The sequence below is a fragment of the Gouania willdenowi genome, chromosome 4 (genome assembly GCF_900634775.1).
Source record: "Gouania willdenowi chromosome 4, fGouWil2.1, whole genome shotgun sequence".
Lineage (NCBI taxonomy): Eukaryota > Metazoa > Chordata > Actinopteri > Blenniiformes > Gobiesocidae > Gouania > Gouania willdenowi.
This window is the reverse complement of record NC_041047.1, coordinates 38791410-39079767: the sequence shown is the minus strand read 5'-3', so window position 1 is coordinate 39079767 and position 288358 is coordinate 38791410. Positions and strand designations below refer to the sequence as shown.

The window sequence follows — 288358 nt, the reverse complement described above, 5'->3', positions numbered from 1 at the left end:
AAAGTTTGTTTGTAGTTAATCTTTTATTGATATGTTTTTTGTATTAAAGTGTTTTTATGGTTATTAATGTTTTCTTTGCAGAGCATCAGGGTCCATACACTGCTCGTGCTGAGAATAATTTGTTTGTTTTGTTTATTAGTTGGGTTTTGTTTCCTTTGTTCTAGTCCGCCCTGACACGTGAGCCGGTCAAGGGCAAATAGCTGGGTTTTGCCCGTGGGGTGGGCTAGTTCCTATTTTCTTCTTCTCTTTATTAATTTTTTGTTTTGCGTTTTATTGAACTTGTGCTCCCCCTTGTCACCAATACCCGGTAAGCTCTCAGTCAGGCATTCAGATGGGGCCTTAAGGGTGTAAGTGTGCCGTGCACACTTACACCCTTTACGTGTGTAAACTCTTTGAGAGGAATATTTGAATTGCAGTGTAATTGTTGTGAAACCATATTCTCCCCAATCCTGTTGTCATAATTGAGAGTTGAACTGGGAGTCTCGTATGGTGAGGCTTATTGATCTTTATGAACTGGTTTTGATAATAAAGATTCTATTTGACTGTTTCTTTTGTATTGCTAATCCTTAAGCGGGTATAACATGTTGCTTCACGTTTTTTTTTTTTTGTGTGTGCAAACGGTAGTTTTCTTTATGGTGAATAAATAAGCGTTTTGTTTGCAGCTCCACCAGGACTTATTTCCCCGTTACAGGAATTACAAATTGCAATCCGCTGCTCTCTTTTTTTTTTGTGCATTATTGCCGACATGCTAAGCTAACCGTGCCTAGAACATAGACGGTATATAATGTTTATGTCTCTGAGTGTTGTCATCCTTTAGCAGAGGCATGCACATGCAACTTCAGACCTTTCAATTTATTTCTCATCCATTTACACCGTAACTAACACCAGAGCGCTACTGTTTACATGCCTATTAAGACGTGCAACCATGAAAAAGGTCCTGACTGAAATGCAGCGCAGCGTTCCAATTGTTGTGTAATCAAATACACCGGTATGGCGGTATATTAAAAATTCATATTATAACGAAAATATATACCGGTCTTCAGTATGAGCCGGTATACCACCCAGCCCTAGTCGTTTCCTATCAAGAGTTGCTTCAATGTCTACAAAACTATATTTGGATAAATCAAATCGTGTAGTCAGATGGATGCCACCATTACACACATCTGAGCACTTTTCAGCAGAGAAATCCATCCAATGAGCGCTTAGTTCTCGTGCGTAAAATGGCCGGTCCCTCCTTTACCCGCTTTGATTGGCCAGAGCTTAAGCCAACCCCCATAGTGTTTGATATCACCGATTTCTACAGGCTCTGAGCTTTCCAACTGTCAATCATTCTGATTGGTCAAATCATTGCTCAATAACATCCATGCATAACTGTATCAAAAGTGGAACCAAAAATGGCATTGTGCATGGCATAGCAGAAACCTGAAAAAAAATGGATGTTTATTTCAAACCATATTGCAACACCTGGTCGAACATAAGACACATGATTGGAATCAATTTGACTGATATGTTACAGTTACACACTATGGCACAGTTGTGGCAATAGTGGGCTCCTGCCTGAACTTTTTTGTACAAAAACTAGGGATGCACCGAAATGAAAATTTGTGGCCGAATAAAATATAAACGCTTGGCCGAATATCGAATGCGGTTAAGTTTTTCATTATTTTTTTTTTGATAGTGCATAAATAGCCTTGAATAAATGTTTTTTAAAGAAAGTAAATGTTTATTGAAAATTGAGACATTTTTTAAATATTCCAGTAGCCTTTGCTTTTCAAAAAAAGCACATCAAAGTTTTTCATTTATATTAGGCGTTAAAACAAAACGTGCATCCCAAAAAAAAGTAAAGTGGCTAAACCCACAACAAATGAATTATTGTCAAAAATAAAGTAAGATACAATTAAAAAGTAGGTATAAGTTGTAGTGACATGGATTCTTCTGACTGCTCCTAATTATTTGTATGTCATATAAAGATGTATGAGAACAGCATTAATGTCACCATATTTCCTCTCAGGGATCAATGATTTACTGAATTTGATCAGGTTTATTGATTACGTTTTTTTTTTATCAACTTTAATTTAAGTTAGGTTAATTTAAATTATCTTGATGACATTTCAGATCTTTATGATTAAACTATAGTTGCACGATACCCACGGTACCCCATGGTGCCAAATTATAATGGTTCCTACTATACTAGAAATTCTACACGACAGTATTACCATGGATTACGATACTACCGGTGCCAGTTTCCGCTACATAGCAGCCGCCGCTAGCCCTCTACTTTCGTCCCGGCTTCTCATTGCATGCTCCCTTATATGTAAACAAACCCATATGGCTACCACTGCAACCAAACTACACAGCTGCTGAATGATTGGCTGTTTACCTGTTACTGGTGACGTCCGGGGATATGATACCAAAGATGTCCAGGGTACTGCTAGTAAAACAAACTGTTGCTGTTAGTGCTGCCCTGGCCACCGAGAGGAAGAAATGGCATCTCATGTCTAGGAACAGTGATATCACCACACTCGAAACAGTGAAGGAGGTGCTTGGACCACTGCAACGGTTCACAGATGTTCTTAGCGGAGAGACACTCCCCACAATCTCTGCAGTTCAAGTGGTCATGTGGGACATATCCTCTTGCCTTGCTGCATCTGAAGATGATGACCCCCTGTGCCGTGAAATGAAGGAGAAAGTTCAAGAGGATCTCAACAAAAGATACGCAGACAAGGATTTACAAATTATTAACTGTGCCACTGTGCCTCGTTTCGAAGACACCTGAGGTGAAAGACCGTTTCATCAAGGACATCGAGGAGCAGGAGAATCAGCAACACACTGAGCCAGAGGCTGAAGTTGAGGTAGATCTCAACTCAAGGGGATCATGTCTGTGCTGAGTGTGTAAAGGGGTCCGCTGACAGCTAGAGTTTTTTTTGCTAGTTACTGCGATTTTAAACATAAGTTGTTGTTGACAATGTGTCGTTATTCATGGGAAAAATTAGGTGCATCCCTGGGATGCATGGATAGTGGATTTACTGCGTCCTTTCAGACGCAGGACGCGTACCTAGCAACATCACTGGACGCGGATATAAATACCAAATGTCTGTCGGACCTGTCGATTTCAGTTTTGCTCTGTCGGGTTCGGGTCAAAGCTTGAAGATTTATATCAAATCAAATCAAATGGTCTGTGCTTAAAAGCAAATCGGCACCACAAAAAGGCACACATCTGTCTATTATAAGACCTTACAGCTCACAGTGCATGTCAGAGCAAATGAGAATCATGAGGTCAAAGGAAATGTCTTTTTGTCCGTTTTTTGTTGCCATTGTAGTGTGATTCGCGAGTCATTTTGTGAATCTTCATCTTTTTTGGTGTAGTTTTTTTTTTTTTTATTTAACCTTTATTTAACCAGGAAAAAAATCCCATTGAGATTAAAAACCTCTTTTTCAAGGGAGTCCTGGCCAAGAGGCAGCAAAGTTACAACACTGAACAGAAATACATTTACATTACAATAAAATGACAGGATAACATAAGAATCAAATAAAACAATTACAGACAACTGAGGCAGTCTCAAATTCTCTCAGTTTCATTTTAAAAGCATTCAAGGATAAAAATTCAGTCAACTTCCAGTCTCTTTGCAGTGTGTTCCAAGCACAAGGAGCTGCATGTGCAAAGGCTTTTTTCCCCAGCTCTGTGCGGGCAAAAGGAACTGTGAGCAACAGCTGATCATTGGATTTCAGTGCATAAGTGTTCGTGCTTCTCTTAGTAAGTAATGTACAGATGTAAGAGGGCAGTAATCCAAGGAGAGCCTTATAAATAAAAGTAAACCAATGACACTGCCTCCTAGTGTACAGGGATGGCCATCCCACCCGAGAGTACAGCTCACAGTGATGTGTCTTGGCTCTACAGTTTGTGATGAACCTCAGAGCAGAATGATAAACAGAGTCCACCATCAGAAGACATGTACAAGAAGCATTCATATAAAAAAGGTCACCATAATCTAACACAGATAAGAATGTGGCAGAGACAAGGCGCTTCTTTACACCAAAAGAAAAACATGTCTTGTTGCGGAAGAAGAACCCTAGTTTAAGTTTTAATTTCCTCACAAGTTTGTCAATGAAAAGTTTAAAAGTGAGGGAATCATCAATTACGACACCAAGGTATTTATATTCATGTACCACTTCTATGACATTTCCTTCAAGAGTGGACACGACCGGGGGAGTTAGAGGCACCTTCTTATGATTAGAGAACAACATTAACTTTGTCTTCTCAGCATTGAGAACCAGTTTTAGATTAATCAGCGAATGCTGGACAGAAACAAAGGCTTTCTGCAGGGAATTAACAGCCTGTTCAAGAGATGATCCGAAGCAATAAATAATTGTATCATCGGCATAAAAATGCATATTAGCATCAGAAACATTTTCTTCGACATTATTAATGTACAAGATAAATAAGAGGGGCCCCAAAACAGATCCCTGCGGCACCCCCTTGTGAACAGTAACAAATTCAGAACAAAGGCCCTCGTATTTAATACACTGGGTCCTGTTTTCTAAATAATTTGAAAACCAAGCGACAGTGTGCTCCGACAGTCCAATGAGATGTAGCCTGCGTTTTAAAATAGCATGGTCTACAGTGTCAAAAGCTTTAGAGAGATCAATAAAGAGTGAAGCACAGTACTGTTTTTTATCAAGTGCTGCAATAATGTCATTTATCACCTTCATAGTAGCAGTGATAGTGCTGTGCTTTTTTCTGAAGCCTGATTGCAATTTAGAGAGGATTTCATTAGAATAAAGAAACTCTTTCAACTGACCACAGACAAGTTTAATGCATTTCTGTTGTCATTATGTGTATGTTTTTGTTGTTTGGTGTATTTTTCTGTAATGTATGTTTTCTGGAGTAATTTTGTGTATTTTTGGAGCCTTTTTGTATATTTTTGTGCATTTCTGTTGTCGTTTTGTGTACTTTTTGTATAAATATTGTTTTTTATTTTATTTTGTTTTTATTAATTTAGTTTATTTTCATTAGTGTGTGTGTCTGTGTGTGTGTGTCTACCTCCATCTCCTCCTTGGTTTATCGCTCACACGCACACATGTGCGTCAGTCGCGGGAATGCACATAATCTGTCACAGGTTGTTGAGAGATTAAAAAATGAGACCCGGAAGTACTACGAGAAATAAACGTTTTGCAACACCAAAGTCGCAACTCTCTCTCTAAACTGCTCTGTGTGCGTTGAACGTGTACATCCCGGCACTGTCACACACACGCGCATCAGCCGTATGTGTGTCTACAATTTAGCTGCTTGCATCTTAACACATAGAATAATATAAGCCGTGGAGCCGTGATGTGGACCAATACACTCACAAAAAAGTTTACATTCCTCTGTCTGAAGAACCAGATAGTTTGTGATAAGGTCGGCTATTGGCCGTCCCCACAGCCGCCACCCAGGAGGTAGTGGAGTCCGTGATCCGCGATTTAAAGGAAGTTTGGAATCACAAGAATAATTTGAAATAACAAGAAATATTAACTTAAATAACTTTTAGCAATACAAAAACGTTTGTAATAGTGGCCTTTTTTTAAACCCAAACAAACTGCGAAACAGTGATATCATATGACCCAGAACCGGAAGTAGCACGCTCAATACCGCACTCACTACCGGGAGGGAGCCGTAATCTTAAAATTAAAATGAACGTTTTGCAACGCCAAATTACTCCAAAATAAAGAATTCACACACTTGTGGTCTTTGGAAGCCGTTGACAAAGTTTCAGTTTAAACACATACAGGGTGTCTGCGGGGTCTTAAAAAGTATTAAAAGTTGATAAATCAATTGTTGTAAAATTAAGGCCATTAAAAAGTCTTAATCGGGATTTTTTGAGGTATTAAAGCTTTGACTCTGTTGCGTACTCTGAGCTAGATGGCCTTGGGACCGGACACGTATGGGTGCAACGTCACGGGACAGCGAATGTTTTGGCACTAAAACAGACAAGGAAAAGAAAAATGGGAGGAAGATTGCTGTTGGCCGCAGACAGCAGTAGCTGTCAATAGCATCTTTCTGTGGTCCGCCAGCAACACGACCACCGTGTAACATGACAGGTGAACTCGTCAACACAGCTATGACCGCAACCTCTGCTTCATTGTCTGCTGACATAAAGGTGGCTATGGGCGTCACGTCAATGTTGCGTGCTGAGGGTATCTGGTGTCTCACTGAACTCAAACAAAAGCATTTCTGATATTTTGAATTCGATGTTTCCATTCCGGATTTGGACATTGCTGACGTTCACCTGTGGCAACAACAAAACTGGATACGTCATGAGATTTGGGTGAGCACCGTACTTTAAGCAGGAAACACCAGCAGCGTAGGACGGAAGCTCTGTTAGCGGGGAAAGACAGAAGACCTCCAGCCCCTAGGACACGGGACATGCTAAAGGAGCTAATGCTAAAGGAGTTCATGCTAAAAGATCTAATGCTAAAAGTAGGGGTGGGTACCTCACGATACAATATGCGATACGATTATCTCACAATATGACGATACTGCGATTATTGATATATTGGTCAGAAATCAATCTACGATAATCTATGACATAACAAGAAAAAAAAAAGATTGAAAAATTACAATTTTTATTTTACATCTCTGAAAGACAATAAATTGAAAGTGTCCTTTGAACAGTGACACTATTTTAGTGCAACATTTCTGTAAATAAGTGTCAACATACCAATGTAAATGACTAAATATCTCCAATAGTGCTTTCTGTAAACAAAACCAGTGACACCATTGTAGTTCAATATTCCAGTAAACAATATATTGGTTCCTTCAACAAACGGTGACAAAATTTATGTGAAGACGTACCTTCACATTTTAGTGAAAAAGCAGAAAAGGTTTTTAAAAAATAAATAAATACATACTGGAGAGTGCTCCTTCTGGGGATTCCCGCGTTCTGCTGGGGGACTTCAACGCTCACGTTGGCAGCGACAGTGAGACCTGGAGGGGCGTGATTGGGAGGAAATGCCCCCCTGATCGGAACCTGAGCGGTGTTTTGTTGTTGGACCTCTGTGCTCGTCACAGATTGTCCATAACAAACACCATGTTCAAGCATAAGGGTGTCCATATGTGCACTTGGCACCAGGACACCCTAGGCCGCAGTTCGATGATCGACTTCGTAGTCGTGTCATCGGACTTGCGGCCGCATGTCTTGGACACTCGGGTAAAGAGAGGGACGGAGCTGTCAACTGATCACCACCTGGTGGTGAGTTGGCTCCGATGGCGGGGGAGGATGCCGGTTAGACCTGGCAGACCCAAACGTATAGTGAGGGTCTGCTGGGAATGCCTGGCAGAGTCTCCCATCAGAAGGAGCTTCAACTCCCACCTCCGGAAAAACTTCAACCGTGTCTCGGAGGAGGCGGGGGACATTGAGTCCGAGTGGGCCATGTTCCGTGCCTCTGTTGCTGAGGCAGCTGATCGGTGCTGTGGCCGCAAGGTAGTCGGTGCCTGTCGTGGCGGCAATACCCGAACCCTTTGGTGGACACCGGGGGTGAGGGATGCCGTCAAGCTGAAGGAGTCCTACCGGGCCTTTTTGGCCAGTGGGACTCCGGAGGCAGCAGACAGGTACCGACGGGCCAAGCGGGGTGCAGCCACGGCGGTCGCCGAGGCAAAAGCCCGGACATGGGAGGAGTTTGCTGAGGCCATGGAGAACGACTTCCGGACGGCTTCGAAGAGATTCTGGACCACCATCCGGCGTCTCAGGAGGGGGAAGCAGTGCACCGTCAACACTATGTATGGTGCGGATGGTGCGCTGTTGACCTCGACTCGAGACGTTGTGGATCGGTGGGGGGAATACTTCAAAGACCTCCTCAATCCCACCGACACGCCTTCCAATCAGGAAGCAGGGCCCAGGGACCCGAGAGTGGGCTCTCCTATCTCTGGGGCTGATGTTGCCGAGGTGATTAAAAAGCTCCTCGGTGGCAGGGCTCCGGGGGTGGATAAGATCCGCCCGGAGTTCCTCAAGGCCCTGGATGTTGTGGGCTGCAACGACTCTGCAACATCGCGTGGACATCGGGGGCAGTGCCTCTGGATTGGCAGATTGGGGTGGTGGTCCCCCTTTTTAAGAAGGGGGACCGGAGGGTGTGTTCCAATTATAGAGGGATCACACTCCTCAGCCTCCCCTGTAAGGTCTATTCAGGGATACTGGAGAGGAGGGTCCGCCGGATAGTTGAACCTCGGATTCAGGAGGAGCAATGTGGTTTTCGTCCTGGCCGTGGAACTGTGGACCAGCTCTCCACTCTCAGCAGGGTCCTTGAGGGATCATGGGAATTTGCCCAACCAGTCCACATGTGTTTTGTGGACCTGGAAAAGGCATTTGACCGTGTCCCTCGGGGATTTCTGTGGGGGGTCCTCCGGGAGTATGGGGTATTGAACCTCCTGATAGGAGCTGTTCGTTCCCTGTATGACCGGAGTCAGAGTCTGGTCCGCATTGCCGGCAGTAAGTCGAAATCGTTTCCGGTGAGGGTTGGACTCCGCCAGGGCTGCCCTTTGTCACCGATTCTGTTCATAACTTTTATGGACAGAATTTCTAGGCGCAGTCAGGGCGTTGAGGAGGTCCGGTTCGGGCCTCAGTATGCATCACTGCTTTTTGCAGATGATGTGGTCCTGTTGGCTCCAACATACCGTGACCTTCAACTCTCACTGGATCGGTTCGCAGCCGAGCCCCCCAAGGGTTGGGTATGTGAGTGTGGTGCAACAAGTGGGTGAGCTAGACCAGCTGGGAGTGACTGATGTGAAGTGTCAATGTAGGAGGGCTGTCTGGTAGGAGCCCGGCCCGTCCGCACGGCGGGCCACTGGAGAGGGCAGACGGGCACACGGCACCGCGGGCCCCAGAGACGCGCCGAGCAGCACAGCCGGAGACCCCCCGCGGCACCCCCCCGAACCGCGGCGGCCATACGGAGCACGGCGGGACCCCCCCCCCCCCCAGGCGGAGCCAGGCACCAGCCACATCCCCCAGCAGTCCAGGAGGCGACCCCCGCCGCCAGCCGGCCCAGAGCGGCACGCCCCGCCAAAGCAGGCGGCGACCGCGCAGGAGAGAGGCCAGCTCCCACACCAGGGCCAGCACAGGCCCGCACGACACCACGACATAGCACCCTCCACAGGTGGGCGGCCCCGGCCCCCCCGACGAGATAGGACGCCACCAACCACCCAAGCAGGGCCACCCCGCCAGCCACGGACCAATAGGTAGGCGAACCCATGCTCCCCCAGCCAGGCACCGCAACCCCACATCAATGTTGCCAGCAGAGCCCCCACCCACCCACCCATGGAGACCACCCCCAATCACCCCCGCACCGACATGAGACACCCCCGACGCCAGCACAGCCCGGAGGACAGCAGGCCCCAGCCAACAGCCCCACCCCGCCCAAGGCGGCGCGGCACCTCGCCGAGCCGCAGCCCGTCCCCGGGCAGACGGTGGGAGGGCGCACCCAGAGACCCACCCCCGGGGCACCCCCGCCCAGACACGGCGCCCCCAGCCAGCAGACCAACCACCCCGACGCGGATCCGCCAGGACAGGAGCCACCGGCCGTGCCACCACACACACCCACCTAGCACGGCCCAGGGGAGGCCCCAGCGTGGGCGAGGCCCCACAACTCACCCTACCCTCCCCCCAAAGCTACACAAGCCGGCCCCTGCGGTCCCCCAAGTGAGCCCCCGAGGAGGAGGGGGAGGGGGCGGCCCGGCCCACCGCGCCAGCGGCACGCTCAGCGAAGGCGCGCCCCAGGGAACCAGGCCAAGGCGCCCAGACCGGCCGGCGGAGCAACCCACCGCACCACCCCGCCATCTAACAACCCAGGATGCAAGTGCCGCCCCCAAGAGCAGCCGCCCCCAGCGCCACCCCCATCCCGGACCCCCCGTCCCGAAGAAAGAGTGGCAGAAGACACGCAGGCCCCTGGCACCAAGGGCCACCCAGAAACACATACATTCACTCAGGGGATAGGAAAGTGCCTCTCCATTGGGGAATGGAGAGGCACCATAACAGGGTGGTGGGTAAATTCACACATCTGGGCCTGTCGGGTGGGGGCCCGGCCCGTCTGTTGATGGCTGGGCTACCGTGTGGGGATCGGGGGGTGCGGTCGGGCATGGCGGGGCGGTGGGTCTCTGGGGGTGTGGAGGGGTGTTGCTGGGGGCTCCCTTTGCGGGGTCTCTCCGGGCGGTGCCGGCCTGGTGGGGCGTGGGGGTGCCCTTCCCTGCGGGTGGGGCTTGGCGCTTGTCTTGTTTCCTGGTTGCCTTGGGGGCGTGCCTCGCGGCGTGTGGGTCCGGGGCGGCTTGCCGTGCCGGTGTGGGGGGTGGGCGTGCTGGGGGGTTCCGGCGTCTGCGCCGGGGTTGGGGCGGGGTTGCTTGGCGCTCCGGGGTGGTGCTCTTTGCTGGGGAGTGGCTCTAGCTGTTCCGGGGGTTGAGGTCGGTATTGGCCACTTGGTAGGTCTGTCCTGCTATTTGTGGGCTGGCGGGTGGGTGGGTTCTGCGCCTTTGGCTGGGGGCTGCTGCTCCTCATCGGTTGTGTGCCGTTAGGGTCCCTCTCTCCTGTGGTGGCGGCCGCCAGTCGCTCTTGCGCTGGGGGGGGGCATTGCCCTGTGGCCTGCGCTGTCCGGTGGGGGGCGGGACCTGGGCAGCTGTCTTTGTGCCATCTGGGGCTGCGCGGTCTTGCTGGGTTGTGGCCTGTTCGTGGGCTGGGGGGTGGGGGGGTGCCCCCCACGGAGGTCTGGCTCGGGGGCTCGCCCTTGGGGATTCCCTGTCCTGCGGTGGTGCCCTTTGGGTCCGGCGGGTCTGGCCGGCTGGCTGGGCCGGTCCTGGCGTGGGTCTGCCGGGGCGGGTGGTACGGGCCGCGCCCTGCCATACCTGCAGGGGTGGCCCCGGGTGGCCCCGGCTTGGGCAGCGCCCTGTGAGCCGGGCTCTGCGGTGTGGCTGGGCCCTTTGGTGGGGGGGTGGGGGTCATTGCGCGGGCGGCATCAAGGAAAGGCGATCTGGCGCGCTCTGGGGTGCTTGGTCGGTGCGCCTGGGGGCCGGCGGGGCGGCTTGCAGCATCCCCTTGGTGCCCTAGGCGACTATGGGCGTGGTTGTCGTCCCTGGGGGCGCTGCTCTCGGTGCTGCTCCCGTTCCGGGTCCTTCTGGCCTGGGGTCCGGACCCTGCTGGCTCTGGGCCCACCGGCTGCCCATTCCGCGCGGCTCTGGCCGTCTGCTGGGCGGGGGCCTTGGCTCCTCTGCTGGGGTCTCGGGCGGGGGGGTCTCTGGGCCCTTCCCTTGGGGGGTTGGGTGTGGGTGGGTGGGGGGGGCTGGATGCTGGCGGGGGGCCTTGGGGTTGGGGGTTGGGGTCGGTGGGGGGATGCGCTGGGTGCTCGGCTGCTTGGGGCTTCCTCGGATGTGTGTGTGGGGGATGGTGGCTGCCTCTCGGCCTGGGATCTTGGGGGCATCTGGGAGGTTGCTCGGCCGCGGGGGGGGGTTGCCTGGGGCTCCCTGGCCTCCGCTCTTTCTGCTGGCCTGGCTGCATTTGCGGGCCCAGGGCAGTTCCTGGGCTTGCAGTAGCGGTTTTTTTTTTTTTTTTTGCACATATGCTATTCTTCTATTCTTCCCAACCTTTTCTATTTCCTGTCTTGAGTCTCTCCTCCCTGCTCCCTTCCCCCTCCCCCTCCCTTTTTATATCCTCCCTATAATAAAAGATGTCTTACCCTTCCTTAGGGAGGGCTGGTGATGGTCACAATTAAGCAATAAAATAAATCAATGTATTTTATTGCAATAACAAAATATGCATTGCTGTCTCATAATGATTGCACTTCCTGTGGTGTTGACCTTTGACAGCATGTGCAGACAAAAAAAAAAAAAAAAAAAGGAGATAGGGTGAGAAGCTCAGTCATTCGGGAGGGGCTCAAAGTAGAGTCGCTGCTCCTCCGCATCGAGAAGAGCCAGATGAGGTGGCTCAGGCACCTAATTAGGATGCCCCCTGAACGCCTCCCTAGTGAGGCGTTCAGGGCACGTCCCTCCGGAAGGAGGCCCCGGGGAAGACCCAGGACACGCTGGAGAGACTATGTCTCTCGGCTGGCCTGGGAAAGTCTCAGGGTCCCCCCGGAAGAGCTGGAGGAAGTAGCCGGGGAGAGGGAAGTCTGGGCCTCCCTACTGAGGATGCTGCCCCCGCGACCCGGAAACGGCTAAGCGGGAGAAGATGGATGGATGGAAATAAATACATTGATAGCGCAATCATATCGATAATCGATCATGCGAAAAAATATAGCAGGTAACACTGCTGCTTCACCGTGTGTGTGCATGCGTGTGTGCGTGCGTGCGTGTGTGTGTGTGTGTAGGCATACATGGTTTACAAGACCAATTTTCAGGTTTACTCACCAGCATTACGAGACCAATCGGGTTAAGAACCAATTTTGATGGTCTCGTAAACATAAAACTTTATAATGTTGTAATTATTGAATATTAATTGTAAAAGTCATTATAAATATATGTGTGAATACTTAGTTTATAGTGTAATCAGTTAATATAGTTGTTATAATGTTATGACCCGCCCCCTTCCTTTCTGAGCTTCACACATATTGGTCTCATAATGCAGGTTAGGTTTGTGAGACCATGACGTGTGTCTAACAGCGCCCCCAGAGGCTGCAGGAGACATTGCAAGTTACACACATTTGCGGGAAAATACACACAATTTCCCGCCAATAATACACACAAGGCGGGAAAATCATCAGCTGGTTGTCATCCAGTGTGAACCAGCCAGCACTACAGTTAGCTGCTAAGCTAATTCTGTCATCAGAGGTTCCTGGCTTTAACGCTTTAGCTAGAAGCTAAGCTAATGCCCAAGCCTATTCATGACTGCCTTGAAACATTTCCCATCATGCCTTGCGTTTTCTACTGGCGCAATCTCTGCAGGTCATTTACTAGGTCCCCCGTGTGGTTCTGGGATTTTTGCTCACCGTTCTTGTGATCATTTTGACTCCACGGGGTGAGATCTTGCGTGGAGCCCCAGATCGAGGGAGATTATCACTAGTCTTGTACGTCTTCCATTTTCTAATAATTGCTCCCACAGTTGATTTCTTCACACCAAGCTGCTTACTTCGTGCAGATTGTCTTCCCAGCCTGGTGCAGGTCTACAATTTTGTTTCTAATGTCCTTTGACAGCTCTTTGGTCTTGGCCATAGTGGAGTTTGGAATGTAACTGTTTGAGGTTGTGGACAGGTGTCTTTTATACTTAAACACTGATAACGAGTTCAAACAGTGGAGGACAGAGGAGCCTCTTAAAGAAGAAGTTACAGGTCTGTGAGAGCCAGAAATCTTGCTTGTTTGTAGGTGACCAAATACTTATTTTACTGAGGGATTTACCAAATAATTCATTAAAGATTCTACAATGTGATTTTCTGATTTTTTTTTTTTCTCATTTTGTCTCTCATAGTTGAGGCATACCTTTGATGAAAATTACAGGCCTCTCATCTTTTTAAGTGGGAGTATTTGCACAATTGGTGGCTGACTAAATACTTGTTTGCCCCACTGTATTTTTTATCTAAATTATTTCCTATTTATTGGTTACATTGTTAGGCTTCCCAATCAATGAAAATATAGGTTTTAATATTTTTGGTGTGAGCGACTGAGCTTTTTTTTTTTGTGTATTTTTTTAAATGTAAAATATGGAAAAGCTTAGAATTGAACATATTCTAATAATTAACTACATATGTGTAGAACTGTACATAGAACTGTATCATGGTTCTCCAGTTTTGTGTTAAATTGTAATTGACAATTTTTATAGAAATTTCATGGCAATTACAAATTCAGTTATCTAAACTCAATTACAATTTAATTATGATTATGACAGTAACATATTTAAAAAATTACAAGTATAATTATGCCATAATTGTAAATACGCATTTACAATTATAATTGACCCCAACCTTGACAAGTGCTAACATCTATCTTTGCCATCTCTGTTTCCTGATGTTCTATTGAAGTTGGGCTCCTAATGATATGTCTGGTCCATCTTTAACAGCCACTGTTATTTCTTCGGAACACATTTAGGAAAGCATGTTTCAAAGGACTTTCTTTTGTTCCTTCTCTGTGTTTAATCTTTCACTGTTCTACAGGACTCTGGAAGCCAGAACAAAGTGAGACCTCAAAACTCTCAACCAGAACAAAGAAACAAATCTAAGATAAAAACAGAGCCAATAGTTGAATAGCAGAGCCAAGATCAAGTTAAAACCAAAGCACATGCATGTGACCAGTGTGAGAAGTCCTTTACCTGTAAATGAAACCTCACTGTACATCAACGAGTCCATTCTGGAGCGAAACCGTTTATCTGTGGTGAATGTGGAATGGCTTTTAGTCAGAGTTCTACCTAAATAACACACAAAGTCGTTCATACTGGAGTTAAAAAGTTTAAATGTGACCAGTGTGGAAACACCTTTACTCAGAAACAGACCCTGAATCGCCATCAGCGCATTCACAGAGGAGAGAAACCGCACACGTGTGAAGAATGTGGGAAGGCCTTTACGCAAAAGAACTACTTATTAGAGCATCAACGTATCCACAGAAAATCTGAACCGTACACGTGAGGAATGTGGAATGACTTTTACTCGATCTGGAGCCCTCAGACGACATGTATTCAACCACCGTGGAATCAAAGCGTACAAATGTGAACAGTGCGGAAAGGCACATGAAGACTCACTCCAGAGCAGAGTTGTATCGCTGTGACTACTGTGGGAAAATATATAAAGATAAACAAACCATAACCCGACACCTGAGAGTTCACACTGGACATGAAGTGTGTCCCTGTGACCAGTGTGACAAAGTTTTTACAACATTTGGAGATTTGAAAAAACACCAAATCAGCCACTCATCAGAAAGGCCTCACAAATGTGACGACACGTGGCAAATTTTACAAGAGCAAATCTTACCTTAATCTCCACCAACGAATCCATGAGAAGACTTCTTTAAGATGTGACCAGTGTGGGAAGGTTATGAAGAGTTCTGAGAAGCTGAAAGTCCACAAATGTAGCCACAGCAGGAAGAGTTCCTCCAAGTGTGGCCACTGTCAGGATGGTTAAAAATCCATTTGAATGTAGTTTGTAGAAGAAAATGTCTCTGTGTGTGTTTGTGAATTAATTATTGTTTATGTTGGACAGTGGAGCAGCACAAATGGAGCCTCCTCTCAGCCCTGTCAGCACTGTCAGGGCTCTCCTTCCCAGGGAATCTCAAGCGTCCTTGATGGAAGACCTTCAGCATTTCATCTGTTCTCCACTCACATCTCTGTGTGGATGGAGACATGGAGCAGGAATCATCTTCAGATCCCAGCGACACACAGATGGTGACGACACCTTTTGGTTCCAGTGTTGGACGGATGAACCCAGAGGTCAGGCTGCACAGGATTCTAACATAAACTTGCTGTCAGCTGGAAAATGGACACCAACAGCTCAGGAAGTTGTTTGCCCCCTGACATTGGAATTTTACTACCACACGGAGTGATGGCGCCTCCTATACTCAGTTTTATAGAAACGTAGGGGGATTTCCTTTTTTTCTTTTTCTTTTTTAATCGGTTCCGTCACCGGACACAAAAGGGACCTCCAGGCGTGCACGGGTTGTTAAAACTCTCTTTTTAATCAGAATAACCAAGAAAAGCATATCAGCTGCACCATCTATTTTAAGGATGCAACAATATTTGGTATTTTGCCAAACCGTTCAATACGCCGTGTTCGATTCATTGCACAGCGGCAAACAACGGTATTTTCGGTACGTTTCCCCATCACAAAACGTTTCCAAATGTATATAGGTATGTTTATGCTTATGTATATGTGTGTATGCTTGTGTGTCTGCTTATATGCATGTATGAATTTATGTGGTGTGTGTGTGTATACAGTATATATTTCTATATTGTGATTGCTGTAACCGTACCATTACCGTGGCCCTAAAACCGTGATGCATACCAAACCGTGGGAAAACTGTACCGTTGCATCCCTAGTCTATTTAATACAGGCAATTTGCTCGGATGGCTCTGTCTCTACCTAAGGACCCCTGCCACCGCTTAGCGGCCCCCGATGCTGCCTGTGTGCACCGTCCAATATAAATAGTGCTTCAACCAGACGTAGCGTGTAGCGACACATGAAGCTGCTCGTCATGTTTATAACTCACAACAGATCATTTTATATGTGCGCACACAGATGTGAATATCGTCTAGTGGAAACAGGTCCCACATAATACCTCATTAAAATTTGAAAAGCGCGTCTTGGAATCAGTCTTTTGAATAAAATGTTATTTCTTGTTTCTGTAGTGTCTGTGAGTATTTATTAGTAGACATTATGACCCTGCACCAATTCAGGAAATGACTTTTAGCTTTAAACAGACCTCTGACGACAACTGATCAGTGAGAAGGAGGGGGAGGAGGGACCACAGTTTATCGTGAAGGACAGACAGAGCTGCTCACTGACAAACTTTAATGAAATTACAAGCACAACAACACACGCCTTCAGACACAGAGCAACACAGAACTGAGACAGACAGGAAGACACACAGAGGGACGAAGACAGTCAGGGAGACATAAATGCCATCCATCTTCAGACCCACTTTGTCCTATTTCAGGGTTGTGGTGGTCTGCTGGTGCCTATCTCTGGCTCACACTGGGCGCTAGGTGAGGGTGTACACTGGACAGGGCGCCAGTCCATTGCAGGGCAACTCACACAGACAAGCAACCACTCACACACTCATTCACTCCTATCGGCAATTTAGAGACTCCAGTCAACTTAACAGTCCTGTTTTTGGATTGTGGGAGGAAGCCCATGCAGCACAGGGAGAACCCAAGTGTCCACCCCAAATTATGCTTCTTTAATGTATTTTTTTGTGTACATTGTTCAATGTCACACTTGCTTTGGCAATGTCAATGTGTTTGTCATGCAAATAAAGCTTTTTCGAATTGAATTGAAAATTGAGACACAGAGGTAAACACACCATAATGATCACAGTCTCACACACTGATGGATACTTACACCTGTGTTAGACGCTTAAGATAGCCACCATAGAAACCTTAACCTTAAGAGTCAGAAAGCCTCACAAATACAAACATGGATGGATATATGCTGTCACAGACACTTTCCCCATTTCTTCTTTTCCTTTGTGTGATAAGGATTACCACAATTTCTTCTAATTCATTTATTTTCTCACACGCCGCACCTCCCCTGAAGAACTCTAGCACCACCCAGGGGAGGCACGTCACACACTTTGAAAACCCCTGTTCTCTAGTACCAGGACATTTTATGAAAATGTATTCATTTTTATTTATTGTGTAGAAAAAAAAATCGACTAGCACAACACAGATGTTCACGGGAGACAGATGCCTCACTCCACAACCAGACCTCGTGCCGTACGGAATGAAGTTTGACTTTGAACGAGGGCGGTAGGGAGGAGTCGCCTCGTGCCTCGAAGGGTGCAGCAGGTGCGAGGGCCCGTTATCATTGCTTGAAGTTTTTAACTCTATTTTGAGGAAAAACAAAAAAACCTGAAAAAAAAAATAATAACTGTCCTGGCACATTTCTATTAAAAGTGTTAACTTTCTGCATCCCAGACTGGGTTTAGCATCACCTGATGAAGAAGAAGATAGACTTATTCTCTGTCCATTGCACAGCTGAAGCATCCATTTCCTTCAGATTGCTGAGTGATTGCACTTTACAATAATTAATTTAGTTTTCTTGATCCTTCTGTGCCTCCCAATCCCACAATAACCTAAGTCACAGTTATGACTGGGTGCTGGCTAAATTAGTAACGTTGGACAGATAACACTGGTGTAAACGGGCCGTGTAAAGGCAGCACTGTGGCATTTACAATCAACTTGTTTTGGCTGAAGGACGCTATGCTAACCTCTGACCCATCCTGCTGCATTTAGAAAGCTGTGTAGCCTGATACATACTCTCATGCTGCTCAGAAAAACTGTCCGCTCTCTGTGGTTCGTGTGTGTGTGTGTGTGTGTGTGTGTGTGTGTGTGTGTGTGTGTGTGTGTGTGTGTGTGTGTGTGTCAGGTGAGATGGAGACAGGTTTGGATGATGAAAGGTCACCATGTGTTATTAAGCTGCCCTGCTGGAAGAAAAGGTATCACATGTACATAAATACAATACTTGAAAAACACACAAAGAACATGTTAAGAGGAAGCATAGAAAGCATCATAGGATTTGGTCTTTAAACAGTTCTTCTGTTTGAGTTTCACTGAGCTTTTGGCAAATAGAAGCAATGCAGTGCGTCCTCTGGAGGTGTTTAAACAGCATACTATGACCTCAACCAGGACGGTAATATTCCCTACGAAGAGTCATTCAGCTGAAACATCAAAACACTTTCTTCATATTCCATAGTAGTCCCTGCACATCATTTCAGTCGTGGAGTCTTGTCTGTTTATGAGCCTGTCACAAGCTGGGTTTCCATTACAGATTTTCGCAAAATAAAAGCGATATTTCTAAATGTCGTGTTTCCATTGAATGTTTTTTTGGGCAGGATCCATGTAACTCTAGTGAAATCTCATCCCATGAGACTTTGCTGCAGAAAGACGTACGCTCAGAACTGCTTTATAACACTCTGTATTTCTTTGTTGTTTCACGTATAATGTGGCACTAATCATTTTAAAGTATAATGCTGAAATATCCCGGTCAACTCTTCTGTTTACACGTACCATGTCATGTTTTCTCGGACAGAAGTGGTCATGTGACCAGTTACCTCACATCATGACCCAGATATGTCGCATTCTGTGCTGTGTATTTGCGGAAAAAGTGTTTCTATGGCACTTTTGCAACACATTTCAATATCGTAATGCCGGAAATTCCTCCTCATGAACGCGTCAAAACTTTTTAGCGATATTTGAGTGTTTTTTTTTAATTAATGTGTTTCTATTACCAGTTTTTATTGCACTCTTTAGATTTTTGAGCATTTCCAAGGGTAATGGAAACCCAGCTGTTGACCTCTGCAGACCAGGAAACACAGGAAGCTACAGATCAGGAGATTCTCTGACCATCATGGTGGGCTCCTTGGTTCAAGTCCTTACAGTTGTACATTTCTCATCAAGCTCACTGATGACTCCACAAAGAGCAGCGGTGCTCCTAATGTTATGGCTGCTTGAGGTTAGCTTCTCCCTGCGGACTGCACACCCTTCAATGCATCTTAAAATAGAAACCCTTGTTCAAATGCATCTCTGAAAAAGACCTTGGCTGGTAAATGTGTTTGTTATGTTTGTAAAAGTCCAACTTTTTTCTACAGAAGCACCTTCTTCATCAAGGTGAGGAGTTGTTGATGTCCTCGAAGCCTCTTGTTGCCATCAAGCGTTGTGTGAAGTTGTTTGATGCACAATGAGCTGCTCTCAGAGGGAGGGGAGAGCTCCAGCTGACAAACCTTAGAGCCAAGGTTTGTTCACAGGCCTGCTTCAAACCAGCTGATCCACGACAGCCACCAGTGGGACCAGTCATCCCACACAGCTGCAGTCAGCTGCAGAGAGCCACTTAATGGTCTGCCAGCTGGTCTGGCTGTCCATGAAGGAAACGGTCTCAAAGCGCGTGGGCCGACAGCAGGGATGACTGCTCACCCTCCTCCTGGAGATGGTTCCACCATCCATTAGAGTCTGAAGGGCCAGGTCGTAGTTGGTGCGCTGACTGCGACATTTGCCCACACAGTACTTAAAAAGAATGATTTCATCAGAATCATAGCCAAAGCCCAGATCTCGCACACGCATTTCCTTTTTCTCTAAGCGACAGTCATGGACACCCTTGGCCTTTTTGCGGCTCTTCTTTGATGTTCTCGATGGGGGAGGGTCACGAGGGAAACGCCTCCATCGACCGTGCACGTTTTCTTCCTCCGGTATCAGCAACCAGTCCTCTGCCAAGAGAAGGGAACACAAAACAAAGTGTCCTTATTATGGGGAGTCTCACTTGTGGACACATCAGTGGTGGCTGGCCAGTAGAGGGCGCTAAGGCACCGCCCCACCACTCAACAAGTTAGTTTGTGTTAGACATAAGAAAAAATAAATAAAAATAATAATGAATTAAATATACTAAGAAACAAACTTATACCTGTGTTTAGATATTCAAAATAAATATTATATAGATAATGATGATGAGTAAAGTTGTTTCGTTCATCTATGCCTCATTGGTGATGTGTTTACGCTTTGGGGCGCACTAATCTTTACCGTCCACTCTCATTAAAAGTTGTACATGCGCAGTAACTCCTCTTCAATACGAGTCAATGGAGTGTGTCTGGGCGCAGAGTTGAATTCAGCCCTCAGTTACACAACACCACCTCCCACCATGGGAGGGGCTGACGTCACAGTGGTGCGTCATAAAGTGGCTGATTGAAAGGTGAAGCCGTGGAACGACAGAAAAAGAAGCAAAATGGAGAAAAATATATTGAATATTTTTCCTTTTCCTGCCTCCTTTTTCAAAAGTCAGGATTAACCCAACATGGATAAAGACAGGAATGACCCATTTAAAGCACTTTTTAGAAAAGGCAAAGAAACATGAACAAACTAAGAACAAACTAAATTTGATGATTTCAAAGACTGAATATGTCTATATTTTGTAAATTAGGTTTTAAATTATCATTTGTTCATTTATCACTTCCTTTGTCACCCTTGTTTGTATTTAATTACTTGTTAAACTAACTAAAAATAAAAATACAAACAAAAAAATCTGAAAAACAAAATTTAAATAAAAACCAATTACATTTCAAAAAATATAATAACCCTGATGCACACCAACTCACTCCATTATACAGTATATACTACATTTGTTCTTGCTTGTTTATGGGTTCTGTATATTTTGGAGTCATAGCCCCCCCTGGAGAAAAATGCACCAGCCGCCACTGGGACACATTTCTGCTGCAGCGACACAGTCTGCAGATGTAATGACATGTTTGAGTCGTTCATAAGGTCACCTTACTTCATTTTTATTCTAAAAATAGACTTAAATATATAGACGTCTCGAGATTCACGCCAACAACAATGTGTGTAACATATATAATAATGCAAAAATGATAAATAACATAATTGATAATGTTGACTACAAAAATTTGCATTGATGTTTAATGTTGTAAATTCATGATAAAATCAGGCCGGCGGCCGCTTTCTGCTTAATTTTTGCTGCAGTCCCATACATAAACTGCTGGGTGCAGTGTTGCTTCACCTTGTGAAGAAGAATTGCGCACGATGATCACATGACTCGAGCGAACTTGTATTTTTAAAAAAACGACAAATTAATTCATATATATTTTGTACAGTCACTGTTTTCTATGGCACTTAAAGGGGCGGTATTATGAAAAATGAACTTTATAATGGTTCTGCTACAGTGGTATACATTCCTTTAGCCTCATTCAGAGGGTCAAAGTTGAAAAAGTTCTGTTTCCTCACTCCCTTGTTATTCCACATTTTGTAAAAGGTCAGCTCCAAAAGGGCGAGTTGGATTTTTCTCGTTACTTGACGCTTGAACTCCTCTTCCTGACAATTCTGGCTCCTCCTACCCTAAAGAATGTGAGCTCCTCCCTCTCAAACTACCCTACAGCTAGAACAAACACACCGGTTTAATATAGAATATGCATTATACTCTATTGTCATATATGTAAAGCTACATACACAAAATATGTTCTATGCATTGAACCCCTTCCTGAGGGGCAGTGTGTAGCAACGGTGTAGCACCCAGAGCAGTTCCATTTTTAATACCCGTTATATCAGCTCGTATCTCCTTTGACTTGATCTGACGTGTTTGTGACCCAATGCGACGCAGTGGTTTGACAAAACAGTAGATTATCACTTTGAATGGACTATTCCTGTGTAGGGGGTGAGTTCGCTACATCTGTAAAAAGTAGTGGACAGACTGACAAGAAAACGACGTAGCATCTCCGGTGAGTTTTTGAAGCAGCTGACTGAGCTGACTGACTCCGCTGCTGCTGTCGCACACACACCCTGAAACAGTGTTTGTCTGACTCACAATTACAATAGTCACAATAGCCACTTAAATAGCCATGTGTTTTACTGTAATGTGCAGTTTTTTGGCTGAAAACAATAACAAGAGTGTGTGGATAGAAAAAGAAAATCACTAGTGATCCGCTGTTGTGTGGAGTCAGCGTCTACAGACACGCCTAGTTATGAATATGCATAAGTAGGCCCCAAAACAGCCTGTTTTTAGAACTGCTCAGAATGTCACTTTTTAGAGGGCTAAAACTCTGGAAAACAGGCGAGTTTGAGAAAATAAACCTCAAATACTATGTCGTTGGGTTTCTTAGAGGAAATAGAGATGGATGCAAAATAGCATAATACAGGACCTTTAAAATATTTGTATATTATGTACATTATATTAAGGAATTTTTTTTTTTAATTCATTTTGTAAAACTGTAATGAAAACTTTTGAGCACCATGGGGTGGAAATGGATGGAAAGAGGATTATTCCTAAAAGTTTCCAATGTGGTTTTAATCTCCTGCACAGCACAGAAATCTCATTATTAATGTGTTTTGAATGAAATATTTTAGCTACGGACTCTGTTTTTTGTACTTTCAGATTTGACTGCAGCATTAAACAAATGCTGAAGAACGGCATTTTATTTTGGAGCCAGATGCAAAGCGAGGCCTTAAGCAGGAGTAGGCCTGGGCCGATAGTCGCTAAATCAATTAACCGGACGGTAAATAAAAAGAACTCGGTAAGTTTGCCGGCCTCGATATTTTGCCATATGCGTGCGAATTTGGCGTCGCGCCTGTCGGTGGCAGAGGCTAGTGTTAGCAATGGATATAAAACAGCAGATAACTCAGTCAGTTCCAGTGTTTGGAATAACGGTGTTTAAAATAACGGCGTTTGTTTTTCCAGTAACGGGGTAATCTAACGAATTACTTTTTACGCCGTTACAAAGCCGTTATCGTTACTGAACGTTAAATGCGGTGCGTTACATGCAGTGATTGAATAAACTGTTATCTGAAAGTATCCCCGGCTTCTGACTCAGCTGTTGTGAGGAGGCGGGTGAAAAACAAGGTGAGCGATTATGATTGGCTAAGGCGACGTGCCAGCACACGCCACACACACACACACACACACACACACACACAGCAGATTGAATGAAGCAGCAGAGATGGTGAGTGTGGAGCAGTTTGATGAAAAGTTGTCATTTTTAAGGTGACGATACAAACACTACTTTAAATTAATTGTGGTCAAAGGCAAGAACGTGTATGTGAAGTGTTCATTATATCCAGGAAAGGAGACTTTGTCCACATCTGTTGTAAGCAACTCAAATTTAATGAAGCACCTCACGGCACACGCATCTAAAAAATGTGAATTCTTTGACATATAGCAACTTTTTTTTTTTTAATAGTAACGCAAATAGTTACTTTCCTTGGTAATGAGTTACTTTTATTATAGAGTAATTTAGTTACTAACTCAGTTACTTTTTTGAACAAGTAGTGAGTAACTATAACTAATTATTTTTTAAAGTAACGTTCCCAACACTGGTCAGTTCTAATAATTTCTCAGTTACCCGCGGTGTCCGCCAGTGGAGGAGACATAAGCGGTGTAATCGGAAGCAGAAGTGGGGATGCCGAGCGGGGCTAGCAACCAAGTTAAGTCTAAGTATTTTGTTTTCCTCATCTTTTGCCTCCAAACAGGCTGGATGAAAAGAGGGTTCACTAGAAAATATATGGTCCATTCTGTATGTTTAAGACTGAATGAAAACGGAACAGAATGAAACGGGGAGGCGGGGCCTCTAGCAGTTTTGTTTACAAAGGTTCTAACTGGATTGGAAGTGTTACCTGTTAAGGAATGTACAACTATATACCTCTGTGCCTCAATGTTTCATATTTATTGCAAGTGCAATTTTGTTTTTTGAGAGAGACTTGATAAACCATTTTATTTATTGCTTTGGTTGTGTGTGGTTTTGCATTTGAGGTGTTTTTTTTTTTTTTTTTTTTTTTTTTTTTTTTATCAGAGAGGGTCTATTTTATTGTTTTTGTTTGTGATATTTATTAAAGTGCAGTTTTTTGCTAACAGAGACTGAGAGTCCATTTTATTTTAATTGTGTTTTATTTGTTCCAATTACAATGGTAAAAAATACTAATGAGGAATACAAGTTGATTGCATTTGAAAGGGTGTACTTGCATTTATCATTACATTAGTGATTAATTTGGTCTAAAAAAATTGACAATACCATCGTTTATTGGCAATTATTTGTGGGACAATAATTACTACAAAAACACAAATTAACAGAAAAATACACAAAACAACAACACAAATACACAAAAAAGGAAAGAAAATGCACAATGGGACAACAGAAATACAATATTCTTGCTGTTCTGAGAAGTAGCAAGAGTAGCGACTCCTAAAACGAGTATTTCATTACAATTTAAGCTATAACATAAAAACATATTGATACAGGCAATATTGTAATTTTCTTTATCGCCAAATTAGAAAACTCAATATATCTTGAATCACGATTTATCGCCCAGCCGTATTGTGTGGACATGTTTTCATTTTTGTTTTTAATGGCTTTTTCAATTTGCGGTGATAAAAACACTGTTGTCTTTTTAAATAAAAAATTTAAAAAAAATTCAATTTGAATATATGTCTGTATGCAGTAAAAGCAGCTATTAATTCATTATACAAAAACAAGTGTGTTTTTACGGGTTTAAACATTGATGATTAACAGTGAAGCGACCAGTGATTTTTAGAAACCTAATATATACAGTATCATACATAGCTTTCCATACACTAAACTCATCACTGCACACTAATCCTTAGCCTGGAGACAGGCTGTTAGCTCAGCTGAATGTTCACAGCAGCACACGTGCTTGTTAGTTCATGTCTTGATGTTTACAAAAAGAAAACTTGTAATAATAAGGAGACGTACGGCAGAAAAATGTACAGAATTATTCCCCAGGCAAAGATCCGAGCCAACCTCAGTTAAGTATTCAGCCAGGTTTAAACATGCCACTTGGGTTTTGCCTTATTTCATGTAATTATACCATTTCACATTACAACTAATGCTGAAAATGTCATGTGACTACACAAAGTTTTTGGAATCCAGGGACATTTACAGGAGAAGTCTGTCCCAGACTCAGGGAGAAGAGAATGTTGAGCAGAACTGAAGTTATTTGGAGAAAATACAGTTAAAACCCTCTTACTGTCAGCAGAAGTAATTTTGTGGAGAAGATTTGACGTTCAAGGGGCAAAATTATGACAAATTGACTTTATAATGGTTTTGCTCAGAGTCGGCACCAGGCAGTATTAATGGGGGGGGGATTCAGAAAACTGCGGGGGAATAAAAACACTCATCCCCTTTTCTGAGCGGGTGGGTCCACAACCTCCTCAGCAGTAACGGCTATAATGTAAACAAACATGCTAAACATCTTAACAACCATGTTAGCCTGACAGTCAGGGATACAACCGGTTTGTTCGTCACATACATATATACTGTACTACTACTGAATAGTACTTTATGACATGTAGTGAAATAGCATTAGGGTGTTCAGCTTTATGTGCACAGTGTGCAGCAGGGGTGAAAGAAAGAAGGTAAATAATAGTAAATGAGCATTTAACGACAACCTAATGAATCCGTGTACCTTTCGCTCTTTGGTTATTTTGTTTAAAAACCAAATTGAAAAAACAGTTTCGTTTTTTTGGTTTTATTAATTTAAAACCAGAAACAGAAAAATGGAAAAACCAAAAACCGCTGCATTTTTCTGTTTTAATTTTAAATCTGATTCTGTTTGTGTGATATTTTGATATTTAAAGGAAACTAAGACGAGAGCTTCATGTTTTAATCTCACCACAGAACGACCGACAGACAGACTTTTATTCAGCTGCGTTTGATAAAAAATGTTTAATGTTGTCCATCTCACACTGATGGCAGAGGTGTAATTTGTGTGTCGTTGACGTTTCGTTAAAGAGTTATTGATGCTGGAAGTCTGAATCTGTGAATATCTGCCAACTTCACCAATCAGTGTTAAGGTCCAAATAGAATCCAGATAAACTAATGACTGGGCGGACTTTTGCTCCCGGTCCGAATATAAAAAGAAGCAACGCATAAGTCACATTATCGGTGAATTGAAACGTTATTAATACATGAATAAATCAAAACATAAATAAGGATGTTACGTAAAACATGCACATGTGTAGAATCAGAGGTGGTGTCATGACTATCTACAGGTGCCCCGCGTTTCTTATGATCAACTTCCGTGTGTGTTGACAGCTGCTGTTAGCGGTATTTATAACGTGCAAAATATTTGTTTTTACTACCTTAAAAAAAGCTGTAAGTTTTTTTGCAAAAGTGTCAAATGGTAGAAGTTCGAACATCTGTTGTTCCTCAGACCAGCCTCAGAGTTAATAGCCAGTCACCAGTTTATTTTTGATACACTTTGGACCGTAACATCAAAGCGAAACAAAGCTACAGTGTGAGCTACTTTTTGCGAGCTAAAACATCCACAGACTGAATGAAAACTAGAGCAGGAAATAAATCCTAAACAGTCCTATTGTGTGAGGAGACCCGGTCCAGGACATGAGGAGGGAAACCAGTTGCAGCGGACTTCAGTTCTCGCTCAAATTTCTCCATAAATATCACACAAACAGAACAAGTTAAAAAATAAATAAATAAATAAACAGAAAAACGCTGTTTATCTGGTTTTTCTGTTTTGGTTTTAAATCACAAAAACAAAATAACCACACTGTTTATAAGAACGAAGGGTACACAGATTCCTAATGCTATTTAAACACAGCCACAAAAACAAAGTTAGCTAACTAACATACCTCTGACGAAGTGGTTGCTACAGCATCAGCAGACTCTGTTCCTCCTGACCACAGAAGTAGGTTTAAAATCCACTTTTTACGGCGTTGTTCTGTGAGCTTTTTACATTTCTCACCTTTGTGAACGACAATCTTTGGGACTCATTAAATCTCTTTTCCTTTTCTCAGTTAGAACGATTGGAGCAGCCGTAACCTCCACAAAATATGGGCATTTTGATTATTTCAGACGGCAGATTCTCAGGCTTCCTTCTCTCCATCTGAATTTAAGCGTTCTAACTTTGTTGTGAACCAGTAATGTGAGTGACGTCACGTAAATCAACAGAGCAGGCCATAGACATATACACATTCTATTGGCTGATCCTAACAACAGCTCGAGGGTACGTTCAATAGCACAAATGTAAAACAAATACACCACAGTATATTATATCTATGGAGCAGACTCCCGTCCGCTGTCAGTGAATGGACACAGTCAGTTGCGATAGTCAATGAGATATCTTTGATTAATAAAAAGCCCCCCCTGTAGTGGGAAGAGTGGGGGACACAGTACGTCAACTGCGGGGGCACTGCCCGTGAATGCCCCCCATGACGCCGACACTGGTTTTGTTACATTGATCTACATTAATTTAGCTTCATTCAGAGGGTCAAAGTAAAAAAAAAAGTTGGGTTTCCTCCCTCCCCTGTTATTCCATGTTTTGTAAAAAGTCAGCTCCAAACGGGCGAGTTGGATATTTCTCCCAATATTACATCATAAGGTGGAAACTCCTCCTACTGACAATCCTGGCTACACCTACCCTTTATAAGAATGTGAGGTCCTTTAGTTTAGTGAAAGTGGCAGGCAGGTACACATGGAATGGACTGGTGAGCATAAATGTATGCACACACACACGCACGCACACACACACACACACAGGTCCTCCAATGATGGATGATTTGAGGATTATTATCACTGCATGACAATAACTGATTATTTTTTCAAAACAGCAACTGGATTTCCACCCTTTATTTCAAAACTTGGTGAATCCGCCCCATAGGGTATATATGTGTGTGTGTGTTTTCTTTCATTTTGTATATTTATGCTAACTTTTCAGCCAAAAAAGCTTCCCTCTCTGACTGCAGAATGGCTTGCAAGTGAGCAACTTCATTAGGCTGATGTTCAAGCTCCATTAACAAGTTTACGTCTGTTAAGACTGGGATACACTGTGCGATTTTTTCAATCGTTGCACTCAGCTCCAGCTCCGACTCAGACGCAGAGCCCGAATGTGCGCAGCTCACGATTCATGTTCTGACACTGTACGGACCGACACTCTGACACAATCTGACTGCTCACACTGTACGTTCATACACGACACGTTGGGGTCTTGTTTCTGGAAATGCAACGTACATATTAGAAGAAGAAGAAGAACACTGAAGCGTCGCCATTAAAACAGACGAAGAAGAAAAACCCGGAAGTGGCGAGACACTCGCAAATCTCAGCAAAAAGAGCTTTAAAAAAGAAAAGACGGCGATGTGTTGGACCAGGAACTGGCTGGACAGACATGGCCACTACAGTCTGTCAATTTTACAGCAGTCCTACGATGTTTGTGCATGCGCAGTGTGAGTGTTTACGGTAAGCCGGTCCGTGGCACTGTGCGATACCCTCACGAGGAGCTCACGAGGATTTCAAACATGTTTGAAATCCTTACGACCGACGATTGCTGATCGGGAGCTGGTCGTGAGGTGTTAATCGCTTTTCGTGACCCCACGTGTACTACACGATGCACGACACACGATCTAGCAGAGACTCGCACGATCCCACAAAATAGTTGCACGAGTCGAAAATCAGCTCAAAATGGGCCAAAAATTACACAGTGTATGCCTGCCTTTACTGGTGGAGGCAAAAAAAAACACCTGTAGAGAAAAATCCTCCATTTTGCTGCAGATGTATTAACTTTGAGTAAAGTAGTTGTGTAACTGTATCAGACTTCACTATAGTAGCTGCAAACTGCTCAAATGTTCAAGTGGAAATGACTGTAACACAGAGATAATAAGTTATAATAAGAGGATTAGGGCCAATTTTGATGGAGAAAACACATTTTGGCCAAATCAAGAAAAAAGTCGAAATGTGGAGATTAAAGTTCAAATTTTGAGAATAAAGTTGAAATATAATGTTGAGATTAAAGTTGAAAAATTGAGAATAAAATCGACATTTCAAAGACAAACTCAAAATACAATATCATGATAAAAGTCGAAGTCTCCATCTTCATTTGCTTTATAATAAAATGTTTATACTATTTTTATTTGTACTTGAACTTTCAAACAAGACTTAGGGCATTTTTTAATCAATATGTCAAAAATATTGATTGCTTCACAGCCACATGTTTCTAAATTCTCTTTACATACTGTATTGTGTGGTATTTTAGTAAATTATTGTGCAGAATTAGTTCAACAATGCAATTTAAAGGCACACTGTGTAACTTTTGGCCACTAGGGGAGCTAGACCGGTAACTTTCACGTCAAGAGCCCCTCGTGGCCCCAAGGGCCGCAGCACTGTCGCAAAAATCAACAGATAGTCAGTCGGGCCAGCCTCCCTTGTTTTTTGATTGTGTATGCAGACAATAGTTGACCTGTAACTTCGGGATAAGGATTGGCTTTAGGGCTGGGTCGGTCAGGCTGGGGTGTGGTGTCACATGACCTGGCCAAAGACGGTCCGTCTCTCCAAACTTTCATGGTCAGTATTTCAAGAGGGAAGCCCCGCTCGGAACATTGATACTGTCAAGCGCTGTATATTGGCCTGAGGAATCATTTAAAATAACTCCTACGGGTCAAATCTTTAGGTCAAAAAGCCTGTGGTGTGCCTTTAAAAAGAAAAATGTGATTTAAAAAAAACAAACTAAATGCAGTCCTTTGCACATAAGCAGATTTAGATTTTTTAGTTTTATATCAAACATGGGCAATATTTCTGATCCATCCAACATCCAGCCATTCATCCATCCACCCATTCATCCATCCATGAATCTAACCATTAATCTATCAAACATCCATCCATTCATCCATTCATCCATCCATCCATCCATCCATCCATTCATCAATCCATCCATTAATCTAACCATTCATCCAACAAACATTCATCCATTCATCCATCCAACATCCATCCATCCGTTCATCTAACCATCCATCCATTAATCCATCATCCATCTAAACATCCATCCAACTATTGCTCTATCTAACCATCCTTTCACCCATTCATTCATCTAATCATCCATTGATCCATAAATCCATCCATTCATTCATTGATCTAACATCTATCCATCCATCCATCCACACATCTAACCATCAACCCATCATTTCATCCAACCATTGATTGTCCCATCCATCAATCCGTCCATCCACACATCCATAAATCTATTTCAGAAAGGAGGTTATGTTAAAACTCTGAGTATGGTCGGGCTCAAATAAGGCAAACTGAGTTTCCGGTTCTAGAAAGCAAGGTAAGTTTTACTCTGAGTATGTCACCATTGTCACCACATTGTTAAAGATGTTCCTCCTTGCTGTCCTTGGCAAATTTGGCTTTGGAGAATCATTCATATAAGGGACCTCGACCATGTACACTAAACCTGAGGCCTCAGTAACCGCAAACAAAATAACATCCTGGGCTGGGGTGTCTCGGGGGTGGGTCTTTGGGTTAGGCCTCTTGGGGCGATCTCTCCTACCATCTGCTCGGTAGCTGGCCGCGGTCGAGTGTGGTGCCGCTCTGCCTTGGGTGGGGTGGGGCTGGTGGCCTGAGGCCCGCTGTCCTCCGGGTTGTGCTGGTGTGGGGGGGTGTCTCGTGTCTCCGTGTGGGGTGGTGGTGCCTGGCTGGGAGTACTTTGGTTTGCCTGCTTATCGGTCCGTGATTGGTGGGGTGGCCCTGCTTGGGCAGTCGATGGCGTCCTCTCTCGTTGGGGGGACCGGGGCCGCCTCCCTGTGGACAGTTTTGTATCGTGGGGCCGTGCAGGCCTGTGTTGGTCCTGGTGCGGGCGTGGGCTTCTCTGCTGTGCCGTGCTCCCTGGGGCCAGCATGGTTCGGGGAGTGCCGTGGGGTGGGTTTCCGGCTGTGCTGCTCGGCGCTTCCCTGAGGCCTGCGGTGCTGCGTGCTTGACTGCGCCATCTACCCTCTCTGGTGGCCCACTCTATGGATGGGCTGGGCTCACACCAGACAGGCCTCCTACATAGACACTTCACTCCCAGCTGGTCTGGCTCACTCACTTTGTGCACCACACCCATATCTCACACTTGGGGGGCTGGATGGCAAGGCCGAGGGTGGGTGGGACCGCCGCTTGTGCTACCATGTAGTCCCATCTCAATTTGTCCTACCAATCCCTCCAATTTTAATCACACCTCAACACACCACCCCCCGGAGGCTACGACATACACATATATACACAAAGGTTGTGCACCTCATACATTCACTAAACACACACAACCACACACGAGATAGGGAAGTGCCTCTCCATTGGGGAATGGAGACATACCATAACAGGGTGGTGGGCGGGTTCCCATATTTAGGCCTGTTGGGTGGGGGCCCGGCCCCTCTGTAGATGGCTGTGCCACCGTGTAGAACACAAATACATCAGGTGGTGAGCCTCTGGGGGGCGTGGGAGGGTGTTGCTGGGAGCTCTCTTTGCAGGGTCTCTCTGGGTGCTGTCGGCCTTGCAGGGCATGGGGTTCCTCTTCCCTTCGGGTATGGCTTGGTGCTTGTCTCGTCTCCTGATTGCCTTGGGGGCGATTCCCTGTGGTGTGTGGCCTGGGGCGGCCTGCCATGTTGGTGTGGGGGATGGGCACGCTGGGGTGGTGATGGAGCCTGTGCCGGGGGTTTGGGCAGGGTTGCATGGCATTTCAGGATGATGCTGTTTGCTGGGGGGTGGCGCTCGCTGTTCCGGTGGTTGGGGTTGTTGTCAATTGCCTGGTGTGTCTGTCCTGCAATCTGCGGGCCGATGGGTGGGTCCGGGTGCCTCTAGCTGGGGGCTGCTATACCACACCACGTGTGTGCTGTTGGTGTGCCTCCTTCTTGCGGTTAGGGTTAGGGCACTGCTGTCCCTGCGCCGTCTGGGGCTGTGCGATCCTGCTGGATGGAGACTGGTTTGTGGGCTAGGGTGGAGGCTCGCCCTTGGGGTCCGGCAGGCTTGGCCTGCCGGCTTGGCCGGTCTTTGCGGGGGTCTTTTGGGGCGGGTGGCATGGACCGCGTCATTGCATGCTTGCGGGTGCGGCATGGGGTGGCCCCTGCTTGGGCAGTGCCCTGCAGCTCTGCCGCCTCAGGGCTGTGCGTGCCACATACTGGTATGACGGTCTGGCTGGGGCCCTTAGGGGGGGTCCTGACTTTGACAATAACTAAGGCTCATCGCACTGACAGCATCGATGAGGGCATGATCTGGGGAGCTCTAGGGGGCCTGGGGGCCGGTGGGGCGACTTACAGCGTCGCCCTTGTGGCTGTCGTTGCTGCCGGTGTTGCTTTTGTTCCGGTTCCTTCTGGCCTGGGGTCCGATCCCTGTTGGCTCTGGGCCTGCCAGCGGGCACCCACTGCTTGCCTGTTTGGCGCAGCTCTGGCTGTATCCTGGGCGTGGGCCTCGGCTCCTCTGCTGGGATCTCGGGCGGAAAGCTCTCTGGGCCCTCCCCTTGGGGGATTTGGGTCGGTGGCGGAGTGCGCTGGATCCTCGGCTCCTTGGGGCTTTCTCTGGTGTGTATGTGGGGGGCGGAGGCTGCTTCTCGACTTTGGATCTCGGGGGCGTCTGGGGAGCTGCTCAGTCGTGGGGGCTGGCCTGGGGCTCCTTGGCCCCCACTCTTTCTGCTGGCCTGGCTGCATCTCGGGCCATGGGGTGACGCAGAAGCGGTTCTTGCACAAACATTGGTCATGGATGCACTGCCATGTCTTGGGCTGTGGGATAAACTCGTATTGGGCTTAACCTTAGTCACGTTGATCCCAAATACCAGTTTTAAATATAACCACTCACTCCTTCCCTCTGTTCACGGCCACAACCATTATACCTAAGCTTCACACTTGTCATCACCAGACTGGCTGAATGGATTCACAACACAATAAGCACAATATGCACAACTATAACATCACATCTAACGCTCCCCTCTAAAGCAGTCACCTCTTACCCAACCCCTTCCATTTCCTACCCTGACTCCCTCTTCCCTGTTCCCTTCCCCCTCTGCTAGGTGTAACACTGCCCTCTCTTTTTATATCCTCCCTTTATTAAAGTATTTCTTACGCTTCCTTAGGGAGGGCTGGTGATGGTCACAATTATGCAATAAATTAAATTAATTTATTTAATTTGCAATAACAAAACATGCATTGCTGTCTTTAAAAGATTTCACTTCTTGTAGTGTTGACCTTTGACAGCATGTGCATAGTGAAAAAAATTTAAAAAAATGTGTGCTGTTTTATTTTTTTTTGCAAAACATTTACAACATAGGGGATGCCGAGCATTTAGTGAAAGGCACTGTATGCAGAGCATTCAGAAAGGTTGCTCTGCATTAAATAGCCTACTGATGTCTTTTGTAAAGACAAACCTGTGGCATATGTAAAGGAGGAATACACATTTAAGTGTTCTTAAAAGAGCCAGGCCTAAGGTTTAAACCTGGTTTACCCAAGCCGTCCGTGACTACTCTGGCTTTTTCCATTTCATCAAACTCTTCTTAGCTTAAAGCTCAGTGCCTCAGCCAAGACAGCTTACGAGATCGATCACAGCATGAGCTGCAGCTTTTCCTCTGAATAAAAAGCCAATAGAAACCACTGCTGACCCCAACAGGACGTGACATCATCTGTTACTGAGCAGCGAAAAAGAAGAGGAAAAACAGAGGACGCTCACCTTTAAAAAGTTGCTTGTGGTTTCAACACTTTAAAAGTAGTAAAGGGTTAAAGTTGGTGTTATTCAGTCAATTTATCATAGAGAACAACTGAAGCATATGATTACAATTAAATAATATGTCATTTCTGAGACTTGTGTTTTGATAAATATTTTCTTGGAACTATTGGCACGGAGGGAGCAGCGGTGCTGTGTGCGCTGTTGGATGCTGCTGGATGTCACATCCAACAATACAGCTGCTCCCTCCGTGCCCACTGATCACCTCCTGCGAAAGTGATACTGTTCATGGATTTTGGCATTGGGGAGCCTTAGTGCTCTGCCCTGTCCCTCTCTGTAGATTCAGAGCTTTCTCGTTTAGATCCTGAATGAATGGACATACCGTAGTAAATGTAAATACAATCCCAACTAAAATATTCATGGTCGTGTTTGTGGGAACCATTATCCATTTATTGCCTAACAATATATATATATATATATATATTTTTTTTTTTATTTTTTTTTTTTTTTGCTTTCTCACACAAAACAGCCCTCAGCCAGGTGAACTGACCCACCCAGCAAAATATGGTTGAAAAGTCCTATTTCCAATGATTATTTTTGGGCCACACTTGGATCAAATGTGCTAAATCTGGACCAAGTTGGACAATCCATTAACAACTCACAGGGCTCTACACTAACTTTTCCAGTGGTGGCACTGGTGCAACTAACTTTCTCAGTTGGTCACACCAGCACAGAATTTGGTCGCACCCTTGTTTTTTTGAGCGGGGGTGGGGAGAGTGTACAGCATAGCCATGCATGCTAATGAATAGCGTACCGTAGTTTTGTATGAAGAATGATAATGACTCAAGATATATTTGCTAAATGTTTTAATGTTTTAGTGTCAATATTAAGTTTTTCTGCAACAAGCAGTGGCTGAAATAACAGGTCATTCCTTTTATACAATTTTAAAAAAAAGACGTAACAAAATGTTTTAAATAACAGCAAAGCATAACAACAGGTTCTGTTTTTTTTTATTTTGCAGAAATGCTGTACTTGAATTAACTTAATAGTAGCATAACCAACTTAGCATCTGCATTGCTTCACCCCATGGAATTAATTTCAGAGGGATCTCCTAACCCTCTTCCCCTGGGCCTGGGAGAACCACAGCTGAACATTTGGCCTGGCATCATAGTCCAACAGTTCTGGTCCCTCCAGGCTGATTCTGATGAGCGTGTACGATCTATCACTGAGCTCGGCACGTTTTTCCTTTTCACTGCTGCCCTCAATGTGAGCGCGCTCTCAGTGAAGGGCTCATTATGCCTGGCTCCATTCGCGGACCGCGCGCACTCCAAAGGAGCACATTGGTGTTTATACTCTGCACATTCACCGTTGCACCGTTACCTTCTCCTCACCCGCAGCACGGAGAAAGAAAGAGAGAGAGAAGTGCACTCTGTGGGACATGACGGGGCGCTCAGCTGCTCCGTCCAAAACAAGGTCGCCCATATGCACTCCCACGGATGCGACTAGATAAAATTTTCACTCTCACACACTGTCTCAAGCCCAACAACTATAGTGGGGAAACATTTTGACGTAGTTGTATGGCCCAATAGCAACTCAATTTCAACAACTATAATTGAGCTAAAATTGGACCATGTAAAAAAAACATTTCAATGACTAAACAAGGGTTCAAATTGGACTACGTTGGATGGTCCAATAATAACCTAATTTCAACAACTTAATTGGTGCTAAAATGTGACCAATTTTGACAATCCAAAATGCTAAATAGAAGCTAAGACAGACGACCAGATTTAGCAAATAAAAACATCTAAATGACGTTGGGTGTTTGGTGGGGACTGTATGTATATATTTCAAAAAAGTAACTTAACACCCTATGTTTGTAAAGCAGCAATCAATCTTTATGCCTCACCAAACATGACAAACATTAAAATCCCACTATATGACCAATGCATAATATAGATTTAAAAATTCAAAACAAAGCCCAACAAACACTAAGCTGTGACAATTTACAGAAGAATAAACAATATAAGTCAGACTTAATGACTGGATTTTTTAGGGCCAATGCCGATGCCGATACCGATATTTTTTTCCATCAGCCTTAGCCGATGACCGATACGGATTGCCGATTTTCTTGAGCCAGTATTTGGAGCTGATACTACTTTTGCTCCCTCAAATTACATCATAAAAATTACACAATGATGAGAACAAATGTAACAAGTCTCAATTTTTTAAAAAAAGGATCATTTATTGAAATTAACAAAGGTGAGGTAGAACGACAACAAGAAAAAAATATTTAAGAAATATTAAAAACAGGTGATGTAGAACAAGAACAAATAAAAAATGTTTCTGCTCTCTGTAAATGTGGATCGGTGAACACAGCAGCCCACATCGGCTGATGCTGATACCCGTAAAAAACATCAAAATCGGCCAATAATATCCGCCGGCCGATGTATCGATCCATCACTACTTAGAATGAAGTTAAAAAAATGAACTAACCAAGAGTGTTTGGCCACTGAGCGTGGATGCTGCTCTCCTTTTCCTGGTCTTCTGGTGGGGAGGACCACGAGGACTGCTGGAGGACGGGCTGCAGGTCGGAGTCGCTCCCTTGGATGTTCTCTTCAGAGAGTCCATCTTCCATCAGTGTCAGCAAAGATACCACAAACCACAGCATCACCTGGCAACACAGCCACAACTTTGTTCAGTGATTATTTAATAGAACACTTAACCCAAAATGCATCAGTAAACAGGACTGTGTTTATTTACATGTGATTGAAAAAATGTTCCATAACCACCTCTATCTGATCACAGTGAGCCAGTCTGATTGAGCTGTACTCAATGTAACCTCATCCAATCATTACATCAGGTGTGTGGGAGCAGATAGAAATTTAAAACCTGCTACATGAAGACCGTTTAGACTAGGGGTGCATCAATTTCTGGCTGATCACCGGTAACCGATTTTTAAAAAACCTGACCTGCTGATTCCAATTTTGGCCGATCCTGATTTTTAATCTTTTTTAAAATGACAGCATACGCCTTAAATGTTCCAATCTTAACAATACCCGTGAAACAATACAAACGTGTTATTTAAACTGCAGAGGTAGTTATCTCAAATATAAATGAAAAGTTTTGTAGCATTGCTTTCCAAACTACTTATATTAATATACTCATACTGTGTCTGTTCCTAACAGGTTACACTGCAGACCTGTTTTCAGCTCTTTGCCAGAAATTAAATGCACAGCATTTTGGTTTTACAAATAAAGAAAATCAAAAGGTTTGAGGTAGATGATCAAATAATAATCTAAAGGACAAACTAACAAAACATCTTAAACTCAATTGTCCTGAATTTTAAAGGGGACATATCATGGTTTTAAAGCCTTCCTTTTTACATATAAATCATACAGTTGTGGTCTATATAAAGCGGAACTGCAATGCTTGGGTCTGAATTCCTCATTATTATAGCTCCACCCCTTTTCTCCCCCTTTTCTGATGTGCTTCTGAGAGCAACTCGTTTTGGTGTGGTCTCTTTAAATGCAAATGAGACACTTCATACCCCGCCCCCTCTCCAGGTTCAACTCCACCCTGCTCGGCCATTTTTGTATTTTGATAGAAGAGATACGGCTATGTAGCGGCGCATTAACTTTTTATTCACACTTTATTTACAAAATGTCAACAACAGAAGACTTGTCCATCCAGCTTTACATGTTCCAGCCAGAGTCTGACCCGGTGGAGCGAGATGAAAATGAAGATGATGAACCTGCAGAACCCCAACAAGTGAGCTAACACAAGCACCGAGCTAACACTAGCACCAAGCTAACGTCACGAAATGCATTTTAATAGTCTTTTCAAAGACAAAAACGGCAAAATGAAATGACTAATGAAAACTTTAGACTTAAATTAAACCACGTAGGCCATATCATCAAGGATCTAAAACGAGCACACAGCGCTAACATATAAAGTCAGAAGACGGTGCAACTGCTAATGCTAACAAAACAATGACAGGGACGTCTTATCATCAAACTTTTTAGCGTTATTTACAGCTTACCGAAGTGCTCTGTTCGTCGTCTCCAAAGAAAGAAGGAATTGAACCCTCAATCAGACAAAGTCTTTCGGCAAATCCTTCTTTATACTGGTGGAGGTTGATGAAGCAGTCATCCTTGAAGTGCTTCGCACACACAAAAATGACCTTACCCACAGATGTGGATACATTTCTGTGAAAAATAAAACTCAACCAGACACTTTGAAAAGGTTCTGATGCTGGGAGACGGTGTAATGAAGCGTGTGGGTTACTACATCCAACAACCCAACATTTTGACTTGTCCTCTCGTAACTTCTGCATCCTGGAGCTTGACTACAAAATAAAAGCGAGAAATAAAAATGGCGGATAGCTCGAAGTGTTGGACCTGGAGTTGATGTCCTAATTTGGCAGTTCCGCTGCAAATACTGTGATGTAATAGTTCAAAAAACGTAATAGAGAATAGAAAAATCGAAACAGATTGAAAAATATGAGCAAAACAGAATATAAAGATATCAACGGAGCACCTGAAGAGATTAATTTGATTTTTTTTGTACTTCTAAGCACTCTAAATATACAACAAAATGCATTTAAGGGCTAAAAAAGTGGATTTAGCATGATATGTCCCTTTTAAGTTTCCTTGTAGAACAAAAATAAAACATGTCCAAATGCAGAGCTTTGTAGATATTTAAATGTAAAACCAGCTTACGTCACAAAAGCTCCTAAAAGTGCAGCATGTTGAAGGAGACATGTCTGTGACTTGTAACAGATACTACGGCACACCTTTTAATCACAGGAACAGTGAATCTCCATTTGTCCTCCTCCCTTCTCTCTCTCACAAGCTGAGAACAACAACATATTGATCAAATTGAAATGTATTGTTTTCCTACGCTGTGTCAATAACTCTTTTATTCACAGGAAACCAGGAAATTCTTAGAATACGGTTACATACAGTAAAGTTACAGTTTAAGTGTTGACAATGATTCTTAACCAGTAACAGATCATGTTTAGTGTTAAACTGACCAGAAAAATATGATCTGTGCTCTCATCTTGCTTTGGTTGGAATGTAACTGTGTTACTGTGTTATTTTCTCATTTCTTTTCCTAAGAAGTTTTCATCCACTCATGAACACACCCACAAACAAGTCCACAAATCACCCTAAGCAATCTGATTGGCTGCCGCAAAAATGTCAACCAATGGTAATCGCTTAAACCCAGATACAGTTTGTCATTACCAGTTTAAGGCCAAGCGCAAAATTTGAATCTTTGGATTTGTAGGCGCTGGTCGCTGAGTCACCATATCACGATTTAATTTTATATTTTCTTTGTAACATCACAGTATTTTGTTTTATTAGACTTTAAATAAACTTGCGCATTCAAAAGAAGAAAACCTCCAGTTTCCACTGCTGCTGAGCCGAGCTGTGAACCAACACAAGAACAAAGTCTGCATGTGCTGATCAAGGACCAGGCCCCCTCGGCCTCTCACGAGCCAGAACCAGTTACAACCCTCTGGCTCGGAACGAGCTGTGAAACCAGCTGTGAAACACGCAAAAGGCTGACCAAGTCCAGAACCGGACACTTCGGAGGCACTCCGCGGTCCCGAACTATGGCAACTGTTGTGATTGACAGCTCACAGTCCACGGAGATCATGTTTTTAAGCTAAATGTGTTGATGCATTCAGGGTCTTTTCTGTCAGCAGCAACAGACGTTTATTTCTGAATAAACGGGACGAACGGGAGTGAGCTCGTAAAAACTGGGACAAGTCAATGGTTTGAGGGAAATCAACCATGGCATGGGATGTAACCGGGAATGTCCTGGATTGGATTTGATATGCAAACGAAATTGGCACCGATCGATCACACTAAGGTGATCCTTAGTTTGGACATTTCCGAGCCCAAGACTGAGAAAATGAAAGTGAAGGTGGAAAAGCCTGACCAAAAAAAAGTAGCAGTCATGAAAAGCTGGCAACACATGCTGGTTTAGAAAATATAGTGTTATTTCCATAGCTTATTGAGTGATGGCGGTGACTCATTATTGATCATTGATCAGCCTCAGTCCACCTTTAAATATGTTTCTATCCAGTGCAGTGATACAGTGTCACATTGGAAACTGAAAGCTCCTCTGGGTAAACTGATCGTTGCTTTCCATCAACACTTTGACATGGAAACTGTGGAGGCTCCAGTTTCTTCTTCACCTTACACATACAACAGCAGCACCCTTTAGTTACTTACCTGATATCAGACACCAGCCGACAGTACGGCTCAGGTAAATATTTTAACATCACTTTAAAAATGACTTCCTCTGCACAGTTTTGCAGATCAGCAGTCCTACTAGGTTTCATTTACAAGTGAAGAAGCCTATGGGATGTTCCAGTAATGTTAATGATGACTTCAGTATCCTTTAAAGCAGAGATGGGACACGTTTTTAACAGTTGGAGCTACAAAAATCTAACCAATCTGAACATTATTATTGTTCAATTTGGACAATACTGTTGTTGGTGTGTTTTTAGTATCATAATCATGGGGCAGGTACTATGAAGCTGGATAAGTATATTCAGATACAGTAGATCTCCGTTCTGTGGAGTTTTTGGTATAGAAATTCTGGTGGGGCCTCACTATATTGGTGCAATCCAAACAGATTATCATTCTATATAATAATAATTATACAGATAATTATATATTATACTGTATATTAAATTCTACATTTAATTTAAAAGAGCTTTTCTAGAAACACTTTACAGGTTAAAATAACAACAGTGATGATAACAAAGAAATATAAATCAGAAAAAAGAAAGAACATCAGTAAAATAAAAAGTAAAAGGCAGGAAACAGGCATACTGTAAATGAGTGGATGGTTGAATGTTGTCATCACAACACAAAGTGCAGAAAGAGAGGAGATCGCAACATATTTGATGACAAAATTCTGGCTCTGTAATGCTGTCTAGAATAACATGACAATTCGACCTGTGTGTGTGTGTGTGTGTGTGTGTGTGTGTGTGTGTGTGTGTGTGTGCGTGCGTGCGTGCGTGCGTGCGTGCGTGCGTGTGTGTGCGTGCGTTCCTCAAATATCGCTGCAGATCAGCTTCTATAATTATTAATAATAATAATAATAATAATAATGCATCAATTTTATATAGCGCTTTCTCATAGACACTCAAAGTCGCTTTACAGAATTAAGGGATTATTCTTTCACTCCACACTTAGTGGTGGTAAACTACGTACTATGTGTACATGTCTTTTGCGCGCTGGTTTAGTTCTAATCCAATTAAGAGATAATATTTATAACGCAGACCATTTACAGTCATGATAAAGTTCAGATGTGCACTGACAGCAGAGTTGTGGCACAAATATAACGCCATACGTGCCGTGCTTCAGATTGTTGTTTAGGAATCCCACGGTACTACATTGTTGACGTGACAGAAACATAAAACACACGTACTGCTCCATCAACTCTGCTTAGAAAACTCTTCAGTGATCAGACGAATTAAATCCAGCCGCTCTGAGTCAGTCCACGGACACATTGGTCCATTTCCAGACAAGCGTGCGGTGACCATGATGTTTGTGTCATCACAACATTGTTACAGCCTGTTTTACGTGTTCTTTTGTTGCGGTGAACTACCGTGAAGTGTCTCAATGCGTGTGTTGCTGCACTGATGCATATTCTGCTTGCTTTAAAAATGTAATCCCCCGAAATAATCCACGTTTTTACAAACAAAAACAAAAAAACTGTAATCTGATTACACATTTTTTATTATACTGTCACAGATTACAGTTACATGTTTTTGGTATACTGATTACGTAACACTGTTACTTGTAATCTGTTACTCCCCGAGCCTGCTAATACATAGCGACTGCAAGCAGGTATCGACTAGTCAGCCTGGAAAGAAAGACCAGTCATTGATTTGACATTGCTTTTACCAACAGCTTGAGTCATGAAGTAAAAGCAATGTCAAAACGCAAATGGAAACGACAAAGACAAAACAGAAAAAGAATATACTACATTTGTATATTTTTTCATTATTGATTCACTTTACATTTCCACATTTTTATTATTGATTCTCTTTTTCTTTACAAATTTGTATTATTGATTCGCTTTATATTTCCACATGCATTTCCTTTTAATTTTGGCACTGCTGTGATTCCATACACTTCCTCGGGAGGATGTCTCGGCTGTTTTCTTTACAGTCTATAGAAACACATAATCCATAAACACTTTTTCCGTTCGTGTAGCAGCTCCTGCTACACAAACTTTGGTCCTGCAAACCTAGAGCGCCTCCAGGTCAACCCGGACCACATCTCAAGGTACGGACCAGTGAACACTGGACCAGCAGAATTGACTCACTTAAACTACAACACATCCTCATTCAAACACTCATTCCTACAAACACACAATTCCTCAATATGTTTCACACATCCACCATTTCATATATGTTTGTCCGTTCTCCCGTCTGTCTTTCCGTCTTTGCTTTTATGAGCTCGCTTTATTATTTTATTCTTTGATTTTACAATAGTTAGTCTAGATTCGTTTAGAATAGTGATTCACTTTACTACATGTAATCCTCACTTTTATTAGTTTAGAAATGCATTTCATCGCAATTTAATCTCCACATTGTTCTCGTTTCTTATTGAATTATGCAAATAAAAGGTTAAACTGTAATCGTTGATTCCTCTGATTTATTAAAGCTGTGTATTTATTAAAACTGAGTTGTTGACCCATTTTCAGTAGGTCAAAGGCAGAAAACAAAACCAAAAACAATACATTCAAAAAGAGTTTGATTATATATGTATAATTTTACCAACATTACAGGAACTTTATCATTTTAATTGATATTAATTAATTAATTAATGCAGTAACGCAGTAAATTGCTTCGTTTTTGCACTGCAAACATCAAAGAACATTCTCTTGGCACAAGTTCCTGGTACACCCTTAAAACTGATGTACAGACTACAACTAGAATCAGGAGAACCAGAGGAGATGTCGTTGCTGTGCTTCGTAGGCGTTAATTTTAGTTTAAAAAAAACACTAGATGGAAAACAAAAGACAAGGTGTGCAAATTGTGCAAGAAAGAGTTTCGCTGATCACAGGAGCTATACTAGCCTCCGCTACCACCTCAATGCTAAACATATAGCAGCTAGCACCTCAATGCTAAACATGTAGAAGCTAGCACCGCAATGCTAAACATGCAGCAGCTAACACCTCAATACTAAACATGTAGCAGCTAGCACCTCAATGCTAAACATGTAACAGCTAGCACCTCAATGCTAAACATGTAACAGCTAACACTTCAATGCTTAACACGTAGCAGCTAACATCTCAATGCTAAACATGTAGCAGCTAGCACCTCACTGCTAACATGTAGCAGTTATCATCTCAATGCTAACCTGTAGCAGCTAGCACCTCAATGCTAAACATATAGCAGCTAACACCTCAATGCTAACCTGTAGCAGCTAGCACCTCAATGCTAAACATGTAGCAGCTAGCATCTCACTGCTAACATGTAGCAGCTATCATCTCAATGCTAACCTGTAGCAGCTAGCACCTCAATGCAAAACATGTAGCAGCTAACACCTCAATGCCAACCTGTAGCAGCTAGCACCTCAATGCTAACCTGTAGCAGCTAGCACCTTAATGCTAAACATGTAGCAGCATTTTTGTTTTAGAAAGTTTGCAGACCAAAAAATCCAGAAAAGCATGAATATAGCTTAGTTAAATTAAAATGTGTTCTTTGTGAACAATGCAATCATAATATTCATTATTCATTTGACACATTATGTTAGCACTCAGTGATTAACATAATAAACTCACTTTTGTTGTTTAAGATCATTTATTGTTTTCATTGGTTTATGATTTACAAAAATCTCTTTAGACTGAGAAATGTTGCTTCTTGTGTCAGACGATTCATTTAGATTAATAAATTGCTCTAATTATATTAATATTTTTATTTGAGTCCCACCACTATTTACCATATAATTCTGCTTTTCAGTTTGCAATTTTTCCTTCATTTATTGTTAAATAAAAACTGCAGCTTTTCAATTGTTTTGTCATAAATTCAGGAAAATTTGTTTTAATTGTTTTAAAAGTGTGACAATTCCTCATTGTTTGTGGCCTTGCTGTGATATTGTGTATTATCTCAGCTATAAACTCCTCCATACTTTCTGATACTGGAACAACAATGTCAGACTTTATAGATTCACACAGCGTTCATAAAGGACACGTAAAGAACAAAAGACTCATAGGTATAGCCCAGACATGGTCCTCATACCAGATATTCAGAACTCCACAAAGAACAGTTAAACACATTACATGAAACTACCGTAGTAGGACTAACTTGTTCTAATAATGTTGTTCTTGTTCTAGTGGACACGTTGAAAACCAGGTAAGAACCAGGAAAAAACAGATGTATCAAATAAACTTCTGATAACACAATCCACATGTAGACACAATGTTTGTGTGGTTAGAGCCAGGCTGTGCTACCAGTGTTTTAGCTAAAACACCCTAACCCTTCAAAGAAAGGCTCATCTGACTTCAAAACCAGTGAACACACAGAAATGTGATACAGGAAGAAACCTAAGTAAAACCAGGTAGGAACCAGGAAGGAACCAAGGAAAAAACAGGGAGAAAGCTGGCAAAAAAAACAGGTAGAAATCAGAGAGGAACCAGGGGAAAACCAGGTAAAAACCAGGTAAAAACCAGGTAAAAACCAGTGAACACACAGAACATGCCTCAAATCCCCCATAGGCAAACAAACAAAAAGAGCTTTTCATACAAGTACTGAAAACTTCAGTCAGTTTAATGAACAAACCCTTTAAAATAAATAACATTAAATAACAAACAACATCCCCTCCTGGACACCAGTGGTACGTTCAATGAAATTGTGTAAAATTCAAATAAACAATCAGTAAAACACTCATTGTTTATAATTTAGAAATACGTGACATCTTCTGATTCAGAAGCAGATAAATGCAGTCAGAAGAGAGTAATGATGATGATGATGATGATGATGATGATAAAACGTTTAGTGGTTTACAACTAACTGTTGTAAGTGCTTAATATACAGTCATTTCATCTGGTTTTCAGATATTTCTACATTTCGTTTTCAGTGGTTCATTAGAAAGCTTCATATTCTATTCTATTCCATTACCTATATTGGTATTTATTTTTGTTATTGATTGAATTTCTCCTCTGGGGATCAATACAGGTATATTCTATTATATTATACTCAGTGATGCTTTAAATAGCAGACAGGTTGTGCTGCTTTTACTCATTTTCAGGTTAAAATTAACTCAGCAGCAACCAGAGGTACTCTACTGGGAACCAGAGAATAAATAAATAAATCAATAAATAAATAAATAAATCATCTGTGTGCACTCCTGCTAATTATGTACAAAGTTGCATATGTTCTCCTGGGTTAACAAACGCTTTAACAGCAGCTCTGTAACTTATTTATCATCATAATAAAGTGAAGAGGAAAACGGAAAACACGCACACACACGATCATTTTGGGCTTTGATCATCTCTAAAATCCGCTGAGTGTGTGTGTGTGTGTGTGTGTGTGTGTGTGTGTGTGTGTGTGTGTGTGTGTGTGTGTGTGTGTGTGTGTGTGTGTGTGTGTGTGTGTGTCCTACCGTCTCTCTGATGACCTGCACGGACACGCATCGGCTCTGACGGACGCACGCGGTGAGCGCACACCGGCACAGACGTCTCCGATGATGGATCCGATCCCGCAGCGACCGCCCCCAGACCTGGAGGTCCTCAGTCCTGCCTGCTGAGCTCTGTGGCAGAGACACACTGATCCTGTGTGTGTGTGTGTGTGTGTGTGTGTGTGTGTGTGTGTGTGTGTGTGTGTGTGTGTGTGTGTGTGTGTGTGTGTGTGTGTGTGTGTGTGTGTGTGTAATATAATTAAACACTTTCACTTTTTGTCCTTTTCTTGTTATTTTGTGCAGGTTTGTTGCTATTTTATGTGTTTTTAGATTCATTTAGTATCTTTTCTGTTTTTTGAGTATTATTTTCTTTCTGGAGTCTTGTGTATTTTTGTAGTGGTTTGTGTAGTTTTTGTAATTATATATGTTTGGAGTCATGTTGTGTATTTTTGTTGTCATTTATATGCTTTGGGATGAATTTTTGTGTATTTGCTTTGAAGGCCAGATGTAGCCCTGGAGTCATGATTAAGCCTGTTGGTTTAAAGCGTGTGTGCATGCGTAATATAATATGATTATATTTATGTTTTATTCTGACACATTGAAGCCTGGGCTGATTTTATTGATTTGTTCAAAACTTTTTTTTTTTGAATCTAAATTACCATTAAAAAAATGTAACATCAGTATTGTGATTTATCTTTTTAAAAAACTAGTTTATCATGGAAATGTATCATGTGTAACACATTTTTACCGTGTGTCTTGACCACTGCCGAACCCCTGAAACGAACACGATTGATCGAACCAGGTTAAGAACTGCTGCTCTAAACTCTAAACTAAACAAAAACAACAACAAAAAAACCCTTTTCATATGAACTCCAAAATAATCTGGTTGTGTGAAACCTGTGATGACCACACTTTGTGAACAGCTTTCAGAGTAACCAAACACAGTGGCCACATTTATCAGTACATGAGAGCTTTAATTCCCCTTTAATTCAGATTAAAAATGAAATCCTCTTTAAACTGACCTTGTAAACACTGACTTCGGAATGAAAAGGCCATTCTGAATTAAACTTCAATTCGAAGTGAATGGCTGGTTTATTCTGAGTTTAAATCCAAATGGAATAATTCCTCAATCTTGTAAACGTTTTGGGTTCTGTGGTCACTAGTCGCACATACACATGATTGAGTTTATTAAGTCATTGATGGAGCATGATGGCAGCTTCAACAAAGGGCCTTGAGAGTCAGAAACGACTAAATGTGTAACCGTTCCTGCGCAGCAGTCCTGACGGTGGTCAAAAAGCACAGGGAGGTTGATTCTTCAGGGCTGAAGTTACTGTCATTCACTCCAGGGTTAACCGCCTTTACTTTAGCGTTGGAAAGCAGCACACAGGTCTGTCTGAGAAATGCTGCAGCCTTTATTACATTAAAGCTGCAGTATGTACTTTTTTTTTTTGGCGTCATTTGGTCAAAAATCTATAATCATCTTTGAACATATTGTATTTCAAGGTGTTCTGAGTGGACAGTGAATCTCTTCTCCTTCTGAATAAAGTTTATAAATCCAGGAGTGTGATGCTGGATGTCAGCCAATCAGGGTGACAACGGCTCGATGGTCCCTTTGGAAGAGGTGGGCCAAACAGTGTGCTAGACGGGCATGGTTGGCCGCGCATGTGCACACACAACTCGACTCGACTCGTGCAAAACGTGATGACGTTGGTACCGCGTGACATCCGCATTCCGCAATGATAGCGGTGTCAGAACAGAAGTGCTCGTTGGCTGATGAAAAGGTCATAGTTGGTGATACCTGAGGATATACATGAACGGCACTGCAGAGAACTCATGGAGGCAGATGACAACGTGACCGTCAGGACTTCTTTTTGCTCAACCAACAAATAACAGCAACAACGTGTAGCAGCTCATCATCGGGTCCGGGTATAAATATGCATATAAACAACATATTACTGGTATATTGAAGGTGCTGTCCATAATTCTCAGATCCCTCTCTCATCCTCCCTCCCCGCTGCTCTCTTGCCCTGCCTCCAAACTTTCCAAAGTCCCTCCCTTAGAGGAGCTAACAGGCTAACGTTTGTCTGACAGCAACATCACAGTAATATAACATAATCTGTTAAAAGCATATTACTGCAGCGCTTCTCTTTCTCTATGTGCACACACCAGATTCTAGCAGCAGTAACAACAGTGTCAATTAAAGCAGCCAAACGGAGGCTGCTGCGCACACACACAAACAACACATGCACCACAGATTTCTAGTGTAACAATTACAAATCAAACATAATGTAAATCAAGCAGCAGTAATTACCTTTCAAGCAGTAAAGTCACCAATTCCATCTTCTACTCCTCCAGACCATACACTGTAAAAAAGATGGAGCTCCAGCCCGGGAAAGGGGCGGGGCCTGTGAGAAACAGCTGACAGACAGCCCATCAAACACAATCCTAGTTCTGATTGGTTTTTTTTAGCTCGGTCGTGGTGCATTCTGGCAATCTGCCAAAGGCTGCAGGAGCAGCAGGAGGAACTCAATGAGCCTGTTTTTTTCACGCGTTCCAGTTCGTCCTAGCTGTCAGGCTAGCGTTCCTGAGGCTCCCTGCACCGGGCCGCCAACGTCGCCACCAGTGCTGGCTGCCTGCACCGGGCCGCCAACGTCGCCGCCAACGTCGCCGCCAACGTCGCCGCCAGTCCCGGCTCCCCGCACCCGGCCGCCAACTCCCAGCTTGCCGGAGCCCTCTTTGTCTGGTCCGCCGGAGATCTTCCCGTCTGTCTGGTCTGAGCCCTCTTCGCCTGTCATATTTCTGTGTGTTTCTTCAGGATCTATGCCCTGATATGAGATGTGGTTGCTGCGCAGCATGCACATGGGGAGGGGGGATGGGGGGTTCACAGGCTCGAGCTCGCCAGTTTGACTTGTCAACTTTTTCTTGATTAAAATGTAAAAAAAAATATCTTGATCAAATAGCAGGGATTTATGCTTTTAGCCTGAGGGTGAGTACATTTTCACTTAAACCATCACTAGGCAAGTTGGTTAAGTTATTACATTTATCGTCACCCGATCATTTGTACGCTGGGATTGGTCAAATACGAATGTTTCATGAAACACACGTTGGTCCTGTCATACGACCAAATGTGAACTCAAAATAAAGAATAAAAAGAATAAAAGCACTAAAAGTTCAAAAAGATGAATGAAAACCAAAACAAACTGGGACCTATGGAGAAAAACCAAGAAGGTAGAACAAACATCCACAGTACCAAATAATTAAATATCTCATCTGTGGCACTTTACAATGTTATTTAAACAACGAAAGGTGGATGAAATAATGCAACAAGAAGAGGGGACAGTGAATTTGGTGAATATGCAACATGTGAGACAGAGACCGTCATTACTTCAAATCTGAGGCAGTTTATAAGAGTTCAGAGCAGCTGTTTCTTGCGATTTGAGTAATCAGATAATTGGTTTGTCTAACCCTAACTAAACCTAACTCAGGCCAAATTTAATAGTGGTCTGTTGATGAATCCTCCTCTGCAGTCCCTTCTGTCTATGACAGCTCCAGAGGGGCTCAGGTTTGCCGGGTCTCACATCTCTCATCCAACTGCAATCAATTCCATATCCAGTACGGTAAATGTCTAATTAAAACAGTACCCGCCCTTTGCTCTCTTTCCAAAGGAAATAAGGAGATTTTTCTTTCCACATTGATGATGACGACCCCTCACAAAACTGATAGTTTAGACCTACAGTCGGTCCAATGTGTTTTCAGGTGTTTGAGTTCAGCTGCACAAACAGTGTGTGGAGGAAATGGGATCTCAGGAGAGGCTGGACGATTAATGTGTGTTGCCTGTGTGTGTGTCGTTTCAAAGCAGTGACTCAAAGTGGCTTCAATGTTTTCCACAACAGAGTGACTGGAGCATCAGCCAATAGGAGTCCTTCTCGGTCTGAGTGCAGTGGCTTCAGATCACTCCTAGTCCCAGTGTGGGGGGTCCTCTGTGTGTCTCAGAGATGGGACTGGTTTCCACCAACAGTCACTGTGATCCAGTTTGTGGTCCAGTGAAACAAGTCTCAGTTGAACTACAGAAACTAGTCTTATCAAAGTGATCAATGACATTAGGTTGAACACTGATTCTCTTCTCATTCTATTGCAGGGGTATCAAACTCATTTTAGTTCAGGGGCCAAATATGGACCCGTCTGATCTTAAGTTGGGGGAAAAGGAACATATTTAACATCATTTGTGCCCTAATTTTAATATTAGTCCTTGCCGGATATTAACTTCAAATTCAAACCTATTTTTGTGTAATTTAGAGGAATATTGTGGAATTGGCAAAATTTGTGGTAATATTTAGAATTATTTTCGCAATTTGCAATTGAAAATGACTGCATTCATGTGATATCAACAAAGGAAAACTGCAAACCCCTCGTAATATTGTATAATTTTATGAAACCGGTAAATTTTAGATATCTACAACTGGATTATTTGGTAATTTACACAATAATTTGTGTCTTCTCTGTCATTTTTACCAAGGACCGAATTTAATGCTCTAAAGGGCCGGACTTGGCCCTCAGGCCTTGAGTTTGACACGTGTTCTATTGGATCTAAGTGGTGCATTTGATACTGTGGACTATAACATTTTGTTGCACAGATTGCAAACGTGGGTTGGACTAAATGGAAAAGTAATGGTTTAAGTCCTACTTGGAGGAGTGAAGTTATTTTGTAAGCCTGTCCTGTGGGGTTCCCCAGGGCTCTGTACTTGGACCCCTTCTGTTTAGCCTTATAGGCAAATGCTAGGGGCGCTAGCCATCATAGGGGGCTCAAAATTGGAAAAAAACAAAACTGTTTTTTTTTTGTTTCATTTTTTTAATTGTATTTTTTACATTACTTAAACAATCAAAGCACTGATATTATTAGCAAACTAAACCTGGTAGTATTATTAATAATTAGTTAGTCTAGTTTTAATGAAAATAAAAAAAAAATAGTTTTACTCCCGCCCCCCCAAATCGATTGACAGGTCAGTTCTGAGGCGTGACGTCGGCTCGGACCAGTTGTTTACAGTTTACTGCTGCAGCAGTGACGTCATGTCTAAACAACCAAACTAATGATCTGGTGCCCAGGGAAGAAAAAAACAAAGAAAAAGAGGAAAAATGTGGAAAAGCCAGAGATAAGTCAGTGTTTGAAGATCCACGACAATTTATTAATCCATGATAGTCAAACAAGCTAGCAGAGCGAACATGCTAAGGCATGTTAGCAGCGAGTGCTAAACAGAAACAGCTTAACAAAAACATTGCTTGCATGGCAACAGCGGTCTATTAATTTATTACATTGTAGTTTAACGTCATTTTAAGAGAACTATGTATTATTATGTACAGTACATGTGAGGAGTGACGTCACAGTTTGTGTTTTATTCATTTAATCTACATATATATGTGTATAAATGATTTGACATGATCTCTAAATAGGTAAACATATTACAGATGCATAAATTATTAAGATTAAAGTTAATATTTCTAATTTAGCCGAGACCTCTTTACTTTAAATTAAACTGTATTGTGTATGTAAACTTGTGTTTTATTAGTATTCTGTGTCAATCTACTTCATAAATAATAAATAACTTTTGTCTGCTTTGTGCTACATCTTATATTTGTACAGCTTTTTTTCTACTTATAAATATCTAAATATTTATTCATTTCTAATCACATCATGCATATACTGTGACTTGGTTTAATTGATAGACTAACCAGTGGGTTCACATTCTTTTTTTCCTTCAGATTTACTGAGGAAATGTGACGATGTCATCAATGACTTTGCTAGCAGAAAAACCACTAGAATAAACTCGTAAGGCTGGACTGAAGGATGAACAGATGGGGCTTTTTTTTAGCTTGTGTTGGTTAAAGCTGCTTTATAAATTACCACCAGAAAATGACACTATTTTTACTAAATAGTTTCTTTGTGCAATACGTCTGCGAACTGCAATTGTGTGTGTATATATATATATATATATATATATATATACACATGTATAAGCAAGGATACTTGATGAGCCAACCCACTACTATCTATTTATCTATCTTTTATTTGTATCTTGTTTTTGTGCAATGCCTTACTCTAATAATATTAATCATTTGTATTTGAACGTGTTACTAAGTAATTTAAATTGGCTTTTATTTACTTGTTTGTGTTCTTTTATGTGAAACCCTTTTATGTCTTAACCATATCCACAAAGATGTAAAGCATCTTTGTGGATATGGTTAAGACCACTATGTAAGTGTTAAATTATTCTGATAATAATATTATAACAATGATGTAAATATCAATTACTTGGTTTAAAAAAAACTGCATATAAGCGGGCGCCAAAGGAAAATCTCGCCTCGGGCGCCAGAGAGGCACTGATGGTCCCATTGAGGTGTTGTATGACTGCTTAGAAAAAATAAACTGCTGGATGAGTGAAAACTTCCTTCACCTAAACCATGACAAGATGGAGGTGATTGTCTTTGGTAACAAGGAAAAGAGGACTGCTATCAGCGAGCATCTTGAGTCTCGATCTTTAAAAGCTAAAGACCAAGTCAAAAACCTTGGTGTTCTGATTGACTCAGATCTTACATTCAGCATCAGATCAAATCTATCACAAAAACAGCTTCTACCACCTAAAGAACATCTCCAGAGTGAAAGGTTTAATGACTCAGAAAGATCAGGAGAAACTGGTCCATGCTTTTATCTCCAGCAAACTGGACTATTGTAATGGTCTTCTACAGCTGGTTTAGAACAAAGAGGTCAGAACACATTACTCCAGTTTTAAAATGTTTACACTGGCTCCCAGTCAGCCTCAGAATAGACTCTAAAGTTGTGCTACTGGTGTATAAATGTGGAGGTGAATCCATCAGTGACATGTTAGTCAGGTATGAACCCAGCAGGTCTCTCAGATCTATGGACACAGGTCAGATAGTGGAGCCCAGAGCTCACAGTAAACATGGTGATGCTGTGTTTAGTTGTTATGCTGCAAAGAAGTGGAACAAACTGCAACAGAGCTGAAGTCAGCATCACATGGAACATTTTTAAATGATTTTCTCTACTTTGTATGACTGAGAGGGAGATTTTTAATCATTTGTTTTGTTGATTTAATGTTTTCATGTTGATTTTAATGTTTTCATGTTGATTTTAATGTTCTTATTGATATTTAAATGGTTTTAATGTTTGATGTTGCACGTTTTAATTATGTAAAACTAAAGCACATTGAATTGTCTCCACTTCGAGCTACAGGGAAGGCGTCGTGGAACGCCCAGAAGAGGCTGCACGCCTGCACCCCAGTGGCGGAACCTCTCCTCCTCTCCGCCCTGGTTCTCCTTGGATGGGATGAAACTGAAATGAAATGTTGTTGCTTTGTAACATGCGCAATGACAATAAAGTTGATTCTGACTCTGATAGTATATGAAATGCGCTATAGTCTATAAAAAATAAATTTGTCTTGCCAACCGTAGTTTACTGTTGCAAAACCACATCCAGCCACAGATGAAGGTTTTTAACAGGTGATGATGAGGATCAGAGAACTATCATCCATTGACCCGAAACAAAAGCACCAAGGAAACGAGATTTATCCCTGAGGTGACTCCTCCTACATCTGCAGCTGATGAAGATTCTGTTTGAATGCTTACAGAAAATAACTAGGGGTGGGACAATAAACAGATCATAACTATATCGCTATATCACATTTTTGAAAAGTAAAAAAAGGCCTCCAAAAAAAAAATTGCAGTTGGAAATAATTAGCAGGCTTTCATTTGACTTTAATTCCAGACGTACTTACAGTACATACTCACTCTGGGTATGACCTTTTCAAAACAATCAGAATATATACTGTATATATTTGATATGATTATAACATTATTTGTGTGTAGTTGATTGTGTGGATTTGTTTTTAATCTGACCCCCCCTCTCACAATACCACTTTAACCCCTGTGATATTTTAGTACTGCAATATATCACAAATATTGTCAATATATAATCCTAGCTTTAAAAATAACACTTTCAAATAAGACGTTACAAGGAGACATGGTAAATCCCTATGTCTCCTCACGGAGGCATGTACGGATGACTAGTGGTTTGAGGACCATCCTGAAAACATCATGAAAACACACAAAATAAATCACAAGCATGAGACACTGATGACCTCCAGGCTGCGCTGCTTTCTAACTGGAACTGAGGAGAATTCATTGCTTTAAAAAAAACATAATTTGGAACTTTTTCTGCTTTTATCCACTCGTCTGCAGCAGCTTATTAGACTCCCGACATGAGCAACCTGACAAAGAGGAGCAGATGTTTGTTACATCTCAGGGTCAAAGACTATTCAATAAAAGATCTGATTGGTTCAGTCTAGTGTTTCTCAAATGGAGGTACATGTACCCCCAGGGGTATGCAATGGCACTACACTTGAGAGAAAGAGAGAGATAGAAATTACCAAATGAAAGCATTTATAAATATGTGGTTTTGTGTTTAAATAAAATGATAGTCATACTAAATTCAGCAACTCACACGAGAGAAAAATATACTGAATAATAAAAAGAACAGACAAAGAACAACATAATACACAAAATGACACCAAAAACACACTAAATGTTGAACTGACCACATGAACTGAAAATACAAAGGGGTCCCACACCAGGCTGGTAGATGACCATAAATGATCTATTCGGGAGGCACTAAATACTATTTAATTCTACTTATTTACAAAAGGAGATTCTTTAAAATGTGTGTTAATGCTCATGATGATCTATAGTTGTTTTGTCACAGAATTCTGAGCAAAATGTTGAAGTCTGAGAGAGGAAGAAAGCGACAGGTTGAGACATTTTGTAGGAATTCCATCAGCCCATTGAGGACACGGGGCGTGATTTGGTCTTGTGCGTCCACATGAAAACTGTGGTGCAGAAAGTTTAGCTTCATGAATTAAAACATAATGATGTTGTGAGATGACCTGCTGGGCTCGAGTTCCACACGTGAAATGAGATGAAACACTGGGCTGGAACTGGAGCCAGGTGGCTCATACTTACTGGTATGTGGACACATACACAGTACATCGTTGTGTGTTTGTGTGCAGCCATGCAGTGTCACTCCGCCCACTGAGAACACATCCAGGTCAAGGTTCTTCTTTTAATAGTGGCCACCTGCGTCTGGTGCGTCTGTCCAATGCAAAGCTGTTTGTGGTCTCAGTCGTACTAAAGGTTTAGTGCAGAGCTGCACATCAATCAGCATCGAGACCAGACATAGGCAACTGCTGGCGCAGGGGCCACCTGCGGCCCTCGGTCTAATTTTGTACGGCCCCCAAAGTTAATGAGCAAGATTAGTCTAAAAACACACAGAATGACAAAAATGACACCAAAAACAGCACACACACACAAAAAAAAACACAAAATGAATCTAAGAAATGTACAAAAATACTAAAACCAAACACAAGATGACTACCGTATTTTGCAACGTATTGGACGCTATTTTTTTGCTTAAAAGTTGAGGGTGTGGCCAATGCAGCAGTGCGCTCTATGTGTGGATTTATCAGCCACGCGTGTTCAGTGAAAGCGAGTAGGTAGAATATTACTGACAGTCACCACTACAGCGGAATGAATAAACTGTAACAGCCACTGAACTGATCCTTCAGAAACCAGCTTCAGATAATGTGGGGAAAGTGAAACTCACTGCTTTAATAACAGGACAAAGGCATCATGGTCTGTGTGCAGGACGGTTCTGATTGTGGAAGAAAATTGCGTTGGAGCGAGAGACAGTTGAAGTCATTCATCTGTTTAATATTTTTATTAGGGATGCACCGAAATGAAAATTTGTGGCAGAAGCCGAAGCCTAATAAAATAAAAATGCTTGACTGAATGCGGTTGCATTATAGTTTTTCACAATTTTTTTTAATTGTACATAAATAGCCTAGAATACATTTTTAAACATGTTTTTTTTTAAAGAAAGTAAATATTCCAGTTGCTTTTGCTTTTCTAAAAAAGCACAACAAAGTTTTTCATTTATATTAAGCCTTCAAACAAAACAAAACATGCATTCCAAAAAAAAACACCCAAACTGCACTACTTTTTCTGCTGCCGATCGTGTTGGGAGTCACTGCTTGGAGCCACGGCCATTGTTTACACACATCAGATGTTAGCACTCTGTGCTAATGCTACACCAGCCTATGCAGCGAGACCCGACATCGCTTGTGAACTGAGGAGGAAACAATGGGGATGTATACGGATTCATGGCTCACAGCGCTAACAACGGACTCGGTTGTGGAACTGGACGGCTTTCAACTTTTACTTGATGACGGAGAGCGGTACGCGGAGAGAGTCTGGCTGTGTTTGTGTGCGGAAAAGAGGAGCTGCTGCTGCTGCTCTGGTTCTGCAGAAGGGCACACACTTTTCTGACTCAAAATTGCTGCACGTTGTTTAATTGCATCATTGCGTCACACGCTACTATTCGTCCTAGCTTTTAACTCACTCCACCGAAGGCCGAATGTGACTTTTTTTGCAATATTCGGCTGAATATATTTGGTACACACGCACACACACACACAGAGAGAGAGAGAGAGAGCGAGCGCTGAAACACTCTGGATAAAGTTAAAATCAGCCAGTTAATAATAGAAAGAAACAATAAACAGCAGAAAGTTACCAAATAACCACGTTACGTTTGTTCAGAAGCGATCGCGTCCGGATTCAGATTCCGATCCACGTGATCTCTGCTGAGGTGCACGGGAGCGGATGGAGCGGTGTATCAGTCCGCTTCCAGTAAAAATGACCATAAAAAGCTAAAAATGGACTGATATACATATTTGGAGCAGTGAAGAGGAGACTTCATGTGGAGATGGAAACTCGTCTGTTGAAACTGATCTGGATACATGTAAATACAAGGAAACCTCCATTAAAAAGAGTACAGCAGCCCTCCTACCTGCCTGTTCTGATTGGCCGAGTCATTTGAAAGGCACCCTTATCAGCCAATAGGGTGCGGCCTATGTGACGATGCGGCCTTTCCGTGGATTTTTCTTGGAAAATTGCAAAATTATTGGAATGCGGTCAATACAGCGATAAGTTCAATAGCCCGGAAAATACGGTGCAAATTATTTAATGAAGAATATACAAAACAACTATAAAAATGACTCGAAACACACAAAACAACTCATAACACATAAAACAAGAAAACTTCACAGAATGACAGAAAACATGCAAAACGACAACAAAAATTAGCAAAACAACTCCAAAGACTCTCAAACCCTTTTTTATTTTCTGTATTGATGCTCTGATTGGTCCTCATCCTAAACAATGGCATGAATGTTGATAATTTGGCCCTCGGATCAGACAAATCATGTTTTTGTAGCCACCGCTGTGATGAAAGTTGCCCATCTCTGATCGAGAACGTAGCACATTTACATACTGCTGATGACACATTTTGTTTTTTAAATGAACTTCCCTTTGAAAACTTGGCTCAAGCAGAAATAAGAGCTACAGACGACCAGACCTGAATAATCAACTGCTCACTCTGTCTTTAAGGCTACGTTCACACTGCAAGTCTTAATGCACAATTCTGTTTTTTTTTCAAAAAATCTGATTTTTTTTGTGATCGTTCGTATTACTTAGAGTATGAACGGAATGCGACCCTGAAATGACCCGCATGCGCAGAAGAGGCACGTATGGTGTTTACGTTAGTAAATATGGAGGCGTCCAGTGTGGGACTGTGTGTCTCGGTGAGAAATGTTGTTTCCAACAGAAGTCAGCACTTTATAACTTTAAGGAGAGTGAAAAAGAAGAGATCCAGGTTTATCACTCTATTCGTTTGCTGTGATGCTGCTACATCTTTACAACAGACTGTTTGGATGGTGATGAAATAGGAGTCAGATAGAAATCTCCTCGGCCGTCGAGACTGCATTTGCATTGGAAGAAATCAGATATGTATCAGATTTAAGACCACATATGAAAATGACCTGGGTCGAATTTGAAAAAATCTGACTTGTGTTATTCAGACTGTCTATAACAGATCAGATACAAGTCGCACATGAGCAAAAAGATCGGATTTGGGTCCCACTTGCTGCAGTGTGAACGTAGCCCAAGTGTCACTAGATTTGATTGTGGTTTGAACTTGTTTCCATTGAACGACGTTAACTCCCGTCAAATCTCATCCCGCGAGACTTTGCCAATGGAAGACGGACGCTAAGTTTTTTAATGCAAAGAAATGTCCAGGTCTCCTCTTCTGTTTACATGTACCGCGTCATGTTTTCTCGGAGAGAAGTAGTCATGTGACCAGGTACGTCACGTTCTGTGACGTGTATTTGTGGAAAAAGTCTTTCCATGGCACTTTTGTGACACATTTCAACATCGAAATGTCTGAAATTCCTCCTCTTTTTAGAAAAATTTGTTTTTTTTTTTTTTCATTCAGGTGTTTCCATTACCAGTTTTCTCTGCACTATTTAGATTTTGCGCATTTCCAAGGGTAATGGAAATGCAGCTTCTGACCAGAGCCCCTGTCTCAACACATCGATCCAGAGCACAACACCAGTACAGGTACGCTGAAGATATGAGTCCATGGAAACCATTGATCCTTAATCAGAGATACCCACAGAGAACAGAAGAATTAACACTAATTCATGCAAACTTGCAACTCCTAGAAATGATTATTTCTTAGTAAATATTCCAAGCTGTAGATGTATTTGTTTCAAAAAAGTTATTTAAAAAGGAAGATTTCAGATGTTTATTTCAGGCTACTAAACATCACCCAGCGATGCTGTGTTACACTTACATTGTGCTCAGGGTCATTTCATTATTAGGAATACAGCCACAATTAAACAAAAAAAAAAAAGTATTATTGTTTTTGCAAGACTGCATGCACATCTGTCATAAAATGATTGGTTATGATGACATTTCAATATCACAAAATATAAAGTTAAAATATAGAATAAAGTTGTTTAAGATTGTGTGTGGTGTTATAATTTTAGACAAAAACTGCACCACATATTATTGTGTTAACTTTTGACAAGATAAGCAGTAAGCATGTGAATCACTGACGATGATTTGATACGCACCTCGATACACTACCAGCGATACGATACATTAGCAATACATTGAATCCCCTGGCAATACCATTCACCCCTGTTCCCGATTTGATACGATTTAATGGTGATTCAATTCTACACAATGTGATTTTGTGCAATTCTACATGATGCAAATAAATTATATCAAACATTTAATTAGTAATAAGTAGCTGCAATACAGTGGTACTAGAGGCAGAAGATTTGTTGTTTCCCTTATAAGCAGTACATGTGACAAAAAGTGCATATTTTGCTCATAATCTCGACTAGAACAATGCATCATTTTATGCAACTTTTTTTTTGGTCTCTTAAAAAGCACAACAAAAAAACAGGCCTTTTTACAAGTAATTTTGGGATTTGGAACCAGATTCAACATAAAGAACTGGTTCCTCACATTTAGAACCTGTTTATCACACTGTCACAAACTAAACGGTTAACAGTGAGACATCATCACTCTCAATGAGTGACTTAAAGTGACACTTTCAACTGTACAGAGGCAGTCGTATCAATACGAGTGAGCCCCTCAGTTTTTGTATGGTTTATCAGCACAACATTCGTCAGTCAGGTTTAACATCTTTCTACGCCTGATTGGAAGTTTTTATGTGCGTAATAAATCTCATCTATAGCTGCTGCTGCTCAAGCGGGTCAGAAAATGGATGGATGAAAAAAATCGATGGAACCATGGATTTTACAGATGCAGACACGCATGTGTGAACATGGATTTTCAGCTTTGACAGACATGAAAATAAAAAACAGAAAAAGACTCAGACTCTCTCAAATTATTCTGTGTCCTCTCAACCTCACCCTTCCCATTAAAGTTGTAGTGATTTGTATTTCCTAGTTTCAGGCTGATGAAACTGTTGGATTACGATTAATGTTCTATCAACAAATGTTTGGTTGATTTATTTTTCTAAAAAATAAGAGATTGGTTTCTCACTGAAAATGCCAGTAAGCTAATCAATGAAACAAAGCAAACAAGTGATAGTTCTGAATAATATTGTTTTCTTGTGTAATTACAGATTATTATTATTTTTATATTACATATTATTCCTCAACCCTAATTTTAAAGGTCCAGTGTCGTGCTATTTTTCACTCATCTCCACTATCCCAACAATAGGTTTATTTTCCCAAACTCGCCTGTTTTCTGGACTTTCAGCCCTCTGAAAAGTCACTTTCAGAGCGCTCCTAAAAACAGGCTGTTTTTAGGGCCTTTATGCATATGCATGAGTGGGCGTATACACACACACTACTTCAGCACAGATTTAGTGTGTGTGTTTATCACAGCAGCAGCAGTAAATCATTAACAGTTTTCCTTCTCCTCCTTACCTCACACAAATAATCCATTCATTATTTTATCTGACCGCTGCGTTCCATTGTGTTACAAACACGTCAGATCATCCCATAAAGGTGGTACAAGGCCATATAACGGCTACTGAAAGTGAAACTGATTGTAAGTGCTCTTTTGTTTATCTCTATACTGGATTATCTACAGGTATATACTGAACATAAATATATTAACTGTGATATTAACTGTAATATCAACCTGCCTTCGCTATGTTTGTTTCTTCAACTTTGTCCCTCTGAATGAGGCTAAAGAAATGTATATCACTATAGCAAAACCATTATGAAGTGAATTTTTCATAATACTGTGTCTTTAAGTAGATGTATTAATGTTCTAGAGCCTTAAATCTCTTGATCTTCATCCTACACTTCATGTTATTGGATGAGCAGTTCCATCAGGCGTGGCTGTGGTTCAAGGCAGGAACGAACTTCCTCTTCACACGGTGGCCAATCACAGGATCACGTCGGCTTACGTCTTCTGAATGTTGCCTGATTGGTCGAGATCTCTGAGTAAAGCCCCACGATGCCTTTGGCTCCATGAAGCAGCAGCATGTTGGATCAGGTTCATGTGCTGCTCCTGATCTCCTGACAGTGTGAGAGCTGAGGCTTTTTTTATTTCAACTATTGATACCCATCAACATTCCAGAGGGATTACTCACTACTACTACTACTACTACTACTACTACTACTACTACTACTACTACTACTACTACTACTACTACTACTACTACTACAGCAGGGTTTTGAGGAAGGAGGAGTTTATCCAGTTTAGTCATGGTGGTCAGCATCCATCACTGAAAAAACACATAGAGACATGGTTGGACAAACACAGGCCATTCAGAGTAGTGATGTTATCACAGTGAGGCCACAAACATGCAATTTCATCTGACATGATCAACATTCATGTCAGCGTTAGAAAGTAGACGGAAGTAGGAGCAAATAAAGCCAAGCCACTCTCTGGATAATGTAGAGCCAATGAATGGGAGTCGGAGGCTAAACTTTTCTCCATTCACCCACACTTCTCTATAGCCCTCTAACATCACAGTGCACACACTGAGTCACACCAAAATACATCCGACCGGAAACACCACCTTCTCACACAATAATGTTACCCACCACTTCACAGTCACTGGGTGAATTATGAACGTAACTGATCACCACAATATCATCCATTGTATGAACACCACCGGCAACAGAGAAGCCCCTCCCCTCAACGCGCATCCCGAGCATCTTCGACACTGGTGACAAGCATCCGTATTCAATGAGCACAAGCGTCCAACTACGCGCGTGAGGCAAGATTTTGACGTCTGAAACGCGTTTGGTGAGAAAGTACCATTATGCTGTTTTTCACCCATCTCCATTTGTTCTAAGAACCCCAACAACATAGTATTTGAGGTTAAATTTCCCAAACTCGTCTGAGTTTTAGCCCTCTGAAAAGTCATTTTCATGACGCTTCTAAAAACAGGCTGTTTTGGGGCCTTCATGCACAGTGTTTGGAATAAAACAACAGCATTATGTAACAGCTTTTTTTTTTCAGTAACGGGGTAATCTAACTAATTACTTTTCATGCAGTTACAACGCCGTTATCGTTACTGAACGTTAAATGCGGGGCATTACATGTATTGATTGAATAAACTGTGACCCGAAAGCATCCCCGGCTTCTTACTCAGCTATAGTGAGGAGGTGGGCTAAAAACAAGGTGAGCAATTATGATTGGCTAAGGCGGCGTCATGTGTCATGGTAGCCAATCAGAGCCAGTGTTTTTACACATGTGCCAGACAGACAGACAGACAGACAGACAGACAGACAGACAGACAGACAGACACCAAAAACCTGAGCAGCTAGCCGCACTGAGGAGACTATGGAGCACCTGCTCCTCCTTTTTGGCGAGCGTGGAGCAGTCTGATAAAAACTTGTAATTTTTAAGGTGACGATACAAACACTACTTTATATTAATTGTGGTCAAAGACAAGAACGTGTATGCGAAGTGTTCATTATATCCAGGAGTGAAGACTTTGTCGACATCCGTTGTAAGCAACTCAGATTTAATGAAGCACCTCACGACACACGCATCAAAAAAATCTGAATTATTTGACATATAGCAACTTTTTTTTAACAGTAACGCAAATAGTTACTTTCCTTGGTAATGAGTTACTTTTATTATAGAGTAATTCAGTTACTAACTCAGTTACTTTTTGGAACAAGTAGTGAGTAACTATAACTAATTACTTTTTTAAAGAAACGTTCCCAACACTGTTCATGCGTATGCCTGAGTAGGCGTGTCTGTAGACATGTCTTGCTATAGAAGAGGAAGATCAGTGATCAACATAATTTTCTTGCTATCCACACACTCTTGTTATTGTTTTCAGCCAAAAAACTGCACATTACAGTAAAATACATGGATATTTAAGCGGCTATTGTGATTGTGAGAAAAGGGGTGGAGCTATAATAATGAGGAATTCAGACCCAAGCAGTGCAGTTCCGCTTTATATAGACCACAACTGTATGATTTATATGTAAAAAGGAAGGATTTAAAACCATATGTCCCCTTTAAGGGAGCAGGTTTGTAATCATAGGCTCACTGGTTCTAATCTCTCTGGTTCATCACTGTGGGATGTTGATCAGTCCCTTACCCCCAATTTCCACTGGATGCGGCTCTGCTGCCGCCACCGGAGCTGATAAGTTTCCATGTGTTAATCTCCACCAGGTCCGCTGCGGTGCGTGTCTGCTCCTTCCCAGCTGCGGTAGTCCGGTGCCCTCCACCAGATACTGTATACGCAGGGCTTCTATTTCTGGCGGATCACAAATCATCAATCAGCACAGAGCAAATTAAGCTAATTAGGAAGTTAAGAACGTACTCTGCAATAATATATCTGGTTACTTTTCAAAATAAAACACTTCAGATTCTATTTCAAGTAACTACATCACCAAAATATCATAATGTGTAAAAACAAAATCACATTCACTGTATTGTTTCCTCTCATACTGTAACTGTACTGTAAACTGCAGTAACTTTGATTTAGTTCGTGTTTTACTGGTGCAGTTTTATCTCTTCTCTGTTGGCTGTTGATAAAAAATGTGTTTATGACAAAGTCCAACCTTCTTGTTCTCCTTTGTTAGGACCACTGACCTGTTTATTGTTGCGTTCATAACACAAGCCTTTAACTGCGTTCTCACCCGATTATATAAATATCGTGAGAACTCCATGTCTCGTGACGTCGCAGTCGTCCAACCGGAGTGCAGCGGGGCGCACTCAAAATGCAACCGGTGGAGATTACCGGATGGCAGACAGCGGAGCAAAACCAGATCGGTGCCGTGGTGCAGTGGAGACGTATCCAGTGGAAACCCCGGGTTATACCAACCCTAACTGCTCCCTGGGTGTTACACCGTGGCTGCCCACTGCGGTTAAATGCAGAGAACACATTTTGTGTATGTACAGTAGCTTTACATATATGACAATAAAGTATAACTTATATTCTATATTAAACTGCAGTGTTTGTTTTACCTGTGGGATAGGTTGAGAGGGAGGAGCTCACATTCTCACATTCTTATAGGGTAGGAGGAGCCAGGATTATCAGGAGGAGGAGTTTCCTCGTTGTGACATCATGACACAAGAAAATTCCAACTCACCTGTTTGGAGCTGACTTTTTACAAAATGTGGAATAACAAGGGAGGGAAGAAACAGAGCTTTGTCCCTCTGAATGAGGCTAAAGGGATGTATATCACTGTAGGAAAACCATTAGAAAGTGATTTTTTCACAACACTGCCTCGTTAACACAGATGACAACAAAGGCTTTGTGTGATTTTGTGTTTGTTTTGTATATTTTCTCTAATTTTGTGCATTTTTGGAGGGAGGTACTAAAACCTGGAAACATCCAGAAACATTTCAGAGACAGCGCAAATTCTGCCCCGTACTGCTGCACAGGCTGTAATATCACCAAGTTTATCATTGTACTGGTTGTTAGAGCTACTATCTTTACCAGGGAGCAAATATTTATTCCTGGTTATTGTTTTACACAGTTTTATTGGGCTTTATTTACCATCAATTAGTTTCTACTGCAAATTTACAAGTTTATAAATATCATTGTATTATTGTGCATAGTTCCTGTTATGAACATACGTAGATCTCAATAGGGTAACCTTTAAAAAAAAAAATAATAATAATAATAATAAATTAAAAAATTTTCAAATAATAAAAACAATGTTACATAAAAACTTTAAAACATCATTAAAAATAAGTCAGTTTTGTCTTTTGTAGTGTAATTACTTGTAGTGTAATTACTTGTGACCAGCTGGTTAGATCATGTCATTTACTTTGTACTATTATTTCAATGAAAATATATGTATATACAGTATATATAAATAATATTAATAAACTGGAAGTGTTTCTGAGCAGTAGGAACTAATCACTGGCGAACAAAGCCCAATAAAACACTTGAAAACACGTCTCAGCTTGTTTACTGAACTCTCAGTGTTTCTCTGAAGCAGGTGTGATTTGTGACGTGCGAGTGCTTTCATTCAGCACATCTGTCAGCACCAAAGTGTAATTACAATGACTGTAGCAGCACGGATGAGTGGAAACCATCCTGACTCACACCAGCCTCTGTCTTTATCTGCAGTGCATCGCAATTCACATTTAAATCACTGCTTGTAATCAGAATACTTTACCTAAATGCACCTAAACTCTAAGTAATCCAAAGGTTTCATCGCTGCCGAGACAGGATTGAACTAAGGCTGCACAGTGGAGAAATACTTCCAGGGGAGCAGCAACACAAAATCATCACATTTCTACACCCAACTATTAGTGAGTAACTCAGTAACCCTGGCTAATTTACAACATTACTCATGACCATCTTTGTTTCTACCATAGCGTAGAAACAAAGATCGATGGGTAAATGAAAAGCTTTGTCTTTCGGATCAGCTCCCTCTTCACCATAACGTTACAAACACTGCACCGATCCGTTGCATCCTTCCTTCTGTCACTCGTGAACAAGATCCCAAGGTACTTGAACTCCTCCACTTGGAGCAGGACCTCGTCTCCAACCCGGAAAAAACACCCTATCCTTTTCCGGTCGAGAACAATGGACTCGGATTTGAAGGTGCTGATTCTCATTCCGGCTGTGAATGGATCCAGTGAGAGCTGAAGGTCACGTTTTGATGAAGCCAACAGAACCACATCATCTGCAAAAAGCAGCATAGGAGAGTCCAGAGAAAACACCACAAGAGAGAGAGGCTGATGATGATGACAATGCCTGGTTTCATCTTTCTGACACATTGGCATTTAAATGTAGGAAAGGCAACAGTAATATAATAAGATGTAAACTTTGTCCACCTTTTTAAGTTTATACATGAGATGTTTAGTGTGTGCAAGGAAACCATGGCAAGATTTATTACCAAAAATAAACGTGGAGGGTGAAAGTAACAAGTAATTATTTAAATTAGCTACTTTTTACTCGTATGTATGATTTACTTGTAGTTGTGTACAATGTCAGTACTTATACTTGAGTAGAATATATCAGTACTTTTTACATTTCTGACTGTACTGTAAAATGTAAATGTGTATTGAATTCATTATTGAATGTATAATGAAATCTTTTTATATAAATTTTGCGTTTTGACAGTAATTCCACAAAGGTTCACTTGAATCTTCTGCCTAGTTCCTCAGTAAGTTTTTTTTTTTTTTTCTGTTACCGTTTCTTCTTTTAAGAAGAGTATGTTATAATATTCCCTCTGATTACAGCTACTCCTGTTTTTCAGAGTGAGGATAGAGAAACATCTGTGGAGTCATTAAATAGGGAAGTATTAAAGCACCATAAAGAACAACGTTTCAAGTTAGAGTCAGTGCAGGGCCATGACCACTGATTATATTAGCAGGTGTTTTTAGATTTCAGTTCAGAAGTTTGATGTGCCAAAGTTAATTAGTGGGAATGATTTATTTAAAGGGGAAAATGATGTTCTTTTTAGTTTGGTTATTCAGTCTCAATACATCCAAGATTGGTTTTGCATGGAGACACTTTCTGGATCCATACATTGATGGGTTAAGGGTCATACTGAAGTGACTCCAATGATGAAATATGAGTGAATGAAAAAGAAAGGTCAACTTAGGGTAAAACTGTGTAATGGTCTATTAGGAGTGGGACGTGGTGATGATATGTGAGGAGAACACGGACAAGATGAAGGAGATGATAGTGGACATGAGGAAGGAGAGAAGCTCTCATCAGCCACTGTCTATTCGGGAGCAGGAGGTGAAGAGGGTGAGCAGTATAAATTACCTGGAGATCCACATCAGCGAGAACTTCACCTGGTCCACACAGCTGGCGGCTGTACTTCCTGAGGAGAGTGAGGAACTTTGACATGCCACCAAAAGTCCTCACCAACTTCTACAGCTGCATCATTGAGTCCATCCTGAGCTGTTCCATAAATCAGTGATTGATTGCTCAACCTCACGGACCAGAAGTGTGTCTCTGTGTAGCCAAATTTCATTGCGAGCAGTGAATCTGAATTTGAGAAGCAAAATTGATTTAATTTTTTGAATGAACTTGGATTATTTTTTTTCCAACAGGAAAAAGCATAATGTCAAGTAACTAATTCAGTTTCAAAACAATAGATTCAATTTCAAGTTGTTACTTTAAAATTCAATACCAGCTGTTCAAATTCAGTTTTAATGGCACAAATCTCAGAAAACAGAGAACAATCTTTGTTGCTTCCAACAGTGATTTTATACCCAGTTCTCAGGTGAATCTAATCCATGTGGATCCTGCTCATGCATGAAGAACATCCAGCTTATCTGAACTCTCTTATCATGAGGAAAAACACATCCCATACTGTTCTGACAGCTATCAGGGAATAACTGGAAAAGTGGAGAAGATAAAAGAGCAGTGAGGTTCATGCAGGTTCTCACACGCACATATTCGTCTCCCTCTCTCTCTCACGCACACGTGTGCCTGGGGGGGGTTTCAGTAGACCACTCCAGTCTAATCTACGTTTCACACATTTTTTGTGGAAGAGGACAAGCTTTTATTTACACTTATTCTGCTTTAAATATACTGTATATATATATAAACCTGTTTGGGGATTGGCACCAGTAACATAGTATGTATTGGATAGAAGCTGGTATTCTTTTCCCTGTTTGCCTAATTCACACCTGAACATCCGGTCACACCTTATGATCATCTCACACCTAATGGAGAGGTGTTCTACAGCCAGGGGAGAAACGTTTGGTAAAAGTGTGGATAAAAAACGTGATACAACAAGCAAAGAACGCTGAGATTATTTTCATACGTGCAGACTCTGCACACCACGATCAGATCAGTGATAGAAGTCCACGTTTAAGAGGATTTACAGCATCATGTTTCCAGTTCAAACCCAGCACAACTTTATGTTGAGGTTTCTTTTATTCAGACAGGGTTTTTTTTTTTTTTTTTAAAAAAAAAAAAAAAAAAAAATTATCTCCTGACATGTTTCGACTGTCAACTGCCAGTCTTCCTCATGAGGAGTTCTGCTGATTGCCTTTGATGGTTCCTTTGAAGTTTCACTTGAATTCCGTGCAGAGGTGTAAAGAGTACTAATGTAAAAAAAACAAAAGACTATATATTTCTAATTATACCTGTTATTGTTTATATATATATATATATATATATATATATATATATATATATATATATATATATATATATATATATATATATATATAAAGGGAGAATACAAACAGGAACAATCACACATTGGTGAAATTTTAAGTGTTTGAAATTGTTTGCCATAAATGTTAACCTCCAGTGTTTCAATATTAATACATACAACAGTATTAAGCATACAAATGTTTGTAATGTTGTATTGCTCCTAATGTAAATATTCTGTGCAAAATCAATAAAAATAGAGAAAGTAAAAAAAAAAAAAAAAGAGTACTAATATATAATACTCAAGTAGAAGTACTGTTGCTTGATTGAAATTGCACGCAAGTACAAGTAAGTCATACATAAAATACAAGTACAAGTAAAAGGTATCTATTTTAAATAGTACTCGTAAAAGTTATTAGTTACTTTCACCCCCCACGTTTATTTTTGGTAATAAATCTTGCCACGGTTCTCTTGCATACAGTAAACATCTCATGTATAAACACTTTAAAACAAAAAACAATACTAAACTCAGTAACAATTGGGTGTAGAAATGTAATTAATTACTTTACTTCTTTTAAAACGTACTTAAGTACAAGTAAAATTACTGATTTAGAAATATAATCAAAAAAGTACAAGTACCCATAAAAGCATCTCAATTACAGTAACGTGAGTACTTTTAATCCGTTACTTTCACCTCTACTTCCATGTAATAGGCTCTGGCGAAGACTGGTAGTCGATAGTCGAAAAATGTCAGGAGATAAAAAAATGTCCTGAAAAAACGTCTGAATAAATGAAACCTCAACTTAACATTCTGTTCAAGAAGAAGAGAAAATGAATCTCACTGGAACTATTACATAAAGTGATACTATACTAAATTACAGCCAGATTTCTTTTGCAGTCTATTCTTAATTTTCACAGAAATTCCTATATCAGTTTAACAAAGGCAGTGTAGTTTATTAATTGTGTATGTTCTCCTTTAGTTAATGCTAATTAGTCTGCTTTTATTTGGAGCTTTTGGTTTCTCGTTGGTTGTTGTTGGTTTGATATCTTTACTATAGTTTGTGTGTTTGCCACTCCCAGTCCTGTGGATGTGTGTGTGCTGTGAGTGATTGTTCCCTCACGACTGAGGCAGTTTTTGACTCGTTGGTGATTCCTGATCACGGATGACTCTGTTCCAGGTTTTCCGAACTTAAGCCCCCGCCTGCCTTATTTTTACAGGTTCTGATCTGGACTTTGCACACGTCATTAACACTGCAGTGTGTGACTCTCTTGGGACTGGGGGTTGCGTGTCCATAGATTGGTGTGAGTGGAGGGTCTTCTCACGCACTGGGACAACAGCAGAGCAGCAGAGGACGGAAATAGAGCCGGTCTGATGGTGGTTCTGCCCCAGGCTTTCCCCACGCACACTCCTTCATAATGCAGAGGCCCAAATGGGACCGTTGTGCTCCGGAATCAAAGTGCTTTCCACACTACAGGACTGGACAGGGGGGATATCAGGGTGGAGGTCAAAGTCATTTACTTTCACGAGTCGGAACACAAGTGGCCCGCAGATTTTTGGTGATTTCAACATTATTGTGCCTGATGTGTTCAGGATTTCTTTTATTCAGAAAATGTTTTTCAGGAAGACTGGCAGTTGACAGTCGAAACATTTCTTAAAAAAATTGCCTGAATAAAGAAAAATCTTAACACATTATCAAAAAAGAAGACAAAATTAACTTGCTGGAATGTGCCTTAGTTTGTACTTCCATGTATATCTGATCTATAAAGCATGTGACACACGGACAATATCCGAGCATTAGGTGACAAATATCAGTCCCTGCAGGATGATTTTGTCACCAATTCATGCGTAATTTAGAGAACAATTGAGAGTGTGTTCAACAATTTACAATTAAAAATGGCTGAGGTCAAGTGACATAGGCAAGGAAAAAACAATCACAAAAAAAAATGTGGAGTTTCAATGAGTTTGGGCGTTTGGAGGGACTGAGAAATCTACAAATGGTTTAGTTGGTAACTTTACACAATGATCCATGTTTTCATTTCTCCTGCAGGCCACATTGGATGCTCTAAAGCAGTGGTGGAAACCTCTATCACAGTGGGGCCACAAAAATAGGTTTGTTTGATCAAAGGGCCACATTATCAACATTCATGTCAGCATCTTATAATAAAAGCAAGAAAGTTTTGCATGGGTGTGTGTTTGTGTTTGTGGAGCGAATTTCTCCCCAATGTGGGTGTCTGTTCGACCTGAAACTTTGTCAACAGCTTCCACATAGCCTGAGTGTGTGCATCCGTTATTTTGGAGTAATTTGGTGTTGCAAAATGTTCGTTTTATTTTTATTTTGAGATTACGGCTCCCTTGCGGTATTGAGCGCGGTACTTCCGGTTCAAAAACCTTTTTGTACTGCTAAAAGTTATTTAATTGAATATTTCATGGTTTTTTTAAATTATTCCTCTTGACCCCAAACTTCCTTTAAATCATGGGTCACAAATGAATACTTTAATTTACTTACTCACTCATGTAGTTTGGAGCTTTACATTTTGTTTTGCGCAGTTTTGATGTTTTTCTGATTGGGGCTACAATAGCTATGGAGTTTGATTATCAGCGTCTCAAACAATTCATGGGAGCTCTCTGAATAGATCATTTGAAACCGTCAGCCGTGCATGGCTAATGTGCATGCGCATGTGTGTGTGAGAACCCACAAAGATGATGAAGAATCCCACACGGCAACCAGGACAGGTAGCGACGTGCGCACACGCACACTCACACGCACACAAGGCTCCAAAAACACACAAAATGACTCAAAAAATTATACATTACAGAAATATACACCAAACGACAACAAAAATATGAAAATGACAACATAAACAAAACTAAATATTTATACAAAAAAACCACAAAATGACTCCAGAATCACACAACAATAGCAAAAAAACCCAATAATTATACAAAAATACACATAATGACTCCAAAAAAACATACATTACAGAAAAATACACTAATCGACAAAAATATAAAAATGAGTAAAGAAAATAACAAACACATTTATCATGCACATGTCCCATAGAATTAAACCAGGAAAATTGCACATGCTATTTTACTTTGCACCCACAATTATACCCCTTTATAACACTACAGAGTACAGAGTATGTACACCTCTTTGTACATCCAACCTTCAAACACATACTCATTTGGCCATGATTGACAACTCTACTTAAGCTCCTCCCACTATATGAATACATACGTCCGACAAGCATTGTACTAGTTTAGAATAATAACCAGCGTTATCGCAGGAAAAAAAAACAAATGGTTTTTATAGTAATTATAGGTTTTTCAGTCATTCTGTGCGTTATTTGTTTTGCTTGTTATGACTGCATTTTGTGCATTTCTGGTGTCCTTTTATGTATTTATCCTGTAAAATATATGTTTTTTGGAGTGATAGTGTATTTATGTTGTCATTTTGCGGGTTTTTTTTGTCATTTTTTGAGTTTTTCTTGTCTTTTTGTGTGCTTTTTTTTCCAATTTCGTATAGTTTTTGAGTCATTTTGTGTATTGTTGTTGTCGTTCTTTGGATGAAATTTTCAGGAGATGTTGATAATGGGACAAGGAACAGGTGATTAAATTTGATGTTCTGGATTATCAAAAAAAAGAAAATATCACTTGTGGAAATCACAATAAGGGTGGATGTGATCTGTGCCTGAGCCTGCTCCTTTCAGCGTGGTGGCTTATGGGTAATGTAGTAGTGGTAGGGAAGTGCATTGTGTGTGTCTCGCCCGGTACTCGTGCTGTAGTCTTTATGTGTTTGTGACAAATCTTAAAAAGAATAAATGTGGCACCATTTAAATAAAATAGTTGATGGAGGTCTGCACTCTCAGAATGTTTTTTTTTTTGTGTATTTTTGTACATTTACTTTGGGGGGCCACATAAAATCAGACAGAGGGCCGCCAGTTGCCCATGTCTGCTCTAAAGGGCCAGATTTGGCTCCCGGGCCTTGACTTTGACACTTAACAAATATAAGAAACTAACTATGGGTTGGAGTGACTCAGCGCTTTAAACACAAACACACCTAACACACATCTAGTCTCCTTCCTCAGTGTGAAGGACTTCACCAACAGCTTCTGTCAGTAAACGCCTTTAACACAACGATGAAACACTCCATCTCTGTACTCGGTGCTTGTTCACTGAATCCTGACGAGGACAATCTACCATCAGAGACAGACATGTCCACATATTCTTTGTCACAGTCGCACACAAACTACACAAAGTGCAGTAACGACTTCCTGGTAGGGAATAAATCTAGTACTTACAGACTCCCATCCATCATCAGAAGGAGAACGTTAATCAAACACTGCAAACATAACACAGACTGTATATGAGGACAAAGGTCATCAGGGCAGCTCCTGTTTCACCTGCTAAAACAGAGGAATCACATGATGACAACGAACAAAAACAGACAGAAAAAGTAGTAAACAGGGTTCAAAGTGTCAGTATTGAATAAAAGTGGCAGAATAAGGGGAGGGGGCAGGAAGTAGGAACGATTAGTTTAAATTGGCAAAAAATAAGCATGAAATATGGTGAAAAGGAGGTAAAAGTGACAATAATGGGTCAACATATTCAACATATACCATTTGACTGGTTTTTGCCTCTAAATGTAGACTTTCATATTTGCAGTAAATACACTCAATAATTAGTAAACAGGTCTAATTAGGAACCTGTTTACCTATATTTGACAACTTGCAGTAAAAATACAAAGTTGTATTTGATGTTTGTTGCAATGAAGCTTAAAGGCTTTGTGATGAAGCTCCACCTGCAGAAGAAAGGACTGATCAACTCCCTTTGGAAAGAGAAACATCTTCTGAATCCAACAGGACCATCAGCAAACACAAGAGGGACCTTTGGGAAAAACAAAAACCAAAAAAGATGTACTTCAACCTTCTCTCTCTGATTGTAGCAAATCATGGCTTCATCATGGCCTTGATTCTGAGCCACGGTGGAAAAGTTTCTTCTGGCGCCAACGATCCCTCTGATTGATGAGGGCTGCCGTATAATGTTCATTTAATAGCTTCACTTAAAACAAAGAGTCAGTGTCGCCAATGAATGCAAGTACATTTCCCTTCATTAGTCTGCAGTGTGTGTGTGTGTGGCAGTGGTGAACATACCTCACTACCTACCTCCTGGTTATACCTCAGAAGTCCAGTTAGCATCTTGTTATATCTAAATATTTCAGCTGGATAGGACAGTGGTGAAAGTTGAGATGGAAACGTACTGGAAAGCTGAATTGGAGAAAAAAGTATCCCATGAGACGGATGCCCGATGGCTAGTGGACCCAAGAACTGAGCATAGCGACCTCCCTGACCAGCAACTAGTAACAATCTCAATGGCAGATTTTCAGGAAAGAGTGTCAATGATGAAGAGCTGGAGACTTCCTGTGAGACACGAAGCAAGATGGTAGCCAGGATTGGAGCGCTGAACTCCTATTTCAAATCTCCTTCTCTAGGAGCCTGCAAAAATCTTTGGTGGCAACCCGAGAGGAAACAGACAAAGTACTTTTACAGCCACGACCTAAAAGATACACATTTGACCAAGAAGAAAAAACTAGCAGCTAATAACATGCTAACGAGCTTTGCTGACAAAGGAAATCATGTCGACAGAAATGGAGAAACTCACCTGCTGAAAGACGCCCTGAAGAATCTAAGGGTTGTGGTGGTTTTAATGAATGAGTCAAGCTTTAGGGTTGCTGGTCAGATGCTCACATGGTTTATTATTTCAATGGGTTTTGGGGAACAGACCAGTCTGAGATTCAGAGGTAACTAGGCTTTCAGTGTGTGTGCCTCTGTGAATCTGCTGCTGTTCAGTGTTCTCAGTGTTACTGTATGTAGGTTGCCGATAGCCGTAGTCAAAACAGTGTGCTATCAGTGTACGGTGGTATCTGGCCTGCTTAGGGCAGTCTGACCAGAACTGACCAGGAGAGACTTCTGTAATTACATGTGAGGACACATCAAAACCTCAGGTTTCTACTTGCTATGGTTCAGTGACTGACAATCCATCTTTGAAGGAGCCAAACTTGCTCTTGAGTCAACACAAGAGCGGAAGCATGACAGAGAAATCTGCACTAAACTCAGAAAGGGATGAATTGTGTTCTGGTGTACCGAGCAATCCTGAAAGTCTCTCACAAAAGCAGACAGATGTCTTTTTACTGAGCGGAGGAAGTCAAAGAAGCCCTGAAATCACTAGTGCTAATAAAGCAGTAGTGAGGACGTTCAAACACAATCCAACAAGAATTGGGATAATTTAATGTTATTGTGATGCTCTTTGTCAAGATTTCATAACTTTTAATTGGCTGCGTTACAATTTCTCACATACTTACAGTTTCAAAAAAATCAAATCCTCCATCTTAGAACAAGTGAAAACTGATCTATACGCAAATTGTATTTTAATTTATCTACAAGAACCCCAATTATTTAATCTAATAAATAACTTCTCAAAACTCTTTGTTTACTCCATTAACTGTTCGCATTCATCACTTATTCCTAGAAAACCCACATTACCCTCCTCCCTCCCAGATGTTAATAAATATTTGGATAGAAATATGTAGCACTGTGCTAAAACGGATGAAATAAATAAATAAAATAATTAAAAAATCAGTTTGACTGTTCTGGGAAGGTTCCCTTCAAGTGAAGTGAGCGTTAGAACGAGAGGGAGAGGAGACAGAGTTAGCATAGAGGCTACGCTAGGCCTCGTGGAGCTGAATTTACAGCTGAATTTGAGTATTTAATAATGAGTCACTTCCTGAGCGTCAAAAGATTCCAGTTGGATTTAGAGTTGTGTTGAATAGGACTTTAAACGATCAGGATCATGCAGCGTGAAGTTTCCATAACTAATTATATCATTCTGTTGACTCTGCATCCCATGAGAAAAGGATGGACTCTGCATCAACATTTTATTTTATTTTATACTGTATTCCAGTAAATTGGGGGGGGGGGGGGGGGGGGGGGGGGGGGGGGGTTTACGGGTTGCCAGCCATTTTAGAGCATTTAGAATATTTTAAGACCCACAGAATATTATGACTATGTTAAATCTGAAACCAGATTCTGAAAGAATAGACTCTTTTCTTTCATCAGTAAAAAGTGTTTCGAGCTTGTTTCATTCTTCTGTAATCAACAGTTGAATATACAGTAGGTGGGTTTGACATAAAATGCCAGTTTCTGTCCAAAAAACTGAGAAAACAGGCTTTTGTAAAAAAAAACAAAAAAAAAACATGTCAAGCAGAACAGTGACTTTGAGGATAATGTTTTTTGCTTTAGTGACAACAAATATCTGAACATTGGTTTCCTTCTATAAAACAACAAAAACACCACCAAGACCAGGCTTTTGATGGCAAAATGATTATTTTACAAATATATAACAATTACAATGTACAATTACAATTTTTACATTTGACAAAAATATATGAACTTATTTACAGGTATGTACGTGTATCGTGTGTGTGTGTCCACCCCTACACTGAATAGTTCAGCTTACTGAATCTGGATCAGGTTTGCTGATGTTTGTCAGATGAGCTGGGCTCATCACTTGGCCCAGGTTGATGATCGTCTTCTTTCATGATCGCAACACTCTCGATTGCCGACTTAGGACAATGAGTTAATATGAGGACAATGATAAGCAGACATGGTTAAAATAAAATAAAAATTATTCAATTCTGGAGAGAAATATTGATTCTATAGTATAGTCACCTAAAATATTTAGCTTTTTTATTTATTTATTGTGAATGAATATCCCGATGCTGGGATGGGTGGACTTTGAAGGGGCCTGGGTTTTGTGGCCTTTCATTAACAGATAGATATTCATGTAACGCTTAAAATATCATAAAGATTTAAGAAAAAAAGGAGAGGCCGTACTTTCATCTTGCTTTTCCTTTTTTATGCCATTAACTGTTACTAACTCTTTATGTGCTCTTCAAAGGTAGTTTTATTTCATTTGCAAGATTTTGATTAAAAGTGCACACATTTCCACAAATCTGAAAATGACCTTTGGTAAACTGGTTTAGAGGTCAATTTTTTGTAAATTTGAAATAAATACAACACAAGGATTTAAACAAAAGTCTTTACTGAAACAAAGACATGGATTTTTAGAAAATGTAGAAGGATAATCAGGAAGTTTCTCCATCTGTCGTAACATCTTCAGATATACTACAGGATATTTACAAAGTGTTTCACCTCCAGCACAGTGAGATACAAACAAATGAGCTGATAAAGTGTGTGTTCAGTCTGAGCGCTCAGAGACACGCTGAGAGAATGAGGAGCACAGGGCGGGGACAGATAGTGGATTCAGGACTGGGGGACTGTGATGGGTTGTGTTGCTGTTTTGTTGGACTGGGGGCTCTGTCTCAGCGCCATGTGCCCACGATCTGTGTCCTGTTCCTGGTGCAGACGGCTCCTTGTGATGTCTCCTTACCTAGATCCTCTGTACCCAGCCATGTGCCAGTGTCCTTATTTTAATTTGTTGTGTCTGTGTGTGGTGGACAGGGTTTGTACAAGGTGGGTGTATTTTAAACTACAGTATGTAAAAGCACTTAAAGCTGCATCTCTTTGTATGAAAAGCGCTTTTTATAAATAAACATTGATTGATTGATTGATTGATTGATTGATTGATTTGTTGGCGTTACCAAGTGGAACCGAGGTCACATAGTCAGAACCGAGCGTGTGACCAGGCCACATCAACTCTACTCATGGCAAAGAAGGAATGAAGTTCCTCATCCAGAGTGTGGCATGCTGGGAAAAAAATGCTGGAGTAGAGGAGGGAGGAGGCAGGTTCTTGGAACATTGGCGTGACATTGGATGGAAACATGTTGCTCGTCTGTGGAGGGATTAGGGATTGTGTCCCACCTGCAGGTGAACAAATGAGCCAGACTTGGACTGAGCTGGAATGTCCCAGGAGTTAGTTCTGCTCCCCCAACAGGACTCTGTAGTCCTGTAACTGGTTCCAGTTGCTCTGCTCCCAGTGAGCGTTACAGAATGGGATAAGTGGGAATCACAGGAGGCACTGACGGCACAGAGACGAACACTGAACAGAACGCGACCACCTCTGACGCGTGTCTGGGACGGTGAAAAATTTGTGCACAAAGACTGCATCGTTCAGTCCCAGAACATGTTCACAAGATGGAAGAAAAACCAGTAAAAAACAGGAGGAGCAGGTGCTCCATAGTCTCCTCAGTGCGGCTAGCTGCTCAGGCTTTCAGTGCTGGTGTGTGTGTGTGTGTGTGTGTGTGTGTGTGTGTGTGTGTGTGTGTGTGTGTGTGTGAGGGGGCACAGGCTCACTCCATGATGGCTCTGTAAATCACAGGCTCGATGTAGTCCCCTCTGTAGCGTGAGTTTATGACTCTCTGTCTCTTCGACTCCCGGATGATCTCCTTCTCTTCAAAGATGCCGTCGAACCTCCGGTCTGAGGCTTTGGACTGCAGAGAGAACACAGTGTGTGTGAAGTGTGTGTGAGAGTGAGTGGTCACGTTTACATGGGAGCTGTAATTCAGAATAACCGTAACCGTAACCCTAACTCTAACCCTAATTAATTAATCTTTAAACTGACCTTTGACACTTAATTACTAATTCAAAATTAATTCCGAATTAAACCTAAATCCGAATTAGGTAGCTGTTTTATTCTGAAATAAATGATTCCTCTTTCTTGTAAACACTTAAATCTGCTTTAAGTTAATTCTGGTCATTCTGCTCATGTGCGACTTGCCGCGATGACGCTCGTGACAACATAATCCAAGACGGCCGCCCGGACTCAAGCCGAGACTATTTATTTAATAAGAGCCTTAAAAAACATGGATATAATGAAAAGAGTGGATAACATGAGGTCATTCACAGACACAGAACTGCTTCATCAGGCATGAAGCACCAGACCTTCACTAATGATGCGCAGATCATTAGGAAGTCCATTTTTTACTCGTCGTCGTTTAGAGTAAATGGTAAAATGGTAAATGGACTTGATTTTATATAGCGCTTTATCACCACAGTGAAGCAGTCTCAAAGCGCTTTTACATAACAGCTCATTTACCCAATCACTCTCACATTCACACACCAGTGGGACAGGACTGCCATGCAAGGCGCTAGTCGACCACTGGGAGCAACTTAGGGTTCAGTGTCTTGCCCAAGGACACTTCGACACATAGTCAGGTACTGGGATCGAACCCCCAACCTCTCGATCAGAAGACGACCCACTACCACCTGAGCCACGGTCGCCCCCAGAGTGGAGGTAGAGCAGCTTTGATTGGCCAAAGTTTGGACTTCCATCTCTCTTCTCCTGCTCCACAGTAGAAAGTGAAACCGTATGTTTTTAATCGAGCTGCTGCTTCAAAACTACAATCAAAATAAAAGTGAAAACCGTTCTCGTGTGGTCTTCTATGTTGTAGCTGAAAAGAAAAGGTTTGTTGTGTGTTTTTTCCCGATAGATGTGAATACGTCACATTCGCATACCTGTCAAGTTTTCATACCAAGCTCCAGTATCACTTATATTTTAAGATAGATGTATAAGAAATCTAAAATACCCACTTGTCAACCACTTAGTGAATACAATTATGTGATTAGAATCTGGCAGGTCGACCTTTATTAACATTAAAATGCTGTGAACATTCCTACTAGGGCTGGTGATATGGACCAAAACTCATATCTTAATATATTTTCTCAAAATGGTGATATATGATATAAATCTAGATAATTTTATCAAATAAAGTCTGACCAGAAAAACAATTCTGGGTTAAATTTGCTGATGCAAAATGCTACACAGGGACATTTATTAACAAACAGCTGATCAATATGTGCCACTCATTAATCATCTAACTGAGCTTTACATGTTGTTCTGAGAAGTAAAAGCAACGACTCCTAAAACTAGTATTTTGATACATAATAAGCCATTATATATATATATATATATATATATGAAACATTATAGTTTTCTATATCGCCAAAATAGAAAACTCGATACATCTTGAATCTCGATATATCGCCCAGCCCTAATTCCTAAATTATAAAACAGCCTAAATAAAAACATAAATGTGTATATGAAGCTCATGTGTTTATTTAATATACTTACAGTTTATATACAAGTCAACACGTTACATATTTACTGTTAATTTCACATTGCTTGTCTTTAAGTTTGACATTAACATTTTATTTTCATTAGATAATTTCTCATGTTCACTCATGTGGTTCTCTGATATTCACTAATGACTTATACACATTTAATACAGACTTTACATTCTTTAACACTTTTTAAAGCTGTGTATATTTGTGGAGCTTGTGATTGGCTGATGTTTCATGGTGACTTACATGCTGTGGTAAACGTTAAAATCTCAGTTATTAATCTAACAGAACATGTAACTGTGTCACATCCTGATGGTCTTTAGGAAGATAAACTCTCCGTCACATTTTACAACATATTTACACCAGTTCTTTGTTTTTTTCGCCGGAACGTCTTCATTCATCATCTCTGTTCTGAGTTGTTTCTGGGTTTGTTGCCGATGTCGGCACTAATCTCGTGAGAACTGCCACACAGGCCATTTCAGGAGGCAGTTCTCACGAGGTTAGTGACGCCATTGAGTTTAGTAAGACATTTTTTAATTATTACTACAGTAAAATACGGGATATTTACAGGAAAATACTTATACGGGAAGATGGCGGAAAAGAGGGGTAAAATACGGTAGTTTTCCGGCCAAAACGGGATACTTGACAGGTATGCACATTCGCCCCCTGTCCAATCAGAACCCTTCCCAAGCCCCAGACCAAAACCGGAATAGAATAGAATCGAATAAACCCGTTTTTCATGTAAACCTCAATTCAGAATTCCTATTTCCATGTAAACACAAAGCAGAACACTTGGAATAATTTATTTTGGAATAACTAATTCCGAATTAAAAAACATAATGTAACCATAGCCAGTGTGAGGGAGGCAGCGTTCCTCACGTGCACTGAGCAAAGGCAGAGTGAGCTCCTACCAGTCGGGATTTCACTCTCTTTGGGAGTTCTTCATCCAGAGTGTAGACGTCGTCTCTCTTAGTCGTCAACTGGGAGCCGTCCTCAAACTCCACCTGTGTTCACAACAAGGACACGCGCGCGCGCGCGCGCACACGCGCACACACACACACACACACACACACACACACACACACACACACACACACACACACACACACACACACACACACACACACACACACACACACACACAAGCTCTGTGTGGGATGCGTACACCAGGGTTGGGGTCAATTATAATTGTAACCGTGTAATTGATAATTACAATTATGGCGTAATTAAAATAGTAATTTTTAAAATCGGTTGCTGTTGTAATTGTAATTAAATTGTAATTGAGTTCATATAATTAGGGCCCGTGCACAACAGTGGGAAGGACCCTATTGTAATACACCTCGTTTTTATTATTATTTTATTTATGGCAAAATTATTGCATTTTTGAGGGCCTAAACACGCCCATGTCAGATAGAGCGAACATGGGCTCGTCTGTAAACGGTCACATTTACTGGTTCAATAAATGGGAAGAGATTCAAATTCTGAAGTAGATGGTTATGATTTACAGTCCACATAAACAGGACTGAATCATAACATAACCTAACCACTAGAGCGGACATGGGCTCGTCTGTGAACGGTCGCATTTACAGACCTTGGAGTCGCTGTTAGCTTACCAATAAACGGGAAGAGATTCGTCATCTTTATAATAAGTATTGACTAAGCCACTGGGAGTGAGGCCCAAGGCCAAAGCAGGCTGACTTGATAAAACTGTATCATGTTTTTCTGCAGTCAGTGCCTTCTCCTCTACCTTCTCAGTCTTCTCTATTTCAGGTGTTGTGAAGCTGATGATGGCAGTTCCTGATCTGTGGTTCACGGCTCAACTAGTCTGAGACACTCTGATGTTCTATCTCTCTATCCTGTTCTGTTGGTCCTTCTGTCCACTAATCCCAACCAGTTGACGCAGATGGCTGCCACCTCTGAACCTGGTTATGCTGGGGTTTCTTCCTGTTGTTTCTTCCCACTGTCGCTAAATGCTTGTTCATGTGGATCTTGTTGGGTTTTTTCTTTCTAATTATGAATTTTATATTTTGATAAGCGCATTGAGATGACTTTGTTGTAAATTGCGCTATACAAATAAAGTTGAGTTGAGTTGATTTCCCTGACCTGGGTAAGTACTGTTATTTCTTTCTACCACACTTCCAAAGATTACACAATGTAACCTTATTGTCTAATGATTTACATCTGTTTTATGCCCACACAGAAACAAATCAAGCATCTCCGGTTATAATCTAACGGAACCGTCATTCATAGTCATAGCGCCACCTATTGGTAAAAGGAAATCAGAAGCATTATATTTGCACAAAACATTGCAGGAAAGTTTGTGATATAATCCTTAAAAAAGGTCAGCTACACCTCAACACTTTAATATTTCTGAAACCCCCACCGACATGCAACACGCCTCAACGTGCGCCACTTCCCAGCACACATGTGGTTGCGAGGGTCCGTTCATCGATGCTTGCAGCTTTAATTGACTTTGTAATTGTAATTGCCATGAAAATTCTATAAAAAAAATTGTCAATTATAATTTCTGGCAAAACTGGGGAACCATGTTACAGTTCTATGTACAGTCCTTCACATATGTAGGTAATTATTAAAACATGTTTGTTAAAGCTTTCCTCCATTTTACCATTTAAAAAATATTTAAACCTATATTTTCATTGATTAGGAAGTTTAACAAGGTAACCAATAGATAGAAAAAAAATAAATGATAGATATTTGTGTTTAGTGTATTTAACAGCCGATTTAGGATTTAGATGCTAACAGAAAGCTAACACAAGCGGGAGGTTACGTTTTTTTAAGGTTTTTTATTTCAGGCTCAGTAATTGCGATTAACTGACTTGAGTAATTGACTTTCTAAGGATAAAAAAGAATTGTAATTATAAGTTAATTGTAATTGTAATTAAAATCGTAATTGTAACTCAAATACAAAATTGACCACAACCCTGGCACGCACACATACACAAGCTGTGTTGCAAATGTCATAATAACGTACTACTCATAATAAGTCTGACGTCTAAATGAGTATGTAGTGCTTTCACATTAGATATGATGGAAAGATTGAGCATCATCCATGAATCCAATTGGCAACAACGAATCGTGATTCAAATTAAATCGTTAATATTAATTGTTACACCGCTACTATGATATATATATATATATATATATATATATATATATGTAATAATTCATTTCTATGGCTTTTTATGTGTTTGAAGTAAGATGGAGTAATGAGGTGAAAGTGCTCTGGTTTCATACATTCCGACGTTCCACTGCTCATATCTGAGACCAGTGCACACGACTCTTACCAGGTACATCTGGATGACGTGAGCTGCTACAAACTTGGCTCCGTACACCAGGCCGTCAGTCCAGCGCACCTGAACCACCTCCCCCTGTGGTGGGGGTCCGAGCTGAGCGCAGTCCCTGCTCTGACCAACGACACACACACACACACACACACAGTTACTGTCAGTTACTGACCCAGGACCTTAGCCTTAGGCTGCGTCTCATTTCTCCCCCTTAACCAGTGACGTGCAGTCAGGGTAGGCAAGGTAGGCAGTGCCTACCCAAGGGTGAACTGATATTTTGATTATTTGTTTTAATTATAATATAATTATAAATGATCTAATCTTCAATTTCTGATAGCCTACAGTACCTGTAAATTTGAAAGTGTCAGCATTTTGTGCTTTTCATAGCCCAAATCGCTAAACAAAGCTATTTCCTAACCGCTGTAAGGCAGGAGGAGGCCACACCCCTTCTCAAAAGCACATTGCTGCTCTGCCTCTCTTCCCATAGCATGTTTTTATGTTTGCGCATGCACAATCAGTTCCCCAAGATGAAAACCATTTACGTAAAAAGGCAGCTCTCTACGCTGCCTTGGGATGCTAAATGCTGTACGTAAGTTCACACTGCATTAGAGAATTGATATCACGTGACCGCTGCTGCTACGTTCTCTAGCGAGTGGGCGGGATAACACTACAGTCAGAATGACAGCGCAAGAGACAATAAAGAAAAACATTTGAGGGAAAAAAAGATGGGAGACCAATATGGAATCAGAACAGTATCATAATGAATGAACTCTTGCAGGGTTTTTCACGAATGCACATGCTTTGTTTCACAGTTGTATATCAGATTTACAAATGCACACGATCTGTCTCGCAAATGCACAAACACTGGTTCACAAATATATTTTTGTTTCGCAGTTGTATTTCAAATTCACAAATGCACACGAGCTGTTTTGCAAAAAGAGCTACTGATATGTGCGCATAAGCAGTGTTCAAACAAGAGTGTGGAGAAAATGTAAGAAGCCATATGATTGGCTGAAAGCAAACACACCTGATTGGCTGATTAATCTGTCAATCAGTTTTATCAGCCAATGGTTAACCCGCGACGTCAGAGCAGTCTCAAAATTCATTGCACACATTTCTCTCACAAATACACAGAGGTTTCACAGCACAGAAGCAGTTTGTAAATGCACATTCAGCAATTTGCATCATCTGTGGATTTATATTACAAGTGTGCCTCAAAATGATATTTGTGAAGTAGAGCGTGTGTATTTCAGAATTTATATTACAAGTTTGCATAAAATATATATTTGCAAAACAGATCGTGTGCATTTGTGAATCTGAAATACAACTGTGAAACAAAGCATGTGCATTCGTGAAAAAGCTTGCAAGAGTTCATTCATTATGATACTGTTCTGATTCCATCGACCAACACTCGAGTTACCAGACGTTCAGCAAAGGTAAGGTCAGAAAATTGTTTGTTTTTTCTACAGTGAATGGTACAAAAGGGAGGATTGGCTTGGTGGATGTGTCTCACTGAGACTGTTCTGAGCTCCATGGAACACTATAGGGCCTTTGTTGATTTTTTACATTTATTTTCTTTAAAGAACCCTCAATAACTGCATTAGAGCCTCAGATTTTCAGTGATTGTGGAAAAAACTGACAGAAAATACGCATTTCACATCCTGAAATGATAATTTGTTATCTTTTAAAAATCAAAATATAAGTGGAAATTGCCATCCAACACTCTGTATAGCCTCAAAATGCATGTTTTAGTAAAATATCACATTTACACACAATGGCCCTCATTTATCAACCATTCGGACGTTTAGATATGAGCGTACGACGTGCGTTCGAACATATTTACTTACATTTCTGTATTTGTAAATTCCTGTGAGCGTACGCTACGATCAGATCTCACGTCGGGTCTGACAATAATCTGAGTGGATGAGTGGTTCAGCACAGCAAAATCTGACTGAGACTGAAAATAATTATTAAAGAAGCCTCAGCTGTCATGGAGCATATGCAGACACATTCAGAACAGATCAAAACAGATTATTTAAACTAATTAAACAAAAAAAAATAAAGTTAATACTGATATCACTTTTTTGGTTTTCCTTTCACGGAATAACGCATAACCCCGCTAATAGACGCTGCTACCGGAATGCATACAGTAGGTTCATGCAGGACGCAGCCCTGCTATGCGCTGTGTTGGAGAATGAGGTCCTACAAGCGACAACATTTAGTCTTTTTTTAATGCTTTTTAAAGGGTTTTATAAAAACATTTTAACGTGTTACTTATTGCCTAAAGCGTGCGGACAACTGAGGTCGATACAAACGTCATATTTCCGTGTGTCTCTCCAGGATCTTTGCTGTGAAGTTGTTCGCAGCGCGCACGGGGGGCAGACGTCATCTACTCTGTAGATGGTCCTCTTCTACAGAGCGTTTAAATCAGGGGTGTCCGGGAGTCCACCAGGTTTTCAATGTGTCCCTGCTTCAACACTTTGCAGAAACTCTGTGAACGAGCCTCTCAGCTGTGTTTGAGCTGGGACACATCCTTTAAAGTCTAGTTTTCACATGTTTAAAAAGGACATCTTCGTTTTGCTCCACCTCAGATGTGAAGATGCCGATTTTCATCTTTGAAAAGTTTCATTTCTCATTTGACCTTAGTGGGGCGGGGCCCCTGAAACAGTTTGTTAATGACATTAATGACACATTTTTCAACACCCGATCATTTGTACGCTGGGATTGGTCAAATACGAATGTTTCATAAATCACACGTTGGTCCTGTCGTACGACCAAATGTGAACTCAGATTTACATCCGTTTTCACGCAAGGCTGATAAATAAGGGCCAATATGTCATGGTAAATGAGTGTCGGAATGATAGAAATGTCAATTCATGCACAAAATCTGACAAATTGATGTGATTTGACAAATTTCACCTTTTGAAATGGAAATATGTCTCACGTTCTAAATCCTCACCCTCATGTTTTGGGACAATATCACACATTTCCAGCATATTATTCACCTTATAATGGGTGGTTTCATGTTAGCTTTAGCAAGTGTAGCTGCACGTCAAATTTCCTGTAAAACAGCTTGTGATCTCAGTGCACGTTTGATTCACAATGACAATCGCGAACTCCATCAATCCATTTCAGGATTGATTAAGACTGACTAGAGAAAGACGATGAAATAAAAACGAACGAAATGGAAAAATACAAACTGGTTAAACTGAAACAGAATTGAAGACATTTTTAAACAAAGATGGCTTTTTTTTGCAGTTACATCAGATGTCAAACTCATGTGATTCAGGGGCCAAATAGAAACCAGGGCTGGGAAACATAAATAATATGTAAATATCCAAGCAAAGGTAAATATTGTGGAGTTTCATTACATTTGTGTATTTGGATGGACTGAGATAACAACTGAATTACTTAATAATTCAGAAAATGACTGATGGTTTATTTGTTATTTTTGCTTTTTCCTGAGCACCAAATGGGATGCACTGAAAGCAGTGCTTTCTCAACCTTGGGGTCAGGGCCCCACTGGGGATCGCGAAACACTGGGAGGGGGTAACCAGATGCCTTCAAGAAACTAAGAATATTTTTTTGAACAATTTGAGCTCATTTTAACAATTGTTCAGCAACAACACCAAACTTGCCATGTTTTAACCTTTTTTATCACTTTTTCTTGCCATATTTGTGCTCCTTTTAATACATTTTTGCTACATCACTCCCATTTCTGCCACTTCTCCATCAATTACCAATGCTTTTTCTGCAGATTTCTTTACTCTATCAAGACATTTTAAGCACTTGAAAACCCTTTCCACCACTTTTCCACCTAATAGTGTAAATGTTGACCCATTATTGTCACTTTTAACCTCTTTTCACCATATTTCATGCTTATTTTTTGCCAATTTAACCACATTCACAATTTGTCGTGCCATTTATTTTATTATTAAACTAATTGTTCCTACTTTTTTAAATGATAACACCCCAAACTGGATATTATTCAGATGAATAAATAAATGTGGTTATCACAGATTCATAAAACAATGGATCATCATTTTGCTGACTTTATGGATGGACCCCAAAAAGCTCTCCCCTGTACCCCCTTATAGACGGCCCTGTCTCCACATGGCTGTTCTTCAATGCTTTTGTCTGTGTTCAATCACCTTCAACAAGTACAGTGGGGGTCCCCAGTCTCTGGGACCTTTATTTTGGGGGTCAAAGGCTAAAAAAGTTGAAAACCAGTGTTTTAAGGGGGTGGATTTGGATTTGAATTCATGTTGATGTTGATGGGGGTTAGACTCACCACGATGTCCTCAGGGAAGAGATTATCACTAAACGAGCCGTCATCAAAGTTGACTTCGTAGAAAACCTCCTTGGAAAGCTGCACCACGTCGCACTGGTAGTATCTGCCATTTTTGTGTTTGCATATGACCTTCTGTCCGACGCTCAGCTCGTGCATGGCAGCTTTATTGCGCTTTAATTTAAGTTGAACAAATATAATGGGTCAGGAGGAGTGTTTCTTAAATGTTGCGAGTATCTCTGGGTTAAAACTTTCCACGGGCCTTACCTCCGTCTGGGCGGGGCCTTTGTGTCTGCAGCAGGTGATGTGAACCACAAAGGGCCATTCATCAGGCTGCATCAGCACACCGGCCGCCTGCGCACACGTCGGGTGGTATGCAGTGGGACAGCGGCCGTGAGAGCACTGCACACAGCATCCGGACGCTTTCTTCATCCGCTTCTTACAGTAGTAACATTTCTGTAGGACAAGGTCAGAGCAGAGTTTAACATCCAACATGTGGCCTCATTCTGCTTTAACCCTCGGAACCTCTTTGTGACCAAAAGTGACATTTTGGGCGTTTTTATTTGTTTGGCTCCCATTATTTCGGTCATTTTAAAGGCTAGCTGTATGAAATTTTGCCACTATGTTTTTTTCATTTTTATCTGCTTAATTTCAAATTCCTGTGTATTGGAACTGTATAGAAAAGGAGATGTGCATCATACTGACACTTAGTAACCTTGTGATCAAATTTGCCCCGTTAACTCCCTTGTGTGTTTGCTCCTGTACTCCTTCTGGCTTTTGTCTTGCAGGTCCGTGGGATCCTTAGTGTGGAGTTACAGAGTCTCAGCGGCTCTGTCTCCACCCTCTCCTCTGCACACACCCAACACAGCATAACGTGGATGGCTGTTCATCATAGGAATGGGATCCACACAAGGTTCCTGCTGCTTAACAGAAGGTTTTCCTTGCCGCCATGATGAATTCATGTTGGGTGTGGGATACATATGTATGTGTATATACGTATATATGCATATGTGTGTATCCATAAAATGAAGAGTCCGTCCTTAAGACTGCTCTACTGTAAAGTGCCTTGAGATACCATTGGTTATGATTTGGCGCTATACAAATAAAAGATTGATTGATTGATTGATTTAACGACATATTTTGTTTATACTGTAATCTTGACATATAATGCTTTTTTAATTAATACCCATTAAATCAAAGCCTCTACCTTCAAAATAAAGGGAAAATATGTTTTAGGTGTAATAACCCCCTACCAACCAGAGACCATTAGCTTTAGGGAAATTTCAGTGAAGGCCTGGATTTTTTATCTTCCAAAATATACAAGATGTAAGTGTAAGTGTATTTTTTTTTCTTTAAGATGTTTTTGTGCCAAAAATAATAATGCATAAAAATAAATTCTGCTATCAAGTAATGACACAGTCATGGCTGTAATATATTCATCTAAAAAATTTCACTTTGGTCCTCATTTTTGGAAATACTGCATATTTAGTATTTTTCCTGCTTAAAAAATAGAGGTTCTTGTGACGAAAAGTCCATACAAACATAAAAAAGGTTCGATCATATAATAAATGTTTTATCTATCGATAAGGTCTGAAGTAGTTGGAAAAGATCTGATGTGGTGAAAGTACAAAAAAAATGAATGGAGTACATTTTTATTGCACTTTTTTGAGACAGACCGTTTCAGGTGTACAAGTGTATGTAAATTTAAAGGAGTGCACAAGGATTAAAAAACAAACATTTTCACAATCTGAGTGTGTTTGTGTGTGGCTCACTAGTTTAAATCTCTGCAGAGGGATCCCACTTAAATCCACAGGACTTCTCTCTGTGATGTTAACAAATCGGGCCTCCAGTACAGCTACGGCACACAGCACGTGCACCCACCTGCAGCACAGAGGTCTGTGTTATTATCTGCAGGTCAGACAGCAGCAACAAATCCATTAACACATGACCTAATATAATAAAGCCCTGTCCATAGTCAACACTGATCAACTCATGAAAGAGGAATTAAAGCTCCCATGTAAACATGGACAATTACAATTCAATTATGATTATGACAGCAACAGATTTTTAGAATTACAACTAAAATTATATTTACGTCCTAATTGTAATTAATTATCGATTACGCGATTACAACTGCAATTGACCCCAACCCTGCTTCAAACTATGGGTCAGTTTGAATCTTTTCTGTAGTTTCATGTCTGTCTGTGTCGTCTCGAACAAGCCACTGTGAAAGGAGTTTGAATGGATCAGAGTTTTAATTTTAGCAACATTTATTTTCTCCTGTGAATTGTTTAGTTCAGTGTGCGAGGTTGTGGATGTCACAACAAAAAACTCTCATCCGCGTTCAGAGTATTTTGTCTATGTTTTGGTCAGACTGTCGGTGTCTCATTACCATCAACCTCAATTTAACCGAAACTCATTAAATAGACGCAGAACAACTAAAGACTTGTTGCTCATATGGCCTGTAAAGCTAATATTGCTTTGTGTTACTGATCAATACTTTCAATATTCAGTATTTAAGTGATTTCAGCTGAATTGATGTGATTCACAAACAGTTTCCAAGCTGTGGAACAACTTACTTGTTGTTGTTGGCTTTTTGCAATGCTCCGCCTCTCAATGAACACAGGCAGCAGTTCTACACAAAAGAACAGGTCATCATCATGTTATAACAAATACTTGGTAGAGGATAAGAGAGAGAGCACGTAACCATTGATTCAACTGTGTACTCACAACCCTGAGATACTCTTTGATAATACGTTTGTCTAAGCTTCTACATGACCTACATGGCTCATTTGTTTTTTCCCACTGAAATAGAACCCTTAGATGATGTGAAATTTTGGAAATATATGATCCTGAGTGACAAATAAATCATGTTTTAAATACAAAAATCTGTAGTTCGGCCAAAAAACTAAATATTTAAATCAATTCAACTTTATTTGTACAGTGCAATTTACAACAAAGTCATCTCAATGCGCTTATCAAAATATAAAATTCATAAAAAGAAAGAAAAAACCAACAAGATTTACATGAACAAGCATTTAGGGACAGTTGCGAAGAAACAACTTCCTTTTAACAGGAAGAAATCTCCAGCAGAACCAGGTTCAGAGGTGGCAGCCATCTGCGTCAACTGGTTGGGATTAGTGGACAGAAGGACCAACAAAACAGGATGGAGAGATAGAACATCAGAGTGTCTCAGACTAGTTGAGCCGTGAACCACAGATCAGGAACTGCCATCATCAGCTTCATGACACCTGAAACAGAGCAGAGAGACAAGGACGAGGAGAAGGCACTCACTGCAGAAAAACATGATACATTATTATCAAGTCAGCCTGCTTTGGCCTTGGGCCTCACTCCCAGTGGCCTAGTCAACACTTATTATAAAGATGACGAATCTCTTACCGTTTATTGGTAAGCCAACAGCGACTCCAAGGTCTGTAAATGCGACCGTTCAGAGACGAGCCCATGTCCGCTCTAGTGGTTAGGTTATGTTATGATTCAGTCCTGTTTATGCGGACTGTAAATCATTACCAGCTACTTCAGAATTTGAATCTCTTCCCGTTTATTGAACCAGTAAATGCAACCGTTTACAGATGAGCCCATGTTTGCTCTAGCGATCAGATTATGTTATGATTCAGTCCTTTACATCAAATATGAAGCCAATTCACATTATCGAAGGCTGTAAAAACAGAAATAGTTGAATGAATGTATTGACATCAACTGTAGCAAGTTTGGTGATAATAATAACCACTAGGCCAAAAATACACGTTTTTGTACAAAAAAGTTCAGGCGGAAGCCCACTTTGCCACAAATGTACCAAAGTTTTCTACAAGTATGCAACTGTAATATTTCAGTCAAATTGATTCAAATTATTGTTAGTCTTAATTTTGACCACTACATATTGCAATTTGGTTTGAAATAAACAAATATTTTTATTCAGGTCTCTGCGGGGCCATACGTAATGCTATTCTTAGTTCCACTCTTTGATGCAGTTTACGCGTGGCTCTAGTTCAGCAATGCTTTTACCTATCAGAATGTTTGGCACTAAGGCGGTGGGCTTTAGCCCTGGCCAATCAGGGCGGGGTAAATGAGGCACCGGCCATTTTAAGCATGAGCGCTATGCACCTCATTGGACGGATTTGTCGACTGAGAAGTACTCGGATGTGTGTAATGGCGGCATCTATCTGACTACACGATATGGATTTATCAAAATATGGAGTTTTATGCACATTAGAGCAACTTTTGATAACAAACAACAAAGTTAAGACACAATTTGTCATCATTGTTGACTTTTTCCACTGTGTATTTTCTGATTTTATGGCGGCGTTTTGGTACGTAACATACCTGACCGGTATCAGTGGATTTGGCTCAGCCTGTATTTTTACGTAGGCTCTTGTTATAGAGCTCTGTGTTTATTTTGTGACTTACAGCAGTGGGAAAAGGCAGAGTTTGCAGAGTTGTTGACTTTTCCCCCTTTGAACATAATGGCCTGGTGTGTGCCGTGGCCTTTTGTTCTGACTGAGTTGGCTACAGTTTTAGCTTCTATAGTTTCTGAGGATTACGGAGAGGTATAGAATGTGTGATTTAATTCATTCTTTACAATATTTAGACCCATGAGTCATGGAAGCTGGAGGTTAATCAAAATAAACACAGGGTTTGGAAACTAACTAACTAAGTCAGTCAGTCAGTACAAAATATTTTACCAAATTAGTTAGTTCTGAAACGTTAAGATCTATTCAAGACTATTAAAGTGCAAAATTGAGTGGGCCTTTCCAGTGTACTAGTGTAACAGAGGTCTGACAGTGTGCCATGGTTAGTAGCAACAATGTGACACAGGGAATGCAAGTTGTTTCCATCACTTATCTTTCATAGCATCGTACAATGGCTCAAATGCCTTTGACACTTATTTTGCAAGATTTTTTAAATAACAATTGATCAGCTATTGATTATAACATCAAACAACAACTACCTATGTGCTATCATGTTTAATTTTAAGATTACAATAGACATAGTTTACATCCAACACACTTCTCTCTTCAGCCATTGTCAGTATTCCACATTAGCCAGCCATGTGGCATCGAAAGCACGTTTTCCAGGTATTTCTAAAAGTTTGATATGCCATTCAAACCACTGATAATCCCAGACTTGTCTCAGCAGCGTGCAAACTAATTTACCTGGAGAGTTAGATCGTGTGAAATTGTGAGATCTCGTGATTCCCGCTCAATGATGCGACTGGTATGTAGCACTCTCACTTTGAGATAACGCTTAACATTTTTGGGGTTTGATATATTTTACACACTAAAATAAAAAAGGCTATATTTACAAAACTTGTCCAAAACAGTTTTTTCAAAATCCATAATTTTTCAAAAAATTTCATGACCTTGGGGACCCCACAAATTAGCTGCGTCATTGTTTAAGCCGAAAGCTTCAAATCTTGGGAAAAAGTAGCGGCTTATAGTCTGGAAAGTATGATAGATTTCCTGAAAATTGTCTGAATAAATGAAACCTTAACATAGGCTGTGTGTATTGTCCACCTCTAATCTTGTAAAACATTCGGTGTCTGTTTTCCAGACACAGACTCAGGGATCACTGACCTCATTCACGGCGTTGGCTTTACAGCGTGCACACTTCCAGTCCTTGCTCACACTGCCTGGATCCACTCCATAGCATGCTGCAACACACAAACACAGACGTGTAAACGGATTCCTGGTCCTGGGGTCCAACACTGAGGTTCAGCGACTGACCGCTGTGAACGCGGACGCTGCACTCGGAGCAGCTGAGAAGGATGCTGGTGCCGTCTTTCTCCAGGTGAGCCGTCACTGGCTGCTGCTCACACTCGGAGTCTTCTTCTGTGGTGGTGGAGAAACACATCTCTGGGATCAGAGGTTTGGTCCGCATCCAGCCGCCAGCACCCGTTACAGGAGCGTCCAGACTTTTGGAGCATTCAGTCTGAAAGCAGGAGCCCCCCCTAGGTTAGTCATCACTAGGGAATCTCAGAGTGTATCAAACTTAACATTCTGACCAAAAAAATAGGGATTAAAACTACTGCAAAAATAAAAAATATAAAAGTCAAGCCGGACTCTGATAGATTGAATGTAAGATGGAACTAACAGTCAATTACATTTCATATTGTCCATATCATGTTTTCAAGAATTCTCAGAATGCTTTTGATTATTTGCACTAAAATAAAGAGAAAACGTTGAAATTCACATTATTCTGATTTTCATTTATTCCTTCGATTAGCCATTTTTAGGGTGGAGGGGGTCTGCTGGTGTCTGTCTCCAGCTGTCATTGGGCAGGGTGCCAGTCCATCACAGGGATAAAGTGTATGTGGTACAGGAAGTAACGTAAAATAATAGGGAAGGATGCACCAAAATGAAACATCTAAACACTGAAATAAATTATCGCAACTACTGGTTCCATTTCAGAAATTAATACTTCAAAAAATAAATAATATATAAAATTATGAAAATTCTTACATTTTTAATATAATATTTACTGACATTTTAGCAATACACAATATAAAATATAAAATCAAATGTTTAACTTGACCTCATGTATAAATTAATTAATAATATAATGGCCAATAAATGGCAGGGCTGCTGAAGGAGAGTCAAATTAAATATGTTATCTAATGAAAACTAAGTATTTAAATCAAGTACATTTTATAAAGTGTATCAGAACAAAGATTGTCACATGCCATATGTACAGTGGGGCAATAATATATCAGCCACCAATTGTGCAAGTTCTCCCACTTAAAAATATGAGAGAGGTTGTAATTTTCATCATAGGTTTACCTCAACTATGACAGACAAAAAGAGAAAAGAAATCCAGAAAATCACATAGTAGGATTTTTAATGCATTTATTTGCAATTTATGGTGAAAAATAAGTATTTGGTCAATAACAAAAGTTAATCTCAATACTTTGTAATGTACCCTTTGTTGGCAATGACAGAGGTCAAACGTTTTCTGTAAGTCTTCACAAGGTTTTCACACACTGTTGCTGGTATTTTGGTCCATTCCTCCATGCAGATCTCCTCTAGAGCAGTGATGTTTTGGGGCTGTTGCTGGACCACACTGACTTTCAACTCCCTCCAAAGATTTTCTATGGGGTTGAGATCTGGAGACCACTCCAGGATCTTGAAATGCTTCTTACAAAGCCACTGCTTTGTTGCCCGGGCGGTGGTGTGTTTGGGATCATTGTTGTGCTGAAAGACCCAGCCACGTCTCATCTTCAGGATACATGGTCCCATTCATTCTTTCCTTTACACGGATCAGTTGTCCTGGTCCCTTTGCAGAGAAACAGCCTCAAAGCATGATGTTACCACCCCCATGCTTTACAGTAGGTATGGTGTTTTTTCTCCTTCAAACACGACGAGTTGAGTTTTTACCAAGAAGTTCTATTTTGGTTTCATCTGACCATATGACATTCTCCAAATTCTCTTCTGGATCATCCAAAAGCTCTCTAGCAAACTTCAAATGGGCCCGGACATGTACTGGCTTAAGCAGGGGGACACGGCAGGATTTGAGTCCCTGGCGGCGTAGTGTGTTACTGATGGTAGCCTTGGTTACTTTGGTCCCAGCTCTCTGCAGGTCATTCACTAGGTCCCCCCGTGTGGATCTGGGATTTTTGGTCACCGTTCTTGTGATCATTTTGACTCCACGGGGTGAGATCTTCCGTGTAGCCCCAAATCGAGGGAGATTATCAGTGGTCTGGTATGTCTTCCATTTTCTAATAATTGCTCCCACAGTTGATTTCTTCACACCAAGCTGCTTATCTATTGCTGATTCAGTCTTCCCAGCCTGGTGCAGGTCTACAATTTTGACAGCTCTTTGGTCTTGGCCATAGTGAAGTTTGGAGTGTGACTGTTTGAACTTGTTATCAGTATAAAAGACACCTTTCCACAACATCAAACAAATGCCATTAATACAGGTAATGAGTGGAGGACAGAGGAGCCTCTTAAAAAAGCAGTTACAGGTCTGTGAGAGCCAGAAATCTTGCTTGTTTGGAGGTGACCAAATACTTATTTTATTGAGGGATTTACCAATTAATGCATTAAAAATCCTACAATGTGATTTCCTGGATTATTTTTTCTCATTTTGTCTCTCATAGTTGAGGTGTACCTATGATGAAAATTACAGGCCTCTCATCTTTTTATGTGGGAGTACTTGCACGATTGGTGGCTGACTAAATACTTTTTACCCGACTGTATATACAACAAACCTAAAAGTGTGCATTCCTAATCACAACTATTGAAAAATAATACAGCTTAGTCTTTTCTACACTTAAATCAGAAGGTGATAACCTGTGATTTTGTTCATAATTTTTTTTTTAAACTACCTCAGAATGTTGTGAACAGAATCCAGCCCACACAGGGAGGCACAGATACATCCAAACATTGTAAACATACAGAGTGCTTTATATTAGTTACCTGCAGGTATGTGTGGAACAGTGCACAGATGGAGCAGTACGGAGGTGTAGAGCCCATGCGCTGGTTGTACTCCTTCTCCTTCTTGGGGTTCGGAGGTCTGCTCTGCCACAGGTGAGTCAGAGGCTTGGCCCAGCCCTCCCCTTCCAGACCCCCCTCCTCCACAGGGCACAACTCCTGTGGAGCTTCTGAAGCAAAACCACCAAAGCCCAACGTTCAGACGGGATCAGCAGCGTGAGGAGAAAACATGTGGAATGGAGACTGACCTTCATCACTCACACCGTCCTTGATGAGAGGATGATGACCCGGGAGCTTTCCCAGATCCATCTGCAGCTCTTCCTCCGCCGTCATCACGTCTGCCGTCTGAAGCAAACATGCCGTGAGTGGCTTTGCTCACACTGAAGTAGAGCTACAACTAACAATTATTTTTGTAGTCAACTAATCTATCCATTATTTTCGATTAGTCGATTAGTCACAGTTTGAAGCACTTATTTATTGCTTAAATCTTTCCACCTGTGAACGTGTCCCTGTTGTACTGTGACAGCATGTTTTACAGAGAGGACTTAAAATGACATAAAACATGTATTTGCGATGTAGTTGTTATATTTAAACTATAAAACATAATTGTGATCAAAATAAAAATTATGAATAGATTAAATAATACAAACTTATAGTGTAAGTGGTCTTGAAAAAAGTAAAGTAAAGAGTGTAAATAAGTAATTTTAAAAAGCTGGAGCTAACCTGCAGGTTGTGGAGGTAATGAGGTTTATACCAATCAGAGTTCTTTTGACTTAAATCAAGTCCATAAAATAAAATAATAAATAACATCACGTTTGAGAAATTCCACACAATATATTAAATGTCTAATCTTATCCAAAACACACGGTTGATAATAAATGAGGTTTACTGTTCAAACTGTGTTTGTAACTCACAGATGAGTGACTGTAGTAAATTATGAACTGGAGTTTGATAAAGAATCTTTAAACAGGATTTTTTAACAGATAAACATACAACACAGTTGTAATAACCATGAAGCAGTTAGGGGAAGTTTGGGGAAAATCGTGGCTCCACTGTGTTTCTGTTTGGGGTGTCCCTCCCTCCGTGTCTCCGTCATGCTTTAATGACTGAGAGCTGAACTGAGTTTACACTTAAAGTGTTTCACTGGTTTGTTTTCAGTAAAAAATGTTCTGAAGCTTTAGAAACTTTAAGTCACGTTAAGCTTCTCTTTTTTCTTTCCGTCATTCTTCTTCACCCTTTTGCACAAAGTTAGGGGGGCAACACTGCCGCTATCAGTCAATGTAAGGTACTGCAGCAGAAAGAAAGAAAGAAAGAAAGAAAGAAAGAAAGAAAGAAAGAAAGAAAGAAAGAAAGAAAGAAAGAAAGAAAGAAAGAAAGAAAGAAAAAAAGAAAAAAGAAAGAAAAAAGAAAAAAGAAAAAAAGAAAGAAAGAAAGAAAGAAGCCGCAGGCTGGATTTTATCATTAATTTTTGTAGTCGACATAATCGAGTAGGTTAATTAATAATTGGACCCTTTCACTGAAGCACAAACATGGAACATAACACAGACACTCACCACTTTGTCTCTGTCCACTTCACTGTCGCTGTCCTCACTCTTGCTCTCCTCCTTGGTCTGAGCCTCTCCCTCTGCGTAGTCTCCTTTAGCGTAGCTGTGGACGTGCAGCACGTCTGCAGGGCTCAGCGTCCTGTGGAAGACTTTCTGTGCAGGGCTGCAGCTGCTGGACACCTCAGCTTCCTCTCTGCCCTCTTCTTCCTCACTACTTGGCTTCATCACCTGCTTTTCTACACAAACGTCTGCTGCTGAAGCTCCGTTCTTCTCTTTCTTTGAAGGGTTTCTGTTGGAAGGTTTCCTGGTGGTGGCTTTGAGCTGTGGTTTTAACTCAGGCTTGGTGTCCTTCTCCTGGGTCTCCTGCTCTAAGTCGCCCGTGTCTGCGGAGGATAAAAGTCACTGTGCTGACAAAGACGAACAAACTCTTCACTCACTTAGTAAGTTAACATCAGAAGGCCAATATCATCTTCACTAAATGGTGTTTGATGGTACTTGTTATTTTCTGTCTGCTGATGTGTAATCAACCAAGTACAATCACCAATTAGCAGAACATCTGAGATGATCTTTCATGTGACTTTCTACTGGGCGTATCTTAACTACTCCATCAGCAACGCCCATAATCAAGGCATTTTTCTCCCTCTTGACAGGTCAGAAAAAACCTGGGGGTGTACTGTATTTTCTGGGCTATAGAACGCACCGCTGTATTGGCCGCATCCAATAATTTAGCAATTTTCCAAGAAAAATTCACATAAAGGCCGCTCCGTCACATAAGCTGCACCCTATTGGCAAATGAGGGTGCCCTTCAAAAGACTCAACCAATCAGAACAGGCAGGTAGGAGGGCGGCTTTACTGTTAATTGAGGTTTCCGTAGATTTCATGTTATTTTGTGATCAGTTTAAACGGACGAGTTTCCATTGCCACAAAGTCTCCTCCTCACTGCTCCACGTCTGCATATCAGTCTATTTACAGCTTTTTATGGTCAGTTTTTTACTGGAGGTAGACTGATACAACACTCCTGTGGTTATTTGGCAACTTTATGCTGTTTATTTCTATCATTAACCGGCTGATTTGAACTTTATCTGGAGTGTTTCAGCGCACTGTGTGTGTGTGTGTGTGTGTGTGTGTGTGTGTGTGTGTGTGTGTGTGTGTGTGTGTGTGTGTGTGTGTGTGTGTGTGTGTGTGTGTGTGTGTGTGTGTGTGTGTGTGTGTGTGTGCGTGTGTGTGTGTGTGTGTGTGTCAGTTACGTCAGTTGTCAGCCTCAGAGACCTGTGTGCGATCGCTCCTGATAAACCTAACGCAGTGATTTAACAACTTTATGCCGTTTATTATCAATTTCTATTAAAAACTGGCTGAGATATCTTAAATTTTAAAACCTACTTTTTATACACTCTTCCCACCGTAAATGCATATGTGCGCATCACTCCCCAAACTTCAATTCATTACCGGTATTTGATTTTTATTCAATTAAATAATCAGCACTTATTTCATATATAAATAAAAACAAATATTGACCAGATGTATGACTTCTGCTGTCACTCCCACGCAATTTCCCTCCGTGATAGGACGCCGTCCTGTAGATGGACAATGACGCCTTCGTCCTTAATTATTACAGATGAAAGAGCTTTCTCTTTTCCCACATTACCTGAAGCTTGTTTCTGAACGTTTAGTTCACCGTGATGTTCAGTGGCTGTTACAATTACAGACTGTCAGTAATATTTTGACTCCTGACACCCGCTTTCACTGAACATGTGTGACTGACGGAAAAATTCATACAGAGCGTCTTATATGCCGGCAAATACGGCACATTTATTTTTTTACTGTCATTAAATTTGTTTTTAAATGTATATAAATTTGGTTGTGAATGTTATTACGGTAAGTTTGTAATTAAATGTTTTATTCAAATGTATTCAAATTTGTTAATAAATTTTATTATATTTACTTTGAAATGTTAAATTTGTTATCAAATGTTATGACTTAGGAACAGCAGCCCTGAATCCCAATAGTTACTCTGATCTCAATGTGCTGAGGTGATTTCCACATTCACTGTAAGAACCATGCTCTGCGTCCGTACCTGTGTCGAGTATTTTACAGACTTTATCAGGAGACTCTTTGAGAGGCAGCTTTGCCTTCTTTGACCTCTTCTCCTTGATGTCTACCATCGGCTCAGGTTTTTTGTCTTTCGATGTTTCAACCTCCTCAAGTTTACGATTTGTCCTTGTCTTCATCTTCACACTGGGAGAAATGAAGCACAGCATTGGAGAAGACAATGAAGAGAAGGTTTGGTAGAAGAAAAAAAAAGAAGCTAATGAATGTGTGTCAAAGACGAGATCAAAACAAAGTCGAACAGAAAGCCTGACAAATACACTTGAAATAACATTCAAGTTTAATTTCCTAAACTGAAGTTTAATTAATTCAGTACTTCTCGTGCACTCTCCTCCTGTGTCTTCCTCTCGTTCTAAAACAGTAAATCATGTGGATGTTCAAGGCCTGTTTCTGCTCCCAGCTTCAGCTTGTGGTCAGCGGTTTACGTTGCTCAATGTTTGCACAATTTCCTGCTGCTCTCTGCTGAAGTTTTTAGTACCGTTTATATTCATCAGGGAGGTTAAAACAGGTTCAGACTCAGTCCTGCCTTTCTTTGGAGGTAAAAATATCTAAGTAAGCGCTAAAGTCTTAGATCTATTAATGATGGGTATTTCAGCTTCCTCTGATTTTTTTTTTAGCTTATATTAATCATTACTAAATTTGTCCAAAAAAAATCATAAAATTATATTGAGTATTAAATTATAGGGGTGTGCATTGCCATGAATCTGATGATACAATTCAAGACATGATATATCCCGATGCTAAACAACGCAATATACATGGCGATATATTGTGATATCAATAATTACAAATACAAAATGGTATGAAATGTGTATATATATATATATATATATATATATATATATATATATATATATATATATACATATATATATATACATATATATATATATATTATTTTTTTTTTTAAACTTGTGAGGACACGTAAATAGTAACTAACTGTAACTCAAGTACCAATATCTAAAACAAGTGGTATGTTTATCAAGCTGTCAAAGCTCAACAGGGGAGAAAAAAAAAAAAAAAAGATGGTTTGGGGTCAGCAGACCCCTCCTTCTGACTTTCTATGACTCTGAGGTAGCCACTACTATCCACTATGCTGTGGTCTGTTGGGGAGCGGGCAGCACTGACTGGAACAGGAAGAGACTGAACAAGCTGGTCAGGAGGGCTTGTGATGTCCTAGGCTGCTGCCTGGACCCACTGGAGGAGGTGGGTGAGAGGAGGATGGTAGTAAAGCTGACAGCCATCATGGACAACACTTCTCACCCCTTGAATCAGACTGTGAAGGGTCTGAGCAGCTCCTACAGTGGTAGACTGAAACACCCACAGTGTAGGTCATTCCTTCCCACCACTGTACGACTGTACAATAAAACAGTCTGAGGCATTGTACTGTCTGTAAATGTCCAGTTAATATGTATATACAGTATGTGTATCCTTTAAGCACAGAGCGGTAAGTTATGTTTTAGCCTCCATCTGTCCATCTGTGTGTTAGCAAGATACTTTAAAAAGTTGGATGAAATTTTCAGTAATATTGATAAATGGGAAAAGGAACAGGTGATTACATTTTGGGGATGGTTTGGCTACCAAAAGGAAAATCTGGAATGATGTCATCAGAATAATTTAAACTAGGTTAATTTAAATGAAGTTGATCAAAACCTAATCATTAAACCTGCTCAGATTCAGTAAATCATTGATCCCTGAGGGGGAATATGGTGACAATAATGCTGCTCTCATACAACTTTATATGTTTTCTTTTTTATTTGTACTTATTGTGTTTCCTCACACTACAACGTATCTTCCTTTTAATTTTATCTACTTTATTTTTGACATACATTTTTGTTTAATTGTGGGTTTTTTATTTTTTAGTATTTTGTTTCCTCACAGGAGTTAAGAACTAATATTTTTCTGAAAAAATTGATTAATATTTCTAAGAAACTACATTTTAAAAATTAATGTCCCCACTGCAGGATGAATAAGAATACTCTAAGAATGCCACATCGATTACATAGGGTTAGGGTACACTTTTTCCAGTGTCTGATGGAGACTTGCAAGTAGCGGACCCCTAAGTACACACAGAGAAAAATACAAAATTACAGTAAAATAGACAAAAAACAACAGACTAAAAAAATGTAAATAACTCAAAAAATGCACAAAATGACTGCAAAAATAGCCAGAAATCTATAAAACAACAAAAATACAAAAAATAAAAACCAGGAAGAAAAATCTTCATTGGACAGGTAATTTTGGGGTCCCGCTGCAACTAGGTCACTGTTTTGTAGTTTGTTCCGCTGTCGTGATTGTGCAATGTTACGGTAAATTGTACATTCTTTTAAAAATGAATGTTACCATTTATATTGAAATGTGAGACTAATTACAGTCATAAAATCATACTTATGTGTTCAAATTTAAGACTTTTGAAACATTGATTTAAGACATTTTAATGACATTTAAGGCCTTATTTTTGGATTCATGAATTTATTGCCTTTTAAGACTTTTTAAGGAACCACAGGAACCCTGTTCTAAAGCAGAAACAGTTTCTTCAGGAAGATTGAACTTTTCTAAAACATTTGACCATAAGAGAGACACAATTTAAGAAATAAAATAAATAAAATCTGACCTGATGTCTTTCTGAACAGACGCAGTATCGCTCTCACATGCTGGATCAACACCGTCTTCTTTGTGAAACAGCTCAGCAGCCTCAGGTGTGGCTTTGGAATGGTCGATGGGAGCGTTGTCTTTCCCAGCCTTCCACATCTTATAGCGCTCAGGCTGAAACTTGCGAACAAACACATCCATGGAGATCTTGACAGTATCCTGGCGACATGAACACTGGAAGAAAAAAAAAGTATTTCAATTAATCCTCAAGACAGGGCAATCAATTGAAAACTTTCAACTTGAATCAGAAAAATAAGTTCAAACTTTAGTTAAAGGCCTCTAAAGCAGGATGTTACCATTGTTGCCCCTTTGCCGTAGTCAATCCATCGCTGGGTGGCAAAGTTGGTGGACTCTGCACAGTTGAAGCCATGGTTGAAGCTAGCATGGTAGCCAAAGGGGAAGGTGATAATGAACTGGCCAGCCTCCTGAGTAACCTTCACAGAAACATAACATGTACATTAAAGAGGCAGTATTATGACAAATTCACTTTATAATGGTTTTGCTACGGTGAAATCCATTCCTTTAGCCTCATTCAGAGGGCCAAAGTTGAAAAAGTTCTGTTTCCTCCCTTGTTATTCCACATTTTGTAACATAAGAATGTGAGCTCCTCCCTCTCAAACTACCTCACAGGTAAAACAAAGGCAGGTTGATATAGTTAATATCACAGTTACTATCTTTACATTCAGTATATAGATAAACCAAAGAGCGCTGACAACCGGTTCCATTTTTAGTAGCCGTTATACCGCCTCGTATCGCCTTTATGAAATGATTTGACGTGTTTGTGAATTAATGCTAGAGTTGTCACAATGCCAGCCAAAATAGTTCCAAATGGGACTTTTGGAGTTTTGTTTTTTGAACAAAATTAGTGCTTCTGCCTTCTGCCAACTTTAGCTTGTTGTTTGTTTTGAAGCGAGTTTCTGTCGAAGCGGAGCTGTCTTCAGTTCCTTCATGTCGGCAGAAACACACAAACAGCCAATCAGCTAACAGACGGGCAGACCCAGCCCATCATATCACCAGACGTAATCAGTCCGGGGCAAACAGCCAATTATTCAGCAGCTGTGGAGTTCAGTTGCCATGTTGGATTGTTTTCCAATTTCCGTGCAGTGAGCTTAGACTGTGCAGTGAGAAGCCTGGAGGAAAGTAGAGGCAGCCGCTAAGTAGTGGAAACTGGCACGGTAGTATCGTAATCCACGGTAGTACCGTCATGTAGAATTTCTAGTATAGTAGGAACCGTAGGTATCGCGCAACTATAATCAACGCGACGCAGCCGTCGGACAAAACAAAGGATGATCGTCTTACATTGACTTTTTCTGTGGTCAGAGGAGGAGAAGAAAGACTGTTAAGGATTTACTGTTGCTAATGCATGTTTACGCTAATCATGCATAAGCATGAAGCCCCCAAAAAAAAGCCTGTTTTTAGAAGCGGTCTGAAAGTGACTTTTCAGAGGGCTAAAATTCCAGAAAACAGGCTTTTCTTATTTTGGGAAAATGAACCTCAAATACTATGTTGGTGTTCTTAGAACAAATGGAGATGAGTAAAAAATAGCATAATACTGGACCTTTAAACTGACACATTATCTGAGAAACAGCACCAATCAAACTTTCTAATCCTATGGGGAAAATCCTGATATTTCAACACATAAAAGGCAGAAAGATTACCTTATCAAATGGTATTCCATATTTTTTAAGGATTGACGGGGAGATCAGCGTCATTTTGTGGCGAAGGAAAGCTTCACAGCTCTGAGCGTTTCCTGGAAAGAAACCTGGAACAACAGAAAACCACCAACATGATTGATGATAGTACGTTAACTGGTACAACATTTTAATGGCACGACATGTCACTATGAAATCCAAACATATTGTCCTACAATGTCACCCATCATATATTATGTATGGAGGTCAGCATTGTGTTGTACAGTCATAACTGGCACTTCTCAGCAAAAACAATCATACAAACCACATGTGTCAAACTCAAGGCCCAGGGGCCAAATCCAGCCCTTTATAGCGTCCAATTCGGCCTGCACAATAAAGTTAAAAAGTCAGAGAAATGGCGTGGAGGGGTGTTGCTGGAAGCTCTCTTTGCAGGGTCTCTCCGGGCGGTGCCAGCCTGGTGAGGCGTGGGGGTGCCCCTTCCCTACGGGTGGGGCTTGGTGCTTGTCTCGTCTCCTGATTGCCTTGGGAGCACGCCTTGTGGCGTGTGGGGCAGGGGCAGCCTGCCGCGCCGGTGTGGGGGGGTGGGCGCACTGGGGGGTGCTGGCGTCTACGCAGACGCCGGGGTTGGGGCGGGATTGCTTGGCGCTCCGGGGTGGTGCTCTTTGCTGGGGGGCGGCTCTAGCTGTACCGGTGGTTGAGGTCGGTATCGGCTGCTTGGTAGGTCTGTCCTGCTATCTGCGGGTAGGTGTGTTCTGCGCCTTTGGCTGGGGGCTGCTGCTCCGCATTGGTTGTGTGCCATTGGGGGTCCCTTGTCCTGCGGTGGTGCCCTTGGGGTCCGGCGGGCCTGGCCGGCTGGCTGGGCTGGTCCTGGCGGGGGTCTTCCGGGGCGGGTGGTGCGGGCTGCGCCCTACCATGCCTGCAGGTGCGGCACCGGGTGGTCCCGGCTTGGGTGCCGCCCTTTGCGGTGTGGCTGGGCCCTTTGGTGGGGGGGGAGCGGTCTACGGCTCATCGCGCCGGTGGCATCAAGGAAAGGAGATCTGGTGCGCTCTGGTGTGCTAGGTCGGTGCGCCTGGGGTCCGGAGGGGCGACTTGCAGCTTCCCCTTGGTGCCCTCGGCGACTATGGGAGTGGTCGTCGTCCCTGGGGGCACTGCTCTCGGAGCTGCTTCCGTTCCGGGTTCTTCTGGCCTGGGGTCCGGTCCCAGCTGGCTCTGGGCCCTTCGGCAGACGCCAGCCGGCTGCCCATTCGGCGTGGCTCTAGCCGTCTGCTGGGCGTGGGCCTTGGCTCCTCTGCTGGGGTCTCGGGTGGGAGGCTCTCTGGGCCCTCCCCTCGGGGGTTGGGTGCTTGGGTGTGGGTGGGTGGGGGAGGCGGAATGCTGGCGGGGGGCCTTGGGGTTGGGGATTGGGGTCGGTGGCGGGATGCCCTGGGTGCTCGGCTGCTTGGGGCTTCCTCAGATGTGTGTGTGGGGGACGGTGGCTGCCTCTCGGCCTGGGATCTTGGGGGCGTCTGAGGGTCTGCTCAGCCTTTGGGGGGAGGCCTGGGGCTCCCTGGCCCCCACTCTTTCTGCTGGCCTGGCTGCATCTGCGGGCCCAGGGCAGTTCCTGGGTTTGCGGTAGCGGTTTTTGCACATATACTGGTCTACGATTTCTGGCACGCCTTGGGATGTGGGATAAAACTCATACTGGGCTTAACTTTAGACACGTTAATCCCAAATACCTGCTTTAGGTACTACCACTCACTCGTTCCCCCTGTCCACAGCCACCACCATTATAGCTAAGCTTCACACTTGTCACTTTACAGGCTTGATTACACAGCATAATAAGCACAATATGTTCCACAACTTCACATCTCACCCTCACTGTAAAATAATCTATTCTTCCCCACCCTTTCTATTTCCTACCTTGAGTCTCTCCTCCCTGCTACCTTTTCCCTCCCCTCCCCACCTAGGTGTAACACTGCTCTCTCTGCTTTTATATCCTCCCTATAATAAAAGATTCCTCACCCTTCCTTCGGGAGGGCTGGTGATGGTCACAATGAAGCAATAAAATAAATCAATTTATTTTATTGCAATAACAAAACATGCATTGCTGTCTCATAATGATTGCACTTCTTGTAGTGTTGACCTTTGACAGCATGTGCAGACAAGGAGAAAAAAATAAATAAAGAAGTCAGAGAAACCATGAATCATTGTGTAAATTACCCACTAATTCAGTTGTAAATATCTCAGCTATATCTCCAAAATAATACACAAATTCAATGAAACGCCACAATATTAGCAGGGCTCACATTTTCCCACATGATGGGAGTCATTTTTAATCTTAAATTGTTAAAATAACTCAATCCTGTCATTTTTTTTCTAATTAGTCCACAGAATTTCCTCAAATTATGTAAAAATTGGCCACAAAATCTAATTTTTAAAAAATATATCTGGAATGAAGATCCTGCAGAGACTGATGTGTCACTTATTGCTTTGATATTATCAGTATCGTACATATCTTATAAACGATTTATTCGTGGAAGTGCCTAAAATCTGTGACCCACTTAAGATGAACTGCTCCGTATTTAACCCCTGAACTAAAATTACTTTGACACCCCTGCTATAGATGTTTCCTCTCTAGCACAGAAAAAACAAAGCGTACCCTTAGCAAGTCGTTCCAGTCTCCTTCCATGCTCAGGTGGAACAACGTACCTGAGGAGCAAACACAGGACAGTCATTAAACAGGATCTGGAGAGAGCTTTCTGAGCCACTGGGATCTATTGTGTTTCTGTTACTGGTTCTCCAGCAGGTCAGTGACGTCAATCACTCCGTTTGCTACCTGATTTCATGTTCCCTTAACCCTCTGGGGACTAAAGGCGTTTGTGCTGTTTTTTTCCATTGTGTTTGATTTTACCTTTTTACCATATAAGGAAAACCTTAAACCTTGCATGTTTGGTATCTTTTTTTTCAGGAGAACCTCCCAAGTATGACTGTTAAGTATTTTCTTTAATATGGCATACTGTATTAACACAATGGATCTAAAACCACTATAAAAACTAAAATTCGAGTAGGAAAAAGTTAGGTTTTTTTTACTATAAAAGTGAAACATTTTTAACTAATCATTTTTATTGCTTGTATAGCACATCTAAACTATATATTTCAAAAACTTATATACAGATGAATCAAAAAACACAGTTATATATAGCTATTTACAGTGAAATGGAAGCAATGTCGATTTTGTACAACTATTTACAAAAAATTATGAATCACAAATACAGGGAAAGGCAAATTATTTGTGCCTCATTGTGTTGATATAAAACAATAAACAAATATAGTAGACACTACAGTCCAATCTCACTCACTACACACTAACTAAACAGTCAAATCACAGTAATAATCACTATTATCTCAAATCTCTCACTCACTCTCTCTTTCTCCGTCTCTGTTTACCTGTCACTGGAAAACTAAATTCTCGCTATATGTGGACATTATGATTGGACAATGGCCTTCTTCTTCTCAACCAATAGGAAACAGCTATAATGTGACATTTCAGTGTTGTTCGAATTTGCTGCACCCTGCACGGAGCACTGACAGCTCAAGAAAATGTCACAGAAAAACACACATTTTCCCTCATAACTCCACTTCTATTTGGCCTATCAACATGATTTTAAAAACTGGTTTGTAGTTTGACATCCGCACTTTCGACATGGGTTGAAACGGAGATCCAAGAACTCTGTGCTTTTTCGCTCTTTAAAACGATCATGTGATCAGGACGCGCCGTCGGCCCCAGAGGGTTAAAAGTCAATTAGGGCTGGGTGATATGGAACAAAACTTATACCTCAATATTTTTTCTCAAAATGGTGATATATCAATCAATCAATCAATCAATCAATCAATCAATCAATCTTTATTTGTATAGCGCCAAATCATAACCAATGGTATCTCAAGGCACTTTACAGTAGAGCAGTCTTAAGGACGGACTCTTCATTTTCTGGATACACACATATGCATATATACGTATATACACATACATATGTATCCCACACCCAACATGAATTCATCATGGCGGCAAGGAAAACCTTCTGTTAAGCAGCAGGAACCTTGTGTGGATCCCATTCCTATGATGAGCAGCCATCCACGTTATGCTGTGTTGGGTGTGTGCAGAGGAGAGGGTGGAGACAGAGCCGCTGAGACTCTGTAACTCCACACTAAGGATCCCACGGACCTGCAAGACAAAAGCCAGAAGGAGTACAGGAGCAAACACACAAGGGAAGAAGCAGACATAGAGGGAGTGTTTGAGAGAGGAATGGGACCCTCTCCGGTCCCTCTCTAGCCTAAATGACCTCTCTCTTAACGCCCTCTCCAACCTCTCTCCAACCGAGCATGCCAGACCCCCCCCCCCCGGCAGTCTATGCCTATTGCATCTTAATTATGAGCTATGAGCTGGTTCCTAACTAAAAGCTTTACCAAAGAGGAATGTTTTGAGCCTAACCTTAAAGGTAGAGAGGGTGTCTGCCCCCCGAACCGTGGTTGGTAGATGGTTCCAGAGAAGTGGGGCCTGATAACTGAAAGCTCTTCCTCCTATACTACTTTTAGAGACAAATGGAACAACGAGTAGTCCAGCATTTTGAGAGCGTAGTGTTCTGGGGGGATTGTATGGCACTACAAGCTCCTTGAGATAGGCTGGTGCCTGTCCATTTAGGGCTTTATAAGTGAGAAGAAGAATCTTGAATTCTATTCTATATTTTATGGGAAGCCAATGCAGAGAGGGTAATACAGGAGTAATGTGATCTCTTCTCCTAGTTTTAGTCAGTACACGTGCTGCAGCATTTTGAACCAGCTGAAGTGTCTTAAGCGACTTGCTCGGGCAGCCTGCTAAAAGAGAATTACAATAATCCAGTCTAGAGGTAACAAAAGCATGGACTAGTTTTTCGGCGTCGCCCTGAGACAGGATAGATCTGATTTTAGCAATGTTACGGAGATGAAAGAAGGCAGTTCTTGAAGTTTGTTTTATGTGAGAGTTGAAGGATAAATCCTGATCAAATAGAACCCCAAGGTTTCTAACAGTTGTGCTTCGTGCCAGAGTAATGCCATCTAGGGCAGTTAGGCTAGCGTAGGTTTCTCTAAGGTGTCGTGGGCCCAGTACAATGACCTCAGTCTTGTCTGAGTTGAGAAGAAGAAAATTTTGGTCCATCCAGGCCCTAATGTCCTTTAGACAGGCCTCAAGTTTAGATAGCTGATTTGTCTCACCTGGCTTCATTGATACATACAGTTGGGTATCATCAGCATAGCAGTGGAAGTTAACAGAGTATTTTCTCATAACATTACCAAGGGGGATCATATAGATACAGAAGAGGATTGGACCTAGCACAGAGCCCTGAGGAACCCCGTAGCTTACTTTAGTGTACACAGAAGACCTATTATTCACGTGTACAAACTGGTACCTATCAGATAGGTAGGACTTAAACCAGTTTAGGGCAGTCCCTGTGATTCCAAGTAATTTCTCTAATCTCTCTAGTAGAATATAGTGATCTATAGTGTCAAAAGCTGCACTAAGATCTAATAAAACCAGCACTGAGAGTCGTCCTTCATCTGAAGCCCAGAGTAGATCATTATTTACTTTAACTAAAGCAGTCTCTGTGCTATGTTGAGCTCTAAAACCTGACTGGAAGTCCTCGAACAGGCTGTTGTTTTGAAGAAATTCACAGAGCTGAGCCGCCACAACTTTCTCAAGAATCTTTGAAATAAAAGGAAGATTAGATATAGGCCTGTAGTTTGCTAAAGTGCTGGAATCAAGAGTAGGTTTTTTGAGAAGGGGTTTGATTACAGCTACTTTAAAGGACTGTGGCACGTAGCCTATTGATAGGGATATATTTATTGTCTCCAACAAAGATGGGCAGACTAGGGGAACAACTTCTTTAAACAGCTTAGTTGGGATCGGATCTGAAAGGCAGGTCGATGGTTTGGAGGATGAAATAATAGAGTTAAGTTCCTGAAGTCCTATATGTGTGAAACAGTTTAGGTTAGGCCTATTTACATTTAATGGTACAGCAGGCCCAGGTGAAGGCAGGGAGTGGCTAATTTTATCTCTAATTTTATGAGTTTTATCGTTAAAAAATGTCATAAAGTCCTCACAGCTGAGGGCTAGAGGAATCATGGGCTCAATAGAGCTCTGACTTTGTGTTAGCCTGGCTACAGTGCTGAAAAGGTACCTCGGATTATTTTTATTTTCTTCAATTAGTGAGGAATAGTATGTAGATCGACTATGTCGTAAGGCTGTCATGTATTTACTATGGCTTTCTTGCCAGAGTATTCGTGACTCCTCTGTTTTATTGGAGCGCCACATTCTCTCTAATTTACGGGTTGTTTGTTTGAGTGTGTGAGTTTCAGAGCTAAACCACGGAGCTTTCCTCTGACGTTTAATAGTTTTTTCCCTCAATGGGGCAATTGAGTCCAAGGTGGATTTTAGTAGACTAGCAGAGCTATCGACAAGCAGATCCAGTTGAGAGGGGTTATAATTAATATCATAGTTATTTATTGGATGGTGCACTGAGTTTAAGGCAGCAGGAATGGCCTCTTTAAATTTAGCCACAGCACTATTGGACAGATTTCTACTCGTAACTATTTTATTGCACAGTGCGAGATCCTCTAGGATAATGTTAAAAGATATTAAAAAGTGATCTGATAGCAGAGGATTTTCAGGGTAGACTTTTAGTTCATTAATATCAAGGCCATATGTTAGAACAAGATCAAGAGTATGATTTAAACGATGAGTAGCTTCATTAATAGTTTCAAAAAAGCCAACTGAGTCTATTAGGGACATAAAGGCTGAGCTCAGGCTATCACTATCTTTGTCCACATGGATATTAAAATCTCCTACTATCAGTATTTTATCAGAACTGAGGACTAAGTTTGATATAAACTCAGAGAATTCTGATAGAAATTCAGAATAAGGGCCTGGAGGACGGTAAATTATCACAAATAAGACTGGCTGGCAGGTTTTTGATTTGGTATGAGATAAATTTAGAACCAGGCTTTCATTTTTTTTTTTTTTTTTTTTTTTTTTTTTTGAACCAGGCTTTCAAAGGAAGTGTAGTTGGCCTTTGGTTTAGGATAGATTAGGAGAGAGGAATGATAAATAGCTGCTACACCACCTCCACGGCCTATGTCTCGTGGCATATGAGTATTTAAATGACTGGGAGGAGTGGCTTCATTTAAACTAACATATTCATCTTGATACAGCCATGTTTCAGTTAAACAGAATAAATCAAAGTTATTTTCTGAGATAAGGTCATTTACTAGTAGAGATTTGGATCTCAGTGATCTAATATTTAATAGAGCACATCTAATGGTTTTATGTTTTGGTGTTTCTAGATTTGAGATTTTAATTTTTTTCAGATTTTTATAATTGATAGCTCTTTTATTTGATTTTATGTTAAAATCATTGTGAAATATGGGTCGAGGGACAGACACCGTCTCCATAAAATAATATTCACCACCATCACAACAGTTGCCATGGCGATGAACACAGCTATCATAATAGCAATGGGAGGGAAACTGTCCTAAGGCAAGCGCAGAGGGGCGTGGAGGACTCCCCCTCTGTAACATGGTCTCATTCATGAGATGTCATAACTGTGACTGTGCCATGTTTTCTGATAGTAGAGATGCTCCCTCCAAAGTAGGATGGATTCCATCTCTTCCTATCAGGTTCGGTTTTCCCCAGAAGGATCTCCAATTATCAATGAAGCCCACCTCGTTTTCTGGACACCACCTCGATAGCCAGCGGTTAAATGATGACATGCGGCTATACATGTCATCACTGGTCAGATTTGGTAAGGGACCAGAGACTGTACAAAATTAATTTAGATATCTTTACCACCTTACAGTCTGATCCCAAAGATGATTCTAGGTTAAATTTGCTGATGCAAAATGCCACACATAAACCTTTATAAACAAACAGCCGCACAATATGTGCCCCTTTAGTCTTTTAATTCTTTAAGGGACAGCACATGTGAGTGAGCTCTGTAGTGTGGCTTGTTTAGGGGCCGGTCTGGGTTAGGACACACTCAGTGATCCATCTAACTGAGCTTTTCATGATGTTCTGAGAAGTAATCAAAGCAGCAACTCCTAAAACTAGTATTTTAATACAAAATAAATATCTCAAAAATATGGAAACGTAAAGGAGGACACTGTTTGACTGTATTCTATACATAATATTAAATACTTGTTTGATGTTATTTGTACTGTGTGATTGTATAAATAAAAAGTAAAAAAATATATAGATATATCTCAATATAGGCGATATTGTCATTTTCTAATAGTTATTTTTATATTGTTATATTTCTTTGGTAATACGATTACTGATAGATTTAGTGAAATGACAAAAATAAAAGATAATGGAGATATATTTGTTTAGTTTCCTTAATTAATGGATACCGACACAAACCTTGTTTAAAAATATGAAGTAGCCACAAAGTTTTAAACCCTGAATGTGGGAAAAAAGATGCATAGAAAATTGTGTTAATCGTTGAATCATAGCACCCTGAATCATAACTGAATCATGAGGTTTCTTAGATGGCACACCCCATTAGTGATTGATCATTTTTTAGTTTACGTTTTGTTCATACCAACACTTCACCACGTTCATACCTTCAACACATACGCAGAGTTTGTGGAGCAGAGGGGGCATTGCCCCCTCTAAAGATTTCATTACAGTTTTCCCAAATTCATTCGAAAAACTACAATTCCTAATATAATGTACATAATATACAAATATTTAAAGAGCCAAAAAACAGTGATTAGGAAATGATGAAACGGCGTAAAAAAATTCAAAGGTTCACAAAATATAATCAAGTAAAAAAGTTTTGAAGAACCAGAACATTTGACCCTCCAGCTTCCCGTAGCAGCTCAAAGCTTTGTTTGTTTACAACATGGACGACCAAACCCTGCACTCAGTGCGCGCTAGTCTGGATATAAAGCGGTGGATTGAGCGGTGTTGCGCTAAACTACTTTCCCCCTCCCCCGCGACAAAATCAGCATCCCTGGCCGCTGGAGCACGTAGATATTCAGCGAAGGTGGAGTTATGTTGTTAGAGTCTTTTAACGCCATAATGATAAATCCACGTTGTTGGACATCATAAATAACAACTGCTTAATATGAGCAACTTTATTCTCTCCTTCTTTAAGTTACAGTGGGTGCTGAACATTTAAAGATGCATTTTAGATTTATTTTAGCAGGTCCATAATACAGCTTTAGAAACTTATGTTACACAAATGAAAAAACAGTTAGATTGGAAAATTTGTTTTCATTTCTTATTTGTGAAGCAAATCTTGAGACGGTCTAGGTATTTTTTATATTATATATATATTTTTTATTATTATTTTTTTTTCCTGCCCTTCTCTGCTAATAACAAAATTAAATAGTTTTTTTTTGTTTTTTTAATAAAGTTTTTCTCACCCTTCCTTAGGAAGGGCTGGTGATGGTCACAATTATGTAATAAAATAAATTCATTTATTTATTTGCAATTATAAAACATGGATTGCTGTCACAAAAAGACTAGACTACATGTAGTGTTGACCTTCGACAGCATGTGGAAACAAGCAAAATTTAATTGTAATAGCCGGCGTTCAACCCTTAGAGGGTAGTAACTCTGACATTTTACAACTAAACACGCAAAATGTTAAAAGTTGGACTCGGGCCAATCAACATTACTACTTAAAATTCAACTACATATGTATTCAGCAGTAAGAAGTGGCTTTGGAGTTCAGTTTCTCTTTAAGGCTTAGAAATACTAAACATTCATTAAAAACCATTCAACTCAACTGCCAAAAAAAATGCTAACAATTAACTAATGAATCTTTTTTTTCTGGTTAACAGTAAACAGAATAATTCGTCTTCTTTGGGTTGTGTATATATTGGAGGCAAGAACTGATAAAAAGGTAGACTTTTTTTGAAAAAGTAAAAACATTACAATTGAGTGTTTTTCTTTCGACTTTGTGATGATAATAATGCTTCAATTTTATATAGCGCTTCATGAAAGACACCTAAAGTCACTTTACAGAATTAAGGGATTATTCTTTCACTCCACACTTAGTGGTGGTAAACTACTATTGTAGCCACAGCTGCCCTGCGGAAGACTGACGGAAGCGAGGCCCCCATAGAGCCCCATCGGCCCCTCCGACCACCATCAACACTCACTCACACACTACATTCATACTAGACAAGGGTGAAGTGTCTTGCCCAAGGACCAGAGGCGTTGCAACAGAGTAGGCAACACAGGCAATTGCCTAGGGCCCCGAGCTGAAGGAGGCCCCCGAGGGATGGCTGACAGTCAATTTCAATGACAAAATAATGTAACTGCTTTGAGACGCTGCAGCGACAGCGCATCAAAGATCCTCTGCACGGGGCCCTTTCTGAGTAGTCACTGGCTATTTGCTAGTAGGGGGCCCCGACAGACGGCAGATATCAGTGACAACTTGAAACCCCCCGGACGTATTACAGTGGTACGTCAGGAACCTCCCTAATGGGAAACCACTACTACCAGTCCTGGCATCAACATGCTGATGTTATCAAACACACAGAAAAAATGAAGCGAACATATCCCACAGGGCTCATGAAAAGAAGAAAAAAAAACAAGAAGAGGATGAAAAAAAAAAAACATAATAGTGGTACGTGAGAATGTGTAAGATGTGTGTTACATTAAAAAAAAAGTTTGTCCCAGTTAGTCCCAGGCACTTTGTCCCAGACTCCCAGTTATCCACCCAGCACCAGAATGGTTAACTACACATTTAAGTCTGTGTAAAGTAAATTCAGCCATTTTTTTCTAAACACATTCATAAAGTGTGTTTATATGTTTTTATTAATCATTCAAATTTGACAGTATGGTTAAGAAAAATCTTCTGTGGTATGACAAACTTAGAGCACATATTTATTCTTACTTTACACCAATTTTAACAGTTTTATTTTAAGAAGTAGTCCAGCTTTGCTTACATATCATAAGTCTTGTTGCCAATGGCTGTGTACATACTGTACATTCATAGCCACACAATAAGTTAGTCCTTTGCTGCCAATGATATTTTCTTCCAGAATAAAGTGTTTGTTGTCAAATGGTAAAACTGATACATCCACAAATGTTCTGCTATAGCCTAAATGTTACATTTAATAAAATGTTAACATGAAGCATTAAAGTTGTTACTAAATTAATGTTCATTATTTATTCCATACATATCTCAAATGTTTAGTGTTTGTGTAGCATGCACATTTCTTTACTTTACTTTATGCAAGCCAACCAAATTTCTTCTTTTCTTTTTCTTCTTCGAGGTGTTTTGTTAAAGTTTTTTGGACCATCACCACCACAACAACACCAGCATCATCAGCAACAGCAGACCTCTCCACATGAAAGTAGGAACTTATTTAGTTTAACTTTTTTTAAGTTTAAAATATATCATGGGAGCTATCTGATTTAATATGATCACACAAATATTTCTTATACTATTTTCTTTCTAGCAATATTGACCTCATATCATGAGGGGGGTCTTGAAGAAGAAGAGTAGGACATGATGGTACCTTCATGCAGCAGCAGCATGGCAGCACAGCATTCCAACACCACCTCCTCACCACCCCATGACACAACATCACCAGAACAGAAGGTACTTAAATAATAGCAAATCAAATAATATCAGATGATCCTGCGCAGTGGCCAAAAGCAATCAATGACAATGCTCGGTGTCAAATTGTGAGAAAAGAACCACTCCAAATAACAGATATGGACTTCCCCAAAGTTCAGAAAACCCACCTTGGGAGATTCACCAAAGAAAGTTACAAAATGACAATGAGAAAAGGTCAGAAAATCCAATGTTCATGGTTAGTGTACTCTTACTTTTCACTTCAATTCCTTGTTTTTTTTTTGTTTTGTTTTTTTGCTTGGTTGCATTTTTAATCATACTTAAAATTTTGCACATTTCAGTTGTGTTTGTTTTTCTGGCATTTACTGTATATATTGTGTGTAAAGTTTGCATTTAGTTTAGATAGCTATGTTATTTTATTTCATATATTAATTATTTAACAAAGTATTTCTTTACCGATCCGTTGTCCTAGACTTCATTCATCATAGTCCTTCTTGCCTAGGGCCCCCAGGGGGTCTAGAAACGCCCCTGCCAAGGACACAATGACAGATACCACTGGGGTGACTGTCCCCCACTGTGGCACCTGGAATTCTCAGTGGTCTCCCATCCAACTACTAACCAGGCCCAGACTTGCTTAGCTTCTGAGATCTAACGGGATCGGGCAATGACAGACTGGTAAGACCAATTTGGGGTGTGTGTGTGTGTGTGTGTGTGTGTGTGTGTGTGTGTGCGCGTGTGCGTACCAGGACTTGGGCTCTCCAAAGTGCAGGTAGTTGATGCTGTACAGGTCCATGTCCTCCGTGTGCCAAGCCAACGCACTCTTCCACATCCCAAAGTACAGGCACGGCGTGTTGACCCCCTTAATATCGATGCCACTCTCCTTTTCCACCACATTGAGGATGGAGTTCAGACGGCCAACGTTCCACTCTCTCACGTCCTGTGGGGGAGGATTCACACGAGGCCTTTAATTGCATTACAGACTTACTGCGCTACTAATCTTGGAGCAAAAACTACAAACAAATGCAGATTGTAAAAAGTGAGAGGGTTGGATCTCAGAGTAAGAGAAGGAGCATTCACTGGATCGTAGAGCGTCCCACTGACGTCAGCGCCATACAGCGGAGGGTTAAAGGTCAAGTTCTTCCAGAAGTTCCTCTCCAGCTCTTCGAAGCCCTGACAACCTGGACTGCAGAACCTGAAGTCAGTGAGAAACGTCAGCACGCACACACACACGCAACACTGAGAGCTCACACTGTGTGGATACAAGAGTTGGGGTCAATTACATTTTTCAGTTACAATTACAACTTCAATTAGCCATATTCAATTACAATTACAGTCACCAGCATTTTTTCCCAATTACAAAAAAAATTACAATGATTTTTTATCCTCAGAAAGTCAATTACAATCACGTTCTCAATGACTAAAGTTCAATTATAATTAATCACAATTACTGAGCCTGAAATAAATTACCCAAAAAAAAGTTAACCTTCCTCTTGTGTTATCATCTCTTATGATAATGGGTCCTAAATCAGCTGTAAAATACACTAAAAACAAATATCTATCTTCTAATTTATTTCCTATATACTGGTTACCTTGTTAGGCTTCCTAATCAATGAAAATATATAGGTTTTAATATTTTTGGTGTGGGGGTCCTTTTTATGCCAGTATACCCCTCAATTTCATTTTTTTTTTTTTTTTTTTTTAAAAATGGTAAAATGTGGGAAAGCTTGATATGAAACATTTTTACATACATATGTGTAGAACTGTACAAAGAACTGTAACATGGTTCCTCAGTTTTGCTTTAAATTATAATTGACAACTTTATAGAATTTTCATGGCAATTACAAATACAAGTCAATTATCTAAACTCAATTACAAATTAATTATGATTACGACAGCAATAGATTTTTAAAATTAAAATTACACCATAATTGTAATAAATTATCAATTACACAATTATAATTGACCCCAACCCTGGTGGATACTTTCACCTACTTCTCCAACTTTGAGGTCTTGCGGAATTCGTGGACAGTCATTGGCTTCTTCTGGATGTTGTACTGAGTGAAGAGTCCTGATTGGCCGGTAACCACCTGCTGAATGGGGGCGGGAATCTGCAGGTCGTCGATATTGTCATACGTCCTTCTAGGCTTCCAGTCTTTAGGAGGAATGACCTTTGACAAAGTGAGGTCAACCAATTATAAGCTGCGTTTCCATTACCTTTGGAAATGCCCAAAATCTAAATAGTGCAATAAAAACTGGTAATGGAAACACCTTCATTTAGAAAAACACTTAACTATCGCTAAAAAGTTTTGACTCTTTCATGAGAAGGTTTTTCAGACGTTTCGATATTGAAATGTGTCGCAAAAGCGTCACGGAAACACTTTTTCCGCAAATACACATCACAGAACTTGACGTACCTGGTCACATGACCACTGCTCTCTGAGAAAACATGACGCGGTAATTGTGGACAGAAGGGGAGACCCAGACATTTCTTAGCATTATAATTTAAAATGATAAGTGCCACGTTAGACGTGAAACAATAAAGGAATACAGAGTGTTATAAGGAGGTTCCTAGCGTCCGTCTTCCTGCAGCGAAGAGTTGCAGGGCTCCTCCCCAAAACTACGTTCAATGGAAACACGTTCAAAGCGCAGCTATATTTATTTCACAAAAATCTGTAATGGAAACCCAGCTACAGACTAATCAAGGTTAAACAACTGTCACCTTAGGGCACATGTATTAAACTCAAGGCCCGGGGGCAAAATCTGGCTCATTGGAGTATCCAATTTGGCCTGCAAGATAAAGTAAAAACTTTTAATGTAAATGAAACTCAACAATATTTTACGGGCTCACAGTTTTTCTGGTGCTCATATCGTATTATGACAGTCATTTTTAATTTTAAACTGTTGAAAAAAAATCTTTTAATTTTCCTCAAATTATTACTCGTGGTGCCGTGTGACTCGATTAAAATAAGCTATCTAATTAATTAGGAACTTTATAATGAATTCATCTTGATTAATCTAAATTAATGGCCTAACAATATTGGACGAGAAGCAACTTATTTGGCATATGACCTGCTAGAGCTTAGAGCCTACATTGTCTACAAAACTAAAAGTCAGCGCTTCTTGCTACTATAGATACTTATATATATACTGTATATATCAGGGGTGCCAAACGATAATTTTTTTTAATTGCGATTAATCGCACAACTTCCATAATTAACTCATGATTAATCGCTAAATAATCTCATACTCTTATAAACATAGGAGTGGACCAATATGCTTACATTATTAAAAAAAACATTATTGCAAAATTTAAAATTCAGCCCAACAGGAATCATCAAATGGGCACATTAACATGAATAAACGTCCAGTTTTCAGAGCTTAAAATAAATAATTGATCCTTCTGCCTCACAGCAGAGACATTTCGTCATTTTAAACGTACCACCTCGAAGCAAATAGCACTAGCTATATGATTGTGCCTAACCACCTCACATGGGTAGAAATAAAACAAAACACAAAATCATCCCTTACTACAAAGTAGGCTCAACATAGGGTGTTACAACACAAATTAAAACAAAATTTTTTTGCCATTCACAGCTGTCATACAGTATTGTATTCAGCATAGTCTGTGTACGTGTAGTCATTTGATGTGATACAAATGATTTCATGCAGACCTTCGTCCTCCACAATGCTAATCGGCCTGCAGGATGTAGCCACCCATTTAGCGATTGCTGTTGAAAGTTCGTTGCTTGTCGATATGTCCAGTGTCCTCTGTAAACAATCCAACGTGGTCTGCCTTTGGCGTGGAAGAGGTGGGGCCGCAGCAACGACTGTATGCTTAGCAAGCAGGTGATATTTTAAACTTGACGTATTTCAATGATATGCCAACTCGCACCGACAATACACGCATATGACTTGTTTTGTCGTGTGAACCTTTTTCCTTGTCCATAGCTCTACGCTGCTCTACCTTCATCCACAAACATGTTGCTACCTGAATTGCCAATAACGAACGGGGCCGCCCTAATGTTCTTCTTCGTGGTCTTTATTGGTGGTTGGCCTCCACCATTTGGGGCATTACCGCCTTCTACTGACACGAAGTGTGGGGAACAGCTCCAAGCTCAATCAATCTCCTGCAAGTTGACCAACCTGGCGTACTTTAATCGCGCATTAAAAAAAAAAAGTGGCGTTAAAGGGAATTTGCATTAATGTGTTAATAATGCATCAATTTTGACAGCCCTTATATATATATATATATATATATATATATATATATAATATGATTGCATTGTTCACAAACTTAAATTTAACTAAGCTATATTCATGCTTTCTAGATTTTTTGTAATCTTTATGAAACAATGCGTTTTTGTATTAAAATAAAAAACAGCACTTAGTCCAGAACATCCCAGAGAAATGTAAACTGAACAGTGTAAAATAGCTAGAATATCACGAAATAAACAGAGCAACTGATGAAGCCGATGAATTTAGTTACATAACAGTTGATAAGTTGGGTCAGACAATGCTGTAGCAGCACTTCTAGCCCCGCCCACATCCTCTACCACAGAGAATGGTCGACTGTCCACTACTATCATTTATCCACTGACTTTGTTCATTTGTCACTCATGGATTTATTCATTTTGCCTCTGAACCCTGTCTGAGTGTCCAGTGTGGATTGGAGACACTGTCTACTCCCACTAGGACCGTTGTCCCTGCTAGCTGCTGCATGTTAGCATTGAGGTGCTAGCTGCTACATGTTTAGCACTGAGGTGCAAGCTGCTACATGTTTAGCACTGAGGTGTTAGCTGCTACATGTTAAGCATTGAGGTGTAGCTGCTACATGTTTAGCATTGAGGTGCTAGCTTAGGCTACAAGAGCTCCGGTGACCAACAAACTCTTTCTTGCAGAATTTATGCACAAATGGGCTTTTGATAATGAGGCTCCTCTGTCCTCCACTCATTACCTGTATTAATGGAACCTGTTTGAACTCGTTCTCAGTATAACAGACACCTGTCCACAACCTCAAACAGTCACACTCCAAACTCCACTATGGCCAAGACCAAAGAACCGTCAAAGGACATTAGAAACAAAATTGTAGACCTGCACCAGGTAGGTAAGCAGCTTGGTGTAAAGAAATCAACTGTGGGAGCAATTATTAGAAAATGGAAGATGTACAAGACCACTGATAATCTCCCTCGATCTGGGTCTCCACACAAAAAACCCAAAACCATACGGGGGTTGTCGTCTGAAGTTTGCTAGAGAGCATGTCAATGATCCAGAAGAGGATTGGGCAAATGTCGTATAGTCAGATTAAACCGAAATTTAACTTTTTGGTAAAAACTTAACTTGATGTGTTTGGAGGAGAAAGAACACCATACCTACTGTAAAGCATGGGGGTGGTAACATCATGCTTTGGGGATGTTTCTCTGCAAAGGGACCAGGACGACTGATCCGTGTAAAGGAAAGAATGAATGGGGTCATGTATCGTGAGATTTTGAGTGAAAACCTCCTTCCATCAGCAAGGGCATTGAAGATTAAATGTGGCTGGGTCTTTCAGCACAACAATGATCCCAAACACACCGCCCGGGAAATGAAGGAGTGGCTTAGTAAGAAGCATTTCAAGGTCCTTGAGTGGCCTAGCCAGTCTCCAGATCTCAACCCCATACAAAATCTTTGAAGGGAGTTGAAAGTCCATGTTGCCCAGTGACAGCCCCAAAACATCACTGCTCTAGAGGAGATCTGCATGGAGGAATGGGCCAAAATACCAGGAACAGAGAGTTACACACATGGACTTACTTTTGCCATCCCAGCTCGGTGTGCTCCCTGAGATTCCATATGGGCGATGTAGCGGCTGAAGTCCTCAAACTCTGCTTTGGATGGGGTGAAGGTCATTATGTTGAAGCCCACTGTCGGTGCTGGGGAGGTCGTGCTCATCTTGTGGAGCTGGTAGTTAGAACGTCCCTCTGGTTGATGGGAAACATTAACACATGCTGTTAAACGGCTCCGTGGATGACATACTACGACCAAGATTTTTTTAAATTAAAATCATTATTTTTCCTCTGAAAGTCAATTGCTAAAATTCAATCACAATTAATCACAATTATTAACCCCATAAAATGTAACCTTCCTCTTGTGTTAGCATCTCTTATGATAACAGGTCTGTTTTGAACCATGTCTTAAAATAAATTCATATATATATTTTTAATTATATTTAAGAAAACTGACTGGTAAATTTGATATGAAACATTTTAACAATTGTTAACTAAGTATGCCTATGTGTAAGCCAAAAAACTATAACATGGTTCTTAGGGGTGAGTATTGGCAAGGATGTTGCCATACAATATGTATCACGATACGATATTATTGTGATATGACAAGTTAATATAAAAATTCAACGTAGAGATGAAAAATCAAGTTGCTGTATATGTTCATCATATGTTCATAAGATATTGATAATTCAGAGGTAGGGGTGTGAAAATAAAAATCGATATAACACGATTTTTTTTTTGGGGATATTTAACCAATATTTTTGTGAATTTGTGCAGTATTTCAGTGGTGGTTACAATGCTTTCAATGTCTTGCAATGGTTATTTGATGCACTCTATTTTATGATAGCAGTGTGTAACACTGAATTTTCTTTTTTTTTCAGTGAAAATGTGCAAAAACACCAATAATAAATAGGATGTTTTGAAGCAAATAGTTTTGAATCAATTTGTCCTCTGAATATCAATATCTTCTGATGAACATATACAGCAACTTGATTTTTCATCTCTACGTTTAGTTTTGATATTAACTGGGTAGAAAACTAAACTATTTGAACTCATTTACAACTCAATTACAATTACAACAGCGACACTTTTTTTTTACAATTACATCATAATTATAATTGACCCCAACCCTACCAGTCACAATACATCCCGATACTAAATAATATGATATATATCGCAATATCAATAATTAAAAATGTCACCTTTACAAGTACAAAATGGTATGAAATACAACTAATTTCATTTTTTTAAACTTGTGAGAACAAGTACCGTAGATGGTAATTTACCATAATTCAAGCACCAATATCAAAAACAAGTGGTATGTTTATCAAACTGTGAAATTAAATTTTTCATAAAAAGTATAACTTTTGCTTCTACAACAGATTCTGATATTGTTAAGTTGTTTAAATCTTTAAAAAAAAAAAAAAAAAAAAGACATACATCTATAAGGTCTGATGGTTGGTTTAGTGACACCTAGTGACCGGGCGTTTAAGTGTTATTCATATGATAGCGCAATTAAATGGTTTTTCTACTAAAAAAAAAATTGATTTGGACATTTTTTGAATCAGTACGATAACCATCGAGTGAAATATTGTGATTACACCCTAAAAACTTAGTGGCATCGTTAATCTAAATCCTACACCCAATTAGTACGTAAACATCATCATATACATTTAAACATGAGCCTTCCATTCTGCAGCTTCAGATCAGATACATATGAATTATGTTATTTTATTTATTCGTTTATTTTGTTGTTGTTTTTTAACACTTTTAGATTCATGAATGTAAAGTGAACTACAAATGAAATGCATTATTTTTTATTATTAGCATTCTTTCTATTGTTATTGTGTACTTTGTATATTTTGGACATATTTTTGTAATCATTTGGGTGTTATTTTGTGTATTTTTTGGTGCATTTTTTTGTTGTTGTTTTGTCTTTTTGTGTTTACTTTGCCAGCTGACACAAGCAAACAGGATACACTAAATAAGAAGGGGTATGTAATGTATGATAAAGCAAATGGGGCTACATGAGACAAAACATTAAACAAAGGACAGATAAAATGGGAAAAATATTAATTCAATACATTATGTAGGTTCACATCCTGCTTCTTTCACCAAAAGCCCACCTTTAATCCAAACTAACGAATAACAGGCATGATAGATAGATAGATAGATAGATAGATAGATAGATAGATAGATAGATAGATAGATAAGCTTCATTTCAGGCTCGTAGTCCACATCATAAACAGACAATATATACAAATCACAGAGAAAAAAAAAAAAGAATACATTAAAAGAATATACGAGCCTCATAAATAATCCAGCCAAGTTAACCATTTATAACGTATCCGATAAATTCCTGATTTAACTACATCACGATGGATAGTGGAGTATTTATACATTTATGTACATGAGAGTTTCCCCAAAACAAAGTGTTTAACTTTAGTCGGAGTGATGGAAACGCCCCGAAAGCTTGAGATCACCCGTGATTGGACAGAATCACACTTGGCTCTGATTCTCAGCATATGATTGGACAAACGACAAATCAATCTAACTCGACGGCCCACTGAGGACTCTGCCTGTGGGAGAAAACATTTAGCTTTGCTAGTAAACATGCTATTATACACCAAACTCTCTCAAACCCCGTAATCCCAACATTAATAAACTATAACCCAGTACACATTAGCAGTATGTTAGGATAGCTCTGACGCCGTGACGAGGCTGGTAGTGTTTTAATAAACAAAGTGACGGACTCAGAGGTTTGACAGCTGCTAACAGAGTTAGCAATCTTGGCTTGTTGCGGAGCGTTAGTTTTTGGAGTCAAACTCTGGCTTCTGCCACAAAAACTGTTTCTAAAGTGACAAACGGACACTTACACACACTGAAGCGGAGGAGAGATGTGATGTCTCAGGTCACAGGACGGAAAGTCTAAAAAGTCAGGCATCCTCGGTAGGGCAACAACGACAGTCCTCCATCCTGAGCGCGTCACAACACGCATGCTCAGTGCGTGATTGTTTACGTGCGGCTGGGGGCGGCCTTAACTCGCCATCAGCCAATCACACGCTGCGCTGCGCAGAGACAGGGGCGCACATAACTTTATTTGTTCTGGTGCTCAGGGAAGCTTCTGAGGTGTATTCCATAAAGGAGGTTTAACAAATTCTGAGTTTATCCATAAACTCTGGGTCAACATACCCCATGATGGGAAACTCTGGGTATCTGATTCCATTACAGCTGGTATGAAGTGGGTCAATCAACCCTGAGTATGTAAACCTTGGGTTACTTTGGTGGACGCACAATATAAAGCCATCATCAGTGAAGCAGAGATTAATCAAGCTGCCATGGCAACCAACCGGAAGAGAGTGATTAATTCAGCCTGATGGGTGAAATAAACCGGTGTTATTGGAATATGAGCCTGTTCTAAATGCACATTCACTAAGAACGCTACTTCAGCGACTATAGTCTTTTAAATCTCCCGTGATTAGTCATGCTTTTTGGTCACTTCATTGCTCCAGGTACGCGGCAACTGTGTGTAATAATATTAATAAAAAAGTGTTTGATGAGCTGTGGCAGCAGCATAGGATGGCTGCAAAGAAAGTCCTCCAGCTACAGTGGCTATAACGACAGTGAAGGCAGCTTGACATTGCATCATTTATATTGATTTTTAATGTAATGTAGGTGCCAGAGTCATGTTGACGTCCAAAAAAAAAAAAACTTTAGCTGGGATCAAACCTCCAACCCTACTCTCCCAAGGACAGAACCTTAACTCATTACACCGTGCCTTTATTGTCATTATACAATTGTACAATGAGATTTAATGGCTTCACCTAAAAGGTGCAGTCCGCAACTCTCTGATCCCTCCCTCCCCCTTCCTCCTGGCTGCTCTCTTGCCCTGCCTCCAAACTTTCCAAAGTCCCTCCCTCAGAGGAGATAACAAGCTAACATTAGCCTGACAGCAACATCACAGTAATATAACATGCTCTGTTAAAAGCATATTACTGCAGCGCTTCTCCACCTCAATGTGCACAAACCTCAGCAGCAGCAACAACTCAGTGTCAATTACAGCAGCCACTGTAAAACAGATGGCGCTCTAGCTCCGGGAAAGCGGCGGGGCCTGTGAGCAACAGCTGTCAGATGGTCCATCAAACACAATCCTGGCTCTTATTGGTTATTTTTTCTCAGTCGCGGTGCACACTGGCAATCTGCCAAAGGCTGCAGGCGCAGCAGGGGGTGGGGCTTAATGAGTCTGTTTTTTTCACACAAACAACTAGTTTGATGTAAAGCTGTCCTTACATAGTGACAGCTTTAGCAAATATGACAAAAAGTCACTTTCATAAGAGTTGCAGACTGCACCTTTAAAGTGCACACAGCTAAAAAGAAAAAAAACAACAGAAGAAGAAAATAAATAGTAACTCTATGATGGTGTCACGGCAAATTTGCAGTTGACCTCATTTGGAGACATGATTTATTGCTCTGGTTGAATGATGGAGTCCAGTCGAAGTGTGATGATTTTATAAAAAAAGGATTTATTATAAACTAAATGAAAAAGCGTATAAAAGAAGAAATGTCCCATCCTGATGGGAGGAAAGGCGGCCAGGTACTAAGCAGGATGGTTCAAAAGGTCTTGTGTCTGGCTCAGGATATACATGACTGACCAACAGTTTTCACAGTTTTAAGCTTTATACAGATATGAGAAAAAGTCCCAACCCTGAAAGAAAGAAAAGGAGGGGGTCAGATGTTCCCAACAGTAAAAGTGGAGGAAAGGTTGGCACCACTGTTATCTGTCCTTGATAGTGTGTGTGCATGTATATCTGCATGTGAGTTTGAGTTTGGCCTTCAGCAGAGACTGTGAGTTGCACTGTGGATACAATACGATCTGTACTGTTTAATCTAACATGACTCAGCTGTTCAAAAGTGCAAAGAGTAATGCAGTCAGCATGTATTAAAACATGACAATGTGTACACATGAACACACATTTGATATGATGATGAATATAATAATTGCCATAACAATGGTATGGTAAGGTATGATGTGTTATTTACAGGTAGCAGCGTAGTAAATTGTGAAAAGATATTGCAGAAAATAAAAATAAATATTGCACAGTATGAAATGTAAACTATTGAATAATTGAAAATCTAAAAAATATAAATATTGCACAGTATAAATTGTAAAGACTATGCGCAGGAATATAAAATATAATTATTGCACAGTATGAAGTAAAACTATAACAGAAATATATAAATGTTGCACAGTATGAAGTGAACTATAGCAGAAATATATATATTTCAAAGTACGAGGTAGACTATTGCAAATATAAAAGTGTAAATATTGCGCGGAACGAAATGTGAACTATTGCAGAAGTATATACAAAAATATATATATAAATATTGTGCAGCACTAAGTGTAAACACAGAGTGATACAGAGTATAAAAGAGTAATACAGAGTATGATAGTAAAATATTGCACAGTGTGGAATGTAAAGTGCATGTGGTAAAGGTGGGATGGTCTAACACACATTGTTCAGTGTGGTTATGGCTGTGGGGAAGAAGCTGTTCTTAAATCTGTTTGTCCGAGCTCTGACAGATCTGTAGCGTCTACCAGAGGACAACATATCAAACAGATGAAAGCCGGGGTGAGAACTGTTCTTAACAATGTTTTTTGCTCTGCTCAGGCAGCGGGAGTTGTAAATGTCCCTTAGGGAGGGGAGAGTGCAGCCCATGATCCTCTGAGCTGTGTTGATTACTCTCTGAAGGCTCTTCCTGTCTGCTTCAGTGCAACAGGTGTACCACACTGTGATGCAGTACAGCAGCAGGCTCTCTGGAAGAGCAGTAGAAGTTCACCAGCAGCTTCACATTTAGGCTGGTCTTCCTGAGCACTCTCAGAAAGTGCAGGCGTTGTTGGGCCTTCTTGATGATCGCTGAGATGTTAGGAGTCCAGGAGAGGTCAGCAGAGATGAGGGTGCCCAGGAACCTGAAGGTTTGAACCTTGTCTACACAGACAGCGTTGATGTAGAGGAGGGCTGGCTCTGCCTGGTGCTTTCTGAAGTCAAAGAGGATTTCCTTTGTTTTTGTAAAGTTCAGTGCCTGGTTGTTCACTGAACACCACGATGTCAACCTCAGGATCTCATCCCTGTAAGCAGACTCGTCTCCCCCACAGTGGTATCATCTGCAAATTTGACAATGGTATTTCCAAGGTGGGATGGGCTACAGTCGGGGTGGATATTGGCAGGGGGCCTTGGGGTTGGGGGTTGGGGTCGGTGGCGGGGTGCCCTGGGTCCTCGACTCCGTGGGGCTTTCTCAGATGTGTATATGAGGGGCGGTGGCTGCCTCTCGGTTTGGGATCTTAAGAGCATCTGGGGGGTTTCTCAGCCGTGGGGGGGGGGGGGGCCTGGGGCTCCTTGGCCCCCGCTCTTTCTGCTGGCCTAGCTGCATCTTCGGTTCCGGGGCAGCGCTTGGGTTTGCTGGTGTATTTTTCTCCAGGGGGGGCTCCAACTCCAAAATAGATATACACCAAAAAAAGTGTCTGTGTAGCTTTGAACAAATAAGTAAAGACAGAACTGCTTTCAAACTAACCATATTTATTGTCATTGAACCCATAAACAAGCAAGAACAAATATAGTAGTAGTTTATACCAGTGGTTCTCAAACTTTTTTAGCTCAAGTACCCCATTTCTCTCATTTCTGAATCCATGTACCCCCTTATGTCCAACTACCACATTTTGCTCAGAATACTATATGAAAAAACCACTATAGATCATAATGATGGAATTAATGAGTGATAACACACATTTTAAAGAATCTCATTTTGTAAATAAGTGGAAATAAGCAGTGTTTAGTGCCTCATGTATACGTATTTATTTCTATAGTTTTTATCATTTATGATCATCTCCCTCCTGATGTGGGACCAGGAGAATGATCCTTGTTTTTTCATTTCTATCATCATTATGTGGGTTTTCTGTGTCAATGTGTGTGTTTCTGGTTTCATTTTGTGTATTTTGTTTTTGTGTGTGGTTGGTATTATTTAAATTATTCCATCTCAGTCTGTTTCTTTTGTCATTTTGAATGTTTCTCTGTTGTGTTTGTGAAATTTGCAGCAATGTATCTTTGTTGTCGTCTTGTGTGTTGCTGGAAATAGTAAGTATTTGAATTTCTTAGTGTGTGTTTTTGGTGTCATTTTGCAGATTTTGTTGTTGGTTGTCTTTTCTTTTTATTATTCGGTGTATTTTTCTCTTATTTGGTGTTTTTATTGTCATTTTGTGAATTGCTGGTAATATTTAGTAGTATATTATCATTTTGAACTAAAGAAATAAACATTATAAAACCCCATATTTTTAGTGCTTTCATTTGTTAATTTTCCTTCTCTCTCTCTCAAATATATGGTAATACTAAAGCCAAAAACAATTTGGGCTTTAAAACATGGTTAAACAGGGGCATAATGACTCTACAAGACCTACACAAAGACTGTAATTTAATGTCATTTGATGAGTTAAAGGCCAAATTTGATGTGCCACAAAAACACTTCTTTAAGTATTTACAACTTAGAAGTTTTATTCAGACACACTTAAAAAAAATTGGTGCAACAACCTCCTCTGTCCAGGCTAGAAACTTTTGTTACAAAGAATTGTTTCAGTACAGGGCTGAGGAAGACATCTGCATTTAAATAAATTTAATTCTAAGCTACCTGACCTACCTGCATTTTCTTATTCAGTGACTGTTAAATATTGACTATTGTTTTATTTAGATTTTTTTTTTTCATCTTCGCTGTGTTTTGTGTCAACATTTACTGCAGTGGATCTCTGTGTGTGAGTTTGCACCTGCTTGTCAGTCGTACTATTTTCCGGTGCTAAAACAATCACCACAAACAGTTCTAGATTTGATGAATTGCATTGTGCCCACTGCATTAGTTTATTTGCATTTCCCCCCTCCCATTTTTTCGCCCCTTATGAGAGCTGCCTACTTTAAATATTCATCAGAGGGAAATGCACTGAATGGATTGAGGGCACATTGTGACACACAGAAGATTCCCTGGGGTGTGTACCCCTTATTAACATGTGGAGTGACGTTTGCACACGTTTTAATACCCCTAATTCTATAGTGAATCTGCCCCTTGATGTGCTGGATGGCAGGATAATCTCCCGAGTGACTCATCGCACCATTGCCCTTTTCCTAACTGTCTCCGGTAATCATCGAGAGGTAATAAATGGGAGACCTCCTCCATTGTCAGCTGGAGTGTTCCCTGTCGCTCACTCTGCTCACTGTCAGCAGCTCCCATGTCCCGCTCCCAGGATCTGGTGCACACCTTGCCCCTTCACCACCCCTATGATTGCGTCAAGGGAGAGTTCCTATAGGACCCGGTGAAGACTGAAGTCTTTGCAGATTGGCCACATCTGGGCAACCGCCAGGAGCTTCAGCGGTACGTTGGCCTGGTTAAATTCTACTGCAGGTTCATCCGTAACTACAGCTCCATTGCAGCCCCCCTTACAAGACTTACCTAAACCAAGCACCCATTCAGTGGAGTTCTGAGGCCCACCAAGCTTTCGAGAAACCTAAATCTCTTTTTACTAGTGCCCCGGGGTTTAAACATCCTGACCCTTCTCTCCAATTTGTGGTAGAGGTAGATACCTCAGACTCTGTAGTGGGGGCCATTCTCTCTCAATGAGACCCCAACACTCAAGCTACACCCTTGTACCTTTTTATGTCATTGGTTAAGCCTGGTTGAGGAGACGTATGACGTTGGAGATCAAGAAGTACTAGCAATGGTTTTGGCACTACAGGAGTGGAGGCACTGGTTGGAAGGCTCGGAGTTACCCTTTTTGATCTGGTCAGATCTCAACAACCTCGCCTACATCAGGTCTACTCGTCTCACTTCTCGCCAAGCCCGTTGGGCCAGTCTTCTCAACTTCTCACTCTCTAATCGCCCCGGATCTCGCAACATCCGGTCCGACTTCCTGTCACAGATCCATTCCCCTCTTTCCTGCCTGGGGGAGTCTGACTTCCTGTATGGTGAGAGCCGCATCTTGGGAGATCAAGAATATGGTTCGAGAAACTCAGCAACCTTACTCGGGTCCTGGAAAAGGGCTCAAGGACTGGCTGGTTGTGCCGCTCTTCAGCGTCCCCTAGCTTCCAGGCTAGTTTTTCAAGGCGTGACATCTGATTTCTCCTCTTTTTAATTACTTTGTTAAATTACTTCTGTGTGCAATAGTCTCTATATCTTTTTTATAATTTTATTCTTTAACAATCACTTTAGAAAAATTATTGGAAGCACTTTGGACAACAATTAATTTTTTAAGAAAGGTGCTGTATAAATAGTTTGAATCATGGATTTATTGATTAATGTATCTGCTTTTTGGTGAATCTAGTTCATGTCTGGATTACACAATGCCAAATACATATCTAAATAAAATGTTTTCAGTACAAAAAATAATTATGAGCAGGTTCTGATAACTATTCTGTAGATAAACCTTTTGAAATGACTTAAAAAAAAAAAGAAAAATATAAGGCAGTAGGGACTTCATAAATGTGTAATATTCAGTATAAATGATGACAGAAAATCACATTATTATTAAATATAAAAAGGAAACCCAGAGAATCAGGATGGTCTTGGTGCAGAATGACAAACGTTGAGTTTTTCAGTTGGATTGTGGGGGTTGTGATACAGAACCATTTCACCAGTCCAGTCTGGTTCTCCCAGTTTGTGCTGTGCTTATACAGTATTCTTCTGGTCACTGTGCAGCACCGATGCAGCTCTGTCTTTATTCCAGTCTTTCTGGATGAGGTTATGTTGCATAGTGATCAAAACTTCTCAGGTATTCTAGAGCGGCTCGGTAGCACAGTTGGTACTGGTCCTGAAGACAAATAGTATTCAGTTAGGTTTGAGTTTCTCACAGTATGTTTATTTACATTTTAATTTAACATGCACCCTTTTCTATTCGGACAAACATCATTAAATAAAACTACCTAAAACTATTGGGGAAAGCACAGTTATTATGAAGCAAATATGATCAAACCAAAATTAACTATGAAGTAAAGATATGTCACCCTCTATTTACAAATCATTTTCAGGTTAATCTCTCATCTGTCATGATATTCATGTTTATAATACATTTTGTTTAAAAGCGCTTTTCCAGAGAATCAAAGACACTTTACAGTAGGCTTTACACGATCAGGACCAATCACTGATTAGTGAGTTTTTCAAAAAAAACATCCGATCATATGAATTCAGGTTATTTGCGTTAGATTATTATTACTTTTTTATTTTTTTATTATAAATAACCATTTTTATGGAAATCACAATTACTAAGTCAATTATCTGAACTCAATTACAATTTCATTACGAAAGCAAAAGATTTTCATAATAATAATATAATTACGCCATAATTGTAATTAATTACAATTATAATTGACCCCAATCCTGCTTGGAGCCATGCTTTGATATCACAGAGACAGTGTGGCGTGGGTTTCAGGGGCGATAGACTTGGTGGAAATGTATAATTGGACGTAATCGAAGTAGCAGTGAAAACGATGACGACGAATGATTTGACCGAGGGGGAGGAGATACTGTAGATGGTGAAGAGGAAAGGGCCAAGCACAGAGCCCTGGGGGATTCATGGGGACAGAGGGACAGTGTTAATGATGATAGTCAGTGAGATGAGCGTGTAACCAGGTGAGGGCATCATCAGTGATATTGAGGAGGGATTGTAAGCAGGAAAGTAGGATGGAGAGGTTGATGGTGTCAAAAGCAGCAGTGAGATCGAGAATGGAGAGGAGGCCAGAGTCAGATGAGAAGAAGAGGTCATTGGTGACTTTGAGGAGGGCTGTTTCAGTGCGGAATCCAGATTAAAATTGTTCGAATAGTTCAGGGGTGGCCAACTCCAGTCCTCATGGGCCGGATTCCTGAGACTTTTAGATGTGTCCCTGCTCCAACACACCTCGTTGAAACCAATGTGTTGTCATCAAGCTCTGCTGAAGCAATGATAACGAGCCATTCATTTGATTCAGGTGTGTTGGAGCAGGGACAAAAGTCTCGGGAATCAGGCCCTCGAGGACTGGAGTTGGCCACCCCTTGAATAGTTGATAATTGTTTAGATGGGATGTGATTTGTGCATTTGTAATTCATGTGATATAAACAAAAGGAAAATGCAAGCCCCTAAAAAATATCGTTGATTTTTATTAAATCTGTGATTTTGAGATAACTACAACTGGATTATTTGGTAATTCACACAATAATTCATGTTTTCTCTGTCATTTTTACTTTCTCTTGAGTTCTGAATTGGATGTTCTAAAGGGCCGGATTTGGCCAACGGGCCTCGAGTTTGACACCTGTGCGATACAGTATACATGTGGGTAGTTCTCACGTACTCAGTCTTTTCATACTATCTAATGTGAATGCACTAAATACTCATTTTGACATCAGACTTAGTATCATATGCTGTGTACAACACAGCATATGCGTACACAGCACTGATGTTTTGTATTTCTCAGTAGATGAGGACATCACTAAATAACTAAAATAGCATCTATAACGGGAGTTTCTCAATTGAAAAGAAGGAGAGATTGAGAGATTACACACATGAACACACACACACACACACCTCTGTTTGGACCATAGCTGGTCTCTGAGTCCTGAGGATCTTGACGGTCTGGAAGAGATCGACCACGCCCTCGTACCTCATTCTCTCCAGAACTATGCTCAGAGAGATGAACACACCAGTTCTTCCAACACCAGCACTGGAAAAAAAAACCACATCACACTTCACACTCACACACGTGAGAAGAATGCAGTGTAGAAAACAGGCTTAGAGCAGCAGCTCAGTGAAGGACATGGAGGACATCTTTAGCTATATCTATAATAATAATAATTCATTAGCATTATTATTATTATTATTAAAGCTGCTGGAAACAGTTATTTTTCTCTTAGATAAATACATAGTGTGGCATCATAGATCATTAAATACAAGATCATTTGCTCAAAAAATGTTTTTTTTAAAGTTCGTTTTGATGGCTAATGTAAACGCTCAGGTTATTGACATTGTTGGAACATAAACTACATACTGTATGTTTAGCTAGCATGCGTGCGCTACCTGCAGTGCACAGTGATTGGTCCGTCCTGTCCAAACTGCTCTTTAGTTTTATGAACTTGGCCGATGAAGTCGGTGAATCCCTCTGTGCTCTTTGGAACCCCCTGTTCAGGCCAGTCAGTGAACTGGAACTGTCTGATGGTCCTGGACTGGCCATCCTGACATATAACAACATACAGTGCATACAGTAGGTCAGGGTGATTGAAGCCAATAACACACCAGTCTGTCAGCCACAAGCTGGAATGGTTTCCAGTGATTGTCCCTCTCATTTTTTCTCATTCATGGTTGAATATTACTATTAGCATCCACATCCACAGTATATGTGTATACTGTATGTACCTAAGGGTGATCATCTTTGTCTGTGGAATATTTCTAATGATGACATTTTTTAAAGAAAACCAGACTTCATACTTTTGAGAAAATTGTGCCATAAAGTGTAAACATGCGAGTCTGAAGTTTTACAAATGTCTTTGGCCACTTTTTGCACCATTCTGTATCTGCTAGCATGATGCTACCATCGTACACATTTACATAATTTTCGTGCACTTTGCACACGGATCAACTTATTGAATAGTTGTCATTTTACTGTGCTGTAACTACAATGCACTATTACACTTAAAGCTGCAGTATGTAGAATAGTGAGTATGGAATAAAATCAACCACGCTCCTCCCAACCCTCCCTGTTTTGAATTCACCAGCATCCTCGTGGAGTTCTTGGCGTCTTTTCTCTCAATATAGACAAGTGACAAATGTAGGAACTTTATCTTGTGTTATTTTCTGATGTTTTAGAGACTCTGACATGAAAGCATGCATCACTCTCTTGTTACTGTTACTAAATCTGCAACTACTACTGTAAGCCCCTCCCCCAACCCAAAAACCACAGTAATCCCAGCTGCAGGTCAGAGCAGACCAACACCACTCCACGTCCAGACTGCAAATGAATTGCTCATGTTCTCTCCACCTTGGATATGCTTCTCTAAGGTTTAGGGATAGATACATAATTCGGTACTTTTTTGATGTTTTGCCATTCGCACACAGGTTTTTACCTCTGTGCACAAGGCAAGTGAAATACTCGCAATATAGAGCTCTGTCACATAGAGCTGCTTTTTAATATGTGTATTACAGCAAAGGTACAAATTATCAGCTCAAATGTGACAGGTACCTACCTCTACTAAGGTTTACACGCAATTCATTCCATTGGTTCTCTCTCCTTCTGGCGCCGACACTGTGCAACATACTGATGTCACCAGAGTATGTTTCATTATCTTTTTTCTGTTGCTTTTCCACGTCTCTCTTCCTTTCCCTCTTGCTTTGCTGTGCACCCGTTGTGCCAACACTGTGATGGAGACTTTTCCTGCCATTCTTCACCACCGCACTTTACTACAGAGGACATGAACGCGCCTCAACTTTAGTTACACTCTGATTGTCTGAAAAGTCGTGTCAGCTCAAATACAGAGCCAAGAGAAGGAGCAGAGGAACAGAGTCCTTTCAGAATACTTTAAATTACAATATGATCAAAGTAAATCACGGATTTTTGACTAAATGAAGCCAAAAAATAAGATACGTACTGCAGCTTTAAAAGCAGTTAAAAACTTGTATATTAATATAATACTTGTGTTTTTTTTCAATGTTAGGTTGTTGTCTGTGTGTTTTTTTCTGTAAATCTACTCTTGTTGCTTTATATTAAGAAGTTTCCTTTTTGTCACTATCTATATACTGTATATAGATATATAATCTAAATCCTGACCATGATGTTATTAGCTATACAACTGGTTTGCTTTCTTTTTTTGGACAGAAACGTGGATCTTATTTCCTCTCACATACAATCAGCTTGTGTTGAACTTTAAATGAAGTGTTGCTCAGAGACACTAGTAATATTTGATATTTAATACTTTGAACGTTTGATCTTTTCTCTTTTTTATCTAAATATTTATCTTGATGTATTGTTTCGCGTTGAAGAGAACGAACCCTTGCATCTGTGACTTTGAACTCTCGTAGGATGTACTGGGGCATGTCGTACTCAGCCATGGGATCCACCACAAAGTACTGGTAACGTGCTGAGCGCTCAGCGGGCCAGTACTGATGGCACTTCTCCTACAGATCAAAGGCAAAAGCAGTAAAGCAAGACAATGAGTTTCAACAAATGAAAATGCTGAGCTACAATCAGGTTGTTGGAGGGCCTGTAATGTCCCGTGATCGCGGAAAATAGACGGAAAATACAGAATTCACTTCCTGAAAATAAATTATTTTTCTAAACAAAATCAAGTATAAATCACAATGACACTAAATACACCCTCACATGCATGCTTTGGGAAAATAGCACATATTTACACACAATTTGTCTATCCATTGTAAATGCATAGCCAGAGAAACAGAAATGTAATTTCGCACAAAATCTGACGTAATATGAGGCAATTAAACAGTTAAAATAAGTAAAGTTACATTCTATAGGTTAAATAAAAAAAGTTAAAAAGATGGAAACAAACATTTTCAGTGATGGTTGAAACAAATGATTGATAAAAAAGTGAAGTTTAAAATACAAAAAAGTTAAAATTTTGATTGATTGATTATTAATAATAATTAATTAATGTTTTTTATTAAGATTTCAATAAGGTAAAAATAAAAATACCAGTAATTATAAATATTCTCATTTAGATTTAATAACTTAAAAATATATGCATTGATATTGATAATGTAGGTTAAAATATTTTTAAGCATAGGGCAGGATGTATAAATCAGACTCCATAGTGACACCATGGTGGTTCGTGTAACTGCAGCCATCAGCTAAGCCGCCACTCGAGCGTTCATCAGTTGTTTGGCACCGGAGAGGATGGATACCCGACGGCACCAGACGGGTCGGGTTTGGACAGATTTTTAGAATTGGTGTTCAGGTTTGGTCACATAATGTTGTTAGCGTTCAGCGTTCTTCCTTTCCTGCTGTAGTCCTAAATAATGCAGGTTTAACTGTAACAGTGAGAGCAGGATCCATGGTGCAGGAAGGATGGAGCAGAGGAGGAGATTTATGAAGAAATACACTGTTGAAACATTCCTTTTTCTGCTCAATAACATGGATCATTCTTATCTTTGATACATGGATTATGTAAATAGATCTAATGGGTCTCTTAGGTTGCACTGTGCCCCCGTTTGTGTTTCACTTTTGCTTCTTGCTCTGTGCGTTGATCTGATGTTGACATTAACAGTTGTTAATAAAATCAATGCTTACCACTAAAACAAACGTAAATATGTCATTTCTGCACTCCAACTGTGACACAGTTATTTATTTACTCGCCGTTCATGTGACTGTTTACTGCAAGACCTGTGCACATGCCTCTGCGTACATCTGTGGAACCAAACTGTGGTTTAGTCCACTGTGCTCGTCTTTTTTCAGTCTCCAAGCTGTCTTCTTCTCATTCTTCTTTATTTCTGGTATTGGGACGCCTCTCCAAGCCGTCGAGAACGTGCACTAGCGTCATTTGACGTCACCATTAGCATCATTTTACGTCACATCTGCAAAACTGCGTGGGAAATTTGTACCCAGAACAAAATGTATCACACAATCTGTTCAAGGCAATAGGTAGAAATATGTGTGGGATCATTCTCTTTGGTTTAGAGCGCTTCAACAACCATTAACATTAAAAGACATAAAATATAAGCCTGCCCTACGCGCCTTTAAAATCGTATTGAAAGGAAAAGTTTGAAGGAAATCAAATACTTAATATGATGATTTTATTTAAACAATGCAGAGTTGTTTGATCTATTGATGTTGAGCACTTGTTATGTCTGTTCACTTCTATTATATTTGACGGTTTTCACCTCACGCTAATGCTAAGGTTGAGGCATTGTTAAAGCCGACCAGAGGAAGAATGCAATTATTTCATCTTCAAAATAAAACAAAGTGAAAGAAGTCAAAGCACGAGTGAATCCAGTTTATTTTTTACTGGTTACATACTCATTTCCCTTCATGTGGGGATAGCACGACGCTGAAGAAGTTGACAGTTTATTTGAAACATGTAACAGAGTCAAAGGAGTTGGAATTTTGCTTTTCACCATATTTTCACTGTCAAACAGGTGGGCTAATGTTAGCTTTAGCTAGTGTAGCAAACGACTGACATTTTAAACAGAACCCAGTGTGATCTCAGCGTGTGCTGTGCTTGTTTCAGTGCTTTTCTGCTGTGTATGAACATGAAAGTAAATGACAATAGTGAACTTCATTAACCCTATGAAACATGTTTGGAACAATTTCAGGCAGTTTAATAGCCTGTCATGACTTCGGATTAGAGAAAAAACGATGAAACGGAAAAGTACAAACTGACGTGGCGATGACACGAAAAAGATTAAAATCTAAAATCTTCTAAATCAAAAAGAAGGAAAATTGTGAAAAAGAAAATCAGATGCCATGTTGTTGGAATGGACCAGGGTTGGGGGTCAGTTATATTTGTAATCGCGTAATTGATAATTAATTACAATTATGGCGTAATTATAATCGTAATTGTAATTTTAAAAAATTACAATTATAATCGTAATTGTAATTTAAAAAAAAAAAATCTGTCGCTGTTGTAATCGTAATTGAGTTAATATAATTGACTTACTCCACTATGAACCGCCACCTTAACGTGGTGGAGGGGTTTGAGTACCCGAATGATCCTGGGAGCGATGTTGTCGGGGGCTTAATGCCCCTGGTAGGGTCTCCCAAGGCAAACAGGTCCCAGGTGACGGGTCCGACTAAGAGCGGTTCAATAGCCATATATGTACATGAAACAACAAAGGCAGTTCACATCGCCCGGATTGGCGCTACCGGGGCCCCACCTTGGAGCCAGGCCCGGGGTTGGGGCTCGAGTGCGAGCGCCTGGTGGCGGGTGCTTTGCCCACGGGCCCCGGGCGGGCAGAGCCCGAAAGGACGACGTGGGCCCGCCCTCCCGTAGGCCCACCACCCGCAGGAGGGATCATATGAGGCCGGTGCAATGTGGATCGGGCAGTCGTCCAGGGTGGGGGCCTTGGTGATCTGATCCCCGGCTACAGAAGCTAGCGTTAGGGACGTGGAAGCTTGTGTGCGAGGTGGAGAAGTTCGGACTAGATATAGTCGGTCTCACCTCGACACATAACAAGGGCTCTGGAACCAGCCTTTTCGACAGGGGTTGGACTCTCTTCTACTCTGGAGTCGCCAATGGTGAGAGGCGCCGGGCCGGGTGACTATACTTCTTGCCCCCCGACTTAGTGCCTGTATGTTGGAGTTTACCCCGGTAGACGAGAGGGTAGCCTCCCTCTGCCTTCGGGTGGGGGGCTGGATCATGACTGTTGTTTGTGCCTATGGGCCAAACAACAGCTCGGAGAATCCACCCTTCTTGGATTCCTTAGAGGGAGTACTGGAGAGTGCTCCACCTGGGGATTCCCTCGTTCTGCTGGGGGACTTCAACGCTCACGTTGGCAGCGACAGTGAGACCTGGAGGGGCGTGATTGGGAGGAACGGCCCCCCTGATCGGAACCCGAGCGGTGTTTTGTTGTTGGACTACTGTGCTCGTCACAGATTGTCCATAGCGAACACCATGTTCAAGCATAAAGGTGTCCATATGTGCACTTGGCACCAGGACACCCTAGGCCACAGTTCGATGATCGACTTCGTAGTCGTGTCATCGGACTTGCGGCCGCATGTCTTGGACACTCGGGTAAAGAGAGGGGCGGAGCTGTCAACTGATCACCACCTGGTGGTGAGTTGGCTCCGATGGCGAGGGAGGATGCCGGTTACACCTGGCAGACCCAAACGTATAGTGAGGGTCTGCTGGGAACGCCTGGCAGAGTCTCCCGTCAGAAGGAGCATCAACTACCACCTCCGGGAAAACTTCAACCATCTCTCGGAGGAGGCGGGGGACATTGAGTCCGAGTGGGCCATGTTCCGTGCCTCTGTTGCTGAGGCGGCTGATCGGTGCTGTGGCCGCAAGGTAGTCGGTGCCTGTCGTGGCGGCAATACCCGAACCCGTTGGTGGACACCAGGGGTGAGGGATGCCGTCAAGCTGAAGAAGGAGTCCTACCGGGCCTTTTTGGCCTGTGGGACTCCGGAGGCAGCAGACAGGTACCAACGGGCCAAGCGGAGTGCAGCCACAGTGGTCGCCGAGGCAAAAGCCCGGACATGGGAGGAGTTTGGTGAGGCCATGGAGAACGACTTCCGGACGGCTTCGAAGAGATTCTGGACCACCATCCGGCATCTCAGGAGGGGGAAGCAGTGCACCGTCAACACTATGTATGGTGCGGATGGTGCGCTGCTGACCTCGACTCGAGACGTTGTGGATCGGTGGGGGGAATACTTCGAAGACCTCCTCAATCCCATCGACACGCCTTCCAATCAGGAAGCAGGGCCCAGGGACCCGAGAGTGGGCTCTCCTATCTCTGGGGCTGAGGTTGCCGAGGTGGTTAAAAAGCTCCTCGGTGGCAGGGCTCCGGGGGTGGATGAGATCCGCCCGGAGTTCCTCAAGGCCCTGGATGTTGTGGGGCTGTTATGGACAGAATTTCTAGGCGCAGTCAGGGCGTTGAGGGGGTCCGGTTCGGGGGCCTCAGTATTGCATCACTGCTTTTTGCAGATGATGTGGTCCTGTTGGCTCCAACATACAGTGAGCTTCAAATCTCACTGAATCGGTTCGCAGCCGAGTGTGAAGCGGCCGGAATGAGAATCAGCACCTCCAAATCCCAGTCCATGGTTCTCGACCGGAAAAAGGTGGAGTGCCTTCTCCGGGTTGGAGATGAGGTTCTGCCCCAGGTGGAGGAGTTCAAGTACCTCGGGGTCTTGTTCACGAGTGAGGGAAGGATGGAGCGAGAGATCGACAGGCGGATTGGTGCGGCGTCTGCAGTGATGCGGAGTCTGCACCGGTCCGTCATTGTAAAAAGGGAGCTGAGCCAAAAAGCGAAGCTCTCGATTTACAGGTCGGTCTACGTTCCAACCCTCACCTATGGTCATGAACTTTGGGTCATTACCGAAAGAACAAGATCACGGGTACAAGCGGCCGAAATGAGTTTCCTCCGTAGGGTGGCTGGGCTCTCCCTTAGAGATAGGGTGAGAAGCTCAGTCATTCGGAGAGGGGCTCAAAGTAGAGTCGCTGCTCCTCCGCCTCGAGAAGAGCCAGATGAGGTAGCTCGGGCACCTAATTAGGATGCCCCCTGAACACCTCCCTAGTGAGGCGTTCAGGGGGCCTCCCTAGTGAGGCGTTCAGGGCACGTCCCTCCGGAAGGAGGCCCCGGGGAAGACCCAGGACACGCTGGAGAGACTGTGTCTCTCGGCTGGCCTGGGAACGTCTCGGGGGCCCCCCGGAAGAGCTGGAGGAAGTGGCCGGGGAGAGGGAAGTCTGGGCCTCCCTACTGAGGATGCTGCCCCCGCGACCCGGAAACGGCTAAGCGGGAGAAGATGGATGGATGGATGGATAATTGACTTAGTGTTTAGTTAATTTCCACGGTAATTACAATTACAGTCAATTACAATTTAATAAATGGAAAACAGGTCTATGAGTTACACATATGTAGTTAATTATTAAAATATGCTTCATATTAAGTTGTCCCACTATCTGTGAGATTTCACTCTCATACAGGTGGTCAGGTTTAGAGTTGGGATAGAATTGATTTTTTTTTCATAAGGACGATATCATTTACAGAGAAACAACTGTATGAATGTAACTGATGTTTTGTACAGTTTATAGCTATTGCTGAATTCCAACTCTTGTCCCTAGTTGAGCTTTTACATGACATATTATAATAAATGCACTAAAATATAAATGTAAACATGCACATGTAAAAAAAAAAAAAAACGCATACAATTATCTCAACGCTCTATGAATAAAAGTTAGTAAAATTGTAATTGAACTTTTGCAATTGAGACTGTAATTGTAACTAACTTTCAGGGTGAAAATAATAATTAGAATTTATTTGTAATTGAAAAAATGCTGGTTATCATTGTCATAATTGCTTTGTAACTGAACATGGATAATTGAAGATGTAATTGTAATTGAAAAATGTAATTGACCCCAACCATGGAATGGACAAATCCGTGTAACCTTTGTTCTTTGGTTATTCTGTTTTAAAACAAAATCAAAAAAATAAACAATGTGGTTATTTTGTTTTACTGACTTAAAACCAAAACAGAAATACTGAAAAATCAATCAATCAATCAATCAATCAATCAATCAATCAATCAATCAATCAATCAATCAATCAATCAATCAATCAATCAATCATTTTTCAGTTTAAAAAAAAAAAAAAAAAAAAAACCTTTGTGTGATATTTGGACCCTCCCCAGGTCCTGGACCAGGCCTCCTCACACAATAAAACTGTTGAGGATTTATTTCAGCAGTTTTCTGGTTCTGCTCCTGTTTTTATTCAGTCTGTGGATGTTTTAGCTCGTAAAAAGCTTGTTTGTTTAGTTTTGCGGTGTTATGGTCCAAATAGTATCCAAATAAACTGGTGACTGACTATCCACTGTAAGGCTGGTGTGAGGAACAATAGATGGTAGAACTTCTACCATTTGAAACTTTTGCAAAAACAATTACAGCTTTGTTGAGGGCAGTAAAAATATTAATTTTGCACGTTATAATACAGCTAGCCACTAACGGCAGCATCAGCACACAAGGAAGTTGATCACAAGTAACGAGGAGCACCAGTAGATTCATTACATCACCTCTGGTTTCTTTAATCACAAATCGTGTGTGTCCTTTTAATAAAATCCATTTTTTGTTTTGATTTATTTATGCATTAATTATGTTACAATTCACCAGTTCATCAGTAATGTGACTTTTGTTGAGTAAAAGTCTGCCCCCATCTGTGGGTCCACTCTGTGTGGTAAGCTTAAAACATGAAGCTCTCGTCCATAGTTTCCCTTAAATATCCAAATATCACACAAACAGAACTACATTTAATTTTAAAATGGAAAAATCCTGCTCATCTGGTTTTTGATATTTCTGTATTTCTGTTTTGGTTTTAAGTCAGTAAAACCAAGTAACCACACAGTTTATTTGTTATTTTGATTTTGTTTTAAAACAGAATAACCAAAGAACGAACAGTACACAGATTTGGACATTACCCATCATTTTCTAATGAGGGTGAGGACTGGACATTTAACAACAGACCATTAATCATTCTATGAACATGATGGAAATATATTAAACTTATTAGCAAACATTGAAACAATGTAAAGAATTACCCGTCCCATCTCACGGAGCTTAGTGAGCATGACTACGATGGTGGAGTTGTGTTCCCACAACATTCTCCACAAGTCTTCTGTGGTCTCAGTTAACGGGCCCTGTGTTGCCATGTAGGCTTTTTGCTGCCTGCAAAAAAGAAAAGGCTTTGGTTTATGTCTCAGCTGCAGATCACATTTACCATGATCCTCTCAGAAATGACTCCAGAAACACAAAATGACAACAAAAATACACAAAATTAAAAACAAATAGACAAAAAATACACAAAATTAAAAACAAATAGACAAAAAATACACATAAAGACCTAGAAATAACATTAAAATCACACCACAAACACACAGAGACAACAATCATACTCAAAACAACAACAAAAAGACAAAATGACAAAATAAATACACAAAACAACAAACACTAACAGAATTAGAAAAAAAGACAAATGACACAAAAATACCACCACAAACACACAGACACAACAATCACAATCAAGCTGGCGGGGTGGCCCTGCTTGGGTGGTTGGTGGCGTCCTCTCTCGTCGGGGGGGCCGGGGCCGCCCACCTGTGGAGGGTGCTATCTCGTGGTGTCGTGCGGGCCTGTGCTGGCCCTGGTGTGGGAGCTGGCCTCTCTCCTGCGCGGTCGCCGCCTGCTTTGGCGGGGCGTGCCGCTCTGGGCCAGCTGGCGGCGGGGGTCGCCTCCTGGACTGCTGGGGGATGTGGCTGGTGCCTGGCTCCGCCTGGGGGGGGGGGTCCCGCCGTGCTCTGTATGGCCGCCGCGGTTCGGGGGGGTGCCGCGGGGGGTCTCCGGTCGTGCTGCTCGGCGCGTCTCTGGGGCCCGCCGTGCGGACGGGCCGGGCTCCTACCAGACAGGCCTCCTACATGGACACTTCACATCACTCACTCCCAGCTGGTCTGGTTCACCCACTTGTTGCACCACACTCACATACCCAACCCTTGGGGTGCTGGATGGTGGGGCTGGGGGTGGAGGGGGCCGCCGCCTGTGCTACGAAGTAGTGGCGCGGGGGTGGCACTCCCACCTCTGGCTGCCCTACTAATCCCTCCAATTTTAATTACACCTCAACACACCACCCCCCGGAGGGTGGGACCACCACTTCCACCCTCCAGAGCTATTGCACCACATACACATATATACACATAGGCTGGATGGGGAGCACCGCTCCCCTCCATCCACCCTTTTTTTAATAGCACTTCATACATTCACTAAACACATACATTCACTCAGGGGATAGGGAAGTGCCTCTCCATTGGGGAATGGAGAGGCACCTCTCCATTCCATTGGGGAATGGAGAGGGAATGGAGAGGCACCATAACAGGGTGGTGGGTAAATTCACACATCTGGGCCTGTCGGGTGGGGGCCCGGCCCGTCTGTTGATGGCTGGGCTACCGTGTGGGGATCGGGGGGTGCGGTCGGGCATGGCGGGGCGGTGGGTCTCTGGGGGGTGTAGAGGGGTGTTGCTGGGGGCTCCCTTTGTGGGGTCTCTCCGGGCGGTGCCGGCCTGGTGGGGCGTGGGGGTGCCCCTTCCCTGCGGGTGGGGATTGGCGCTTGTCTTCTTTCCTGGTTGCCTTGGGGGCGTGCCTCGCGGCGTGTGGGTCCGGGGCGGCTTGCCTTGCCGGTGTGGGGGGTGGGCGCGCTGGGGGGTGCCGGCGTCTGTGCCGGGGTTGGGGCGGGGTTGCTTGGTGCTCCGGGTGGTGCTCTTTGCTGGGGGGCGGCTCTAGCTGTTCCAGGGGTTGAGGTCGGTATCGGCCACTTGGTAGGTCTGTCCTGCTATTTGCGGGCTGGCGGGTGGGTGGGTTCTGCGCCTTTGGCTGGGGGCTGTTGCTCCGCATCGGTTGTGTGCCGTTGGGGTCCCTCTCTCCTGTGGTGGCGGCCGCCGGTCGCTCTTGCGCCGGGGGGGCATTGCCCCGTGCCCTGCGCTGTCCGGTGGGGGGCGGGACCTGGGCAGCTGTCTTTGTGCCGTCTGGGGCTGCGCGGTCTTGCTGGGTTGTGGCCTGTTCGTGGGCTGGGGGGTGGGGGGGTGCCCCCCACGGAGGTCTGGCCCGGGGGCAAGCCCTTGGGGATTCCATGTCCTGCGGTGGTGCCCTTTGGGTCCGGCGGGTCTGGCCGGCTGGCTGGGCCGGTCCTGGCGTGGGTCTGCCGGGGCAGGTGGTACGGGCCGCGCCCTGCCATACCTGCGGGTGCGGCCCCGGCTTGGGCGGCGCCCTGTGAGCCGGGCTCTGCGGTGTGGCTGGGCCCTTTGGTGTGGGGGGGGGGGTGTCTGGGGCACATCGCGCGGGCGGCATCAAGGAAAGGCAATCTGGCGCGCTCTGGGGTGTTTGGTCGGTGCGCCCGCCGGCTGCCCATTCCGCGCGGCTCTGGCCGTCTGCTGGGCGGGGGCCTTGGCTCCTCTGCTGGGGTCTCGGGCGGGGGGCTCTCTGGGCCCTTCCCTCGGGGGGTTGGGTGTGGGTGGGTGGGGGGGGGCTGGATGCTGGCGGGGGGCCTTGGGGTTGGGGTCGGTGGGAGGATGTGCTGGGTGCTCGGCTGCTTGGGGCTTCCTCAGATGTGTGTGTGGGGGGCGGTGGCTGCCTCTCGGCCTGGGATCTTGGGGGCATCTGGGGGGTTGCTCGGCCGCGGGGGGGTTGCCTGGGGCTCCCTGGCCTCCGCTCTTTCTGCTGGCCTGGCTGCATCTGCGGGCCCAGGGCAGTTCCTGGACTTGCAGTAGCGTTTTTTTTTTTTTTTTTTTTTTCACATATGCTATTCTTCTATTCTACCCCACCTTTTCTATTTCCTCTCTTGAGTCTCTCCTCCCTGCTCCCTTTCCCCTCCCCTTCCCCCTCCCCCTCCACTTAGGTGTAACACTGCTCTCCCTTTTTATATCCTCCCTATAATAAAAGATTTCTTACCCTTCCTTAGGGAGGGCTGGTGATGGTCACAATTAAGCAATAAAATAAATCAATGTATTTTATTGTAATAACAAAATATGCATTGCTGTCTCATAATGATTACACTTCCTGTGGTGTTGACCTCTGACAGCATGTGCAGACAAGATAAAAAAAACAAACAATCAAAACAACAACAAAAAGAGAAAAACGCCTTAAAAAAACCACGACAGAAATACACAAAACTACAAAAACTAACAACATTTAAAAAAAAAAAAAAGGCATAAATAAACACACAGAGACAACAATCACACTCAAAACAACAGAAAGACCAAAACGGCTTCAAAAACTAACAAAACAACAACAGAAATACACAAAACTACAAAAATTAACACAATTAGAAAAAAAGACAAACACACAAAAAAACAAAAATCACATTCAAAACTGACACTATTCTAAATGTTAATAATGTGGCCCTCAGATCAGACCTAACTTTTTTAAACATACAGTTTCAAAAGTTTGATTGTACCTATAGATCATGAAAATGAAATGTGTCCAAACTTGAAGAGCTGCAAATGTGAATGAAAATCTTAAGTTCTTATAAATCTTAAGAAATTTGGCTGCAAATGTTAAGATTCTTGGCCATAATAAACACAAAAAGTCCAGAGAAGAAGTCGGGCATCCAGGTGTGTTATGACATTTCTGCCTAGCAACGCTGGTCGCCATATTTGTTTGGGTTATAACGTATTGACTCCCGTTGTAACAGAGGAGGTTTCATCATGCTGAAGAGCTGCTGTGTGTTTGGCTGTTTGTCTTATGGTAAAAATTATCCAGATATAACGTTTTTTAGAATTCCAAAAAAGAAAAATCGCAGAAAACGCTGGAGTCTGGTAGCGTGGACCAGGGTAAAAACTGGTCTCCAAAAACGGTCCATTCCTACGTGTGCTCTCTACATATCATAACCTGTAAATGAACAGTTAAGATCTGAAATGAGGATTTTAGGAACATTGGCTTTAGTTTTCATTCTAGATGTTGTATTTATATCCGTTGTAGCTCCGTTGTAAAGTACACTGTGATTAATGGCGTGTGGGAATTTTACGGCATGATATTTCATACAATGGGCTTCATCAGGCTAAGTTTGATTGAATATTTTGATGGTATGGGCACTCAGATATCCTTAGTACTGTTAACTTGGCCTTATATACAGTAGTCACTTAGTATCTTCTAGCAGTGAGTCTTCATAATTTTATTCCATTTTATAAGAATACAGAGACATAAATCATTCCAGTATTTAAATTAAACCAATTTTGTCATCAGACAAACAGGAAACAGGAGTCATTTTCTCCCAGAATAAGATGGCGTCAGTTTATTTACTACCGCGAACATCATCTGTGACGTAAGCCCAACTTCCTGAATGGTCTGACCCGGGGTTTCCACTGGATACGTCTCTGCTGCACCACGGCACCGATCCGGTATTTCACCGCTGTCCGCCGTCCGGTAATTCACACCGATTGCGTTTTGAGTGCGCCGCGGTGCACTCCGGTTGAACGAGTGTGACGTCACGAGACAGAGCAGTTCTCACAATATTTATATAATCGCGCGAGAACGCGGTTAAATGTATGTTATAAACACAATAAACAGAAAAACAGGTCAGTGTTCCTAACAAAGGAGAACAAGAAGGTTGGACTCTGGATTTGTTTTAGACACATTTTTTATCAACAGTCAACAGAGAAGAGAAAAAACTGCACCAGTAAAACATGAACTAAATCGAAGTTGCTGCAGTTTCCAGTGTAGTTACAGTATGAGAGGAATCAATATAGTGGATGTAAATTTGTTTTTACACATTATGATGTTTTGGTGATGTATTTACTTGAAATATAATCTGAAGTGTTTTATTTTGAAAAATAACCCGATATTTTATTGCGGAGTACGTGCTTAATTTCCTGTTTAGCTTCATTTGCTCTGTGCCGATTGATGCGTCGTGCTCCGGTATCCGCCAGAAATAGAAGCCCCGGTGGAAATGAACACATAGACTAAAATGGAAACCTATCAGCTCCGGTGACACGGCGGTGACGTAACGCAGCTGAGCCGCATCCAGTGGAAACTGGGGGCGACACTTCTCTGATGGACATTATGTGACGACTGCTGTCACCTGTCTGCTGCTTCCTGTGGACTCACCTGTATCCATCGATGAAGCTGGCATTGATGTAGTCAGAACCCTCCACTCCTCGTATCGGCAGCAGGCTAACTCGAGTCGACTCAAAAGGCAAAATATTCACCAAGCGGTTCTTGAATTTGTTGCAGGGCATGTTGGCACTGATGAATCTGGCCGTATGAGCTTTAGTGTTGGCTAGTTTCTGTAGAAAAAAGACAGCAGAACATCAGTTATTTCTCAATGTCGATTAAGTATAATTGTGCTTTGAACGTGTTTCCATAAGTGGTGCAACGGGCCATTGTTGATCCGTGATCCGCACAAATCTCTCTTCACGGTTCGGCACGCACGATTCGCGCATCATTAATAATTTATTTATTTTATTTTTTTTTTTATTTATTCAGTTCATTTCCGACATGGTTGCATTCACAGAAATTCATTTGACATTCAAAATCACATCATTGATTTTTTTTTTTTTTGTCCTTTTTTTGTCCTTTTTCATGCCGGAAAGGGCGACGGAAAAAAGCATTATGCTTATCCAGATCCGTCCCCTAATTTGAACACAGATAATTTTACATCCAACCTCGTTTTGCCTTGATGAAGCCAGTTCTGTTTGCACTGTCCGTGTGTGTGTGTATGTATAACTCCGTGTGTGTGCGTGCGCTCCATCCATGTCTTTTATAGCTCTTATTAAATAAGTATTGGATCTAGTCTGGATGGCCATCCTTGACAATTGTAATAATTTGAAATTATGAACTCAGATGTGCTTTATTTTCCTTCTTTCATTCTTTTTTGATGGTGTGGGTATATGCTAGTTTTTAATTCACTCTCCATGTTTAAAAAAAGGTGTGATGGCTGGGGGGTCTGGGGTGGGGGTGGCTCCTGCTCGGGGGCGGCGCCTACATCCTGGGTCGCTGGGTGGCAGGGGTGCTGCTGTAGGTCGCTCCGCCTGCCTTTCTGGGCGCTTCGGCTTTGTTCCCTTGAGCGCACCGTCGCCATGGATGTCACTTCCCCCTTTGGCTCACTTGGGGGACCGCGTGGGCCGGTGTGTGGCGTGTGACGGAGGTGGGATGGGGCCTTGCCCGTGCGGGGGCCCCCACTGGAGTTGTGCTGGGTGGGTGTGTGGGGGCGCGGCCTGTGGTTCGTGCCCTGGCAGATCCGCGTCAGGAGTGGTTGGTCTGCTGGTTGGGTGCGCCGGGCCCCGTGGGCGCTGTACCGGGGCGGGGGTTCCCCGGGGGTGGGTCTTTGGTTGGGGCGTCTTGGGACGCGTTCTCCTGCCGTCCACCCGGGCACTGGCTGCCGTTCGGTGTGGCGCCGCGCTGCCTTTGGCGGGGTGGGGCGGGTGGCCTGGGGCCTGCCGTCCTCTGGGCTGTGCTGGCGTCGGGGGGGTGTCTCGTGTCAGCGTGTGTGTGGCCGCTGGGGGTGCTTAGGTTCGCCCGCTTGTCGGTTGGTGGGTGGCGGGATGGCCCAGCTTGGGCGCCTGATGGCGTCCTCTCTTGTCGGGGGGGGCGGGGCGGAATCCCTGTAGAGGGCGTTGTATCGTGGTGCCCTGCGGGCCTGTGCTGGCCCTGGTGCGGGGTTCTCTCCTGCCCGGCCGCTCCCTGTTGCGGTGGGGGGGGCGCTTCGGGCTGGCGTGCGGCGGGGTCGCCCCCTGGACTGCTGGGGGGTGTGGCTGGTGCCTGGCCACGTCTGGGGGGTGGGGGTACCCCGTGGGGCCAGCATGGTGGGGCTGAAGGTGGAGGGTGCCGCCGCCTGTGCTACTGAGTAGTGGCGCGGGGGTTCCCACCACAAATTGCCCTACCAATCCCTCCAATTTTAATCACACCTCAACACACCACCCCCCGGAGGGTGCGACTACCACTTCCACCCTCCGGGTCTATTTGCACCACATACACTTATATACACACATCAAAGTGGGTAGGACCACATATTTGGGCCTGTCGGGTGGGGGCCTGGTCCCTCTGTTGAGGGACCAGGCACCTCAACACACCACCCCCCGGAGGGTGCGACTACCACTTCCACCCTCCGGGTCTATTTGCACCACATACACTTATATACACACATCAAAGTGGGTAGGACCACATATTTGGGCCTGTCGGGTGGGGGCCTGGTCCCTCTGTTGATGGCTGGGCCACCGTGTAGAATGCAAATACATCAGGATGGTGCGGTCAGGCATGGTGGAGCAGTGGGTCTCGGGGGGCGTGGGGGTGCGGCCGGGGGCTCTCTTCGCGGGGTCTCTCCGGGCAGTGTCGGCCCGGCGGGGAGTGGGAGTGCCTCTTCCCTATAGGTGTGGCTTGGTCCTAGTCTCGTCTCCTGGTCGCTTTGGGGGCTGTCCTCGGTGTGTGCGGGCCCGGGGCGGCCTGTCTCGCCGGTGTGGGGGGTGGGCGCGCTGGGGGGTGCTGGCATCTGTATCGGGGTCGGGGCGGGGTTGCTTGGCGCTTCAAGATGATGCTGTTTGCTTGGGGGCGGTGCTAGCTGTTCCGGTGGTCGTGGTCCGGAGTGCCCTTAGTTGGGGACTGCTGTTCAGCACTGCCTCCTTCCTGCGGTGGTAGCTGCCGGTCGCTCGTGCGCCGGTGGGTGGCATTGCCTTGTGGCTTGCGCTGTCCAGTGGGCGGCGGGGCCTGGGCTGCTGTCCTTGCGCAATCTGGGGCTGTGCGGTCCTGCTTGACTGTGGCCAGTTCGTGGGCTGGGTTGGGGGGGATGCTCCCCGGGGGGCTTCGCCCGGGGTCTCGCCCTTGGGGGTTCCCGGTCCCGGGGGGGTGCTCTTGGGGGTCGGCGGTGCGGCGTGCAGCGTACCCTCGTTGCCCAGGGCGGCCGGGGGTGTGGTCGTTGTCCTCGGGCATGCTGCTCCCGGTGCTGCTTCTATTCCGGGTCCTTCTGGCCTGGGGTCCGGTCCCTGCTGGCTCTGGGCCCACTGCTGGGTGCCCGCCGGCTGCCAGTTTGTCGCGGCTCTGGCCGTCTGCTGGGCGTGGGCCTTGGCCCCTCTGCTGTGATCTCGGGCGGGGGGCTCTCTGAGCCCTCCCCCCGGGGGATTGGGTGCGGGGGTGGGGGTGGTGGGGTGAATTGTGGTGGGGGGCCTTGGGGTTGGGGGTTGGGGGCGGTGGCGGAGTGCGCTGGCTCCTCGGCTTCTAGGTGCTTTCTTGGGTGTGTATGTGGGGGGCGGTGGCTGCCTCTCGGCTTGGTGTCTTGGGGGCGTCTGGGGGGCTGCTCGGCCTGGGGGGGTTGCCTGGGCTCGCTGGCCCCCGCTCTTTCTGCAATTCTGGCTGCGTCCTCGAGTTCCGGGGCAGTGCTTGGGTTTACAGTGGCAGTTTCTTGCACATACATCGTCTACGATGCACAAGGACGCCTTGGACTGTGGGATAAAACTTGTAGTGGGCTTAACTTTAGAAGATCCCAAATACCTGTTTCAGGTATTACCACTCACTCCTTCCCTCTGCCCACAGCCACCACCATTATAATTAAGCCTCACGCCTACAACTTCACATCTTACTTTACAGTAATCAACTCTTCCCCACCCTTCCATTTCTCTTCCTTGAATCGCTCCTCCGTGCTCTCTCTTTTTTTCTCATACACTTAACTGTTTAAAGGATGAAGGTGTCATGCCTTGTATTGTAATTTGTTTTTATATGATTCAAAATTTCATTGGATTGACACCTCAAGTTAAATGTTGTTTGTATTCAATGAGCAGAAAAGTGTTCTACTAAATTCTTTTTTTTTCCTGCTGAGCGGAAAAATTATCCGATCCGTGACTCAAAACCGTGATACGATCCGAACCGTGAGTTTTTTTTTATCTGTTGCACCACTAGTTTCCACTGAACATTGTTTTGGGGAGGAGCCTGCGACTCCCATTAAATCTCATCCCGCAAGACTTCGCTGCAGAAAGACGGACACTTAGAACACTCTGTATTCCTTTGTTGTTTTACGTCTAATATGGAACTAATCATTTTAAAGTTTTTTGCTAAGAAATGTCTGAGTCTCCTCTTCTTTCCACTCGTACCGCATCATGTTTACTCAAAGTGGTCATGTGACCAGGTATGTCCAGTTCTGTGACATGTATTTGCGGAAAAATAGCTTTTGCGACACATTTCAATCTCAAAACATCTGAACCCCTCACTCTTTTTTTTCTTTCACACTCACTCAACACCCCCCACCTCCTATACCTCCTATAATTACCCCTTGCTCCTTTTACTCTTTTGATATTGGTTGTTGTCATTGTATGTTTGTGCTTTTCACTAACCTATTCAATCCAGTCCTTTACCCCATGGTGCTATCGCATGATAAATATGTCTCCTCTTCTTTCGTTCCTTGCATCCAAGCCTTTTACAACACAGTGCACAAATGCTCACAGATTCTCACTTATGCTCACACCTGTATGGACTAACACTCACCTCATTCTATGTATCAGTTTACAGTAACTTCTTGGAATGTGCGTGGCATTCGCTCACAGGCTAAAAAGATTAAGATATTTGACTATGTATCAAGATTAAATGCAGACATTGTCTTCTTTCAAGAAACTCACTTACTTAAATCAGAAGAAAAATCCCTGACAGATTCAAATTTTAACAAGATATATAATTCATGTTTCAATTCCAGACAAAGAGGAGTCTCGGTTCTTCTCAACAAAAGGTTACCCGTTAACATAATCAACTCCGTCATAGACCCAGAGGGTAGATATATTATTATCAAAGTAGTAATCTATAATAAATGTTTCACAATTCTTAATCTATATGCCCCCAATAATGATGACCCTGATTTTTTCCATAGAATTTTCTCAGAGCTTTCAGACCTTTCTGCAGACTCGTCTCTAATCATCGGAGGTGACTTCAATCTGGCGCTCAACACATCATTGGACAGATCTAGTAAGTGCTCAAATACAAAACCATCTCGATCTGCTAAAGTATTAATGGATTACATGGAAGATCTTGGAATAGGAGATGTATGGAGACTGAATAACCCAACTAAAAAAGAATATACCTTCTTCTCCCCTGTGCATAAATCCTTCTCCCGAATTGACTTTTTTCTTTCAAATAATTCCATCGTACATAAGATGTCCTCTAAAATACATCCTATAATTATTAGCGATCATGCCCCAATATCCCTCACCCTGCAGTGTGACGCTAATCAGAAAGTATCCTCTCTATGGCGCTTTAACACTTCATTACTTAATGACAGTAAATTTGAAAAAATTATAAGAAAAGAATGGGAGGACTTTCTATTGACAAACGACTCCCCGGAAATATCACCGTCCTTACTCTGGGAAACTGGCAAGGCTGTCATTAGAGGGAAGATTATATCATACTCTTCTTTTAAGAAAAAACAGGAACAGATAGCAGAAAAAACACTTGAAGAAAAGATCAAAAAACTTACGGAAGAATACGCAGCTAACCCTTCTGAACTTTTATGGGAAAAACTCCAAAATACAAAACTTAATTTGAATATCATCTTATCTAAAAAAACCGACTTCATTTTGCAACAATTACGATACAAAAACTTTGACTACAATAATAAATCAGGCAAATATTTAGCAAATCAGCTCAAACATAATAAAGAAAATTCCTTTATAGCAGCAATTTCTGATAACGCAGGTCAAACTTTAAACTTACCTCAGGACATTAATAACATCTTTCATGATTATTATCAAAACTTATACTCATCAAATTTAAACCCTGACCCTGAAGATATTAAAACCTTTCTTAATAAACTAAACCTACCACAGCTCACTATAGATCAGAAAACCACCTTAGATTCACCATTAACCTTACAAGAATTACAAAATGCTTTAGATAGCATGTCAACAGGCAAAGCACCAGGTCCAGATGGGTTCCCTGCTGAATTCCTTAAACATTTCTGGTCAATGCTGGCTCCACTATTTTTCAGAGTAGTAACAGAGATCAAAAATAAAGGGCATGTAGGAGGTCACATGAATACAGCGAACATTAAATTGTTACTTAAACCAGACAAAAACCCCATATTACCCTCAAGCTATCGTCCCATCTCACTTATTAACACAGACTTAAAAATTATTTCCAAAGCACTCACATCTAGGTTAGAGAAAGTAGTACAGTCAATTATACACCAAGACCAGACAGGTTTTATTAAAAATAGACACTCCACAGACAATGTGAGAAGACTGTTTAATGTGATCAACATGGCACAGAACTCTAAAAAGAAAACAATAATCTTGTCACTCGATGCAGAAAAAGCATTTGATAGAGTAAACTGGTCATTCCTCCTAACTGTCCTTGGCAAATTTGGCTTCGGAGAATCATTCATACAATGGATCTCCACCCTGTACAATAAACCTAAGGCCTCAGTAACCACAAACAAAATAACATCCCAAAGCTTCACACTGCAGAGGGGAACCAGACAAGGCTGTCCACTCTCACCTTTGCTTTTTGCAATATTCGTTGAACCTCTCGCAGCAGCTGTACGTCAGAACTCTGTTATTAAAGGAATCCACTCATCCATCTCAGAACACAAAATTAATCTCTATGCGGATGACATTTTACTCTATTTGGAAGAACCGCAATCCTCTTTAGAGGAAGTATTTAATCTAATAAACAGCTTCTCTAAATTATCAGACTATTCCATTAACTGGACAAAATCATCAATCCTCCCTTTGACAAAAAACTCTTGGAATCCTGCACACCAAAATCCACAACACCCCTCCACCACAAATACAATTAAATATCTAGGCTTAAATATATCACCAAACTTAAATGAATTAATTAAACTAAATCATGATCCGATGTTGGACAAAGTCACAGAAGATCTGCGGAGATGGAACAATCTCCCCATCTCACTACTTGGCAGGATAGCCTCAGTTAAAATGAAAATCTTACCAAAAATAAACTACTTGTTCTCAATGATACCACTGAAACCACCAAAACAATGGTTTCAAAGATTAGATTCTACAACTACAAAATTCTATACTAGAAATAAAAAACCTAAAATAAGCCTTTCTACCCTTCAAAAAAACAAAGACGAGGGTGGTTTAGAAGCCCCTAATTTCATGCATTATTACTTAGCAAACCAAATACTATATTTAACAGAATGGCTAAATCCAAAAGAATACTACAACACCTGGCTAGAAATAGAACAGTTAGACTGCAAACACATTAAACTCTCTGATCTCCCTTTTATCACTGCGACCCTCAAACATCACAACTGCTTTAAAAACCCACTAATTGCCTCCACACTGACTGCATGGTGGAAAGCCCTGGACATCACAAATGGCCAATTAAAAACTAGTATACTCTCTCCAATCTGGCACAACCCCGACTTTAAAAACAAAAAAACACCACTCTATCTGAAGACATGGGAAGAGAGTGGAATCACTCATCTCCAAGACCTTTTTGAAAATGACAAGATCAGGTCATATAACAATCTAACCCAAGCATTCGATATAAATAAAAGTAACTTTCTACAGTACTTACAAGTAACAGAGACAATAAAGAAAACCACTCCACTAGACTTAACTACGTTACAACCTCCAGAACTGGCTATATATATGAAAAAAATCTCAACAAAATCAAAAAAACTCTCAAAAATATACAGAGCGCTTTCGAACACTAACTGTAATTACTTACCAATCGCGAAGTGGGAGGCCGAACTCTCAATCACCCCGAGCACTGATTTCTGGGCAGAAATTTGTTGTAATACTTTTAAGATGACAAAAAACACAAACCTTCAGCTAATTCAATACAAGGTCCTCCACAGATCCCACATTACCCAACAGAAAATGCATAAAATGGGCTTCTCAGCAACAGACATCTGCTCTCAGTGCACCCAGAATACAGCGGATTCCTATTTACATGCCTTATGGCTTTGCTCCCCAGTTCAACACTTTTGGATTCTAATCACTGAAAAACTGTCCTCCATTTTGGACTACAGAATTCCTTTATCTCCAAATCTTTGTTTGATTGGAGACCTGACAATGCTTCAACCTCCAGCAAACCAATCACAATCAATCCTTGCGGCACTAGCCATAGCAAAAAAAACAATATTACTAAATTGGAAAGACAAAAAATCCTTAAACATAAACCAATGGCAAAATCTCCTCACAGAATTTATTTCCATGGAAAAGATGTCTGCTCTCAGAAAACAAAAAAAAAATAACGTGCTTTGAGGAGCGTTGGACTCCTTTTTTAATTGCATTAAATCTAAATTTTTAAAAGCCTGATGATCTAGCCTGCAAGCGACTGCCAGCACCACTCTTTACTAACGCACTAGCCCAACTGTAGGCCGGGGCCGCCTTGGGCCTCTGGGGTGGTCTTGGTCAGGATGGCTGGGGTGGGTTGCCGGGGTGCCTTGTTGCCTCAGCACGGGTGTGCATTCCTTCTGGGTGTTCACGGGGTCCCGGGGCTGTTTGATTTGGCGCCGTTGCCCCTTGCATGCGCATCTGGTTGGTCTCTGGGGCTGGGGCCCTGCGTGCTCCCCTGCCGCTCCTTCCCCTTGCTCCCTGTCCCCCTGTCTCGTCCTCCCCCCCTCCTCCTCCTTTGCTCTTGCGCCCGCCATCCTGTGGGGTTGGGTTTGGGGGGCTCCCGTTGGCCTGGGGCACTGGTGGGGGGGCTGTGGCTCCCGCCTGGGGGACGGGCGGTGCCGTGCCAGGTGGGTTGGCTGGGGGGTGGTCTCGTTGGGGGGCCTGGGGTGGTGGGGTCCTTGGCTCCGGTCCGGGGGGATCCGGGGTGGGGGTAGCTTTGGGGGTGGCTGCTGCCCGGGGTCGGCGATTGCCTCCTGGGTTGCTGGGTGGCGGGGTGTGGCTGTGGGTTGCTCCGTCGGCCCTTGCGGGTCCTTGGCTTGGCTCCCTGGGGCGCACCTTGCTAGGGATGTCGCTTGCGCGACGAGCCAGGCGGGGCCCCCTCGGGGGCTTTTTGTACGACCGCAATGGCCGGGGTGTGGACGTTATGGCTAGGGGGTGGGGTGAGGGGTACTATGGGGCCTCCCCGGGGGTCGTATTGGGCGGGTGTGCGGGGGCGCGGCGCGTGGTTCCTCGCCCGGTGGATCCGCGTTGGGATTGGCTGGTCTGCTGGCTGGGGGCACCGGGCGCCGTGGGCGCGATTCCGGGGCGGGGGTGCCCCGGGGGCGGATCCTTGGGCTACGTGTCCGGGGAGGTGCTCTCCGGCAATCTGCCCGGGGACCGGCCGCGGCTCGTGGCGGCGCTGCGCAGCCTTGGGCGGGGCGGGGCTGGTGGCCTTGGGCCCGCTGTTGTTCGGGGTGTGCTGGCGTCGGGGGGGTGTCTCGTGCCGGTGCGTGGGTCGTCGGGGATTGCCTCCGTGGGGGGGGGGGGCTCTATTGGCGCCGTTGGTGTGGGGGGGCGGTTCCGGGCTGGGGGTGCTTCGGTACTCTGGCTTGCCGGTCCGTGGCTGGCGGGATGGCCCTGCTTGGCGGTGGATGGCATCCTCTCTCGTCGGGGGGGCCGGGGCCGCCTCCCGGTGGAGAGTGTTGTATCGTGGCGCCGGGTGGGCCTGTGCTGGCCCTGGTGCGGGCATGGGCCTCCCCCCTGCTCGGCCGCTCCCCTTGGTGGCGGGGTGGCGTTGCTCCGGGCCGGCGGGCGGCGGGGGTCGCCCCCTGGGGCGCCGGGGGATGTTGTTGGTGCCTGGCTGTGCCCGGGGGTGGGGGGTGTCGCCGTGCTCCGCGGGGCCGGCGCGGTCTGGGGGGGTGCCGTGGGGGGGGGTCTCCGGCTGTGCTGTTCCGGGGCCCGCATTGCCACTTGCCCGTCTGCGCCATCTACCCTCTCGCGTGGCCCGCCACGCGGACGGGCCCGGCTCACACTGGACAGGCCTCCTACATGTTCACTTCACCCCACTCCCAGCTGGTCTGGCTCACTCAGAAAATGCACCACACACCAATACCCAACCCTTGGGGGGCTGGATGGTGGGGCTGGGGGTGGAGGGGGCAGCCACCTGTGTTACTATGTAGTGGCATGGGGGCGGCCCTCCCACCTCTAGTTGCCCTACTAATCCCTCCAATTTTAATCGCATCTCAACATGTCACCCCCCGGAGGGTGTATCATCATTTACACCCTCCGGCCTATTAAAAAAAAAAAAAAAAATGAAATACCTCCTCATGAAACCATAAAAAAGTTTTAGCGATATTTGAGTGCTTTTTTGAAATTCAGGTTTTTCCATCACCAGTTTTTATTGCGCTATCTCGAGTTAGCTTTAGCTCTCACTTGGGTTTTAGCTTGTGTTGTGTATCATTCTGTTTGTGAACGAGAGTGGACGGTAAAGATTAGTGCGCCCCAAGAAGGAAACACGTCACCAATCAGACACAGATGAACAAAACAACTTTACACATCATCATTATCTATATAATATTTATTCTGATTATCTAAATACAGATATAACTTTGTTTTGTAGTATTTTTTTAAATTTTTATTATTTTTTATGTCTCACTCAAACAAATGTGGTGAGTGGTGGGGTGGCGCCCTAGCGCCCTCTATTGGCCAGCCGCTACTGGTATTATGTATTATGTGTAGTAAATAAAGAGGATCTTTAAAGGTGCAGTCTGCAACTCTTATAAAAGTGACTTTTTGTCATATTTGCTAAAGCTGTCACTATGTAAGGACAGCTTTACATCAAACTCGTAGTTTGTGTGAAAAAACAGACTCATTGAGTTCCTCCTGCTGCTCCTGCAGCCTTTGGCAGATTGCCAGAGTGCACAGCGACCGAGCAAAAAGAACCAATCAGAGCCAGGATTGTGTTTGATGGGCTGTCTGACAGTTGTTGCTCACAGGCCCCGCCCCTTTCCCATTGCTAGAGCGCCGTCTTTTTTACAGTGTATGGTCTGGAGGAGTAAAAGATGGAATTGGTGACTTTTCTGCTTGAAAGGTAATTACTGCTGCTTGATTTAAATTATGTTTGATTTGTAATTGTTACACTAGAAATCTGTGGTGCATGTGTTGTCTGTGTGTGTGCGCAGCAGCCTCCGTGTGGCTGCTGTAAGTGACACTGAGTTGTTGCTGCTGCTAGAATCTGGTGTGTGCACATTGAGAAAGAGAAGCGCTGCAGTAATATGCTTTTAATAGAGCATGTTATATTACTGTGATGTTGCTGTCGGACTAACGTTAGCTTGTTAGCTCCTCTGAGGGAGAGACTTTGGAAAGTTTGGAGGCAGGGCAAGAGAGCAGCGGGGAGGGAGGATGAGAGAGGGATCTGAGAGTTGCGAACTGCACCTTTAATGGCCTCAAATTTTCTGTGATTGGTGAAAAAGAACAGAAAATATGGAAAGCACTTCCTGTAACATAAATGGCAATTCTTTTTTCTACAAAAAATCATCAGTAATTAATAATCAGATTAGTGGAATCCTCTATGGCCATTCCTGCCTGTTCATACCTGATGTTGGTAGCTAAGCAGGTCTGGGCCTGGTTAGTAGTTGGATGGTAGACCACTGAGAATTCCAGGTGCCACAGTGTCACTGCAGTGGTATCTGTCATTGAGTCCTTAGGCAAGGCACTTTACCCATACTGACTAGTATAAATGTAGTGTGTGAGTGAGTGTTGATGGAGGTCAGAGGGACCGATAGAGCACTATAGCAGCCTCGCTTCCATTAGTCTGCCCCAGGGCAGCTGTGGCTACACTAGTAGCTTACCACCACTGTGTGTGGAGGCAATATAAAGCACTTTCAGTGTCTATGAAAAGCGCTGTATAAAATCCATTCATTATTATTATTATCAGTACGACTGATATCTGATAAAATCACACAAAACTCCGCCATGAGACGAGTGAGAGCCATGAATCAATGTTCTATACCAGTGATTCTCAACTGGTGGGTCGGCGACAGCTGGTGAAAAATAAATACTTAATGTCTCTCATGTTGAACTTGTCTTTTATTTTGAAATAAACTTTTCTTTTGACAGGCATACTGTGAAATGCATGTTGCACAGGAAAATATATAAATATGTTGTAAGTGTGTTTTCAACAGTTATTTTTGAAAAACTAAATTTGGTTGCTTGAGTTTTTAACAAAAGTGGGTCGCGATTTAATGACTGTGGCAAAATGTGGGTCCCAGGGTAAGACCATTTGAGAACCACTGTTCTATACCCAGTTATCAGGTCAGGGCCACACACACACACACACACACACACACACACACACACTTACCTTAAACTCTAGTTCCATTGCTGTGACACTGTCTCCTACAGGGATCAGGGTGAGCCTCTGGATGTGGGCGTACAGGTTGCGAGCAGGGACTTCAGTGTTGCCACACGTGGCCGCCTCCAGCAGGGCTTCATGGATAAATATGTACTGATCCTCCGTCTGCACCATGTAGTTCCTCTGAGCTCGCAGACACGTCACATGACCATAGATGTCCACTGACTTCTCGTGTCTCATTCTCTCCAGCATGGCATCGATCACTATGAAGCAGCCTGTTCGGCCCACGCCGGCACTGATGGAGAAAACATGCACGTTATAGAAAACCTGACGGATGTGTTAGCTGTAAAATGTCGCGATCTGCTTCGTATTTTCTGCTCATCAATATACACCTGTGATCAGTGACGTGTCATCAGGGTAGGCAAGGTAGGCGGTGCCTACCCAAGGGTGAATTAATATATTGATTATTTGTTTTAATTAAAATATAATTATAAATTATTTATTTTTCCATTTCCAATAGCCTACAGTACCTATAAGTTTGAAAGTGTCCACATTTTGTGCGTTTCATAGCCCAAATTACTAAACACCGCTATTTCCTGGTGCGGCTGCACAGTCTTTTTTTTTTCACTCCGCTGTAAGGCAGAGGGAGGCCACGCCCCCTCCCAAAGACACGTTTCTCCTCTGACTCCGTTCCCATTGCGTGTTTTTACGTGTTTGCGCATGCGCAGTCAGGTCCCCAAGATGACAACCATTTACGTCCAAAGGCAGCGTAGAGAGCTGCCTTTGGACGTAACCGCGCTATGCTAAATGCTATACGTAAGTTCACAGTACATTAGTGAATAGATGCCATGTGACCACTGCTGCTACGTTCTCTAGCTTGTGGGCGGGATAACACTACAGTCAGGATGACAGCGCTAGAGACGATAGAGAAACTTTTTTTTGAGGAAAAACGACAGCTTTTAAAAGATGGAGACCAACACCTGAGTTACCAGACCTTCAGCAAAGGTAAGATCAGAAAATGTTTCGTATTTTATACAGTGAATGGTACAAAAGGAAGGATTAGCTTTGTGGATGATTCTCATTGAGGCTGTTCCGAGTTGTTGTTGTTGTCTTTTTCTCCGTGTTTCTGTGTTTCCAACACAAACAACGGATGTGCTGTCGTGTCATGAGATATATGTTGTTGGGAGAGTATGGAGACTATATAAAATAATTGTTTATGTTTTTTAATGGTGTTTATGATGTTGATTTTGTTAGATGGCTAAATGCTTGTTCATGTGGATCTTGTTGGGTTTTTTCTTTCTTATTATAAATTTTATATTTTGATAAGCGCATTGAGATGACTTTGTTGGAAATTGCTTTATACAAATAAAATTGATTTGAATTGAATCAACACTTGCCAGCAGAAACATATGAAATTGTCATTGGTGGTCTCGATTTGCAACGCGCCTACCCAACCCTAGTGGTCACGACACGTCACTGCGTGTGATGTTTTCAACAAACAAAACTCTTTGGAAACTTCAAAAAATTATTTCAGCTCGCAACCCCCAAAATAATGGTTCCAGAGACCCCCACTGTACCTAAAGGTTGTTGAACACATGAACATTGAAGAACAGTCATGTGGAGACAGGACCATCTATAAGGAAAAATAAAGGGGAGAGATTTTTGGGGTCCATCCATAAACTCAGCAAAATGATGGTCCATTGTTCTATGAATCTGTGATAACCACATTTATTTATTCATCTGAATAATATCCACTGTTATCAAGGAATTATTTGAGCCAGTACATAGCCATCTTAAAGATGTAAATCCTTGTTTTAATCAGAAATAAAATGGGTTAAAAGTTGTTATGGCAATTTTTATATTCATCATCATATCGTCAAATGTATGTTCATGTGTACAATTTGTCATGTTTTAATACATGATGACTCCATTACTCTTTGCACTTTTGAACAGCTGAATCATGTTAGATTAAACATTACAGATTGTATTGTACTCAGAGCAACACAGAGTCTCTGCTGAAGGCCAAAACTCAAACTCACATGCAGATATACACGAACGCACACACTATCAAGGATAGATAAGAGTGGTGCCCAATCTTCCTCATAATATACACGTCTTCATCATCCTCAAATGTTTCCTCTGTTGGGCATCTGACTCCCCCCTTCTCCTTACCTCAGGGTGGAACTTATGTTATCTGTATAAAAGCTTAAGCTGTGAAACTGTTAGTTAGAGCGGGTCTCTGTCTTCGGATCGCCTGGCCGGGCGGTCACTAATTTTGTCCATCTTTGTACTCTTTTTTACTTAGTTTTATCATAAACCTTTTTTATAAAATCATCAATGCCTCGCCTGGACTCCATCACTCAACCAGAGCAATAAATCATGTCTTCAAATGAGGTCAACCGCAAATTTGCCGTGACAAAGTGAAAAGGTGAAATTGGGTTTTAAGAATCACAAAAAATGGTAAAAGTTGCAAATTAGGGTGGCCACAAACAGACAGAAAAAGTGTGAAAAGGGTTCAAGTGTCAATATTGGAACAATTAATTTAAACTGGCAAATAATGGGCATGACAAATCATGAATGTGGTTAAAATGACAAAAACAATAATGGGTCAACATATGCAGCACTAGGAGGAAAAGTGGTGGAAAGGGTTTATAAATGCTGAAAATGTCTCAAAAGTGGAAAAGGTGTAGAAAAGACATTGAAATGTGATAGAGAAGTCGCACAAATGAAAGTAATGTAGCAAAATTCACTAAAAGGAGCAACAATATGGCAAGAAAAAGTGACAAAAACAGCTTAAAATATGGCAAGTTTGGTGTAGTTGCAGAAAAATGGTCAAAAAAAAGGGGCAAAAATGGGCTCAAATTGTCAAAAAATATATTCTTAGTTCCTTGAAGGCATAAATAATATCCACTGTTACTCAGGAAGTTTATTATTATTTGTGCCACAATATATAGTCAAAGATGTAAATACTTGTTTTAATCAGAAATAAAATGGGTTAAAACTTAAAAGTGACCAAAAATAGCGGAAAAGGTGGTGAAATGGGATTTTAAAAACCACCTGACACCGTATGGATGGGGGTAGTTTTTAATGTAAATATGTTTTTTATATTGTGGGTGTTAATATTTGATTTATTTGAATACATTGATGTTTAGTTTTGTAAGATAAGATTTGCTTTTGTTAAGCATGTAGTCTTGTCTGTGGGTTGGTCTGTGCTTTCGTCCCTCACCTGTCTGTCCCTGTACCCCTGAATGAAGTGAGGAGGCGTTTACCTGCAGTGAACCACCATGGGGCCGGCGTCAGGGGGGTTACACGCCTTGACTCGCCGCAGGAAGCCCAGTGTTTGTGTGGGATACTCAGGCACGCCGTGGTCAGGCCACGCCACGAACTGGAAGTGTTGGACCTCCCTCTTCTCACATGAACCGCTCTTATCAGAGAGCACACATACACACACACACACACACAATAGTTCCACAGTTTCCTTTATCAATCGTTCGTACGTTCAGATCTGAGCGTCAGCTTCTGTATTTATCAATTCTGATGTGATCGTACGCTGCGATCAGATTTGACGTCAGGTCTGACCTCAAGGGCGACCGTGGCTCAGGTGGTAGTGGGTCGTCTTCTGATCGAGAGGTTGGGGGTTCGATCTCAGTACCTGACTATGTGTCGAAGTGTCCTTGGGCAAGACACTGAACCCTAAGTTGCTCCCAGTGGTCGACTAGCGCCTTGCATGGCAGTCCTGTCCCACCGGTGTGTGAATGTGAGAGTGATTGGGTGAATGAGCTGATATGTAAAGCGCTTTGAGACTGCTTCAGTGTGGTGATAAAGCGCTATATAAATCAAGTCCATTTAAGTACGATAATCTCAGTGTGTGGATTTGAGGAGCAGCACAACTAAATCTGAGTCTGGAAATAAAGTATTAAACAAGCCTCAGCTGTCACACATTCAGAACAGATCAAAACAAATTATTAAAATGAATTCACCTAAATAAAATGTATTTTAAAAAGCCCACGTTATTACTGTTGCCACTTCTGGGGTTTTCCTTCCACTGAATACCATATAACACTGCTGGTAAATGAGGGATCGACCATTTTACATGCAAGTGCTATGCACATCATTGGACAGATTTGTCGACTGAGAAGTGCTCCGATGTGTGTAATGGCGGTATCTGTCTGACTACATCATTTGGATTTATCAAAATATGAAATTTTATGCATATTGGAGAAAATTTTGAGAAGCAAAAACAAAGGTAAGACACAATTTGTCATCTTTGCTGACTTTTTCCGCTGTGTATTTTCTGATTTTATGGCGGTGTTTTGGTACGTAACATACCTGACCTGTATATCAGTGGATTCAGCTCAACCTGTAGTTTTATGTAAGCTCTTGTTATAGAGCTCTGTGTTTATTTTGTGACTTACAGCAGCAGAAAAATGCCGAGTTTTCGACTCATCCATCTTTGAACGTAATGGCCTGGTGTGTGTGGGTTGGCTACAGTTTTAACTGAGTTTCTTAGGATTACGGAGAGATATAGAATGTTTGTGCTGGTGGGTCCGTTGGGGTTGAAGAGGTTAAAAAGTGCGTCTTCTTCTTTGGTTTTCTTGGTGGAGGCGATACATACCACCACCAATGTACAGGGGTTGTAATGACATGCTACATTCATAGAGTGAGGACGAACAGCACCAAAATCTAATAGTGGCGGGCAATGAATGTGTGGGGCTTTACTGGGGCTTTAAGGCTTCTCCTCACCTTATGCAGACCGAAGGTTCGTATGCTGTATGCAGCCAGCTCCACTGTGTCCAACATGGTCACCTGGATCATCCCGTAGGTCTCAGTGCCTCGGCTGGGCCAGTACTGATCACACTTCACCTGCACACACACACAAAAAACACAATGAGAAAAACAACATCAACGATCTTTAGAGAAGGTTACATTTATCATCAGTGAGACAGATTTATCAATTTAAATCTGAGCACAGACTTTCAGTCCCAAACTCAAAATACTTTCGATTTCATGAATGTTGTGGGTAAATTGGCCAATTAGCACAGCAGGAAACCCCCGCTACCACACCCTAGTCTGTTAAAAAGTGACTATCTGTAACTGGTGCACTGGATGTTGCACTGTTTTAGTAAGACTAGCAGGGAAAATGAAAAACCAAATACTGTCCAGATACCTGTGAATAAATGTCTTGAGTGCAATTATCTTAAAGACATCTCATGCTTTCATCCAAAGCGGTTGGATGTAGGAAATTAAATGCTCGGCATTTAAACTATTTGCCAGAAGTGAAAGTAACGGATTACATTTATATTACTGTAATTGAGTTGCTTTTATGGGTACTTGTACTTTTTTGAGTATATTTCTAAATCATTTACTTTAGTTGTCCTTTAGTACGTTTTAAAAGAAGTAAATGGTAAATGGACTTGATTTTATATAGCGCTTTATAACCACACTGAAGCAGTCTCAAAGCTCTTTACATATCAGCTCATTCACCCAATCACTCTCACATTCACACACCAGTGGGACAGGACTGCCATGCAAGGCGCTAGTCGACCACTGGGACCAACTTAGGGTTCAGTGTCTTGCCCAAGGACACTTCGACACATAGTCAGGTGCTGGGATCGAACCCCCAACCTCTCGATCAGAAGACGACCCACTACCACCTGAGCCACGGTCGTAAAGTAATTAGTTACATTTCTTCACCCAATCATTACTGACAGAATTAATTTTTTTTTGTTTTAAAATGATCACCGGACATTACGAAACTACAAAAAAAGAAATGACCAAACAACAATCAAACGCATCACATCATAGCCGACCAATCAGATTTAGCGTAATGCACCGTGCCAAAACAGCATTGAATGCTGGTTATATTTTTTAGTTTTAGAGTTCATAAATATAGCTATACTTAGAGCCTGATATTTTTTTATTTTGAATTTAGTTTATTGGTATTTATTTTTTTTTAAATTGTACATTTTGACAAAAACCTTTTATTTTTTACAGATGCTTTTGTGGAAAATAAATTGAGTTCCAATTGTGGTTGATTTGGTCTCTTCCCTTTTAAGTTTATATATGAGATGTTTACTGTATGTAAGGGAACCGTAGCAAGATTTATTACCATAAATAAATGCAGGGAGTGAAAGTAACTAGTAACTTTTACTTTGAGTACGATTTAAATGAACTACTTTTTACTTGTACTTGAGTATTTTATGTATGACTTACTTGTACTTGAATACAATTTCAATCAAGTAACAGTACTTCTACTTGAGTAGGATATACTACTCTTTACACCTCTGGTGATTTGTACATCCAACAGTTTTCCTTTTATGAACAGAATTCTCATTGGATCCAAAGATCACCCTGGACTTCTCCTCAAGGCGCGTCATCATGACAATGGTGTACGTTCTTTGCTCCCACACCATTCTCCAGAAGTCACTCAGTGTCTCAGCCAGAGGTCCTTGTGTGGCAATGTAACACTTGGGTTTCCTGTAGCCGTCAACGTAGTTGGCGTTAATGTAGTCACTTCCTGGAACTCCTGCAGAAACCAGAGATGTGGAGAAGTTCAGCACACGGACCTCCTAACATGGTCCCATCAGCATCACAAGCAGAGCAGCTTGGTTACCATCCACAGGTGTGAGGGTGACCCTGGAGTGGTCGTAGGCTATCACGTTAGCGTAGCGGTTCTTTGGTTTGTTGACCTCCAGGTTAGAGTGTTCCCAGGTGAACTGCTGACCTGGATCAATGGACTGACACAGAAGAGGGAAACAAGGTTACAGTTTGTGTGTGTGTGGGTGTGTGTGGTGGTGTATCTGGACAGAGAGACATACCTGGTACTCCTTGGAGAAACGTAGCCCATCGTTGGCTTTGAGTCTGTCTGTGTGCTCTGCCAGGTCTCCAACAGCAATGGGAGGATGCTCCCTCATTCCTGAGAATAAAAGCACAAAGACGTTATAAACTGACAGCTACCAAAAATGCGCTTGGGAGGGGAAAAAACCTTTAGAACATGTGTAAAACTCATGGCCAAGAAGCCAAATCCAGCCCTTTGGAGAATCCAATTCGGCTCACAGGAGGAAGTAAAAATTACAGAGAAATCATGAATCATTGTGTAAATAAAACTCAACGCTCCTCGTGCTTATATCGCATGATTGCAGCCATTTTTAGTGTTAAAATCCTGATATTGTTGGTTTCTTACAAATTTTGAATTTTAAGTATATGTAGAAGTGCAAACTAGGGCATAATAATGTTGAAATTATTTGTTTTATCCCATAAAATCTTTGGCCCCTGCCTTAGAATGTAGTGCTGTAGCACCACAGTGTAGCCACAATGGCAGAAAGAAATAAATAAGCCTAAAAGCAGACGTGACGTGTGTGTGTGTGTGTGTGTGTACCTGGTGTCTGATAGTTGACTCTTCTCATCTCCACAGGGTCAAAGGACTGAGCTAACTGTAGATCCTTGGCCTCTGCCATGTGCTCGTCTTTGGTCGGAGACGTTCTTTTCCTGAAAGTAGAAACCATCGTCTGTGTTATAGTTACTTTGTTTAAAGTGGAGAGTAGAGAAGATGTTAATTAAAACCCACACATCACCATAAACAGCATTACCACTGTGTCTATGCTGTAGGCATAAAATATTTGAGAAGTTAAATCAACTAGCTAACAACAGTGCTAACAAAATACAATGTTTTATGGAGGCTGCTGGTAAAAAAATAGCCCAAGTGTAAAAAGTTTTGGGCTGATTTTGTAGAAATGATTGTAATTCTGTCTTAACTAACAAGTTTGGACGAACTACGGCCAGGACTGCGAAACATCTCCGTGCCGAAAAGCACGAAGCACGTACCACGTTACCAAGAATTCATTCAAATGACTCATAGAATATCCATGTCAAATTACAGCCCTATTAAATGAGCATTAACAGTGGACTAGTCATTGGAAAAATGGGGCCCCCTGGCACCCCGTGACACATACGGCGTAATGGGCCCCATTCATATATTGGTATGTGTTAATGATTTATTATTTAAAAATATATCGTCAGTTTCTTGAAGGCTTCAGGTGACCCCCTCCCAGTATCTCGCGACCCCAAATGGGGTCCTAAACCCAAGGTTGAGAAAGCCCTTCCCTACGCACACACGCACTCACCTGTCCTGATTGCTGTGGTCACAGAGCAGCCGTCAACCGTCAAACATGAAGGACACAGAGAGAATCGGTCAGCAGACAGAACATGAATTAAAGCTCCGTTCTATCCACGCACATGTCACATCTCACGTTACGTAATCTTGTGTGATTAGGGAAAGCTGATGAAAGGGTATGGAATCACAGGAGTCCCAAAATTCAAAGGAAAGGCATGTAGAAATATAAAGAGAACCAACAATACAAATGTGGAAATATAATGGAAAAAATAATAATGGAAAAATATACAAATGTAGTCACATTCTTATTTTGTCATTGCTTTTTCTGTTTTGTCTTTGTCTTTTCCATCTGCGTTTTGACATTGATTTACTTCATGAAAAAAGCTGTCGGTAAACGCAAAGTCAAATCTTTCTGTCCAGGCTGACTAGTCGATACCTGATCACACGATTCCTGCTTGCAGTCGCTATGTATTAGTAGGTTTGGGGAGTAACGGATTACAAGTAACAGCGTTACATAATCAGTATACAAAAAAAGACGAAACTGTAATCCGTGACAGTATATTAAAAAACATGTAATCAGATTACAGGTTGATTCTTTTTATATACAGTATATAAAAACAGGGATTACTTCGGGGCCCCCAATGTTGAAACTTTGCTCCCATATAGAGCGATGGCGCCCCCTACGCTCCGTTTTCAGCAACGTTGGGGGGATTTTTTGTTGTTTTTTTCCTTTTTAAATCGGTACCGTCTTAAATAATTGTTGCGCACTTGGACACAAAGGGACTTCCAGGCGTGCATGGATTATTTTAATTCTCTTTTTAATCTGCATAACTGAGAAACGCATACATCAGCCACACCGTCAATTTAATACAGGCAATTTGCTCGGATGTTCCCGTCCCTGAAGCCACTTAGCTGCCCCCGATGCTGCCTGTGTGCATTCTCGTCCAATATATACAGTGTGCTTCAACCACACGTAGCGTGTAGCGACACATGAAGCTGCTCGTCATGTTTCTAACTCACAACGGATCATTCTACATGCACGCACACGGATGTGAACACCGTTGGTTGAAACGTTCCAGCTTAAAGAAACATTGGCTTTATTCTGGTGAGACGGGGTCGTGTTTTCTCACGTCGGATCTACTTCTTTCTCTACTGTCTGTGTGCGCACGTGCGTCCTCCGCGTGTGTGTGTTTGTTCCAATATTGGATATTAATATATATTGCTGGTCTCACATAATACCTCATTTAAATTTGAAAAGCGTGTCTTGGAATCAGTGTTTTGAATGAAATGTTATTTCTTGTCTCTATAGTGTGTGTGAGTATTTATTAGTGGAAGACCTATACTAAGCATGAGTAACTCTCCATCTACATTTATCATCATCTTCAAGTCAACAAATAACTTTAAGCTTTAAAGTTAAGCTGGAACAAAGATGAAAAAACTACAAAAAAAATAGCCTTTAGCTTTACTCCACTAAATTTGGCCCTCAGAGAATTATACATTTCAAAATGTTCCGCGCCAACGGAAAATTAAACATCCCTGGTGCCCAAGTGGCACAAACGCTCAAAGGTTTGGTTACATTTCACAAAAAAGGATGACAACAAGGTAACCTGCAATACTAAGTGGATATTTCATCAAAAGTAGAAAATACTACCAACATGCAGAAACATTTGCACACAGCAGCACGTGTTCTGGTTCTGCTCTGGAGTAAATCTTAACCCAGCAGCAGTTAACACGTCCTCTGTTGTTAACACTGCAGCCAGTATCTAACTAACATTAGTAATCATGTTAGTGCCATTTGCCTCATTGTAACAATGCTAACGTTAAATTAATGCCTTCTCACGCATTTAGATAATTTATTTATTTTTACCTTGTCTGTACATACAGACGAAGGTCAACACTACATGTGCTGCAATCTTTTTAGTGACACCTATGCATGTTTTATTATTGCGATAAAATAAATAGATTTATTTTATTCCTTAATTGTGACCATCACCAGTCCTCCTTATGGAAGGTTAAAACACTTTATATAAAAACAGAGGGCAGTGTTACACCTAGATATGGTTTGTTTTATTGGTCAGTCAGAGCAGACACAGTCTACACTCTGGTCAGACCAAGGGAAAAGGAGCAGAAGTCTTAACTTATATTACAAAATACAATATGAATTGATAATCAAAGCTATATATATATACCTATAAAATATTAATTGATAATCAAAGCAAAATAATATATATATAGGTGCAGGGGAAAGGAACAGGGGTGAGTGAGTTAGGGTGGGACAATGGAAGGCGTGATTGACACTAAACTATTTTGGCTGTGCATTCAATTTGCAGTAGAAGGGTTAAATGACAGAGGCCAGGATAGACTAATGTCACCGGGCAGTGAGTCATGTCAACTTTATGAGCTCATCCACCTTTTACGGTATTTTCGTGCTATTTTGTGTGTTCAAGAAGTCATTTTGTGTATTTATGTATTTTCTGTCATTTTGTTTATTTTCTAAAGTCTTTTAGTATTTTTGTGTTTTTTTATTTCTGTTTTGTGTATTTCTGGAGTCATTTTGTGTTTTTTGGTTGGATTAATTTTTTTGCATTTTCGGTGTAGTTTTGTGTGTTTTTAATATGGTCACTTAATCTTGCAACAAGCTCTGCAGCCTGTCAGACTCACCTCTTGAAAAACAAAATTCCAATAACAGTGGCGATGATGAGGATGACTGCCAGGACTGGGCCCATCACCCACAACATCTCTGCCTCCTCCTGAGGCTCTGGAATCACTTCACTGTGCTGCACCATGAAGGGCTCGGAGAACGGGCTGGCTGCAAACGTCCTCTGCTGCAGAACACGCACACGCACACACACACACACACTTTGTTAATATATCTCCTCACTCTAACTGTTTCCATTCCAGATTTTCGCAAAATAAAAGCGATATATCTAAATGTCGGCAAAGTATAATTGAGCTTTGAACGTGTTTCCATTTAAGGTTGTTTTGGGGAGGAGCCTCATACTTCCTGTGAAATCTCAGACTTTGCTGCAGAAAAATGGACGCCAGAACCTCCTTATAACACTCTGTATTCTTTGTTGTTTCACGTCTAATATGGCACTCATAATTTTAAATTATAATGATAAGAAATGTCCCAGTCTCACCTTCTGTTTACACTCGGAGAGCAGTGGTCATGTGACCAAGTAAATCACGTCATGAGACCATGTATCTCACGTTCTGTGATGTGTATTTGCGGTAAAAGTGTTTCCATAGCGCTTTTGCAACATATTTCAATATTGAAACGTCTGAAATACCTCCTCATGAAAGCGTGAAACCTTTTTAGTGATATTTTTGTTCTTTTTTGGGCTATTTAGATTTGCGCATTTCAAGGGTAATGGTAACACCGCTACTGTGTGTCAGTTACAAATCAGTGGAAATCCACTAAATCTGCTGTGAATTTCCACTGGAACTTAAAGGAACTTAAACAAAATATGTGCACCTCTTTATTAAAAGAAAAACAGTAAATGGCTTCTTTTTTTTTTAGAAAGTTTTCATACCTCGGGGCATAAACTACAAAGAGCTGCCATTTTTGTCAGGATATGACGCACGTTCATTGATTGGCACAGCCTGTTACTTTAAATAAATGGTGCATTATGGGAGGTAGAGGCGTAGTCTGTTTATAATTGTGGGAAGTGTAGTTTTACTGTCGTCTCTCGCCATGAAGCAGCCGTGTGTGATAAAGTGCAGCATCCAGGTTGTTTGTTAGGAGAGGATTAAATATCACCTTTCTCACCAACTATCTGCTTCTTGTGTGCCGCCCTGCGCTGACTCAGCATGCAGAACCAGCCTAACAAACAGAGCTGTTGTTAGCAGCAGAAACGAGCCATGGCTGAGTAGTTAGATGTTGGAAGTGCACAAATATGGTTAGAAACTGTGATGAAAGCGGCGTGAAAGGGTATCTGTTCATGGACGGAAGAATGCGCCGAGGATCTACACCTCATCATTTGTGCGGGGTGCGGTTAGTGCCATGACAACCGCCATAGTTTCCCCAGTCAGCAGAAATGTCTGAACAAGTACGTTTACAAGCTGTGTTGAAAGACATTCTGTGAAGGAATTCTGTCGGGAACAAGGGTTCTCATATCACCAAATTTGGTCCGACTGTAAACGTTTTAAGTGTGTATCCTGTACTGATATTATGGAGCCAACATCTGGATAACTCTGACTTAGTATTGTTATTTGGCTTAGAGATGTTTTTTCTCTTATTGTCATAGCAACCATTGGCGTTACACTCCGCCATTGTTCAGAAACTGTAGACCAACCGAACACTGTTGCCTAGCAACAGCTACCAGGAGTCAACAAACTTGCGTCATATCCTGATCAAAATGGCAACTCTCCATAGTTTATGGTATAAAATCATTCTGAAAAGTCCTTCTAATTATTTTTTTATTTTTAAAAAAAGTTGCACATTTTTTATTATATACATTTTCATTACAGGTAAACTTTAAAGCTCAGGAATATTAAAAAATAGAAGGTTTTCATGGGAATTACAGGAACATAAATATTAGCAATATTATATAATAATACACAGATTTTTATAAAGTAGAACTTTACAATTGTTCAATAATTCTGTTGTGTAAAAAAACTTCTCTGTGGGTTTTGCTAATGTTTTAGCTCGTGTGAGGACGTGGACGGACAGAAAGAGGAAACTCACAGACTCCTCGTCCGTCAGGTCAGCCAACACGAAGCAGACGAACTGCTGCTGCCCAGGCAGCGCTTTGTTCTCGTATCCGTTGTATTCTTTATCGTCCCCCAAAACGAAGGTCTCTGGAAGTAGATCCAGTTTGGCAGCGATGTAGAGCTGAAGGAGGTCCTGGCTCTGCCTCCTCTTCCTCTTCCTCTGCAGAACGCCGTCACTATCTGTGTCCAGAAGCTGCCACAGAAACACAACAGGAGCTTTAAAAAGCAGGCAATGCATTTCATAATGTCTCTGGTTTATGCTACAAAGAAATGTCATCATCATTACCAACAGGACTTTACCAACCACTACAAGCAATTCAATGATTCCTGTTCACAGGTGATGCATCTATGTTAGAACAGAAAGAATCAAATACTACAGTATTTCCCTCAAAACTTCAAATAAAACCAAATAAAAAGGTGTACAAATGGGCAACAGCAGCATGATCAATAATCAATCAATAGGTACAATGATGGCAGAATTGTAAGGCAAGGCAAGGCAAGGCAAATTTATTTATATAGCGCATTTCATACTCAAGGCAACTCAATGTGCTTTACATGATAAAACATTCAATTGTTTAAAATCAATAAGAACATTTAAAATCATCAGTAAAATCAATTAAAATCATCAGTAAAATCAATTAAAATCATCAGTAAAATCAATTAAAATCATCAGTAAAATCATCATTACATCAACAACATGACAAAAAATCTCTCTCTCAATCATATGCAGTAGAGAAAAAAAGTGCCTTTAACTTTGATTTAAAAATGTTCACATTGGATGCTGACTTCAGCTCCGCTGGCAGTTTGTTCCACTTCTTTGCAGCATAACAACTAAAAGCAGCATCACCATGTTTACTGTGAACTCTGGGCTCCACTATCTGATCTGTGTCCATAGATCTGAGAGACCTGCTGGGTTCATACCTGACTAACATGTCACTGATGTATTCTGGACCAAACACATTCACAGATTTATACACCAGCAGCAGAACTTTAAAGTCTATTCTGAGGCTGACTGGTAGCCAGTGTAAATACTTTAAAACTGGAGTAATGTGGTCTGACCTCTTTGTTCTGGTTAAGACCCGAGCTGCAGCGTTCTGAACCAGCTGTAGATGTTTGATGCTCTTTTGGGGGATTCCTGTCAGAAGACCATTACAATAGTCCAGTCTGCTGGAGATAAAAGCATGGACCAGTTTCTCCTGATCTTTCTGAGTCATTAAACCTTTCACTCTGGAGATGTTCTTTAGGTGGTAGAAGGCTGTTTTTGTGATAGATTTGATCTGACTGCTGAATGTAAGATCTGAGTCAATCAGAACACCAAGGTTTTTGACTTGGTCTTTAGCTTTTAAAGATCGAGACTCAAGATGCTCGCTGATAGCAGTCCTCTTTTCCTTGTTACCAAAGACAATCACCTCCGTCTTGTCATGGTTTAGTTGAAGGAAGTTTTCACTCATCCAGCAGTTTATTTTTTCTAAACAGTCACACAACACCTCAATGGGACCATGGTCATCTGGGTTCAGTGATAGATATAGTTGTGTGTCATCTGCATAGCTCTGATAATCAACCTTACAGTTCTGTAAAATTTGTCCTAAAGGAAGCATGTAAAGGCTAAACAGAAGGGGTCCAAGAACAGATCCCTGAGGAACCCCACAGGACATTGGTAATCTGTCAGATTCAAAGTTTCCAATGCTTACAAAATAGCTTCGCTCCTCCAAGTATGACTTAAACCATTGCATTACTTTTCCATTTAGTCCAACCCATGTTTGCAATCTGTGCAACAAAATTGTATGATCTACAGTGTCAAATGCAGCACTTAGATCCAACAGAATGAGAACAGATACTTTTCCTGAATCAGTGTTCAACCTTATGTCATTGATCACTTTGATAAGAGCAGTTTCAGTGCTGTGATGAGAATGAAAACCTGACTGAAATTTATCAAATATTTTGTTGAATGTTAAGAATTGACTCAGTTGGTTGAAGACCACCTTCTCAATGATCTTGGCCATGAATGGAAGGTTGCTGATTGGTCTATAGTTAACCAGTATAGAGGCATCCAGTGTTCTCTTTTTTAACAGCGGTTTCACAGCAGCTACTTTCAGGGATTTTGGTACGGTGCCTGATTGGAATGAGCAGTTAATTATCTGACATAAATCAGTGACAATTGACTTTACAACAGTTTTAAAGAAGTTTGAGGGTATTGTGTCAAGGCAACACGTTGATGGATTCAGCTGCTGAACAGTCTCCTCTATTGTTTTTGGGTTCACTGTAATAAACTCTGACATTGTAGTTGACTCATCCCTCAGTGGTTGAAGCTGTTCAAGCTTTTTGTGATTTTGCTGGTTTGTTCTGATGTTTGACCTTATTGATTGTATTTTTTCATTGAAATATACAGCAAATTCATTGCATTTTCCAGCTGACAGTAATTCAGGGGCTATCTGATCTGGGGGGGTTGTGAGCTTTTCAATTACAGAAAACAACGTGCGAGAGTTGTTGACATTTTTGGCAATAATTTCAGAAAAGTATTGCTGCCTTGCTTTGAACAAGCCATCATTGAATTTTCGCAGACTTATTTTGTACAGTTCTAGATGAATTTGGAGTTTTGTTGATCTCCATTTACGCTCAGCTCTTCTACAGTCAGATTTCAAATTCTGCATGATCTCAGTCCTCCTCCAAGGTGTTTTCTGTGTGTTTGGTTTTCTCTTAGTTTTGATTGGAGCCACCACATCTATGACATTACAGACGTTTCTATTATACTCATCCAGAAGATCATCAACTGTCTCAGCACTCAATGTTGGTGTCATTGCTATGGCTTTCATAAACTGTGCACTTGTGTTGTCATTTATGTACCTTTTCTTTAAACACACATAACTAGGGGGAACAGATGTTACAGTCTCTAGGTCAAAAAAGACACAGAAATGATCAGATAGAGCTAAGTCTCTTACATCAACAGCAGAGATATCAACACCTTTAGAGATAACCAGATCCAAAGTGTGACCTTGAGTGTGTGTCTGACCAGTCACATGTTGTGTAAGACCAAAAGTATCCATTAAAGCATACAGTTCTTTGGCAGTATTGTCCATGTTATTGTCTACATGAATATTTAAGTCACCTGTTATTATTAAAAAGTTGTATTCAGTGCATACAACTGACAGCAGTTCAGCAAACTCATCCATGAATTCTCCAGAATATTTTGGGGGTCTATAAACGACTAAAAACAGAACTCCTGAATCACCCTTCAGTAAGAATGACATATATTCAAAGGAGATAAAATCCCCAAATATTATTTCTTTGCACTGAAATATTGATTTAAAAATGGCAGCAACTCCACCACCTTTCCTGCAAGTACGACACTTATTTAAATAAATAAAGTCTTGTGGTGCACTTTCATTGAGAATAGTATTACTGATACCATCATTCAACCATGTTTCATTAAGAAATAAAAAGTCCAAGTGATGTGTTAAAATAATATCATTAATTAGTAGTGACTTGTTAACAAGAGATCTAACATTAAGAAGAGCTAATTTTAAAGACTTTACTGGAGACACTGGTGGACTTTTTGGATGACATGTTATAGGAGTCAAATTTTTATCTCTATAAAGCTTTTTGCTTTTCTGTAATTTCACAATTTTACCTGTGTTACCTGTCACCACAGGAATTAAAGAAGCTGCATTAACTCCATAGGGCCCTGACTTTTTCTGGTTGTTCCTAAAAATAGAGCTATTGCAGTCTGGACCCAGCACACATCAGACCTGTGTCGCTCTAAGTTGAACACAGCTGGCCTGAGGAGAAGAGTGATCCTGAGCCTGGTATCGTCGAGGAGGGATGGGTGGTGCAGATTGACCATGGTGGGGTAAAGGGTGGGGTGTCAGTCTTGTGCCAGCCAGAACCAGCTCGTTCATCTGGGCAGTTAAATCCAAGAAGGCAGGGGTAGGAGAGAAGCTGGATGAGGTGGAAGTAGGTGAATTTTGGGGTGAAGCAGGTGGGTCCTGAGATGCGGGGGTTGGGTTGACCTCTTCATTTTGGCGATTTTTATTTCTTGCTGGAAGCTCATCGACTCCATGTTCTTTCCTTGTTGTTTTGTTCTCCGATGGTACATGTTGTCCTCTGTCTTTATCAGAACTGATAGCAGTGTGACTGGTGAAGTAAAACAAGTTGGATGTGAAGAGTTTTACTCCAGCCTTGTTTAGACACAGTCCATCTGCTCTAAAAAGATGACGACGTTCCCAAAAAATAGGAAAATTTTCTATAAAATTTAGTGAAAGGGCAGCACAAGCCGAAGACAGAAATTTATTCAAAGAGTAAATCCTTGAGAATTTCAGATCTCCTTTGCGGACTGGAGGTATCGGGCCACTGATGAACACTTTAGGCAGTAAACAGCTTACAGTTTTTAGCAGATGGGTGAAATCCTGCTTTAACACCTCAGACTCCTCCTTGGCTAAATCATTTAACCCAAAATGAATCACAACATTTTTCAAATGTGGGTAATCTGCAACGATATGCAAGATTTTGTCAGCCAGGTCTGATACTGTGTCATTAGGTAAGCAGATCACTTTCACGTTGCTGCTAAACATCTTCTGAGCATCTTTAACAGAAACGTCTCCCACTATCAGTGTGTGAGGTTGTTGCTTTGGCCTACCATGTCGCTTTTGTTTTCCTGAAGCACTTTCAGTCTTCGCAGTTCCAGAAGGTTGTGTGTTGACCTCATTAGAGCCAGATCCTTGGTCATTCAGCAGTGGGGCGAATCGATTACCCAGTTCTACATGAAACTGGGTTTGTGACTTGGTGATGTTCCTGCCTTTAGCAGATGTCCACTTTTGTGCCTGGGCAGACAAGGGAGTTGATGTTGAGGCTGCAGTCTGTGAAGCCAGTGCAGGCCAGTCCGTCTCATTATTGATATCAGGGCGCTTTGCTCGGCCCGTTAGCCTTTGAAGTGGATATGACTTTTTCTTAGGCTTAGCTCCCAGGGTATTCCAAGGAGGACTCGCACCTGTTGGCTTATCAACGGGAACAGGATCCTCCCTAGGCCTGATAGCTTTGTTAGCACGGGCTGGTAGCGAGTTAGCTTTATCCACTCCGCTGTTTTGAAACAGCGGCACAGTCGTATCATTATCATATCCACAGTGTCCATTAACCTCAATGTTTACTTGTATTCCTCACACTGTAGTCTCCAGTTCAGTAATCTTTTGGAGGAGACTGCTGTATTCTGTTGTGGAAAGAGCCATTCTTCTGCTAGTTAGCTTGCTACTTGTAGCTAGCTAGCTTGCTACTTAGCTTTCCAGTTGAGCCAACAAATAAAAAAGCAGTAGATGATTACCTCAGAGCCAGAGTCACATGGTAAATGATAGAGTTTAATGTTGAGGTATCGCATCATTTCTCAGAAGAAAAAGTTCATGTTTAGTAAATAAATTCCTCTGTGAGCTCCGCTCTGCTCTTTTGCTGCTGTCAGCTCAGCTGCCGGAACCTTGTAAAGGGTCAAATATGTCAGTCTCGACTGGCTTACATACCGTATCTAGGGAAAATAATAGTTTAAATCTGCTGATTCTCAGCGGTTCTTTATATGGGTCACAAACTAAGATGAGGAGCAGTCTCTCTTAAAGGGAGAGCTGTAGACCTGCAGGACGGACTGGGCTACAGGAGCATCACCAATAGCTTGGTGAGATGCGACAACAACTGGTGAAAATATCTGTAAATGGTTCAACACAAAATAACAATTAATCTGCCTGAATCTGGGCTTGAAAACCATGAGGAATCAGCCCAGAATTACTAAAAAAAATCTTACTCTCCTTCATTACTCCTGCACCAAATTACACACCATTTACCATCTGTTTCTCCAACCTGTCCAAAGTGTAAATCAGCTGACGACACTCTGGGTCACCTATTCTGGTCTTGTCCTAAACTAAACCAGTTCTGGTCAGACATTTTTAATTGCTTCTCTGTTATATATGACTTTGTCATTACACCAGATCCTTCTACATCCATCTTTGGTAGAACTCAACACTTATTGAACTTATCTTATTTACAACAAAAAACATTACAATACGACATGGTTGTGGCGAAGAGGAACATTCTGTCCCTCTGGAAGACTGGAGATATACCCTCCTTCAGGACCTGGCTACAGGAAATGACCAACTTGTCACACATGGAGAGGGTCTGATATAGTGTCTCTCTCAGCTCTTCAACCTTTGATAAAATGTGGCGACCATTCTTGTCTTACTTATCAAAGACAACCTAAAGTTTTATTTTGCTTAAATAACTTTGTGCAAATAGTTGTCCACCTTTCTTTTATGTATACTGTAGTAACCTTGTACTTGTGCTGTCCTAGGCTAATGAGACATACCGTGATCTTTTAACAGTTAGTGATGATTCCTTAAAAATGTGACTTACTGTATTGTAAGACATTCTATAAGAGCATGTCTTTGTTATTGTTTTGTTTTATTTTTGCCCTGCCCTATGTTTCTTATTTCTCTATTTCCTCTTTGTCTTAGGGGTTTTTTTGTAGTTTTTTTTTTTCTTGTCAATGTACTGTATGTTTATAAAATTGAAAATGTATAAATAAAATATTAAAAAAAAAAAAAAAAATTCAGATTCCAAGATAGTCCCAAAGAAAATGGTTATTTGTCCCATTGGAACTGTGTGAGCCTTAAACATGAGCCTTAATATGAAAAACATATTCAGACTTTTCCTTTTTAAAGTGTAAAAACTGAAAGTACTGCTGCCTGGGAAACAGAGTGAAAGTAGAACCACAGTTTTTTCTTGTTGTTTTGTGTGTTTGGGGAGTCAATGTGTCACTTTGAATATTTTTGGGGTCATTTTGTGTGTTTTCTCTCATTCTTTTTGATTTTTCAAAGCCTTTTAGTATTTTTGTTATTTGTTTTGTGTATTTTGTTATCATTTGTGTGTTTTTGAAATCATTTTGTGTATTTTCGTTGCAGTTTTGTGTATCTTTTTTGTCGTTTTGTGTATTCTGGAGTATTTTTTTGGGATTTTTGGCGTCGTTTTGTGTGTGTTTTTGAAATGGTCACTTAATGTTGTAACAAGCTTCAATCCCTCTGCAGTCTCACACACTTCCTTTTCTGACCTGTGGGGGCAGGGATGTGCCTCTGCTGCATTTAGTCTACTTGAAGAAGAAGAACAACAACAACAGAGGGTAGAGAGAGTCAGCATGTCAGAATATGAAGGGGAAATGACACCATCGGCGCCATACAACGTGGACCCCTGCAAAGACGTCTGGTGACGTTTTAATTTGTTCAGATATCGTCTGTAGCCACACACGACCCTGCCCTGCTGTGCTAGGGATGGAATGTTCCATGAGGCTCTTTTTCAGTGCAGCAGGTCTATCATCAATTAGGCAAGAGTTATTACTAATACTCATGTGAGTTAGGCCAATCATGGATCTACTTTGTTATAGTGTTATAACTGTAAATAATCTGATTTTAATGTTGAAACTATTTAAATTATTGAATAATTTTTAAACATTAGACAAATATTTTGAACATAAAGTTTGTAAAATATACATACAAAAGAAAACCTTTAGGAATCAAAGAATAGCTGAATTGTTAGGTTTCATTTCTGGTATACGTATACGTTCTCATTCACGTACGAAACAAAATGCCTCTGCGATCGACCGGTAGATCGCGATAAACGCGTTAGGCACCTCTGATTTAAAGCATCCAGGTGTCACAGAGTGAGTGAAGGACAGACACCAGTGATGGTGTTATGTGCCGCATGTGGAAACGTCTGAATCCTCATCAAGCACATGCTGAAGTACTTTCATGTCAGACCTTTTTATAACTCCACTCCAGCCTAGAGTAGCAGAGCCTCTAGTATTCATTCTCACTAGTGTCACTCACCTCCTGTATGCTGATGTCTTCAGGGCTGTGCCATTTCCTCACAGAGGCATAAGTGGCAGGAACAACCACGATGTAGAACCACCTGAAAAACATCCAGCACATTTCTACTACCAGCACTGGAGTGTCTTCTTTTCTGATATGAAACTTGGACTTGGCCTTCAGGTAAGAGGGTCAGTTTGTTTTCAGCATATTACGCAAAAAGCCACAAGCGACATCGCAGGGTCTGAAGAAGTGGTCAGGGTTGGTAACCCAATTTGAGCAAATTTGGTTCAAATTGGTGGGGAAACAGCTGAGATATTGCATTTCAAATGTTTTAGCATTAGCATTAACCGAGCAATAGCATTAGCCGAGCAATAACATTAACGTACCATTGGCAGTAACCTAGCAATACCATTAGCTAGGGATGCAACGATTCACTCAACTCCCGATATGATTCAATTCACGATACTGGGTTCACGATACGATTCTCTCACGATTTATTTTACAAAATGGGACTGTATATAAATGACTGAAAAATATTCCTTTATTTTTTTTGGGAAAATACTATACTATTTTTCATTGTCAAAAGAATCCCTTGATGAACTATTCAAAACAATGCAATTTAACTGAAGATAAATCTTGAATGAAATAAATAAAGGAATAATACAAGTGAAAAAGAAGCTTATTATTTAAATTCTGGTTCTATAGTAAACAATACAAAACTGCATAATAGTTATTTTTCTTTTTAAAAGTGGAACTGAAAATGTATTTTGTGCCTTAACAATTGGACTAAAAAAACAAAAACAAAAAAAAAACAGTCATTTTACTGTATTTAGGTCAGATAATTGTTTGAACCAGCAGAGGGCGCTGGTAACCCAGTGGTCGGTTGGCATGCAGATATTTTGCAGTTAAGAAGAGATGCTATGCTAGCAGACAGAGCTAATAGAAAAACGTGACTTTTACAGATATTCACGTAATATTACAAATATTCTTTCGGTGCTAAAGGGGTAATGAATCATTTATGAATATGTTTAAGAGTAGAAGGCGGCCAGAAAGAAAGTATTAGTAGATTTCGCTCGCTGCCAACACTGCTGGTTAAAAAAAGTACTGCGATTCAATTTTCACAGCATCGATGTGAATCGTTATACCTATGAATCGATTTTTAACTGCCTTACGATTAATCGTTACATCCCTACCATTAACCTAACAATAGCATCAACCTAGCATTAGCCTCGCAAAAGCATTAACATAAATCTAGCATTAAAATTAGCCTAGCAATACCATTAACTTTGCATTAGCCAAGCAATTGTATTAATCTAGCATTAGTTTTAAACTAACACTAACATTAACTTAGCATTAGCATTAACTTAGCAAAAGCATGAACCTACTATTAGTATCAACCTAGCAATAGCATTCAGATAGCATTAACAATAACCTAGCATTAGCATTAACCTAGCACTAGCATTAACATTAACCTAGCAATTGCATTAATGTAACATTAACATTAACCTCGCAATATCATGAACTTACCATTAGTATTAACCTAGCATTGTCATTAGCCTAGCAATAGCATTAACGTAAAATTAGCATTAATCTAACATTAACCAACTAATAGTATTAACCTAGCATTATCATTAGCCTAGAAATAGCATTAACGTAGAATTAGCATAAACGTAGAATTAGCATTAACATTAGCTTAGCATTAGCATTACCTAGCATTAACATCAACCTAGCATATCACAAATATTCAGGGAAGAAAAGCTCTGTAGAACACGCACACACACCTGACATGCACCCCTGGGGGCTTTCCATGCATGCTGATGATGACTCTCCCATCTTGTTGGTAGACCGTGGGCTTTATGTTCAGCACATCTGGAGCCGTTCTAATGGAAACCTGCTGCTGGAGGCCACCGGCGCCGTTTTCCCGGCTCATCAGCACAAAGGAATACTCCGTGTCCGGCTGCAGCTGCGTTATGAGCTGCTCCTTCACACTGCCTGGGACTTCTACACTTTGCTGGTTGTAGAGAATCTGAAATAAAAAAGAAAGAAAACAGAAGCAGTCAGTAAACACAGTCCTCTGCTTTAGTAGAACTGATACAATCCCACCTTCAGAGGCACTTGAGGTGTGTAGGATTCTGGCAGTTCCCAGGTCAGCAGCACCGAGTTCTTCATCACCGCTCTCACACCAAAGTTCTTGGTAAACACTAGGGAGAAAAAACTGAATGATTATTCAGTGGTTTTTTTAAAGGTAAATGTTTGTGAAGATTTAAGATGATCAATTAATTTATAACTGAAAGAAGTTTTCCCAGAAAACCTTAGTTTGTTTATAGATAAACCTAAATAAAGAATCTAGTAGAAGAATCTATGGATAAATCACCCTTTTTAAACCAAAGACCTCCATCCATTCATTTATGTTACATACCCACGAAGGAATTGAAATATTTAGTAACATAATATGTTAATTCTACATTAGCTTTTGAAACTCAACTAATTTTCAGGACATTTTACGCACTATGGTCTAAAAAAAATCAGAAATGTAGTGGGGGGGTGGGGGGGGGTATGTGTCAATTTCTGTCCTTATTTTTCTTCCATTTTCAGCTTCCAATATCTGAGGAATTACACCACATAGGAAACTGAAATTTGTATCGTAATACAGCTCCACCTACTCTCTCAGAATAAAGAAAAAGATCTTCTATACATCCTATATGATGGACATGCCAGCAACTCAAAAATGGAAAAAGGTTTGTCCGGGTTTGTTAACATGTAGCATATGCCTCAGCTCCAGGGTTGGGGTCAATTACATTTTTCAGTTACAATTACATCTTCAATTATCCATGTTCCATTACAATTCATTTTTTTTATTACCATTAAATTACAATTATTTTTTTCCACCTGAAAGTCAATTACAATTATGCTCTCAATTACTAAATGTCTTAACCATGTCTTAAATCAGCTGTAAAATACACTAAAACAATTATCTGTCATCTAATTTGTTTCTCATCTCTAGTTTACCTTGTTAGGCTTAAATCAAGGTTGTACCCCTTGATTTATTTATTTTTTTTTTCAAATGGTAAAATTATCTTTATAACCTAGCTCATAACAGCCAATCCATTAAAAAACTAAAAAACTGCCTTTTATGAGGTACAGCAGACCATGATTCATGCTGAACAACTGTACCTCTTTGGGTGTGAAGATTCACAAGGTATTGTTCACCTTTAGGAGGTAGAGCAGACAAGGATTCCAAGAAATTCAATAGGTCAGTGACTTTAAAGGTGCACTCACAATGTCAGCCCAGGCAGGGCCAGGTCGTGCATGTGTGAAACCATTGGGGGCCCATTGGGGGCCCGATGTGTGGTTTGTGTAAGTGTTAACTTCCAACCAGTCTTTCGTGGCCTGGTTGGAACAGACCTTGTTGGTCGCTCATGTATTTTGTATACAGGGACAAGGCTGGCCTAGAGCAATGAGTGATATGTGTAAGGTTTTTATTGAATTTTCATGCCAATTACAATTACAAAGTCAATTATCTAAAGTCAATTACAAATCAATTACAACAGCAACAATTTTTTGAACTGTACAATTCCAATTATAATTATGCCATAATTGTAATTAATGATCAATTACGTGATTACCATTATAAGTCTGTTTCACTGCATCCTCCCTATCTGCCTCAGGACCAAAGATGGCAGCAGGAAAAAGTTCAGCTTAATAGTTTAATTCAGACTCAGAGTGGATCAGAGCTTCAATCATTTTTTTGTTAAATTCGACACCTGTGATTTTAGTGATAAACATACCGAGATAAAAAAAACTGCCTTGTATCAGCTCCTCCTCAGATCTCTTTCTTTGATGAAGAGGATGTAATTAAAAAGTTTTAAAAAATGTAAACCAAGGAAATGCCCTGGCCCAGATCATATTGGTGGTGAACTGTTAAAACCTTGGCTCTATTTTTAGTTACATTTTTAACATGTTTTTACTCAAGCAGAAGGTTCCATCCTCATGGAAGCGGTCTGTTGTGGTGCCTGTTTTTAAAACTAACAACTCTAACACACTTAACGTTTTTTGACCGGTGGCTTTAATGGTTATGAAGCAATTTGAAAAGTTGGTCAAAGGAGAAATACTGTTAAAAACTGAGAATCTACTGGACCCTCTTCAGTTTACTCATAGAGGTTATAGAGGTGTACAGGACGCCACAGCTACTTTACTAAATCTTATATATAAACACCTTGAAGGTACGAAGAACCATGCCTGACTACTCTTTGTTGACTTCTCATCAGCCTTTAACACGATCCAGCCTCATCTTCTAGCTGACAAACTGTTTTATTCCTTTGGTCTGGATGCGTATCTCGTCAGAACTTTTTAACAAACAGATCACAGCAAGACCGACTAAACAGAACATTGTCCAGTCTTTTAACCTCCGCCACAGGTTCACCTCAAAGCTGTGTTTTGTCTGCACTGTTATACATCTTGTATACAAATGATTGTTTTAGCCATCAAATGAACAGATTCATTATTAGGTATGCTGACGATTCTGTCATCGTTAGCCTGCTCGGTAATGATGAAGTCAATCATGGACAGGTTCTTTTTACTTTTTTTAAACTTTGACTGCACATGCTGTCAAAGGTCAACACTACAAGAAGTGCAATATTTTAAAGACAGCAATGCATGTTTTGCTATTGCAATTAAATAGATACATTTACTTTTTTTTTGCATAATTGTGATCATCACCAGCCCTCCCTAAGGAAGGGTAAGAAACATTATAGGGTAAGGGTAAGAAACTTTATTATAGGGAGGATATAAAAAGAGAGGGCAGTGTTACACCTAGCAGAGGGGGAAGGGAACAGGGCAGAGGGAGTCAGGGTAGGAAATGGAAGGGGTTGGGTAAGAGGTGACTGCTTTAGAGGGGAGCGTTAGATGTGATGTTATAGTTGTGCATATTGTGCTGATTGTGTTGTGAATCCATTCAGCCAGTCTGGTGATGACAAGTGTGAAGCTTAGTTTTAATGGTGGTGGCTGTGAAAAGAGGGAAGGAGCGAGTGGTTATATTTAAAACTAATATTTGGGATCAACGTGTCTAAGGTTAAGCCCAGTACGAGTTTATCTCACAGGCCAAGGCATGCCAGTGCATCGTAGACCAATGTATGTGCAAGAATCGCTTCTGCAAACCCAAGTGCCACCCCGGGCCCGAAGACGCAGCCAGGCCAGCAGAAAGAGCGGGGGCCAAGGGCCCCAGGTCCCTAGACGCCCCCAAGATCCCAAGCTGAGAGGCAGCCACCGCTTCCCACATGCACACCAGAGAAACCCCAAAGGAGCAGAGAGCCCAGGCGCACCTCCCGAGCCTCCCAAATAACACCCCACTGATGGTGCGAGCGTAGTTATTGTCGAAGTAAGGAACCCGCGCACAGCCCCAAGGCGGTAGAGCCGCAGACCCTGGATCCGCAGGGCACCGCCCAAGCAGAAGCCACCCCACGCCGCACCCGCAGGCATGCAAGGGCATGAAGTCTGGATAACATCTTTAAAAGTCAAACACTGAAGAAAACCAAGTCCATTTGTATGGACAGAATTCATCCTCTACCCAGACTACAGACTGCTCCCCTCTGGCTCCCGACGAGCTTTCCCCCAGCCACTAAAAACAAACATAAGTTCTCCTTTGTGCCGATCTCCATCAGGACTTTAAACACAGAGGACAGGAGGAGGAGGTAACCAGGATAAACTGCTGCTTTAGTCTTTGCCTGTGCATCGATTTATTTATTTTATTTATTAGGCAGTGGTCTACTTCTCCTGACGTTGTGTAAACAACACACATTTGCTTATAAGTCATTTGCTGCTCTCACCTCTTGTTTTATGGTGTATGCTATGTTCTGTTTGTGGTCATGATTGATGTCTCTTGTCTGCTACAAATCAAATTGCCCTTCAAGGGACAAACTAATAAAGTGAAAGTGATTTGGACAGAAACCGTCATATTGATCTGTTGATGCCATTGATCTGCGTTGATGCCATTGATCTGCGTTAATGCAGCAACAGAGTCTGTCAATCAGTCGATCAGCACCATTTGAATGATCTACTGAGCATCATCCAGCAGGTCTGAGCTCCGACGCAGCGCTTGTCACGCACACTCATTTGTGAACATTGTGCCATCGCTGCGTAAATTGCACAGTAGCTCAGCTGATTCTGGCCTGGCATCAACGCAACACAAGAGTTTTAGGGTCAAAACATGGAAAGAAAGACAGGAGCTCCCTGGAGCGGTGTGTCCGACTCCGGAGCGACATCCATGGAGCTCAACGCAAAGCATCTTCTGCACTGCAGCCACACGTGGCACACACGCGGCCTTTTACTCTCCCTCACACACTTTACTCTGCATTTTCTTATTCAGTGGCTGTTAACTATTAACTATTGTTTTATTTAAATTATTTTCTTATATTAGAAAGATTAAGTGGAGCTTTTTTTTCCATCTCCGCTGTTTGTTCACTGCAGTAATGATATGTGTGCGAGTTAGCACCTTGTTGTGGGTTGTACTATTTTCAGCACATAAAAAAGATACCGCAAACAGTTCCTGGTTTGATGAATTGCATTACGCTCACTGCATTCATTTATTTGCATTTTCTCCTCCCATTTTTTTGCGCCCCTTATGAGATCCGCCTACTTTACATATTCATCAGAGAGAAATGCACTAAATGGATTGTGGGCGCATTGTGACACACTGAAGACGTGCAGTCCTGATTCCCCGAGGTTTGTACCCCTTATTAGTGTGTGGAGTGACATTTGCACAAGTTTTAATACCCCTAAACCTTTAGTGACTCTGTCCCTCTGTGTCCTTACCTGGCATGGAGGTGGACATGGTCCTGATTTGGATGCTAGGGCTAATGGGCCCTCCCCCCTTGCTGGTGAAAGCTTGGACTCTGATGTCATAGGTGGTGTCAGGCAGCAAACCGTGGAGGGTCATCTGAGTCTCTGCTGTGCTGTTGGTGTTATTGTGCTGAATATTAATATCACGATACAACACCAGGTATTGGACTATTTTCCCATTCCTTTCAGACAGAGCGGGGGGGTTCCAGGCCAGCTTGGTGGACGTGGCACTCAGGGCTTCCACGCTGAGGTTCTGTGGGTAGCTGCTCGGAGCGTCCTCAGGCGTGCTGATCTCCTTCACACACTCGTCCCCGTTGCCTGCTCGGTTTCTGGCACTCAGTTTGAAGATGTAGACGGCTCCTTTGTGGAGGCCCGTGACGGTGAAATGGTCATCAGTCTTTCTGAAGCCTTTGATGGTGAATGCTTCCTCCTCTGCTCTCTTATACTGGAGCTGGTACCCAATGTGCTCCCCCACCATCTCCTTAGGGGGCTGCCACTGGATTAGTGCAGTGTTCCAGGTTGTAGTGCTGATCAACATCGTGGGCTTCCCAGGCACTGGAAACACAAAGAAATAAACAGTCATACTTTATTTGACATTCTATATATAAGGCTGACATTATCATTATCATTATCTGTCATTAACATAAATAATGTGTCATGAAATTCACTAAATTATGACATTTGGAGCCATGTTAGCATATTTGAGGTTAGGTGGAGGGATTTAGTGGGGTTGGGTAGGGTTAGGGTTAAGGTTAAGGTTATGCATTTTTTCTCAATAAAACCATCTGAACGGTTCTGGACCGTTCAGTCTGGAATAGGGAGTCAAAGGTAGGGCGCGGGCCAACCCGTGTTACTCGAGTTTCTCAGTGAGGGTAACAAAGGGTTAGGGTAACAAAGGGTTAGGGTAACAAAGGGTTAGGGTAACAGAGGGTTAGGGTAACAAAGGGTTAGGGTAACAAAGGGTTAGGGGATAGGGTAATGAAGGATTTGGGGTTAAGGTAACGAAGGGTTATGGTAATACTGTAAAGCGTTAGGGATTCGGGTAATGAAAGGTTAGGGTAATAAAGAGTTAGGGGTTAGGGTAACGAAGGGTTTTCCAATATTTGAAAATAATCCAAAATCCATATATTGATCTGGATCCCCTCCAAAATGTAATAAAATCTTCCAGGACATGAGGTCTATCTTTAGTTTAAAAGTTTGGTCAAATCTGTTGAACACCTTTGACATAATCCTGCTAACAAACAAATTAACAAACAGTTTGCTCTTTTTCTGTGTATTTTTTTAGCCATCTTGTGCATTTTTGTTGTTCTTTTTGTATCTTATGTCTCATTTGTATGTTTGTTGTTGATTTCTGTGTTTATGGAGTCATTTTATGTATTTTTGTAATCATTTTTTGTATTTTTCTCTATTTTGTACATTTATAAAGCTGCTTAATGCATTTTTGAAGTCATTCTGTGCATTTATTTTCGGAGCCTCACAAAATTAGTCTGAGGGTTGTGTGAGTCCTAAAATCCTGGCCATTCTGGGGTTAGCATTAGCTTAGCATTCAATTAGGCCCCTGTGTTTATTCATCTGTCAACCTCAGAATACAGAATACTCAGAAAACAATTCACTTTATCAATTCACATCATGATTGCAACCTTGAAATACTTGGCAGAAAATTCTAATTATTTGGAAATAGAGTCTGATAAATAAAGTAAATAAATAATTAGCATCTAAGACTTTTAGTTTGTATCATTTATAATACATCACGTGCAATGTTTTTCTCACTTTTTTCTTCTTTAAACAAACAAAAACATGTACAACCAAAATGTTTCAACCCATTAAACAAACGTAGAAAATAACAATGAAAAACCCATGGCTGAAAAGGAACTTTTAGTTAGTGCTTGAAGAATATAATATAGATATGTCTTCTCTAAGTATGCATACTTGTGTCATTTTAACCTTTTTTTACCCAAATAATAAAAAAAAGATTATGTTGCTTTAAGGGAATTCCAAATGTATGAAATGGAATAAAATGATAACTGACAGATGTGCAAATAAATCACCTTATATACGTACAGTACCTGCTGTATTTATTTGGATACACATATTTTCAAGACAGTTTTACAATTTTTTATTAAAAAGCTATGACATTTTAAATATTTTTACAATGCATGTATGCTGTAACTATTCCTATTGAAGTTTCAGTAAAAATGTGTGGTGCAGGGGTCACCAACACGGTGCCCGCGGGCACCAGGTAGTCCACATGGACCATGTGAAGGGCCCCCAGGAGCTCGGGTTAGTCACCAATGAGCTCCATCTAAAATCTGATTTACTTTTCAGGTTTGATACTCACAAATATAGATATATATATGGGAGATATGTAGATAGTACTAAGTAAAGTTAAATACTGTTGCACGTGATAACTATAATAACCATTTTTAAGTCATTTTTTTTAATGAAACATTGGGACAAATGGTTTTAAGTGTTGCAGATCTGGCGTATGGAAAAAATTCGATTTTTTTAAAAACAGGGTGGATTTTAGTAAAACATGACATAACATGTTATACGATTAGCTAAAAGTTGTTTGTTAGTAGCTCTTGCAGAACATGCGGTACTGTGCAGTGCTGTGAGGGCGGAGCTGCTGTGACTGGGAGTGTCTTAACTTCTCTAGGAGCCGCACTTATAATTAAGGCATTTTTTGGAATTTCCCCCTAGTGGCAGGTCAGTAAAAAACGGGGATGGACTTACACTTGTTAGTAGCTAGTAAATTAGGAAGATGATCAATTTCTATGAAATTTAATGAAAATAAAACAGTTGCATAAATTAGGAAAAATAATGTGTAACATAAACATTTCTTACCTTTTTAAGTTACTGCTGGTCTTTCTTATTATCCTACTTTCTACTTAAAGTGAAACCGTGAACATTTAGTATTTAAGAAGTATTTTTCTAACTGGGAGCCCTTCAGACTACACAGTAGCTATGAAGGAGCTCACAGTTTCTGAAAGGTTGGGGACCACTGTTATGGAGCATGAATTACTGAACCCTGGTGGATTATCTGTGCAATGCATGTATCAGATTAATTACATCCCACCCCACAAAAAAAAAAAAAAAAAAATATATATATATATATATATATATATATATATATATATATATATATATATATATAGCATTGATGATGTAGAGATGTCTGTTCAAAGGAACTCACCAGCTCCTGTGGTCTTCACCACCTTGGCCGTACTGGGAGCTCCATCACCTTTAGTGGTATACGCAGACAATGTGACACTATAAGTAGTCTCTGGGAGCAGACCAGTTATTACAGCTTCCTGTAAAATCAAGTAGAAAAAAGACAAAGAACATGAACAATGAACTTCTACTAGGTCTGTGTCAGTAGTGGATGTATGAGCTGATTATAGGTGCTCAATGACTTCCGTTACAGAGAATAGTCGCTTCACAATGATTTCGCTTCCCACTGGGTGTTTTATCGCCCCTAGTGAAGGTGAAACATTAAAAGGAAAACAAACACACTCAAAGTTATGCACCGTTTTGTCGTCTACAGATGAAATAAAATGTGATTTCCCTGAATAAGCCTCTCCTCTTTGGCCTCCTCCTTTAATGATGTTACACATTTGGTACTCAGTCAACTTTACAGCAGCGGCAGCCTTTTAATCATGGAATTCATTTCTTTTCTCATTCAACAAACACCAACAGGTAACACGAACCACCAGTCCTAACACTAGATTCCAGACTCAAGATTCAAGATATTTATTGTCATATGCACAGTAAAACCAGACAGTTGCACCACACAATGAAAATCTTATTTTGCGAGTCCTCCCTTTCACAGTAAAAAAAAAAAAAAAAAAAAAAGCAAACAAAATGAAGAGGTAGATTAAAAGAACCCAACTATTCCCAATTAAAGATAACTAATAATACTAAATACTAAGAATACTAAAATACTAGACTATAATAATACTAATAATAAAATATAAAATATAAAATATACAAATATAAAGTGAGCATGTGAGTGGCAGAGTAGCAGTATACACATTTTTGATTCTAAAGTACGATCGTGCGTTGTTGCAGATTTGCAGGGGAATGGCATTAGTACAATTGTCAAAATAACAGTTATTACAATGCAGTAGTGCAAATGGTTTTCACAGTCCAGCAGTTTAATCAGTGGTGTGGTGGGATGGTAGGGCAGGGGGCTTTGTGAGAGAGTTGTTCACAAGCCTGATGGCCTGTGGGTAGAAGCTGTTTGTCAGTCTGGTGGTCCTGGATTTCAGGCTCCTATAGCGCCTGCCTGATGGCAGGAGAGTGAAGAGTCTGTATTGTGGGTGAGTGTGGTCCCTGATGATGTTCAGGGCTCTTTTTGTGACCCTGGCGTCGTAAATGTCCTGCAGTGAGGGGAAGGCAGCTCCCGCGATGTACTGTGCAGATTTTATCACCCGCTGGAGAGCCTTCCTGTCCCGGGCTGTGCAGTTTCCGTACCAGACTGTGATGGAATTGGTAAGGATGCTTTCCACTGTACATCTATAGAAGTTGCTGAGGATTTTGGATGACATGCCAAATTTCCCCAGCCTTCTTAAGAAGTACAGTCGCTGCTGGGCTTTTTTAATGTTCTGATATGTGTTGTGAGACCAGGTGAGATCCTCAGCACGCAGCCCTGGGGGGTCCCTGTGCTTACGGTTCTTGTGCCAGATGTGTGTTTTCCAACTCTGACTGACTGAGGTCTGTCTGATAGAAAGTTCAGTACCCAGTTACAGAGAGCAGGTGTCAGACCAAGAGTGAGGAGTTTTGTAGAGAGTTTGTGTGGGATAACCGTATTAAATGCTGAGCTGTAGTCGATGAAGAGCAGTCTGACATATGTGTCCTTACCCTCCAAGTGTGTGAGGGTGGTGTGGATGACCGTGTTGACTGCGTCGTTCGTGGACCGGTTCTCACGGTACGCAAACTGTAGAGGGTCTAAGGTGTCTGGGATGGTCCTCCTGATGTGCGTCATGACTATCCTCTCAAAGCACTTCATCACTATCGGAGTGAGTGCGACGGGACGATAGTCATTCAGGCAGGTCACAGTGTTTTTCTTTGGGAGGGGCACGATGGTGGTTGTCTTGAAGCAGGTGGGCACCAAAGCTTGTGCCAGCGACAGGTTGTAAATGTCAGCCAGCACCTCAGCCAGTTCTGATGAGCAGACCCTGAGGGCACGCCCGGAGATGTTGTCTGGGCCGGCCGCCTTAGTTGGACTAAAATGCATTTATTCATATTGAAACATGAGATATTGACAAGACAAAACAAATAAGCATTAAAACCATGACAGTAATCAACCAGTATTTCTATTTGAAAAATGCTTAAACAACAAATTACAATCAATGCATGATAAAAGATAATACTGGTCTGTACATGCAATGACCCTCATTTATCAACCTTGTGTTAAAAAGGGTGTAAATTTTAGCTCACATTGTGTCGCACGACAGGACCAACGTGTGGTTTATGAAACATTCATATCTGACCAATCCCAGCGTACAAATGGTCGGCTAAATTTGATAGTCATTAACATGTTACGCCCTTAAATCTTCCGGGTTCGGTGTCCCCGCCCACTGAGATAAAACAAACACAAAGCAAGAAAAGACAGGAAATCCCCACATCTGAGGTGGAGCAAAACAAAGATGTACTTTTTGACATTGTTAAAGCTGGACTTAAAGGTACGGTTTAGCAGCATTCCTGTGTTGCTGTGCGTTTGCCCTGTCGCCCACCGTATAAAGGAGCTCATTTAAATGCTCTGTGGAAGAGGTTCAGCTACAGAGCATGTGACGTCTGCCCCCCTGTGTGAACAAATTCACAGCAGAGGTCCTGGAGAGAAACACGGCAATATGACATTCATACCGAACTCAGTTGTCCGCACGCATTAGGCAATAAATACCACTTTAAAAGAAGTTAACGAAACCCTTAAAAAAAGCCTTAAAATAGTCTAAATGTTGTCTACTGTCTGTGTTTATTATGCCTCCAGTCAATTTCAGCTATAATTCATCACATTACTAATTACATACTGCAGCACATGGGTAAAGGTTTCATGTGTGATTTATATTTTAAAGCATGAATGAAGTGCGATCTCCTCCGTACAGATCCTAGCTGCTGTACAGCAGCGTTCCCTCAGTCCAAGACAGAGCAGAAGCAGCGCTGCACTCCAGAGTGTATGAGTGTGTGTGTGTGTGTGTGTGTGTGTGTGTGTGTGTGTGTGTGTGTGTAACATTGTATCAATGCACTCCTGCTCAGTTTACCAGATGGGTTATACAGTATTCACTGGAAGGAAAACCAAAACTAAAGTGGTATCAGACATAATGTGGGCTTTTGGAAATGCATTTTACTTTGTTTGATTTGTTTTAATAATCCGCTTAGATCAGTTCTGAATGTGTATCTGCTTATTCTTAAATGACAGCTGAGGCTTGTTCAATATTTTATGTTCAGTCTCAGTTTGATTTTGCTGCTGAACCACAAATCCACACTCAGATTATTGTACACGAGGTCAGACCTGACGTGAGATCTGATCGTAGTGTAAGGCTGCACAGTTAATCAAATTTTAATCATGAATATAATTTTGGCCTCCCGATAAAATTAACCTGATTGTTGGTGATTTTTACTTTTAAAATGCAGCCTCTGATGGATATAAAACTGCAGTTTTAGGGTTTTTTTAGGTGGGGTGCTTGCTTTAAACGTGACCACACGCCCCCATGAGTTGATTACCTAAATAATTAGCATAAATTAATTAATATGTGTTTCTTGCTCAAAACCTGTAGGCTTAGATTGATGTTCTGTTTGCAGTCTGTAACAGTGGATTTATAGTTAGCCCATAGTAAATTTTGTCAAATTCTTGGGTAAATTTGAGTATTTATCAATATTCTTGTTTAAGGCTTTTCTATTGCTTTTTAAACTGTTCACATACTGTTTGTTAAAAAGTAGTTAAATAAAAATACAGATGTTTTCCCTAAAATGATAAATAATCGTGATTAATAATCGTGATTAATAATCGTGATTAATAATCGTGATTAATAATCGTGATTAAAATATTGATCCAAATAATCATGATAATCATTTTGGCCATAATCATGCAGCCCTACGTACACTCATGTCAGAATTGATAAATACCAAAGCTTGCGTGAATTTGGTCAAACGCACGTCGTACGCTCAGATCTAAATGTACAAACAGTTTATAAATGAGAGCCATTGTGATTTCCTATTAAATGTCTTCCTCACTGTTGAACATACATAAAGTCTGATCATTGGTGGAGGTTGTGACAACTTATGAAATGAAAACTTTGACCAAACCATACATAGTACAAGTCCAGGAAACATCCAAGAAATGAGAGCATGTTGAAACCGTTTTTAGGGACTTTCTGAATGACATTTTCAGATGATGTGTCCTTACACACCATAACCTACAGCCATTTGTCCCACACCGCAATAAACATGCTACTGTACCTGGGCCTCAGGAAGGGAGACATCCATGAAGACTGGCTGACCATGAGGCTCTCCATTCTCCAGCCTGGTGGAGAGCAGCTGGTAGCCTCTGACCTGGCCGTGCTGCTTCACAGAAAGTGGAGGTTTCCACTTTACTTTGATGGCAGTGGAGTTCAGAGGCTCTGCTTCCACCCTCCTCGGAGGAGCTCCAGGCACTAAAAACACATTTTTATTGTTTTGTTTCATCATCTAATCATGTTTAATCTGGTTTTGAACAGACATGAGATCAATAACAGCCAAGGATGAGCAGAAAAAGTCTCTCTCAGTGAGAAAATAACGACCTGCTTTAGATTTTTAGCTAAGGTTACAAACAAACGAACAACAGACCTTTACAATAATCTAATCTAGTTAGTGGCAGATTGTCAGAAAAAGCAGACTGAATAAGCCTTTTCACACACTCAGAAATCTTGCTCTGATTCAGTTCTCGCGCATGAGGTCAAAAGTCAAGAGGCATAAACTCACCATGTCTGACGGTGTAGGCAACAAGTCTGACATAGATTTAGATTATTTTTCTTGTTGTAGTGTTGATTCCTTGAAAGATTTTTTGTGGAAACGTGGTATTTTTCTCCAAAGCAGAATGCTGAGTTAGTTGCTAAAGCTAATGCTGCAAATTGGCTCAAAATTAAGGTTTTCAAATAGTGACCAATCAGCTGTTTCACTTATCGACCTGTTTATCTTATGCACTTCCTTCAAATTTGTAAATTGAATGAAAATAATAGCTTAAAGAGTAACTAAACCCCAAACCCACTGTTTTCTGCTGAATGCATACAGTATGTATTTGGGTATTAAGTAGTGCTATTGATTGATCCTAGTCCAACTTTTAACAGCTGACAGGAGGGAGGAGGGTTTCCTCCAATCACAGCCCTCAGTGAGCATTGATTAACAGTTTAAATGAGGAAGTCTAATGCTCTGTGTGTGAAGCATCCCGCTGTAGCGGATGATGTTACCATCCGGACTGCTCCGGAGGGTAACACGTCGTGGTGGCGGTTTGGCGCTCGTGTGCCGGAATACTTTCCCCTGCAGACTAATACACATGGACACTTTCAACTCCTTCGAGCTCCAGACGTGTAAGGTTGGAAACGAACACTCTTTTTACTCTGTTTTAATTTACCGACCGCCTGGTCCTGCTCGTTTATTTCTAAATGAATATAGTGAGTTCATGTCATCTATTGTTAAACTGGAGAGTGTATTATTTTTTGGTGACTTTAATATCCATGTTGAAATCCCTTATTGTGCCATGGCAGCCAAGTTTGTCTCTCTTATAGATTCTTTTCACTTTGTACAACATTTGTCGGGTCCAACGCACACATGAGGTCAAACTTTGGATTTGGTTTTTTTCTTTTGGTTTAAAAATTGACCAACTAAGTATTGACGATTTACAAATAAGCGACCACTGCTGTATAATCTGTCATTTACACTGGCACAGACTATTTCCACTGTGAAAAAACGAAGCTGCAACCAGTGGGTTTTCTGCTTCGTTTGATCCAACGACCTTTTCTTCTTGTGTTGATGTTGACTCATTTATGTCAAACTTCAATAAGTATTGTCTGACTGTTTTGGATACAGTAGCTCCAGCTAAAAACACTCTAGGCCCTCATAAAAACCATGTCCGTGGATAAATTAAGTTTTTTCTAACATCAGGAAAAGCTGCCGGAAAGTGGAACGTTTGTGGAAAGCCACAAAATTAAAAGTACATAGACTCCATCTTAAAGACATGATAATGGAGCTAAATGAAAAAATAAAACACGCCCGCTCTGCCTATTTCTCAGATCTTGTATCACAAAATAAGAAAAACCCCAAAGTGTTGTTTGAAACTATTGAAAACCTTGTTGCACCCCAACCGCCCCATGTGTCAGTGCACACGCAGGATGACTGCAACAATTTTTTGAAATTCTTTGTAAACAAAACATCAGGGCCAGTATCACTCCTCCTTTGACCAGATTGTGCACTACAGTAGCCCCTGTGTGCTCATGGTCCTCCTTCACTCCTGTCAACCTACAGGATGTTCAGGATTTTAGTGGGAAAAATGAAACCCACATCGAGCCCAGTGGACATTGTTCCCACTCTATTGCTCTTAAATGTTTTTGATGTCAGCCCTTGGGTGGTAAAACTGATTAATCTCTCACTTTTATCTGACTCGGTCCCTAAATTTTTTAACATGCTGTAATAAATCTCATTCTTAAAAAGCCTAATCTGGATCCCGGGGAGCCTATAAACTACCGGCCCATATCTAAACTTCCGTTCATTTAAAAAATCATGGAGAAAGTGGTTGCTATGCAGCTGACCTCATTCATGGTACAACATGATTTTTATGATAAATATCAATCTGGCTTTAGGTCAATCCACTCCACTGAAACTGGTCTTCTGAAAGTTTCTAGTGACGTGTTGACGGCCGCTGACTTTGGTCGTTACACAGTTTTGGTTTTACTTGATCTGACAGCAGCCTTTGACACAGTAGATCACAGTATACTGGTTGATCGACTGAAATCTGAAATGGGGTTTTCTGGAGCTGTTCTAAAGTGGTTTACCTCTTATATAAATGGAAGAACTTTTAATGTTACTTTTAACGATGTAATGTCTAATGTGTCTGACCTGTCATGTGGAGTAGCCCAGGGCTCTGTTCGGGGCCTGTTTTGTTTTTATTGTACTTGAAGTATCTTGGTTGGTTGATCTGTGGTTTTAAAAATGTGTCCAATCATTTCTATGCAGATGATATTCAGCTGTATTGCTCTTTCAATGGTTCGGAGTTTCACTTCCTATCTGACTTCCTGGAATGTGTATCTGCTATCAAAAACTGGTTGACTTTGAATTATCTGCAGATTAATTCTGGCAAAACAGAAACTCTGATCATGGCTCCGGATAAAAAGATCCCTTTGATCAAAAACTCCCTTGGTGATTTGGGCACATCCGTGAAAAATAGTCTCAGAAACCTTGGGGTTGTTTTTGATAAATCAATGGATTCAATGGAAGGTCACTGTCGTCAACTGACTAAAACGGTCATGGTCAGGCCCCTCAATACATCACTGACTTGTTGTGCCCCTACACTTCAGGGCGCACCCTTCGGTAATCAGGCTAGGGTCTCCTCGTGACCTGGCGTTCCAGGCGGTAGCACCAAGACTCTTACACCAGTCCCTCCGTGAGCTTGTCTGTGTGGACTTGTTTAAAAAGCATCTCTTCAAATGCTTTTAATTTTTTTATTGACCTTTTATGATGTTCCTACTGTTGTTTTAAATGATCTTGTGTTTTAATATCCTTTTGTGATGTTGCTGCTGTTTTAATTTCATTTTTGCCTGTACAGCACTTTGTGATTTTATCTGTGAAAAGCGCTATAGAAATAAAATGTACTTACTTACGTACAAAGTGTGTGTATCCCCATCTGTCTCTGTGTGAACGCAAATGTGGATGAACTTATCGCTGCGGTGTATGTCTTTATGTGTGTGTGTGTGTGTGTGTGTGTGTGTCTTTGCGTGTGTGAGGCTGCAGTGATTATTAAACCCAACGATTACAAAAATAACATAATCGAGAAAAAATTATTAAAAAAAAAATATATATATATACTGTATATATGTTTTATTCGCTAAATAAAACAAACCCACAATTTTGGACATCTACAAATAATAAAGCTTGGCACACACATGTTATTAATACTAACTTTGAGTTGTTTAATCCACGCACGTGCAAGCTCCTCCCCTCTGCCCCGCCCCTCTCAAAGCTAAAGCTAGCCTGCAGGTCAACATGAGGAAAGTTGTTGCTAATGGTCTGAAACATTGCAGGAGAAACGCAGCAAAAACACTTGGTAAACAAGTAGCAAGTCAAATTCTCTTATATGGGAACACTGTGTTTGATGATGAAGATCTAGAGCAAAGACACATCATATGTAAGAAGTGTTTCGTGCAAAAGTGAACATCCTTGATTTTAGTGTTTGAAGGATTTCATTATGTTTAAAGAATATGTTTTATGTTTTTTGTACAAAAATAAATAACTTTTTGGCTGACAATTAATAGTTTGAAGAATCGTGATTTCAATTATGGCTAAAATAATCTTGATTAATATTTTTTCTATAATTGAGCAGCCCTAGTTAACGCCCATAATCAAGGCACTTTTTTAATTTCCCCCCTAGTGGCAGGTCAGCAGAAAGCAGGGGTTTATTTACTCTTTAATAAAAATAATCATAGACCTGGTGAGTGAATGGTGTAGCTCATAAATTTACCTTTTCAAAGTGAGAACTCATAATGTCCTTTTCATAAATGGAGATCTCGCTTGTCCCATCAATAATAATACATTTTATTTACAAGCGCTTTTCATGAACTCAAAGACGCTTTACAGTTGTTAAAACAATTACACAAGTCAAAAAAAGAAACTAACAACAATAAAGGTAAATACACACAAAAAAACATAATCATTAGTTAAAAGCTTGGGAGAGGAGTGTGGAAGCAGAGGAGGTCTGTCGTTGATACTGTTTCTGTCATTGGTTTTACAAAAGTGCTCAGATATTACATCATTCCCAGGTAGAGTCTGAATTTCACCCTGTCACCTGTGTGGAAGCGAGATGACTGCCCTTGCTGCCACACTGCTGCTGAGCTGCTTCCATCGGTTTTTAAAAGTGCTCAGATCGGCCGAAAGTGGCTTCAGGAGAAAACCCTGGTGCCCCCTAGAGTCTGAATATGTGTAAAATAATAATATAAACACTATTAAAACACTCAAGTACTTTAGAATAAAATTACAAACGCTGTTAGGTTGGAAATATGAACAGTGAACGAGCTTGTTTACGTTTATATCCCTCTCGACCTATGACCCCCCAGGTCACGCATGCACAGTTCCAGAGTGTGAAAAGGCTTATTTACAAGGTTTTTTATGCCTAAATGATCAGACACAATCATAGATGAAACCACACACACACAAAAGCTGTTTTTTGTGGTCATTACACACATTGCTATTCAATCTCTTGCCATTAGTACAGTATCAACAATAATCATCTCTAATCCATCGTGTGATAGGCAGTCAGTGATGGGTACTCGACCATCTAAACCCTAGGGTTACCAAAGTGGGGTACAGGTACCTCCAGGGGTTAATCAAACTGCCATAGGGGATACGTTAATAAAAAAAAAGATCAGCATGACATTAGAAACTAGAATATAAATAGAGCAGCAGTCAGGAGCCTCCATGCATTGGGGGTATGTGTACCCCTAGGGGTATGTGATAGCACTACAAGGGGTACTTGAGAGAAAGAGAGTGGAAAATTAACAAATAACGTGTCAGTCTTGGTCCCACACCAGGCGTGAGATGACCAAAAATGATAAAAGACTAAAGAAATATATCTATTCAGGAACCACTAAATCAGTTTTTTGCAATCTTGGGTTAAGGACCCCATGTGGGGTGGCCTGGAGCTTGAATAAGTTTATATTTTGGAGTTTATATTTTTGAAATTTTGTAATCATTCTTTTTTTTTTTATTATTAAAACAACACACAACCCCAAACATGCTATTCTATACTTTCACTTTGTGAATCTAGCTAATTTAATTTAATTTAATTTAATTTAATTTAATTTAATTTAATTTAATTTTTTATTAAAAATCAGAGATCAAGCATGAGCCAAAACAAATTCTAGAAAAAAGTGTTTCTGGCGTCACCAGAAATTATTCTATTCTATTCCAAAAAAGGTTGGAAACCAATGCACTAAATACTATTTCTTTCCACTTATTTACAAAACAAGATTCTTTAAAATGTGTGTAATCACTAATTAATTCCATTATTATGCTGTATAGTTGTTTTTAAAAAAATTTCTAAGCTAAGTTTTAAAGTCTTTACACTGGCTCCCAGTCAGCCTCAGAATAGACTTTAAAGTTCTGCTGCTGGTGTATAAATCTGTGAATGTGTTTGGTCCAGAATACATCAGTGACATGTTAGTCAGGTATGAACCCAGCAGGTCTCTCAGATCTATGGACACAGGTCAGATAGTGGAGCCCAGAGCTCACAGTAAACATGGTGATGCTGCTTTTAGTTGTTATGCTGCAAAGAAGTGGAACAAACTGCCAGCAGAGCTGAAGTCAGCATCACATGTGAACATTTTTAAATCAAAGTTAAAGGCACTTTTTTTCTCTACTGCATATGATTGAGAGGAAGATTTCTGGTCATGTTGTTATTGATGTAATGTGTTTGTTGATGATTTTACTGATGATTTTAATTGATTTTACTGATGATTTTAATTGATTTTACTGATGATTTTAATTGTTTGTATTGATTTTAAACAATTGAATGTTTTATCATGTAAAGCACATTGAGTTGCCTTGTGTATGAAATGCGCTATACAAATAAATTTGCCTTGCCTTGCCTTGCATAAGCAAAATGTTGAAGTCAAAAAAGGGGTTCTTGGGCCATAAAACTTTGAGGACCACTGTTCTATGACATTACATTAATATGTTTGTGCAGCAGTAGGGGGTACATGGCTTCAGGTTAAATGTCTGTGAAAAGTTTGGAAACCACTGCTCTAAACCATGACCAGAGTAATTTAAATGGGTTAGGGTTAGGGTTAGACATGCATATGAAAGTGTGTACTGGTGCTGGTGGACTTACTGGATTGAGCAGTCCTGGCTTCGATAGGCTGCGTAAAGACTCCTAAACCCATCTCAGAACGAGCTGCCAAGGAAAACATGTACAACGTGTCTGGCTTCAAGCCGTCCACTGCATAAGAGCCTGATGCCTCTAAGCTGACCTGATGCTGTGAGAGAGACAGAACCAAGTTCTTAAAATCACATCATCTTTACCAATATGGCAGTAAAGAACTCATCACGTGTGTCATAAACAACATGTTTCTATTTTTAACCTGTTAAATTCATTCTTAGTTTGAGAATAAAGCTTTACTTTGTCTGTGGGATCGTTGGCCTCCCAATAGATGAGCTCGAAGCCAATGACGGTGTTTTGGACAGGCCAGAGCCAGGATAGCATGATCCTCGTATCCAGTTCAGCCTCTGCTTCAAATTCTGCTGGTTGAGCAGGAACTGGGCACATATATACAGAGGAGAGTATTATTAAAGTCCAAACTGTATTACTATTATTATTATTCTCTTTGTCTGCACATGCTGTCAAAGGTCAACACTACAAGAAGTTCAGTCTTTTTAACACAGCAATGCACGTTTTGTTATTGCAATTAAATACATTAATTTCTCTTATTGCATAATTGTGACCATTACCATTTCTTACCCTCCCTAAGGAAGGGTAAGAAATACTTTATTAAGGTAAGATATAAAAAGAGAGGGCAGTGTTACACCTAGGTGGGGCAGTGGGGGGAAGGGAACAGGGAGGAGAGACTTAAGGTAGATTTAGATTGCAGCAGCTAAAAAAGCTTTTAAAGCTGAACATATATTACTTCTCTGGTACCAGACAATGATGCCATCTTAAAGGTTCAATGACCATCATTTTCATCGTGTGGTTAAACAGTGATGTGATTGGTTTTAAGTTTGATGGTGAGGTTTGATAACAGAATTGAAAATATCATAATAGCACAAAAAAGGTAAGGGAAATGTTAAAGCAGATGCTTTGTCCAGACTTTCAGTGTTTTATTGTCTGTTGTTTAATGTAAACAGCTAATAGTCCATGAGCATAGACCCAAAATACCTTTGGTATTTTTAACTTGACATATGTCTCTAGTTTATGTTTTGATGTGATAGCCCTTGCAGACTAGCAGCTTAATAGACATTATCGCTTATTTAATAGTTATGGAAAATGCCCCCCAAAAAAACAGAAATTGGGGGTAAGAATGGCAAAACTTCAACTTCAACTTCTTTCAAGCAATGTGAATACAATATTTAAGCACATTTTGTTATTCTGCTCATGTTCATAGGTTGTTGTACATACAGCAATACCAAGATTTTGACTCAATACAAAAAAAAAGTTTGAGCTGTTCACACAAAAATTACAGAGCATGTCACACTCCCACTATAAAGACTTCCATCCACAATATTTAGCATGATAGTAAAGCCTTGAACAAGCAACTTTATGTAGGAACAAATAGTTTGTAATGCCAGTTACAGTGTTATTAGGCCTACCATAGACCTGTCCATGCTATCATGGAAAGTTACTGCAGATCATCTGTATCAGACTCGGAGTGTGAAAAGTTGTGCTATTGGCTTTTCCTCGCTGGCCTGGTTCTTGCATATTTTTAACTTGGAAATTTCCGTGCACTTCAAGCCATTGTTGAGGCAAGTCCACTGAGGAAGTTTGCATGAGCGAGTGCACACACTCAACAGCAAGTAACTGGAGAACAACATCTGGCGCAGGTGAGCCACGCATCCAGTCAACAGTCCTCGTCCTCTGGGCTTGGAACAAAAGGCTGGATCTGCAGACTTCTCCTTCAGATTGCAGTTTGGTAGTTGGCATGCAGGGCATGCATGAAAAGCAGTCTTTGCAAGGAATGACACAACCTCCCAGTACAAGGCTTAGTTTGGTCATGTCAAGGAACCTAGTCCGGTTCTTCGTTCGACACTTCTGGTATATGAGACATGACACGTTGCTGCACGTACCCAGACACAGCACCATGACGTCTGTATCCTCAGCAGTGATGACGAAGGACTTGTAGCAACATTCTGCTTCATGAAAAGCATTTAGCAGCAGTCGAGTATCTGCTTCTTCCTGTGAGGACTAAAGCTCTGCAGTCTCTTCCCACTGCTGTTGGATGACCTTGAAGCAGAGCTGTTCACATGTGACATACGGCACCTTGTCCTTGAGTTTTTCCCTGTGTTGTGGTCCCTTCCATTCATCTACCAGGAACTTGATGAGCCTTGTCTTGTTGGAAGCATGTAGAGTCACTTTCTCCACTGCTGGAAGTTGTGTCCAGGTTGAATGTTCCTGAACTGGATCTTTGTGTCTGTACCTGTGTTGGCTTTTTCTGCATTTTTGACAAAAACCTGCTCAGAGTGCAACAGATTCCCATTAAAGGAATTTGTTTGCTATAACTAAAATAGTCAGTCCCATGTTTCTTTGGTGGGTGAGTTGAAGGTTGATGGTTGTGACCCCTGATGTAGTAGCTACACAGATCATCTGACTAAACATCAGGTCTTTAAATGAGGTATGTGTATGTTCCTACATAAACATGGCATACATACTAAGTGCTCCCATGATTGTGAGATGTTTGGGTTCAGTGTGAACGTGCTCTCACCTCCTTGCTGGGTTTTGATCAGGAGGACATCAGACAGGGGCCCGTCTCCCACTGAGGTGAAGCCGAGCACTCTCAGGCTGTAGGTGATGTTTGTGTTCAGGCCTGAGATGGTTGTGAAGTGGCTCTCATCAGTGTTGTGTTTGTGCCAGGTGCTGAGTGGGGCCTCAGGCTCAGAGCTGTAATAGATTCGATAACCTCGGATTTGTCCGTTGGGCTCCTCTGGAGGTTCCCACTGGACCATCATAGTGCTGGTGCTTAGCATGTGGGCCTGGACATGAAGAGGTGCAGATGAGGGGGCTTGCTCACTTGTTCTGGTATTAACAATACTGCTCTGGGGCCCCCGACCAACACTGTTGACAGCCATCACACGGAACCCATACTCAGAGAACGGGCTGAGCCCCCCAATGCTGTATCTGGTTGTGGCCACACCGTCTACTTCCTGAAAACCATTGTCAGAAAGTTTGGCACGGTACTGAATCACATAGTAGGACACAGGTTCAGGATTTCCAGAGTCCCAGGTGAGGGTGACACTGGTGGCTGTGGTCTCTGTCACAACAAGCGAGGTGGGCCGCTTGGGAAGGGCTGTAAGGAACCAGAGACAGAGAAAAATAACAACAGTCACTCTACGGTCAGCAGAGAAACACTAATTATCTTTTACTTCATGTGTATTTGGCTTATAGCAGGGGAGAGCTGAGAAACAGATCTACCGCTGACCTGCCACCAGCTCCAGTCCACCTGCTTCTTTTGATTTTGACTATTCTGCCAGCTTTTTGCTCTAGTCCAATTTTTCTTTAAAGCAGAACTAGGTAACTTGTGCTTAGCGCTTCTCCTAAAGGTCCCTTTTGGTTATGTCACTGTCATAAACACTACGCACCCCCTGCTGCCTGCCACACCCCACAGCTACATGCGCATCTTTGCTCTCGCAAGACGGTGGAAGAAGGATGACACGAAGAAATATCTGAAGAGGTGGTACTATCGAACATAAACACTTTATTTTCTAAATACTTTTCTTGTATTTACATTTTCTAAATAATTTTTTATCTATCTCCATTATCAAGTGTTACTGTTTTATTATTATTGTATTTTGATTTCTACCCCCCTCAGTGCCAGCCGTTTTTGAGCATTTTGGCTGATTTTTAAAGACCCACAGAATATTTTGTACTATGACTATCTGAATTCTGACACCACATTCTGAAAGGTGCTTGTTTTGTTCCATAATCAGCAGTTGAATAGAGGCAAGTGTCACACAAACCATCAGTTTGAGACAAAAAGCTGAGAAAAATGTTTTTTTCTGAAAAAACCTATTAGTGACTTTGAAGCAGTTTGTTTTTGCTTTAGTGACACCTCATCATTGGTTTCCTTCTATAAAACTACACAAACAACACTGAGACCTGGCTTTTGATGGCATCATCATTATTATTATTATTATGCTATCTGTGTCAGAGTTGAATGGTTTGCTCACTGTATTTTGGCGTTCCTCCAATTCTCTCCCCCGTCATTCTCCACACACGCAACTTCCTCCTCCTCCTGGACATGCAGAGTGTCAGCGCTTGCACCGTTTTTGATCGTTTTCTCTCACCATCGCCAAACTCTCAATAGTCCACTTAGTTCCACACATGCTCTGGTCGAGTGTGAGCTGGTGAGAACTTCAGCATCAACTCTCGTAGCGCCATTTTCTGTCTCTTAAACTCATTTCCTCTCCCTCTGAGCTCTGCCCTTCACGGGTGATCTCTCATCCAAAGGTGCGCTGCTGCCACCTACATGTCACCTATTATTTTGCTATCTGGCTCACAGCTGAATGTTTTGCTTACTGTATTTTGTATCTATATTGGGTCTTGGTGCTACAAAGCCATGTGTAGTGTATCCACTTCTTCGGTGACAAAAGTGCACCATCCAGGTTGTATGTTAGGAAAGGATCAAATATCACCTTTCTCAACAACTACCAGCTTCTTGTATGCGGCCCTGCGCCAACTCAGCATGTAGAAGCCCAACAAACAGAGCTGTTGTTAGCAGCAGAAGAGAGACACGCCTGTGTAGTTGAATATTATGGTTAGCAGCTGCGTGAAAGTCTGTTTATGGACGGGATGATGCGCCAAGTCTCCGCACCCGACGGCACCCTAATGAACAGGTAAGTTCTCCTGACAGAGTTAAACCGTTTCTCAATCTGTGTACTTGTGCAGACGTGTGTGCTCATGGACTGGTGAAACGTCATCACGCACGGTCCAAATCCTGTTCCAATTCAAAGTACGGATCTCAGGAAATCCGCTGTAAATCCCCAGATGAGAACCAGCTCCACCCGTTTTACAGAGCATGCATCAGGGGAGACTCCGCCAGCTTTATTTCCCAGCATGCACTTTGAACAATAAGCAATTACACATGTGCGGATAAGCCGCACATGTGTAAGTTAAAGAAATACATTGACACGCATATGGAACATAATTAAATAATAATAATGCATTAGATTAGGAGTTTAATTTCATACCTGAGGTGGTGCTGATTCTGTTTTGTCCTAAAATAAATATTTTCAGGACCAAACTTTTTTTTTAATTGATATTTATTTATTTTTTATGTAATACCTAAAACATGTAATTATTGAGAATTAAAATACCTTATTCAAAAAGTAGAATTACTTTTATATTATTTTGTACTATCATTATTATTATTATTATTAATAATATTCTTGGTCTTAGTGGGCCTAAAGTATTTCAAGAATCTATCCGGATTTATTAATTTATTAGCTTTTTTAGCTTATTTTTATTATTTATTTCTTTTTACAATTATTATTAATTCAATACCTAAAAAATCTAATTACTAAGTAATAATTCAAATACCTAATTTAGATATCAAATATTTTATTATTGTTGTTATACATAAAATTTTCAAAAAATCTGTTCAGAATTTTTCTTCTACTCGATGATAGATATTATTCTCTTTGACGTTTACAGTGGAGCACACATACTCCACACTGTTGCGCACAGCGATGTCAGGAAGTTTGCTTTGTCCCAAAACGACGAGTATGCGAAGTCCACGCTTGCGCACTCGGCCAGTTCGTTCTCCAAGTTTGGTCCCACGAGTCCATACCCAGGAGTATGCATACTTAGAATTGAGAAACGGCCTTAATCTCAGCCACAGGGAAATAAGAGGGAACAATGTGTTGGGGGTGTGGTTAGTGCCATGACAGTTACCTATAGGTTCTCCTGTAAGCAGAAATGTTGTAGTGCTCTGAACAAGTACGTTTACAAGCTACATTTAGACTTTCTATGAAGGAATTCTATCTTGACCACATCTGGTTTCAGACGTAACTTTGTGCACATTAGCTTAGCCCATTAGCTTAGCCCACAGATCCCTCTCATAGCAGCTCAGCTTTAAGTGGTCCTCGCATATCACCAAATTTTGTCCGAACATAAACGTTTGAAGTGTGTGTCCCGTACCAATAATATGGAGCCAACATCTGGATAACTCTGACTTTGTGTCGTTATTTGGCTTAAAAATGCTAAAGAAATGTTTCTGTGGGGTTTTTCTTCTGTTGTCATAGCAACTATTGGCTTTATACTCCACCCAACGGAACACAGTAGCCTAGCAACAGCTAACAGGAATCAACGAAAATGCATCATATCCTGATCAAAAAGGCGGCTCTCCATAATTTATGCCTTCGATATAAAATCATTCTAAAACGTCCTTTTAATGTATGTTTTTTTATATAAAAAGGTGCATATATTTTATTTATTGGTAAAACATTACACTCTTTTTTTGTTATATACATTTTCACGACAGGTACACTTTAACATTTTTCTCCTCAGATTCTGCAGAATAGCACCTCTCGTGCTGAAGCTCTGACCTTTGACAGTGACCTGTGCTGAAGTCTCGATCCTGCCCAGGGACGATACGGCCACACAGGTGTAGTTAGCAGACCGACGAATGTTGCTGAGCTCCAGAATGTTACGGCCAATGGGCATCTCATCCTGTCGAGTGAGCTCCACCTCTCCACAGACCCACTTAACAAACGGCATGGGTGCACCGACTGCCACGCAGGTCAGGTTCACGCTGCCGCCAGGCATCACCTCGTGGTTGGTGGGAGGGATGGAGAACCGGGGAGGCACGCGGCGAACTGCAGAGGTGAACAGAAGAGAGTGAGCACGAAGAAGGAGAGGCTGAGGGAGCAATTAACACGTCCACCTGTTCACACAGGTGGACGTGTTAACTGTTAAACTGGCTGTGTTTAGATACTTAAGGTTTCCCTTTTATTATTATTCTTTATGTATTAACTTGATTGTTTTGTTATAAACTAAAAAAGAATTGTAATGTATTGCTAATGTAACAAAAGGTGAATAAGTAGAGCTTCAAAATGCAAAATGCTCATTTAGACCAGGGGTTCTCAACACTGGGAGGGGGTCGCCAGATGTATTCAAGAAACTAATAATATATTTTTGAACAATTTCATTCAATTTTTATTATATTTCTGTAACTACACCAAACTTGCCATATTTTAACCTATTTTCATTACCTTTTCTTGCCGTGTTTTTTATTTCTTTAATGCATTTTTGCTAAATTTTTCCCATTTCTGCCACTTCTCCATCAAATTTCAATGCCTTTTCTGCACATTTTTTCCACTTTCAAGACATTTTCAGTACTTATAAACCCTTTCTCACACTTTTTCCACCTAATGTCACATATGTTGACCATTATTGTCACTTTTAACCTCTTTCAGCTTATGCTTATTTTTTGGCAATTTAATTACTTTCACAATTTGTCATTCCCATTATTTGCCAGTTTAAAATAATTGTTCCTACTTTTTAAATTACATTACCACTTTTAAATTACATTTCCACTATTGACACTTTGTAATGTTGCTTTTGTATATTTTATGTTGGTCTGCCGTATCCCTGTCTGTAAAACAATTTTACCTCCTGGTACAAATAAAGAGTCCTAACCTACTGTAAACGCCCTTTCTCTCCATTTTTGGCCACTCTATTATGCAAATTTTAACCAATTTTAACCCATTTCACCACCTTTTCCAACATTTTTGGTCACTTTTAACCCTTTTTATTTCTGATTAAAACAAGGATTTACATCTTTAAGATGACTATATACTATGGTGCAAATAATACTAAACTTTGTGGATAATAGTGGATATTATTCAGATGAATAAATAAATGTGGTTATCACAGATTCATAGAACAGTGGATCATCATTTTGCTGACTTTATGGATGGACCCCAAAAATCTCTCCCCTTTATTCCCCCTTATAGATGGTCCTGTCTCCACATGACTGTTATTCAATGTTCATGTCTGTGTTCAACCACCTTCAGCTACAGTGGGGGTCCCCGCTCTCTGGAACCTTTATTTTGGAGGTTACGGACTGAAAAACTTGAGAACCACTGATTTAGACTATCATTGTGTTCCTTGATAGAATTCCCACTGAAATCATTTGTGGATGGATTTTATGGAAAGTTACAAAAAAGAATTATTTTAATTTGAGACTTTGGATGTTCTTTGTAAAGTCATTTTTACCAAATAAAGTAATAATCGGAAACAGCTCAAAGAAACAAGTGGAGGGTCGACTCACTACTGGATCCTTTCTTTAACGCCTAGAATTTCATTTTTGACTTTTTAAGCAGATTTTCTTGTCTTGCTTTTGCTCTTTAGCTCTTACCAAATAACTAAAATAGCGATTTATTTCACTTATTCTGTTCATTTTATAAAGATTACCAAACACATGTGATGATGGTTAATGAATGGATTTGTGTAACAGGGACTTTTTTTAAGGACAGTTGAATTAATTTAACTTTTTTTTTTAAGGACAGTTGAATTAATTTACAACCCCGTGAACTACCACCTTAATGTGGTGGGGTTGTTTGAGTACCCGAATGATCCAAGGAGCTACAGTATGTTGCCTGGGGCATTATGCCCCTGGTAGGGTCTCCCATGTCAAACAGGTCCTTGGTGACGGGTCAGACTAAGCGCAATTCAGAAGACCCTCTATGGACAGTATAAAAATAAGGACCGTGACGTCGCCCGGTATGGCGCAGCCGGGCCCCACCCTGGAGCCAGGCCTGGAACTGGGGCTCGAATCTGAGTGCCTGGTGGTCGGGCCTTGGCCCACGGGGCCCGGCCGGGCCGAGCCCGAAAGGACAACGTGGGCCCGCCCTCCTGTGGACCCACCACCCGCAGAGGGATCCTTAGGGGTCGGGTGCAGAAAGGACTGGGTGGCGGTCGAGCAGGGGTGCCTAGGCGGCCCGGTCTGTGTCTACACCTTCTGGCTGTTGGGACATGGAACGTCACCTCGCAGGGGGAGAAGGAGCCTGAGCTTGTGCGGGAGGTTGAGCGGTACCGGCTAGATATAGTCGGGCTCACTTCCACGCACAGCTTGAGCCCTGGATCCCAACTCCTGGAGAGAGGCTAGACGCTCCACTTCTCTGGCGTTGGGCTGGGGTGGGCTTGCTTATTGCCCCCCAGCTAAGCCGCCACGTGTTGGAGTTTACCCCAGTGAACGTGAGGGCCGTGTCCCTACGCCTTCGGGTTGGGGACAGGTCTCTCACCGTTGCCTTGGCCTAGGTCCCAACATTGGCGCAGAGTACCTGGCCTTCTTGGAGTCCCTGGGAAGGGTACTAGATGGTGTCCCGACTGGGGACTCCATTGTTCTACTGGGGGACTTCAAGCCCACGTGGGCCGCGACAGTGAGACCTGGACAGGGGTGATTGGGAAGAACGGCCTACCCAATCTGAACCTGAGTGGTGTTTTGTTATTGGACTTCTGTTCCAGTTACAGTTTGTCCATAGCGAACACCATGGGTGTCCATAAGTGCACGTGGCACCAGGACACTCTAGGCCGGAGGTCGATGATCCACTTTGTAGTTGAATCATCTGATCTCCGGCCGCGTGTCTCGGACACTTGGTGGTGGCGCACGGAAGTAAGGGATACCGTCAAGCTGAAGAAGGAGACCTACCTGTCCTTTTTGGCTTGTAGGACTCCGGAGGCAGCCGAGAGGTACCGGCAGGCCAAGTGTGCTGCAGCCTGCGCGGTCGCTGAGGCAAAAACTGGGGTCTGGGAGGAGTTCAGAGAAGCCATGGAGGAGGACTATCGGTCGGCCTCGAACAGATTCTGGCAAACCGTTCGGCGCCTCAGGAGGGGGAAGCAGTGCTTCACCAACACTGTTTACAGTGCCGGGGGGGAGCTGCTGACCTCAACTGGCGATGTCGTCGGGCGGTGGAAGGAGTACTTCGAGGGTCTCCTCAATCCCACTGCCACGTTTTCCGATGAGGAAGCAGAGGCTGGGGACTCAGAGGCGGACTCGCCCATCACCCGGGCTGAAGTCACCGAGGTGGTTGGAAAGCTCCTCGGGGGCAGGGCTCCAGGGGTGGATGAGATTCGTCCTGAGTACCTTAAGTCTCTGGATGTTGTAGGACTGTCTTGGTTGACACGTCTCTGCAACATCGCGTGGCAGTTGGGGACAGTGCCTCAGGATTGGAAGACCGGGGTGGTGGTTCCTCTCTTTAAGAAGGGGGATCGGAGAGTGTGCTCCAACTACAAAGGGATCACACTCCTCAGCCTCCCCGGCAAGGTCTACTCCAGGATGCTGGAGAGGAGGATCCGGCCGATAGTCGAACCTCGGATTCAGGAGGAACAATGTGGTTTTTGTCGCGGTCGCGGCACACTGGACCAGCTCTATACCCTTCATCGGGTGCTCGAGGGTTCGTGAGAGTTCGCCCAACCAGTCCACATGTGCTTTGTGGATCTGGAGAAGGCGTTCAACCGTGTCCCTTGTGGTGCCCTGTGGGGGGTGCTCCGGGAGTATGGGGTCTGGGGCCCTTTGCTAAGGGCTGTCCGTTCCCTGTATGACCGCAGCAGGAGCCTGGTTCGCATTGCCGACAGTAAGTCAGACCTGTTCCCAGTGCATGTTGGTCTCCGCCAGGGCTGCCCTTTGTCACCGGTTCTCTTCATTACTTTTATAGACAGAAATTATAGGTGCAGCCAGGGACCGGAGGGAGTCTGATTTGGGAATCTCAGGATTTCATCTCTGCTGTTTGCAGATGATGTTGTTCTGTTGGCTTCCTTAAATCAGGACCTCCAACGTGCACTGGGGCGGTTTGCAGCCGAGTGTGAAGCGACCGGGATGAGGATCAGCACCTCCAAATCTGAGGCCATGGTTCTCCACCGGAAAAAGGTGGCTTCCCTCTCTGGGTCGGTGGAGAGTCCTGGCCTCAAGTGGAGGAGTTCAAGTATCTCGGGGTCTTGTTCACGAGTGAGGGTCGGATGGAGCGTGAGATTGATAAACGGATCGGTGTGGCGTCAGCAGTGATGCGGTCGCTGTATCGGACTGTTGTGGTGGAGAGGGAGCTGAGTCGGGGGGCAAAGCTCTCAATTTACCGATCGATCTACGTTCCTACCTTCACCTATGGTCATGAGATTTGGGTAATGACCGAAAGGACAAGATCGCGGATACAGGCGGCCGAAATGAGTTTCCTTCGCAGGGTGGCTGGGCGCACCCTTCGAGATAGGGTGAGAAGCTCAGTCACTCGGGAGGAGCTCGGAGTAGAGGCACTGCTCCTTCACGTCGAAAGGAGCCAGCTGAGGTGACTGGGGTATCTGTTTCGGATGCCTCATGGTCGCCTCCCTCGGGAGGTGTTTCAGGCATGTCCTATTGGGAAGAGGCCTCGTGGAATGCCCATGACACGCTGGAGGGACTATGTCTCTGAGCTGGCCTGCTGTCGCCTCGGGGTCCCCCCAGAACAGCTGGAGGAGGTGTGCGTGGATCGGGAGGTCTGGGCATCTCTGCTGAGACTGCTGCCTCCGTGACCCGGCCCCGGATAAAAGCGGAAGAAAATGGATGGATGAATTAATTTATAAAACTGAAAAGCAGTAGAGTAGATATTGATGGTTCAGTTTTTATATTGGAGAACACCTGACAAGAGGTGGTTAACTAAAACCTAACAACTGCTTTTAGCATGTGTGGATGAGGCTACATATTTTGAGTTAATCTTCTGATGAGTCTTATTTAACAGTTGGTCAAGTCTTTATTAGGATCTCTACTGCTGTTTTTAACTGTCTCTCATCTGAGAACTAGATCTATAGATCTATATAAAGATCAGCTCCAGCCTTAAGGTACGGTTAGTAAATATGAAGGCTGATAATATTGGACATCTAAAGTGTTCCAGCCGACCCTCTCGTGTGCTTTGGATGACTGGCAGTGACTGTGTTTGGTGTAACATTTGAATAATGGATTAATTATTTGTGGGTTTTTCTTTCTCAGAAACTTGACGTGAGGTCAGAATCCATTATTAATTCACTCCACAGTCTGGCCTTATTAAAGCATGACACGGCTGCTTTCGTCACAGTGTCAGGTTGTGATTAGTAGTCAATTAGAAAGTTGCTCAATGACAATGAATGTGCAGTTAAATTATGAATATGAATTTAAGAAGGTGATGTTACTGATGTAAGATGTAGCACAATGGGTAAATAAGTGGAAAATAAAACTGATATTTTTAACATGAGGCTAGAATGAAAACAGACTCTTATTTTGTCTTCCGTGACAGAGAAGAGGAAAGGATGGAAGGAGAAGGAAGGGGGAAGGACAGCACAGGTAGAGAGGCACTGCCATGCTTTCTGACCGCAATGCTGAGCATGCATTAAATATATGGATGTTTACAAACAATAGGACAGGTCATAGTGTCTCTAGTCACTGACTATATTGGGGATTTGGAAGCTGGATTTATGTATAGTCCCTCCTACTTCCTTTACATTAGGTCTAGTAGTACTACTAGTGAATGTTTTAGTTTTACTAGTACTACTAGTAACACATTGTCTACTAGTAAGTCACGCACTAGTGCACAAAAGACCTTTACAAGTAAAACAACTAGTAATGGTTTTTCAGTCTATTAGAAGTACTAGTAAATTCAAAAGATTTAAAAGTAGTACATGTTCGTTTGTTAACTGGTTATTAGCGTGTTGCAACCAACTTGAATAGATGCATATTGCCACCTACTGTACTGGACTGTGTAAACTCAACAGAACTCCCCCCTGACTGTCTTTCTTAGAAGGGTGTCCCATTCCATTAAAGCATATACACTTAATCCAAAAGTAGTACTAGTAGAGCTAATGCAATTAAAGTAGAAGGGAAAACCAAAGGCAGCTCCCTGATTGGTTGGAATATTTTCAGAAGCCAATGGGAAGCCTGAATTGCCTTTTCCACGCCCCCTTATTTGGATATAAGTGTTACGAGTAGTACTAAAGTCACTATTTGCACCTATTTTGAGTACATGTCCTCCACGTGTGACATCAGTGATATCTCTACTAAGTCTCACATAATAACGATATCACTGATGTCACATTTATACTTTATGGCTTTCCATAACATTGCATTAATGAAAAAAGTTTTCAGAAAGCTGCAGTATGTAGAATCTGTGAAACTGGATTGAAAAAAACCATGCTTCCCCCTCCCCTCCCTGTTTCCAACCCACCAGCATTTTTGTGACTGCAGAGCTTTTTCCAACTCCCCTTACCAACTTTTTCTAAAAAGCAACTATTTACAAATCTAGTGAATGTTTCTTGTGTAATTGAAGAGTTTTCTAATGTTTTAAAGACTCTTGGGGGCACACGCTGCCGGGAGCCCCTCCCCTGTCCCAAAGTTCACAGGTGGTCATGTTCCCAGTAGAACCCGGACACGCAGCGATCCCAGCTGCAGGTCGGAGCAGACCCACACCACTCCCTGTCCAGACTGTAAATTAATTTTATATATTCTCTCCACCTTGGATATGCTTGTCCAAGGTAAACATGATTTATACAGTCTGTTATCACTTTCCTTCTGACGCGAGTGCGAGGCGCAGACCCTCACAGTTCGAGACGTTCGCTTTCTTTGTAAACAGATCTCTGATTGGCTGAAAGACAGTGTCACGCTCCTTGATTTCTAAATCTGAAATACATAGCCAGGAGAAGGAGCAGAGGTCCCAGGTCCTCTAAGAACACTCTGAATTACAATATGATCAAAGGTTAGGACGGATTTGTGACAAAATGACGCCAAAAAAAACTTACTGCAGCTTTAAGACAATAATTTTCTCCACAGAAACAAGGACAATAAATATTTAATTTGATTACTAAACTAAACCAAAAAGATAAAGCAAGAAATAAATGTACTCCAAGATGGTGGCAGTCTGACATGTATTGAATGTGTTCCTGCACGAACAAGCAACAGCCACCATGTGGATTTACAAAAGCTTTTCCTCACAATGTGGCCATGATTACATTGTGTTTTTTTTATTCCAAATTAATTATTCAGAATTACATTATAATAATAATGTAACCTTTACTCATCACCGTAGTGAAAGTCTTCGCTGCATTTTACCCATTTTCCTCGAGGGGTAGCAGTGGGTTGCCAATTGCAGGTGCCCAGGGAGCAGTTAGATTGGGTTTAGGGACTTGCTCAACATCCCACAGTGATGGCCTGGGTGGGATTCGAACCAGTAACTGTCCGATTACAAGCCCACTTAACCACTAGGCCACCACTCCCCATTATTCAAAATTAAAGTGTTCTGCTTTGTGTTTACATGGAAGGAGTAAATTCCTGAATTGAGGTTTACACAGGATGTTGAGTGAAAAAATAACTTTATAATGATCCGTGCGTCATAAGTGAAGCTCTGGTGCCCCGATGAAGCCTCTCCGTTTGCTGATGTCTGTGTGTAATAAATCCATGTGTCCGTGTGAATTTCTTTATGTTTATGCCTCTGTCCATCCACTCTTTTCATTATATCCACGTTTTATAAGGCTCTTGTTAAAAAAATTAGTCTCAGCACAAATCCAGGCCGCCATCTTGGATTATGTCGTCACCCCGTGTCATCGCGCCTGGTGGAGCATGTGCAGAACGACCGGAATTAACTTAAGCAGGATTAAACATTTACAAGATAGAGGAAATAATTAATTTGGAATTAAAATCAGATTAAACCAGCCACCTAATTGGGATTTAAGTTAAATTTGGAATTACATTTGCATTCGGAATTAAGTGTTTACAAGGTGAGTTTAAAGAGGAATTCACTTTTATTCTGGATTAAAGAGGAATTAAAGCTCCAATGAAAACATGGCCATTCAGATGGCGAGGCAGTACTGCAGCTCTCCAGCTTTAAACAACTCACAGGTCCTAAATGATATCATTAACTAGGGTTTTTACTTGCTAAGACTTCAAAGACTGACTAAAGAACTCAACTCTCTGCTTCTAATGACCCTGAACGTAGATTCTGGCTAAAGGCTGTGCATGTTTGAGAGAATGAAACAAGGAGCCATATTCTCTGTGTGATGATGCTCAGAGGGTTATGAGGACGAGGCATTCCTTTAAGTAAGTCAGGACCAGCATGCTGAAGACCAACATGAGACTGAGGAGATACTTTTGTGAAGTGAGCACAAACTGTGGAATGAAAATGGGATTTTGTCGGTGGATTGTGAGACGAGCTCATTTCACAAAATGTAACGGAGCAAGATGCAGTACGTAGAGCCATGGTTGGATGGACGGTGGAGAGGGACTGTGGGTCAGTGTCAGGTCAGGGTCCAGGACGGGCCTAAGGCGCACAGCGAGTCGCTGGCGCAGCACGGCTCCAGTCCACTGAGGGTAAAGAGTGAAAAAACCAACCTTCCCGTTGATCTGAGCGGTGAGGTTTGGATTGTTTTTAATTAGGGTGACGAGTGCGATGGTGATGAGGGATTCAAGATCAAGTGAAAGATAGAAAAAACAAAAGGAGTGGGAAGAAAAAGAGAAGGAGAAACAGAGAGAGTGAAACAAGAAACATCTGCTGATCCAATCAAACGCACGCTGAGGCTGCATTAACCAGCTCTAACACTTACCAACTGATCTGACTGCTCCACACGGCTTGTCTGATTGCACAATATTATTGGTTTGTTAACTGAACCACATGAGCTCAGCATGTTTATCGTAAACACAATTTTCACCCAGAACATTTTCTAACAATACAAGGACTGTTTTTCCTATAATCACACAACTCAACAAGTACACATAGTTAAAACATACAGGATTTGATTTCTGTGTGTGCTAACAGACGTTACAAATGATCAATAGGGTTTTCACCCTTGAGGTTAGGACCACATTTGAGATTGCGAGACACTGAGAGAGGGTTCCCAGATGCCTTCAAGAAACTAAGAATTATTTTTGAACAATTTAAGCCTATTTTTTTCCCAATTTTTGGGACCTATTTCCATCACTTTTTCTTGCCCCTTTTAATGCCTTTTGCTACATTACTCCTATTTCTCCATCAAATTTAAATGCCTTTTCTGCTCCTTTTTTCACTTTCAAGACATTTTCGGCACTTATAAACCCATTCCACTACTCTTCCCAACTAATGTCCCATATGTTGATCCATTATTGTCACTTTTAACCTCTTTTCACCATATTTCATGCTTATTTTTACCAATTTAACATTACAATTTGCCATGCCCATTATTTTCCAGTTTAAATTAATTGTTCCATTGTTGACACTTTTTCTGTCTGTTTTTGGCTGGTGGTTTTTAAAATCCCATGACCATCACTGTTAACCCACTTTGTTACCCGAAGGGTTTACATCTTTAATATGACTATATACTACGGGACAAATGATAATAAACTTCCTGGATAACAGTGGATATTATTCAGATAAATAAATAAATGTGGTTATCACAGATTCATAGAACAATGGATAATAATTTTACTGACTTTATGGATGGACCCCAAAAATCTCTCCCCTTTATTCCCCCTTATAGATGGTCCTGTCTCCACATGACTGTTCTTCAATGTTCATGTCTGTGTTCAACCACCTTCAACTACAGTGGGGGTCCCCGGTCTCTGGAAGCTTTATTTTGGGGGTCACGGGCTGAAAAGGTTGAGAACCACTAGACCAGGGGTCTGCAACCTGCGGCTCTGGAGCCTCATGTGGCCCTTTGACTCTTTTGCAATGGCTCCCTATAGCTTTAAAAAAACCTATTGAAATAAAGAGTTGTTATTTTCCTACAGAGGCTATTATTGATTAATGACAAATAAAATCAAGATATAACATTTGTTAACCTAAAAATAAATCACATTGTGCAATGACTCAGCACCTTCCTACTTCACTTCCTACAACATCTACAGACCATCAGCTTTCCTGCACATGTGGCTAACCTAAAGTTTTAAATCCCTGGTAAATAACTAAACCAACAAAAACACTTTTCTGGAAGAAAATAGAGATTTTAATTGTGTGGGAACAGATTCATTTAACCACCAATGTACAGGTTAAATATGTATGTTTTATGTGTGGCAAGAAATGAGAAATTAGCATGTGTTGATCACATGATCATGTGTTATCAAACTTCGTTACTTTTTGAGGCCCTTTAAATACATTAACTAAAAATAATCTTTATATAACATTGTGTTCATGTAAACTGAGATGTGTACGAATTTGAAGATGCAAGATACTGTTTAGTTGTTATTTCTTGATGTTAATTTATTTCATTTTATTTTAATCTGTTTTTAAGTCGCCATTTACATGATTAATATAAATCAAATCATGAAATCAAACATTACTCATGTCATTTTAACTGTATAGAATTTCATTCACTGTATTGTCTTCATTGAGAAGGTTCTTTTTCCGGCTCCAGGAGGACTTTAATCCAGGTGAGATGAGGTTTAATGGCTCCTTTGAGAGTAAAGGTTGCAGATCCCTGCACTAGACAAACCACACAGTTTGCTGCTATTGAACATGGAAATGCTATGCTACACTAAACAATGGGAGGAGGAATTGCAAATAGAGCAACTCAGCAAACGCAATGAGCCCTATTCTCCGGTATGGACTTAAATGTTTTTTTTATGCGGTTAGGCACTTATCTCCTGCGCGTATTCTCCACTCCAGGCTCCGGACACGCCCACCACGCATAAATTGTCAACGCATGTAAGTCTGTGAATGAAGGCGGTCTGAAGCCAAGGAGGAGGACAGAATGTTGTTGTGTAAACACAGCCTGAGTTTTTCAGGACAGTGTTAACTGACAGCTTTACACACAACAGCTGCAGGCATGAATGAGAGGAGGAATAAAGAAAAAAGGCAACAGAGAGATCTTTTCTGCTAAATCAACACTTCTGAATGAATGAATAAAAAAATATCTGAAAGAATTCATATGCAACTACTTTTTTCTTCTTTTTAAATCTGCCCATATTTTCCTGACTTCTTCTGTTGTTTACAGATCTGAATCAGATTCGCTAAGTTAAGCGAGTTGATTTCAGCCTGGCTACGTTCGCGCTCTTGTGACAGAGGTGGAGCGTCAGACCAATCACAATCACAGAGAAACTGTGTAGTGCAATTTACATCACAAGTGATGAATAATTCTTTAAAATATGAAGAATTCAAATCAATAATTCAGACCAAAAACACTGTTGCTACAGTAAAAGCAGGAAAGAATGAATGCAGGAATTGATGAGTGTTAATAGTTAAATTAGTGAGATTATTAAACTAAGACTAAACAGAAACTCTGATCAGTTTCACTTTCACCTTCTGTGGCTCTGATGCTGCGTTCATACAGCTCAGCCTACATCATAATATGAACAATATTTGTATTTTGTATTATCTTACAGGACTGAGGCTCGCTGCATCACCACAGATTACACTAATTCATTCATTAACTTAGGTCTGAAAGCGTCCGACGCACACAGACTTTATCAGCTGACTAATGTAGGTCAGTCCATCAGATAAAAATCTCTATATTTCCTATACGATGTCACCGTAAAATGAAAGTATTGCATCAATGTCTAAATATTCTCTCTCCTGTCAACTTCACATCAGATTCACACAGAGACGTGTTCACAGAACGATCCTGCTTTTATTGAGCAGGTTGTTTTCTAAGAGAACTGATTGGTCAGGAGGCGGAGCTTTAGTACTCGCTAAGATCCTTGCCAGAACAAAACTTAGTCCCGACCAGGTTAATCGTTCAGCCTAAGTTACCGTGGTGATTTAACCTCGTAAGACGTTAGCCTGCTTCGTAGTCCAGCACACTGATTAAATCCAGGAAGTTAGTTGACTAAAACAGAAATATTTCTGATGACAACCAGTAAATTATGACTAAAACTAACTTTGATTTGAGTCAAAAGACTGAGTAAAACTGAATCAATGTTTTCTGTCAAAATGAACACTGCTCCCCATCTTCAGCAGCTCAGACACACAAAATACAAAGTGAGGTTCATTCGTGAGCACTGAGGAGACAGAGTTAGAGCAGAGAGCATCATGCAGCACAGTGAGAACATTAGTGAGACCAAGTCTGGATCTTACCTCGAACATACAGGTTAGCTGGTGCTGAATAGCGAGTCCCAGCTCTGTTGACGGCCACACACTCGTACTTGCCCTGGTCGGATTCCTCACTGTTTTCAATCTGTAGAGCTCCTGGAGAAGCAGGTGACTGTGTCAGAGTTTAGAGCTGCAGCACACACACACACCTCAGCCTCATTTATCAACAGATTGTAGTAAGCTGCACCGATCTGTGTGAGGGTTAGGGTTAAAACCTGGTGATGCTCCCATAGAACCAAAAAGTTATTGTGTGAACATTAACACTAGGGCTGGGATGATACGCCTCTGTCTGTGGAGCCCAGAGCTCACAGCAAACATGGTGATGCTGCTTTTAGTTGTTATGCTGCAAAGAAGTGGAACAAACTGCCAGCAGAGCTGAAGTCAGCATCAAATGAACATTTTTAAATCAAAGTTAAAGTCACTCTTTTTCTCAACTGCGTATGATTGAGAGGAAGATTTCTGGTCATGTTGTTGATGTCATGTGTTGATGATTTTAAATGTTTTTACTGCTGATTTTAATGTTTTTATTGATTTATAAGCTGTTGAATGTTTTCTGTTGCACTTTTTGATCATGTAAAGCACAGTGTGTTGTCTTGTGTATGAAATGCGCTATACAAATAAATTTGCCTTGCCCGGATTAGATTGGATCACGATACTTGGATGGCAATCTGAAATATATTGCTGATTTATTAGTTATTGTGGTTCGATAGTAACTATTATTTTAACAATTGTACTTTCATTTTTTTTTTATTTCCCCAAAAACTAAAGTTGAATCCAACACTTCTAGAAACAATACACAGGTCATAGTTCTAGAAAAAGTCGTAGTGTTAACATATGACCTTGTATACAGACGTGAATAAATAAATCTAATATCTCATACTTTGCATGTTAAGTCTATATAATACAGTATATTAGGTTCATCTTTTAAGTCAATTTAATGAAATAAATGAACTTTCGTAACTTTTGCAATCCTGAATTGTGGCCCTAAAACGCTGTAGTCTATATTACACTGGATGCGTAACTGCTCCATAACGTCTCAGTGCTCCACTGTCCGTCAATCCCCACCTTAAACCCAACGCCTGTGATGTGTATCTGTTGTGGCAAGGACTCAGGAGGTCTCACTAACTCACGTGTAATTGTGTGAGTTGTAGTGAATATAATGACAACCATAAAACCATACAAACAATTGATCGTGTCCTTGGAGAGGATCAGAAACTAAAACACTTGGTCCTGTCATGTAGATCTTCATCTTTTGTGGAGATTATTGTGGCTTAACCATAGATAAGGTCAATATTAATATGGGAAATATGATCCACTTCCGGCCTGTCCAGGGTGTAGCCCCGCCTAGTGCTTGAAGAAAGCTGGAGATGGGCATTAGCAGACCCCCCCACCCTGAAAAGGAGCAAGAGGGTCGCAAAATGAATGGAACTAAGATCCGACTTGAACATGGAGTATTTTATTTTGCAAATAAGCCGGATGTTTTATTCTGTCTGTGCACTACTTCCTGTGCCACACAAAATCATCTTTGCTGAATGTATGCATTGTTTCCCTGAGTTCTGTCAAAAATAGAGGGTCTGTGCATCTGTTGGAGGGTCTGTGTATCTGTTGGAGGGCTCTGGACTGATGGAGTCATTACGCATGAGGTGGATATTGACACATTGGCTGTGTTTGAAATCACACACTCTGTACTATGCACTACAAACTCAATGAGTATATACTGTCTACTATATACTCTAAGTATGATTAGGATGTATAGTGTCCCCACTGAGTTTCCCAAGATGCATTTGGAATCTTCAACGACAACAACCTGAATCACACTGAGGCTAAATATCTGTTGATTCTCCACCTTTGAAAGTTCTGAAAACATTTTAAGTGACAAAGTGTCCAAGTAGAACATGCGCTCGTTTGATCCAAAAAACTCTAGTAGACATTTCATTCTGACATTTCAGAGATTTTCAGAGACCCTCCATTTACTTTTTTTGACAAAACTTCCTGTTAACTTAAAAACAAGAGCCCTATTTACAAAAGAATTAAAAAAAAAATGAATGCAAGATGAGAAAAGATGCTTTTATTTTGAAAAGGGGATGTTTGATATTTAGCTTTGAAACCAGTCCCTGGACCATTTTACATTCTGCTCGCAATGCATCATGGGATGGTTGAGTATGACTAGTGTGCCCACCGTGCATACTTAAAAAATGTCCCCATATAGTATACATCCAGGTATTTCTCACATACTATCTATTGTCAACATACCACATACTCATTTTGACATCAGACTTAGTATGAGTAGTACATTAGTGTAACATTTACAGACAGTGACTTTAATGGAAACGTATCAGCTCCGTTGCTGTTACGCAGCACTTACACATTAAGTGGAAAGTGTGGGTTACACTGCAGAATAAATCTTTAAAACCCTTATTTTGATGGGTTCAGCCAATTATTTTATGAACTGTCAGGTTTATCTTGTCTAACGTACAGTGCGTACATATTGTCACATTATCTGTTAATAAATGAGGACCAGGGCCAATAGGAAACATCATTTCTCAGATCATGTTGCTATACTTTGCTTAATGCACTAAAAGTAACCAAAGACTCGCGTCTAAGAATCAAAAGACAAAAAAATAAAGATTAAGATGGACAATGATGAACAAGTGCTGGCCTTTAATTTAAAGACAGTAATATTTCAATTATCACTCATTAGCTCCAACTCTGGACCACACACTTACCTGACAGCATTTCCAAACCTCGTCTCACTGCTTTTACCAACAATTCAGACCATTTTTCCGTTGAGAGGTTAGTTTATTAAACTAGATGCAAAAATGTCCTTGTTAAAAATGCAGTAGTGTGTACAGAGTGTAGATGTGATGAACAATAAATACATGAGAAACACAATTACACAGATTTCAGAATTCATTTCTGAAATGTCAAATGGGATGAGTTTGTCAAACAACTTTGAAAATATATGTTTTACTTTCAGACATCAGTTTAAATGTGATTTAAATGTATTCAAGGGTATTCCTGTAATCAGATCAATGATTTGAACAAGCACAGTATGAAATCCAGGAGCTACTTTGCTTCACATACAGTTAAATATTTAAGGAATTAAAACTATGTTTATTTGTTACGTACATGATTTGTCATTATTTACATGAAAATTTAAAGCTGCTGGAGACGATAAGGACATAGTGTAGGCCTCAAAGATTGTTTTGATCTCCACTGTGAACACTTTCTTATTGACATTGCTTGTTTGGTGCATTGCATTGTGGGATGTGGAGTCTTAATTAGTTACAATTATTTAATTGTATTTGAGTTCAGATAATTGACATTGTAATTGTAATTGGCATGACAATTCTATAAAAATTGTCAATTACAATTTAATAAACAATGCTATGGCTTACATGTATGTAGTTAACAATTCTAAAAAAACATGTTTCAGATTTAGTTTTCCCACTACCTGTCAGTGAATCTTGAGGATCATTTTACTATTTAAAAAATAAATAAATCAAGGGGTACAGTGACACAAAAAAGGCTCAGATGCCCACACCAAAAAGATTAATACCAATATTTTCATTGATTAGGAAGCCTAACAAAGAAACCATGAGATGAAAATCTAATTGGATGATAGATAATAATTTTTGTGTATTTTACAGCTAATTTAAGACATGGATTGAAAAAAATATAGGGGTTATTTATTTCAGGCTCATTAAGTGTTATTAATTCTCATTGAACTTTAGTAATTGAGAACCTAATTGGAATTGACTTTCAGGGGGAAAATAATAATTGTAATTTTAGTCTCATCACCATAATCATAATTGAGTTGTAATTGTACATGGATAATTGAAGACGTAACTGTAATTGAAAAATGGAATTGACCCCAACCCTGGTTGCAGCAAAACATTGGTAGATGTTTATTTTAGAGATTACACAGAAGAATCCTTGGTTATTCCGTTTTAAAACCAAATCAAAATAACAAACAAACGTGAGGTTCGTTTGTTTTACTGATTTCAAACCAAAACAGAAATACAGAAAAATGCAAGGTTTTTCTGATTTAAAATTAAACCTTTTGTTTATGTGATATTTGGATATTTACGGGGAAACAGAGTTGACCCACAGACAAGGGCGGACTTTTACTCCTGGACAAAAAAGGAGCAATGCATAAGTCACATTATTGATAAATTAGTGGATTAAAAGTTATTAATACATGAATTATTTTTTTTAATGGATGCTACGTAAAACATGCATCTAAAATATGTGACTAAAGGAACCAGAAGTGGTGCAATTAAACTACTGGTGCTCTTCGTTTCTTGTGATCAACTTCCTGTGTGTTGACGGCTGCTGTTAGTGGTAGCGGTATTAAAATGTGCAAAATAAATATTTCATTGCCCTCAAAATAGCTGTAATTGTTTTTGCAAAAGTGTGAAATGGTAAAAGTTCAAACATCTATTGTTCCTCACACCAGCCTCACTGTTGATAACCAGTCACCAGATTATTTGGATACTATTTGAACTGTAATACTGTTCTGTAAAATTGGAATGATATTCACAGATTCAAACTTCCACCATCAATAACTCTTTAACCAAACATTATCGACAAACAAATTACGTCTCTTTTCCATCGGTGTGAGGCGTGCTACATGCTACAAGATCATTTTCATCAAACACAGCAGAGTAAAAGTCCACCCCCCTCTGTGGGTCCACTCTGTGTGGTGAGCTTAAAACATGAAGCACTCATCCATAGTTTTCCCGTAAATATCCAAATACAGTATCACACGAACAGAAGATTTAATTTTAAAACAGAAAAACACTGCTTATCTGTTTTTTATTTTTCTGTATTTCTGTTTTGGTTTTAAATCACAGATTCAGAAAGATCGTAATCCATCTGAAATTCAATATCTGGTGTAATGAGGTGATATCACTCAAACAATAATGGAAACAAACTAATCACTGTCCTCCTCGTCCGAAGAACAAACACCAAATCACAGTAAGAATGAAGGAGTCCACATCCCACAATGCACTTCACCAAACTGTGAAACACAAAGTATTTACACTGGAGATCAAAACAAACGTTAGACCGACAATTTCAACCTTTTACATCTTTTTATGAGCAAATGATCTTTTACTGATCTACTGTATGAGGCCCACACTATGTCTTTACCTGATTAACAATTATCGTCTCCAGCAGCTTTAAGTTTCCAACTCACTTCTCCTAAACCTGCCACAGGTTCCACGTGGGGGTAAAAACTTTATGCTTTGCTCTGACGGATTCATTTGAAGTGCCATGTGTTTATTGATGTCTGTCCACAGAGACAGACTCACACAACAGGCTACAGAAAGAAACAGAAAATACTAGAGCCGGGTATTTTTATAAACACATTTCCAATCCATAATTGAAAATAAAAGAACACGACTCAAATCTGTCATGTATTGTATTATATTTAGATATATTTTCATGATAATTACTTTTTATTGGGTATATTATGTATGGTAAAAATAATCCAGTGATAGTGATAGTGTTACTAATTTTAACGATGGTATTCTAGTGTCAAAGGGAAAAAAAAAAGTTACATACAAACATTATCGTTTTTAAATAAAACTACATTCACACAAAACTGCATTAATGTGATTTTGAGGGCAGTGAAAAGCATTCCAGACCTTTCTATCCAATCAGAGCAAGCTTCTCAACCAAAAAGTTTAGGGTACAGGCAACTTTTTTAACCCCACTGATCAGTGATCACATGATAGTGGCCTGTCCCTCTATATTAAGGGTGGAAGAATCAATGTTATTGATAGAAAAAAAATATATTTTTTACAATGTTTTTGAATGAAAACACCATTTAAAGGAGCATAGAGCAGGATGTATAAATCAGACTCCATAGTGACACCACTGTTATGTTCTGTTGGGTGTTTTGTTATTCTGTCTGTTTATTCTGAGTCTTGTCAGTGTTTCAGGGATTCCTGTTTGTGGCTCCACCCCTCAGTGATGTCTGTGTGCTTGGGTGGTGATTGATTAGCTCCCTCGTGTTTTCACCCAGGTGTGGCCCATTCCCAATCAGGCCTCCTCCACTATTTAGCTGAGTGGTTGGACACAGTATGGCTGCGGGATCATTGTGTGTATGATGTCAGGTTAGTTGTCTCCTTCCGTGTTTCTGGTCTTGCTCCCTGTTCCTACTCCCCTGTTTTTTGGATTTAAGTTTGGATTTTGTATTTTTGAAATAAACATGGACTGGTTCCAAGAACGGTATTCCTGCATCCTGCCTCCATCTTTCCCTGCATTTGGGTCCTCACCAACAGCTCACCGTGACAACCACAGTGGTTAGTGTAACTGCAGCCATCAGCCAAGCCTGTTTACAGCTGATACTAGAGGATGGATACCCGACCAAACCCTGACGGCACCGGACGGGTCGGGTTCGGCAGCGTTCTTCCGTTCCTGCTGCAGCTGCCATAGCTAATGTAGCTGCTACACACTGTGATCCACTGGGCAACTTGGCAAGGAGAATGGAGAAGAGGACAATTATAAAGGAATACACTGTTGAAACATTCCTTTTTCTGCACAATAACATGGATTATTCTTATCTTTGATACATGGATTATATAAATAGATCCGATGGGTCTCTTACGTGCACTGTGCCCATGTTTGTGTTTCACTTTCGCTTGTTACCCGTGCGCTGATCTGATGTTGACATTAACAGTTTGTTAATAAAATCAGTGCTGACTGTTACTGTAACATTTTTACTGTTGGGTCGGACTCGGACAAGAAAATGTGGCCTGATCCGCCCTCCAACTGTGACACGGGTATTTATTTACTCATTGTTCATGTGACTGTTAACTGTGCACATGCCTCTGCGTACATCTGTAAAACCAAACTGTGGTTTAGTCCACCGTGATTGTCTTCTTTTAGTCTCCAAGCTGTCTTCTTCTCATTCTTCTTTATTTCTGGTATTGGGACGCCTCTCCAAGCCGTCGAGAACGCGCACCAGAGTCATTTGACGTCACCATTAGGTTCATTTTACTTCACATCTACAGAACTACGTGGGATATCAAACCCAGAACAGCAGAACAAAATGTATCACACAATCTGTTCAAGGAAATAGGTAGAAATGTGTGTGAACTCATTCTCTTTGGTTTAGAGCGCTTCATCAACCATTAGCATAACAAAAAATTAAAATGAATGTTTATTTTTTCTCAAATCCTGACCTATGCTCCTTTAATTTAGATTATAATTACACCATAATTGTAATTAATCATCAATAACACGATTACAATTGTAATTGACCCCAACCCTGGTACAGACACATCGTGTACATATCCCCGTCTGTCTATGTGTGAGTAGACATGTATGTACTTATTGTAGCTGTGTGTGCGTCTTCTTCCTGGTTTACAAATAAGCATAAAAATTAAACGTGCAGTTATAACATTTGTTTATTTTTATTTGTTTATTTGAGTGAAACAGTGTTTATTTTTGTCAGGTTTGGGGTCAATTATAATTGTAATTGCGTAATTGATAATTAATTACAATTGTGGCGTAATTATCACTGTAATTGTAATTTTAAAAGGCTGTTGCTGTCGTTATTGTAATTAAATTGTAATTGCCATGAAAATGTTCTAAAAAGTGTCAATTATAATTTAACGCAAAACATGGGAACCATGTTACAGTACTATTTACAGTTTTACACAAGTGGTTAACATTTATTAAAATATGTTTTATATCAAGCTTTCCCACATTTTACCATTTAAAATTCAATTAATTGAGGGCTGCACTGAAAAGAGGCTCAGACGCCCACAACAGAACTATTAAAAGCTCTATTTTCATAGAGTAGGAAGCCTAACAAAATAACCAAGATAAAGATGATAGGTATTTGTTTTTAGTGTATTTTACAGCTGATTTAGGATCCGTTATCATACGAGATGATAACACAAGAGGAAAGTTAACTTTTATTAAGTTATTTATTAAAGGCTCAGTAATTGTGATTAATTGTTATTGAACTTTAGTAATTGAGAACGTAATTGTAATTGACTTTGAGGATAAAAAAACAATTGTATTTGAATTGTAATTGAAAAAAATGCTGGTTACTTTAATGCTAATTGGACATGTAATTGTAACTGAAAAATGTAATTGACCCCAACCCTGATTAATGTACAGCCAAAGTTGTAAATGCACCAAATTTATCTAAACGTTAAGTTGCATCCGTAGTCCCACGATAGATATCTGAGTGTGTTACATTTAATACTCAGTGAATTATATCATGTCTTCTGTTCTTTAACATGTTAAAGCATTAAAAATGGATATAAACGATGTTGAAATTGCACTAACATTAAATCTGTGAACTTGTGCTGTAGAAACTTAATGTGATTCATGCTCTGTAGCCTGAGAACATGAGACCATGGTGAAGAACACAGATGTGTGGAACAGGGAGAACACTGAGGAGGGAGAGTGGAGAAGATGGGCATGGGGTGGGGGGTGGGGGGGGCATAGTGAAGGCGGTTGGAATGAGTAGATGTTTCTTTACCCGGCATTCTTACCTCGGATTGGTGTACCACCTGTGAGGTAGTGAATGCAAATAAAATCAAAGGTAAGCATTAGTAAAAACGGAGGCAGAGAACAAATAAAGAAAACGATCAGAGGGAGTGTTTGTTCACTGTAACATTTACAGAAGGACTGTAAATTATAATCTCTCTGTTTATCCAAATATATGTTTTATCTATTTATTCTTTAATATGCTTCATTCAAAATCAGGAACTCGTTGATAAAAAGGTAATAACATGTTATTGGAGCAGCTTAAACTTCTTCCTGTTCTGATCAGTGTGTTTCTAATGCATTATTTACTGTAACTCTATCTACACTAATCCAATCAGCCTGAGATATTCAAACACAACTAGCAGTCGTTTTATTGGTTTTTATTAAATTGAATTAAAGTGTAATAATGATTCAAACAGGAGAAACATTTTAGCTTGAAGTCATTATGTCATTTATGTGACCCAGGGTTGGGGTCACTTATAATGGCAATTGCGTAATTGGTCATTAATTACAATTATGATGTAATTATGATTGAAATAATTTAGTTGCAATTGAGTTCAGATAATTGACTTTGTAATTGATATTCATACGTTTTCCTGTCAGTTTGCTTCATGATCATTTTACCATAAAAAAAAAAAAATATACTAAGAGAAAAAAGGCTCAGACACAGCTGAGAGGCTCATTAGCAGACTTTCTTTAAAGCTGCTTCAGGATTTCAGAAGTGTTGGAGCAGGAACACATTGAAAACCTGTTGGACCACCGGCCCTCGAGGACCGTGTTTGGACACCCCTGCTTTAAGCACTGAATATTCCCCTTCGCGCATGCGCAGTACGAGTATGTAGACCAATAATGTCACCCGTGACCCCTGGATGACCCGGAGGAAGTTTATATCTTCAGGTATCACTCGAGGCCACTCCCCTTTTTTCTTCTTGCGCGCAGTTTGCTGGAATATTGTGCATACAGCTGCTGTTGCTAGTAGCTCCGTCACCGTGGAAGGTCGGAGCAGTGTGCAATCGCCCTCCAGGAGCTGCAATGGTGAGTGCTGGATAGCGGTAGCTTCACCCATTAGCAAACTCTGTTGGCACAGGCCGCATTAGCACCGCCTCCCCCAGCATATGGTTTGTGTTTGGTCCCAACGACACATGCTGACGAGGTAAGTAGCCTCTTATTCGGCAGATCAACGGTTTGTCTTAAGAAAAATAAAACAATAGACAGAGATTGTCGGTGACGGCTGCGTTTGCGCAGCCTACTCCCAAAGTTTAAGTTAGCTGACTTTGTTTGTTTGCTGGTGGGTCGTGTGCGCACGCCCAGAGCCCGGCGTGGATTTGTTTACATTAGCTTCACCGGCTGCAAGCTAGTTTCATCTTCTGTTAAAGAGCCCAGTTCGGGTGAGGACCACGGTACGGTGGTTGTTTTTTGTTTAGTATATTTGGGCCTCTACTGTGCAGGCAGCGTGCACGCTCCCTTCCCCAATATACAGTCCCTATACTTGCCCAAGCTACAGCATCCGCGCTCAGGCTGAGTCGAGGAGTGCAGGGCGAAACCGGACAGGCAGCGTACGCGCCCCCTCCCTCTGTTGAGCCAGAATACCTGTGTTGAAATTAGTGGGCAGCTACAATGGTTGGCTCTCATATTTGCACATCCTGTGGAGCTCCTTTACAGCCAGAGGATGGCCAGGACCTATGCCCTGCGTGGCTTGGTCCTGAGCACCTGAGGGAGGCGCTGTCAGGCAAACCCTGCATGAACTGCAGCTACTTGCCTCGGGCAGCCAGGGTTGCCAGGTTGGCGGGAGTGGAAGGCTCAGTAGCCGAGGTCGACCTCCCCCTGGGCAGCCACCTTCGGCCCGTCAGACACGCCCTAAGAGGTGGGCAGAGGTTGGAAGAGAACGAAGTCTGCCCATAGTGTGTTATCATCTAAAGTCGAGCAGCTGTCTGCTGAATTGGCTCAGATGAGATCCCTGCTGGCCGAAAGCCAGCCGGTTATTCCCCTGGAGCCTGATGTGGCACTCTCTCCCCCAATGCCAACGCTGCTGCCCGAGGAGGATACACTCTCTTTGGCGGCTTCAGCTAGCCATTTCTGTAATTATGGTGAGAATTTGGATGTTGGATCCCAGATGTCTGAGCAGGGCCCCCACTCCTCAGATCAGAGTCGCCAACAACCCACTCCACTGGTCGTTGTGATGCCCAGCGTCCCACACGGAGAACGGTTCGGGATTTTCGGGGCTCTGCTCGCCTGCCCCCCAGACAATTTCGAGCTCCGGAGCCTGTCCACCCTCCCACTAGGGCCCCGAGGGGCCGGGGGGGGCAGAGATTGAGGCCTTGGGGCCAGCGGTCGGGTATTTTTCGCATCAGCAGCTCCAACAGTGGGCTACTCATGCTTCAGACCCGTGGGTGGTTGCCACCCTAACCCATGGGTACAAACTTCAATTCCGCCGCCGCCCACCCACATTCGGCCATGACATCCATCAGTGACCCGTCAAAGGCTCTCGCATTAGACCAGGAGCTGCCCGCCCTCCTGGCCAAAATCGCCATAGAGCCTATAGACCCTTGGTCAGGTCACGGAGGGTTCTACTTAACATATTTTCTAGTGGATAAAAAGACAGGCAGATTACGCCCAAGCCTAGACTTCAAAGGGTTGAACGAATTTATGAAGGTCATGCCTTTTCACATGCTGACCACAGCAGATGTCCTCAGAACGGTGGCTCATGGGGACTGGTTCACATCAATAGACCTAAAGGACGCGTACTTTCACATCCCAATTGCTCGGCAACACAGGCAGTTTCTGCGGTTCGCATACCGCGGACGCTGCTGGCAGTTCAGGGTGCTGCCCTTCGGCCTCTCTCTCTCCCCAAGGGTCTTCACGATGTGTGTGTCTGCAGCCCTAGCACCTCTACAGTCTCAGGGCTTGAAGGTTCTCCCATACCTGGATGACTGGCTGATCTGTGCTCCATCCCGGGCCCAAGACACAGAGCGTCTCCTGTCCCATGTGGCTCGACTTGGACTCAAGGTGAATGTGGAAAAGAGTTGCCTGGTGCCATCCCAGGTCACAACTTTCATTGGGGTTTTACTGAACAGTGTAACAATGACAGCAAAATCCTCCCCCCACCGTGTGGACGATATTTCTCGCCAGCTCGCCTTATTCAGGGAGGGCCGCTGGCTGACTTATGTCTCTTTCCTCCGTATTTTAGACAAGCTAAGTCAGTCTCGGAGGTAGTTCCTCTGGGCTTGCTGTCGCTGCGCCTGCTTCAGAGGTGGCTGAACAGCTTTCACTTGGATGCCAAGCAGTACAGGAGCAGGAAGCTCAAGGTCTCACAACAGTGTCTTTGTGCCCTGGCTCTGTGGAGGGACAGGGCTTCCTTGCTCAGAGGCGTCCCTATAGGCTCTGTTCCATCTCGCAGGGAGACCGTTACCACAGACGCATGCCCCTCAGGATGGGGTGCAGTGTGGTAGAGCAGGACAGCCCATGATCGTTGGCCTGTGGAAGACCGATGTGCACACATCAATGTGTTGGAGCTGCGTGCAGTTCACCTAGTTCTCAGGCACTTCTTGCCACATCTGAGGGACAAGCATGTCGTTGTGCGGTTGGACAACATTTCAACAGTGTATCACATAAACCATCAGGGTGGTACCAAGTCTGCACGGCTGCTGGAAGAGGCAAAGGAGCTCCTCACATGGGCAGCCCCTCGCTTGATCAGCATACGAGCAATGCATGTACCGGGAGAGCAGAACCACTTGGTAGACTTCCTCTCCTGTCGAAAACCTCCATCAGGGGAGTGGCACCTCCACCCGGAGGTAACAAACATTATATGGAGCATATTCGGCAGGGCACAGGTGGACCTCTTCGCTTTGGAGCAGTCGACCCACTGCCCTCTGTGGTTCTCCTTGGCCGAGACAACCAGTCCTCTAGGCCAGGACGCATTGGCTCATCCCTGGCCGGATGGCCTCTTGTATGCCTTCCCTCCGTTTCCTCTGATTCAGCTGGTACTCCACGGGGTCCTTCAGGAGGACCACAGGATCCTGCTTGTAGCTCCCTTCTGGCCAGGAAGAAGCTGGTTCCCGCTCCTGCACAGCCTCTGTCACGGCACACCGTGGCACCTTCCCGACAGGAGGGGTCTCCTGTCCCAACTGGCCACGCGGCACCCCAATCCGCAACGCCTTCAACTGTGCATTTGGCCACTGGGGGGCCCGAGACGCTCCTAAGCATCTGTGCCGACCCAGTTAGATATACTATAATGAATGCAAGAGCACCATCTACTCGCCTTCAGTATGAGAACAGATGAAAACTATTTTCCGACTGGTGTACAAGGCGGAATGTGGACCCTGTTCACTGCCCTGTGCCAACTATTTTGGACTTCCTCCAGTCCCATCTGGACAAAGGGCTTTCGCATCCAACGCTGAGAGTCCATGTCGCAGCAATATCGACAATGGCACAAATGGCACAATTGGTAGCCACAAGCTGGTGTCCCTTTTCTTGAGAGGAGTTTGGAGGTTGCATCCTCCGAGAACCACGAGGTCTCCAGCATGGGATCTTCCCCTGGTGCTGGAGGCATTGCACCTTCCACCATTTGAGCCCTTGGCACAAGCAGCGCTGAAGTGGGTTACTCTTAAGAGTGCGTTCCTTCTGGCCATTTCCTTCGCAAAGCGTGTCAGTGGGCTGCACGCCCGATCAACCAGCGACACATGTCTGAGGTGGAATTCGAATGGCTCGGGAGTCACTCTGTGGCCGAACACAGCCTTTCTCCCTAAGGTGCTGTCCCGCGCTCACCTCAACCAGCCCATTCGGCTGGCACAGTTCAACCCTTCTTCCATGGAGCCAGTCTGACCTGTTGTGCCCAGTGCGTGCCCTGAGAGCCTACCTTGCAGCTACTGTAGGTTTTTCGGGGGTCTGATCAGCTCTTTTTCTGTTATGGTGCCCCAAACAGGGGTGGTGCTGTCTTCAAACAGTGCCTGTCCCACTGGATTGTCGATGTGATTGCCCATGCATATCGGGCAAGTAACCGTCTCCTCCCGTCTGGTGTACGGTGCCACTCTACCAGGAGTGTTGCTACGTCATGGACTGCCCTGAGGGGAGTGCCCCTGGAGGACATCTGTGCCGTGGCCTCATGGGCATCGCCGGACACTTTCTCCAGATTCTACAGGGTGAATGTGGCCACACCCCATCGGCTGTAGTCCATAGGCAGGAGTCCTCTGATCCTACACACTGAAGGGTGGTAAGCAGGATTTTTCGCGACTTTTCTGGTATAAGTCATTCAGTGATTAAAGCACCACCTCTGGTGGTCAGCAGGGATGAAATAGAACGTAAAGTTACGAATGTAACTATGGTTCTATGAATCCCGAATGACCGCCAGAGCTCTTTGTCACTCAGAATTCTCATGTGCTCACGAGAAGATTATGTAGGAAAGTGCCCTGGAGTGATACCTGAAGATATAAACTTCCTCCGGGTCATCCAGGGGTCACAGGTGACATTGTTGGTATACATACTCGCACTGCGCATGCGCGAAGGGGAATATTCAGTGCTTAAAACACCGCCTCTGGCGGTCATTCGGGATTCATAGAACCATAGTTACATTCATAACTCTTTGTTTTATGTGGTTATTTCTTAAAGGCTCAGTAATTGTGATTAAGTGAATTTGAACTTTAGTAATTGAAAACATAAACGTAATTGATTCCGGGGGAAAACAATAATTGTAATTTTAATTGTAAAAAATACAGGTCAACATAATTGTAACTGAATTGTAATTAAAAATGGTTAATTAAAGATGTAATTGTAATTTTAAAATGTAATTGACCCCAACCCTGGTGTGACCACTAAACTCCAGCTAACAGTGCAACATGTAAAATGCTAAATCATGGGTGGACAACTTCTATCACAAAAATGTGAATATCTGATCCGAGCGCCACATTATTAACATTCATGTCAGCATGAATGACCAATCTGAGCATTAATACAAACTTGTAAACACACTGTTCGTGTGTTTTTAAATTCATTTTGTTAAGTTTCTCGTCAATATGATGAATTTTTGTCTTTGTGTTTTTGTTGAATTTTTTCTGTTCTTGTTACATTTTGTGTAATTTTGTGTCTTTGAAGCCCTTTTGTATAGGTTGTTGTTTTTCTTGTCATGTTGTGTGTTTAAGTGCTTGTTTAGTGCATCGTTGCTGTCATTTGAGTGTCTTTTATTATTATTTTTATGTAATTTTTAAAAATCTTTTTGTTGTTACTATTTGTACTTTTCTTGACATTTTGTGCATTTTGCTGTCGTTTTCTGTTTCTGAAGTTTTGTATATTATGTTGTTCTTCATATAACTTCCAACTTCATGAATTACAATTTTGTTTTGGATGCCACACAAAATTAGACCGAGGGCCGCATATGGCCCCCGGGCCTCCAGTTCCCTATGTCTGTGCTAAAGTATTAGGATGTTAGTCCATTTAAAGAAAACAAACATGACTCAGACGCTCCAGCAGAGGAGAGGATCCTGTACGGGTGACAGAAAGGTATCAAAAAGGGCCCCTGAAGCTGTGTGGCACCCAGGGCTCTGACAAAGGGCACATCAGCAGCTTTCAGAGGGTGGGGGGAGGGGCGGGGCATAACTGAGACCTGCCATGACGTCACCTCAGAACCAACAGTAACCAACTCACCCTTAACGTCACCCTAAAGCCGAGGCGTCATGACAGATTTCAGGGTTCATTGTGAAAAATAATCAGATAATTATATTTTGACAATGAGTGAACAGTAGTTAATGCCATGTGTGTGAACGATTCTAGTAATGCTATGTGCTTAAGCTTTAAAGTTCGGTGTGGTGTGTAAAAACACAATTTTTATGAATTAATGTTGCACCTTCATCCTCCTCTCTAACCTTTATTAAGACCTGTCATTTGTCCTCATTTTGAGGTAATCTCTATCATCTATGTGGTACATTATTTGTATATAATAAAAAGGTGAATGGGTCAAACTAGAAATAAATCAGTAAACAATAAATATTAATTAAACTCCATACAATGGCTACGTTTACAAGAGCACAAACAAAACACAATATTATACACCCTATTCGTTTGATTGCCTTTTAAAAAATGGGACTACTTTACAGTTTTAGAGCCTGTGTTCCTCCATCTTGAAATCACGTGATCGATGATGTCACACAGCCCCACTGCCAATAAACATCCCATTGTTTTCTGTTAGAGTGAAGCATTCTGCGCGTCTGCACCTGAGACAAGTGTGTCTGCACCTGAGACGTGTGCTTCTGCACCTGAGACGTGCGCTTCTGCACCTGAGACAAGTGTGTCTGCACCTGAGACGTGTGCTTCTGCACCTGAGACAAGTATCTCTGCACCTGAGACAAGTATGTCTGCACCTGAGACAAGTATGTCTGCACCTGAGACGTGTGCTTCTGCACCTGAGACGTGCGCTTCTGCACCTGAGACAAGTGTGTCTGCACCTGAGACGTGTGCTTCTGCACCTGAGATGTGTGCTTCTGCACCTGAGACGTATGCTTCTGCACCTGAGACGTGTGCTTCTGCACCTGAGACGTGCGCTTCTGCACCTGAGACAAGTGTGTCTGCACCTGAGACGTATGCTTCTGCACCTGAGACGTGCGCTTCTGCACCTGAGACAAGTGTGTCTGCACCTGAGACATGTGCTTCTGCACCTGAGACAAGTATGTCTGCACCTGAGACGCGCACTTCTGCACCTGAGACAAGTATCTCTGCACCTGAGATGTGGGCGTCTGCACCTGAGACAAGTATGTCTGCACCTGAGACGTGCGCTTCTGCACCTGAGACAAGTGTGTCTGCACCTGAGACAAGCATGTCTGCACCTGAGACGTGCACTTCTGCACCTGAGACGTGCACTTCTGCACCTGAGACATGTATCTCTGCACCTGAGATGTGTGTGTCTGCACCTGAGACAAGTATGTCTGCACCTGAGATGTGTGCGTCTGCACCTGAGACGTGCGTGTCTGTACCTGAGACGTGCGGGTCTGCACCTGAGATGTGGGCGTCTGCACCTGAGACAAGTATGTCTGCACCTGAGATGTGGGCGTCTGCATCTGAGACTTGTGCATGTGTACCTGAGACATGTGCATGTGTACCTGAGCGCAGCTGTTTGATTCGTCCGTTGCTGCTGACATCCACAGGCAGGAAATCTTTGAACCAGTGGATCTCTGGGTCGGGGCTTCCACTGGCTGCACACAACATTGTGGCTGTACGTGTTCTCTCCACCACCTTTAACTGGGGGCCCATGTCTATGGTGGGGAAACCGTGGGGTATCTGGTCCTCTGTGTCACACACACAAACAGACAAATGTTGAATCCTTGATGCTCAGGTTAGGTACAAGAAACAAGGGGGAAAAAAGGTGCAAATGTGTCTGTGAGGCTGAACAGTCAAAAAATATAATCTGTCAGGTTGAGATGTGAGTGAGGTAGAACTAAAAAAAAAAGTGTTAAACAAAGATTAACACAAAAACGACAAAACAAACTGACTGACAAACATGAAGACAAAAACCAACCCCGTCCAGACAGAGTTCAGGTGACCTGACATCTAAACATTTCATATCACACAAGCTCCAAAAACAACCTGCGCAGACTAGAGATGCCATCTATCCATCCATCTTCTCCCGCTTAGCCGTTTCCAGGTCGCGGGGGCAGCATCCTTAGTAGGGAGGCCCAGACTTCCCTCTCCCCGGCCACTTCCTCCAGCTCTTCCGGGGGGGACCCCGAGACGTTCCCAGGCCAGCCGAGAGACATAGTCTCTCCAGCGTGTCCTGGGTCTTCCCCGGGGCCTCCTTCCGGAGGGACGTGCCCTGAACGCCTCACTAGGGAGGCGTTCAGGGGGCATCCTAATTAGGTGCCCGAGCCACCTTATCTGGCTCTTCTTGATGCGGAGGAGCAGCGACTCTACTTTGAACCCCTCGCCGAATGACTGATCTTCTCACCCTATCTCTAAGGGAGAGCCCAGCCACCCTACGGAGGAAACTCATTTCGGCCGCTTGTACCCGTGATCTTGTTCTTTCGGTCATGACCCAAAGTTCATGACCATAGGTGAGGGTTGGAACGTAGACCAACCTGTAAATCGAGAGCTTCGCTTTTTGGCTCAGCTCCCTTTTTACAATGACGGACCGGTGCAGACTCCGCATCACTGCAGACGCCGCACCAATCCGCCTGTCGATCTCTCGCTCCATCCTTCCCTCACTCGTGAACAAGACCCCGAGGTACTTGAACTCCTCCACCTGGGGAAGAACCTCATCTCCAACCCGGAGAAGGCACTCCACCTTTTTCCGGTCGAGAACCATGGACTCGGATTTGGAGGTGCTGATTCTCATTCCGGCCGCTTCACATTCGGCTGCGAACCGATCCAGTGAGAGTTTTTTCACAGCGTAGGGGGCTCATGTGGTGTGTGAGCAAGCGTTGTGAGTGCAAGTGTTGTACGGGGTCATACCCTCCTGGAACATTTTTAAACTTATAACCCTCTAAAACAATATTTCCTGCATTTTAAGGACCAAATTTTGGGAAGTAAAGCTAAAGTTTTTTTAATCTTACATTAAAGTCCAAAGTTATTTGTTTAACTGTTGAAAGGTCATGAGGAATGTAGTGAGATAGTTACTCATGCATGACATAGGTCCTCCACTAATACGACACTGGATAGATAATAAATAACATTTTATTCAAAAGAATGATTAAAAGACGCGCTTCGGTTTTAAAACTCCCGCGCTTGACCGTCCTATTTGTCAGCAAACGAGTGTCATGCGAGTCACGTACACGAGTGTCGATTACATCCTCTTGACACATTTATCTATCTACAGACACGTGTGTGTGTCTGTGTCTCAAATATCTCTGTTTTTCAGGGACAGACAGATAATACTTGCAACATAGCTGCAGCTTGGTTCAAAGGTGTGCAAAATCGGATTTGTTTGGACTGCAATTGTACCATTAGCAAATAATTTCATGAAAACCATCGTCCGCCAGAGCCATTACAGTCACGTGCGCGCATAGAGCCAATCTCTCAAGGTATTATTAATAAAGATATACTAAATGAGTAAAATGAAACAAAAACCTAAACAATATTTATACAAAAAGTACACAAAACGAGACAGAAATGCACAAAAATATATGAAATGACTTCAGAAACACACAAAATGGCAACAAAAACCAACAAAGTAACTGTTAATATACACAAAATGACTCCAAAAAACATACATTTCAGAAAAATACACCAAACGGCAACAAAAAATATGAAAATGAGTGAAAAACTAAATAAAATATTTATACAAAAATGACTCCAGAATAACAAAAAACAATAATTATACAAAAAATGCACAAAAGGACAACAGAAAGATACAAAAACACATATAATTACTCCAAAAAACATACATTATATAAAAATACAACAAATGACAAAAATATAAAAATGAGTAAAAAAAACAACAAATTACACACGCTATTCTACTTTCTACCTGCAAATAAACCCTTTTATAACACTACAGCGTACAGAGTATGTACAGCTCTTTGTACATCTAACTTTCAAACACATACTCATTTGGCCATAATTGACAACTCTACTTAAGCTCCTCCCACTACATGAATACATACTTCCGACGGGCACTATACTAGTTGCTTTAAACAGAGACGCACAAACGGGTGTTTATTACATTGCTCGATAATCTCTGAGGTGTTCCTTTCGAAGAGCAAAGAATATGTTTTTTTCCCCCCAAATGTTAGGGTTTTTTAGTGGGACCCGCAGTAATATTGGGACTGTTATGGACATGTTATGTTTTATTTAGTTGATTGTTTTCTTTCAGATTATGAAGCACAGTGTTTGTATCGAATGGTAATTATGGGTTACAAAGCGGATACCCTGCACACAGGCAAGACTGGGGCATCTCAGTGACTGCACTCAGGAGTAGATGGGAGCATCGCTACAATCCAAGAAACATAACGTGCTCAATCATCATCTACAGTGCATGAATAAATGAAACAACTGTTCTTCTCAAAGGAAAGCTGAGGTTAACAATGAGAACCATGCTACCAGGCCGTGGAGTAGGCGGAGCTCACAAGGGGAGCAAAAAAATGGGAGGGAAAAATGCAAATAAATGAATGCAGCGGAAGCAATGCAATTGATCAAAGCTGGACTTCATTGCTGCCTCTGTTTTTCCATATAAATTTAGTACGGCCCACAACCAGGTGGAAACTGTCAAAACTTTTTGCGCAGTGATGACAGCAGTGATATTTGTGAGGAGACGGGGCAGGGGAGAGGAAAGATGGCTGAGGGATGAATGAATTCACAATTTTAGGAATGTGTTAAAACCTTTCCTGTTTTGTCTCCCCACCGTGGCTGGTGGGACACAGTGGAAATCTGCACCCTCCATGGCCGGAGGCTGCTTCTCCTCCGGGGATCACTCCCGTACACCTCACGCTTGTTAAAGATGGTTCCACATAGGAAGAACGTTGTAGACCTGCACTTTATTATTTGGTCTTCACCACTTCTGCACGTGCACTAATCATTGCTGCAATCTTAATAAACTCCTCACAGCAGGTGAGGAAACTTCATCACCAAAGGATTTAGGGAAGCAACTGGTTGCCCACCCTTTATTTCAGATATTGGGGAATCTGCCCCTATGAAATCTAGTTCCATGCTCACATGGGAATTAGTTACAGAGACACTCACCTTCTAGGACAGTGAGTTTGGCACTGGCGTTGATCTCTCCCACAGTGTTGGCGGCTGTGCATTCATAGATGGCTTCATCCCGATACATCCTCAGAGGCTGGATACGGAGCACTGAGCCTGAACCACCATCAAACTCGATCACCTGGACACAGAGCAATGCACATAGAGATGGACCTATTCAGGCTTTAAAATACAGTACAAATACTGTCTGTTATTACAGAGAACTGAGCTACAGCCTACATTAAGGTTTTCAATATTCATTCGTGCTTATGTGAACACGTACAGGATGAAATTATATACGTTTCAAAAATGAATAAACAACAAATGATAAGACACAAAGGCAAGCTACAATGACCTCATGTAAAGGATTTTCAATATCAGCGAGTGATGAAATAACACAAAGTTGGGGTCCAAAAAAAAATGAACAAGTCGCACAAAAAAAAACTTTATATCCCAACAAAGAGCAATGTTTATACTATAAATTAAGGCAGAGAACAGATTTTTTCTTACATTCCCACATGCAGTTATGGATCCAATGAAAATAGTAAAAAAAAATATATATATTTTCTCAGATTTCAAGAGACTGTCACCCAAGAACCAATGTATATATGTGATTAATCATTAGTGATGTGAACAGTCTATGTTCATAGCTCAGAGATGATCAAACTAAAGGGAGCTGAAATTTTGAGGAGCTGGCATGTCCACCAGATAGGATGTATAGCAGATATTTTTATTTATTTTGAGAGAGGAGGTGGAGCTGTATTACGATACCACATTTCAGTTTCCTATATGACGTAGTTCCTGAGATATTGGAAGCTGAAAATGGAAGAAAAATAAGGACACAGTTATCAAATTACAGAGTGCCTATTAAACAGAACATTTGGTAAAAAAAATTTGAATTTTTGGAGACATGGACATGGAATGACCCATACTTGAGTCCCCATAAAGCCCTTCATTAAATATATAAATAAAATAGATGAACACAAGTACAAAAAAACATCACAGGAAAAGAGGACATTTAATCATTAGCATTGGATTATAAAGTCAGAACTGAAAACCTTCTTTAGTGAAGTTCTAACTTTCCTTTCAAAGTATTGAGGCATTGGTTTAACTACTATTTACGAGGGCTGATTCCATTTTATCAAGATATTCTGTTGCCCGTTTGTTATGAATTGTAATTCTAATCTATTGCAAGCATTTGTGATTGAACAATAACAATTATGGTGATTTTTATTTCCTTTTTTCCATATACGAGAAAATTCAGAAATCAATGTACACCACAGTCAGTAATCGCTCTGACATTTATTTACACTGTACATGTGCACGTGCACGACACTACATATAGAGTTAACCTATGAACACAGTAGCAGACAGGATCAAAGAAATCAATTCTGGAGATAAATATCAATATTTCATATTCTTACAAAAACTTGATATATACATGAATAGATATTAATATTTTCAAAGTAAAATATGCTCTGAAATTACCTGCATGCTAAATGGATTGTTATTATTCTGCTCTTTGACCTGTTAGTACTCCAGTTACACACCCTGAACATCGACAGCCGACTCATAAAGCTGCAGTATATAAAATCGTGAAACTTGTATGGAATCAACCACACCCCCCCCTCCCTGTTTCGAATTCCATGGCAATCTTGTGAACATACACAACTCTGCTCTTAGCGACTCAATAGAGACTAGTGACAAATGTAGGGACTTTATCTTGTTTTATTGGAGAGTTTTTTTTTATGTTTTAAAGCAGCGGTTCCCGTCCTTTTTCTTGCTGTGGCCCAATTTTATATCACAAATTTTGGTGACCCCCAGAGACTTTATTTTTCCAAAATTAGTTTTTTGTCACATTTGTTATACAGAGTTACAAATACAGAGTGACAATATGCACCAGCTTGGATATTTTCATAGTGCTCTTTATTTGAACTAGATAAAGTGAAAGTATAGAATACAGTTGGAAGATAACGTATGTGATTATTTTTTAAGCTCTTTGAACTTCCTGTCCCTTCCTGCACTCTATATCTATTTCTGTAATATTATTGTCACTACTGTCTTGTATATCATTGTATTATTTTGTATATATTCTATTTATGTCACTGGTGTTTTTCTATTTTTACTCTTTTATACTATTATTACTTTTACTCTATGTATTATTTAAGGGCTTAATGTTATTTCATTATGTATGTGTTCATGCACATAATGACAAATAAAAATCCATGAATCCATCCATCCATTTTCAGACCCATTTTGTCCTATTTCAGGGTTGCGTGGGGTCTGCCGGTGCCCATCTCCGGGTCAGACTAGGGCTGCTCAATTAATCGAAATTCGATTACAATTTTGATTATTGCACCCAACAATTAAAAAAATAACAAAATCGAGTAAAAACAATTATTTGCATATGTTTTATTCGCTAAATAAAACAAACCCACTATTTCGGACATCTACAAATAATAAAGCTTGGCCCACATGTTATTAATACTAACTTTGAGTTGTTTAATGGTAAATGGACTTGATTTATAGAGCGCTTTATCACCACACTGAAGCGGTCTCAAAGCGCTTTACATATCCACCCACATGCAAGCTCCTCCCCTCTCAAAGCCAAACCTCGTCTGCAGGCTAACGCGAGGAAAGTTGTTGCTAGTGGTCTTGAAACATGGCAGGAGAAACGCAGCAAAAACACTTGGTAAACAAGTAGCAAGTCAAATTCTGTTCTCCAGGAACACTTTGGGTTTGGTGATGAAGATCTAGAGCAAAGACACATCACGTGTGAGAAGTGTTTTGTTTAGTTCAAAAGTGAATTTACTTGATTTTAGTGTTTGAAGGATTTAATTATGTTAAAAGAATATATTTTATGTTTTTTTGTACAAAAAAATAAATAACTCTTTGTTGACAAAGAATCGAGCAGCCCTAGGTCACACTGGACATTAGGCGGGGTACATCCTGGACAGGGCGCCAGTCCATCGCAGGGCAACACACAGACACACAAACAACCACTCACATTCACTCCTACAGGCAATTTAGAGACTCCAATCAACAGTCATGTTTTTGGATTGTGGGAGGAAGCCGGAGTACCTAGAGGAAACCCACAAAGAATGGACCAAAGTGTAGACCCCAGGGCTTGAACCCAGGACCTTCTTGCTGTGAGGCAGATGTGCTAACCGCTAACCCCAATCCTTTTCAGGCGACCCCACATGGGGTCACGACCCCAAGGTTGACATGAATGTACGTATCACTCTTTAGTTACGGTCCTCACAGCAGCCATTAGAAACACCCCAAAACAGCTCATAGACTAATCTAATCTGTGGGCTCTGATTGGCTCAAACACACACAAAACCATGAGGAGGCGCAGAGGTCCAGCGTCCTCTCAGAACTCTTTGAATTACAATATGATCAAATGGATTTTAGACCAAATAAACCAACAACAACAACAACAAAAGTACAAACTGCAGCTTTAAGTGCTCACATTAGAATGTTGCAGGTGATCACATAACATGAAATAGTGAATAAGCAAGTTTTCTCATGGTAGTAATTAAAGAAAACACCAACAGCCCACGGCTCACCTATTCTGCTGCTGCATGCACATACGGTACATGCAAGACAGAAGGCTGGGGTTGTGAGTATTCAACACACACACACACACACACACACACACACACACACACACACACACACACACACACACACACACACACACACACACACACACACACACACACACACACACACACACACACACACACACACACACACACACACGACTTTGTGCTTGCTCACCACTCTTTACCTCAAAACGCTGAGAGCTGACTTTTTTCCCTTTCTTCATCCAGGTGATGCGAGGTCTGGGCTCACCCACTGCCTGGCAGACAAATGATGCCACGCCTCCAGAAATCCCTGTCTGAGCATCAGGGGCCTTGATTAAGCTGGGCATGCCTGCACCAGGGAGGAGAAAAGAAGAGGATCAGCAAGTGTTCCAGGCAAATGAACGCCTGCAGTTTTACTTCTACCTGATATTAAGTCTTGAATTCCTTTAACTTATTTATTATTATTAATAATCATAATATTAATAATGGTTTGGAGGTTAGAAGAGCTAGGGAGGACATCGTAGACCATCTGGATCAAGAACCCAATGCAATGCGGTCATCAGTCCACAAGATCTTTCTTTTTTATCCAGTTATTGCAAGTACAAATACATAATCATTAAACAGAATCAGTCAATATCTTGATGATTGATTGATTACTCCATAAGAACTACACTGATTAAAAACTTTGACTAGTCTCTCTCTACTATAGAAAACTTCTGATGATAGAAACTGCCTGAAACATTCTGTTGAGTCATTTCTTCTCTTCTCTCTCTTTACAACTGTTTTTATGTTCAGCAACTGCTCTTGTTAGACCTATAAACATGAACAGATCCTTTTTAAACAAAACACTTCTGCTTTTGAACTCTCACTGCTGCATTTTGATTGAGATTTCATGGTTTCAACATTAGAAAATTATAGCCTTGCTTTTCAACATTAATCTTCGATCCTTACAGACAATAAATCATTTCAAATATTATCATTTAGTGATGATTCCAATCATAAAACGTATTGAGAGATCTAGTTTACTAGTTTGCTCCCCATTCCTTTTGTAGGAGGCCATATCTATGACAGATACCAAGGCACACTTTTTGACCACTTTTGGTGAGGAACAGTTTCCTCCCTCTTCCTTTCAAACAGAGACAAAGAAGCTGAGAACAGGAATTTACAACTGTTTGTTCTTCCCCCACTGCTTCTTGAAACACACGGCAGAATCTTTTCCCTTTGTGTTCTGCTTTTCTCCAAGAACTAACAACGAAACATTCTAAAAGCGGACACAAATTTCTGATAAAAATTTGAAATGTATTTTTCTACACTGTTAATTTATACCAGATTTCTTTTCCCAAAGACGCTTGTCATTCAAACACAAAGTCAACACCCACAACTCAACCACCCAAACAATCTAATTGGCCCCCGAAAACAAGACGACCAATAGAATCGCTTAGACCACGATAAAACCGAAGCACAAAATTCAAATCATTGGATTTCGGTGTTGCTGGTCGCTCCGGCCCCACTGCAGTGTACGCTAGGGATGTAACGATTTACTCAACTCCCGATACGATTCAATTCACGATACGATTCTCTCACGATTTATTTTACAAAATGGGACTGTAGACATATGACTGAAAATTATTCCTAATTTTTTTGGGGGTTCAAAACTATAAAAAACTGTACTGTTTTCCTTTTATTTTTCATTGTCAAAATAATCCCTTGATAAACTATTCAAAACAATGCAATTTAACTAAAAATAAATTTTGAATGAAATAAATAAAGGAATAATACAAATGAAGAAGAAGCCTATTAATTTAAATTCTGGTTCTATAGTAAACAATGCAAAACTGCATAATAGTTCTTTTTGTTTTTAAAAGTGCAACCGAGGCACTGTATTTAGGTCAGATATTTGTTTGGACCAGCAGAGGGCGCTGGTAACCCAGTGGTCGGTTGGCATGCAGAAATTCTAGCAGTGAAAAAGAGCTAAAAGAAAAGCGTGACTTTTACAGATATTCACGTAATATTACAGATATTCTTTTGGTGCTAATGGGGTAAGGAATCATTTATGAATATGTTTAAGAGTAGAAGGCGGCCAGAAAGAGAGTAGTAGCAGATTGCTGATTGGTCTATAGTTAGCCAGTATAGAGACATCCAGTGTTCTCTTATTTAACAGGTTTCACAGCAGCTACTTTCAGGGATTTTGGTACGGTGCCTGATTGGAATGAGCAGTTAATTATCTGACACAAATCAGTGACAACAATTGACTTAACAACAGTTTTAAAGAAGTTTGAGGGTATTGTGTCAAGGCAACACGTTGATAGATTCAGCTGCTGAACAGTTTCTTCTATTGTTTTTGGGTTCACTGTAATAAACTCTAACATTGTAGTTGACTCATCCCTCAGTGGTTGAAGCTGTTCAAGCTTTTTGTTATTTTGCCAATTTGTTCTGACGTTTGACCTTATTGATTGTATTTTCTTCATTGAAATATACAACAAATTCATTGCATTTTCCTGTTGAAAGTATTTCAGGGGCTATCTGATCTGGGGGGGTTGTGAGCTTTTCAATTTCAGAAAACATAGTGTGAGAATAGATACTAAAGCATCTATTCTACATTGTGTGAATATAAACTCATTACATCTTGAGCTGGTAGTCTCTAGGGGATCTCACACTCCAGCTTATTTGCCTAATTACATATTATGCAATAATTAGAGATAATAAGCAGTGGAAGATGAGAAAATGTTTTTTTTTTCATCTTTACATATTCTAATTTCTTTGAGACCAGTCATTATGTATTGTCAACTTTTCTCATTGCACTACTCACTGTCAGTGTAAGAAGGTAGCACCAGTGTAGCCAGCAGTAGGAGATGAAGAGCTGCTCTGCTGGTTCTCAGGTCCATGCTGTGACTTGTTGGCCGTCTTCCTCTGCTTTGGCTACGACCTCACACTCTCAGAGAGAGACAGCTATCACAGACCCAAGAAAAGAAGAAGATAGAGAGCAAGGGAACATTTGGATCAGATTCAGAGGTCGTCATCTGAAGACTTTAAACCTCTAATCAACGATTAGAAACACTGCTAAGGTCATCTAGTCAAGGTTAAAATACTTATATCACCAAATAAGGTCTTAGTGGTATAATTTTCAAAGGGGCAGTATTATGAAAAATTCACTTTATAATGGTTTTGCTACAGTGATATACATTCCTTTAGCCTCATTCAGAGGGACAAAGCTGAAAAAGTTATGTTTCCTCGCTCCCTTTGTTATTGTTGTCACGTCACAACACGGAAACTCCTCCTCCTGACAATCCTGGCTCCTTCTACCCTATAAAAATGTGAGCTCTCCCTCTCAAACTACCTCACAGGTAAAACAAACATAGTGAAGGCAGGTTGATATCACAGTTAATATCTTTACGTTCAGTATATAGATAATCCAGTATATAAATAAACTGATGAGTTTCACTTTTAGTAGCCGTTATACCACCTTGTATCGCTTTTATGGGATGATCTGACGTGTTTGTGACCCAATGCGACTCCGCGGTTGAACAAAATAATGGACTATCATCTTAAATGGACTGTCTGTGGTCATAAGAGGTAATGATGACAAGAAAGCAATGTAGCAGTTCATGTGAGTGTTTGAAACAGCTGTCTCAGCTGATAGTGGAGAGTTTACTTCCCTGTGGGACAGCGTGAGCGGTCACAATCAGTTCCACTTTTATAAGCCATTATAAGACCTTGTATCACTTTTATGGGATGATCTGACGTATTTGTGACCCAATGCAACGCAGCGGTCGAACAAAACAGTGGACTATCATCTTAAATGGACTATTTCTGTGGTTAAAAGAGGTAATTAAGGAGAAGGAAGATTGTTAATGATTTACTGCTACTGCTGTGATAAACATACTGTGCTGTGCTGAAGTAGAGTGTGTTTGTGCCCAGTCATGCACATGCATGAAGGCCCAAAAAACAGCCTGTTTTAGGAATTTTAAAAACTCTCCAAATGTAGCTTGGACTCCAGAAAATCTAATAGACTTCAGAATGAGTATAGTTTAGAGCACACGTCAACATTAAAAAAACAATCAAACTGAAAAATAAGGAGGTGTACCTGTGTTTGTTTGGTAAACAATATGAACAACATAGTCTCTATTATTGTGTGATGGAAGCGTGGGCGAGCAGCGAGAAGCCGCGATGTGCTTTACCACTAATGCTCACAATCAGCTTGTAACGACCCACATGGCAAACACTCAGGAATCCAAATGTGCTCATCAGTGGGAATCACTCGCCTGATGATGTGTGGAGATGATGAGTTTTTGTGCCTGGATTAGCCACGCTGGGAGCAGGAATAATGAGAGTAGTGTGTGTGTGATGTGTGCATGTGTTAGCAGGCCAAGAGGATTGGGGGGAGGTGTTTCAGGGAGGGATTCTGTGAGTGATTAATCACAGGTGTAGTGCCTGTGAAAAATCACACCTGTTTTATATGTTCTAGGAGTGGGTGGACTGGGAGAGCTACCAGCAGTCTGTGGACACTCACTCCTGCAGCAAAACTGAAACCAGTCTGTAAGTCTTATGGTGAACCCTCACCTGGTCATGAGACCAGTAATTAAAGTGAAAATTATTTACATCTTGGTACTATCTTATTTTATAAAACAAATCATACAAATATTTATTATTACTCACAAAGTATTGTAAGTGAGGATGTAGCTGCTGCCCCGCGTTGCACTGCATTACCTTAGCATGGCATTAGCAATAACCTAGCAATAACCTAGCATTATCATCAGATAGCATTAGCCTAACAACAGCAATGACTTAGAATTAACCTAGTATTTGCATTAGCCTAGCAATAGCAATAACCTAGCAATAGCATTAGCCTCGCATTAACACTAACCTAGCATTAGCCTAACAATAGCATTAACCCAAACGTAACATTAGCATTGGCCTAGCCAGAGCTGACAAGCCTCATGTTTTGAGTGTGACAGTCACGCATTCTCAAACCACACGACATTTCTCACGCTTATATTTCCCCATTCAATACTGTATTTTTTTCATGATAATGAACTTTGATCCTCGCGACTTGCCGTAGCTCGAGTAATTCTGATTGACTGACCGAGATAGCCAATCCATGTCTCCTTGTGCCTAAATCTAACCAACCAAGGCAGGCATCACACAATAATAAACCAATCAGAAGCAACATAAGATGGGTCTTGACCTGCCATCACACCTCACACAACACACACGAGTCGTCGACATGCTTTCAAAAAAAGTGTTTCTAGAGAACAGACACTGAGATGGTATGTACGTACATACCCAATTATGTTCACTGTTTATATTGCTGTGTGCGTGCGTGCGTGTTTACTGTCTAAAAAACCAACCCCCTTCTTCTCTAACTAACTCTGTTGCTCCTCAGCAGATGTCTGCTGCTGTAGCTAACGGGGCTGTTTCCACATTCTTAAAGAGACAGTGTCCTGAATGTGATTTACTTTAAAAACTACTTTCTGCAACTCAGAGCTGCCCTGAAAAAAGCAACACTACATAATTTAATCACATTTCAGCCTTAATGAAGGAAAAAGTCAAAAGTGAAACAAAATGTTGTTATTGTGTTGCTAGTGATTAATAAAAGGGTCTTTGTGGCTCCACTGACTTTGACCCATTATTGTTTTTCTTGTAAAACTATTGATAAAAAAATAAATGGTTTGTATCACCTATTGCCATTTTGAGGAAAAATATAGAGATATGAATATTGGTCCATATCACCCAGGCCTAATGTAACCACAGCAGTAACGTTTTATCTTGTAAAGGATATGATTGTCTAAACTGTGTTATGAACACTGCTCGTAGCTGAATTGCACTTGTAGGTTAATCAGCATAAATACATAGTAAAATGAAACAGATGCCTTGTCTAATGTAATGTTCATTTGAACTGTTCTTGTGATTATTTTTGTATGTAATAGTGTATTTCCATGGACATTGAATCTGCTGCTAAAACATTCATTCAATCAAAAATCACTTGATGTTTTTTACATGATGTGCTTTTTAATGACTTCCTTTCTGTTGCAGACAAGGAGAGCTGAGGTAAAGGTAGCACTGCCTTGGGCCACAGTGTTTTAAGTGGGAGCCCCCTGCCTCTGTCATCAAGGCATCAACATCTGTGACAAACACCTACAACACTAGAAATATCCCCAGCTAAATGATGGAGAGTTGGTTGAAATTAAATATTGACAAATAAATGTGTTTTGTCAAAATTCTTGTTATTTTTCATTTCTAATTTCTGGTTGATTAAAACTATGGAGGCCACAGTGCAGGGAGAGCCGCTGGCATGGAGGTGAGGACATCAGTCTTAAGGTAGAAATCAACGTTAAAACAGGCCAAAGCCATGTTAAAAAAGAACACTTTTTTTTTTTGCCGGAACTCATCATGTCACTAAAGTCTCACTCTTGTAATTTTCTGATACTTGGCAGCCCTGGCCTAGCATTAGCAATAACATAGCATTAGCATTTGTCTATCAATGGCAATAACTTAGAAAAAGTTTAACATTAGCAATAAGGTTGAAATGGGTTGAAAAAGTTGAAATGGGTCGAAAAGGTTGAAAAAAGTTGAAATCGGTTGAAAAAGTTGGAAAAGCACTGAAATGGGATGAAGGTAGCTGAACATGTTAAAGGTTGAATAGTCAAAATCAGCTGAAGAATGGCTGAGGATGAAGGGCTTGAAAAGTGAAATTTCAATAGAAATGAATGGGAAACAAAAACTGTTATATGTCAAGAAGTTTAAAAGTTACAAATTACAGAAGTAATAGTATTCATCTCAGGAACATTCTGAATTTTTTGATAGCTTAGGCCATTTATTTTATTTGAGTTGGTTTACAAAATTTTGAGATGAAAATCCCATCCCTTCCCCAAATTCTGAAAATTGCTAAACAATACTAATATGACACCATTGTACAGGAAACAATCCCTAAACTTCAAAAAGACAAAGTCTAAATTGTTGCCATGGAAACAGAAAAAATTGAAAACTCCCAAATGGCACATCTACATGATATGAAAAGCGATGCAAGATGTCCAACAGAGGATGAGATGGATAAACAAAGATACAGATATGGCTGACCAAGATGGTACATTAACAGATCGAGATTTACACTGAGATTTCTGATGAGAATCTGTAATTTGGAACATTTTAGCTTGAATTCTTCTCAAACATTATATACAGATCTAGACCTAAGTAGGGTGGGTGATATGGGAAAAATGTCATATCAAGATTTTTTCTTTGTGAAATCACGATCACGATTTTTTTCATTCAAATCATTTAGACTATTTTAAAATTATTTACCAACAAAACAAACCAAATCGCCTACTTACTATATCCTTTACAAGATTAATCATTACTGCTTTGGTTATATTAGGCCTGGGTGATATGGATCAATATTCATATATCTATATTTTTCCTCAAAATGGTAATAGGTGATATAAATTTTATTTATTTATTTATTTATTTTTTCAAAAGCTTTACAAGAAAAATAAAAATTGGTCAAAGTCAGTGGAGAAAAATGCCACAAAGACCCTTTTATTAATGACTAGCAGCACAATAACAAGATTTTGCATCACTTTTGACTTTTTCCTTCATTAAGACCGAAATGTGATTAAATGATGTAGTGTCGCTTTTTTCAGGGCAGCTTTGAGTTGCTGAAAGTCGTTTTTTAAGTAAATCACATTCAGGACACTGTCTCTTTAAGAATGTGGAAACAGCCCTGTTAGCTACAGCTACAGCAGATCTCTGCTACAGCGCAGTGACAGAGCGTTAGTTAGAGAAGAGAAACACATGCAGTGTTTTCTCAAACATATATTTCAGTGCTTCAACACTCAGAACTGACAAAGTTTAACAGGACAGACAGACATCTGCACTGATCCTCTGACAGACAGCCGTGAGCACGGAGGAAGCAGCACAGCTAACTCTGTGTGTCCGTGCACGGGGGGGGGGGGGGGGGGGGGGGGGGGGGGGGAGCGGAGCGTAGTTCTGCTCTGTTTAAGCGCTTAATAATCAGTAATGTCGGTAATGCTGTCATGCTGACTAGCAAATGCTGTGATTTGGCAGAAGAAAAAAAAAACCATTGGATATCCTGTGTATGGACCACAGACATATGACGCAGACACGGCACCGCAAGGGTTAAAATGTGAACTACAGACAGTTCTACGATCTCTGTGATTTAGGAGATCGTCGTCATGTTGTAATCCTTAATCGAATATCGTCAGATCGCACACCCTTAGATCTAAGCTTCACAAAGTTGAATAAAAAACTTAAATTGAGATTTGGGAAATGCCCAAGCTATCTGAAGGCAACACATATTAGTTGGAAAAACTAAAAGTGTTATTTTATAAATAACATAAAATAAACTAGTTTAATACATTAAATTCAATTAATAAATTCAAAATATCATAATTTAAAACATTAAAAGCATTCAGCCTATAAATATAAGGCAATATTTATTCATTAATAAATCAATAAATATCAGTGTTATTTCAGACAAATTAATCAATTTTATTTGAAAAATTATAAAAATGTACCTTTCTGAGGAAGACGAGAATATGATCGTTGTGACGTCATTAATATGTCGAAGGCACTTGCGCCACTTGTCTTCTTCTCATCAGGTCTGCCTCTGGTATCGACAATCTTAACTAAAACATATTTACACCCAAACCCAGCGACCACGTGGATCGGTGTCAAAGAATCGCAAGTTATCATATCCTAATTTCCAGATGGTGACACAGATGTGGTCAAAATTATGATATATTTTTCCTCGCTTTCCAAAAGAACTAGATCACATCTGTTAAAATGCACTTATGGAAAATACTCCGCCATTTTCCCCAACCTCTACACAGCCGGCTTGAACACGCGCTACAGATTGGAAAAGGAGACAACTCTACTTCTGCTTTTGGAAAATCAACACTCGTAACACTCATGTCCTAGAATTTTGTTTTATATTATGTGGAAAACATTAAATATGTTGAAAATTAATATCACACTATCTTTTAACAGGTAAAACAGTTTTATGTTTTAGAACAGAAAAAAAGGCGCAATTAAAAAAAGATATTAAAAGTCGTTTTATTTTTGTTTCAATTTTGACAAAATCAATGTCAACGGGTTTGTAAACCAACTAAAATAAAATAAATGACCTTAATTGTCAAAACCATTAAAACGGTGTAGGAGAAGTTAACGCAGACGGAAGAAAAAACAGATAACAATAGAGAGGATGCCTCCTGCATCCTCACTAAATAAAAAACACCTCAGACAAGTCATCATTTATCATTTCATATCAGTCCTTCAAAAGATGAGAATTTTATCCAATGCGTGCACAGGATGCAACTACATTTATTCTGAAAAGCTTTTCAGGATGAACAATCCACATCTATCACGGCTGCATCGTGCAGCCCAGAAACAGTGTTGCGTAAAGTCACATGTATGATGTCACCTGAGGACAGTGAGGTCAGACCCAGAGGCTCAGAAGAACAGAGCGTAACAGCCAGACAGAAAAACACTTCTCGTCAGAGCTGAATATACAAGGATCAGTCAAACGTCAGATTTTATTTTGCAATTAAACACGTTTTTAAAAGCAAGTTAAAATCAGAATGACATTAAAAAAAAATCCTAGCATTTTGCCTTTGGACTGTAAAAAAACAACAAAGTGAATCCCTGAAAATAACACAATGACCTCCAAACATAAATAAAGGTCTCATTCAACGTGTTAAACAAGACACCTGACAACCACTACACCGCTATGCTGCCTAGGTCGGCTTACAGAAATAATAAACAATGCAAATGTAATGTTATTTCTTACTATGTCCACTTTATTTAAGCCTTCTTTTGTTACGTTTCATCACCACATCTGTTTTATCTCCTCGCTGAATAATAAAACACGTCATGTTGAGATGCTTTTTAAAGACACATGCACTAACATCTTTGGCTAAATTCATTCAAGAGAAAATAACGTCTTCTTCTCATCAACAAGTTACTTTTTTTTTCCATAGAGAGGCAGAATTAAACTGACATCGCACATTCATATTCTGAGATTTGCTCTGTTTTATTTCAATGTAAATGTTTAAATGAGCTCAGAAAAGCATCTGGGCCAAATGCACATCATAAACACTGATGCCTGCTCTTCTCTCAACCCTGTTCATACGTTGCCCGGACAACAGGTGACAATGTCTAGCAAAATAATATGTCATAATTTCACTTACAATCTCCTAATTCTCATGCTACATAACAGGGTTGGGGTCAATTATAATTGTAATCGCGTAATTGATAATTAATTACGCAATTATAATTGACAATTGTAATTGTTAAAATATTTTGCTGTCATAATAATAATTCAATTGTAATTGAGTTTAGATAATTGACTTTGTATTTGTAACTGCCATGAAAATTCTTTTAAAATTGTCAATTATAATTTAACGCAAAACTGGGGAACCATGTTACAGTTCTACATATGTATTTGAAAATTATTGAAATATGTTTATAATCAAGTTTTCCCACATTTTACCATTTAAAAAAATTCAAATTGAGGGGTATAGATAAGATAGATAAGAAAGAAATTAGTATATTTTACAGCTGATTTAGGACCTGTTATCTTTAGAGATGCTAACAGAAGGTTGTTTATTTCAGACTGAGTAATTGTAATTGAACTTTAGTAATTGAGAACGTAATTGTCGTTCTTAGAATAAAAAACAATTGTAATTTAGTTGTAATTGGAAAAAATGCTGGTCCCTGTAATCGTAATTAATTGTTTTGAACAAGGGTAATTGAAACAGTAATTACGGTAAAACAAAAAAATGTAATTGAACTCAGCCCTACTACGTAATCATAAGCCTGCGCGGGATTTCGTGAAAACCAAATGAAAATATGTTCATGTCATATGTTTTAGGACCTTATCACTGCACATTTCCATGGTACTTTTCCAATAAAACAGGAGGCCAAGTATCTACAGTAAGTGCAACAAATGGACATGTCAAATTTCAAAGACCATGAAACGAAAACTAAATGAATATATGTTAACTCTGAAACAGCATTGAGGAAATACTGAAATTGAAAATTGGACGACTGCCATTTAAAAATAGATTGTTACAATTTGACCCAGGCTCAGGCTTGTCGTACAAAACCATCACTTGTTTGTGAGAACCCTATTTTCAGTTGTCTTTGATCACTTTAAACATCTCAGCCCTTGCTCAGCACTTTTTTTTTTCTCCCATCATAATGTCAGCCATTTACTGTCATCATTGGTCAGACATGCTCAACAACAGTAAGATGACATACGGTGGCCCTCAGGGGTCAGTCTCTGGACCATCTGTCCAAAGATCTCCTGTGACCCAACTCGTGTTATCTCACTGCCCTTTGGAGATAATCCTTTATGCTTTTCCATCCCCCTTGTAATTCTAGAAGACTTAAAGAGATCCTCCACTGTTTTTACAAATGTGGCCTAAAACTGTTGAAACGTCCCTATTAGAAGATCTATACCTAACGAAACGCATTATTTTATACAATATTTGTTTTATTAACTTTTAAAACTGGAACTACTTTACTCTGTGCGCCGCCATGTTGAAATTACGTCATTGATGACTTAAATTGCTGCTTTCAGTCCATTGAGTTCTACAGGAGGTGAAGCATTCAGGATCATTTAGCAGCTTTTTTAGTCAAAATGACAACTTGTGCTGCTCTGGGTTGCTCTAAAAATCTGTAAAAGTAAAAAAAAAAGTCGATGTAAACGGTAAACCACTTTTGTTTACCAAAATTTGATAAACAAAATCCGTGAGCCAAAAAAAACTGTGACCCAGGGGGCGACAGTTCCAACTCTCCTGTTTCGTAGACGGCATGAAGAAGAGAAGAAGAGCTCTGGTTGCATGTAAATACAGGTAACCAGGATCGACTGCTGCTCTGAGCTCTTGGCATGACATCATCACTTATACTGCTGCTCTGAGCTCTTGGCATGACATCATCACTTATACTGCTGCTCTGAGCTCTTGGCATGACATCATCACTTATACTGCTGCTCTAGCACAAGTTGCCATTTTGACTGAAAATGCAGCTAAATGATCCTGAAAGCCTTCACTCCTATAGAACTCAATGGACTGAAGAGGCGATTAACATCATCAATGACGTCATTTCAACATGGCGGCGCACAGATTTGAAAACGGTAAAGTAGTCCCATTTTAAAAAGTTAATAAAACCAATATGGTGCAAAATAATGTTTGTTTGGCATAGATCTACTAATAAGGTAGTGGAAGATCCCATTAAAGCATTCCTAAATAAGAACTTCTTCAAAGATGCAGCTGACCCATTTTATATGCACTATATATATTGACATTGACAGGGCTGAGTTTTTGCAGTTAATGTGCATTATTTATGATGGGTGTGAACAAATGAGTCTGATCATGTACTTCATGGCCAAAAGGACAAAGTGATTGGTCACTGACCAACAGGGGAGGAGCAAAAAAGCTCCAGTTGTCTCTGGAGCCACAGGTTGCTGACCCCTGCTCTATCCCATATTTCAGCCACATCTTTGAGCTGGGACAAGTTACAGTTACTGTCTAGAAGCAAAGGACGGCTGTATGTTCACTCCGGCCTTTACAGCCACTCTGTCACAGGTGCAGAATTCGGGTTAGTCAATGATTTGGTTGACTTCTTCCCTCATTTACATTCTAATGCAGAGGTGGCCAAACTTGATGTTTAGAGGGCCAAATGCAGGAAAATGTGTATGCCCGCAATATATAATTTGGGTTTCTTACAGATGTGGTTACTGTCAGAGGTGGGAACAAGTCAGTGCTTCTCAAGTAAGTCTCGAGTCACGTTACTTAAGTCCCAAGTCAAGGTCATGAAAGTCTTAATTGAGTCAAGTCAAAAGTCCTCAACTTTAATTTCAGAGTCTTAACAAGTCATGAGCCAATAATGTACCACGTACCAAGTTTATTCAACTGATACAAACAATGAATTACTTGAACAAAGAACATGTTTGTCTAAAAATAACTGATATAATCTGACATAATGCTTTAATAAACAAATCAATCCAGCATCTTTTTAGGTTTTAAAATGTCCACAGTGAACCAAACAAACAATAATCACACTGGGAAGTATGAGGCATGTAGTTTCATTTTTCCAAATCAATTAATAATCACGATATAATCTTTAAAACCAAAGGATATCACTCTTGGAATAATTTTCTCTGCTGATGTGCATGTTTCAGTCCAGCTTGATGTTTCAGCTGCTCCCTGATTGGCTGCCACTTTGTTTAAAGGTGAACCTGTCAATCAAAGTGCAGTTTGCCTTCAGATGGCAGAGTGCAATCTCACAGGGATTTGAGCAGACTTGTTGCTCATTATCATTAATAATATCTGTATTTTATAAAATCATGGAATTGTCATGGAAGGGTAGGAAGTCAAGTCTTCCCGAGTCAATTAAGCTCAAGTCTGAGTTCAGTCACGAGTCATTTGTTTTCAAGTCTAAGTCGAGTTGCAAGTCCTTCGTGATTTTGTCGAGTCGAGTCTAAAGTCATCAAATTTATGACTCCAACCCACACCTCTGGATAACGTAGTTAATGCCAACCAACCTTTCAGTCCAGCAATAAAACTAATAATCAATCAAATACTAGCATCTGTTAAGATCAAAGCGTATTTTGCTTTAATCTGATGTGAACAGCTGTTGGTCTCGTCCTTAACACGCAGGTGAAACAGAAAAACACCCTAAAGGAACGTGTTTGAAGCTCTTTTATCCTGAGCAGTTGGATTCTAACAATTTTCCTCCATGATGTTTTTGATAGATCACGTCTGCTTTTTCTCTATCTGACACTACTAACCTTTCTCCCTCACCACTGTAAACATACCATAAACATCTACTCCTTTTTTAGTGCATTTTATGGCCCTGTGTGCTATTGCTTTTCTCTTTTTGGAATGCACTAGATTATCCTGTGACATGTTATTTTTGAGATCTCTGAACGCTCCTTTCCATTCCTTCATTCCTTGGTTGGACTTCTCATTCCTTTTGTCATTTTTGGGATACTTTTAATTTCTGTCGTTGATGATGATGATATCAGTAATTTGGTTTAAACACTCCTCTATGCTTTGCTCTGTGTTCATCAAGTCTGTAAATGTTTCATAATATGCTCTGATCCTATCCCAGTCCGAGCATCTCAAAGCATTATCTGATGCTAGTACTGCCTTCCTCTTTCATGGCGTTTGTAATGACTGGCTTGGACAGGATAATGGTCACTGTCTACTGTTTAATTGGAATAAAACAGAATAGAACAGGTTATTGTCATTAGGCTTTACACCGATCTTATCGGCTATATCGGATCGGCCGATATTTTACATTTTATGCAGTTGTTGTGATCGGCTAACCTGGTAAGAGCTTGATTGATGTGTAGCCCTCCCTCTAATTCGAGTTCCCCACGGCAATCTGGGTCTGTGTCTGGCAAATCCTTTCAGAGCCAGGGAGGGACATGAACAGAACGCTTGAAGCTGATTGGGCAAAGCACCTGTCCACCTTGATTTGTTTTAACCAATTACACAGCAGAGATGCTGCTATGGCTACAACAACAACAACAAGTCTCCGCTGGTGAAAACATAGGTCTTTACCGTCCAAAAATGCACAAAGCGCCTCTCGCTGTCGCTATTTCAAAAATAAAATGTTGGATTCTTTTAAAACTGAGTTTATAGCAGCTTAACTTAAGGGACCTCACTATTCGATTTAGATTCAGGGTGCTACAATTTGATCATTTTTTATGCATTCTTTTTTTATTTTCCCCACTTTGTGGCTATTTCATACATTTAAACAAGGTATATGTGTCTGTATCCATTCATTAAAGTAACCAAACAAATGTATCACTATAATCTTTATTTATATTAAATCACCAAATCCAACAATAATCATATTACAAATAAAATAAATATATATATAAAAATAACTAAAATATTAGCTTGTTCAGCTTATTCAATTTGATAAAATACAAAAGCTTATTCAGTAAAAAAAAAAAAAAGACTCACTGAGTAGCATAAATCCCACAACAAACCAGACATTTTGCTGTGCACAATCAAAGCAGCTTGAAAGGTCCCATATCATGCTATTTTTCACCCATCTCTATTTGTTCTAAGAACCCCAAAAACATAGTATTTGAGCTTTATTTCCCCAAACTCGCCAGTTTTCCAGAGTTTTCACCACTGAAAAGTCACTTTCTGAGCAACTCTACACAAACAGGCTGATTTGTGGTCTACTTACGCATATTCATGAGTGGGCGTGTCTATAGACGGGGTACTGACTAACTCCTCCCCACATGGTGGAGGACGGCCCGCCCTCGTCCCACCCACTCCATTGCTGAGCTCATGCTGCTTTATAAATACGAGACAGATGGGGCGGGGCTTTCGCCGGTACATACATAGACTGTAGAAAATACATACATAGCACTGCGCGAAGGACGCTGACATGCCATCCTTCGTGGGTGTGTCTGTTATGTGTAAATTACGGCAGAGATCTTCCTGGAGGCGTGGCATCTCCAGCTCTGTGACGCGTCAAATTCATCATCAAAGAGGGAATGCGTCATCAACTAACTAACGATTGAGGAAATAAATGAAAAAAAACATTTTGGATGAAGCCCAAATAGCAATTTTATAATGTTTAAAGCAAAGAAAAGTCTATTTAGCTTAACATGGGCCCTTTAAAATATGTGGAATAAAACCTACAATATCAGCTCTCATAACACTTGTGGAATTTGGGTTTTTAAATAAAAGGTGGATGAATGAAAGAACACAATCAATCAGACATGTGCAGCTACTCATCTTTGCCATCTTCACTTTCAAAATATTGTGTAAGGAAAGGAGCTGCTCAACATGCTTTCAATTCAGTGTGCTCGTTTGAAAATGGGTCGGGTGGGTGGGCGACATTGCCGCCGACCCCTTGCGCCAACTAACAAGGTTTGGTCCTCACGTAGGAGCGCGCTGAGGACAGCCCGTGCAGGGGGGATCCGTCACCGCCGTAGAGCGAAGAGGGCTCAGCAAGGTAACCATGTCCATGGTACCGGGAAGCAGCAAGTTGAGAGCAGGGTGGTGCCTTCACCACCGGGCCTTTCCAGGCCACGGAGCCGGTCGCGGCGCACTGCCGTGGAGGAAATACGCCTGACGAGGACACATCTCTTGTGAATCTCATGCTTAATAATTGTAGCAGCGGTTGTGTTCCTGTCATTTAGTTATTATGAAAAATAATAGATTTATTAACATTTATGAATCGTTATCGAAGTGTGATTAATCTAATAATCGATGTATTGGCACATTTCTGTCCATTTCAGGAGGTTGGCGGATAAAGGGGCGTGTGTGAGCATGTTGAGTAAAGAATGACAGCACACAGCCCAGTAAGGAAGTAGTCTTAGTCCTATGTTGGTCAAAAAGTAAAACAAATCCTGCGGAACTTTGAACAATTCAAAAGAAAACCAGAAAAGTCCATCATTAGTTGGTAAGCTGATAGTTATCAGTTAACCGGAAGAAGACGAACAGTCTGGGACAAAGCTGTAGTTGTTGTGACACTACAGCTGATGCTATGCTATCCCATGCTACATTAAAAAGCTTTGCACCCAGATGGAAGCTCAGTCAGTGGGCTCGTGTTTGTGAGTGGGCGAATGGAAGAGACCACTGAAGTCAAGTCAATGTTTTTAGAGTTGGCAAAATGGAGATGAACACAAGGAGAGACTGGCAGACAAGTTACGACAGTAGCGACAGCTTTAAAACACGTCCCAGGAGTACAAGGACGACAGAGAAGCACTAAGAATCATGGGACATTTTAATGGAAACTATTACACAGCAATGCGCCCAAGTATGTAAGCTCTGAGAAAGCGGACAGTCCGCGCTGAGTTCATTGTGCATGGGGTCGGTCCGAGTATGTTTGAGCTTTAACTGTACAAATATTCTGCATTGAACACACTCTTGCATCTTCTCACAGAATAATTTCTTACATCAGCAAACCAGTAAGAGGCAGCTGTAAAACCAGTTCCATGTTTTGCCCATTTTTGATCATCCTTGTGTTTTTTTGTACTTTTCTGCTCCCGCCCCCATTGCCTCTCTCTCCTGTTTGGGGGGAAGCAGCAGATTGCTAGAGCGGGGGCTTGGCCAGGCTCAGTGGGGCACATCCCCTCTGGGCTTAGCCCAGGACGTCACAGGCCAGCACTCGACAGGTCCTCTCCTTACTCAGCTCACAGCTGACTGTGCAGGCACGTTGTGTCCTACACATATGGTCATGAGTCATCACAGCCAAAATAACTCCCGTAACAGCATCAAAGATCAGAGCGAAAGCATCGCTAACCAATGAGCATGTTTCCCTGTGGCAGGAAGTGTCCAAAACACAACATTAACATTTCCACATGTGACTTGAAGCCATGTGTGACTTATTTGTTGTAAAACCGTAAATTTGTTGGAAACTTGCCTATCTTCCACTGCGACCTAGAATCTGGAAACTAAAGTAATCTATTACAATCACTTGTTGCACAATTTGTTTGTTTTTTTTTAGTCTGCATGTATTTATGTATTTGTCTGTGAACAGTCCAACTCTAAAACTAAAGGATGGATTTTGATAACATTTTCAAGAAATAACCAAAATAGGAAAACATTACATTTTGAGGATGATCTGGATCAATATCCCGGAATCAGTTTTAAAAAAAACATTGGCAAAATCTGAAAGATTCATATCTTGGTTTATAATTGGCCAAAGTTTATGAAATTTAAATCAGATATGTAGGGATGGCTCCTGTCACCCCACTAAGTTTCATACAGATCTGGAACAAAACCCCCATTTGGATAATTCATTTTTTTTTCACAAGTTGCGTTTCCATTACAGTTTTTTGGAAAATAAAAGCAATATTTCCAAAGTTTCGACAAAGTTTAATTGTGCTTGCGTGTTTCCATTTAATGATGTTTTGGGTAGGAGCCTTGTAACTCCTGTGAAATCTAATCTCGTGAAACTTCACTGCAAGAAGATGGACGCTCCAAACCTCCTTATAACTAGGGTTGGGCAGTGGCAGCCACAGTGTAGCGCCCGGGGAGCCGTTAGGGTTAAGGGACTTTCTCAACATCCCACAGTGAAGGCCCAGGTGAGATTTGTGTCCAAGTGTGCAACAATTATTACAAAGCTACCAATTAAAAAAGGAAAAAACAACAGAGAATCCCCCCATGTTGCTGAAAACTGATCGCAGGGGGTGTCATTGCTCCATAGGGGAGCAAAATTACAACGTAGGGGTCCCTACGCTCAACAGCACTGGCGTGAACCCTGGAGTGGTTTCTTCAGTAATATTAGGGTCACCAATATTCCACTTTCTAAAAGTTGAGAGAATAAAGCAGATTAATTGATTGATTAATCTGTGATATGCCAGTTTCAGCCTGATTAATCAGTCCGATGATGACTCTGTCGGGCTCTATAATTCATGTTCTGAAACAAAAATTTTCTGAACCTTTATTCTCCTTATTTAAAATCAGGCCCCAATAAGACAAGGAAAAACCTCACATTCATGTTTTACGACAATATCATGCATTTTTTTTGCCCAGGAAAACAAGTGACTGAATGTCTTTGTCCAATTTCAACAAACTTAAAGGTCCTATATCATGCAAATAAACTTTTTTGAGCTTTTAACCTTGTTACAATGTTAATTCATTTTCAAAAACGCCACCAAAATATTATTGGGATTCCTTCCTGCATCTCTGAGAAATCCTCAATAATCCTGCTCGAAAAACGAGCCTTTTAAATTCTAGTGACGTCAATAGAATTCTGAACCGTCCCCTCCAGGACACGCCCATTCTCTCTGGTGCTAGAGGCATGCGAGCGGAGCGAAGAACATCTGTTTGGATGGTCATTGTCCTTTCCTATTCAGTCTGCACAGGGAAAATAAACTGACTTTGTTTTTGTACCAAACGATAATGTCTGGTAACCAAAAATGCGTGTTCGACTGCGAAAGTGTAATCCAGTAAAAATGGGAAAGCAGGAGAACCGCAGCACACACAAATCCAGCTGGGCAGCACAGACACGGAAGACACACACACTACACACAGCAGCTGTGCGATCGGACCCTGCCTCGTCAGCCTGTGTGTGTGCTGTGCACTACTGCTGGAGATCACCGCTGGAAGAAAGGGGAACAAAGCACGGATCCAGGAAAAACGCTGTGAGGCCAGATCAAGCAGCAGGAGAGCAAGGAGTTCTCCATGTCAGTGAGAACTGATGGAGAAGCCACAGCCGTAAATAAAATAACCCTCTAGCCAAATGTTAGCCATACTCATCTCTGGAACTGTTTTCAAAGTTTGGTGGGCGTGCCTGTTGCCCATGCTGCCGGGGCTCTAGGGATACGTCATGAAATGGAAGGCACTCACACGGGAGAAACTGTGCTTCTCAACTTCTGGGTTGAATGAAAAAAAGTCATATTTATTAATAAATTTGTATTTTATTTTGCAAAATGTAAACTATTACGCTCTAGGTGATTTTGGAAAGTCTTAATGTAGCATGATATAGGACCTTTAAAGGTGATTTGCTGGTTGTAAACAATTCACTGAAAATGAAATGGAAATATCTTTGACACATGGACTAAATCTTCACTTATATGTTTTTGGACCATATCCTCATTTCAATGGGATTTTTCCTATAAAACAGGTGGCAAAGTGTCCAGCAAGTGTAGCTAACAGATATGACACATAGGACATTTTAAATCAGAAAATCAATATTAGTCCCTAATATTGAAAATATGAGACTGACTGTGTTGAGTAGTGGCTCGATTCAGTTGTTTGTTTGTTTTTTAAACTGCTTTTGGAAATAATAATCTGTTAATTATGAAACATTCCCAATAATAATAACACCCAAAAAGTTTATGTCTAGAACAATTATCCTGGATATCTTACTCAGGCTGAAGGCTGCTTTCCCAAAAATAAAAAAATAAAAACTCTGCCTTCTTTATAGTCACAGTGTGGAGCGTGGGACCTCTGACGCTCCACACTGGTGGCCATGTTTGCTCATCAGAAGCATTTGTCATCCTGTGGATCCTGGACTTCAGCCTGATCTGGAACTGATCCAGGATTCAACCAAAAGACCGAGTGCAAAACCCTGGCAGTGCTGTGAAGAAGAGAGGGCGAAATATGAAACCAGACTTAGAGAAAATATACAGAATCTAACACAATAAACAGTTGATCAAGATGGCAGACAGTCGAACTGTTTACACAAAAAGTTTTATCCAAACTGTGCAATTCAAACCAAGTAGATCCTCATTGAACATCAAACTCTTCACCTGACGTTAGCAGAAGCAGCACAGTTCAGCAAGCTAACGTTAACGTGCCATTGTTGTTTGGGAACAAAGTAATGATCTCAGAAATGAGTGGGTCTCTTAATGATTACATGAGTGCTTCATTTGTATAATTAGTTCATTAAGTTTTACTACTTTGTCTTCAGAAATAGCTGGATATCCCACACTTCTACGTCTCTCTCTGTTTACGTTTAAAGCTAAATGTGAGGCCTTAAAATGTTCTTATAAAAATCTGATGACTCAATTTGTGTTTGACTGATGTTTATTTTGTTGCCTTTTGTGTGGTGAGTGTCCTGAGTTAAATGTGATTGTTGATCGCATTGATCCTAATGTTATTATTTTATTCTTCGGTGCTTCAAACTAAAGAAATGCCACACATTGATTCCAGAGCTCATTGGTTTCCTTTCAGTGTGATTTACCTCTATTTGTTCATCCCTGAGGAGATTCCTTGATGTTCAGCTGCTCCTCTTTCTCACAGTGTGAACATCTCAGTAGTATTTTTTAGGGGTGTCCCAATCCGATATTGATATCGGATATTGGTCCAATATCAGCCAGAAAACGAATATCAATTTTTATCGTACTGTATCTAAAAACACCGATATAAGCTCTCCGATAAAATGTTCCGCTCCAGCACTTCTATCCATAGGTGACTGTGGTTCACACTCCAACAAAGTAACCTACTGTGGCTGACTATTGTTCTCTGTGTGAGTAACATCACTTAATCAAGCCTTTTCTAACATTCCACACTACAAAATAAGTAATAAAAGTATGTATGATTCATGCCAGTGACGTGTTGTTAGCACTAGGGTTGGGTAGGCAGGGCGTTGCAAATTGAGACCACCAATGTCGACACCAATGACAATTTCACGTTTCTGCTGCCAAGTTTTAATCTAACAAAATCAACTCTGTAAAACACCATTAAAGAAACATAAACAATTATTTAATATAGCCTCCATACTCTCCCAACAAGATATATCTCATGACACGGCAGCGCATCTGTTGTTAGTGTTGGAAACACAGAAACACGGAGAAAATGACAACAACAACAACTCAGAACAGTCTCAGTGAGGAGCATCCACAAAGCCAAGCCTTCCTTTTGTTCCATTCACTGTAGAAAATACAAACAGTTTTCTGACCTTACCATCGCTGAAGGTCTGGTAGCTCAGGTGTTGGTCTCCCATTTTTTTAAAAGCTGTCGTTTTTCCTCAAAAGAAAGTTTCTTTATCGTCTCTAGCGCTGTCATCCTGACTGTAGTGTTATCCCGATTTGAGCTAGAGAACGTAGGAGGCCAGGCTGTATCTATTCACTAATGCACTGTGAACGTACGTATAGCATTTAGCATAGCATGGTTACGTCCAAAGGCAGCGTAGTGATCTGCCTTTTTACGTAAATGGTTTTCATATTGGGGAACTGACTGTGCATGCACAAACACATAAAAACACACGCTATGGGGCTGTTACGGCTGGTGCCTCCTGGCCTCTCAGCCTGCCCTTCCTCCTCTCTCTTAACACACCTGGCTAACATCAGTAATCAGGTTGGAGAGGGAGGAGGAGCTGTATAAAGGGCTGAGAGGACCAGAAAGCGGGAGGCACAACAACTGACCAGCAGCAGACATGTGGGGAGAGTTCTTCAGCTCCCCACTGGACATTTTTGTGTTTGTTATTTTAGTTTGGACTGGAGATTTCTGGTAGTCCTGTTTTCGTGTTCCTGTACTTTAGTGTTTTGTATGTTTTTGTAGTTTAGAGGGTGGACGCTGGGACGACGGCCCTGTATAGGGTTGGCCCAGTGTCCTCCCTACTTTTGTTCAGTTTGGCCAGGGTCTCCAGTCCCTTTTAGTTTGTTCTGTTGATACTTTTAGAATTTTGTTAATAAATACTTTTGCTAACCTTTGATTTCTCTGTGTGGCATCCTGTTTATGTTGCGGCCCCTCAAGCCTTGACATCACATCCTAGAGGGGGTCGTAACAGGGGCCAAAGACAGAGAAGCAGTGTGCCTCCGGTAGGGCTGCTCGATTATAGAAAAAATTATAACCATGATTATTTTAGTCATAATTGAAATCACATTTATTCAAACAATTATTTGTCAACCAAAAAGTTATTTATTTTTTGTACAAAAAACATAAAATATATTCATATTAAATAATTAAATCCTTCAAACACTAAAATCAAGTATATTCACTTTTGCACAAAGCAAAACACTTCTTACACATGATGTGTCTTTGCTCTAGGTCTTCATCATCAAACCCATAGTGTTGCCTTATCAGAGAATTTGACTTGCCACTTGTTTACCACATGTTTTTGCTGCGTTTCTCCTGCCATATTTCAAGACCACTAGCAACAACTTTCCTCGTGTTAGCCTGCAGGCTAGCTTTGGCTTTGAGAGGGACGGGGCCGAGGGGAGGAGCTTGCATGTGTATGGATTAAACAATATGTGTGCGCCAGCTTTATTATTTGTAGAGGTCAGAAATAGTGAGTTTGTTTTATTTAGCGAATAAAACATATGTAAAAAATATATATATATAATTGTTTTTTCTTGATTATGCTATTTTTGTAGCCGCTGGGTGTAATAATCCAAATCAAATTTCGAATAACAGAGCAGCCCTAGCTTTTGTTAGAGGGTGTGGCCTCCTCCTGCAGAGTGAGACTTGAGCAGCGTCTCTGCCGTACCAGGAAATAGCCATGTTTAGTCATTTGGGCTATGAAAAGCACAAAATGCTGACACTTTCAAATTTATAGGTACTGTAGGCTATCGGAAATTGAAAAATAATAATTATATATATATATATATATATATATATATTGCTTTGGGGCTACTTCAGTGAGTGTAGTCATAAAAGTGCAATACAAATCAAGTCAATTTACCATCTGTACTTTTGGTTCTTTCAAAATAAAACTCCATGTTGTGTTTAGTCTGATTACTTTTATTTTGAAGGCTGAGGCCATGCCATTTGAGTGAAAAATGTAACTTTTTTCTGACTAGTTGATGGAGCATCTGTGCCTTCGACCATCACTGATCAGGAGGGACGTAAAGACCACGTTATGTCCCTGGACTTTTATACTTTACAGTCATGGGAGTCCATGTGAACTTGTGTAATAATGTATTGGAAATGTGTATCAAAGCCTGACTGAAGAGGGTACGGGAGGAGCCCAAAATGAACATGAGACAGTGACAGCCTGTGACTGATGATGAGGAGGAGGAGGAAGCTTTTATATTCAAAGAGCATCCAGAGCCACATCATCCAGCTCACACTTACAACACTGGAAGCTATTCATCCACACTTTGGGCAGTGTGGAAGCACAAAGCAGCTGAGCAGATATCCATTCTTTTCTATTGGACTCCAGAGTTCCAGTCATTTCATAGAGCAGCACATTTTAGCTTGAATCCTCTGCTAACATGTGCTATTGGTCCACCATTCAGCAGGTACAAGCAGTAAAGCAGGGGTTCTCAACCTTAGGGTCAGGACCCCACAATAATATTTTCTAAACAATTTGAGCCCATTTTTGGTTATTTTTACCCTTTTTCTGCAATGACACCAAACGTGTTATATTTCAACCTATTCTCATCACTTTTTTGTGCCATATTTTTGCTCCTTTTAATGCATTTTATCTACAACAATATCTAATTTCTGACACTTCTCCATCAAATTTCAGTGCCTTTTCTGCACATTTTTTTCCACTTTCAAGACATTTTCAGCACCTTCCACCAATTTTCCCACCTAAAGTTGTATATGTTGACCCATTATGACTCCGAAAAACATACATTACATAAAAATACACCAAACGACAACATAAATATGAAAATGAGTCAAACGAAACACAAAACTAAATATTTATACAACAAATACACAAAACGACAACAGAAATGCACAAAACTACACCAAAAAACATACAAAATACACAAAATGATTCCAGAATCACTACAATGGCAACAAAAAACAATAATTATACAAAAAAATGCACAAGACAACAGAAAGATACAAAAATACACATAATGACTCCAAAAACATACGTTACAGAAAAATACACCAAACGACAAAAATATGTAAAATGAGTAAAAATTAGTAAAAAAAAAAAACAACAAACTGAACAATATTTATTAAAAATGCTAAATAAATGCTAAATATGGACAAAGCTGCATTCATTACTATATAGATTTACTTATGAGCGAGTTTATTGAACTTGTGGGGGTTAGAGCAGTGGCTATACCCATTTTACTTTTTTCATTATGATAAACCTAAGGACATAGGTTGTATATATATTATTTTTTTCTAACTGACAATTGCTGCTCATTTTAAGAGGTCTTTCATATTTCATAATACACTATTGATACAGGGCTCTATTTGCCCATGTGCGTAAGTCAAAAAGCCGCTCAGCAGCGCTGTTTTTGGCTGTGTGATATTTTCCCCTGTACTTAAGTCAATCGCTTAAGTTATGCACTGTGGGTGGAGCAGTCCTGAAATGTGGGCGTTCCCATTTCAATCTGACCTTACGTGCATTCTCCCCTTAAGTCCTTTTCCTCTTACGTGCTTCTAACCCTGGACTAAGTGTAGCACCTCAATAAGGTGGAACATTATATTGCACTAGAAATATGGACAGTTACATTTGAATAAACACGGACTCGTGTGTGGTGAAGCTGCTCTGTGCCTCAGCTGATGCTGCTCGATTAATTAAAACAGACGCAGACTTCTGTCCACATTGTCACAGTGATGTCCAACGTTTGATCAACTACAGAATAAATAATAAGTGAAACAAGCCGTCATATACGGAAGTTGGTGAAATGTGTGTGGATACCAGAAATGGATGGATGAATACCGCTCACATCAGCTCCATACGACATTAAGCAATGTATATTTAAAACTGCATATTATGTTGGAAGTCACTGGTTCTGTTTCACTGTAAACATCTCTGTCTCCTCTTAAAGCAGGACAAGATTATTGACTCCCTGCAGCGCATCACGCTTTAGAGCAGCTACTGTATTATTGACAGATGATGATGATGATGATAATGATGCGCGCGGATCTTTTCTAAATACAGAAATGTAAGGAGTTAATCAAATCAGGCTCTCCACACATACAAATCTGGCTTGAACATGAGGAGAAAAAGACAGATTTTAACTGTGGCTCAGATAGGAATATGTGTACGATTCTCACACTGCAGTAATTTATTCAAATCAACCTGTGACTCTGTTTGTCAGAAGGTGTTTCAAATTAAAAGGGTGCTTAATAATTCTCACGGATTTCAATGACATTTACAAGCGTTGGGAAAACTCCATGTTCCAGGATTTGTGGACACCCCAAACAAATGACATCACCGCCTGCTTTCCATCAGATCTCCTTCATTGACAGACTACGCGCTTTTGGCCTCTTTATGCGCGGTGGGCGTGTCATCAGCCTCAACGTGAGAATACGAGCAGGAGAGAAGTGCGTAACTACAGGTACGCAAAAGATATGGGAGAATACACCCCATAGTTGTTTACAAACACAAAAGTGTATTTTATCCAATTACTCAATTAATCGATGAAAAAATTGAGAGAAAACTCGAATACAAAGATATTCAATAGCTGCAGCACTACTTTTAATGCTAATGGTTGATGAAGCGCTCTAAACCAAAGAGAATGATCCCACACATATTTCTCCCTATTGCTTTGAACAAATTTCCCGCGCAGTTCTGCAGATGTGATGTAAAATGACACTGATTGTAACGTCAAATTACGCTGGTGTGCGTTCTCGATGGCTTGGAGAGGCGTCCCAATACCAGAAATAAAGAAGAATGAGAAGAAGACAGCCTGGAGACTGAAACAAGAAAGTCACGGTGGACTAAACTAGTGTTTGGTTCCACAGATGTACACAGAGGCATGTGCACAGGACCAGCAGTAAACAGTCACATGACCAGCGAGTAATTAAATGATCGAGCCGTATTTTCGCGTCTGAGTCCGACCTGACAGTGAAAACCTAATTTTTTCTTAAAGAAATTACATGTTTAAGTTTGTTTTAATGGTAAGCACTGATTTTATTAACAAACACTGTTAATGTCAACATCAGACCAGTGCACTGGTAACAAGAGAAAGTGAAACACAAACAGAGGCACAGTGCACGCAAGAGACCAATGGGATCTATTGACATAATCCATGTATCAAAGATGAGGTCATATTCTAGCCCAGTGATAAACACTTCTATCACACAAATCAATGTGATTGTCTGATCTGAGGCTCACATCACCAACATAGTGTTAGCATTAGAATAATGACGAATCTGAGCATTAACACAAGGAAAAACATAGGGTTTGTGTATTTTTGTTGTTTTGTATATTTTTCTGTCATTCTGTATTTTCCTGTGTTATGAGTCATTTTATGTGCTTCTATTGTCGACTTGTTTTTTCAGTGATTTCTGTATAGTTATTTATTGTTTATTTATTGTATTTGGCAATTGAAAACTGAAAACTGCCAAAATAATTTAAAATTGCCAAATCCATTGTTCTCGTTGGAGTTATTATTTTTTGTCAAGGATGTGCAGTCCCCCTTTTTTGGAGCCAAAATATCAAGGTCAAGGTCACGTGAACTGTCAAAAACCAAAATTTTACATACAGTGGGGCAAAAAAGTATTTAGTCAGCCACCAATTGTGCAAGTTCTCCCACTTAAAATGATGACAGAGGTCTGTAATTTTCATCATAGGTACACTTCAACTGTGAGAGACAGAATGTGAAAAAAAAAATCCAGGAATTCACATTGTAGGAATTTTAAAGAATTTATTTGTAAATTATGGTGGAAAATAAGTATTTGGTCAATAACAAAAATTCAACTCAATACTTTGTAATATAACCTTTGTTGGCAATAACAGAGGTCAAACGATTACTATAGGTCTTTACCAGGTTTGCACACACAGTAGCTTGTATTTTGGCCCATTCCTCCATGCAGATCTTCTCGAGAGCAGTGATGTTTTGGGGCTGTAATATAACCTTTGTTGGCAATAACAGAGGACATACGATTACCAGCTCTCTGCAGGTCATTCACCAGGTCCCCCCGTGTGGTTCTGGGATTTTTGCTCACTGTTCTCATGATCATTTTGACCCCACGGGATGAGATCTTGCGTGGAGCCCCAGATCGAGGGAGATTATCAGTGGTCTTGTATGTCTTCCATTTTCTGATAATTGCTCCCACAGTTGATTTTTTCACACCAAGCTGCTTACCTATTGTAGATTCACTCTTCCCAGTCTGGTGCAGGTCTACAATTCTGTTCCTGGTGTCCTTCGACAGCTCTTTGGTCTTGGCCATAGTGGAGTTTGGAGTCTGACTGTTTGAGGTTGTGGACATGTGTCTTTTATACAGATAATGAGTTCAAACAGGTGCCATTAATACAGGTAACGAGTGGAGGACAGAAGAGCTTCTTAAAGAAGAAGTTACAGGTCTGTGAGAGCCAGAGATCTTTCTTGTTTGAAGTGACCAAATATTTATTTTCCACCATAATTTACAAATAAATTCTTTAAAATTCCTACAATGTGAATTCCTGGATTTTTTTTTCACATTCTGTCTCACAGTTGAAGTGTACCTATGATGAAAATGACAGACCTCTGTCATCATTTTGAGTGGGAGAACTTGCACAATTGGTGGCTGACTAAATACTTTTTTGCCCCACTGTATCTCTAGGAATATTTATTGTACAGGTTTGATGCTTACATTCATGAAAAGCTCATCTCAAGTGGAGTATTTTATTTTATTGGACCGAAGCTGTACGACCTACCAGTAAAAAGATCTGTAGGGGTCAAAATTCATGACATCAAAAAAAAAACAAACAAAAAAAAAAATATATATATATATATATATATATATGAGGTCACACATTAAAAAGAAATGTTGAACAACATTTCCTTTCAATGTGTGACCTTGACCTTCATGCAAGGTCATATTTAAGGTCAAGGTCAGTCTTCTGTTTTTCCTGCATTATTACTTTCAATTTAATTAGTAAAAAGAACAATATAAAGGGACCTTACTCAACAACAAAATACACACAATAAGATGTCTTTCACATGAATAATTCTATTTGCCAATTTTCAATTGCCAAATACGTATTCGCCTTGCAAATACAGGTCTTGCCTAGTTTATTCATATATTTGTCGTTAGGTATATTTTTTCCATCTTTGTTGTCCTTTGTGTTTTTTTTTCTGTATTTTGTGGGGTTTTCCAGCCGTGTGTGTGCGTGCTGGTGCTTTTTTGTATAATTGTTTTTGTATTTATGCTATTCTGTGTATTATTGCCATGTTTTGTGTATTTTTGCTGATTTTTGTGCATATAATTTTTTTTTTTTTGTATTTTTTATGTTTTTGTGCATTTTTTTGCCATTTTGTGTATTTTTGATGTTTTGTCTATTTGTGCGTTTTTTGTGTATGTTTGGTGCTTTTGTGTATTTTTTATGCTTTTGTGCATTTTTGCTTGTTTTTGAGTGTTTTCACAGTTTTTTGTGTATTTTTGCTCTTTTTATGTATTTAGTGTATTTTTACTTGTTTTTGTGTATTTTTTGGTCATATTGTGAACTTATCTGTCAGAGTGCTATCAGTTGCCATTGTCTTTTTTATCCAATGTCCACACAAAGCGGGATTACTGTTGCAACAACACATCATCACTAGGGTAAAACTAAATTTCTTCACCAAGGTCTAACCTGTACCCATATGCAAACTACGGTCTGTGGTTTATTGCACGTGTCAATGCTAACGTTGGAGTAATGCACGCACACACACACGTACGCACGCACGCACGCACGCGCGCGCACACACACACACACACACACACACACACACACACACACACACACACACGCACACACACATACACACACACACCTTTCAAATCCATGTTTCAAACACAGTCTCTTAGATTGTTTTATCAAACACCACAGCATGTTATGTCTGTATCTGTGTTTAATTGTCTATCTGTGTGTGTATTTTTGATTTTTTATCTCTGGCTGCAATGATTCCTCAAAGTCCCTGAATACCTCGATTACAAAAAATGATGAATTTTCTCTTTTTTTTCCAGGTTTTATTTTTTAATTTATTCATCCATCTATTTTTCCCAACACCTACATTTCTCATCTTAGGTTGACACCACATGTAGGGGAATCTTTTTGCAATAAATATGCATGTTTAAAAAAAATATAATAATAATAATTCCTGAAAAGGAAACTTAAATAAAGTTAAATCTTAAATATATAACAAAAACACCAACAAATTAGTATATTTTATCTGATAACTCAATGGAATGATCAATAGAATACTAAATTACTAAAATATTGGACAACTGTAGCCTTAGTGTGTAATATAATATAATATAATTTCTGTTTTTTCCTCTAGAATGATTTTTTTTATCATGTTTGTTATACATCTTTGTTATTAATACACAAACTCACAACATGCGTGAGCTCAGATATTTTTTTACTGATGGAGAAACTTAGAATGTCTCTGAGGATTCAAAGTGACATATTTAACATGTGTTGGTTCAAATGGACCCAGTATAATAAAGTGTTAAGAAGCGATTTTGTCACTTTAAGGAATATTAGGAGTGGAAAAAATGCATCAAGATTATATCTGTCCTAATTGTTTTCACTTGTCCATCCGATAGGTTTGTTTTTTTTATTTTTCATTTATTTTATTATCATTATTATTATATTGTTTTTTGATGTAAAAAAAAATGACTACTTAAAAAAAGGGAGAATATAATCAGGAACAATCACTTACACATTGGTACAATTTAAAGTGTTTGAAATTGTTTGCCATAAATATTTACAGTGTTTGAATATTAATACATACAACAGTACTATGCATACAAATTTTTGTAATATTGTACTGCTCCTAATGTAAATAGTCTGTGTAAAATCAATACAAATACAGAATTTTTTTTTAAAGTAGATATAATTTTTTTTTTAAAAACTTAGTTATTACTTTATTTACAAAAATAACTTGTAAACTGGAGTAAAAGAGAAAGTAGAGGAACAGTGAACTTTATCTTTTAAATGATGCAGTTTTCTTTTGTTTTTTTGTTGTTTTTAAAATGTTATAATTGATATCCTTTGCATTTTATGGTGCAAAAATGCATGTGGTAAACCACAAATTTACCACCTGCACCATCAGCTCACACAGATAAAATCAATGCCGGCCCGGGGCCCACATGCGGCCCTCGCTATAATTTTTAGCAGCCCCTGAAGTAAATGCACAAAATGAGTTAAAAACATACAAAATTACAGAAATAAACACTAGACAACATAAATACACAAAAGGACTCTAAAAGCACACAGTGGCAACAACAACAACAACAAAAAAAAAACACCAAATGAGAGAAAAATTACAAGATTATTCATTAAATGTTTCCAAAATCCCAAAAATGACAACTAAAATAGACACAAAAACGAACGAAATGAGAGGAAAATACGCTAAATGACTTCAAAACACACATGAAATGACAGTAAAAACACAAAATTAAGACAACAGAATCAGCAAAATGAGGAAAGAAAAAACAAAAAAACGATCACAAAAAATTACAAAAAAAAAAAAAAACATGAAATGACAACACAAACGTATAATGTTTCCCTGTATTAATGCTCAGATTGGTCATTATTTAAAATGCTGACATGAATGTTGATAAGGTGGCCCTTAGATCAGAAAATCCCTTTATTGTGACCCTGATGTGATCAAAGTTACCCACCTCTGCTCTATATGATCCAGGAAAAAAAGTGCTGCACAAAGTTCCCATGGGACAATAATCATCATCATCATCATCATCATCATCATCATCATATCTAATTAGTAGGATTAAATGAACCTGCGCCACTGTGTATGTGGACCCCGGGTGTCCCTCTCTAGGTATCCCCTCTCTGGGTGTCTCTCTCTGGGTGTCCCCTCAGAGGGTGTCTCTCTCTGGGTGTCCCCTCTGAGGGTGTCTCTCTCTGGGTGTCCCCTCAGAGGGTGTCTCTCTCTGGGTGTCTCTCTCTGGGTGTCCCCTCTGAGGGTGTCTCTCTCTGGGTGTCCCCTCTGAGGGGGTCTCTCTCTGAGGGTGTCTCTCTCTGGGTGTCCCCTCAGAGGGTGTCTCTCTCTGGGTGTCCCCTCTGAGGGTGTCTCTCTCTGGGTGTCCCCTCTGAGGGGGTCTCTCTCTGAGGGTGTCTCTCTCTGGGTGTCCCCTCAGAGGGGGTCTCTCTCTGAGGGTGTCTCTCTCTGGGTGTCCCCTCTGAGGGGGTCTCTCTCTGAGGGTGTCTCTCTCTGGGTGTCCCCTCAGAGGGTGTCTCTCTCTGGGTGTCCCCTCTGAGGGTGTCTCTCTCTGGGTGTCCCCTCAGAGGGTGTCTCTCTCTGGGTGTCTCTCTCTGGGTGTCCCCTCTAAGGGTGTCTCTCTCTGGGTGTCCCCTCTGAGGGTGTCTCTCTCTGGGTGTCCCCTCTGAGGGGGTCTCTCTCTGAGGGTGTCTCTCTCTGGGTGTCTCTCTCTGGGTGTCCCCTCTAAGGGTGTCTCTCTCTGGGTGTCCCTCTGAGGGTGTCTCTCTCTGGGTGTCCCCTCTGAGGGGGTCTCTCTCTGAGGGTGTCTCTCTCTGGGTGTCCCCTCTAAGGGTGTCTCTCTCTGGGTGTCCCCTCTGAGGGTGTCTCTCTCTGGGTGTCCCCTCTGAGGGGGTCTCTCTCTGAGGGTGTCTCTCTCTGGGTGTCCCCTCTAAGGGTGTCTCTCTCTGGGTGTCCCCTCTGAGGGTGTCTCTCTCTGGGTGTATCTCTCTGGGTGTCCCCTCTGAGGGTGTCTCTCTCTCTGGGTGTCCCCTCAGAGGGTGTCTCTCTCTGGGTGTCTCTCTCTGGGTGTCCCCTCAGAGGGTGTCCGTGTGTGGGAGCATCACTCACCGTGAGCCGCAGCTTTCCAGTGCATCTCCGTCTCAGAACACAAGCAGAGAAGAAGAACCAGGAGTCCCAAAAACCAGGAAAAAAACACTCCAAATGTCCGCAGCCAGCAGCGCTCGCTCCCGGGGCGAAGAGGAGACGCTCCGCTACATCCCGGTGTCGGTGTTCCGGTGTCGGTGCTCCGGTCGGTCGGTGCTCTCTTTCTGTCTGATAAACGTCCACAACTCTGAGCGCACGTGTGTCCGGGAGCTGTCGGCTATGTTCGGCTGTTTCCGGTGTAACCTCGCGCACGTAGAGAATGTCTCCATCACATTTATCACATTTCAGCTGCAGGTCATGGAGTGTGTTTTCTTCATTATTGCTTTATGAGTCTAATCCAAGGACGTCAGTTTGTTTAGAGAAGTGTGTGTGTGTGTGTGTGTGTGTGTGTGTGTGTGTGCGTGTGTGTGTGTGTGTGCGTGTGCGCGTGCGTGTGTGTGTGTGTGTGCGTGCGTGCGTGCGTGCTTGTTTGTTTGTTTGTTTGTTTGTTTGTGGGGAGGGGGGGACCCCCCACTGTATCTGAAGGTGGTTGAACACAGACATTGAAGAACAGTCATGTGGAGACAGGACCATCTATAAGGGGGAATAAAGGGGAGAGATTTTTGGGGTCCATCCGTAAAGTCAGTAAAATGATGATCTATTGTTTTATGATCTGTGATAACCACATTTATTTATTCATCTGAATAATATCCAGCCAGTATATAGTCATCTTAAAGATGTAAATCCTTCTTTTAATCAGAAATAAAATGGGTTAAAAGGGAACAAAAATGTTGAAAAGGTGGTGAAATGGAATATTAAAAACCACAGTTTCAAATTTGAGTGTTCAAAAACGTACAGTAAAAGTGGTAAAAAGGGTTCAAAGTGTCAATATTATCTTAAAAGGGGCATAAATGGGGGAGGGGGGTTGCAGTAATATAATTTAGATTTAGTTTAGATTCTAATGTTTAAAGGGCACCTGTAGTAAAAATGTGTTTAACAAAACATGTGTTTAATGTGTTACCAATAAACAAAATATGTGCATCTTTTTATATAAAAAAACACACATTAAAAGGACTTTTTAGAATGATTTTATACTGTTGGGCATCAACTATGGAGAGATCCATTTTGGTCAGGATATGATGCACTTGCATTCATCGGCCCGTCCCTTAAAATAAATGGTGCATTGTGGGAGGTAGAGGCGTAACAGGTGTGTTTACATTGTGTGAACTGTAGTTTTTCAGCAGCCGTGTGTAACCTCTCTTTCAGTGATAAAGTGCAGCATATACAGGTTATACAGTATTTTATGGAGAGGATTAAATATCACCTCTCACTCCAACTTCCTCCTCCCTGCACCCAATCAGCATCAGAATTAGCCTCACGGACAGAGCTGTTGTTAGCAGCAGAAACGAGCCATGGCTGAGTAGTTCGGTGTTGGAAGTGTACAAATATGGTTAGAAACTGTGATGAAAGCTGTGTAAAAGGATATCTGTTCATTGAGTAGACGATGCTCCACTACCTCCGAGGATCAGCACCAAACGGTGCCCAAACCCTGTGATTCTCAAATGGGGGTATGTGTACCCATAGGGGGTACTTAAGAAAGAGTGTAAAATTAACAAATGAAAGCATAAAGAAATATAGGGTTTATAATGTTTTGTTTTTTTTAGCTAAAAGTGATAATCATAAATAATGTTTTTGGAAATGATCTTGATTAGAACATGAACTGAAAATACAAGGGTCCGACTTGGTCCCACACCAGACGGGAGATTACCAGAAATGATGAAATCTATAGAAATAAATCTATTCATGAGACACTACATACTGTTTCTTTCTATTGATTTACAATGAGATTCATTTAAATGTGTATCACTCATTCATTCCATCATTATGCCCTATGGTTATTGTTTTTTTAATAGTATTCTGAGCAAAATGTTGTCATCAGACAAAGGGGGTACTTGGATTCAGAAATAAAAGAAAGGGGGAACTTATGCCAAAGAAGTTTGAGAACCAACAGGTAAGTTCTCCTGACAAAGTTCACTAGTCCTTTGATTAATTCTAGCCACAAGGAAATAAAAGGGAACAATGTAGTGGGGATGCGGTTAGTGCCATGACACCCACCCATAGTTTCTTACCGCACAATGCAAAACCATTTACTTCTGATATTGCTCCTTCTCTTCAGCCTTCTCTTTTTGTTGCCGTACGTTACGGGTCAATAAGGTTTTGCTGGCCCGGGACCCAAAAGGTTTTCTAAACATTCTAATGCAGCCTCCATTCTTTACCAACAGTAAATAAACATGCGTACCGGTGGCATGGTCTGTGTTTACCTCTTACGGAGATTGAATTTTTGTTAAATAATAATAATAATTCAATTTAGTTTATTTCTGTTTTCAAAGTGAACGGACACGTGTTTTATTAGTTTATTGGATTAGGTTAGGGTTAGGGTTAGGGTTGCATGCGTGGCGTGCATATATGCTCATAATCAATCTCAGTATGAGGTGAACACAGACACCGGAAACAAAACAACGCCTAATCATGCATCAAATCCTGCCCATTTCTGTCCAAATCACAGAGTCTTATTCACATTGGATTAGTATTATCACAGGACCTCGGCATTTAGCAAAATATAGTAGGTAATTTGCAGAGGAATTTTTACTTTACAAATTACTGACATGGCCGATTTGCATGGGATTAACATCACAGACATTCTCCACAATCATTATAAATTGTATATGTGGTCCCTAGGTAAAACTAATCCCATGCAAATAGGGCTTTAGTGTCATTATTTGGCTTAGAGACGCAAAATAAATGTTTCTGTTGTTATAGCAACAGTTTAACTTTAAACTCCACCATTGTTCAGAAACTGTAGACCAATGGAACACTGTTTTCTAGCTAGTTCCTCACTTTGGGAACCTAGGATCTAGATCTTCTGTGTTGAAGGCAGTTAAAGTGAGAAAACTTGACTATAGTGATGTGCCGAGATCTGCCTGGCTGTATGATGGGGAAGTGGCTCAGAGTTCACCCCTCAGGCTCCAATGTACGTTTTTGATACAGAGTGTCTATATTGTGGAGATAGTTTGGAGAGTTTAATGAGAGAGAGGGGTTGAAGAATTCAGAGAGTATCAGTAGGGATGCATGCATGAAACGAGCCAGTAGTACCGGTACTTTATTTTATTTCTCACAATTCAGCTCCATAATTTCTCAATAAAATCTCTCATGTTGTGTACATCATTGTCAAGTTACACATGCATATTCAGTGACCTCCTAGTCCTACTTCTAGACAACTTCCTACACAACCTATAATTTCAGGGTAATAGACTGGTCTAGTGGTCAGAGAAAGAAGAAGACCTGTGTTCAAATGTATGTAGAGAAAGTAATTAGTCATACTTTTTGTAATTCATAAGAGCCGAAACAGACACACATTTAATGCATCACACATTCTGTGGTTAAGATGCAGCTTATTGTGATTCATATACACATGAAGCTTACACCAGATTTCTACTAAATGGGTAACTACTCCGTAACATCTACGCTGCGTAACTGCTCTGTGCTGGTTGGGGGCGCTATTCGCTTCAGACATGCACGTGAAGTGAATAAGGAGGTCCATCTGATGACACTGCTAGCGCTAGCTTCCATTGTCCTTGTACAGTACACATGGGCGTGGTTCCAGCGCCTCTAACTGACACGCCCCCAGCGTTTCAGAGCAGAGAGATGTCCTTGTTTTTAAATGATTTTGAGACCTAATTTTAAATACTAAGCAATTTTTTTCATCTTTCAAATGTGGCTCAGTGGTTAATGACACATGTTTCTGTGGTGTGACAAACTCATAACACTGCTTTACACGGACTTTAACTAGAGTACATCAAGTAATCGTGTAAAACTCACTAACCGCTTGCATTTCATATCCCATCTCATTTCATTCCCAGTTCAAACAGTATCACTGCAGTGAAAAGTGTTTGTGGGTAAATGGCGGTTAGGAGTAAGTAATGTTCCACACTGAAAGTGTAAACAATTGTCCTTCTTTTTACAAAATAATACCATATGATATGATTTATGCCATTAGGCCAACCTTGATGTGATTTTTTGAGAGTTAGATCATGCATATTTAATTTATTTATCTTGGTTTAATAAAAGCAAATTTGAGCCAGTGAGCCTACGATTACAAGCATTCTCCCTTAACCACTAGTCCCTTTATCCACAGATAATATATTTACGTTCAGTATATAGAGAATCCGAAGCGCAGTGTGATCGCTCACGATCAGTTCCATTTTTAGTAGCTGTTACATTGCCTTGTATTGCCTTTGACATCTGACGTGTTTGTGACCCAATGCAAAGCAGCGGTTGAACAAAATAGTAGACTATCATCTTGAATGAACTAGTTCTGTGGTCAGAATAAACGCTATACAGCCATGTGTTTTACTGTAATGTGCAGTTTTTTGGCTGAAAACAATAACAAGAGTGTTGCTTGCAAAAGAAAATCACTATGATGATCACCCTCTCCAAGAGCGAGGCATGAAGTCTGCGCCTACAGACACGCCCACTCATGCATATGCATGAAGGCCCCCAAATGGCCTGTTTTTAGAAAGTGGGTTTTCAGAGGGCTGAAACTCACCTACATCACTTTCTGGACAGTAACCCGGATGCGCGGCCATGTTGGAGGTAAGCGGATGTTGACACTACATGTTGGAGGCTCACAGAGGTAAACTCTGCAATGGATAAATCACAGGAAAGCTCCTCAAAATGCGTTATAGATGCAAAGGCATACAGGGAAGGACTTGGTCCGCAGGGCACAATATTTGGAAAAAAATATGGTTTATTGGTGGTGCAGATCAATGACGGTCTAGAGAGTCTTCCGTCTATTATGTATCCTGATATCGTCAACTACCTGGATTTCACCAAGCCCATACACACCGAGTGACCTTAAATTATTATTATTATTGTATATCGACAGAAAACCCAGTCAGTTCTAATAATTTCACAGTGAACCTGCAGTGTAGTTACTCTAAAATAGTATACGACAGCCAGGCAATCTCAGATTTAGGCAAATCAAACAGTTATAGTTCGTTAGATACAACTACTCTGGACCTCGAGCCTCGAATTGCTACGCCGGCTACATCCAGCGACCTAGGAAGCAGCGGAGCCTCGTACCAACGGTGTCCGCCAGCAGAGGAGACGTTAGCGGTGTGATCAGAAGCAGAAGCAGGGCTAGCAACCAAGGTAAAAGCTCATCCTCAGAGAACGTTGCTTCCTTCCATCCTGCGTTCTAATGACCGCTTCCTGGAGAACAAACTGGACTGCCTAAAGCTGGATTTAAATGCAAGATGGGAGATGTGGGCAGCTGTGTTTACATATACACCAATAACAACTGGTCCAACAGTGAGCTAGTCTCATGTCACTGCTCTCCTAATGTAGAACTACTGACTATAAAATACAGACATTGTTCTCCCTGATTTGTTATAACTTTAGGCAGTCTATAAAACTCCACATTTTTTCACAGTTTGACCGAATAGTACAGCTAAAAACACGGCAATAGTTCACCATTTCCTCACAAAATTTGGGATTTGCTCATTTGTAAACCTGCTGGTTATCTCCAAAATGGCGACTTCTGGGTTGATGACGCACCGTGAAAACCCTCTATAGAGATGGGTGACAGAAAGCATAAAACTGGACCTTTAAAGTCATTGAAGACATCACTGTACCGCTGTGTCTCCATCCACCAAGTTTTGAGCATGGAAATGGATCATTTCTTAGATGCAAGTTGTGCAGGATGTGCCTCATAAACTTACCTGAGATTAATTTGCAGTTCTTGGCTATTTGTTCATAGAAAAAGGTCAAGTAAACAATCATTAAGAAAAAGAACGAGCTGCCTCTAGTATATTTATTGTAGCATTAATGTAAAGAATAATTACTATGAAGGCATGATATTTAAATTCCCCATTTTGTCGAGCCATAAATCCTCTAACAACAGCAGATGGATCCCTCCAGGATACAGAGACTGAGGGGCTGCATACAGAACAGAAGTATCTAATATTAGACAGAACAGAGCCTTTCTCTGGGTCCTTCCACTGACAGATGGCGTGAACTCTCAGCAGTGAGTGAACTCCCATGAACTCCCATGGACAGCAGTGGAACATCTGAAGGTGGCACACGTCCCATGTCTGAAAACACGGTGAGTGCAAAGTCTAACTTCACACGTTTGTGCTTTAAATGATGAAAACATTTACCTTTTAAGTCACCTTCTATTATGCATTGGCAACACACATTTGTATTCACTGTAGGCTCAATTTTTGATCAATCATAAATCTGCGTGGATGGTTTGTGTAGGACAGTCTGAAAATGAGCTGAGGACAGTTTGGTGTCAACTGAGCAAAAATTATGAGAGTAAATTGTAATAAGTTTTACAGTTTTTCCAGAGTGACTGACTTTGTAGTCTGCAATAAGTTCAGTGATATTTTGTTCCCATTAAACAATTTTTTAAATTTTACCATTAATTTTTATAGTCGGACTTGCAAATTATCACTACAATAAAAGTTCAGTCATGGCCGCTTTAGTCATAATGAATTATTTATTTGCAATAAATGTGCATAAGGATTTAAATAGCGCCTTTGAGGGCTTTACATGGATATGCATGCAATCGTTTATTTGGCAGTATGGGTCTGTTCTGGGACCTCCTTGCCCTTTCCATGAGCTTGCGTGGAAAGCCGGAGGTAGGGAGAGCACTCCTCCCTGACCTTCCCTGAGCCCTAGCTAAAGGCTAAAGCAAGGAGAGCGGTTAGCAGAAAGCCCTGAAACAGATCAGAGCATATGTTAATGACAAAAATACATATATACATACTCACTTGGAGGAGTTGGGGCGGAGATAGGTTGCGAGATGCTAGCTGAGGTCGTAAGAGGCAGCTGTCGCGGTTTTAGTGCTTTCTTTATGCTTTGACCAATAGGGAGCCAATATGGGCGGTCGGTTGATTGGAGGTGTGGCTGGCTTGACGTCCGCGGCCTGCCTGAACTAACGCTATGCTCAATACATTTGTGTTATCCGCTAATAACACCAAATTTTATATTTTTGACGCTTTAAAAATGTCAAAAATTAAATGAATAAATACTTCTGTCCAGGCAAGTAGTCAGACATCAACAATCTGCATGATGTTAAATCACTCTCTGTTTAATATTAAAACCTTAGATTAGGCTAATCTTTCTGTCAGAAAAATCTGTCTAAAGTTCATATTGTTTAAATAATCTCATCCATGTGTGCGCTGCCTCCGTCTGTAAGAAGAACTGATGAAGTGATTAAGATGAGCTCAGGTTTAAATGGAAAGTTGGTTTTTCAAGCACACAAAGCATTTTTTTAAGTAGTTTAAATTAAAGAAGTACGAGTTTAAACACTGCACTACTGGTGTCTCATTCTCTGCTGTGGTGATGATGACAAACAGCTCTAACTGTCTGATTTTCCTCTGAAGCAAATCTCTGCAATCCAACACAAGGAATTTTACACACAAGTACAAAGTAACCTCTATTTTTTTACATTTGGCAGCATTTTGAAAATAAACGTGTTCATTGTCTTTCTTTGTAAATGAGAAGCTTTGCTTACATTATTATGATTGATAGAATTCTTCCTTCATCGCCGTCCTCTGCTGATGTTTCCTCCTGTCCTCCATCTTTTCTTCTTTCATCTCACATGCTGGGAATAAATTGTTTATCTCTCACTCTTAACAACCTAACTAAATCTAACAAACCTTACTTGTTTTATGAGCGTGACAGGAGAACCACGCCGACTGTGGCCTGTCATAAGGAAACTAAAAATAACATTTAAAAAAGACTGGCAGTTGACAGTTGAAACATGTCAGGAGATACAATTTTCCTGTAAAACCTTGTCTGAATAAATGAAACCTTAACATATATATAAGTAAAATGCTTACCATCTAAAAAGGTCCCGGTGCCAGACGCTGCCTGGGACATCAGTTGTCCCTCAAGACGCAAAGGCCAGCTATGACTTATCACCTGAAACAACTATTTACAAAAGGGTCAAGATGCTAGTAAGGTCAAAAACACAATAATCCTCATTTATCAACATTGCCTGAAAACGGATGCAAATCTGAGTTCCCATTGTATCGTACCACAGGACCAACGTGGGATTTATGATACATTTGTATCTGACCAATCCCAACGCACCAATGATCAGGTATTGATAAATGCGGTGGCTGAATTCGATCGTCATTAACATGTTATGCCTTTAAACAGTCCTGGTTCGGAGGCCCCGCCCACTGAGGTCAAACAAACATTGGCAAGGAAATATACGTTTCTGAGATGAAAACCAGCATCCTCACAGCTGAGGTGAAGAAAAACAAAGATGTTCTTCTCAGAAGTGTGAAAATTGGAATTTAAGGAACTAATTTAAACGCTCTCTGGAAGAGAATAATGGAAGCAGTGAACAGCGTTTCCGTATTGGAACGAACTCAGGATGAGGTTTGAATTAAATTCTCAATAAAGGCAAATGATGGTTTGAATGAAATGTTACTCATTCACAGCCTAAAAGCGCAAATCTCTGCTTTTTGATCAAGACCATTCTTTATATTTAGACTATAATCAGGCTTACGAGCGCGAGCCCATGCAAATGGTTAATAAATGAGGGACAGTGTGCTCATTATATATTCACAAGTCTGGATGGATATATACACATAATGGGTGAAGAAGAAAAAAACTTGGCAGAAGACTCACACTGACAGTCAAAGCTGGACAATGGAGGTTTTTCTGAACTGTCCTGTGCTCTGACTGCTCTGGATCCTCTCTGCACCTCTTCCAAGACACACTGAGACCAAGGATTGACTCCTTGGAAGATTCCTCTCTGATGTCTGCAACCCATCCTTCATCCTCAAAGCCACTGGATGTTCCCGCTCAAGTGCTTCCAGAGAGTCGGCCCAGCCTGGGACCCACACCGGAGAATCAGCTCAAGCCCGGACCCAATCCAGTGGTGGCCAAACCCGGAGTTATGGCCCAGTCTGGGGCCAAACCAAGAGTTACGGCCCAGCCTGGGGACAAACCCAGAGTTATGGCCCATTCTGGGGCCAAACCAAGAGTCACGGCCCAGCCTGTGGCCTAACCCAGAGTTATGGCCAAGTCTGGGGCCAAACCCAGAGTTATGGCCCAGTCTGGGGCCAAACCAGAGTTATGGCCCAGTCTGGGGCGTTACCAGCACTAAGATCAACCGGTAAATCGAGAGCTTTGCCTTTTGGCTCAGCTGCCTCTTCACCACAATAGACCGGTGCAGAGTCCGCATCACTGCAGACACCACATCAATCCTGTCTATCTCTTGAGCTGTCGTAAGTCCTCCAATATTTGCCCCATCGGAAAAAAATTTAACAGTTTCTGTAAACTAAGAAGTTGCTCTTTACAGCCAATGTATGATTACATATATTTTACAGTCATGTGTGACGGAGTCCATTTAAGAGGCCAATGATCAGCGCTTCATTCATTGAGGCCGTATAACTTTGTTTTTTAATGAAAAATTTAAGCAGAAATACAAAAAATCTCCATGAAGGTTCAGAGAGGGATTAAACAACAAAGGACCCAAACTGTAACATTACCAGGCCTATATTTTGTGTGTATTTTTCTCCATAATTTAATTTATTTTTTTTATGAGGAAGTGCTATGAAATGACAATATAGGATTCTTCTTTAACTACAAGGGATGGAGAATGGATAAGTCCCTCCCGAGACAAAAAATAAACAAACTATGAGTTGATCCTTCAATGTTTTCCATTATCTGGTCGATGTTGTTGGTGAATGTTCACTCGTGGGAAAAAGAAGACGTTAGTGACCATTGTTCATTCACATCAGTCAGCGGTGGTGGTAAGCTACATTGTAGCCACAGCTGCCCTGGGGCATACTGACAGTAGCGTGGCTGCCAACTCTGACCACCACCAATTTTCATACAAGGCCATGAGGGTGAGGTGCCTTGCTCAAGGAATGACTGTCATTGTACATATGCAAAATTGAATTAAATACACTTCCAGGTGGTAACATTATTTAAAAGAACAAAGAAAGAAGAAGAATGAAGTAAAGATAAACTAGACCTAACATACAACATCAAATGTAAGTCCAAAACACTTCAACACCTGAAAAATCCATGTTTGATGCTTCACTGACACTGACAGGGAAACTCAAAGGCGGTAGGTTGTGGAATTATGATGAGTTAGTTACCTTTGCTATTGGAATAGAAAGTCGATCAAAATGTTCACGCATGTTTTGCGTGTTTGCTCTGTAAGTAGCGGTAGATGGAACCTTGTAAAGGATTTAGTCCATGAACCAAAGAGCAGGGATTTGCTTCCAAATAAAATATTTTTTTTTAAATTAATTAATTCATTATTTAATCTTCCATCTCTTATTTTCTTCAGGAAACACACAGTTATCCACTGTGGCTTTGTGTTTGTGATGATTGTTTTGTGTGTACTGTGTAAGTATTTCTGGGTGTTATTATGACTCTTTAAACACTCAGAGACACACATTAACCACACGCTTCCTCTGAGCAAGACTGAACCACCAACATGCTAACAGCTGCTTCCTGTGCAGTCACTGAGCATTGTCCTCTTGGTCATTAAGGCCATTCCTGATTACACTCCAGTCGTCATCGAAGCAGAACTGAATAAACAGGAGACACGACTTCTTGTGGAGGCACGACGCAGCGCTGCCAGCCTACGGCATGTCCAGCTGTAAATAAAGATGATTCTGTCAGTGCTGAGGGTCGTCCCTCAAACACTACTGAAGTCCATCCACATGAGTCACTCTGCTTCGTTAGCTATTTCATGCACAGGGGTCAGTGGACTGCTGCTGCCCATTGAAGCGATGTGCCTACGTGACAGCCATCTTGGTACAGGGTATAAATCGTTGTTAAAATAAAAACATCAGACCTGGAGCACAAACAGACATAACATAGGTGTATTCAGGTCTTTAAGGGGCAGTATTATGAAAAAAACACTTTATAATGGTTTTGCTACAGTGATATACTTTCATTTAGCCTCATTCAGTGGGACAAAGTTGAAAAAGTTCTGATGTGATGAACATACATGCTGAAGCAGCGTTTGTCGGACTCACAATCACAATAGCCGCCTAAATATTTGTGTTTTACTGTAATGTGCAGTTTTTTGGCTGCACAAAGTGTGTGGATAGTAAAAGAAAATCACATTGGTGATCAGCTGTGGTGTGAAGTCAGTGTCTACAGACACGCCCACTCATGCATATGCATGAAGGCCCCAAAACCGTCTGTTTTTAGAAGAGTCATGAAAGTGACTTTTCAGAGGCTAAAACTCTGGAAAACAGGCGAGTTTGGGAAAATAAACCTCAATTACTATGCTGTTGGGGTTCTTCGAACAAATGAAGATGGGTGAAAAATAGCATAATACTGGACCTTTATTGTAGATAAATTATTGTATGGTACAGTATACAGTATCTTGCATTCTTCAAGGCAAAACTTTTAATCCATGAAAACAGGAGAAATGTCACTTTGGCAGTTTTTTGGGTTCGGTCACATAGTGTAGTTTCCTTTCCTGCTGCAGCTGCTGTAGACCTGAATAATGCATGTTCAACTGTAACAATGAGAGCAGGATTCATGGTGCAGGGAGGATGGAGTAGAGGAAGATAATTATAAAGAAATACAATGTTGAAACATTCCTTTTTCTGTACAATAACATGGCAAGGCAAGGCAAATTTATTTGTATAGTGCATTTCATACACAAGGCAACTCAATGTGCTTTACATGATAAAACATTCAACTGTTTAAAATCAATAAGAACATTTAAAATCATCAACATACTCATTACATCAACAACATGACCAAATATCTTCCTCTCAATTATACGCAGTAGAGAAAAGAGTGCCTTTCGACGAAAAGAACCGGGGGTGGTGAACCCGCATGTCCAAGCGGGACGTTTGCGGCTGGATACACCCTTGACCCTTGGAACAAGTGGCGAGTTGTGTGTCTGTCCATCCTTTCCGTGGAAGATGTGGAGGACATCTACATGATTGGAATAATGATAGTAGGCATGCTGCTGATCGGAGCTGGTGGCTTCCTAATCTATCGAAAAGTCCGTACTACGCTGGCGACTGTTTTGGAAAAGCTGCCAGTGATTTCTGAAGGATGTAGCAGGGCTCTGAACACTCAGACTCATGTGTTGATCGATATCAAAAGCAAGCTGCTTTTGGATCGTCTACGCGTTATGGATAACAACTGGGAGAAGTTGGAGACCCGGCTTGGAAGTGGAAACTACGCCACTCATTGGATTACAGCAGAGAGACCCAGGACAGAAGGCTATTGGAAATTGACATAGCCTGTATCAAATCACATTGCTTATCTCCCTTTCGGCTCCCCAGCCAGCCAAGGCTAAAGCCAAGGTTGTCTCAACTCTTATCACCAGGAAGTTTCTGCAGACGGCGGCTCTTACCCCCACTCCCTCCCCCCGCTCCTTCCCTACATTCCCACCTGGAACTGTTGATGCTGAACTTTTCCACACGTCATCTGGTTGTCAGTAACGCAGCTACAGGTCTTCAACTTCAAATGCCTCGTTGGCCATCTTTCCCCACCTCCCATCCGCAGCTGCAAGGAGGCGTGGTTGCAGCGCCCATTGGCAGCACGCCCATGTCCCCAAAACGGCTGGAATCCTGCTGTTCTTCCCACCTGACCCCCTCCCCCAGCCAACCTCCCACCCAACCCTTCCCACATGCCTTGTCTCGAGTTGTTTGACTGTGTCATGCTTACATTTATGTTTGCAGAGGCGGTTTTTTTTTCCTGGTTTCACACTGCTTTCTCTGTTTAGGGAAATCAATTTCAAACTGGCAGTTTTTTTTCCCCTCACCCCTCCTCTCCTCCTGTTGTTGATCCCTTTTTCACCTAAATATGTGGGCGCCGCAAACGGCTGCTCCGGTGTGTTGATGTGTCTTCTTTCACTGCAACTACCAAGTCAAATTCCTCGTATTGTTCTAAACTGTACCTGGTCAATAAAGCTGATTCTGATTCTGATTCTGATTCTTTAACTTTGATTTAAAAATGTTTACAGTTTGTTCCACTTTTGCAGCATAACAACTAAAAGCAGCATCACCATGTTTACTGTGAGTTCTGGGCTCCACTATCTGACCTGTGTCCATAGATCTGAAAGACCTGCTGGGTTCATACCTGACTAACATGTCACTGATGTATTCTGGACCAAACCCATTCATAGATTTATACACCAGCAGCAGAACTTTAAAGTCTATTCTGAGGCTGACTGGTAGCCAGTGTAAATACTTTAAAACTGGAGTAATGTGGTCTGACCTCTTTGTTCTGGTTAAGACCCGAGCTGCAGCGTTCTGAACCAGCTGTAGATGTTTGATGCTCTTTTGGGGGATTCCTGTCAGAAGACCATTACAATAGTCCAGTCTGATGGAGATAAAAGCATGGACCAGTTTCTCCTGATCTTTCTGAGCCATTAAACCTTTCACTCTGGAGATGTTCTTTAGGTGGTAGAAGCTGTTTTTGTGATAGATTTGATCTGACTGCACAATGTAAGATCTGAGTCAATCAGAACACCAAGGTTTTTGACTTGGTTTTTAGCTTTTAAAGATCGAGACTCAAGATACTTGTTAATAGCAGTCCTCTTTTCCTTGTTACTAAAGACAATCACCTCCATCTTGTCATGGTTTAGTTGAAGGAAGTTTTCACTCATCCAGCAGTTTATTTTTTCTAAGCAGTCATACAACACCTCAATGGGACCATAGTCATCTGGGTTCAGTGATAGATATAGTTGTGTGCCATCTGCGTAGCTTTGATAATTAACCTTACGGTTCTGTAAAATTTGTCCTAAAGGAAGCATATATAGGTTAAACAGAAGGGGTCCAAGAACAGAGCCCTGAGGAACCCCACAGGACATTGGTAATCTGTCAGATTCAAAGTTTCTAATGCTTACAAAATAACTTCACTTCTCCAAGTATGACTTAAACCATTGCATTACTTTAGCATTTAGTCCAACCCATGTTTGTAATCTGTGCAACAAAATTGTATGATCTACAGTGTCAAATGCAGCACTTAGAT

General features: G+C 41.2%; 3 protein-coding genes across 7 annotated transcripts; all 3 read right to left on the bottom strand.

The window, feature by feature from the left end:
* Positions 1-19010: 19010 nt before the first annotated feature.
* Positions 19011-45317, bottom strand: artn (artemin). Its single transcript, XM_028445318.1, has 3 exons — positions 45193-45317; positions 36053-36230; positions 19011-19846 (listed from the first exon to the last, which is right to left on the bottom strand). The coding sequence occupies exons 2-3, from the start codon at positions 36225-36227 to the stop codon at positions 19437-19439; spliced, it is 585 nt and encodes a 194-aa protein (XP_028301119.1). The 5' UTR covers positions 36228-36230; positions 45193-45317; the 3' UTR covers positions 19011-19436.
* A 30380-nt stretch (positions 45318-75697) lies between these two features.
* Positions 75698-122645, bottom strand: kdm4aa (lysine (K)-specific demethylase 4A, genome duplicate a). Its single transcript, XM_028444064.1, has 22 exons — positions 122510-122645; positions 119662-119828; positions 115867-116042; positions 114952-115066; positions 114618-114811; positions 104913-104962; positions 102281-102384; positions 100919-101056; positions 100585-100796; positions 97939-98099; positions 95874-96247; positions 94569-94665; positions 94306-94490; positions 91618-91822; positions 91468-91544; positions 88456-88511; positions 87649-87757; positions 86144-86332; positions 85880-86050; positions 81589-81708; positions 79195-79287; positions 75698-76653 (listed from the first exon to the last, which is right to left on the bottom strand). Exons 2-22 carry the CDS (start codon positions 119797-119799, stop codon positions 76513-76515), a joined length of 3105 nt encoding a protein of 1034 aa, XP_028299865.1. The 5' UTR covers positions 119800-119828; positions 122510-122645; the 3' UTR covers positions 75698-76512.
* A 4800-nt stretch (positions 122646-127445) lies between these two features.
* Positions 127446-274683, bottom strand: ptprfa (protein tyrosine phosphatase receptor type Fa). Of its 5 annotated transcripts, none has more exons than XM_028443395.1 (34): positions 274298-274683; positions 244988-245127; positions 242382-242527; positions 238589-238730; positions 235018-235203; positions 226939-226956; positions 218405-218515; positions 214753-214764; positions 205979-206248; positions 202141-202722; positions 199848-199984; positions 199560-199704; positions 192947-193140; positions 188682-188799; positions 185462-186043; positions 180755-180852; positions 180433-180677; positions 178670-178751; positions 170797-171015; positions 168771-168934; positions 166120-166131; positions 165375-165484; positions 164815-164912; positions 164610-164733; positions 164347-164522; positions 162740-162859; positions 161266-161420; positions 158006-158291; positions 145928-146106; positions 140882-141008; positions 133675-133800; positions 131710-131864; positions 131221-131356; positions 127446-129474 (listed from the first exon to the last, which is right to left on the bottom strand). In XM_028443395.1, exons 2-34 carry the CDS (start codon positions 245061-245063, stop codon positions 129406-129408), a joined length of 5400 nt encoding a protein of 1799 aa, XP_028299196.1. In that variant the 5' UTR covers positions 245064-245127; positions 274298-274683; the 3' UTR covers positions 127446-129405. The 5 variants fall into 5 exon arrangements, with proteins under 5 accessions (XP_028299196.1, XP_028299200.1, XP_028299197.1 ...); XM_028443399.1 differs by having other exon boundaries at positions 164407-164522; XM_028443396.1 differs by lacking the exon at positions 214753-214764.
* Between the last annotated feature and the right edge of the window lie 13675 nt (positions 274684-288358).

Bases quoted from the DNA above. Each gene is read 5' to 3' on its own strand.
- artn (XM_028445318.1), bottom strand. From the start codon at position 36,227: ATGCTGTGGTTTGTGGTATCTTTGCTGACACTGATGGAAGATGGACTC. The intron at 19,847-36,052 runs GTTAGTTCATTT...TTCTCTTGGCAG, and splicing joins TCAGTGGCCAAACACTCTTG to AGGACTGGTTGCTGATACCG.
- kdm4aa (XM_028444064.1), bottom strand. From the start codon at position 119,799: ATGAGCACGACCTCCCCAGCACCGACAGTGGGCTTCAACATAATGACC. The intron at 102,385-104,912 runs GTACGCTTTGTT...CTGTTGTTCCAG, and splicing joins ACTGGAACGACTTGCTAAGG to GTTTCTTTCCAGGAAACGCT. The intron at 91,545-91,617 runs GTCAGTCGCTGA...TGTGTGTTGCAG, and splicing joins CAGCGTCCGCGTTCACAGCG to CATGCTATGGAGTGGATCCA.
- ptprfa (XM_028443395.1), bottom strand. From the start codon at position 245,063: ATGGACCTGAGAACCAGCAGAGCAGCTCTTCATCTCCTACTGCTGGCT. The intron at 238,731-242,381 runs GTAAAGAGTGGT...CTCTGTGTCCAG, and splicing joins TCAGCTCTCAGCGTTTTGAG to GTGATCGAGTTTGATGGTGG. The intron at 129,475-131,220 runs GTGTGTGTGTGT...ATTTGTCTTCAG, and splicing joins CAGCTATGGTCCAAACAGAG to GACCAGTACCAACTGTGCTA.